Raw genomic sequence first — 248,553 nt, forward strand, 5'->3', positions numbered from 1 at the left:
AGAAATAAAAGACCAGCTGTAGCGTTGCCCAGGAGAGAGCACTGTGTGGGGATGTGTGTGGTTGAACAGGCTTGCAGAACTGGGGAAATGACAGCTCTTCTCCCAGTCAGTCACAGTTCTTAGAAACATAAAGGCTCAACTCACAGAAAGCAACATACTGGCTTCATAAATGCATATATACAATATACAAGAGCTCTCTGGGAGGAAGCAGAATCAGATTGCCATGGGCAGTTACATATGAACTAGCTGCTGCCGTTTGTATTATTACTGTAGGACCTTGTCAGTACCTGAAAATCCCTGGGGGGAAATTTGTCAGGAGATACACTGCAGTAATAACGCTTGAATAATGGTTGGGTTTGATTACCAGTCACTCTGGTCTGTGCAGTAAGGCCAAAAATTCCCAGTTCTGTAAATGGCATAGTGCTCCTGTTTTCCTGAATGTAAGGAAAAGCACAGCAGGAGCTGTCCCTGCTCAGGTGAATACCATGGGCAGGCATTTACACTACACAAACACATGTGGGGCAGGAGAAGGATTGGCTATAGCAGAGCAAAACCCCTTGTCTGATGTTGACAGCTTGCAGTCACCGATGTTTCAAATCCCTTCACTGTAGTTACAAATCCCTTAGCCAGCACAACTCAGCACAAAGCTCATGGAGTCCCCCAGTAGTTGCTGGTTACCCTCTGAATGGTACAGCATCCATTGTGGTGGCCACATTTGTCCCTTCATTCCACTCACATCTCTGTGCCCCTTGTCCAATGCTGTCGTGGAGGTGCCTGAACAATTCTATTTTTTTTTTTCCTCTGGTGTCTATAGCAGTGTTACTCACTGTAAGAAGGGCTGGAACAGTTCATTTTAAGTGAATACTGCAAAACAATCTGAAAACAACAAACCAATAAATCTGTGATTGATACTAGCCAAGTAAACACAGCTGACAGGAGACCTTACACAAGAACTGACACAAAACATTACACACACCACTCCTCCTTCCTGAACAAGTTCCAGTGGCTTGGAGGACAAAACAACTGCTTGTTCTTCAATTAAGCCTAGTTCTTAGAAGCATAAAAGCTCATTACCCAGAAGAGTCTATTTACCGCTAATTACTCCTTTCAGATTTGTAAACAAGGCTCTTTGCAATACAAGAAAAACTCATCTGAAGAGTTATCCTCTTCCAAGGAAGACACAGAAACCTACTGCAATCTTTCTGAACAAGCTGATTCTTTGATGTCAGATGATGCATTCTGGCAATACACTGCTCATGACCTGCTTCGAGAGCATGGGTGACTTCCTAGAGCGTTTTGGTAGGAATTTCAGGGTGGGGGAAGGATAAATGAGTAATTATTGTTGGGCAAGGGTAAATTACAAACAGAAACAGGAGGTTAAATCAACTCATTTAGCGTTATTTGTTAATTCCGGATGAGTGTGTTTCAATTGACTTTGTGCTGTCTTTCTCTGAATTGCCCTGATCATGTTATGGCTGACCTTTTTTGTCTTTTAAAAGACAGCATTGACTTTGTTTCTATTTTTATTGGACTATATAATCCCTTTCTGGACTGGTGACATTAATATCCCCAGGAGACTGTCTTGGCTCCAAGTCAGTGAGCTGTTTTTCTTTCCTTTTCCCATCTACACACAGCAAAGACATTACTACCGACAATTAACTCAATAATCCACTGGATAGATGAGCACCTTTCCAAGAATCTTGTATGAAGTGTCTTGTGAAAGTGTCAGGCTTGATTAGACTTTCAAACTGAGCTTTCTGAACTGACATTAAGATTTGTGGTTTAGCAAGTATAAACAAATATGCAGATTTAATCTGCCTTAATTTCAAGTTGAAGGTTTATTATGAAACTATGAAAGAAACTGGAAAGATTTTAATCCATGCAACTGGGAAGATTATTTAGTGAAAAAGATCAGTCTACTGGTACAACGTATGGTGTAGTGACAAAGAGATAGATCCAAGGTTGGGACAAGTGTTGGGACTCTGAGATTATCCAAACTGCCCACGCTGACTTGGGTAGCAGTCACAGTTCAGACTACACACTCTCCCAGACCTGAAATGAATGAGCTGGCCAGTAGGAAATGCTGACAACAGTAATACATCAGAAATTCCTTCTCTTTCTGATTCAAGCACTTCTGGCTGTAGTTAATTACCAATATAAAAACAAGGCTCAAACCCCAGAAGGTTCCTAGGGACAGATACCTGAATCTCACACAGTGAGGAAACAAAGAAATGTTCCCTTGATATTTGCTTGGACTGTTTCTGGAATTTGCATTAAATATTAAAGGTGTGGGAGGATCCAAATTCAAGGTCTGTCATGTTTTTAATCCCAAGCACTGCAAAGCGGTTGGGTTGTAAGGAAGTCTAAGCAGTATCTGGGGAAGAGCTGCATGCGTGACATCCTGGCTGTTCTTTGCTTCGCTTCCGTTTCTCAGAGTACTCATCTCTTGTTTGGTTTCTTTTCTCAAGTACAGATGAAAACCACCAGACCTGACTTCTGGTGAAGCCAACGTAAGGGATATGATATTCAGAGCTGCATTATCACCCCTTTAGTTTAACCGACACTGAGAAATTCAAGCATGCCAGGTTTTGTTGCTAGAGTACACTCATCTCTCGTGCAAGAGGGAGGGTGCTGCCGGTCACACCTCAGGCTTGAGCCAACAAGCATTTCCTGGACGGGTCAGGAGTTAATACAGACCAGCATCTGTTCCCGACAGATTTTTTGGATGTGGGCCCCCTGTTCCAAAGTCCAAGCTGAATACAACGTAGGTTGTACTCTGCTGGTTGTTGCCCAGGGCTAGGGGATACATTTAACTCGTCTATATAGATGCCTGCTTGGACTCCATTGTACTGATGCAACGCAGTTTTGAAACCATGACCACAAGTATCCCAAAACAAAAGGAGTAGCAGAGAGCTGCTTGCTTACCCCCTATACAACACCCAACAGCCTTGTTTAGCACTCTCTGGAGGCCATCACACAACCATTGTTTTAGACTACGCTAACATGTTAGAGAAATTGCTTTTGAGCAACCACATGATTACAGGAATCACGCTTATCCAATCCTTCTCTTTTCCCCAAGTCTTCTACCCAAGTGACCTCCAATTTCAATGATATCTCTTTTCAAAAGTTTTATTTTGTGATACTGCCTGAGTACTGAAACATACTCTGTATAAAAATCAACAGCACTGGTAAAATCTGTCTTAGACTTGAGCTAGGAAAGAATTGATTGTGATGCCTGGATTGGCTGTTGCACAGCTGAAGATACTTGTTTAGTATCTGCAGCTTCCTTTACTTAGCAGAATTTATCTTGAGTTACTCCTGGGCAAAGGAGGACAGACTCTTTAAAGGAGAGTCTTTAAAGCAGCCTTTCTAAAAATAAGGGACTAAAGCACTCACCATGAGTGTCCTGCCGCTGCTGGGATTTCAGTGAAGAATTTAAAGTCTGGCTCCACCTCCAGGGTCAAAGCCTCACACTGACACAATAGGTAAAAGCAATGTTCTATGAGTGTCCTACGGCAGGGACAGGCAGGCAGTGTTCCCAAACACACACTGCTATTTTTAAAGGAGAGTTGCCTTACGAAACATATGAGTCTGTGTTGAAGTCTCATGCAGGAGGTGTGCATATGCATGTGTGTGCACATGCATCTGTGTTTAGCTAACTGAGTGAGCAGAACTGTTGTGTGAATTATTATATTTATGTATGTTTGAAATGGAGAGATAGTGAAGTGGACACAATACAAGAAGCTAGAAAAGGTTGTCGGTATAGACGAGTAACATCAAGTCAATGCACTAATATCCTAGATTAAAAAAAAAAAAAGTCCCCAGTTCTTCTCAAACTTCCATGGCTGCTATATTTACAATTACCTACTCTGAACGCCCAGTCCAATAAGCTTCCTGACTCTCCCAGGCTGGCACACTGTAGAAAACCATCAGTGACTCACGCTTGGTTACATAAATTTTTTGATAAGCTTGAGCTGCCCATCAATATGGAAGAGCATCTTAATTTCATGCCTGTCCACATGGCAGTGCTGCCAGCTCACAGACTTCACTGAGGACTCTGCTAGTTCACATCACTTACTTCTCCAGCTTCTGCAGTGAAGCCACTGGAAAGGAACTCACTTCAGCTAAGAAAACCCACAGAGCCCTACAAATTTTTTCTGCCCTGGCTGGTTGTGGAGAGTGTCTTGAAAACCTGGTACAAAGAGATGAGAGAATCCCTTTAGATTTAGGGAAAGGCTTGTAAGAAAACATCTTCAATATTTGCCTCCCTCCAAATATACTTTGGGTGAGGGGTACTCATCATTTCTAAAATTTAGCATTGGTAATACCAATTTTAAAAATCACTGCTGATTTGTGCACTTACCAGAAATTGCCCAAGAAGCAGGTCAGATGAGAGCGGGCTGAAGCACAGTGCTGCCTCACCTCACTGCTAGTAGTTCTTGGATAACTTTTCATCAGATCTTAGTAATTACAGTCAAGACTGGATAGCCTTAATAGTTAAGTCTCCACAGTTTTTTGTTGGTGGTGGTTTTTTTAGAAATAGTCTTGCCAAGGCTTGTCAGCAATGAGTGCAAACCCCAATTTATGATTTGGGATGGAAGAGGGAAGAAAAAGAAGACAATAAAACCACCCATCTTTTACTTTTTTGAGTTGATTCTTTACCTGCTAGCTATCCAGTAACCTTCCCTGTGACCAATATTTCAGAAGGGATAGATATATCTAAGCAAAAAACATAGTTCCATATGATATTTTCTGCAGCAGCAAGGCTGGTTCATGGTCCCTTGCTGTTCACTTCCATCTTCATATCAGTTAACCTGCAATCTCACTGAGATATTTGATCACCAAGTCAACCGGGGTGAGAAAAAGCACCAAACACAGGTAAACCCTGTTACTATTTCACTCCATGTTTCAAGAATACGTCCTAAAAGCTTCTCAGGTGCATTGTCGCTCAGGAGGACATTATAAATGCCTTTCTTGACTATAACCCCTGGATGCTTTGTGATTTAATCTGAGAAATGGTACTATAATTGTTGAGGCTGATATGGCAAACATTCTCCATCATATATGAAGCCTTTCCTCTACTCCTTTTCAGGCTATTTCACAACTTTGTTTTCAGCATTACCCAGTGGCACAGGATAACTTTTGTTTCCTTCACCTATAAAGGTTTCTGTTATTCTTCCTCCCTCCCTTCCGATGAGGTTTTGCCTGTGGTGGAATTGCTCACCTTAGGGTTTTGGTGTTGTGAGCTGTTAAGTAATGAAAAATTGCTCACCTTCTAATGGGGGTTTGGCAGTCTTTGTGAAAAGCTGGTCCTGTTCCAGGTTGTAGTAGACAGCTGTCATGCAACAGCATGAGCTATAAAATGCCTTTGTCAGGGAGCAGCAAGGGCCAGCTGCTTCCCAAGGTGCAGAGAGCCAAGAAGCAGGAGTGATAACACAGCTAGCGGGGCAAGGGCTTCACAGGCTAAGACGTTGTCCTACAACCCCAGAAATCCAGAGGTAGCATCCATGTTCAGGCAAAAGTCCAGATCATCAGGCAAGTTCCCAGTGATGAGGCAGGTCTAAAGCTAAGCCAGGAAGTCAATGTGCGGGTCAGGATCAGGTCTAGCAGCAATAGCCAGACATAGTCCAGTGATTGTCACACAAGTCCATGGTCACAAGGTAGCTCCAAGGTCAAGCTGAGAGGCCAGCCCATGGGTCAGAGCTTGGATCAACAGAGTCTATAACCAGACGCAGCTGTGACTGAGCCTAGGACAAATATTCCTACAACATAACTCAGGTCAAGGCTGAAGGCTAAGCTTAACTGGAGCCCCTGATCCCATGAGCAAAGGGTGTGCATAGGTACCCTCAGAGGAGGCTGGTGAAGGTCATTTAAGCCCATTAGCTCTCTAAGGACCCCAAGCAGCCAGTTCCTCTTTGCTGATTATAAAGGGAACAGACACCTGCAGGTGATCAGGTGAATATCACGACAGATATAAATCAATCTCTTCCTCAGTTGGTCTTCATTTCTGATGGTGCATAGCCTAAAATCAAGCTCTGTTCCTGAGAAAATTTTTCATCCCAGTTAGAAGCAGGGCACTTTGGGAAACTAGAACAGCAGTTACTGAGTACTGTGTAGTTTCCATAAGAGGTGGATGCTGGTTTCTGTATGCAGCACTCAGTAGCTAAAGCAGGTAATGCCTACATAAGATCTCTTCTCTTGCAAAGATATTACCTCAAGTGTTGGGAGCACTTTTTCTTTTTTTTGGACATTAGGACATTGTTAGCAATAAGCAACATCTTTTCAAGGTCTTTATCAAAGACTCTACTAAAGATCTGCAGGATTTGTTCACTTGTATATCAGCAAAATACTCCGAATTACCCAGAATCACAGAATTGAAGGGGTTGGAAGGGACCTCGAAAGGTCATCAGGTCCAACCCCCCTGCCAAAGCAGGTTCCTTAGAGCAGGCTGCCCAGGTAGGCATCCAGATGGGCCTTGAATGTCTCCAGAGAAGGAGACTCCACAACCTCCCTGGGCAGCCTGTTCCAGTGCTCCATCACCCTCACTGTGAAGAAGTTTTCGCATGTTGGTGCAGAACTTCCTGTGCTCTATCTTGTGGCCATTATCCCTTGTCCTATCCCCACAAACCACTGAAAAGAGGTTGGCCAAATCCCTCTGTCTCCCACACCTCAGGTATTTATACACATTTATGAGATCCCCTCTCAGTCTTCTTTTCTCCAGGCTGAACAGACCCAGGTCTCTCAGCCTTTCCTCATAGGGAAGATGCTCCAGGCCCCGTATCATCTTTGTGGCCCTCCGCTGGACTCTTTCTAGGAGATCCCTGTCTTTTTTGTGCTGGGGAGCCCAGAACTGGACACAGTACTCCAGGTGAGGCCTGACCAGGGCAGAGTAGAGGGGGCGGATCACCTCCCTTGACCTGCTGGCCACGTTCCTTTTAATGTACGCCAGGATCCCATTGGCCCTCCTGGCCAAGGGGGCACACTGCTGGCTTATGGTCAACCTGTCGTCCACCAGTACCCCCAGGTCCTTCTCCTCAGAGCTCCTCTCCAGCAGGTCGTCCCCCAGGCTGTACTGGTACGTCCGGTTGTTCCTTCCCAGGTGCAGGACTCTACACTTGCTCTTATTAAACCTCATTTGGTTTCTTCCTGCCCACCTCTCCAGCCGGTCCAAGTCTCGCTGAATGGCAGCACAGCCTTCTGGTGTGTCGGCCACTCCTACCAGCTTTGTGTCATCAGCATACTTGCTGAGGGCGGACACTATTCCCTCATCAAGGTCATCGATGAAGATGTTGAACAAGAGCGGAACCAGCACCGACCCCTGGGGAACGCTGCCAGTCACAGGTCTCCAGCCAGACTCTGCGCCACCCATCACCACCCTCTGAGCTCGGCCAGTCAGCCAGTTCTCAACCCACCTAACTGTCCACTCCTCCATCCCACACTTTCTCAGCTTTGCTATCAGGATGTCATGGGAGACAGTATCGAAAGCCTTGCTAAAGTCAAGGTAGATGACATCCACTGCTCTCCCCCCATCTACCCAGCTGGTGATGCCATCATAGAAGGCAACGAGGTTGTTCAAGCACGACTTCCCCTTGGTGAATCCATGCTGACTACTCCTCATAACATTCTTCTCTTCCAATTGCTTGGAGATGGCATCCAGAACAAGCTGTTCCAACACGTTTCCAGGGACAGAGGTGAGACTGACTGGCCTCTAGTTTCCCGGATCCTCCTTCTTGTCCTTCTTGAAGACCGGAGTGACATTGGCTATCCTCCAATCTTCAGGCACCTCTCCTGTTCTCCAGGACCTTTCAAAGATGATAGAGAGCGGTTCGGCGATCACCTCTGCCAACTCCCTTAGCACACGTGGATGCATCCCATCGAGACCCATGGATTTGTGTGCATTGAGCCCACTCAGACGCTCCCGAACCACTCTCTCATCAACCAGGTGGGAGCCCTCCATTTCTCAGCCCCTTTCTCCTCCCGCCAGGGCTGAGGAGTCCCGGGGGAGAGTCTTTAAAGCAAAGACTGAAGCAAAGAAAGCATTCAGTATCTCCGCCTTCTCGGCATCTCCCGTTACCAGGACACCCCCCTCGTTCAGTAAGGGACCCACATTATCCCTAGTCTTCCTTTTACTGTTTACATACTTAAAAAAAAACTTCTTATTATCTTTTATCTCTTTTGCAAGCCTCATCTCTAGATGGGCTTTAGCCTTCCTCGTCGCGTCCCTGCACGCCCTGACAACACTTCTATACTCCTCCCAAGAGGACAGGCCCTTTTTCCACATTTCATAGACCTTCCTCTTCCTTTTGATCTTATCAATGAGCTCCTTGCTCATCCACGCAGGTTTCCTGCCCCCCTTCCCTGATTTCCTACTCTTAGGGATGCACCGATCCTGAGCTTCGAAGAAGTGCTGTTTAAATGTAGCCCAGCTCTCACAGACACTCTTGCCTTCTAGCAACCTAGCCCATGAGATATTCCCAAGCAGGTCCCAGAAGAGGTCGAAGTTGGCTCTTCGAAAGTCCAGGGTAGCAATCCTGCTACTAGCCTTACTTCTTCCACCAAGTTCCATCTTGAACTCCACCATGGTCGCTGCATCCCAAGCTGCCCCAAACCCTCACATCCCTAATAAGCCCATTCCTGTTGGTAAGGACAAGGTCCAGAAGCACCCCCCGCCTCGTCGGCTCCTCCACCACCTCGTCAGAAAATTGTCTTCAACGCATTGTAGGAACCGTTTGGACTGCACGTGCCTGGCCGAGTTGCTTACCCAACAGATGTCACAGCATGTACAGCATATGGGCTGTACATGGGGAGACATTGCTATTGTTCCTACAAAGGGATCTCAGCCTAAAGGTTTATCATGCCAGCAGACAGGAGGCATGCTGTGGAGGTTAGCTGAACATTCCCTTAGATACCTGCTAGCTGGTAAACCTTAATATCTGAAATTTGTTTTTACTTTCTTGTTCTATACCAAGAAAATATAATCTGATTTTTAAGACTTTGTAAGCTGCTGAGTTTTTTTGTTCCCTTCTGCTGTTTTCCCCCCACCTCTAATCCACTCCCTACCCCAAGGTTTTGTTAGTATGATACACACGAGTGGGACTTGCTGGATTAGTGGAGCATTGAATTGCTTACAGTCTGTCACTGTCCTAGAGCCTTGTCTGCTTAGAGACTCTGGGTTAGACTGCAGTGATGATTTTTAAACAACTTTAAAGAGACCTTTCCTGATACATGAGTATTTGTATCTCCATGGCTCTGTCAATTCAGCGGCTCTCAAACCAATGCATGGAAAAGCCTGGAACAAACTCCTGTGTGCCATTGGTGTCTGGCTATGGGACAATCTCCTCAAGAAGTTCAGGCAACTCTGTTTCCTGATTGTTTTTTGTTGTTTTTTTTTTTTTTTTTCAGAAAAGATTTCAGTACCTCAGTCTTGGAGAAGATCCCTTCCATTTTTAAATTCTCCCACACTTTCCCTCACCACCACAAAACAGCACAACAGAGCTAAAAAACATTGTATCCTTAAATATATTCTGAATCTAGGAAGGCAGGATGCCAGAGAATCTGAACAATACTGCTGTTGTTCTTGATCATATATGGAAAGCAATTACATATTATAATGATATCTGGCAGCATCTGTCTCCAACACGGATAGATTATGGATAAGTCCCATGGGAAATATCTACGTTCTGCAATGTGCTGCCAGAACTGAGATATTCAGTCTAGTCCCAACCAAGCTAATTCTGGACATGGAAACAATATAGTTGTGTCAGTAGGATGTTCCACACAGATAAATTTGCCGTGCTAATTGACCCATCATAGCTCCATTTTGAGAGGCGTATGGCTTGTGACAAAATGAGTTTCCATGACTGTCATCCAGAGCTTCCCACAGAAAGGAGAGCACACTTTACTTCAGAAGACAATAATGGCAAGCCCAGGGGTAAGACAAACTAGTCTCAGAAGAAGCAAAATATGCCAAATTACACAGAGATTAGCCATGTCTTCTTGCCTCACAGCTAGAATCAACCTAAGTTCATGTTGATTTTTGCACTGGAGTGAGCCCTGATAGCAGTCCACACCTGCTGCGTTCATGACCGTGAAGATTTTTGTGGAGTCAGCCAGATTCCCAAGGTCAGTTGGTATGTCTTGGTACTCAAAAACCCCTAATATTTTTTTCTTCTATTATTTTTTTCCTTTTTTTTTTCCATATATATTCCAATATTCCATATTTAATTACATACATTTCTGCATTTTCCATATCTTCCTTTCCTTTTCTGGGAGATTATAATGATGGGGACTATATACTTCTACCTCTTCTTCCCAGGGGGGAAAGAGAATCTGATTTTTGTGACCCTTTCCTTAGATAAGAATCTCTTGTCACAGGTAAACACCGAATCTTCAACACCTCCTTGGGCAGGTACAAGAAAAGATTTGGACTTTTAGGCAATGGTGATGTGATGTAGTTCCTGAGCCCAAATACACTATTTCGGTATTATTTTTGACCTTAACTGTGTCTGTTGAGTTGCAGGTAAGGAGTTGTGTCATGTCTGGTGAGCTCAGCATAGCGTAAACTGTTCCTGCCTTCAGCAGACTGCACAGCCAGACACAGAGATGCAAAGTAAATGTGAAAATCCATGGCAATTACACAGTTGTGTGTTTAGGGATACAATCCAAGTGGGAAAAGGATTTGGAGGGATGTGAACCCAAAGGCACAGTTCATGAAGCGAATGCTGTCATCTTTATTTGCTCTATTTATTTTCAATTTTATTTTCCTTTTTTCTGTCCCTGGATTCCTACTATAATTGCATAGCACAAGTTTGTACCCAGTTTATGAATACTTGAAGGACTTTAGCCATTTCACTTCTGATTAAATATTTGGTAAACACATGACAATTAAAACTGGAGAAGGAAATAGATTTTCTTTTTCACTTGAAATTCTGACAAGTGGGGGAAAAAAAAAAAAAAAAAAAAAAAAACGAATTTTAAATGGATAATAGGAAAGCAACTTTCTCCATGAAATGAAATTAACAATAACATCAAATGCTGTTTGTTTTGGGGGGAATCAAAATATTTAATTATGATTTCTGCTCTCGTGCTTTCCCATGCTTTCATGGGAAATAAAGTAAAACAAAAAGCTGTTTTAAATTGGAAAACAAACTCTGCTGCTCCTGAAAGACTAACCAGGGAATATTTATATGGATGTGTTCTATTCTGATTTTTCAATACACTATTTTATCAAACCTGACATATTTCCGTGATACGTTTTTCTTTTGACAGATTGACATTTCCCCGTAGGAAAATATTCCCCAGGAATGTTTTTGATGTTTTTATTTTTTTTCAGATGATCTGCCATTCTTAAAGCAAAGGCACAAGTTGTGGGATGCTGAAAAGAGTTGTAACAGTTCCACGAGGAGGGGAGGCAAGGTAAGGTGTGAGGAAAGGGCTTGGAAGCAGGCAGATCACTGCATTTTGCATTCTGCCTCAACGAATAAGCAAATACTAGGGCTTAATAAAGCAGGTGACCTGATGCCTCTTTATCATGAGAGCACAGCCTCTGTAGAAAATCTTTAATGTGAGACTTAAGGTCTTGACTTTTAATAAGCATTCCCCTAATAGTCTGTTAAGTCTCAAGACGTAAATAGCTGCTCAGAAGCTCAAGACTGAATTTACTATTAGGGAAAAGTACGCTTGCTTAAAGGCATTTATTTCTTGAAAACAAATGAGTAGGACTGGGACTCAACTTTTAAGCAGAGATATCGACTGAGACTGATGAAAATTACTGCCTTTTACATATAGTGATGGCAAGATCTGGCTTGGTATTTAGACCGTGTTAAAACTACGACGCCATATTCCCACTGACATTAGTATGAAACCAGAATAATTCCAATGAGGTTGACTTGTTCCAGCAGTAGCACGTTACCTTTTCTCTGCTTAATATGATTCACTGTTCTTGGTATCACAAAAGTCTGTAGTTTTTCGTTATTAGAAAAAAAAAGAAGTTATGGGCACTTTTTTGTCCTCTACAAAATGACTGCTTGTTCCTGTTGTTGTTTGTACTGACAACCTTTCTTTAGACACTAAATCTTTTACTAAGGAACACGAACCTGGATATCATTATGTCCTCCATTCTGAGAATAGTAAAATTATTGATCTGACACCTTGAAATGTCAGAGAAGTACAGGAGGTATTGTTAGCCAGTGGGTTACAAATGTTCATGGCAAATTAAATAATAATAATAATGATTAAAAAAAAAGTGGTTATTTGTAAGCAGTTCCTGTCTTGTTATCCTATTTTCATTTCCCAGTGGTATTCTTTGAATTTACTATGAACTATATTGCAAACACTATGGTATCTGAAAGATTTGGAGCCTGCAGAAATTGGCCAGGGAATTATTATTTCCTATTTCTTTCAATTCAAGAACTACGAGCTGCAAAACAAAACTGCCAAGGGTCAGTTTCAAAACCAGTGGTAGAAAATGATTCCTCACACCGTGTGAACCGTGAGACTCCTCCATACATCATGTTGTGGAAGGTAAGAGTTTACATGGGTGCAAAATAATGGACATAACCAGAAATAAATATGGAATATGGAATGCATGTGGAATAGAAAACAAATCATATAAATCATATAAAAATATATAAATAAATTATATATATATATATATATAATCATATAAATCGTATAATCTTATAAAATATTTTAAAAAAATAACTATTTATAATTTTTAAATGGAAAGACATGCTACCTGACTCAGGAGACTGCTAGGACAGAACTTGCTGGAGGATGGGTAAATACTCAGGGGACTCCAGGGATTGTCCCGTTTTCATGGTAGTCATACAGTCTTAGCCCATAAAGTGGAGTGAGAATCCTTTGCTTTAACAAGACACAGCCACCCTTATACAGTTATACAACTCTGCAGTTTCAAGGAGGCTATTCCTCATTTAACCTGGCTCACTGCTGTGCTCACACAGACCTATCCAGGAGTCAGTGGCATCTGCACCTTCTTTTCACTGAGGTTTATTTTTTCTGTGATCACTTATGCCTCACAGGTGAGGAGGCAGGTACGTCATATCAGACTTCAGTTCTGGAAAGAGAGTGTGTGTTTACCTGTGGAGGCTTGTGAAACTGGGGTGAGTGGACCAGATGTGCTTGAAGGATGAATCCCAGATACAAATGGTTAATCAACATATTTATCCTTATCCGTTTTCCATTGCTGTGTTTACTCAAGCTCTTGGAAAGTTTATCAATATGTTTGTCATTGAAGTTTCCACTCACTTAAAACACCGCTACCTGTTGCTACACGAAACTAATCCAAAACCTGCAGGCCTATTCACCTGACTGCAGACCTATTAAAAACATTCTTTGCATGCTTGAGTGATCACAGACAAGCCATACATCTAATAAGTGCTTTTGAACCACTGTCAAGCTCCTTTTTAAACCTCATCAAGATTGGATTATTTGGTTATTATTAATCTTGGTGGCCTCATGCCAGTGGTCCTGACTCCTACTGGTTATTGTAACATGTTGTCCATAAGATTGCAGGAAATGGCAAATTCAAAGCTGAGGTGGAAAGAAAGAGAAAAGCACGAAGCTATCCCCAAGCCACTTCTTGTTTCGTAGCACTGTCTGCAGGACAGATGAAGTTAGGAACCAGCATCCTGTGCTTTCAGCATTAAACTATAATGTAGTTGAGACAGATAAAGAGTGGTCTTTAGTTTGCTGCCAAAAAAACAGTAATCAGCATACTCACTATGCAGTGGAGGAGAGCGTGCTGCCTGCCACTCAGTAACAAAAGTACTTCTTGGTGATAGAAACACCACATGTTCCATGCTTTACATACAGATGCTACATTTTGTGGTAACTACAAAAACAATCTGGGTCTTTCCACCTCTACAGGTAGAAAAAACAGAGAAGTGAAGGCTTGACTTGAAACACAATATGTCAGCAGTGGAATGTGTGAAACCTGAAATCCTGGCTCTCAGACTCTTGCCCAACTCAGTAGACCAAGGTGGCCTTTCCTCCCTTGCTACTTTTTCTTTTGCTTTGTTTTGTTTTTCTGAATCCAAGAATTGGGTTATCTGATACTTGGGTAGTTTCCTACTATTGTGGAAATGACATGTCCAAGAAAGCCTCATAGGGTAAGTCTTGTTGTATGGAAAAATTAAGGTTAGAAGAGGCTGAAAATCAATGGGCTTCCTTCAACAAAAGACTGGCATAATGTGAGAACACAGAGTAAGAAAGCTCATCTGTGTCCCAATGCTTGGTGAATTTAAGCTTTTTTTTTTTTACCATTTTACCATTTGCATTCTGACAGTCAGCCATCAAAGGCTCGGCACAGTGAGTCTCCTTTACTGAACAGGAGTAGGAGTAATGGGTGCTCCTGGCTATTGCTCTGAGTCCCCTAGAATACTGCTGAGAGGATGTGTTTTCAGAAATGAGCTCTTCTTGAAGACAGCACCGCAAGGGAGAGGTACGGAGGGAATGGTTTAGCTGCCACTCTTGACACCTCAGTGACAAGTGAACAAGAGGTAGGTATTAGGTGCATTTAAGCTTGCTTTTCCTTGGTTTTAGGCTTTACTTCTGTAACCTGGAGGCTTATTCTGTAAAGGACATCCCCATTGGGCTCACTAGACTAAAACCTAATGTTTTTACTTTAATCTTGGTTGTTGCCCAAAGTAGACAAACATGATTACTCTGGATAGATGGGTCAAGAAGAAGGTTCTTTTTTTGTTAATTTTCCTTCTCCAGTGGAAGATGGTAGGTATGATCCTATGCCAGAAGAAGGGGATAAATTCTTTCAAGCAGGCAGAGCTCTGTGGAGAGGCACTCAGCCATGGGAAACATCCTCTGCAACAAGTGTCTTTTCCTTTCTTTCAGTAAAAGTATTTTTGTCTGGCTTTGCTCTGTGTCCCTGTGAGCCTGTTTATTCTACTCACGAGTCAGATCAGACCATCAACTCACTCAGCTTTCTCTTGATTCCATTTGGTTGATAAAACCATTGGCAGGGAGGTATGTGGAATCATGCCTATGCAGCATCCGGCTCCTAGTATAAATCACATAAGAACAAAAACTGGAAATGTCCATGATTTCCTGACAATAAGTAATCTTCACCATTTTCCCCATTAGGAGTTCTGCAAACACTTCTCTCAAAGGAAAATTAAATGGCAATGAAATACAGAATGGTAGAAAAACTTAAGCTGGAAGAAACCTCTGGAGATCTCTAGTCTAATCGCTGCTCAAAGCAGGGCTGACTTCAAAGTCAGGTTCAGGAAGTTGTCCAGTAAGGTACTGAAAATCCCCAAGCTTATTTTTTAAATAGGGTAGTAACCTGCAGCACTGATAGGCTCTCTGAATCATTTTTCATTAAATAATGTAGAATACATCAGAGCTCTTTCCAGTTTGGATCAGAAGAGATTCACTAACATGGTATGAGATGATGATTTCATTCATTTTTACTGCTTGCTGTCTGCCTCCATACAGGGTAATCTCTAGGTTTTTAATTGTTACAAAATGTTTTGGAGTTCAGTAGGTCACTGCAAAAATTAAAATTCTCATGGACTACTTGCACTCATACCTTACTTTTAATTCAATCATTCTAAGAATGAAGTGATTTTGCAGCCCAGCTGCATTTTTACCACAGCACTTCTCAGTTATTCACAGGCCAGTATGCAGGAACTGCTGTTTTCAGGACACATTTGTATCCATACCTCCTACCTGTATAATGAATTTCTTCATGTGGATTGAAAGAAAAGTCTGTGGGGTCTGTCTACCATTCAGCCAGCATTACTGACAGCTGTAGGTACTTAGAGAATATTATTTTGTCAATCCTGACATGTCTTGTCCAGCTGTTTCAAAGATTTCAAATGAGGATGAATAAAGCCTTTGTTAAGTCTGTCAACAGCCTTCTGTGTCTGTTCTTCAAATCCAAGATGAGTTGAACAATTTAATACATAAAACTTCGGTCTTTCACAGCCTAGAACCTTTTTTGTTTTGTTTTGTTTTCTTTTTTTTCTGAGAAGAAGCTCAAGATTCAGTCAACTGCTCTCATCAGCTATTCTGGAAAAAGCATCTTGCTTACTTTCCGCATAAAAAAAGAAGACAAACACCCTTGAAAAATCACACATCCTTAAGCATTTCAATTGCAGGTACCTTAGTTCAATCTCTCTACCTCTGTTTTCATTGTAGTGTAAATTGCATTAGTCCTAGCTATAATTTTTTCCTTTCTATTTCATATCTCAGTGCATTCATTGACAAACAGCTGATACCCAGGGTACTTGATTTCTGAGCAAAATTAAATTCTTTATTACCACTTCTCTGGTAAATAAGCATGAAATGATGCATCCCTTTTCTACTATCATAACTCATAAATCACCGTTAGACTTTGGAGGATCCATGATCCACTGCTAACTTCATCCACATTTCAGTGGGGAGGTTTCAGTAGTGGCATTTGGTATCCAGACTGGCAAAGGCTGAACCATCCAAATTAAGGTAGCATAAGTAAAACATTATTTCGTTATAATATAAGCCATTGTGAGACCTCTGGAATGACCTCTTAGTGAAAATGGAGACTCTTAGAGCTAAAGACTTCCAATGTAAAAAACTCCCATGGAAAGGGATTATGACTGCTCTTCAGCAGGGCTACAGAGAATGAGCACAAGCAGTATTGGCTGAGCCACAGTAAGCTCGGCCAGCATGTATTTTAATTAGGTACTGACTGAATGCACGAAGCATTACTCTGTGAAATTTCATACCCAAAGCCATCAAGTTTGAAACTGCTGTAGCTGATTACTGAAATATTTAAGAGCAAATTGACATGAATGACTAAACGTTCCTACAGCTTTCCTGCTTGTAAGAGCTCTCATATAAAATAAAGCAACGTGTGCAGATTTGACTCAGATTCTGGAAGACAGATGTTCATGATAGGGGGTTATCGCCAAAGGTAGCACTAATTAATTGCTGCAAACAAGATGGGCGTTAGAAACCAAATGAGCTCTTTTGTCTAAATATGATGCCTGTAAGTGAGGATTTAAGCATGCTGGGCCAGATCTTCAGTCGCTGTAAACTGTCATAATACTGTAGCAATGAAGAACAGCCAAGTATATGGCAAGAAATAAAACTTGCAGTGTAGGGTGTGGGTTTTTTTCAGGAAAGATTGGATGGGATTCAGCTCATCTAACTTCAGATATCTAAAATGTAGATGTTCCCATCTGAACTCATGGCTCTCAGATCTTTTCATAGTCAAGGAAAGAAACAGAACTGGGTTGAGTGAACAGACTGGCTGTAGACATTGAGTTTAGGATGACATGAAGTGAAGCTGGACATTTCTGACTGTATTTTTTACATGTCCAGTGATTATAATGGGAGCTTGGAGAGAGCAGATCATTTGTAGGAACTTGTAAATAAGGATTTTTATTGAGCCTAGTCACACTTACGATGGCAGTTTGTTGAGCCAGAAACTTTCCTGGGAACCGATGTCTCATTTCCTGAGTCCCATTTTGAAAGTTGAATGTTCTATGCTGGACACGTTATGAATGTCTCATGCAGAGATTGAAATATTAACAGGATCTTCTGCTTAGTATGCAATCTGTCTGCTTGCATTTATTTCTATTTATCAGCATAATTTCTGTCCCTATTGTTTGCCAAATGGAGTATTGTGCTGCTGCTGACTCTAATAGCAAATAGCAAAACTGAGATGACTGAAGGGAGAGAAGTAACAGGAAGAACATATTATGCACAACTTTCTTGTTTTTCTTTCCTAACGCAAGATAAGTAATTTACTTGACTATCAGTTTCTTGGCAGTAAGATTTTTGCAAGCAATTTATATACTAACGCAAATGTCACAAAAACAAACTCTATGGTCACATTCAGTAACTTCAGGAGAATTTACTATATCTCCAATTTGAGAGTCCTGGGTTACAGACATATCTAATTAGTTTGTGTGGATATGTCTCATTGAACGAAAGCTGGTCCTTACAAAAATGCATGTGCTTACTGCCCAAAGTGGCTTCAAGTGGCTATCTTTAGGCACCCGGAATGGAAAAATGCAGCAAGCACAATCCAAAATAGAAGGCTATTATCCCTGGGAAAAGTCAATACTTTTCCTTGGGAATGACACAGCACTATTAGGCTACAGAGATGAAAGAGAGAAATGCCATTGGCAGCTGAATTCTGGGCAAGGGGATGTGCAAATCCTTATTTTATGCATTCTTCCACTCTGTAAACCCGGTTCTCCTGTACATAACTCCACTGTTACTTTACAGAAATCCTCATAGTTACAAAATGTAAAATTGCAGTATTATTGCTATCACTGAAAAAGCAAATGTTTGTAGAGCTGTTTCTGATTCATTTACCTGCCAACTACTGAGTCAAATTTTAGAAGTTCCTTCACTAAAGCTGACAGTGTCAGGCAACTCTGCAAAGAAATATCATGAACATTTGTTGTTGTTGTTGTTGTTTTGTGTTTGTGTGTGTGTGTGTGTTTGCTATGCTGTGTGCTTGCAGAAAGGTAGAGAACAGCTCTTGGGGTAAACAGCAAAGAGAGAAGTGATTTTCAAATATTTCACTACAAAAGCTAAACAAGCAGTGATGTCAGATGATGGCAAGAAATAAAACAAGCATTGCATTGGCAAAAAGTTTTTCTAAGAAAATTCCTGATGTGCTGAGTGTGGTACTGTGATGGAAACCCCCATACAGAAATCCTAAAGTGACTTGGGTCATAAACTGTCAACAACTCAGATACTGAAACACCTGAGACCCCCACAAAATAAATAAAAAGTGCAGAAAATTGCAAAATGTGCAGAATACATTTCTGATTAAAAAAATAATAATAAGTTATTATTATTATTAAAAAAAAAAAAGTGAAAGAATGCCTAAAACAGACATTCCCATTCTGCTATGTGAAGATCCAAGACCTGCTTTCACAGAAGTAACTTGAAAGTTATTTGGAACTAATGCTTTCCTGAAATGGGACCTATGATATCATCTGTGTAATCAATATCACCTCCTTCTCCTTCATGATCCATGCAAAAAAGCAGCTTATCCCTAGGAATAATAAATCCCTAGGCACAGCAATAATTTCTTGGATAACCAGGGAAAACATTGGAGGAAGCCCCCATGAGACTTAAAACACAAATATAGCTATATCAATATTCACATGAATCACAGAACTCTGGACGATTGAAGTATCACCACACATTTGCCCCTTCTTTATAATCATCTTTCCAAAGTAGATCGTGGTCTTAACTATTTTTTTCCAGATTCTTTCTTACAAGTCCAACTACCCTCCCATCATGGACCAGCTGGGAGTGCATTGACCTGTTCTTTTTCCCCTAGAGAAAGGTGAAAGGAAAAAGTGTTGTCCTGCCCCCAGGGTCAGGGACAGGGGGTACAAGTCAGTACCTGATATTCAATGTCTGCCATGAGCTGATGTCTACAGGTCAAGGACAGAACAGCACTGGTAACAGCAGTGATTTAGTGACATCTGTGGTCTTTTCTTCCCTTTACCCCTGGGTGGAACACCTGATCTTAAAACTCTGCTGGAATTGCCTTTTTTTTCCCTTCAGGATGGTCTTGGGATTAAGAGAGGCTCCAAGCCTTGTCTAGACAGGAAATTTGGCTCTGAAGCTACTTCGGAGCATTTTGGGAGCCCCACGGAGCAATGGTGTCCAGGCTGCCAGTTGCACTTCCCAGCCTGTTTGCTGGAGCACCTGAAAGTCCGACTGCAAGGCACCCAGACCAGCATCCCCCAGCGTGGCAGCTTTGCTGTCCCCCATCTGACTCAGGAAAGAGGAGCATCTGGCAGTGCCTGCAGCCACCAGAACAATTTCCCCAGCCCATACAGGATCGGTGTTAGCTGAGGTTTGTGGGGCTCTGGGGGAGCCCTGAGCTGATTGCATTGCCTTGGCAGTAGCATGTGCAAAGCACTGATCTGGTCATTCTGTCCCAAGGAAAAGCCCTGCATTATTCCATGAGAATATGGTGTCTACATGAGTTCCACGGTAAAGAAAGCCAGAAAATCTATTTTATGCCTAAGGGGTGAAGCTTCCACCTCATTTTCCTCCTCCCTCCCTACTTCTAAGGTTTTTACAACACCCCAGAGACTTCACTATTAGGAAACATTTCAAATAATGGAACTTTCTTTAAATATAACCATTTTTTCCTCCATCCCACTTACGCTACTCATTCAAAAGTAACTGCAAGTACAAAGTTGCAGAGGAAAAAGCTATGTGCCTCTACATTGTCAAAGTGATTTCTCTTATTCTGAGCTTTGCTTGTTACCAACTCTGACCCGCCATTATTTCAGGAAACCACTACATTCATTATTAATAAGATCTCTCCAGCTAGCTTTTCTCCCTTGCAGTCATCATTCTGGTTTCATATGTCATCATGTGCTCTTTTCCCCGTAGCATTTGCTCTTCTAGAAGCAGGCGGACTCTTCCCATTCCCTTTCCTAGCCTGACTTTTCTCAGGTCCAGCATACCTAGACCAACTCACCTGCCTCTTTGAAATTGATGCAGTTAAAAGGGGACAGGCAGTACAACACTTTCAGAGATTTGTAGCTGCTCTGAGCTGTCATAGCATCTCTGAAAATAGTTTATTTTTGTTAGCTTAGGAGATTAATAAAATACCTCTGATACGTATTTAGAACTGGATCTACTCAGATGCTGCACAAGAGATCTAAAATCTATTTGAGGTCCCAAGTGGGAACCCAGTCTGTCCAGTTTCACCAAAAGTCTGCATCATCTGAGTGCTGACAGGAGAATTAACAGCTGCATTTTGCACTGTGTAGAGAGGTCCTAGGTAGAGCTGGAGACTACAGTCAGAAACTAAACACAGACTGTGTGGTGAAGGTCAGCCATAAAGCGCAAGAAGCACTCCACATCCAACCATATGCCTGTGATCACTGCATACTTCTCTCTTTCTGATCCCAGGACTTTTTCAGTCCAGGGTCAACTTCAGGAGAAGACACAGAGTGTGCTCTTTCAGAATACTCATAGGTCAGATGCAGCAACTGGAGCTCAGCCCCTGTAGACTGACCTTAGGACCACAGCTTAATACTTACGGTGTCCCACTTGGCAGATGAGCAGTCCAGTCAAGTGACCCCTGCCATTGCTTTGCTGGGAACACATTCCCAGGAGAGGGCTCTGGATCTCACCTGGAGAGAGACATTTGATATTTCATGTTGGTTCCCTTTACTTTTACTGAAAGATGTCTCATCCCTCAGAGAGGTCAGCTAATACTTCAGAGGGACAACGTTGGCACCTGATTCATTTAATTTCAACCCTTTGGGTACTTATGTCTTGTGTAATGTCTGCTCAAATATTCTTATAACTGCTTATCAAATAGGTGCACTGTAGAAACTCCTTAGGGTTCCAGATATGGCAAGAACTGTATTGTGTTACGTGTTACATGTTACACCAAGAGCTGGCCATGTTCGTCCTCCATCGAGAATGGTTTCTGTATAGTTTCACTACTGAGAGCAGTGGGAATATTTTCAGGCTTAGGGTTGAAGACAGATATGTCTAAGTCCATTCAGGACTCAAGCTTTAAAAAGAAAAAGAAGAAAAAAAAAAGAAAAAAAAAAGAAAAAAAGAAAAGAAAAGAAAAAAAAAAAAAAAAAAAAGGAGAATCATCCTTGTATGGTCTTAGTTGAAAGCAATATCTGAAAGTCATTAGGGCAAGAACTGAACTGTTGGATTCATGCCATGATCCTAAATGGAGAAACTCTCCATCCAGCTGATCAGAATTGTCATGTTCTGCATTCCTAAACCTCTGTGTATTGATCTCATGGCTCTCAGTCTGTTCCCTAAAAGAATAAGGTTTGCATTTCATATACTACATCTGCATACCACTTATGTGTGTATATCTTTGTCTGTGTACATCTCTCCATCTCCATTTTAACTCTTTCACCAGTTTTACACATAAAGTCAAATGGTATTATGAGTGTTCCTACAAGTTTTATAAAAGGTGATGACTGTGAGAAGTATCCCCAGGAGCACCACAACTGAAAGAAAATTTGCAACATGAGCTCACCCCTTAAAGAATACAAGCAGATCTGAAGAGGAGTGACCTTGTAAGCAACCCAGTCAACTGAAAGCTTTGGCTGGACTTTGCTATAAGAGCTATAAACCATAGAAATGTGGCAGAGGGAATGATTTGTTTAATCCTTAGATAGTCACAGTTAGAAGTTGTTTTGTACTGTTCCAATACAGCTTTTAGCATTATGCGCCTCTGGTTCTGGACAGCGCAATAAACATAGATAAATCATAACAGCAAGCCATGGAGCAGTGTGCTGGAAAACCTTTCTGGTTTCAGGGCAGTGGACCTTTGCCTGTGCACACGCAGCTCCAGGCTTCCTTTACCAGTTCTCATGAGTTCATGTAATCCCATTGCGTGTAAGTTTCCAGTCCTGGAGGTGGATGTTTAAATGCAATGAAAACTTGTGCTGGATTTATTCCTCCTTTTGCATTTTCATGAAAGCATTCATATTAATTGGAAGCATGCAACTTTGGGCTATGGTTTTGTTTTCTTTTAATAATGAAAGAAAACAAACGGTGGTGTGCAACTGACAAGGGAGGAAAAAACAGGAAAGCTTAAATATTTAAATGCATTCAAACAGTTGAATAACTAAAGCAAAAGAGAAAATGTGTAGGTGTTTTTTCCTTTTTTCTTTCTGTGAAAACATTGCTGGTGTGTTAGGAGGAGGATTCCAGGTCCACTAGTCTATGTAAGAGTCCATCTCCTTGCTGTGGTACAGTGTGATACGCTCCTGCATGGGATTATGTACTTAAGCCTCTTTGTAGGTGTTCTGAAGAGGGTGAGAAGCTGTTGCTTTATGCCTTTTTGATCAAATTACAAAAGGCAAAATAATTCAAGGCCCCAGAGAAAGATGTCCAGGCACTTCTAACTCAAAGTAAGCCTTGCTAGGTTTACGCAAACACTGAGGATTTGTTATATAAAAGGAACTCTTTCCTCTGTGCTACCATTACCTTTAGGCTAATCAACCTTGACTGACAAACAACAAAGGAGGGTAGTGGAAAGGCAGTGTCCAAGGGAGGAAGAGGCACTGCCTCCCTGAAAGGAGACTATTAGCAACAGGTTAGGCTTTTCCCATCAGAGGTGCCAGGCAGTGCATGGATCTGCTCTCTGTGGAAATCCAGCAACTGGGCTGGGAAGAAGCAGGTCATAACTACTTGTCCTTCACAGTTGTGACTGATGCTTGTGTGCCTCGGGACACAGATGGGCTTTTGGGGACAGTCCCAGCTGCAGCTGTGGGCAGGTAGGGACTGTATTCACAACACAGCTGGCTGTCCGCTGGGCATATGGGATGAAGCAGAGGAGAAAAAAAAATCTCAGTGCTGGCACCAGGAGGCCCAGAGCTTGGCCTGGTGCCCATAGTCTAACAATACCACAAATGCAGCCATTGTATGGAGACGCCTAGCTGGATGCAGAAGGCAGGGAGTAACTAGTCTCTGTTAGACCCAGAAGCTTTTGGGCCCCAGTAGGGTCTGGCATCCAACTAGGCTGGACTCCAATTCCCTTAGCACCAACAACCTTCCTAGGGCAACAGAGCAGGGGGCCAGAAGCCCCTTGGGCAAGTGTGTCAGTGTGTGTGTGATGTGAAAATATGGGAAAACCTTCTTTTGTCTTCGCTTGCATAGGGGCCCAATCTGGAAAGTATCCATTGATGAGAAGTGCAAGACAAATGTCTCTTGTTTCAGAGACCAAGAACACAAGAAACAGCCACCCAGCTGCCTTCAGCTTGCCTGGCTAGGAGGATGCACATCCCCAGATGAGACATGGTCTTGGGGAGTCTCACAAGGAGTGGTACTGGGGGAGAAAGAGCAGCTGGGCAATAGCAAAGTTGATGCCTACATACTTGGAGATTTGGGGGAAGGTGTTCTGGTGAACTTGGTGACCGATAGGCTGAAACCCTTTTGCCCCTGGGGTAGAGCCCTAGGGTAAAACCCCAGTAAGCCCAAGACTTGTTCCTTGTTATCACAGAGGTAGAGGTCCTCACTGCAACTGGTAATGTGCATCTGAGGCATTTTGGCAGGTTTCTCCTTAGTCCTGGAGGCTTGGTACATGGTTCACATTGCACATAGTGCCAGGGAGGATTCCCCATTGATTCCCAAGCTTGTAGGGTGGTCCACACTGCACTCTGCGTCTGAGCAGTGAGAGGAACCCATTGCTCCTGAAAGTTTTGGGGAAACGGAGCTAGCAGTGCACCTAACGGCTTGGTGGGGGAGGTTCTCATTGCTCCTAAATGATTGTGGGGGTGTCCACATTGCACCTTATTTTGGAGGGTGGTACCTATTGCACCTACCACGTGGTTAGGGGGAGTCTCATTGCTAATGGAAACTTAGAGTCATAGAATCACAGAATCATTAAGGTTAGAAAAGCCCTCCAAGCTCATGTGGTCAAACCATCCCCCTACCACCAATGTCACCGCTAAACCATGTCCCTAAACACCACGTCCAACCTCTCCTTGAACACCCCCAGAGATGGTGATGCCACGACCTCCCTGGGCAACCCGTCCCAATGCCTGACTGCTCTTTCTGAGGAGAAATGTCTCCTCATTTCTAACCTGAACCTCCCCTGGCGCAACTTGAGGCCATTCCCTCTAGTCCTATCACTAGCTACCTGTGTGAAGAGGCCAACCTCCAGCTCCCCACAGCTTCCTTTCAGGTAGTTGTAGAGAGCAATAAGGTCTCCCCTGAGCCTCCCCTTCTCCAGACTAAACAACTTAGGGACAGCAGAACCCCCAGTATACAGGTGTTTGAAAGGATCCTCCTTATTTCTGGAGGTTTGCACTGAAGGCATCCCTTTTGCCTGGGGAAGGGGATCACAATAGCTCTTAGTGCTTGAGGAAGGGATGACCCCATTGCTCCTGGAGTATTGGGCACAGTGAAGTCCATATTGCACCCAGTGCCGGGCGGGGGGTGACTGACCTCTTTTGCATCCAGTGCAGGGGGAAACGGAAATCTAGACTATATTTCTGGAGGCTTTGGGGGTCGCAGTCCCCGGCCCTCTCCCCCTCACGCCCCAGCCGCCTCCATCCCCGAGGCGTCCGGGGCGGAGGGCGGGCTTGGCTCCCCCGCCCGGCTCCCTCCTTCCCTCCCTCCCGGGGGTTTGCCCTGGGACACGCCGGCGGCTCCGGGGCTGGCTCCTCCGCGGCGGGCAGGGGGCAGGGGCAGCAGCGGGGGGGACGATGCCAGCTCCGGGGCAGCGCGGAGCCACCGGCTGAGCGGGCAGCGCCAGCCCCGGGGAGACCCCCCCCCCGAGCCCCGCCGGCCCCTATGGCGGGGCGGGCGCCGCAGCGCAGCCTCCCGGCGGCGGCGGCCGCCGCGCTCCTGCTCTTGCCCGTAAGTGCCGGGGCCGGGGAAGGGGCGGCGCGGGGGCAGGCAGGGAGCGAAGGGAGGGCGGGGGACGCCCCACGACCGCGGGGAGCCCGCTCGGTCTGTGAGGGAGCGGGGGACGTGCCCCGTCCCTCGCAGGTCCCGCCCGTCCCCCTCAGCGCTGAGGGACCCGTGCGGGTGGCGGCTAACGGTTCCTTCATGGATCCTGTCTTTTCCCTCGGTACTGAAGGGACCTGTCCGGGTGGCCGCTAATGGATCCCGCCCGTCCCCTCAACGCTGAGGGACCCGTCCGGGTTGCTGCTGACAGATCCCTCGTGGATCCTGCCTGTTCCCCTCAGTGCTTAGTGACCTGTCCAGGCGGCCGCTAATGGATCCCGCCCGTCCCCTCAACGCTGAGGGACCCGTCCGGGTTGCTGCTAACAGATCCCTCATGGATCCTGTCTGTTCCCCTCAGTGCTGAGGGACCCATCTGGGTGGCTGCTGACAGATCACTCATGGATCCCACCCATTCCCTCAGTAGTTAGGAACCCGTCCAGGTGGCCCCTAACAGATCCCTCATGGATCCCACTTGACTACTCAGTGCTCAAATACCTTCTCCCCGTGGCCGCCCACCCCTGGGGGTGACACCATCCCCTCAAAGCCCTTCTTGGCTTCCCCTTCTCTGTGAAGAAGCCACCTCACCATCCCTTTTCCTTGGCCTTTTGGCAAAAAGGCCCAGCACAAGGATGACACTGGGGTCACAGCTCCTGCCCTGAGGGTGCCCCTTCCCCAAACAAAAGGGGTTTTCCTGCCACCACCCCAGTTGGGTGTCCCTGGCTGCTGTTCCCAGCTTCCCGCCCCACTTGCTCTCCTCGCAGCATGTGCTCAGTTTCCATCACTTCTTCATGGCAGGGATCAGCAAACACTGGTGGTTCAGCCCATGCATCCATCCGTGTTTGATCTGACTTTCTCCAGAGTAAAATGAAAGAGGATTTTCCTTGTGGTCCTTCATCATCAGCTTCTCCCTGGGATGAGGTGCAGGAAAGATTAGCCTGTTTCAGTCTGAACTTAAAACAGCTTTCCCAGCCCACACTCCTAAGTCAGGCTGACTTCTTTGGTGGCTTGTTTGTTTTAGTGATAGTTAAGTGTGTTAAGTGATACTTGCAAAGCAAATGTGAGAGGTTAAGCAGGAGACGCATTGGTCTTACTGGTAATTTGTTATGGCTGTTCCCACAGCATTAAAAAGGGGCAGGGATCCTTCTGGACTGTAGTGCGTTTGGACCAAAGGAAGAAAATCTGTTCTTTTTCTGGATGTTCTGCCTTTTTTGTTTGCTTGCTTTTATTGTGATATAATTTACAAACAAGGGTAGATGAAAGACAGGTCTGGGAAAGCAAAAGGCTCCAAAGGCAAGCAACAGTTTTGTTCTAATAACTTTGCAGTAGATTTCTTAGAAGACCGAGAATATTTTCTCAGATCTGTCAATGTCCTTTTTACCTGGTCAGAGGTCAGTGCACATGGGACTTCTTGCTAGTGAGGTTATCAAAAGTACGCAGGTACCCAGAGCTGCCAGACTAATTCATTTTTAGTGAATCAAAACTGTCACGTTTCCCCTGTACATGTAACCTATGGACAGTCTTTTCACTTTCCTGTAGTTTTGCATTTGAATTACTGCTCTAAATTTTGGTAGTTGGGTTGCTTCTTTAAAAATGAAACAGCTGCATTGAAAAAGAAAAAAAAAAAAAAAACACAGATTAAAAATCAAAATGCCAAGTTTCCATAAAATGTGTTTATTCTGAGACAAATGTGTACTTCTGGTATAATCTGAGTGTGCTTATATGGAGGAGCTTGTTTGGATGTAACATACGCATGTCTGCTACAGACTCGTGTCTATGTCTGTGCATTATATGGAAATAATGCGCTGGAGCAGGATCTTATGTTTAGAACAGCTCTGAATGCTCCAGTTGTAGAAAAAGCAGAGCTTTTATGGTTTTGGGGAATGTTTTCACCTGCAAATACTGTACATATTATTGGTAAACCTGTATCTGATTTACAGGTGGCTAAAACTTTCCACCTAGAAGCTTAAGAACAACAGTTAAAAACTTTGGCTTGAATCCAAAGCTCTTAAATTCCCCTTTAACTTGAAAACACTTCAATGTTTTCTCAAAGTCAGTGGCTGTATTCACATTCGTGGATTTGAGAAAAGGCATGGCTGCTTGTGGGAGTTGGCCCTTATGTGATTAAGTAAAGGAAACAAGTTTTCACAGCAGCTGAGCAATTGTGCTTTATGGGAACTGCAGGTATGAAATGATGCAACTTTCTAGCGTGGAATTAGATCTGCCAGATGAAAATGCTGGTGCAAACAGCCTGTCAGATTTCACAGGGCTGGTCAGCAAGAGGGTGAAGACTTGCTTGGTAGGCTCTGAGATTTATGTTCTCTTAAAGGGTTTCTGTACATATGATACACTGGAAAATGCAAATACTTGAATGTGAAAAAAAAAAAAAAAAGACACAAAGTTAAATGAATCTTTTGACATTTTGATATAGAGCCCTTGCTGTGCTCATGTAATTTGGATGGGGGGGGGAGGATTATTCATCAAAAACAAAAGCAGAGCTTGCTTTAATTCATATTCTCTCCTGAAGCTGTTAAAACCAGAGCACTTAGAGTGTATCAGCCAGTGGTGACAAGTTAAATAATATTCCTGGTCTAAGACTGCCAAAATTCAGTGCTACTGTGAACTAATGCAGCATAAATAACCCATTATGAGCAGCCTTTGCTGTTGGAGTGCTTTGACAGGGCTGTAGCCATTGTGTGATAATTGCGGTACGTTTGAAGGAGGTGGTTGTACGCAACGAAGAACGGCTGATGTTGGCTGACGGTGGTTTTGCCAAGAAACGTTTCAGTGATACTCACAGCTGCCCTTAGCCAGAGAGAAAGCAGACTTTTGCTTCTGCTCATGCAAGACATCTGCTTAGATATTACTATTCTGTCAAGAGCGGAGGAGAAATAATGATTAAGTCACCTGAACTCTGCGGTCCTCGTGCTGCAAACAAGACAGTTTGCAGTTATGCCTGCTCTGCTTCTTGCGTGTCGCCACTGAAGCTGCTAGGGGAAGACAGTTCTGGGATCTCGTTGCAGTGCGAGGACTATGAGGTCCACACACTTTGTTTCACTCACAAAGGTTGTATGTCTACTAGTATGTTAAGGTTGCTAGGACAGTTTTTCAACCTTCAGACCAAATGTCTGAGAGTGGCTTCTACCCATACTATTATACTCCTTCAGACTCTAAAATGGGAACTGTGTACAAGCTGCGCATTGAGGACAGTCCATAGTGCAGCCTCACTCCCAGATCATTCCCGGGAACTGTTTGAGATATTGCTGGATTGCCTGGGGCAAAAACGTGGCCAGGAACCATCCTAAAAATTTAACAGTGTAAATGATTAAGTGCTTAAAATAGACCTTCGCACTGTTTGATTTATTAGCTTAGATGGAGCATGCCCAGGGCTCTCCATGAGTGCCCGAGGGAGGCATTTTCCTCCAAAGCAAACTCTTCATTGCTTTGAGTCCAGCAATCAGCTTTCTTTGTGCTAGAGATTACAGTGGGATCCTGCTGGTGATGTGATGATCTGAGAGATTCACAATGAAAATACCAGGCTAGTGGATAATACCAGCTTTTTAAGGACGTGTGTTTCTGTCTTTCTTTTTATTTTTGTGTTGTCCATTATAATATTAAACAAAATATTAAAAAAAAAACTGCCATTAGAACAAAAATTTGCATATTTCTGGATTTTTAAAATAGCTCTGCATGATTTATTTTTTTTTAATCTTGTGGGAGGGAAGTGAGGAAATGTAGGTGGTAAAAACACACTTTGCTCGCTGCTGAATTCGATCATTTTTAGTTTATGTCACTTTCAGGTTTGCAGCACTGTAAACCCAAGAAGGAGACTTTGGGGGAAAGCTGGTTTACTTTAGAACAGAATTTTATACAGTAAATAACACTTCTTCAGTAATTTACTTTTGTGCTCTGTGTCTGTAAATTGAAATGACTGAATCAAATATTGACCATGTACACAGTCTCCTTTTCTTTTGACCTATGCCAGTTTTGATCTCAAATGTAGTTTGTTCTCACTTAAATTGCAGCTATTAATTCTGAGAGGTGAAGCTGGAGCTGTCCAGCGAGCCCGTGGCACCTCCTTGCCCCTCTAGATACGCAATGTTATGTATCAAAGCAATGCATGAACATCATCTTTGCCTCATTATCTCTCTATTCATAAGTGCCAGCCTTGACAACTAAACACTTGTTGCTGGTTTGCTTTATCAACCTATTTCTTTATAATGAAATACTTTTTTTTTTTTTTTTTTTAGCTAATCCATTTAATTCTAATGTAAATAGCTATATTTGGTTTGAACTGGCGTTGGGTAAAGAGCTTTATGCATTTTATTTTTCCTCTGAAGTGTTTGATAAAATTTTCTGTAGTCCTTATGACAAGAGAAGACGAATAGAAACCAGTCATTTAGCACTGCGATGAGAGTCAGCCATCAAGTACTGTCCTTCAGATAAATGGCTGCTTGAATTTCACCAGTCATGGCCAAATGTATGAAAATTTCTCCTCCAGTTTTTGGTGTCAGTGTGGAGGTGACTGTTACATGCTCCCTATGCTGGTCTTTGCCATACAGCACGTTGTGGTTTTGTAAGCAGCGATCACTTCTCGGTTTGGGATCCTTTGGACTGGCTTTCGAAGCAGAAGGCCTGCCAAAGGCCAAGCTTGCCAAAGGCCGAGCCATTTGGGAAGGGCTGTGGTAGTGACAGCGGTGTTCTGAGAAGGGCAGTGCACAGAGATGGGTTTCGACACCCAGTCCTGACCTCTGGCTCGCGAATACCTTGGGGCAGTGCAAACGAGCCCGTGCAGTGAGTCAAGTGCTGGGAGCGTGCTGCTTGTGCCCCTGCATGTCTCCTTCCGCAGCCTGACAGCTCTGTCGTGGAGCTCAACTTGGAAGCTGTCCTCTGGGAATGAGCCATTAAATGACATGTTTGTACAGGAAGGTGGCTTGTTTTCTCTACATACAAAAGGAAATCCACTTGGTATTTTGAGAGATGAAAAGTACTTCTTCGACAGAGCTGTAAGAAAGTGAAACTAATTAAAGCTCTAAAAAGTTTTGCGTAATCCTGGCTGAATAACTATCTGCTCTGGGTTGTGTATGCCGGGAAAGTAAATAGTGAGCAATGCAGATGGAGATTAAAATACATTAGCTGTCCTCGCTACAATGCTAAGCCCTTGCCCTGGTAATAGTAGCTGAGGTGCCAGAGAACTGGAAGGGAGCCACCCGCCTCTGAGGGCTGTGGGATTATCTCTCTTGCTGCTACCCAAGTCCCTGAGACACTGGAGGCTTTCTGAGTGCTGTTATCTCTGTGCTGCCTCACTTTTGGGACTGCTGTCCTCCAACAGGGGTGGCTTTTCCAGCAGAAGGGAAGTTCTGGGAGGAAGGAGGGAAGAAGGCGAAAGCGAGTAAAAGGAAGTGAGCTGATGAGCCTGAGCAGGTTGTTGGCAGCGCTGGCAGCCAGGCTCTGCTAGCAGGCGTCTCCTGCACGGACTAAAGTATTGATTCCCGTTGAGTGGCAGTAGCAGACTCCCAGAGCCCAGCCACAGCTTGGGTTTCAGGAGTCTCATGCCAGCAGGAGCAGAGAGGTGGCGCGTGAGCCAGCTCCCCCAGCTCTGCTTTGCGGTGTGGCCATCACAGGCGCCACTGCTCAGCTTTCTCAGTTCCAGTCCCCGCTGTGCTCCTGCTCCTGCTGTTTCCTTGTCTTGGGAGCAAGGACGTCCAGGCACCAGCCTGCACCTTCTGTTGCTGGTTGACTCTTTCAAATCCACGAGGAAAGCCAGAGTTACCCTTTGGCTGGCAAGCAGAGCAGAATGACCGCTCAGAGCAGATGACAGCAGTTTTACCAGGTGTGCTCCAAGTCAGATGGAGTGAGGACCTTTCTTCATCCTGCCTCACGTCCCGTCTGCTGGGAGATCAGTTATTTAGTCCATCCTGAACTTCAGAGAACCTTCTAACAGTAACAACTCCCCAGCAAGTGAATTTAATGAATATTCATTAATTTAATGAATATTTTCAAAGCTTTGCAGACTTTCGGTGTTTATTTCTGACAGAAAAGAATGTTAAAACGGAAATTCTACCTTTAAATATATTTAAAAAAAAAATACTTTTTCATGGCATTTGGCATAATCTTTTAATTATGACTGTGAGAACAGAGCCCAAAATACTAGAAAATGAGTGAAAAAAAAATCAAGATACAGTCTGTAAATTGTTAATTGTAACACTGCCAATTAGAAGGGTTTGGGAGTTACTGACTTTTTTATTTTATTTTATTATTATTTTTTATTACCATAGAGGCTATATATTCTAGAATAATGAAATTTAAAAATCTACCAACATTAAAAAAAAAAATAGTGTTGGAATGGACTGCTGGAGGTCTCTTGTCCAGTCACCTGCTCAAAGCAAGGCTAACTCCAAAACCAGATATTGCTGCTTGGGCCTCACTGAGTTTTCTTTCAGAAATCTGCAAACACAGGGATTTCACAGCATCTCTGAACCCCATTTCTGATGCTCAGGCACCGTCATGGTGCATACTTCTTTGTCATGTCCTGTTAGATTGTTCCCTTGATGCAACTCATGAGTGATGCCTTCTGAGAAGAGTCCAGCTGCTCTGTAATTCCCCTTTGGTGTGTGGGGGGGGTGGTGAAACTCTCATTTTAGACCTTCTCTTGTTCCTGTTCTCTATGATATGTGCTTTTCAAAAACTAATGATGGGCTCCAGCCCAAGAGCTAGCAGCTTTAGGGAAAAAGTGGTGGATGGACAGAAAGAGAATTAAGAATGAGCCCATGAGGTGACATTGCTCATCAGCAGTGAACTGCCATGAAGTCTTGGGCCAAAGGAACATTTTATGGGGGATATAGAGGGTCCATTGCTTGCATTCACCTGACAATGAGAGCAGATACCACTGTCTGGATAAGTCTTGATCCAGAATGGGTAATGGTAAAAAAGGTGGGAGCATGCTGGCAGAAAAAACAAGCATGAGGAGTTTGTATTTGATGAGCTGGAACTTGGGAGCCCATTGAAGGGAGGCCTTGAAGTGTGAGTGGCAGCATGATAATGATGGATGGGCGACTGATCCTTGCAGGCACTGCTCAGGTAGTTTGCCTGGGAGCGATAGCTGAGATACTGATGTTCATCTAAGTGTCGCTTGTAAATTTGAGCTACTCAGACTGGGTTCCCTGTGTGGTGTGTCACCAGTGTGTAAGTCATCTCATCCTAAACTAGATCTTTGAAGCAGAGGTCATGGGTGGTGCCTTGATAGTGCTTTTGTCTTCCACTAAAACAATGGCTTCTGAAGTAGGTGAGTGGGGTGAATCCCAGCCGAGATGCTGAGGGGATTTATGATAATGTGAACTGTGTGGAAAGAGTGGGGAAGAGTTAGTCATGATGTAAAGACCAAGGAAAAGGGCGCACGTGAAGCCAGGAGTGCTGTGAAGGGCTTGCTCCCCTTCCAGGTACTGAACATGATATCCACAGATACGGGGAATGAGGAGCAAAACTCTACAAGAGTATGAAACTGAAAAGTCTTTCCTTTAAACAGTTTTATTTGAAGACAACTGTAGCCCATGATTTGAATGTTATTTTAATCCTTTTTAATATCTCATTTTGCTTTGGGAGGGCATGGAGGCTTGGTCAGTCCAGGCTGGCTCATGGGTGGCTTTAAGCAGTTTCTCGGTGTACCCAGAAAGGCACAGAGCACATGCATGCCTTGCAGCGGGTGAAGAACCTCTCCCTGACTCCTTTCCTCAGCAGAGCACATAGGCAGATGCTTCATGAAGGTGTATCCTCAAGTTCCAAAGACAGCCGCGCTGATAGTTGTGGCCTCAGTGTAGCAGATGCTTGAGTCTTTTTAGTGTATTTCTGAATGAAGATGAATTTAATTTCACGCTTAGAACAGAGCATGTGTTCAGTTGCTTTATTGAACTGAGGTCACACTTCCCACTCCTTGCAGACTTACATTCTGCTTTTCCAGACTTCCTGGAAGAGCTGCAAATACATGCTGGCCTGTAGGATCACAGGGCAACGTCTCCCAAATCGTTTGGGGATCACCAGCTGGTATTAGCTGGCCTCTAAGATTGACATAGAGGCAAATAGTGACGGGAAGTTGAAGGAGCTGAAGGGTGACTCAAAAAGGAGAGCGTTTCTCAGGAGCTGGGGAAGCAGTCTTTCCTTTTACTGTAACCTTAGCTGGCTCAGGCTTCAGGTTGCAGGTTCCTGTGAAAACTTCTATTTAGACCTTCTATCACAAATGGAAATTATTTTTCTGGTGAAACGGAGCCAAACTACTGTATACTGCCAAATGCTGCTGTGTTAAGCAAAGCTAAGTTACAGACCTGAGAATGGCCAAAGATATCTTAAGTATAGGACTGAAATGAATGGAGTTGGGACAGGGGAGGTTGGATGTTAGGAAAAGGTTCCTCACCAAGAGATGGTTGGGCGCTGGGACAGGCTCCCCAGGGCAGTGGTCATGGCACGGAGCTGCTGGAGTTTGAGAGATGTTTGGACAACACTCTCAGACACAGGGTCTGGGTTTTGGGTAGTTCTTTAGGGACCCAGGAGTTGGACTCGATGATCCCTGTGGGTCCCTTCCATCTCAGGATATTTTATGATTTAATGAGTGTTTTTTTGGTTATTCAATAAGCAAAATATTTCCACTGTGGTAGCCCTCTAGCACCATCCTTTAATGAGCATCCCCTTGCATAAACCTTGGTCAAAAGTACCCACGCTACAGGAAAGTAACCATCCTCACCACGGGAAAGACTTCCACCCCCTCCGCTCACAGGCTGTCCCATTTTCCCTCTCTGAGTAGCACTCTGCAGTCACAGGGTTGTGCTTATTCCTTAAAGTTGTTAGCAGCCTGCAGATATTCTGGCTCTCCTTGCTGTATTGCTATCTCTTGTTGGAGAGTAAGAGCTTCTCAGATGAACATTGGCATTTTTTATAAGCACATTCCACTGAATACCTGGAGTTTTCCCCAAAGCATCTGTTTTCACATGCAAGTACTGATGATGGCAGGAACCCCTGTAAAACTTGCCAGATGCCCACCTGCCCTGGAATTTCCCAAGCTGTATTTGAACAGGGTCTGGGTTTTGTTAAGGAAGAGTGGGATTTGCTTTGAATTTGCTGCATGAAGCTCTTCCACTAATTATATTTTCATGGTGAAGTTAGATGCATCTGTTTCCCTCAACTGAGCTTCTGTGGGCACAAACTAACATTTTTTTTTGCATTTAATTGGACTGCTGCTCTGAGCTACTCCTTCCCAATTCTGTTATGCAGCTCTAAAAATTACTGTGACTTACATTCAGATGAGTACTCGATCTCATTGTAAAAATGGTGTATTTGGAGAGCTTACCATTAATCTGGTTGCCTTTGAGCCAGAAGGATTTCTCAAATTAATTTACTTGAATTGTCTAATTGAAAGAATAAAAAAGGATACAAATTTTCCTCTCCTCTCCTCTCCTCTCCTCTCCTCTCCTCTCCTCTCCTCTCCTCTCCTCTCCTCTCCTCTCCTCTCCTCTCCTCTCCTCTCCTCTCCTCTCCTCTCCTCTCCTCTCCTCCCCTCTCCTCTCCGAGAATGTTTTTACCTATACTTTTGTGTGTGGTGTCTAAAGAAAAATTAGGAGGGATTCACTTTATTAAAGGTACATACCTGCAGCAGAGATTCCTACAAATTACACTGTCCTTACACTGGGTGAGACCCAGCTAAGGAACCAGTGGAGGCCAGGGCCTGATTCGTTTGAATTAGACTATGGCAGATGAACTGCACCAGAAAAATTCCTGCTTCTCTCCCTGAACCGCAAAGGGGACCCTCGGTGATTAGCTCCCAGCAGCTCTCTGTACTGGGAGGTCTGAGCTATGTGAGATGAATCCCACTGCTTCTCTGGGATAGGACTTCTGACAAGATACTGTTATAGTTTCACAGGCTAGATTTCTTTAGGACCTCATAAGTACGAGAACTACATATTTTGTAGGGGGGAATCACTCTGCTACTTCGCAGCTGTCTCAGATGTCAGCACCTCTGCTTTTTGTTCAGCATACCACCAGCCAGTGTGTTACAGGGAGCCATAACAGCTCTTTCTAAAAAGTTGGCTTTTATTAGACAACTAGAATATGGTATCTGGGGGTTCTTACGTGAGAATGGGAAAGCAGAGTGTATGTGTCTGTCCATGTTTGGCAGCATCCAGTGCCTCCCGAGCTTCGCTCTCCCATCTTGGCAGCAAATGTTGCGCTGTCATGTGTCATCCTTTTCCACTTCAGCTTTTTCTTTCAGTTTCCAGCCATGCTGACTTCATCCTCTCTGCTGCTTCTAATTGCTCAATATTTAAACTTTCAAGATGTTGTCCGTTGTATCTCTGTGGCAGCCGCCTGCAGCACAAGTCCTGTGAGGAGCAGCTGAGGGAACTGGGGTTGTTTAGTCTGGAGAAGGGGAGACCTCATTGCTCTCTGCAACTGCCTGAAAGGAAAGTGTGGGGAGCTGGGGGTCGGCCTATTCTCATAGTAACTAGTGACAGGACAAGAGGGAATGGCCTCAAGTTGCACCAGGGGAGGTTCAGGTAGGAAATGAGGAGACATTTCTTCTCAGAAGGAGCAGTCAGGCATTGGGACGGGTTGCCCAGGGAGGTGGTGGCGTCACCGTCCCTGGGGGTGTTCAAGGAAAGGTTGGACGCGGTGTTTAGGGACATGGTTTAGTGGTGACATTGGTGATAGGGGGATGGTTTGACCAGATGAGATGATCTTGAAGGTCTCTTCCAACCTTGATTCTGTGATTCTATGACTATAAACTGACAGCTTTGTCTCCTATTCATAGCTGTTTGGGCGAGTATATATTGCTGTGGTCGTTTCTTACATGTTAGAGAGAAGAAACCAACCTCTCCAACATGGGTGAATCACAGTATCAGTGTTTGTTTTATTTTTATATATATATCACTACTTGGAAGAACACAATAATCTTTCAGATCAGGAGTCTATGCTGATTGTTTTTAAAATTAAGCTACAAATCCTCTCTAATCTGCATGAAATAACCACAAATCCTGGTAGGAATTGCGAGGAGGCATTACTATGTTGGGTCAGATATTTGTCTGTGCCCGCAGCTCTCCATGTAGATACATTAAGGCATGTTGCATATATCATATATTGCTGTATATGTGTTTTTGTGACTCCATGTTAGTAAATTATGAGAGTACTTGTGTGACAAAAACACAAATTCTGCATTAATCTGTGATTTTTTCCTTTCTTTTCTTTTCTTTTCTTTTCTTTTCTTTTCTTTTCTTTTCTTTTCTTTTCTTTTTTTTTCTTTTCTTTTTTCATTTCTTTTTCTTTTCTTTTCTTTTCTTTTCTTTTCTCTTCTTTTCTTTTCTCTTCTTTTCATTTATTTTCTTTTCTCTTCTCTTCTCTTCTCTTCTCTTCTCTTCTCTTCTCTTCTCTTCTCTTCTCTTCTCTTCTCTTCTCTTCTCTTCTCTTCTCTTCTCTTCTCTTCTCTTCTCTTCTCTTCTCTTCTCTTCTCTTCCCTTCTCTTCCCTTCCCTTCCCTTCCCTTCCCTTCCCTTCCCTTCCCTTCCCTTCCCTTCCCTTCCCTTCCCTTCCCTTCCCCTTTCCTTTCTCTGGTCTTAATTGTTTTAAATGCTTATTTTTAGGCTTTTAGGGTTTGTCTGCTTTAAATACGATTTTTGGAAAGTATCACATGGAAGAAAGCTGTTCACTCTGATTAGTGAAGAGAAAATGAAAGCAAAAGTAACGTAATATGTGGAAGGCGCTTTTCCCTCTAGCCAAATGAACCTAAGTTGACCCTAAAGCAAATGTGACATTTAACCTTTCTTGTTCCTACACAAGCTGTGCTAAACTTGACCTCTGTCTTTTCTTTCCCATCATCTTACGAAGCGGACAGCTGAACACGCAGTGTATTTACAGTACATGGAGACATCTCAAGTTTCTTCTTTGAAGTGAGAGAGTGCTTTGGCCTGTGAGGTAGCAGAGGGGCAGAGGGACAGAAGGAAGAAATGCCTCTGCTATGTCAGCTCACGTGACTGGGTCTGACATGACCACTACAGAGCCTGCTTTCTGGCAGGCTCCATTGGAGTACTGTGCTCTGCAAGATGGCATCTGCCCTGGCTTCAGAACAGGGCCCTTGCCTTTCCCCGTCTCCTTGACCTGACTGTGCATGGCCAGTGGCCTGAAAGGCTTTGCTGTAGGAGGTGAAAGTTCAAGTCTTCCTGGGTGAGAAACAGCAGCTTCGTGATGTTTATTCAAAAAGAATAAAGTTTGATAAAGGATTTTTGTTTGTATTCCAAGACTTCCTATTTTGTAAAATAACAGCAAAGTGAGAAATATATAGAAATGGTATGGGACAAGGAAAAGTTCTTTAGAGACCAACACTGCTGATGAATTCCATTGTCATGATAATTTATCCCACTTCTTATTGAGTGATATGGAATTCAGCAACTTAAAAAGGATTCTGCAATCACTTAACGTACCTTAAAGCACTGAAATATAACATCAGTATTCAAGGATTATGGTTGTTTCCCTGAGCAAAAGCTAACCATGTTATATTAGAGTCATTCAGCATAAGTAGAAAAGCAAAGGCATTTTTTTTGCTACCAAGGCTTTATTTGCCCTCAGAAGTAGTCAGGAAGATTTTGTTTCACAGTTTGAAAATTGAACTTTCTGTCATTGATTTGTGACTCCCGAATTTTCTCAGCACATTTCGTGCTGCCTTTCTTAAAGGGCTTTTTAAGAGCTTCTCTTGCTCCAAGCAGTATCCCAAATCATCTACACGTTTAGATCTACAGTCCTGTGGTCTTCTGTCCTTGGTCTGCAGTGGGCATTTCAGTAATTTTACTTTCAAGTGTGAAAACGACAACATATTCTTTGGCTTCACCTCTAAATATCTATTTCCTAAAACTTTCTTGGTGATGTGACATTGTCCTATCCTGAACCTGCAGCTTTCTTGAAGCATCTATGTTGACATTGCTACTCTCATTCTCACTATCATTTGCCCTCAGTGGAGGGCTCAGAACTCAGAATTTTGTGGGTCAGAAGCTTGTGTATTGTTTACTGGCTGTTAAAAGTAATGGATCACCTTACAGAGATGCCAACTTATCTTATCCAGTCAGTGGAAGTACTTTTTTTAAGCATTTTGAATTGCCCTTTGGTGTTTCTTGTCTCTTTGTCTTGACTATGTAAGGATCTTCAGCAGCCACGTAGCCTTTTAAGGGTAGTTGATAGAAATCCCACACATCCACCCATTCTGTAATGGGATGTGATTCAGCTACTCTATTTTAGGTGAGAAAAACTGTTCCCTGAGCTTTGTTAAGACCATTGACTGTCTGCCACAGGAGGTCCAGGATAGGTAGTTCATTTGTAGATGCCTACCTTTAGTCACATGAATGCCTCCTGATGTTGTGGACCTAAGCAAGTATAACCAAAAATCCTCTGTCATGAGGGAATGTCTGCACCTGAACAAATTATGAATGGGAACTGCTATGAAATACTGGGGATTTTTGTACTCATGAATAAGGAATTCTGCCCTTTGCTGCTGCTTTACTGTTTGTTTGTATTGCTTCTGTCTATTCATCCAGATAGTTCTCCACTGTGAATCTTCTGTGAACCTGCCCTTGTCTGTTCTGCTGGAAAAGTACTGTGAAGCTTTATCAGCCCGCACCAATGTCACAGGTATTTATTTCTCCATTTCTCAGTGGCTTCTTGTTACTCCAGGATCTGTTTTCAGTGTCCTTGCTCCAGGAACATCTTTTCCTGCTGAGATAAACTTAGTGCTTCCAGCCTTCAGTTTTCATTGGCAACAACATACAGTGGTGTGACATGGAAATAAAACTTTGAAGTTTGCACACCTGGAAAGAACTTCAGGTGGACTAATATTGGCAGCCTTTTTTCATGATTTAATCTGTTAAGCTGACTGTACTCACTAACCGATATGATCATTGAAGGACAGCACTTCTAAAGCATCTGTATCGAGACTGGTCCAGACTCCTTGTTAAAGGCTGTCTGCAGTTCTCCAAGGGCCTCATGTCTTATCAAAGCTGGGCAGGCAAAGTGTGGTGGATGTGGTAGTCAAATCCGGCCCTTGTATGACATTCACTGTAGAAACTGGGGTGCTCTGACCTGACTGAAGCTTATACAGGCTAGGGGTGAACCTTTTACCATTTTGGTCAGGCCAATTGATATGAAAAATACCAGTCCTCCAAATCAGAACATGTTGAACCTCAAAACTTTGCAATTTCTATTTCCTGATCCCACTCCCAGTTCTCCAAAGCCTGACTCTAACTTTTCAGGTTAGGAGAGAAGTCTTTTCTGATACAGGACAGAGATAGTACAGGGGAACTTAGGGACACTGGCAGTGGGATGAAGGGAGAATGGAATATTGCAGACCCTACAGAATGTTAAGCACAAAGAGCAGGAAAGGCTGGGGGGAATGTGCGGCCTTTTCTTTCTTTATACCAGTTTTTGAAAGCAGGATGGCCAAGAGTGGGTGCTGCAATGAGTGATTCAATGGGGGAAGCAGGATTGTTTTTTTCCCCTTTGCTTTCCCCACAGAAAATCATCATGGAGGGAGGAGTTTAAAATACCTTGTCAGAATGTAGATGTTATCATTTAAACAGTTCTCCAGCCTTAAGAAATGACAAAGCAAATGAGGTTCAAGGAAGAAGTCTTTCCATATATCAGATCAATTGTGGTTTACTCTGACTCTATATATTGCATAAGGACAATAAACTGATCTAGATAAGATGATCAGACTGAGGTCTGAAAGTTTTGTTGCCTTAACTGCCTGTTAATTTGCATATAAATGGGTGTGTTGACCTGTATTATGAATCTAGTCTGAGCTCTGTAACTTGTGGCATTGTGTTCCAGGGAGCAACTTTGCCTGATGTGGTATATTTGCTTGTACAAGTTTTAATGACAGTCTATTCTATTTTGTAGCTGGAAACAAAGGAAAGATAGATGAGGTTTTGTGAAACTTTACATAATCTCGGACCCTTCTTTCAGATGTTCTTTGACCTTTGAATATTTCTGAAAATACTATCATAAAATTTTCCATTAATTCATAATGTATTATTTCTTTTCCAGAGCTTTTATTGCAAAAATATTATTTCACACCAGACTGTCTTAAACTTTGGCAAACACTTTACTTCCTAATTGTTGGCAAAAAAAAAAAAAAAAATTCTGAGCTATTTATGTGATGCATGAACACAAGGCATCTTCTCAGGCTGAGTGCAACTCTTATAATAGCACTGTAATATGAAAAGGCTAGAGAGAAGTCACAGGAGTCTCTTAAATTGTACTATTATTGTAAGATATCACTGATCAGAGAAATAAAGCACTGCTCTAAAGTTAATGAGACTCGATTGTTATATAGAGACAATCCAACATACCTTTATAAGGTATGTTTATAGAATATACCTTTCTGCAGCATATTTTGAAATCCTGTGAGCCTGTACTCTTTTTTGTTGAGCGTGGGCTTATATATGTAGTAAAACCCTAAGCTGCCTCATGTTCACACAAGTTGGACATAAATCCAGACTCATGCATGAACATAAAGTGAACTTCAGGACCTTCTACGGGCAAAAGTGTGTTTTTTTCTTAGTATTAGTCAATGTACTCTTCCCAACATGGTGGATCACCAACATGGTGCTTCTTGCCACTGCATGTTTCTCTTGTTTCACATGATGATTGCAGGCTCTTTAAAAAGGTCTGGACTTTTCAGCTATGAGTCTTCTCATTAAAAATGGAGGTCTACAATGCAGTGATCCCCACCTTTACAATCAGTGAAATATAGCCAATATAGTCAAAAGTCTGGAGCGTTGCTTTGTCCTAAACTAAGATGTAAATCAGGGCAGAGAAAACTTGCTTTTGATTTTTTTTTCCCTCTGAAAGGATCCAATGATGAAAAAACTCCTATAAATATATTGTTGTCCAAAATTAGCTTGGCTGTGTGCATTTTGAACCCTCATAATAGTAAGGATGTATCACACTTAAACATTGTTCGCTCTACCCAGCAACATGGATGTGCAGAGTCAGACCAGAACCACAGAGTCTGAAATGTCTTCGGCTTTTTTCTGATCATAATCTTTGACACTGTGCAGATCTAGTCTTTTAAAGAGGAAAAAAAATCAATAAAATAAAACAACAACAACAAAAAATTCCAAAGATAGACATATTGAACAATCTTTATTTATAGTTGGGAGAAGAGAAACATGAAAGTTTTGTAATTGGTTATATTCCGTGTCTCTTTTCTAGATGATGCTGTTAATTAGTCCAAGATGTTAATTTCCTCCCCTCATAATTACTAACTTCAGCCTCCAAATATGTTCACAATAAGTATCCCAAACAGATGGTATAAAATGCTTTTGAGATTTTCATTTATGTTTAAGTGCACTGAATTGCTGAGTAAATGACATTGTGAATTCAGTCTGACATGATTTAAGCCAAGCAATGCTTGTTAAGAGGTGAAAGGCAATATAATTCACTCCCTTTTGGGTTTTGTTTCCTCAAAAAATTCCTGGATTACACCTTTGTGAGTGCTTGGGTGCAGCGTTTGATCTTGATGAGATTGTGTGTGTATCTGCGGACCTGAAGAGGGATTTTATTTAATTTTTAATTCTTACTTTGTTTTCATATATAAGAAGTATTGGTTGAAATGGCAGAACTTTTGTACAGTGACTCAGCTGAACAGGTTCCTGATGTTGTTCTCTCTTCGTATGGTTTGACTGGAATTACAGGAATATGCAGGATGACCAGATGACTATAATTCTATATATCTCTCTGATACATGCATTGAGTTATAGCTTGGATTCTTATAGGAACTCAGAGAAAATGGGTCCTCTATTCACAGTAATATTCATTGAATTTCATCATGCTTCCCTTCACATACTTTGACTTTCCTATCTTACATATTTTCACTAGAGACTGCAGGTCCTGTCTTACATCTGTTCCTACTCACTTTTGATCTCAATGGAAGTCTTTTTATCCCACTTTTTGGTCCATTGACAGGTTTCACCACACAATCTTTAAGACCTTAATAAAGCAGATTCATCTAAAAACAGAATCTTCTTCCAAAAAAATAAACTAGAAAGCGGATGGCCAGTACTACTGTACTTAGTGTGTTAACATAAGAATTACATTCTCTGTTTTCTTTCTCTTTCTTACCCTTCACTCACTTTGAAGGTTGCAATTTGCATTTATGATGTTTAAGGCTATTCAAACAACCCAGTAAATGGGAGACAGTAGATCAGACGTGTCATGCATTTCATTTCACGAAGTCCTGGGATTCACTGAAAAGAAAAATTATTTATTTCCCTTGTTTCACTGGATCCTCTTGAGGCTGGGCATGGTTCCTTTCCCTTATTCAGGTCACTGCAGCATGGTGAAAGACTGCTGTCCCACAGAAATGGTACAAAACTCCTGATTCTACATGGTGCAGGGTTCCATCTGTACAAACTGTGTCCTATACTTCTCAAGTTGTCTTCTCAAGTCTCCAGGGAAGCTCTCAAACAGGGAACATATCAGTGAGTGTGGGAGGAACGTATCCTAGGTTGGATTCCAACACACAACTCCTCAAAGTTGCTGGTAAAGTCCCAAAGAACCTGACATCATTTGGAGATTTTCATAATTTTCCCTGTTGATGGGACAGTGAGTTATACTAGAAGCTTCGTCAGGACTTACAATAACACCAAACAGAAGACAGAAAAGGTAGTTTTCATTTCTTATCCTTTCTTGAACCTCTTACAGGTCCCACAATGAATCTCATCAAACATGAGACGTAAGTAAGCACTCCTTACACCTCCTGCACAGGCACTGGCCAAAGCAAGGTTCATTTGAAAGAAGGATTTATGAAATCACATGGCATTCTCAAGCATGAATCAAATTTCCTCTCTTGTCACTGTCACACTGAGATAACTCCTTAATCTGGCTGGCAGCATTGAGCTACTAAGACACCTTCTTGCCTAGAGGTCTTGTGTAAACCAACCACAGACAGCCACAGACAGCTCCTGTGGTATACGTTAGTATCACTTTTCAGGATAAACTGTTCAAAAACATGTTAGACAGCAGTGACAGCTATGTGGGAAAGGGAGAGAGAGCATGTGTACTCAAAGTGCCTTAGCAGGTTAGCATTATGAGTGTATACTGAAAGATAGCAGCTGATTACTGTGTATTTGTTGCATGATCTTTGTCCTTCTACCCTAAATTAATGACATTAAGATGCAAAAGTAAAAGTGCTTCCTCTGTGATGAAAAAAAGGCATGTACATAAGGGTTATTTCAGACCTTCGAATACCACTACATTCATCCTTCAACATCATGGATCTGATTCCGTTTCCAGTTATGAAAAGTATGTATGTATAAAGTAAATGTGCATGTGTGTGCCTGTGTCTCTGTGTATTGGGGGGAGCATATGGGTGTGTGTTTGTGTAGCATGGTGACAAAACCATATGAACTGGGGAACAGTAGCATCCTAAAGTGTGGGTTTCTTGTTGAAATGAAAATTTGAAAGTTTTCTTTAGACAACTAATTAAATAAATAACTTAATTTTACCTCTGTTTTAGACATTACATTTAGCTTAATTTTAATTTGAAATATTCATGTACAATTAAAAAAAAAAAAGTACAAGATTGTAAATCTTCATTTTAAACATTTAAAATTGTCAACTTTATTTTCAGAAAATTATTTCCTATCCCTTTGGTCAGAAAAATTATGAAGACTTGATGCTACGTTGGTACAGTGTTTCTGCCATCTTGAAGCTGACCATTCATTAAAATGCTTTTATTTCCATCATTTTTTGTTTTTATGATATCCCTAGACAGATCCATTTCTGTGTACCTGGCACAAGTGCAAACGTCTGAAAATAAGGTTTTGTAAGTGTGTCCATTTGTGAGAAAAGGGACTTTGCAGACTCAATGAACAGTTTCATTTTTAAATAATTTCCATCTTCTTGGAACTTTACTCAAACAAAATCTGAGCTTTCTACATTTTGTTTAGGGAGGATTTATCTGTGCTACATTTCTGGAAAGGGTTCTCTCAGCTGCAGCTAGAAGACACTCTTTTTCATCCAGATTTTTTGTCCTGCGTTTCTTCTACCCCAGAAGCAACACAGGCCTTTCTCCAGGCAATCTCAATGCCTGTTGTGATTTTGTGTATGGTGTGTTTGTCTGTGGTAAAGTTATTTAGTGTTAAGCTGTTCAGTTCAAAACCGGGTGAACCTTTGATTCATTCTTTATTTCTGGTTGGGACTTCTGCTGATCAGGAATCCCTGCAGGTCAGCCAAGTGTAACCATCTTATGCTGACACATGTTTTAGCATGGCTTTGGCTGCTGGTCATTGTAATACCACCGTCCTACTTTGCTGTGAATGCAGGCCTAGCTGAGTCACTTCTGCTTAATGTGTGTGGGGGGGTCATCTCTGTGAACCAGGAAGGTGGGACCGAACCTGGGAGTAACAGGGCAAAAGGTAATAGTTGAAAGCACAGGTACTTAGGAGCCAGCACGTCCCTGGGGCTATTGTAGACTCATGGGGTGGGACTCTACTCACGGATTTGTCATCTGAATATTCATGTTTACCTGTAAAATAAGTGTCTGAGCTCCCACTATTGGACAGGATTTAGTTGCCCTCATGTCAGTGCCCAGTGACCTTTGAGGTACTTAACAGTACCTAAGACGTGCAGGGCTGGCAGATATGGCACAGAACCTACAGGAAGCCTGTGCTCTCTGGAATAGCTGGAGGGCTATCTCAGGGATTGAGTGGCCCAGGGTGCTTATGTGTCATCTGAATCCTTCCGTAGATCTCCATTGACTATTATTGTCCTAGATGACCTGGATGAGTTGAACTAGATGTTCCAGTCCATCTAGGTATCCTAATATAGGCACTTCTGCATAGGAGTTTCATAGAAGTCTGACATACAGCACACAGTCTGCAAGATGGGAGTTAATAGTTTATAGCTCAACGCACATATGAAATATCCTCTGACAAGATCATGTAATCACAGAGGCTTTGGCTACCAAAGAAAAATTAGTTTTTTGCCTTGATCTCCCAGCTGCTGAGTGCACACAGGCTGCAGGTTTTGCTTGACTGACTATTGTTATTTTTTAATCAATCAATCATTCTTTTAGTAGATGAAAGTTTCATGACAGAGAAACATATTCTATAACTTGCTTTCTATACAGAACAGCATAGGTGAGACACTCATTGCTCCAGGGGTTATTTATTTCTGTGCATTGTCCTACTCTGTTTCTTGGAAACGGAAGATTTGGCCTCATTACATCTCTAAATATCCCTCCACAGTAATGGCATGGCAGCAATTCTCACTGTTTCCCTTCTGATTTTCCCAGCAGGTCACATCAGTGAGCACTTCCATTTATAATGATACTTGGATGAGCTATTCATTTTAACGTATGCTTTGCACTCTCTTGGCGTCAGCCTGCTGGCTGAAGCTACGTACTCTGCTCCTGCAGCTGCCCATGGGGCACTTGGGAATGTGCTTTCATCACATCCACACAACTCCGTTAGTGCTCGCAGGCATAAAGTTAACCTTGAGCAGCAGCATTTGCATGATCAAAGCTGGAGCTGAGGACACAGGCGATCTTCCTAGCACTTCCTATTTTCAGATGTTGCAATAACACTATTTAAATAGAGGTGATGATGGTGGTTTACTTTCTCACTGCCTCAAATGACATACCAGGCAGTCTAGCACTGCTTGCTTGTACTTCCCAAAATAAAGCTGCGTGCAGTGTTGTTGCACATTTTGTATTGTTGCCGCTGGTCCTTATGATTTAAAATGCATTTCCCAAGTCTGGGGCAGTTCCAAGCTAAGGGTTTGTAGAAATTCTCATGTATTAAGGAACTATGTAGACAATCCAGAAAGTTACGTGTTCCACTAGGATTACCCATGAGGATTATTAATAAATAAATAAATACATAAATATTTTTTTATTTTTTGTGACTTTTTTATAGATGAGGTATATAAACATATCTTATGGTTCCCACCTTTACCCTAGGTGTCCAGAGACTGGCAAGTTCTTCCAAAATTCACTAACAATGAATCTCTAAGCTGTGTAAACAAGGCTATAAAGTGCTCAGATACTACAGTGATGAGAGTCACACAGAGTGATTTATTTTCTGTTGCCGCTGTTGTTGTTCTTACATTTTTTAAAAGAGTGCCTATGGTTTGCAGTCTGGCTTTTTGTTGTTACTCTGAATGTGAAATATGTTTTAGAAAGAATTTACTCCAGTGCCTTGATCTCAGGAAGGCATGCTTTCGCAAAACCTCAAGAAACTACTGAATGAAGTAACCTTGGCATAGAAGAGGAACCAACTACACCAGAAGTGGTGCTAGTGTTTTAGGATGAGCTATCAACAGTCTTAACATCTGCAATCACCATCCCTGAACTTTGCATTATACAGGAAGGTAACAACACTCTGAACACCTTCATCAGCATCAATGGCATCAGCACTGGCTGAAAAGAAAATCTGTAGCACGTGTCTGCCTGGAGTCACAGAGGTGTTGGGTACATGGGTCTGAGGGAGGACTGCAGAACAAGGTTGCTGATGGTATGAAGTCAGGGCAGATCCCACGATCCTGTTAGGAAGCAGAAGAATTTGCAGTGACCAACTTGATGGCATTGGCGTGGTGGTTCCTTGCTGCCAGCCTGGGATGCTGTGAAGAATAAGGAAAGGAAAAGGAACAGGGCCAAATTTTTGAGGAATTCAAATGAGGCAGGCACAGCTCCTAAGCAAAAACATGTTACAGTGGGGACATGCCACTGAGTTTTATTGTTTCTTATTTCAGAAGAGTGGCACACCTAAATCCTGGATCTGTCACTTCTGCATGATATGTTCTCAGCAGACTCTTGGTAATGACTGCTACAATACCATGCTTCATCACATAGCCTTAAATCTTTGAATGTATACATTTGGTACAATAACTACCATTTGCTGAATGTGGTTTCTAAATTAGATATTTTTTGTACACTTGGCAGATAAAAATATACTTTGTAGAGCCTCTCATTTTGTTGAGTCCTACTGAGCAGATGGAGTGCTTTTTCTGTTCACATGGAATCACGTCAGTGAATCTGGTCTTAAATGAAAACACCTCCTGTCCATTAAATCCACATTTCGCTCTGGGTTTGTGGATTGATGAGCCCTTCAAGCAGTGAAATACTGCTGTAGCCAATGCACAGAACAAAGCCATGTAACAATAGTGATGCTACAAACTGCACTATTTGGAAAGATGGGTCATTCAAGAGGATGCGTAAAACATATAGTGCAGGAGAATAATTATTAGTAGTAAATAGGAGAGATGGTCTAGAGTGGGAAACATGTTTTTTTGTTTGTTTCTCATTTCAGTAAAATGATCAAGACCTTATGACCCAATGACTAAGTTGGCTCTCCAGTTTAGGAACAGGCCGTTACATGTGCTCTTGTTGACAATCAGTGGTTGTCTTGCCTTTGTCTCCCTGCTTTTGACAAAATGGATCTTTCCATACTACCTTTAGAGGAGCGTTCCTGAGCCACACACAGAACCAGGGTCACCATATAGAGAGATGAAGGTGAGACAGGGCTCCATCTATTTCTCCGTGCTGGTAAAATCATAATCTCTGTGTGTCTAAGGCCCATGTGTATAAATTCTAGCTAGCACGGCTTTACTTCAGCAGTATCGAACAAAAGAAAATGGTGGGGGACCTTCAACAATCTGCCATCAGTACATTGCAAGCATGCTCAGAAATGCTGTCTGAGAATCCAATGGTTGGTCTAAGGAAGAGAAAATGGTAGGATGCTTCATATTTACAGATGCTGTCATGGCCTACCGTGGATTAGAATGTGAATACAGACGAGAGATTAGGGGTTCAACTAGCATAAATCACCTAGTGTAAAGTTGCAGCTAGCAGCTCATCCCTCCTTGTTTAGCTCTCTACTGCATCACTTGGTTGGCCTTTTCTGAATAAACTCTGCTATGCATGGAATTGATCTGCCTTGTCCTCCAACCCTGAGATGGGGACATCGTATTGTATTGTCCCATGTATGAAAAATTATTAAGCACTAAAGCAAATGCAAAGCTGACCTGTAAAGCTCCAGCTCTATATTGTTCAATTTTGTTATTCCATTACAAAATAAGGACTGTGATTTTTTTTTTTTCCTGCAAGCATTCATCTTATTCATTAAACTGTCAAAGTGTGCAAGCTGGCTGTATAAGTAAAAAGTAATTGAAAATGTTAACACAGTTTCTGTAAGCCACTAGGACCTGAACTGTTCAGCTGCTTTGCCCTGTGTATCTTTACTCATGTGAGAAGCCTCATTCACTACAGTGAAACGCTCCACTGAGTAACATTACTCTTGTGCATAAACGTTAGACAAAAAAAAAAGATTATGGATTCAAATATTTCAAGTGCATGTACCAAAGCTAAGAGGGGAGACAAATGAGAACCAGATTCCCAAAGGTGTAAATGCTATGTGGTGTCTCATTTCCATTAACGTGCTACAGGAATTTGATCCCATGACTCTAAATGGTGCTGCTGTAATAAACCTGCTAGCCTGCCTGTGGATTTTTTTGTCCTTCCTAAAACCCTCTAATGAACACTGTGGGGAATGGTACCATCGCAAGGCTTTCTGTCTTCACCCTCTTTAAACTCTGTCTTGTGCAGATGCCCCTGGTACATAAGGCCAGGCATTTAGAAGCTGATCTCTTCCCAGCTAACACTGTTAAATGCACAGAGGTTTACCTGTATCCACTAAGTATCCACTTCGGGCTGCTGTTGGAGACAGGATGCTGGACCTTCATTAAAAAAAAAAAAAAAAAAAAAAAAACTTCTTTATTTTATTGGTTATAGTGGCAGCCTAAGGCCCACTCAGCTGCATATGTCTACTTTGCAATATCTAGAGTAACAGGAAATTAATCATACTCCTAAGAACCTTCTTTCTTTGAAAGTATGCCTGAGGTAATTTAGCAGCCTGTGGAAGACTATTACTTTCTGCCTTCTGTGTAAATAAAGGGGAAATAGTTAATAATTGGAATGCAGATATAGTTGCAATTTCATTATTAATCTGCTCAAGGAGACTGCTTGTGAGCTCATCACTGTGAACGTGGGTATGAAATCTTTAGATTAATCCTCAATGTGTAGACACACTTCAGTGGGTATCAGATCTCTGAAATTTGTATTAGTCAGCTAAAACCAAGATTTCTGGCAAAGATGGATGGCTTTTTATCTGACCAATTTGCTTTGTTTTGTTTTAAACATATATGTATATGTATCTATATATACCTATATGATTATTTTAAGAATGAAAAGTGTCATTATGCTGAAATTGTCCTTCCTCCAGTAGCCACTAGGTGAATTAACTTTGAAAGCTTTGAAAGCCAGGCGTTTGGAGTATGCTGGGTGCTTTTTGCTGTAATGTCATTGGAAAAAATCTATCCTGTTCTCTTGTTTGAGTTACTTGAAAACTTTGCACAAATCACAGTTTTCTTCATGAATGGGGCACTGTCCTTAGGGATAGAGGATCTGATCAGAGCTGGCACCTCTTTGAGGATATTTTCCTTAGAATACAAGAGCTCTAGGCAGGGGCTGGGGGAGCAGAGTCCCTACCACTGTAAGCGAAGAGCTAGTTTAGGACCTCCTGACCCAACTTAACAACTACAAGTGTATGGGGCCTGATGGCATGCATCCCAGGGTCCTGAGGGAATTGGCTGATATAGTTGCCAAGCCACTTTCCATCATATTTCAGAAATCATGGCAGTCAGGCAAAGTCCCTGGTGACTGGAAAAAGAGAAACATCACTTCCATTTTTAAAAGGGGTAGAAAGGAAGACACGGGGAACTACAGACCGGTGAGCCTCACCTCTGTGCCTGGCAAGATCATGGAATGGATCCTCCTGGAGGCAATGCTAAGGCACATGCAGGACAAGAGGGTGATCCGAGACAGCCAGCATGGATTCACCAAGGGCAAATCATGCCTGACCAAGCTGGTGGCCTTCTATGACTGCATCAGTCAACAAGGGAAGACCGATCAATGTCATCTACTTGGGCTTCTGTAAGGCTTCCGACACGGTCCCATATGACATCCTAATTTCTTGGAAAGATATGGATTAGAAGGATGGACCATCTGGTGGATAAGGAATTGGCTCAATGGCACACGCAGAGAGTGGTGGTCAATGGCTCTATGTCCAGGTGGAGGCTTGTGATGAGCAGTGTCCCTCAAGGGTCTGTCTTGAGACAAGTACTGTTTAATATCTTTATCAATGACATAGACAGGGGGATCAAGTGCACCCTCAGCAAGTTAGCAGATGACACCAAGCTGAGTGGTGCAGTCGATACAATAGAAGGAAGGGATGCCATCCAAAGGGACCTGGATAAGCTTGAGAAGTGGGCCCATGTGGACCTAATGAGGTTCAACAAGTCCAAGTGCAGAGTGCCGCACCTCTGCCAGCGCAATCCCACACAGGAATACATAATGGGAGAACTCTCTGAGAGCAGCCCTGTGGAGAAGGACTTGGGGGTTTTGGTGGAAGAAAAGCTCAACGTGAGTCAGCACTGCGTGCTCACAGCCCAGGAGGCCAACCGTGTCCTGGGCTACATCACCAGAGGGGTGGCCAGCAAGGGGAGGGAGGTGGTTGTCCCCCTCTGCTCTGCTCGCGAGGCCCCACATGGAGTGCTGCATCCAGGTTTGGGGCCCCCAGCACAAGGAAGATGTGGATCTGTTAGAGTGGGTTCAGAGGAGGGCCACAAAATTGATCAGAGGACTGGAGCACCTCTCCTACCAAGAAAGGCTGAGAGAGCTGGGGATGTTCAGCCTAGAGGAGAGCAGGCTCTGGGAAGACCTCATTGCAGCCTTTCAATACCTAAAAGAATCTTATAAAAAGGATGGAGAGGGACTCTTTACTCGGGTAGACAATTATAGAACAAGGGGGAATATTATTTTTGCTTGGGAGAGACTATCCAACTCACTCAGACCAGGCTGATGTTCTCTCATGTTGTTTTGATTAATTGCTTTTATTTTTTACTTAATTTCTTATGGAGCCTTCTCAGATCCAAATGTAGAACATATTAACAGAAAAGATATCGTTTTCCTGGTTACTATACCATTTCTTGTTCTACTATTAAAGACACAAATCTCTGAGATAAGTGATACAGAAAGTAACTCAGTATGTGTGCTTTTTAGAAAAAAACTATTTTTTCCTAAAATGACAATCTAAATGAATATAGTTATATATGTTATTAAACTTCTGGCTACTATTTCCCTAACTTAGACAGTTGTATGAACATTTTCAAGAGGAAGACAGAGAGCTCAGGGGCATCAGTGGAAGCATATAGTAGAAATGATTATGCCTTCTATTTTTGTATTATAATCACCAGAATTTCATCAACATCCATAAGGAAATAAATGTACTCAGTTTATTTGAGAAGACACACAGTTGAGGAAAAATGTGTGCAGCATTACACACTATCTATTACTTAATTTTTCTGCAGTCCCATAGTCCACAGATGAAACAAGCAAGGAATACTTGATTTTTGATCTGCATTGCAGATTTTGGAGCACTTTTTAACTTTTCATCCATTTTGAGGAAGCCTGACTCTGTTATGCAGTATTTTAGCTTAAATCCACCATTTTCAGTTATTTCTTGTTTTCAGTGTTGCAATACATAGGATTACTTTGTTATAATTAGCTTTCTGTAATTAAAATTAAAAATAATAATAATAGCAAAATCATCCTTATAAGATCCATGTAAATTGAGGAAACATTTTTCTCTGTTTTATATATGGTGAAAAGTTAAATTATTTGCCAAGGCTTCAAATCCAGTCACTAGAGGAATACTAGAACTTGAAATGTTTTGGTTCTGCAGTCTGCCTGTGGTACTTGGTTGATAGTTAAAAAAAAAAAATTAAGTAAGCTGATGACATTTTTGCATTGCAAAAGTTCTAAATAGACCATGGTAGCTTTGCCAGCCCACATGCATCACAATGAGAAATTTCTAATTAGCTGATGTAACTGCTCTTGCTTCTAGCTGGAGCTCTTATGTGTTGGTATTTTCAGTTTTTTTCTTCTTCAAAAATCTTGGAGACATGAAGGTGAAACTGACAGTTATAGCTCTGTGGAAAAATATGGGATTAAATTTGGATTTCTGTGGTTGGTGTGAAGTTCCAGAGAATGGAAGCAATTCTGGGGGGAAGGGAGTGCTGATGTGGTTGACATGAATAATCATTTGCTACCTACTGGATACACACGTAAAGGCATGGGACACAACATGTCCAAGGTCACAGATTTAGCTAGAGGTGGATTTGAAATTCCTGTCTCTCTGCCTCATGCTCTAATAACTATGCTCTCACCTTATAAAATTGTATTGGGCTTATGTGGCAAGGCTTTGGTAGCAGGGAAGCTGCAGGGGTTGCCTCTGTGAGCAGAGCCCAGCAGCTGCCCCCATGGCAGATCAGAGCCAGCTCCAGATGGCTCCAAAAGGGACCTGCTGCTGGCCAGAGCCAAGCCATGAGCGATGCTAGTTGGGCCTCTGGGAGAGCAGATTTAAGGAAAGGGAAAAAACAAAACAAACAAACAAAAAAAACTGCTGTGCTACAGCAGCTGGGAGAGAGCGGTGAGAGTTGTGAGAGAAGCAGCCCTGCACCCGCCAAGATGAGTGCAGCAGGAGGGCAGGAGGTGCTCCAGGCACGCAGCACAAGTTCCCCTGCGGCCTGTGGAGATTCCCCTGTGACCTGTGGAGAGGCCCCTGGTGGAGCAGGCTGTCCCCCTGCAGCCCATGGGTCCCACACGGAGCAGATCTCCACGCTGAAGCCCGTGGAGGAGCCCCCGGTGGAGCAGGTGGATGTGGCCTGGAGGAGGCTGTGGCCCATGGAGAGCCCCCGCAGGAGCAGGCCCCGGGCCGGAGCTGCAGCCCGTGGAGAGGAGCCCACGCAGGAGCAGGGGGGTCTGGGGGGAGCTGCCGCCCGTGGGGGACCCGTGCTGGAGCAGTTTGCTCCTGGGGGATGGACCCCATGGTACGGAGCCGTGTGTGAGCAGGTCTTGAAGAGCTGCTGCCTGTGGGCAGCCCCCGCAGGCTCAGTTCTGGAAGGACGGCATCCCGTGGGAGGGACCCCGCGTGGAGCAGGGGCAGAGAGGGACCGTGAGGGAGCCGTGGAGAGAAAGCCTCAGGGACTGACCTCCATTCCCAGTTCCCATGTGCTGCTCATGGGGAGGAGGGAGAAGAGGGTGGATGAGTGGGAAGGTGTTTTTGGTTTGCCTTTAGTTCTCATTGCTCTAGTCTGTTGGCAATAGGCAATAAAATACATTAATTCCCTTGTGCTGAGTCTGTTTTTCCTGTGTCTGTAACTGGTAGGGATCTCCCTGTCCTTATCTCAACTCACAAGCTGTTTTTTCATCCTATTTTCTCCCTCTGTTCTCTTAAGGAGCAGGAATGAAGGAGAAGCATGGTGGAGTTTAGCTGTCCATTGTTTTAAACCACCACAGAAATGTGGCACGTGCATATTTTGATGTAGAGAAAACACGTGTTAGCATGACACTCACAGTGGCTGGCTGAAGAAACTTCAACTGTACATGCTGTAGAAACCTATTTATGCCATACCAGCCTGTTAAAGACCTGGTGGTGTTTCAAGGTTTTGCATTTGTAAGTAGTCCTTAAGCAGGTTAAAGTGATCAGCATCTGTCCTCTTCACCTGTCACATGTATACAACTCATTACTGATATGTAAATGCTACTTATGGACAGTCTGAATTGTCATGGTTATTAGGTTGTTTACTGGATAAATATATTAGGTTAACTAAATAATGGTCTCTGTAGAAAAGACTGTCATGAAACAGAAGAGTGATATGCGCAAGCCAGCACCTACAGTTTCTTACCTGATCTTGTCCAGCCTTCATCTCATCTACAAAGTTGACTTTGAACAGTAGCTTGAAATTCTCAAAGATGTGAAAATCCCCTGACAGGAAAATACCTGAAATGCAGGCCAAGTGACCCAAATTAAAGAAAGCTTTTGGGTCACTTTGGTCCTGAAGGACCACAGAGAACTTCTGCAGTTCTGGCACAAAGCCTAAGAGGGGACTGACTGTGGGATTTACCTCAGGGAGATATATGGCCAAACACCACAGCACGTGCAATTAGAGAGTTTAATGAGGCAAAAAATCTGCTAGCTTTGTTACCATGACAGCCTTTGGTGTATATATAGCTCTTCCTGGAATCTCTCAGAATATCTCTTAAAGGCATAGAAAATGCTGCATTCTTAAGCTCTTTCTTTCTTTCTCTTCATGTCAATGCAATCTTAACCAGTGGTTACCTTCACCTTTTACCCTCTGTTCTTGGCAGCTCATCTGCTGTAGGCCAAGTGTTCTGTGCAAACCAGAGGCTCCGTTCTGCTCCCTCATGAGCAACAACGTGAGCCAAACTTTCCTCAATCAGGACTTCTCGTACCTGTGCAGCTGCCAGTAGACACCATCTTGGAGCTCCATCACCTCATGCTCCAGGTTTCCAATTGCTACCTTTGATTTGCCACTACAGCAGAAGGTAGGGTAAAGCAGTCAGTGGTAGCTAATACGACAAATGAGCAAATAAAAGTCCCTTTGTCATAAAGATATATATTTTGTGAGTGTGAACGCATGGAAAAGATCTTCCATTTAAAACTTGGCCTTTGGCCCATGATTACATCACATCTTGAAAATAACTGTTCTGCTTTGTAATGACTACTTTTTGCCCTCTCCAGCTGAGTTACCAGGGGGTGGAGGAGACAATGCCCCATTAGCTAAGTGCTACCAAAGACTTTGCGTGGGAAAGCAATGTTTTTCCATCCCCAGCTACATTATCTTGCTGGGTAATCCTGAATCATTGGCATTTCACATCCTTCTTCCCAGCACTTTTTGTTTTTTGAAATCAGGAGTAGTTGTGAGACAGTATCTGCTTGCAGATTGCAGTCCCTACCCCTCACAACTCTGCAGCTGCCTAATGTTGGGTAGCTACTCTTTATGGCACTAGATTGTGTGGTTACGATTGCCTGTGGTGAAACACTCCTTGCAGATGTAAAGGTTTCACTGAGCTGTTTCCTGATAGAGAGCACAGAGGGTAAAGGGTCAGTGCTTATTGGGAAATTTCACTGCCTAGAAAGAGGACGAGAAGTCTGGGGTGAGGGAAGGTGGACTGTATCTCTGCCCTCTTCTCCGGGCTCTTCCCCACTCTCTCTCCTCTTCCTGATCCTTCACACACTGCTGAGATATAGGACATCCTAATTCTCACTCTGTCCTCTTCTTTGGACACACAGACCATCCTCTACCTCTCCCTTATTGCAATGATCTGGAAGTCCCCACCAGTCCTTCTTCATCTTCCTAATCCTGCCAAGCCCTTAGAAAGATGGGGCCTACAGAGATGAGACGAAAGGAACTAGAGCTGGGCTTTGCTCTTAAGATTAGGGCAGGAATAGATATCTGGGAGATGTTAAGGTTTTCTTCTGCTGGCATTTCTGCACGAACTCATTGGTTTAAGGCTGAAGGGAGAAGCAATTACCTTGGGATTCTACAACCAAAATTTTTTGAAGTGTTTTTAAAGCTTGTATTTGTATTTATTGGATGCTATATTTCAATCTGAAAATCTATACGCAATTTCAATCTGAAATCTTTTGGTACATCTATAAAAGCAGCATTTTCAGTAGTTGATGGTATGGCAGAGTATTTAACAACAGATACTCTTAAAAAGTATCAAGAAGTATCTTGTTAACAAATCAGTTTTAAAATACGGCCTAGATTAAAAATAGTAACACATAGCCCCAGAAAAGCAATATAAAGTAAGTGCTATTGTGTGAGCATGCACGTAGGTTCAGTGGCTTTTCTTCTGGTTCCCCCCATATGTACCAAGGGGTTCCCAAGCACTAAGTATAATTACTGTAAGAGTGTTTGCTATTCCTGTCTGTTCAGGAATTTTTAATTGGCCTGTAATAGCAATAATAAATAAAACAACTATAAATAAATAAATAAATAAATAAATAAAACCAGACCATTGACCTGGCAGCAGGATTTTTACTTAGGGTGCAGTCAGATAAGTACTTGTTATTCCAGTTCCCTTTTAATCAAGGCATTTCCCCTCTCCTCTTGTCTTACATGCTGAAACTGATTTATGCAAAGATAGTTTGCTTTTCGTTCAAGCTGATGGCCCATTGTGAGTTCTCAGAAGAGATGAAAACTTCTCAAATTGTGCTAAACTTGAAACGAATGACCACATATCTCTTTTAGTTGACTCATCTATTGAGAGCTGAGTCCAGTGAGAGTATTAAATATATGGAGCGAAGACCAAACTACAGCGGGATCAATAATAATTTGATGGGTTCTGCATCTGTTGAGCATTGGTGAGTGGCAAAACTCCCTCAAGAGCTCACCAGCCCCATTCTAGCCAAATTCCGTAGATGAAGTCTACTGACTCCCAAAACCATTGAGAACAGGGTGAATATTTTCCTTCAATATTTATTTTATCTTCAAATCAGTTGATTTTGGCTGACCTTAGGAAAGTTTAACTTTCATCAATTACTACCACAAGGGGAAAAAAATCTATTTTTACATGAATGTAAATGTTTTATTTTGACAAGGTGAAAAACCTTCAAAAATTTCAGAAAATCCATGTATTTAAAAAATCACTTTAGACCCAGAAATGAAAGAAACCTCTTTCAAATAAATTTCTTTATGCTATGCCTAATCAGAAAGTGAGGGGTGGGACTTCTCTGAGTAAATTCAGCCATTTATACATTTTATGATTAGTAGGATAAAACTTGCCGTCCAATGTGGAGGCCCAAAATGAGGTGAGATGAATTCTAGCCCACTTCTTTGTACAGTCAGTCATTTGCTTATATTGATTTCAGTGCTAATGAGGTATTATAAACATTTTCTTTGTGTAGCCTTTGGCTTATGTCTTTTAGGATCTCTCTCAGAAACGGAATAGTAATTATCCAAGGAAAATGCTGTTCTGAAGAACTACAGGGATCAATTAAGGAAAGCGGCAAATGAATTTCTAGGAATGATATAACATTTCCTTTCCATTGCTATGGGCTTCTGTCCTGCTTCCACAATTTGTGTACCACTGAAAATCATTTTCAGTGGTTCATAATGAAGGAATTTAATGTTGAAAAGATACCTTTTTTTTTTTTTTTATCATCAACACCTTTTAGTGTAGATTATGTGGTTCAGAAACATTTACTTTCTCTTGGGGTCACAAAGGTAGGTGCTATTCATACTTCTGGCTTCTGAGAATTGGAGTGGTTGTTTAAGTGCAGATAGGCTTCTTTGAAAACATTACAAAATCCCTGTTTTATCAGTAGAGAAAAGGACAATTGTGAGCCATTATAAACACAAGGACAAATGGTTATGTTACTGCTGGCTTGGAAATCCTAATTTTCTATACCTGGTTCTTTGCAAATCCATATACACTCTGTGTACATAGATTCCCAGCTGTTTTCTAGGCTAATAGTCATTCTCCCGAGTTGTTGTTATTTCAGCCCATCAATGGAAGCTTTTAGGAAACCAATGAATCCTCATTTGGGGGGGGGGGGGGGGGGGCAGTAATCTCAGAGATGGAAAAGTCACTGTCTGTCTTTTGGTTGTAAATCATGCTGCTATTGTTATTATTTATTTTCAAATTATGATGGAATCTAGAAGCTAAATCAGATCAATATGTCTCTTGGGGTAAGTGCTGTGCATATCTCAACATGCTCAGAAAAGAAAAGTTTTTTCTCTTTCAAACAGTAAGAGTTTATTGTAGCCTGATTGCCTCCTTCTTTCCCTTTGTATTTCAACTAGAAAGCACAAGCTTCAATGAAGTTTGCTGCTGTAAACTAATGCCCTTAAAATTACATCAGCCCCAAACTGACGGGCTGTGTTAACAGTAGAAGTGTAAACATTGAGAAATCAAAATTTGTTTTCTATGCAAACGGAATCTATTCAGCAGAAAATCCCCTAACCAAGCACTTTTCTGTAGCTAGATATTTTTGAGTGCTTTGTGTGAATTTGGTTGGAGACATGGCCAGTGATATTAAGTGCACCCTCAGCAAGTCTGTGGAAGACACCAAGCTGTGTGGTGCAGTCACCACACTGGAGGGAAGAGATGCCACCCACAGGGACCTGGACAGGCCTGAGAGGTGGGCCTGGGCAAACCTCATGAGGTTCAACAAGGCCAAGTGCAAGGTCCTGCATCTGGGCTGGGGCAATCCCAAGCACAAATACAGGCTGGGTGGGGAATGGTGGTTGGTGGATAAGAAGCCTGACATGAGCCAGCAATGTGCGCCTGAAGCCCAGAAAGCCAACCGTGTCCTGGGCTGCACCAACAGCAGCATGGGCAGCAGGGGAGGGAGGGGATTGTCCCCCTCTGCTCTGCTCTCGTGAGACCCCACCTGGAGCCTGCGCTCAGCTCTGGGCCCCAGCACCAGAAGGACAGAGACCTGTTGGAGTGAGTCCAGAGGAGGCCACAAGGATGCTAAGAGGCTGGAGCACCTCTGCTGTGGAGCCAGGCTGAGGGAGTTGGGGTTGTTCAGCCTGGAGAGGAGAAGGCTCCAGGGAGACCTCACAGCAGCCTGCCAGGGCCTAAAAGGGGCTGCATGAGAGTTGGGGAGGGACTCTTGGTCAGGGGTGTGGTGATAGGACAAGGGGGAATGGCTTTAAATTTAAAAAAAAAAAAAAAAAAAAAAAGTTTTAGATTATATATTAGGAGGAAATTCTTCACTGTGAGGGCTGTGAGGCCCTGTCCCAGGCTGCCCCGAGGATCTGTGGCTGCCCCATCCCTGGCAGTGCCCAAGGCCAGGCTGGATGGGGCTGGGGGCAGCCTGGGCTGATGGGAGGGGTCCCTGCCCATGGTAGGGGGTGGGATTAGATGGGCCTTGAGGTTCCCTTCCAACCCAAACCATTCCGTGTTTCTATTCTATGGCATTTTCTCTACCGATGCTGAGTTTCTAGTTCTGGAACGTGCAACTCCTCCTTGATCTGGAAAACGGGGCAAAACAGGTAGGATTGGTTCAGTTGTTTAGCTGGCTAGTTTCTTACAGCATCCTGCATTCTCTATCCCAGACCATGAATTTGTGTCAACAAATACAGATTATGGTCATTTAGCTCACAGTGTAGAAACCTATTGTGTAGGTCCAGTTGCCTCGGGTCAAGATGACAGCAATTGCTTCAGCTTTCCCACAGTGTGTTTTACTGAGTGGTAGCATGAGAAAGCTTTGTTTCCAAATTCATTCAATTTTAGGTTTAAAGCTGATCACAGAAAGGTCAATCTCACTTGAAGGGCTTACAGCCTGCTCTAACTCAGTGTGCAGATATTGAAAACATTAAAGGTGCATTCACAGCACCTTTTAATTCTGCCCATTCCCAGAGCTGTGTGTGAGCAGTTGTCAGCTGGATTAAACCATTTTAATTTGGTCTCTGCAAATTGCTATGAAGAACACTGATTCTTCTGTAACATCGATGATTTATCAGCTCAAGTACTTCCTGCTTCAAAGACCACGGTAGTTATTTTGGGTGTCAAGGCACAGCTACACACACCAATGAAATGAAAAACTGCATTTGATCTTTTTCAGTAATAATAATTTATTGTGCAAGCAATCGTGTCTTGTTTAACCATCAAGAGGCCACAAATTTAACGGTGGCTAGTTTGAGAGATTAAAAACCTAAAGTCAAGCTGTTTGAATTATGCATAAGTAAAACTGTGGAATTTATTTCTAATTAATTGTTCACTTTTCTCTTAGTTGGCACTCTCTGCTGGTGAAAAACAATCAGTTATTCAATGAAAACACTGTAATTAGGAACAGGATTCCTATGTGGCCAAATTAAACATCATAATGGAAAAGTTTTCAAAATGGAAAACAGAAGCAAAGCCCCAGTAGAAGTGTTCAACTCTCCACAAATTGAGGCTATTTTTACAGGAAACATTTCCTAGGCTTGATTTTTCTTCTATTTTCCCTACAGGTGGCATTCCTGTCCCTAACTTTAGACATTTATAGTGCAGACATGTCCCAGTGAGTAGGTCATCCCAGGTTCCCTTTATAGTTAATGGTAAGAGAGACTTTTAGAAGACAATTTGTCTGACCCAATTTAAGTATCTTCTTTGTGGTGACAGAAATCATCCGGTAGAGTCCACTGACTGCACTAGCTAGATCCCTCTTGACTTTTAAGGGAGCCTGGATATTTCTATGCCACCAACAGCTACTCTGCAGACTTTTAAACTGAAACAAATGGTCCCAACTGCAGCATCTGTATCTCAGAGGAGAATTGGCGTGAACAGTGTCCGTGTATCAATTCTTTTATGGGCTAAGTGGTTTATATTTTCTGTGGATTTTATCTCCAGGAAAGACTGAAGGAACATAAACCATACAAACTTGTACAAACCTTCTGCAGAGGAGTGGTGTTTTCTTCGAAAAAATGGAAATCGTTTCTTATTCTCAGAAATTTTGTGTAAGGATGTTATTAGTTTTTATCTGTTAGAGGGAACAATAGGCTGTTCTTCCATGTCCGTAAAATAATACTTTATTTCAGATGAAATTATGGCTTTGTGGGTGTGGAGGAACACTCACCTATTGATTTCAGCAGGGACTGGAATTTTAACCTTAAATTCCCAGGCCTGTATTGCAGGAATAACCTGTGCTCGTGTTCAGAGGTGGGAAAAAGATGCATCTCACCTAACTTTAGGTATGTGTAGTGTAGACAACTGAAATTAATTCAGACACCTTGAGTTCCTCATGTAGGCAATTCATAGTGTAGTAGCATTTATACAACCATATGGATTAGATGTACACTTCATATTGAGATGAACTGTGGCAAATTGTGCCTTGGTCTTTCATTGAGTGTTAAGGAGTCATGAGTAGCTCAGAGGCAGAGTCTACAAATCCACTTGGTCAGGGTGGTCTCGCCCAGCGCTTTTAGTCTGTGTTTTCACAGGACCTATGGCAGGTCCAAGCAGAGAATAATTCTTAACTGTAAAACATCCCTGATTTCATAATGGTTTTTAGGATAAGTTAATCAACAGCTAAAGTTTAAGGATCATGACTACTCATTCAGGAAACTGCAGATTTCAGAAAAGTCTATGAAACTGAAGTAAACTCCTGTTCCAGATTTTACAACTTTGTTCTTCTCCTGTCTGCATTGTCTGACACCTGGTGAACAAAAAATCCCATGTAATTGAGACCAAACAATTAAAGTGAAATTAAAATGACCCCTAGGGTGTTCTAGCTCAACTCCAGCTAGTCTTGTATTCAACAAGAGAAGCAGAATCCCAGAGGCCAAGAATATCTATTTTCTGTTATTGTATGTAGTTTTTCTATCTATGTTAAGAGTACCTTGAAGGAGCTGGGATAAAATAGTCACAGTCAGGACTGTTTATTCAAAGCCATTTCTTCTGAGGTGAGGAAAAAAAAATATTTGCTACCATGTGTGATAGGCTGGAGGGCTTATTATCTCACTGCTGAACATCCAAAGCAACACAGAGAAATAATACCAGAATAATGGCAAAATCCACATTCGTCCACAGCTGGTATTGAAAGATTTGTGAGAGATGGCTGGAGGGTGTTTGACCCTTTTTTGAATTCTCAGAACCTGCAGCAGACCCCGCTTTTTGTCTGATTCTGGTCTTTTTTACTCGTGCCACATACAGAGTATTTGGGGAAATAGCAGAAAAGTCCACAGGTAGTCCTGTAGCAGGAAAGTCAACATAGAGGTTATATTCTGTTGTCTGTCTTGGTTGAGCAGATTAATCTCCTGGTTCTCCAAGAGAAATCACCCAGCTGGTGTCCTTCTGGAGGTTTGCATCTTGCTGCGATGCCCGTGGAAGCTGCTGTGCTCACTGCGCACAAACGAGGTTCCCCTTAGTGGGGTAATGGAAAAGAGAAAAAAGACTTTAACCTAAATTTAACCAGAATACACCTAAGAGTTTGGTTCAGCTGTAAGTGATGAAGGTGTAGAGCCAAACAGTGAAACAGGGCCGTACAGCTGGTTTTCTCTTATCCAAAGGTAGTCTCCATCCCAAATGATTATTCTGGGATGGAGAAAGCTATTTGTCTCATGTTGGCATTGGAAACACTTTCCTAACAAAAGATTTAGCAAACTGTTCTGTTTCCACAAGGCAATTTAGCTTTAACTGACTCAGTCCTCAAAAAATGGGATAAAAAGCAACATTTTGTCAGATTTTCTCAATTGGCAACAGTCTGCAAGTGCTCACAGCAGCGTGGATGTAGCATGCAGCTCCTTGCAGGGCAATGGAAAGCCTGACATGATCTCCTCTTTCCACGGGAGCAGCATTAAAGTGAAAAGGATAAAATGATTGATCCATCAGCATTTCCATCAGGAGACAAATTGGATTGGCCAGAGGAATGGGTCTCAAGGTGGGGAAATATATTGGAAATCAGATGACAAAGGACACTTAGTTGAAAAAGTGAATTGAGTTATGCAGTGATTTCAGACTGAAAGGATGTGGTGTGGGGAGGAATGGGTGATGAGGACAAAGCTTGCTGTCCATCTCAAACCCATAATCACTTGTGCGGTTGATAATCTTGTGTGCAAAATAAAATTTTCTGTCCAGCGAAGTTCATCTCTTTTCCTATAGCGACATTTTTGCTGCTGAAGGGGAAGTAAAATACACTTTGTCCACATGCAGATCTTTGTATGAACTGATGAAATCTCCTGTTTTGTTTTTGTTGTTGTTGTTGCTTTGCTTGCTTGGTTTTTTTTTTTCTGTTTTTATATCCAGGTAACTATAAACAGCTTTTACTTTTAATGTTATTAAAGTCGATCAAATGCTTTTTTTGCAGTAATGGAGAATTAGGAGAGCCCTCCAGTGGCCAAGCAAAAGAAACCATGCTATGGCAGTGAGCCAAACAAGTCTAGAAACTAGGGAGAGAAATATGTGCTACATGTTTCAGAGGTAGTAAATGGTAAAATAGTACAAGTTGCTTCAGTTAGGGGTGACTTATTTTCTGCTTACACTGGTGCACTTGATCCAGAAGAATTCCACAGCACCTGATCAATTTTCTGTCTATACCTGCATGAGATGGTATGTATTTATTCATCATTTCTGTCCAGGAGTGGTTATTTGCATGAAGGGGAAAATACTTTAGGGATAAACTAATAGGTTCTATATTTAATAACGTTGTACAGGAAATGAAAATGATGAGAACTTGGTCCTCACTTAAGTAATTCTTGGTATTGAGATTGCAATAGCTACAGAAAAAATCTCTTCACGAAACAAACAAAAAGAAATCATTATTATTTCTTCATTAAATAGCTCCCAGAGGCAAAGCTGTGATGACCAGGTGCTTCTTGCATGCAATATTGCTGTAAATGGTAATTCTGATGATTTTGTTAGCTGGAGAAAAGCTGCTGAGAAAAACAAAGTCTTTTCCAGACATCAGTCCACATAGTTTGACATCTGCTTATGATAATTGCCAGTTAGCAACATCATGAATAGCTGCTCTAGTTGGAGGTAGGAGATTTTGAAAGGTTAATGAAGAGATTTGATGAGTCCGTGAGAGAAGGAGCACTTGCTTAGCAATACGACAATAACTTATGTTCTCTTTGCAATTGAGTGTGAAAGAATGACAAAATGTTTAATCAGAATGTTATATGTTTTCCTAAAACTCTTTCTTTAATATTCATTGGGTTGAGGTGTGCAGTTTACCAAATACAAAACAGATTAACACATCATAGGAAAAGAAATCCAGTTGTGCTGTCAAATAGATTGGAAATGCCACACTTCCCAGGATTATTTTTTTCTGCACCTGTTATGAAAATATCTATCATATTTTCAGTCATTTATTTTACTTGATGACAGTTAAATGTATATTACATCTATGCTAATGATGCATAAAATGCATCTATTTTAATGTTGGCCCTTCTCTCAGTCTTCAGCTATTACACATTGAATCCTTGGGGACTGATCCTTGGCTTTTGTAAAAATCCACTCTAATCAGTACTGATGTAACCGTCTATAGACTAAGCTCTCTATCTAAACACCTAATTAAGAATAGAAAAACATTATTTATTATGCTCTAAACTGTATTCCAAGGTTATTTATTTCTGTGTAAGTTCTGACCCACAAAATGGACAGAGTCAGGTTATGGGTAGCTCCAAACATATGTTTTAGAATGAAATGCTTTATACGAGATCAGTAAAACCCAATGGAAAATATCATAGCTGAACAAACATATGTGCCTTTCAACCAAAGCAGCATTTAAATCCTAGTTCAACAAACTACCTCTATTTACTAAGTCACTCAAATGCCCCCATAATTCCTGGAGTCACTGAAAATTAAGTGTGGGTTTAAAGTAAAGCACTGTTTAAGCACCAGAGCCCAACAATGAAACTGCCTTTGAACATCAAGGACACAGCCTTTACTGAAAATGTCCCCTCATGATGGACATGCGTAGAAGAAAAAAAAAAAAAAAAAAAAGAAAAAGAAAGAAAAACACCTAGTGGTAAGCTTAATGCATATATTTAGTATTTCAGTGTGTCACCATAATATGAGCAGGGCATTTTTAAAACACATAGTTTTAAGCTATATGCCCTGAATGATCTTAAAGTATTTTTTTTCAATTGCATGATGTGCAACAAGTGAATGTGATCACACCAACTACTTTTTTTTTTTTCATAACTGTCGTATGTGAGCATGAGTGTGTGTGTGTGTACAGTAGAGTTCCACAGCACAATTCATAGTACACAAGGCTCAATGAAATAGAGGTGTTTCTCAGCTATCAGTGGAATTCCTCACCATTAAACCATTTCTATGAACAACGCTTAATATAATTTGTCTTATAAATATAGCTTAATGTAGCCATTTTTTGTTTCTGCTTTGAATCTGTACTGCACTGCATGATTTGTCCTCTTCAAGTTATGTCTAACGTATGTCTACAGCTCCAATATCTGTATCAGGTGCGTGATGTGTTGGAATGAAAGAGTTCTGTACGAAACAGATTTATCTAACCATCTCTTGGGCTACATCCTACTAAGTAGAACATCTAAGAATTATGAATTTGAAGAAAGTATTTGTCTCAAAATAAAATGAATCATCATTTTCTGAAAGTAGCCATCTCCCAGTTGACTGTAAGAGAGCCTAGATACCTTGCTTTGTCTACATGCCCAAATTTTAGATGGCTGAAATTTGGCGAGATGAATCCTTCTGCTGTCATGGACCTCTGAAATATCCGGCCTACAACTATGCAAGACCTGAGTTACCCTATGGTTACAGAATCAAAAATGCTGGGTTAAGATTAAAGGGCACTGAGTCCACATAAGGGAGGGTGGACTTGTTATCCTGAGAGGTATCCAAAATTATGTAGCTAGCAAGAGTCACTGATTTCAAACAGAGGCACAAACTAATGCTACAAACACAGGTAATGTTCTTTCATCTATTTCATTTTTTCTGGGGCTGCAATCTCATACAGTAGCCGTTAGAAACTACTTCTCAAATCACAAATTAGGCAGTCATTAGGTCCTTTCTCCTTACTTATCATGACCCAATACTATTACGAGAATCCACTTTTCATGCCTAATCATTCCACTTTCTATCTAGTGGGACTGGATCCTACCTAGCTATCTGTTACAGAATGATGCTCTTGAGAAGTACTGTCTCACTTTCTGAAGTTGGCATGACTGCTCACTTCTTCTGCTTAATTTCCAGGCATTTCCTCGGCGGCTAGCTGACTGTCCTGGAATCCTTATAATAACTAGCTGGCTTGCAGAGGGATACAAATCTATTTTACACAGTGTTTTATTGATATCCTCTTACACATAGCTACATTCAATTTAAGGCATGGAATCTCTAAACATAACGATATGTTGCTGGCATTGTGACTTTCCTACCATACCAGGAATTTTTTTCTCATCTTTATTCTTGATGTGTTTTATTTAAGCTGTTTTTGTTTGACCCCACATTAAATAATAAGCCCAGGCTCATGGGATTACAGTTGCCAAACATTCTAGTGAGACTGGGTGCTGTAGGCCAGTGGGGAATGGGTCAGCAATATTTTGGCCTGTGTTCTTGGCATCTGGAGTGGGACTCCCTTGACTAAATGCAGACATCTACATCAGCCCTAGTTGCTATATATTCCACTTTCAGGCAGCAGACATCTACTCGGGATATTGGACGGAGCTGAGGGCAAAATCAATCTCATCCTAAAGCAGATGACTTCAATAGATCAGGTGAATTGCATTACCAAGGTTTCTATTTCTTTTCATCGGCTGCAAAGAAAACCCAGGTTAATTGGCTCCTCTGGAGACACCTGCACTGGAGACACCTAAAGAGATGTGACATGAAACCATTCCAGAGTTTTTTCCTTCATTATCTGGTGACCTTTGTGTAACTTTGAACAAACTACTATACTGTGCTGTTTTGTTTGGTTTTCTTCTTTTCTACATTTGTAGCATTTAAGAGAGTAGAGACTCTTTCTCCTTATGTTTTCATACAGAGACCATTGGAGGAAGGTCCCGATGTTTCTTAGGATATCAAAATACTATCAGGAGTATTACTGGGAATTTCTATGTAACTATGCTTCTGAAATACTGTATGTGTAGCATTTATAAAGTCTTCAAATGCCAGTCCAATGAAACTTTTACTACCTTTGTAAAGCTATTAAATACCACTAGCTCTACCTTATGGAGGAGAAAACAGAAGCATGACCAGCCTCCAAGACTGTCTGCAGATCACCCACTGCTTGTTTGCTTTCCAGCAGAACCAATTCAAAATTAAATTTAATTGCAGACTTTGGGGAAGACAATAGCAGACAATACAGGTTCATGTTCAACTGGAAAGTCTTGCTGGGAAGTGTAAGACTTTTTCCACATGTGGAAGATGTATTAGTTGGTATACGTAGAAAGCTCTTAGCAAACCCAATCACATATTCCAGCTTTTTGATTTCTTTATTCCTAGGACACAGACTAATTTTCATCTCCTTTCCACAGCCTATTATTTTTACTAGGTCAGATTAGATTCTTCTTGTGGCTTTCTGGCACTATCTTGCCTGGCAACTTAGTTGATATATTACAGGCTGTTTTTTAAACATAGCTTCCTCAAGAACGAGATATTTTTGGTTTGCACTTTGTCATTCTCCTCCTGGACACTCTGGCTAATTCCAGCCAGAATTAAGAGAGATGCTGAGCTCCTGCTTCTGTGAGCTGCAAAGAGGACACCCTATCGCTGAGAGAGTGTTATAAGCTTGACAATTCAATGAAGAGGGGAAGAAATGGCAGGAAAGTTTCATTTGCTCTCAAGTCTACTTCTGCTACACTTTGTTTGTGTTTTAGGACATTTTTTAGGACATTTTAGGACATTTTTTAGGACATTTCCCACATTTATTAAGCCCAAAGACTAAAAAACTTTTACATATGGTAAAGCCTAAGCAATACTAATGAAAGATGCTCCTTAGTGGCATGCTGATGTTGGGCTTCATCCCTTTTGTGGAAGGTCAATACTAGGAGACCAAATGGCCTATAAGCAAATTTGCTGTCTGAGGCTCAATCTAGTTGCATAGATACAGGTGTCCCAAGTCATTTGAGATGCCTGAGGACAAAATGCCTGACCTTCAACTTCTGCGTCACAAAGCTGGGTCTTCCCTAGGCTCCGTGTTTATATGCCAGCCTCATATGACAATCTTGGATGAGCTAGAGTATCTTAAATGGTTCTGGACATCCGTTTTTGGGCACTTGAATCAAACTCTAAATCTTCCTTGGCTATAACAGCAGCTTATGAAAGGCAGAGAGTCAAAGCCATCTAAATCTGAAAACTGGCAACTCAGTGGTGTTCAAAGCTGTTAGACTTCTGCCTTCTGTGCATGGGTTGGGCAGAGATGCCCAGAGGAGTATGTGAGCCACTAGTCCAGGGTCTCAAAGCCAGACTGATGATGCTTCTCAAAACCAAGCAAATCTGAATTGAATGATTTAAAACTATAAGTTACAATACTGTAATTACAATGATTTTTACTGGGCAGTGAAGGTAAGACCCATAATGTAAAAGGTTTATTCTCTTACTGTGTATGTTAAGGTTGCTTATAATGCCCCATAACTAGATCATGAAAATCTGAAGCAAGTTGTTTTCGTTGGTGGGCTACATCATTTTCGGACACAAATAATTCTTGTCATTATCAGAGATGGGATGCTGGGCAACATGATCCGTGGTGATCATATGCTCTTTCTATCTCATTCTTTGCATTCTGAGCTATATGATTCTTCAAAGTCAGTTATCATGCGTAGTGTCTGTGTGTTTTCAGAGGAAATGGGGTATTGACTTCTGAACATTTTATTACCCTCCACCTTTTCTTTCTGTGCTTCCTCTCAACTCAAGACTTATGGGTTGACTACTCAGATCTTCCTAGCATGCACTGAAAAGCCATCACAATGAAACAGAGTGGGAGGCAGGGAGAGCAAAAGCTTGATTGGCACAGCCTGAATTATGCCACAAGAAATCTTGTTGCCTAATGTATTGCAAGGAGAGCAGGGCAAGACCCCTGATTCTATACATATTTGGCAATGGTCCCATTGTACTTTTGTACTTGATGGAAATAAAGTGGGACTAGTAAGACACATTGTCATTGCCATCATTTGTTCAGATGTGACCTAACCTTTTTTTTTTTTTTTTTTTCTTGCTTACACCATAAACAGAGAACTTGGCCATTGTCAGGCATAAATATATATATATATATGTATATACAATGGGTCCTTTGTGTTCTTAAATGTCTGTGAAACACTGACCCTGAATTTGACCTTGTATAAAATCACAGTTATTCTGAAATGTTTCTGTGCTCTCATATGGTAGATGATATTTTGCACATTCATCCAAAACACCTCACTTTAAAAAATAACATTGGCAGTTTATGAGTGTGTCAAGGTTGGTTCCTTTGTGTGTTCTTCTAATCTCCCTGCAATGTCTCATCATTTGTCTCATGTAACATGATTCACTAGTACAGGTTTTATAGCTGTAGAGAATGACAAGTGTATTAATGTGCTAGAAGAAATATATTAATGTGTAGCTAGAAGCCATTTATTATTTATGCTGTTGGAATCTTTTTATACTCACAGTAAATAGTTTCCAACATCAATGAAGCTGCAGAGATTCATCACCACAAACCTGCGTTTTTGAATTTTGTCTTTCCTTGCTACAGTCATAGTTCATTTCCAACAAAAAAAGAACATCTTATTTTTCTAACAAATAAGCCTATCAACTGAAATGAAGATCTGTATTTATATGTCTTATATTCCTCTCTGCATACGATAACTTGCAACTGTGCTCATTTTGTGTACATCTCAAGTACATGTGGCAAGGACCAGATTTGGATTAGAAGAGTTGTACTCAATTTGAGAAGTGGTTTTCTTAGCAGTCTGCTCCTCTAGCAGAGTATAATTCATTGTGAGAAGCCATAGCACAGTGTGGCAAAGAAGTTAGCCATATATGAATTCCTAGGGTAGTTCTCGAGGTGTACTGTCTGTAAAGATCTTCAAGTTGTTGTCAATCTCTTTTGCTGCTCGAATGGCCTAGCTCCACGATTGGTGACTGTCCTGTTCGCACTCCAATAAATGTCTTTTTTGTTATTCCTGGAACAAGAAGGAAAAATAAATACTTTACCAGGTTATGGTCATGTTGCTGCATTTGAACGTGCAGTCACATCAATTTTACAGTGCATGTTGAGAAGGGTCTTCAGGTTTATGGTCTAGAAGCCCGTCTGATAAATTAATGCCTTCCTTAAGGTGTATGATCTTGCATTCCTTACCCAGCTGAACAGTCCCATTTATTTTGAAATCGGATGCCCAAAGGTCATTGCTTAATTAAGGATTATTGGGGATATTTTCAAGCAGAAAAGGGAGAGGTGAGAAAAGGCTTCTTCTCGTGCCTCATATTTAAAGGAATTTAAAAACAAAAGTGTAGAGGTAGACAAATGCAAAGGTAGACACTAAACCTCCAATTACAACAGCTGAGTTGTATGAGGAATTAGTTGATGACTCTGTATTTCTACCACTAGCTTTAGTTCTGCTTCTTGATTGTCCTCTAGGGATTTAAACACTTCATTTCTACAAATAAGAAATTTATTTCTTCTTCCTTGTCTTTCTTCTCTTTCATTTTCCTCTCTGCCTGTTACTTTCCATCAAAACCAGGGTAGGAAAACGTTTCTTTGAGATTCTGCTGACTCTTTTCTTCCCTGAGAATGCGATAGCCATCACAAGGTGTTTGTGGCATTTCACATGGACCTACATTAACTCCAAAAGTGCTGGACAGCAGAGATTTAACCAGCAGGCACTGTACTTGCCATGCAGGCAACAGCAAATCAGATATTTGGGTATGCAGCTTCTTGCTCACCTCATACTACAAACGAAGATCCATGACTGTGTTAACAGACCAATTAACAATATCAGATGACAAGTTAGGATTTGGATTTTAATTAAATTAAATACAAAAGGCCTAAATAGACAATACTCAGGTGAGTGACTCTATGATACCTCCATATTGGTGTGGTAGATGCATGAAAGTTATTGGAACTAAGACAGGAGGAGTATTGGTGTAACCAGGTGGTTTGATGAACAACATGCATTTCTTGTCCTAAGCTTTGTGTTGCACAACAGAAGAGAGGGGTGACTATTGTGCCTGGAAAGCTTTTATTGATGTGAAAGAGCTCTTCACATCAATGAGTAGGGAAATGGGTGATAAAACAGTTGTAGGAAAAAAGGAAGGCTGGATGAAGTATAGTGGGCTCTTCTGTTTCAGAACAAGGGAACTAAGGAGAGAAATGACTTTTTTATTATTTTTATTATAACCCCTTCTTGGGTATTGAAATATACAGCAGTCATTTGGCATTGTAGAGGTCAAGTGTCTGGGGTAAAAAGGTCCCTCTAGCAGGCATGACCAAGGAGCAGTCAGCTGGTTCTGGAGGTACCCCCAGCCCACAAAAAATCATATATTGGCTGCCTGATTCTGCATAGGATGGAGTTTTGGTGCTGCTGGTTAAATGGCACAATGTTATCCTTGTTGGTCACTGCTGGTGGGGCAAACTGAAAGACATCCTCTAATTCTACCACCTGTGGGTACAGTGGTGCAAGAGCTGGCATACAAAGATTGCTGCTGCCAGACCATATTGTATCCCACTCCTGGGCAGAGCTCATTCCTGTTCGGAGGAGCTGTAGGTCACTTTCCAATCTCTCTTCATGTGTTTATATATTTATTTGTCCCTCACATTCACCTCCATAATCTGGACTATTCAGATGTTCTGATATAGATTGGTTGTGCATATGTCTTGCATGCTCCCACAAGCAAACCAACGAACACCACCACATAGGAACAAGTTCACTTCTAAGTTGACAAAGTTTTTCTGCCTGCCAAGTGCAATTATTAGCTTTCTTTGGTTGTTCAGTACTTCTTAAAGCAGATCTCTGTTACCTACAGCCTAGCAAGATGTGGTTGCTTTTTATTCTTATCAAATGCATCTCACAGAGGGGTACAGCATCAGCAGAGAATCGACAGTGTCAGTAGTTATAATACTTCTGTCAATCTTGTGTTCAATTGGATTTGCTGCTTTTATAAAGAGCAACATTTTCACCTTGAATGACTCAAATTGACATAGTCAAGATTTAAATGGATCCAGCCAAAGGGAAACTTTGATGAAGAAGTTAATTGTACCCAGGGAAAGTTGCAAAAGGTGTTTTGCATGAAGAGATTGTGCATGAACTGGGAAGAGATTATCAAATGATGGTGCTAGTTTGTGGACTGAGGAACAACAAACTATTTTCCACATCCAGATTTACTCCCAGAGAATCTTTTTACCACCTCTACATTTATTTTTGAGGTTTGTTGTTGTTAAATGTATGTAATACAGTAGCATTACCTGTGCTGTATATACTGTTTCTGATTTTCTAAATGGAACTGAATTGAAAGTATGGAAAGGAGAATCATTTTAGGCCGATGATTTTCTAGCTCTTCTCACTTAAATGAAGAAACTGTTTTCTTCATTCTTGGAAAATATTTATTTTAATTCAGGGCTGTTGTTTTGGGTGTTTACTACTAGAAAGAACAGTTCCGAAATTAAATCCAGCCCAGTCTTTGTCTTTGTACTATTGGAACCATTTGACAAGCGTTTCTGCGAGAAAGTACAGGGCAGCATTTAGGAAAGTGAAACATTAATCAAATTTATAAGTAACTCATTTTTTGAAACTGTCTTTCTTTCAGTAATTTATAAAATGATGTGTTCCTCCAAAAATTCATGGAAGTCTAGTGCCCAAATCCTCCAGCTGGGTTTATGATTCCAGTGTGGAAGTTGCTGCACAAATAATGAGAAAATAGGGCAGACAGGAGATGAAAAATTGAGATCATTGCCCGGGCATTGTGATTTCGTCTTGCATAGAGGCAGCAGAAGAAGGAAAAAAAAAAATCTTGTCAGCATCCTGGATGAGTGCCCTACTCACTGATCAGTTCTGCATCGATTGAAATGGCCACTGAGCTCATTGATGCCACTGGGCACTTACAAACGCTGTCCTCCAAGAAGAACTCATAGCCATCACTAAGAAGGACTGTTGAGGAAAAAAAAAAAATAAAAATCTGAACTTAACTGCTCCATTAGGAAAGTGAAGTAACTTAAAGTGAACACTTGAAGATACTTTGAGGGACAGACTTCTGTGAGTTGCTTAGAGGTTTAGAGCACCCTTTATACCTCTCACTTGGAAGTTCCAGAAATAGGGTTTTCTCCTCAAAGCCCTGCTTTAAGACAACCAGCATGTTGGTGGTGGCCATGTTGTGTGAATGATACTGAATAAATTTTCTTTCCTGCTTTTGGCGATTAGAGATGCGTGGGACAAGAGATCTGGAGGTGTTGACAAAGGTCAGTTTGCTGAAATGCAGATTTCTCAAAAAGGCTTACAGTTTTGGGAACGTTCACTTGGGAAGGAGATCATGGCTCCAGACAGAGAAGCAGAGAGATGCATTCACTTGCCTCAGAGCATCGTGCTGTCTCGATAGCTAGGGTATTTGTTAATTTGTATTTTTTGCATATTTAAAACAAAAATACTCATCCCAAAACTTGATGGCACTCTCTCCCCCTCTCACATTGCAATTTATGAAAATGATAAAAAATCTTCAGATTCTCAGATGGGAAAATAGTTTTCTGTCTGGTTCTCTCATCAGTGCATGTTGGTAACTTATTTGCCCTTCTAACCCATTTTTTCCCCTTTCTTTGGATAGCAAGCTTCTTTCTGTCTTTGAAGGGCAAGGAATGAAGCTTTTCAATCTTAAATATGAGTAAAGGGAAAGTCCAGGCCATTGCAGCATGGGAGATAGATGTTATTAGAAGTCCTAGGCCATTGCTTTGAAGACAGTATAAACACCACATCTGATCTAAAGCTGGGAACACAAACTGCAACCAGGAGTCCACTGCTGGATCTCATTTTTCTGTCAGTTTCTTTGTTGTCCTTGTCTTGTTTCTCCATTAATCTCTGCTACCATTATATATACTTATAGCGCATTTCTCCCTTACAGGTCAGTTTTCTATTTGCTTCCTAAGGTCCTTCTGTATCCATGGACCTAGATGATCCTCATTAGCAAGTTCTTGCCATTTTTTTTTCTTAAAAATTTCCTCACATCCTAATGTAGCAAATCAGAAAAGGCTTCTTAGGTCTAAACTGCTCTCCAGCGTGTCCCAAGTGCAGAATTTCACTCAGTTCCCATTGCACTGAGCTCTGATTTCCCAACAGATGACCACCTTTCTGAGCATCTCCACCCAAACTCATCCCTTCCCCTCCCCAGACCCTTCTCACCCTGCTCCCTAACACTTCAGCTTCTCAAGCCATTTGCTTCCTTTCCTCCCCACATCATGGGCTCCTTGCTGCCCAGCTCAGTCTGAGTGCTCGTCCTTTGACCTGCTGGCTCCCCCTTTCACTGGAAAACAAGGGTGTTCTCTCTTTTCTTCCTTGACCCCTGAGCGGTCCACACTTTGATCCAGAGCTCTACTCTGCTCCCAGTGCCTTGCCCTACCCAGCTGCCCCCTCCCAAGCTGCCTGCATGAGGGGCAGAAGGAAGACTTGCCCCTGCCATGCTTCTCCCAGCCCTTCTCTCACTCTCCCCACTCTGGTTGTCACCCCAGATTCCTTTGCTCTGATGCCTCCCATCTCTCAGACCATCTCCCCCATCCCAGCTGTTATTCTTGCCTCTTTCTCCAGGCCTGCTCAGGATACACTATCCCACCTACTGGACCTCATCCCTTCTCCCCCATCCCTGTCCACACGTCCCCGCTCATCCTCGGTTCCATGCAGTGAAGACAGCAACCGCACTGCTTTCCAAAAAGCCTGAGGAGTTTTATTAATCTGATGGCTTTTCCTTTTCTCCCTGGCTCGAATTCGCACCGAGTATTCTTGCAGAAGTGTTCTTCGCTGGAGCTAACAATAAAACTCTGCATGTGTGTGCGTGAGAGAGGGAGAGGGAGAGGAGAGGGAGGGAGAGAAAGCAATACAACGGTCTGGCAACGTGAGGCGGCATTGGAGAGCTGCTAGACCAGGGAAGCCGGCTAAGAGACACGAGCCCCTTACTCTGGGCTCAGTGTGATCCCATTGGTTCCCGAGCTGCTGTTTTAAAGCGAAGAGCCTGAAGGATTGAACTGCACAGCCAGACGCAGACTCTCAGCCAAGTTGTCAGCACTCTGGGAGGGAGAGAGGCTCACACACACGAGATCGCAGGGTGTCCGCAGCTTGATGCTCGTTTCTTTCCAAAAAGGAAGAAAGGAGAGGGAACAAAAAACAGAGAAGGGGGGAAGGAGCCTGATCCAGCCCAGCAGCCCCAGGGGGAAATAATGGATGTGACCATATCTCAGTTCATCTTAGAAGAATTTGATGTCAACTGCAGCCTCCTGGATTTACAAGAGACTGTTTTAGAGAGTTTCTCTATCTCTTTCCTGGGCTTTCATGGTAGGAATCATTACCTAGCACAGGGCTCAGAAAAGCTTTTTGAGTGCTAAGATTGGGTTTGCTTTGTGATGCAAAGTGTGTCACTTTTGTGCTTTCTCAACTGCTTCTTTTTCCCTTTCTCTCTCTTTTTTTTTTTTTCTTTTTTTTTTTTTCCAATGCAAAGGTCCGTACTGCAATGCCACCACTGATCAGATCGGGACCTGCTGGCCCAGAGCCTCGGCGGGGAAACTAGTAGAGAGACCCTGCCCGGAGTTCTTCAATGGGATCAAATACAACACCACGAGTAAGTACAAACTCCTTTTCTTCTCCCGCAGATCTGGTATTGAGAAGGCACCTAGGGAGATCCAAATGATCTTTTTTCCATTAAAAAAAAAAAAAAAAAGTGTTTTCCTGGGAATTAACATTTTGTCCACATTCCAGCCTGTATATTCAAAATTCCTGCCTGGAATGTTGTAGATTTCTCAGAAGCACAGACTTCTGAACACGGATTCTTATTTTCTTAAATGTGTTTATGTAGGTAGACTGGGCAAAAATACTCTCATCAGTCTAAGGAGGGTATACTGTGCTAGCTGGCTGTCAGTGTGTTTATGTGTAGATATATATGTGCCTGAATGTATGTTTTACTGTAGCTGTGCTTGAGCTGTTTGGATTAAAGATGCTCTGGCTTCCAAAGTGTTTAGTCCTAACACTTAAGAACTGTGTTCGACTTCCCGTTTGAGAGGCTGTTTCTGCAAATGGGGACAAACTGGGCTGGAAGTTTATATCTAACAAGCAGGAGGCTGAGGTCTGGAAGCTGTTTAGTAACTTCATTGGCAGTTTTCTTAGGAGGCTGGGGTGGCTGCATCATTAGTGCAAGAGAAATGGCAGAGGATATTATGATGCAGATAAAATTCAGAGCAAGGGAGTATGGGGCTCCTCAGAAATCTCTTGGAACTGATGCTCCAGTCTTAGAGGTAAACAATCACGATGACTCACTAAGAATTTATTATTCAGGCTGTCGGACCCAGGCACTCATTTCCTTTCCCTTATCTGTCAATATTGTTCGGACATTTCATTAAGAGGTTTTCATGTATTAGCTCCAGGTATGTGTATCCCACTTGTTTGTCACTCATTTTTCCAGCTACTTAGGGTGCTTTAGACTGGGGACATTTCATTCTGTGTTTCACTCCTAACTGTTGTTCAGGTGTTGGTAATCTAATTTTCCATAGTGTTAATTTCATGGTCTAGCAGTAAAAGCATGACCCTGTCATCTTCGACCTTATTTTTTAACTCGTGGAAAGTGAATTACCTCTTTCCCCAGCTCCAGGTGTTAAAGGTCAGATAACTAGACAAAAGTTCTGTGTATGTGCTATGCAAAACAAAGCCCCCTTCCAGATTTGTTTATAGGGACCAGCTTCTGTCATCCTCGTCTTTGAGCAAAGTAAGGAAGTTACCTCAAATCCTATTCTCTGACCTGTCGGCTTTGCAATAAAATAGGTGGGAACAGGTGAAGGGCTGGGTTGTGCTGTCTTCGATTATAGCAAATAGTCCACTACCTTTCCAGTCTCAGATGAGACAAAAAGAAAAATTCTGAAAATTAAGGACAGCTTAGACAAGAGCATGTGTATCAGAATGGACCCTAAAAGAACAGCCGTAGAAAAGGTATATCAAAGAAGTACGAGTATTTTTTTCCCGTTTCCTTTTTTTCTTGGGGGATGTCACTGCCTTATTGTCATTTTTGCAAAAAGAAAGAATGAAGGGAAAGAGAGAGAGAGAGAGAGAGAGAGAGGGAGAAATGCATTATGGATGATTCTTTATTTATGTCATAAATACACTGGAGAGAATTTAAATGATTTTCCTGTGCGTGGAAGGAAAAAAATCTTTAATACCCCAGTGTATTTTGATGAACTCTGTTAATGCCTTCAGTAGTTCATCACTGACCTGATTTAAAGTTCTTCCCTGATTCCCTCCTTCTCAGTGATGGCTAATTCTTGTATTACAGTGCTAATAAATCTTCTTAAATTCATTATTCTTAAACAGCGACATGTTAATTTAAATTAAAGAAGTACTGATGAAGTGGGTTTGTAGTTGTTGTTTTGTTTTGATTTGATTTCAGAAGCAATTTTTTGTTACAGCCTGAGAAAATGGGCATTTTTTTCGTTTGAATGTAAAATGTGAATATGCACATTGAGAAAATGTATGGCTGCAATAATGACTCGTAGTACGTACTGGTGCCCAGATGCAGTAGTATGTCTTGCTTGCAATAGAGAACTAAACTACATTCTAGCTACTGGCTTGCAATTGATCTTATTTCTTCCATGTGGGTAGCTCTTCCAAGCTGTAGCAAAGCAAAGGAACAGAAGGACTGTACCAAGATTTGAGACAACTTGTAAAATCAATAGCCTCTTGGGTACTGGTAGTACTTGGTAATTAAGGCTTGGAGAAGCAGTAGGACAGCAAGTTAAGATTTGAAGAGGTGCAATCTCTTTGGTGATCTGAAAGACTTGGCAATTAGTACATGCAGAATATGTCCATAGTTTGGGGAGGCCAAATACTGACATGGTCTGACTGCTTTTACTTGCATGGTTTCACCAAGTTATCTTGTGGGATGACCAGCGGTCCATGTGTAGCAGGACTTGTGCTAAAAAACTGGACTGTGCACCTTGTGCTGATAATAAAATCAGCACAGACAGCTGATTAAAACAAAAAAAGGGAAACAGAACTTGAGAATTTCAGAGGTGAATAACACAGGTGTAAAGTCAAGGCTTGGTCAGGAGATGGATTGGAATAGTATGAGATTTCTCCCTTGGACAAGGAGTGTATCTTTGTCTTGTTTTGTTTTGCATTTTGTTGGAGTAAAGAGAGAAATGATTGTGTATTACATTGTAATGAATTTTTTTTTGAGAGGCAATTCAGACAAGTTTAGAAAAAGCAATGTGTAATGCCGCTCTTCTACTAAGGGTTTATCCGGTTCTGGTCTGTAATTCAGCTAATGGTGATACTGTAAGGAATCCTGTATTTGAGAGCTGTTGCCTGTGAGGAACTGTAACATATTTTTAGTTTTGTTCTCTATGGCCGTTAGTATACTTCTCATGCTAATGCAGATATAGTGAATTTTTTTTAGAAATGAAGACCTCAAAGATTCAAAGTTTGAACCAATGTTGTAAAAGTAGCTCATCATTTGGAGGGCATGAACCCAGCAGAGTTCTTTATAGACCAAATCTTTTGCATTCTAGACACCAGAAAATCCAGTCTTGTAAGTGCCCAAACTGGGTGAAAATCTTATACCAGCGTCAACTGAGCTCAACGCACTGCTCCAGAGCAAACTAGCCTCCCTGAGTTCTGGTACTCACGGGGCAATTTCTCTGCCTTGCCATAGTTTCTGTGCATGTAGTGTATGGAATTCAAAACAAAGCAGCAGGTCTCACCAACACAGATCAGCTCGTCAAAGGCTTTGCGTGGGTCTCCCCCTTGCTTGGTATCCATTTTGGTAATTACTATGCTTTGACGATCACTCGAATTCAGAAACCCTGAAACACTGAGTTCTCAGATGTGGAATGCTATCAAACCCTGCAACAAGCCAGTAGAATTTAAGCAAAGGGTATCTGAGTAAAAAAGAAAAAATAAGAAGAACTGGTGCACCAAAAAAAAAAAAAAAACTGTTAAAAAAAACTGTTTGCAATTATAAAATAAACTATTTGCGTAAAATATTTCCATTTTAACTGAAAAAAAAATTCCTGCAGTGTTGTGCTTGTGTGTCTGTGTTTCTGTGTGTCCCTTGGGAACTACTGAGTGACTCAGATAAGTTTCAGCTGGATTGGTAAAACAAAGTCTGTCGGTCTGTGCGTATTTTTCATCTCTGACACTTTGTTATTTTGTGTTGGTTTGGTTTTTTTCGCCCCTCTTTATTTGAGAAACAAAGTCATACTGACAAATCAAGATCTGGTTACTGTGTTGTATGATTTGTGAATGCAGGCAAAATGCTCTTTGACCAAGGAACCAAAAATGATGCCATCCATTTACAACTTTGCTTTTGGCAACAAAGCTCTTGTATTAAACTAAAAGGAAAACAAAACAAAACAAAACAAAAAAACACAAGGGAAAAATGTATGTGTTGGTGCAGTGTGTGGCTGTGCACTTGTCTCTGTTCAGGATCTATATTTAGCTAAAGATGACAGTATCATTGCTGCCCTCTAGATGTGTTTATGCTTTGACAGTGTGAAGCTTTTATTCGTGTTTTAGAAAACAGATTAATTCACTTATTAGGGTATCCTCAAGCTTGATTAATTCAGCAGATGGGCAGTAATGAGACTCTTCACTGCTTGCAAAAAAGGTGGTTGTACTTAGAGCGTTACAGGCTAAAGTATGTCTACTTTAGTTCTTTCTTTTCATTGCAAATTGCCCTTTGCAATGGGGAGTTCCTGAAGTTCATCCAATAGACAATAACTGTTGATTCCCATAGCCTTGGCTGCCTGGTTGGGGTTTGTCTACCTGTGCAGGGGAGGGGTATTCAGTGGTGAGACACGTCCACAGGGGGGTGACCGGCTTGGTTTGCGATGGTTGCAGGCAGGAGGTGGAAGCATTGAAAAGCTTCTGGCTTGAAGATGAAGATACAAATCTCTGTGTTTACAGGCAGGTATCCACAGCTAAGTAGCTAAGCTCTGAAACAAGTTAGCAGAGCGCTGTTCACTCCAGGGGATGAAGCCTGGAGAGTTGCTCAGCTTAATGTAATTGGGCAGATCAACTCAGTAGTCCATGCAGAAGCTCTCTTGCCATTTGATATGTCCAGAAGCATCTTGCCTGGTGCTTATCTCCTGTTTCACAGGGTCCAGGCCTTTTGTAGGTTTGTGTTTCATCTTCCAGGCCACATAGGCATTGCAGGTACTCTAAGAAAAATGATACGATGCCTGCATATGGGCAGCTGAATTCGTCCCTGGGTGTCTGTTGAGCTGAACTGAACCCACACCTGAGGACTGACGTTAGGAGGTCAGCCTGCTCTTGTGATCAAAGTGGACAAAAGGTCTCTGTAGCTCTGGATCTCTCTGCAAATCCATCTCTCTTTTGGTACAGGAAAGCTCTTTGACTGAGATAGCCGCTTGAGATAAGTGTTTTGGGTATTGCAAAAAGCATCCTCATTTTCTCCAGGGACTACAGTGCAGAAAATAGGCACATAAGCACTGCAAACCTCGCATCGATGGGGATTTGGTCCCTCCTTGACTACTCCTTGTTCCAAGGGTATGTACAGCACCTTTTCCTTGCTAGCCCTACAACCAGATGTCTTGCTGACAATGATTTGGAGAGGGCTGGTGACTTAGCAATTGGGCTGTTGTTCAGGTGGACAGACATGGGAGGGAACGAGCCATTGACATAAGTATCACAGCTGCATCTATTGACATGGCTTACTCCACACTGAAAGAAAAACTCCTGCAGCTCTTTGTTGTCTCATCTTGAACAGAGGCTTATAATCTTTTGTGTGATGAGGGAAAGATGAAGAAGTGAATTAATAGCTCTTCTTTTTTTTTTTTTTTCATCCCTCCTCTTCTGAGAGGGGTTAAAGAGATTATTTAATTTTTAAAACAGCAAAAGAGCTAATTTTCATAGGTTAAACACCCATTCTTTTAACAAGATCTAACCTCTGCTGTTTTTCATTACTATTAATTATTGTTCAAACTTCTGGAGCAGTGGTTTTAGCCTGCATATAAGCCTGCATAATGAGCCTTGCTTGGAAATTATCAGTTTTAGAGTCTTGTTCATACTATATGGGTAGAGACCTGTCCCGGTAATTACAGAAATGTGCATTTTTATAAGTTGCTGGCCTGGAGGCTCTATTAACATTTTCATTTATGTTTTATCTTGTGTATTTTACTGCCTGAGTACTTCTATTGATTGCATATGCATGGCTTACTTTTTCCTGAGAGATTATTCTGGTTTGATTTCTAAAGGGTGCATTCTTGAAAGCCAAGACCGTTTGTAAAAGATGAAGACCATTTATGCTGTGGTGGCCTTTCATCTTTACTGGAGAAAAAGAAAATAAAATGTCCATCAGCACTGCCTTGTCAGCATGAGCGGTGATTCCTCGAGGTACAGCTGGGTGCAGTGAGGAGTTGCAGCTGAGGTATGGGCTGGGGGAAAGGACAAGGCAAGAGGAGAAGCATCCGAGTCTGAGAGCCAGCAGATGCTGAGCAGTGCTGGTGTGCTGCCATTTGGATTGAAGGGCTCTTTATATATTTAAAACACATTGCTGAGACGCGTTTCAAAGGTCAAACACAAAACTTTCTCTTTTTTGCTAAGCAATGCATGCGTGTCTTCAGCCTTAGAAAAGTACTACTAAACCCTAAAACTGCTCCTACCCCTTTCCCTTTTCTGTAACCTTGTTAGATGTCTGGAAGGCTTTTATCCCACTGGACTGTTTAATGACTAGAGGAAATTTGGGGTAAGAAAAGATGTTTTGTAGCTGATTTCAATTATGGACTCAGTACAAAAAGTTAGTAAAAAATGAGTCTGCCATTTTGCAGAAGTCATGTTTTAGCCATCCTGGGGTGACCAACACTGTACTTGCCAATTAGGGAGTCAAGAGAACATGAAAGATAAAGGAAGGAGATGGATGAGAAACGGAAAAAACACAGCAGAGGAAAAAGAAGGCCAGAATTGGAATTCTGGGGGAGGGAATTAAACATATTTTTAAGTTCATAAAACTTCTCTCTGAGGAGACCAAATCTGCAGTTGATTAGGTCAGCTGGACTCCAATAGAGCTGTATCCAGATTAAGATTTCAACCATCTCTGTTCATTTTCTCTTGCTAGTTTAGGTTGAGCTCGTCCACAAATAAAGCAGTGGGAAGCTCTTGATTTCAGTGCATGCACAGATGGGAGAGGCTGTACATTTTTTCCTTAACTTTTTTTTTCTTTTTCTTTTCTTTCCATTGTGAAGCATAATTTGTGGTAAAAGATCACTCTGATTTTGCAGCTTGGAAGTAGAGTGTTGAAAACAAAAGGAGAAATTAAAATAACTCATCTTTCCTGCTGCCGTCATCCTGTGAAATGTGTGATTTCTTCATTGAGCACAGAACAGAAGTTAATTGCACGTAGTAAAATAAGAAGATTGTTAATGTTGCTTCAGCCATGTTGAGGGCCCTTTTCTTCAGCTAATTAAACAGTGGGTAGAATTTTTGTTCTTCTCCAGTGAGTTATGAGAGGTGGCTTTGCTACGATCCTGTTTTGCCTGGTTGGGTTTCTCTTAAGTTTAGGCTCGATTTTTGCGGCATAATTGACACATTCCCCATGGTCAGGAACTGCTGTCGCCATTCTGCACCGGGCAGGCCTGATCCTCTGCCAAGGTCAGTCAGAGGCCTGGTCCCTTGCTTTGTCCTTCAGGGTGCTGATCCTGAACTTGGGGACATCATCCAGGGCTGCTCAGAACAGTGACTTGTCGCAGTGAGAAAGCACCCACGGGCCTGCGAGAGGGCTCTGAGCCTCGTGGCCTTCAGGAATGGGTCAGCACACAGGCCCTGAGCAGGTTTTCTGGAGGTTTCTGTGACCCTCTCGCTAAGGAAGCTGCCCCGCACACATCTCCATTGCTTGCCTGAGCGAGTTGTTGTCTAAACTGACAGCAGCTACCAGCTGGCAAACAGATGGATTGAGGTTCAGTCTCTTCCCACAAGTTAGGAATCAGACAATACTTGCACAATTGTGTGTTTCTGGGGCCAGGGGAGGAGTGGAAGAGGGAACAGCTCATGAACACGTTGGAAAGGGGATGAATCGGATGCATTACAAGGGGATGCAAAGCAGGGATTTATTATCTCACAACATAAAAATGGCCCACACGGCTAGCTCTAGCGTCGGGCCTCTCGTGGATGTGGATTTCCTTCGTTATTCTCCCTCACGACCAGTTTTCATCCAGCCAAGCTGTGGGAGGGTGAGGTCTGAACACTTGCAAGGGAAGGAGCAACCAGGCTGTTCTCTCCAGTCACCGAGCACTTGGGGCTCTCTGTGACTCCCTGGGCTTCGGCTTCTGTGTTTATTGCCACAAAACTTCAAGGAGTGTCACTGAGGGAATTCCGCTGAAGGGATGGTCACCCGTAATTCTTCATCTCAGCCACAGGGTGTCACTTAAAGTGCAGGTAAAGTAAGTGTCCACAGGCATCTGCACTGAGTCACTTGGGGGGGGTGGAAGTGACGGATGGGGGTGAAAGAAAACTGGTGTGACTGGTGGGCCTGGACCTTGTCCTGTTGTAATTGCTGACAGTGCTGCCTCTGCAGCTTCCACATCCTGCTGGGATGTAAAAGGGATGGACTGAAGTGAAGTGGGGACAAGGACACAGTGGAGGAGGAGATGGAGGATGCTCTGGAAGGAACCCTGCTGTCCTGCCTTTGTGGAGCACTTGCTAGGCAGCAGGATGCTGCCTGAAGGAACGTGGTTGGTGGTGGTTTCACCAGGGCTGCTCTGAAAGGCCAAAGGAAGGGAAGCACTAAGCTTTGTTCCCAAGCAGGTGTGTAGTATGTTAGAAGATGTGGAGCTATGCAAAGCTTAATGTAGCCATTCAGTTGTGGAGCACCTCCATGAAAAGCAGACAATGAGAACCTGCATTTGGATGACAGAGGAATTCTTCCTTGTAGACACCATGTTCATTCATAACTGTACTGCTTCCTGTTGCAGTACAATCAACTGGGTATTTCCTGCCGGAGTGCCCTGGCAGGGACTGTTAGATTCCCCCTGCGGACCCTCAGGTGCTTGGCAGATGCTCTAGGTTCTCCCTCTTCACAGAAATAACACATCTATTAAATGCGGGACAATGCCTTCCTCAGCTGTGACTGCTCAACTTGCCTGTTGCTCATGGGAGGGGTGTTCTGCAGCTCAGTGAGCACACTGACTGGATTTAGGTGCTGGTTTATATTTCACAGAATCATAGAATCACAGAATGGTTTGGGTTGGGTGGGACCTTAAAGCCCATCTAGTGCCAACCCCCAGCCATGGGCAGAGACACCTCCCACCAGCCCAGGCTGCCCAAAGCCCCATCCAGCCTGGCCTTGAAACCTCCAGGGATGGAGCATCCTCAGCTTCTCTGGACAGCCTCTGCCAGGGCTCACCTTTCCTTCTGTGTTCTTCAGTGGCATGGAAGTATCTTTGCTGTTCCTGTAATGGTGAACGTTTGTGACTTCTATGGCTTGTAAAGACAGTACTTAAGTTGTGTCCTCATCCCAGTAAAGTTCACAGACTACAAATGCCATGCAAGACTCTGCTTACAGTCTGCTACCCCATGAAAGGGAAACTCCTATTCAGTTTTGGACTGCAAAATTGCTTATGACTTGATATCCAGCTTATAACAGCCATTCCTTAGTAGCTTGCAAAGGCAATAAGGACTATGGTATCCCATTAAATTGGAGGGGAATGGATTTTTGTAGATATTTTCCTTTTTCAGTGCAGTTTAATTCCTATCAGACATTACTCATGGAGTTTGTAATCAGTAGCTCTTGGGACAAATTCCTAAAATCAATAAAACTCAGATTGCTTTATGCTGACCAAGGTCTGCAGTGCTTGGAATAACAGAGGGCCAGACACTGCTCCATTTGAGACTTGTGAAATAAGAAGCAATCTATTGAAGTGAATGATAAAAACAGAAACTAATACAATGTTTCAAAAAGAAATTATCCCTCCAAATCTCATGAAGTATTTTCCTTGGAAAAAATGGAAGGAGGAAGAACCATTCCCAACGTGCCTGCATTGTCCAAAGCCCCTGGTGGCTGGAAGGCACTGAACACACAGTGACACAAGGCTGCATGCAGTGCTTTATTCTCCTGAGTCGGCCAGGGAGCAAAGAGAGATTTAGAAGGTAAAAAATGTGCTATGGAAATGAGAAAGTCAAACTAGGAAATGACTTTGCTAGTGCACTGTTACCATCTTAACTAAGATGTGATCTCTTAGTGATTCTTTTTCTCACTGCTGGGAGTATTAATTTAATTATTGCTGAGTTATGCCACTAATACCTGAAGCATCAGCATTTGTATATCTTAAAGTACATGATGAGCAGTCGTTCCTTCGAGAATCTCCAGGCTTTCCACCTCGATTGCCACTTTTCAACTACAGCAGCTAAGGCAGAGTTTGGAAGTGAAGAGTATTTTCAATGATCCTGGTTTCTGCACTGATCTTAATACACTTGACAGATCACATGCTTTGAGCTCTGTTTGGAAACCAGTGAGGACAGCAGGTATTTAATCGCTGGAAATGGATTCTAGGTGTCATAAACTGCCAGGTTTTGCATAGTCATGCCCTTGTCCTCTGAGTGGTGTGGGAGCCAGGTAACATTGCCACCAGCTCACAAGATCTCTGTAGAGTTAATGCCTTTTATTGTTCCTTATCAACACTTTGCACGAAAGAAATCCAGGATCCCATACATCCGTATTTGGTTCATTTTGGCCATCTACTTTGATCTCCTGAATTTCCAACTTCACATAAACTTCACGTGTAAATGCACCCACCTGCCCCACTAGCATGCCAAAAATTCATATTTCACAAATGTCTGCCTCGTGTCAGGCCTCTCTAAAAATGCACATTTCCACCTGTCAGCTTGCGGCACTGTGCCAAAGTTGATTGTGACTAAGGAAGCCTTCTTTGCAGCACCAAAGTAAGAAGGGTTGTAGGTTTGTTTTGTTTTGTTTTGTTTGTTTGAGAAGTGAGGGAACAAAGATCTTCTGGATCTGCATTCTACTTCAAAGAAAGCCTCCTCAAAAGAGACAGGAGCGGATGCAAATGTAGGTACGATGGTGCACTGCATTATCCAGCCTAACCCAGAGAAGAGAGACTGCAGCACTCTGAATGCTGATATTTGCTGCAGGTTCCTATTTTTTCTTGGGAAGGTCTAAAAGATCACCACTGACTTTTTTTTCGTGTAGTTATGTCATCCCTGTCTACCTACAAAACCATTCTCAGCCTGGCTTTGTCTTTTTCATCCTAAACTCTCCATAACCCCTTCCTCTCTCAGTTCTCCTGTAAAATAAATTCTGGCAGCAATAATAATAGCAGTTTTATGCTCACACAAGAGCCATTTAGTACTTTATTTTATTCCTCCAGTGAATGCTAAGGGAATAGAAGGATCTGTGAGATGCGCTGGAGAGGCGAGTCTGTCAGAAGAGCACAGGCATCACAGTAGTTTGTTTCAGTTTATAAGGCCATGTAAGTATGTAAAATGTTCTCTTGTAACTAGAAACGTGATGCATAATTGTTTAATATTTCAGCAAATGGATGTAAGATATTTACTAGAGATCCTCATTTTACTGATTCTCTGCTAGATTTCAGCTGCAATCTGTGACTGAGTTGCTGTGATTACATCAGCACACTACGGACGAGCACAAGTAGAACATCTCTTTTCAATTACAGGGCCTCGAGAGAATTTGTGGTGCTATTTTTTCATCACTTCTTCAACTGCTTAGGTAACCTGCATGCCTCCTGCCTGTCTTCAATGTGTTACCTCTCCTAGGTGCTCTATCAAAACCCCATTCCTGGTTCCCCATTCCTTGCAGTAGTTGAACCAGGGACTGAAGGATAATTGGGCAGACACATGAATGAGCCAGTGATGCTCTGGGACCATATGGAAATCAACCATGTGTGCACTCAGCTTCTGGTATACATGAGCTACAATTCCCTTTCTTAAATCTCAGGGAAATAAATTCATTCAGTTTTGGTAAGTCGGACGTGTGACCAAGTCCTTGGGTTCTGGAGTAGTTTTGAAAATTCTACTGTGATTTCACCAGTATCTTCTAGAAGTGAACTGTTTCTAGTGATTTTGAGTGTACAGCTAAGAAAGTCCTGGCTTTGCTTGGTGAAAATAAGCATGGTGTGACAACATGATGTACTGCAGGTTGGACTAGATAACCTCTACTTCTCCTTCTAACCATCTATGGGTCTGTGCTATCCTACAGATTTCCAATGGATCCTTCAGTATTCTCTATCATCCATCTCTTGTTCATCTTAGACAGCCGTGGCATGGCACTTAGTGGTGGTGTTTCTTTAGTTTCTAAGACACTCGAGCTGTAAGCAGAATATGCAGAATTTTTATCCCACGATGTGTAACAGAGAGGGGTCTCAATCTCTTGTTGGGAATCTAGGTATCCTACACATTAATCTATGTAATTGTTCTGCACCACTTTACTTGGTTTAGTTCATCCTTTGCTTGATTTCTGGGGAATTAAGTGAATCTCACAGGGCACTGACCTTTGTCTAGTTGCCATGTTACCTTAATGAAAATCAGCTGGAAAAGGCAGGGCTAATTGCTTTGATTTAATCCTGAAATGTTGATGACTCATTGATGGCTCATTCAGGATAGCAGACACTCAAGGTAGAAGGACTGGATAAAAATAGCTTTCTTGAGATTAAGTTAAACAGTTTAAATGCTGAAAGTTTCAAATGTTTAGATCCTAGGTGTTGTATAACACTTGCTGGAAACTTGAACTCTGACTTTGGTATCCACATCCTCTTCCATCTTGAGGTAAAAGCAATAAACCTGCTGTCCAACTGTCAGCAGAAAGCAGCAGTGACTTGGTTCCAGGTGTCCCTGTGACAAGCCTGGAGCTTGCATCCAAGCAGCGATGTAAATGTCTGGCGCAGGAGTCCCTGACACGTCTGGAAGGTGACACCTTCTGAGGCCATCTGGGAACACACAAACTATTTTTCAGAATTTAAAGGTTTCTCTTTTTGCTGAGACTGACTGATTTCCAGGGCTAATTTTTCTCCCTTCCATGAAGGGGAAGGAATTACAGAAAGTTACAGGAAAAGTGGAAGTATCAATAAAAAAGGATAGCACAGAAAAGACTGGCCAGTGGAAAAGCAGAGCATCAACCAAGCGGACTGGGAATGAAAAGGGAGGTGAAAGTGAGCAAAGACAGAGGCCTTGTGCCTGGAAAAAACATGAGTTAAGAGTCACTGTGGGAATGTGTGAGAGTGGAGTTTCTCCAGAATACTTTAGTGAAAGAGTTAAGTGATTTTAGATGCAGAAATGACACTGTGCAGGAGTAAGAGCTGTCAGTGTAGCATGGCAGATTGTGCAGAAGTAAGCAGCAGCAATGAGCTCCTAGACAAGTGTTGTGGGGTTGGAAGGAAAGACGGCCTCAACTGCAAGCGAGGAGTGGCTCTGAAATTGGTGCTGTCAAAGAATGCAGTATGTGAACCCTGGTGGAGGGAAGGGGCAAACACTAGGAGACACTCAGAAGGCATTTGTGGGGAACCACTGGAGTGCCATGTGTGCCAGCTGTGAGACAAAAAAACAAAATCTCAGCTGCCACCCCAAAGGACAGCAGGTGAGAGAGGGGACTTGGTGGTTAAACACTGGAGATAAAGAATAAATGTGATACATGCTGTACTGCATCAAAGACAGGCAGGATGAAATAACAGGCACAGCTACCAACAGGGGAAAGGGAAGGAAAAAAAAAAAAAAACAGGGAGAAAAGAAAATACCAGAGCCAACATAGCTACCTTGCAAATGAGATATATGGCTTAAATTTTAGCGTGTTTGGCTTAGGTGCTTCCTCTGTTTCCATGCTTCTATGAAAGAGTTGTTCATTGACTGTTTTTCTTAATGATCTTCTCTTGCTGCCTCTCCTCTGGCTTTCTTGGCCTTGGAGTTGTTTGTCAGGCAGGCAACAGGACCACAGCTTCATGCTGGTTCTGATTTTGTTCTGAAAACCTTCTTCCAAACCCTTTTTTCCAAACCCTTTTGGTTCTGATTTCATTGCCTTGAAAGCACAGCTTTCACTGTGAATACAAAGACCTGCCTGACCATGGCTTGCTTTGGTCTGCCCAGGACATCACTGGCACGTGGGGTTGTTCTGGTATGTGGCCGCAGTCAATAGACAGCATTTGTCATTGTGCCTGTTTGAAAGGAATGGTAATAGGGTGGTTTCACCTGTAACTGTCAGAACAGACAGAAAATGAGACCTGCTTCACACCCTGTAATTGACCTCAGGCAAGCTGCTTCAGTCTCCTGTCCTTTGGTCTTGCCCTTTGTAAAGAAACTCCAATAAATCAGGAACTCTGAAGCCTTACAACTCTTTAAAGACCTCTGTCATGCCTTTTTTGGTTTACAGTGCAAGAAGTTCTCTGATAATGTATCACCTCTATTCATCAGTGCCATTAATTTCTCTGGGGCTGAGAAGGACAGTTTTGAGGATAGAATCTGTGTTTTACAGTCCTTTATAAGGGCTTTAATACTAAGGCTTTGGGACATACAAATACTAAGTAGACTGTCAGATTTCAGTATCTCAATATCATTGTCTCCAGGGCTCTTTTTCAGCAATAAAATCTTCTATTTTCAACAAGAGAATGTGGAGTGAACAGAAAGCATCCCTTTGTGTGATTATCTGGGAAAACTGAATTTTTGTGATTAATATCTTCAGAGTTGCAAAAGTATCTATGAGCTTGGATATTTAATCTGTGTGATCATTACAGTCGCCAATATATTCCCGTGTTTGACCATCTACTTTTACAGTTAATCTATAGCCCTTTATTTTCGCGCCTTATTATCTTGGTGCAGATCTGCTGGTCTCTAGCACCTGCAATTTTTCTGTGTGCCAAAAGAAATGCTTAGTTATCAAAATCACATTTCTTCAGCTATTTGGTGCTCTACTCTGCAATGCAGAGTTGTTTCCTAGGCTACATTTGCTAGCATAATACATATTCTGTTGTCAGATATCCTATCCAGTGGGTTTTGCCTCATTCCTTGATCTAGTGAAGATAAATTATTGAACTGTCTTGCTTTATCAGTGGAGAATGTCTTCACTTTCCATAAACTGAGCTCAGTTTTGCAAATGATTCTTTTTTTCTGCAAATCCATTTCAGATACATCACTCAACATTGTAGCACAAATGAAGAAGAGGAATTCAAGCTCTCAGGTGGTGATGTAGAAAAGACAGTATGTTAAAAGGAAGCAACCTGTGATCAGGCTCTGCTTGCCTTTTTGTGCTAAAACCAAAGTAAGGGTATGTCGACTCTCTGAAGGCTTGTTGCCTGTTTGATACACCAGCCCCACGAATGCAGTTGCAGTTTGTCTGTCCACGAGCAGTGCCGGTGTGTGAGGCAGTGCAGGTAGGGTCTGGGCAGCCTGCAGGGGTAAGAAATGAAACGGGAGCGACACCGCCAGCTTAACTCTAGGTTAATGAAGAGGGAGAATCTGAACCTATGCTCATGTGACTAAGCAGTAAAGGGAGAAGCAGAGATCTATTGGCAGGACAGAAGGGAGAAGAGGGGAAAAGTAAAAGAAATAGGCAATGGGCGAGGATTAGCTTTTCACTGCACACTGAGAGGTTTGGATCTGTCACTAGGGCAGACATTTTTCATACCAAAGCTGACAATCCTGTCTCTGTCCATCCATCCCAAAGCCCAGTTCACAGGCATTAATCAGTTTACAAGTCAGTGTCTGGTTTGCTGCAGTTACAGCAAATGTTTGCTTTTAATTAGCATCTTCTGGGTGCCTCTCGTTAATGGTCATCTCAGCAGTACGTGCTCTGGGACAAGATAGACGACTATCACTGGTCAGTTTTACTATTGCAATCCTTATTCACGAATGGCTATTATTAACTCTCCAACTGTTCAACCATCACATCTATTTATATTGCCAGCAGTGACTGAGATGAGCTAATTACAGAGATTATGCAATTTGGTCGTATATTATACGTATAATTTTGTAATGAAGGGGTAGTGCTATTTAGAAGCTGTTCTCATAAGCCTCCCTTTGACTACAAAGGTCTGGCAGGAAGCTTTGCAAGAGAAACTTTACATAAAATGGTTATTTAAGAGTCAGATCATTGACAGGGAGAAAGATCTTGAGACATTACTATGTTCTTTTGGAAGCAAGTGCTAATATATTAAAAATCTTCTTTATGGATAAGTAGCTTTTAGCTCCAGTACTGGTAGTGCCCTGAATGCTTAAGTGGATCTTATGAATACATGTAAATGTAATCGATCCTTTGCAGTACTGATTTCTTTTTATCTTGTTTTTTCAAGATCAAGCAGGCAAGCGATTTTGTTGTTGTTGTTGTGCCCTTGTGTTTTTTGTCATGGTGTTGTTTGCGGTATTTTTTTTCCCCATTTGTTTCTTCCTGTATGGGTAAGCTTATTGATGATTTTTGGTAGTAAAAGTTACCTTCATTTTGCTTGTAATTCTGTAGTGCCCAGGGGTCAGATCTTTGGTGGGCTCAAGACAAACTGTGGAAAATACGTTCTTCCCCAGACTATTTGGAGGCTCTTTTAAAAGGTCTTAACAGGAAAGAGAAGAGGATGCGGATTATGGAATAAATACGGAAAAACTCATTCTAACAGTTTTTGAAAATTCTTAAAGGTTGGAAATACAATTATGGGGACTGCAGGAGGGTTCAGGACAGAGCACAGCATGTTGTCCAAGGGAAGGGCTTCCAGAGCGCTAAGCAATGCGCTGGGGTATTTGAACAGTATTTGTAGATCGGAGTTTCTGTGCACTCTATGCAAGCTGATTTAATTCTCAGTGGTATATCCTACCTTGAACATGGAAGATTGATTATTTCTCCAAAGAACCGTGCAAGGGGGTAGGTCTACTTTGTAATTCAGAGGTGTGAATTAAGTTGTTGACTTCTAGAGGTGCACCTAGGTTCGCTTGACTCAGTACCACGAGCATCACAGCTGTAACAGCACCATGCCCAGTTTCTGATGCTCAGGCCCAGCAAGGACTAAAAGGCAGGGATGTCAACACCTGGATATGCTACTGCAACCTTGCTGCCCATTTCAGCTTGGTTGCATTCCCATTGCTTCTCTGTAAATATTCCCTATAGTCGTGATTATCACATGTTGTGGTAGCATGGAAGCAAGTAGTGACCTGGGCATGAATTTTAAGTGAGTTGTAAGTGTTTTAAATTCAACACCTTATCTATTGCTAAATGCACTAACTGGTTTTCAGCCTTGGAAAACAATCAGGATTTGGTGTGCTGGCATTTTTATACCTTAGCAGCTTGGTGAAGTCATATGGAGAAATTCTCTTTGCATGCAGCACATATCCTTTCCCAAAACAGACACCAGACTAAATTGGCTTGTTATATTTGCCTTAAGTTCTAGGTTGGTTGTCTTTCTTCAAAAGATTCCAAAACTGATCTTTCTTTCATTGAAACAAACTCACTGATCTATAGTAATTATCTTCATTCACCGCAAAGATTTTAACACTTTTCTGGAGTTCCTGAAATCATGTCCTATTTAACACAGTCCTTGAAACTCCACAAAGCTGTAAAAGCTGAACGTGTTTCTGCCTTCTCTAACTTAGCTCCAAAGATGAGGCTCTCTCAGTTTTCATACAGTCTGCTGCTACCAGCTGATCGTCTAGGGAGGATGCCATGACATTTCCAGGCTTTCCTTCACTAACTGATCTTCAGGAACCTGAGTTTCCACTGGTTCAGCAGTATTTGTGAATCCACTTCCCTCACAGTTATTGCAGGGCAAATTGTCTTTATATTTATACTGATGTTACATAGGATATTGGAAAGGGCAGCTGATGAAGCTCTTTCTGTTCAGTATTTTCCCCCCACTGTAACCAAGTAGGACTCTCCTAAAGGCATGCTTAATGTAGGCACTAGCTCTGACATGTAACTGCATGAACTGGTTACTTCTGTTGATCTAGATGTTTCACCTGGTCACAAAACAAAGTCTTTTGAAAGCTGCAACAGGTAAGGATGCATCAGTGCTATTATATGGCTCACAAAATCTTTCTGCAAATGTGTTATCTGTAACTCAGCGTTTAAGTTCTGAGATTGGTTATTTTGACTGATCCTAAGAAACAGTATTTCAGGAAGGGAAATGTATAAGTGGACAGTAAGTAGTAAAGAGATGGTAGAAGGATTTAAAGTAGGCTTTGTAAACTGACTGCTCTCGTGTAATCAAATAGTATTCTCCACAGTTGGAAGCATCCCGTGAATAGTTTTCATAAATGATTTTCAATACTAAAGTAAGAGAGACACTTGAAGTAATTGCTATATGCACACTGCATTTTAAATCTATTTAAACAGAGATAATGAGCTATACTCCTCTCTGAGACTGAACTAAATCCCAAGTAATTCTCTGAAGCTGAATGTTTCTTCCTATCATATTCTGGATGTACAATCATGTAACAGCTAATTATAGTGATTAACTGAATTTCACAGATGATGACCTGAAGAAACTGTTACATGATGTATATTGCATTTCCTTCGTGTTTCAAAGATAATGAGAGCAAATCGTAGTTAACATTGTACTCTCATTAGAAAGTCTGCTAACCTTCTTCTATTGATTTGATCCAAAGATAAATTCTTGTACACCGGGAGGAAAAGGCATTTTATCCTAAACACTTCATGTGTAATTACAAAAAGAATCTTTTATCTATATCAAGATTTAGATTCTATTTTAAGAGGAGCAGAGTTAAAGGGTAGTGCATCACACGAGCTCGTTGTACATGATATAGTTAAGATCAGATACCTGAGAAGAACAAAATTCTTGGTAATGATTTCCTTTAAAAAATCTTCAGTGGGAACTACTCCAGGACATTGTAACTGCATAAGTGACAGTCAAGTCGTCTTTTATTCACTAATGCTTCATTTGAGAAACGATATGCTGCAAACATCTCCTTGGAAATTCAGCAAGTGAAATGAGGGTTTGGCCATGAACCCCCAGTGAGTTTTTGTGCGAGTGTCAGGAGCACTTCTGTAAGAGTCAGCTTTCTCTCAGCATGTTTCCTGTGGTCATCCCATCTTTGGGACTGCAGGTTGGTTCCACACTGTGGATTTGGTGAAGGTCTGTCCTGGAACAGCTGTGTTCTTTGTTAGCTGTGATCTGTGACCACTTCTTTGTTACACTGCTTGCAATCTGCTCATGGTCTGGCTTGGATCCTGCACCTTAGCCCCCAGTTTCTTCTTGTACTGTTTCTTCATAAGCTTAGCTCACAAAAATTTGGGAAAGGTGCTGTTTTCAACATCTAATTATAACTTAGCACTATGGAACTCTATACTACATTTTATTACTTTAAAACAAGCAAACAACGAAACAAACAAAAAAGCCAACACATTGTTTCATGTCTTTATTTCTTTCCTTCCCCCTTGTCTAGAGGTAAGGTCTGACCCACAAAGGGCGTTATATGCCTTCAGGGGTCGTGAATGTACTAATGAGGAAAAACCTGCACGTCTTTGGCAATCTGCATTACTCTGTGAAAGGGAGATGATGGAGTAGTTGGAGATGGACTGGGTCTCCCTATTGTAATGTTTTAAAATAAAATTCCTAGAGTAAAAATGGAAACAAACAATGTTAGAGCTTAATAGAACAGCACTTACTTAGCCTCTTGAGGCACTGGGCCAAAATGAATATTTCCAGTGGAAACTATAAAAGTGACTGCTTATTTTTCTTACAGGAGAGGCTTCAGGGTTTGGATGCTTATTTGTGCAGAGCTTTTATGTTGCACTACAGATTTTTTCCTGGTCACGTTCAGTTCAAAGTAGGTCCAAACTGTTATAAATGGCATACTTTCCAACAATATAATGTAGCTTTTTTATGAACACGATGGTTGCATTGCTATACAGCATAATTCACTGCTCTGTAAAGGTAATCAAATTTCCATCCTAATTTAAAAAGTACAAATTTAATTTAATTCACCTATTAAAGAAAAAGAATTCTGATACCACCTTTTCCACATTTGATATATAAGCTGGTAGCTCATTGTTATTTGGCAGATGAAGTCAAGTTGTATTGCTTTGAAAAGCATTATAAATTAAAGACACCTTTTAATTCACTTTGTGTTCTTCAAAGTCCAATGCAGTTTGCCTGCTATTCACACATTTCAGTTTTTCTCTTCTACGGTGCAATTGTTCATGGCAAACTTGGGCTTTAAGATTCTGTGGTTGGGTACCAAGCAGAATATGAACTAAGCAGTCCGTGTTTGAATACCCAATGGTTAAATAGTACACACTCAATCTTCTCTCTGGGGACAATTCCGTGGTTGAAATGGAAATGGTACTGGGAGTAAATCTTGCCCCAGTATAAGAAATTTAATTTATGAGTGCTCACTGATGATTTTCTTTTCTTTTTACCAAGGAAAGTACTAAGTGTCGAAATGGGAGAATCTGGTCTAAATGAAAGTGAATGGCGAACACTAAACACTTCTCTAGGTGAATGAGCGCTTTCAGACATATAATTTTTTTTTTTATTTTCTTGCTCTCTTTGAAAGGAAATGGCAAACCTTTATAAAGACAACTTTTTTTCTTCTATTTCTCTTTGTATGTTCTATAAATTGTCTTCCTGCATTATCACTGTAAACAACCAGTCTTAGTGCCTATCTCCCATGTCAACATGACAGGAAATTTGCAGTTGTTTAAAGAGCAAGCAAAGTCAGCTACTGAATGATAGGAACTTTCCACAACATTCTGCTGTATAGTCCCTCTGTACAGTTATATGCATTACACTTTAAATCTCTCGTGGGATCACACATCACCAACTCTTTTATCCTTTTGAAACACCTGGAGCATTTTCTCCCCCTCCAAGTTCTTGGCAGATGTCCTTGCTGAATGTATCATTTGCTTAGGGATGGTGCTGTGGTGATAAGCCTGCCTTGATCTCCTCGCCTCCTTCTTTCCTTTCCCCAGTGCCTCATTCATGCTTGTACTGTGCTTTGGGAACCATATTATGAACAGTCTTGGCAGACTAACCTGAATTAAAGAATATATATATATATATATATTCTTTACATTATTCTTTATATATTCTAAACACCTTTTGTTTAGAACAAGCTCCTTCTTAGCAATCTCAGAAGTGAAAGAAGAGTTTTAACTTTCTGGGATGTGGGTCTAATGCCTTAGAAACCAGCACGGACAAGCTTGGGCTATTGTATTCACTTACAGTATATGTCCTCCAATCTCTTGCAGGACTGCAGAAATTAAAGGATAGTGATTATAACCAGAAATAAAATGTACAAAGATGGCCTGAAAGTGAGGAATTAAAGGTGTCAGCAGTATGACTTCAAAGCAAGCAAAATAATGTAATTTCAGACTGGTAGACATGGACAGAAGCTTGTCTTGGGAATGAATGGATGTTGAGGAGACACCTGAGCTAAGCATAAGGTTTCTGCCCTTTACTTAAAGCAGTGCATCTAACTTGAGAACAGGGTATTTGCAATATGTGTAATGTTTTGTGCTACTCTGAAATGACTTTTCCTTTTCATCCACTTCCTTGTAGTCACAGAACTATGCGGTGAATTATTCAAAGAGAACAGTGGTCTTTGCCATCTTTGGTAGCACCAGTTTGGGACACAGAGGATCACCAACCTTTGCATTTCAGACGCCGCATTACTTGTGGGTCAGACATAAGAGATTGCAATGGTGGCCAAAACTTCAGTTGCCACAGGGTCTCCTTTGCTTTTTGGCACTAGCAGGCTGCCCAAATGTTTCTGTATTACCTTGAAATTTGTGCTGGGAGAGAAGTACAATGACCTCTCTGCAGAGAGAATTGTCCTTCCTTGAGGTGGGCTTCCAACAGAAGGTAGTTTGCCTTTGGAGGATTGAATACCATTATAAAGATGGCTCTTGGCCAGGTTTGAAAACCTGATCCTTTTCACAGTAGGACTTTTTGGAGAGTCCTACAGGTAGCAATGGAATCACATATGCCTGAGTCTTGAAGAGGTGTGTGTGACAATGCTGAAGATGTCACACCACATTCACCAAACCGCAGTGAACCTGAAGCCATATGGGAAGTTTGAGAGATGGCCTAGCAATCATTGCTAGTTGAAATGATCTCAAGCTTTTAAGATCCATCTGAAAGCTTAGCCAAGAAATGAAGCTGGTGAAATGCTTTTCTTAGACTGTCACAGCATGTGCTGACAGAACACATTATGTGCTATAAAATTAGAAGAGATTTTAAAATTCCCTTTCTCCCTCCCATGCCATTTCAAACCCCCAAAGAGACAATAATTATCAGGTGATAATTTTCAGAAAGCACCTTCCCACATAACAGCAGGTTTTCCAGATGAGTGATGCATTGTGTTAATAAGGTTATGTCAGGGGAACAGCCTCTTTTCCTCTTTTCCCACCTGCCTGAGCTTGTTACAGATAAAGCATGGTCTTCCTGGCCCATGTGTAATCACTCAGCAAATTGTGCACAGGGGGATTTTATTTGAGCAGAAAGGTCATTTGGTTAGGAGCTGGGAGATACCTTGGGAAGCTGGACTGAAACAGAGACCAAGGAGCACTGCAGAGTCCCATCTTGCACTTGGAATGTCAAATGAGCATCTTTGATCTGCCTCTTCTGATTCAGAAGGTGGTGTGTACATGAAGGCAACCCTCCTGAAACAATGTGGTCCTTTACAGTTCCCTCTCAAAACAAATCTCATTACTTTTTCACTTCCTTTGTGATATCACTCGCAAATCACTTAATTTTCTGATATCTGTCCAGTACTAATGTACATTAGGTGAAACAGTATTTTTCAGCTTTCTAATTCCACTTACAGTTTTGACATATGCTGTCTTAGAGGAAGGGATAGGCACACGATTCACGTTTTATTCTACACTTCAGGGAAACATATAAATGTGGCAGTATTTACAGGAATGGAAGCAGTAATATAAGGCACAGGAAGGGGAGCCCTGGGTGGTTTAGCAGTTGGTGGACTTTCAAATTCAGGACCTAACAAGTAGATACATTATAAGCATAGTGCATCTACAAAGCCAACTAATGCCTGCCTCTCTTCTTACCAGACAAAACATAAAGATGTTCCCCATGGCAGCACTGTGCTTGGTTTATGTTATTTATTCAATAAGCCTTTTGGCACTAGTTTAAGGGATAGAAAGAGAAAAACTAGTAGACAGGATGACAAAACCGTAACATAAGCCCAGCGCTCTTTAAAGTAATTTCTTTAATAAATGTTTTTTTGTGTCTCTTTCTGGCTGTGTAAGAAAGAAGAAAGATCTGAGGTGGGTGTTACTTTTCTTCTAGCGAGTGTTTTCACGCAGTTGTTCTTAAACCTTCCTTATCCTGCTCCCCAGTGGGAAAAGGGAGGTATTTATAGGGAGAGACAATCAACAGAAAGCACACCACTGTTATTAGGTATAACAGGACTTTAAGACTTAGAATTACTGTTGTATTTCCCTGTATCTGCAGGGGCTTTGCTTTCTTATATCAAACAGACCTGATCTGTGCTGGCTTAAAGGAGCTATTTATATCCTGTCACATCAGCAGTCATCCCCACAATCAAAATTCAGGCTCCTGATGTTGCTGAATATTTTGCTTATCCTGCAGAATAGTATGATTAGGAGGGATTTTGTATTAAGGATAATCAAGTCAACTTCACAGAAATGGGTAGAACCTGCCCAATTCTTATCCGCTTCTTGAAATTACATTTTTGAAAAGAGAATTGTGTCTCAGCAAAGTGGGCTGGCTTATATCTGCCAAGAAGCACTCAGATTTTTTAAGCTCTTATGTTTTGTTATGCAAGTTATCTGTACTATGCTTGCAGTCTTTTTTGTTGGTGGTGGTGGTTGGTTTTCTCATGCAGGCAGATTCTTTCTTCCCTGCAGTCTTATGCTAGATGTTTAGGCTTAAGGAAGACAAGGAGCTTTCTGGCAGCCAAGCCCAGCATAAGCTGACGGAGTGTATGTTGTGCTTTTGTCCAGACATCCTAAGACATACTGTATTGGGCTTATGTGGCAAGGTTTTAGTAGCTGGGAAGCTGCAGGGGTTGCCTCTGTGAGCAGAGCCCAGCAGCTGCCCCGTGGCAGATCAGAGCCAGCTCCAAAAGGGACCTGCTGCTGGCCATGAGTGGTGCTGGTTGGGTCTCTAGGAGAGCAAAAAAAAAAAAAAAAAAAAAACCTTCTGTGCTACATCAGCTGGGAGAGAGGGGTGAGAAATGTGAGAGAAGCAGCCCTGCAGCTCCCCAGGTCAGTGCAGCAGGAGGGCAGGAGGTGCTCCAGGCACGCAGCACAAGTTCCCCTGCGGCTTGTGGAGAGGCCTCTGGTGGAGCAGGCTGTCCCCCTGCAGCCCATGGGTCCCACACGGAGCAGATCTCCACGCTGAAGCCCGTGGAGGAGCCCCCGGTGGAGCAGGTGGATGTGGCCTGGAGGAGGCTGTGGCCCATGGAGAGCCCCCGCAGGAGCAGGCCCCGGGCCGGAGCTGCAGCCCGTGGAGAGGAGCCCATGCAGGAGCAGGGGGTCTGGGGGGAGCTGCCGCCCATGGGGGACCCGTGCTGGAGCAGTTTGCTCCTGGGGGATGGACCCCGTGGTACGGAGCCATGTGGGAGCAGTTCTTGAAGAGCTGCTGCCTGTGGGCAGCCCCCGCAGGCTCAGTTCAGGAAGGACGGCATCCCGTGGGAGGGACCCCGCGTGGAGCAGGGGCAGAGAGGGACCATGAGGGAGCCGTGGGGATGAAGTGGCAGGGACTGACCCCAGCCCCTGTTCCCCTGTGCTGCTTGGGGTGAAGGAGTGAGAAGAGGGTGGATAGGGAAAGGTTTTTCAGTTTACTTTTAATTCTCACTTCGCTGTTAGTAACAAGCAATGAATTGTATTAGTTTTCCATATGCTGAGTCTGTTTTGCCCGTGACTGTAATTGGTGATCCCCTCCCTGTCCTCGTCTGAACCCACAAGCTGTATTTTCATCCTGTTTTCTTCCTCTGTTCTATTGAGGAGGGAGAGTAATTGAGCAGCATGCTGGTGCTTAGCTGCCCCATCGTTGTTAAACCACCACGCATGCCACTGTTGTTAACCCACCACAAGTGTAACAAGATCTATCTGAATCGTCTCATAAGACTGTAATTTTCTAAAAGGCATTGTAATAAGAAATATAATACTAGATTTATGATCCAAACAAGAGTTTGACATGAGAAAAAAAAAATCCCTGCACATCTGAAAAACTGTTCTGGTTCATGATGAACCTTCTTAACAGATAAAACCCAAATGCTGAGTCTGTGGTAGTCAGGTCTTGTAGATTCTCGTGACCTTTCAGCAGGAGTAGTTCTGTGTGTAACGTGTGATATCTTTCCCTGTATTCCCAAGTCACTCATATTTTCTAAGGGCCCTTGTCTCTCCTGTGTGCTGCTCCTGAGGCTTCCTCTTGCAGCCTCTTCTGTCGGACTGGAGGTTTCATCTGAATTCCACATCAAATGGCATATTAACTGTACCAGGCAAATACCACATGGATGGGCCCATTCTGGAATCCGTTCCCATCGCCAGTCACCAACTACTCCCTTTCTCAGACACTTTTCTCATTATTTTGTGAAGGAGTCCTTAACTGGGACTGGGTCAGGATTCCCACTGAACACTGACTTTGTGCTCTATCACAAACCATTCATACAGCTGCCGTGTTTTGCTTATGTGATTACAACTCGGATTTCATAAGGTCACCAAGTTCCTAAATGAATTCCAGGCAGTGAGGACTCTGTGAGAAGAACATAGGTCCCCGCGTTCCCACTTACCTCATGTCCTGGTTTCAGTTAGGACAGAGTTAATTTTCCTCCTAGTAGCTGGCAGGGTGCTATGTTTTGGATTAGAATGAGAAGAGCGCTGATAACATGCTGATGTTTTAATTGTTGTAGAGCAGTGCTTACACCAAGCCAAGGACTTTTCAGCCTCTCTCTGTCCTGCTAGCGAGCAGGCTAGGGATGCAGCAGAAGCTGGGAGGGGACAGACCCAGGACAGCTGACCCAAACTGGCCAAAGGGGTATTCCATACCATCTGACGTCATGCTGAACAATATATAGGGGTGGCTAGCCGGGGTGGAGGGGTGGCCGGCTGCTCGGGGATAGGCTGGGCATCGGTCAACGGGTGGTGAGCAATTGCATTGTGCATCACTTATTTCGTACACATTATTACTATTAATACTATTATTATTATTATTATTGTTTTTATTCTTTTCCCTGTCTTAATAAACTGTCTTTATCTCAACTCACAGGCTTCACTTTCCCGTTTCTCTCCCCCATCCCGGAGAGGGAGGGGGGAGGGTGAGCGAACGGCTGTGTGGTGTTTGACTGCCAGCCGGGCTAAACCACAACACCTCAGCAGAAATGAGACGAAAGGGAGGCTGCACTCTGGGACTCGTTTATCTCATCAGGCTGTACAAATTGTGTTTTCGAGTCAGCTGTCCTCAGAGAGCTCCACCCTCAGGCTCCTTTCCCCTCTCTCCCACTACTGTGCTAATCAGATCATAGCGCTTCTCAACTCCACTGTGCCTTATCTACAGGTAATACAGTACAGCTACACCTCTCCTTGTTGTCATTGCCGTCTCTCGGTGCGTTCAGTAATTACGGCACGTGACTAATTGAATTCTGAATTTCAACTAAGAGGCAATTATTATGAAGATCAACCATCATTATCAGCTTCTGCCCTGGTAGCATTTCAGAAGGGGGTTAACCAGGGAGCTTCATAGCTGTGTGCTCTCCTAGTCAGTCAAGCTGAGAAACGAACTGGGCTTCAGCCCAGTGTGTGTGTATATATATATATATATATATATATATATATATGTATATAAAGGCACTTGTATGTACCTTAGGTGATTAAGCTCTCCCTGTTGTCAATAGAGAAGTAGTCCATGGACCATGAAGATCAAATCAGCTCCACGAAGTGAACAGCTGCTGATCACCTGAGTCTCATTCTAGGCCGTGGTGGCTGCAGTCACTAGGGATCAATTCACTTGCTTAAACTTAAGCTTCCATCACAATTTGTGATGGTGTTGGTTGAGTGACTGCCTTGGACACCGTAGGGCATCTCAGATAGTACTCAGTATCTATCTAACAGCATGTGCATTGTAACTGCCACTTGCAAATGGACATCTGCATCATAATATCAGAATTTATATATCTTAATCTTGAGCTCTGTTTCATCTGTAGGGAGGAGTATTAGAATAGGGCAGGCACGAAGAGGGACTGTTCTTGGGTGCTGTTTTATTTAGCTTCTGGTGATACAAGTTTCTATGACCTGCTGAACCAGAGGTGATGTCTGTGAATGTTAAACGAGTGACCAAATGTCTGTTCAGTCTTGTGTGGGGTAACTGGCCTCGTAGCAGAGATTAATTTGAATAGGCGTGTGTGAAAATCTTAAGCTTAGTATGAATTTCAGACTTTACTCTCAGAACAGGCTTTTTGGGAGACAAAGTCTTGTTTCTGTTCAGCTAGCATAAAAAGGTTGGTGGTGTTTATTTTTTATCATGTGCTGACATCCAGGTGAAGGGGAAAGGTGATAACCTGAGGAATATACAGATTCAATACAGATTGCTTCATAATCTCCTTCTTTCCGCTTAAAGATACACAGGAGTCTGAGTTGAAGATCATTGGGTTCTGCGTGCAGTCACGTTTCCGTATGTGCTGTCTCAGAGAATTAGCCACAAAGTGCAAATAGCCATAGGAGACTGCAGACTCGCCCTGAATCTTCATGTCAAGTTCAACGCAGTAACACAACACAGGAAGAAAGTAGTCTCCGTTTGTTTCAAAACAAAGAGCTCTGCAAGCTATTACAAGGTATATTTTTAGTTCCAGGCACTGTAGCACTTTTTGACAGACAGAAAAGGAGGGATTATTTTCCTTTTTACTCTTCCTTAATTCTTTTGACACATGTGGCCCAAACTCAGTCATGTTAATCTGTATGAGAAAAAAAAAGAGCCGTGTACTATTTGTGAAAGCAGAGTCAACTGAGCATTTATCAAATGTTTGGTAGCCTGTTCACTTGTCTCTGTCTCCTTCCTGGTGTTCCCTTGATTGTTTTTGTAACAGCATGGTCCTGGTACTTCAGAACAAGAGTTTTCTTAATCACAAGCGTTGAAATAATTTCCTAAAGGAATTAATAACGTTTAGGGATAATAATCGTAGGCATGAACAATAATTGTTTTGTTAAGTGATTAATAGGAGTTGTAAGGAGATGTGACAAAGAAAGCAGCTTCCAGGATAGCTCCCGAATCATCCTTCTGAGGAGTGATTGTTCTGGAAAAGGGTAATCGTTTTAGGATTCCCTGCCACTCATCACACCTCAATCCTGAGACAGTTCAAAATGAAGATGTAAAGAAACAGAATATGCACTATATCAGAGATGTAACTTATGGAATATTTTTTGTTAACCTTTGATGAGTCAAAAGAGTGAAAAATTTGAAAGAAGTTGTGGATGTATTTCCTGAGAAGAACTGTGTGGAGTTGACTTGAAAGGGATTGGAAAGTCACAAAGAATGTGTACTTTTTGTTTAATTTTATATTAACAGGTATTTAATTGGACAAAGTTAAACAGAACCACATTTCTGACTGCTTTGTACAGTTCAGTCTGTGGGGTCTTTCTTAAGGGGCTGAAATGAGAATACTTGCTGCCAGGTAGCAAGCCTCTTGCCTAGGACAAGAGCGACCTGCTGAGCACAGTGTAGGTCCGTCAGCATCAGAAACTCTGGACTGGGACTTTCTTAGGTCAGTAACGAAGAAAAGAGCTGGGGATACAGAGGCCAGCTTGTGAGTCCTGGAATCCACTGTTGTTAAGAAAGTGAAAGCACAGCCACAGATCTAGCCACAGCCCAGCAGTGAGGTGCATCTCCAAAATTAGAAGCAGGGTAACAGCTGGCTGGCCCAGGAAGGAGGTGCACACGGGATCCAGGTCTGAGTATTTAGTAAAGGTTGATTCTTGGACTTCAGTGCTTAGGTGTAAAATGGGTAAATAAATAAGGAAATGGAGAAAGAGATACAGACCAACAGAGCTGTGTATGTTGAATGACCTTTTGTGCTCATCTATCCCAGCAAGTATTAAACCTGCTCAGTTTGTCTAAGGAAAGTTGTGTTCAGAGGTGCTGAATGCATGACTAAGAGCATCTGTGCAAGAGTGTGCACAAAGGTGTGGGCAAGACCAAAATCTTTATCAGTATGCCTAACGGAGTAGGCTTTGGGCTAGAAATCTAGAGAAATGTTTTTCTAAAGTCTGGAAGACTTCTAAACTCCTAAAAGGTTCTGCTTCTGCTTTTGCTTTTGACATGTTACATGACCTGTGTGAATCACTCAAGCGCTTTTGCAGATAGGAAATCAATACAGAAAGTGAGCATAATTAGACTGTTGGAGCTTCTCATAAAGCATTTTAGGATTTCTGGCAAAGGAAAATAATAGAAAGCTGCGCAACATTTCTTGCATGCTTGAAAGGCTGGAGAGACATCAGATTGGTGAGCTAGACAGAGCTAAGGTCAGAAATGTTTTTCTAGGGGAACATTTATTGCCTAAAGTATTATTTATCTGCCTTCCAACCCTCTCCTGTAAGTGCATTATAATTCTGCATGAATGTCAAAAAAGCCCCAACAACGTGACATCTAAGAAAACCTTTCTTTGCACAAAGGCTAGCTTTCAGGATGATGTTGGCTGCTATACAAAGTAATAAGCATTGGTTGGATAACTCTTCATTCCTCTCCTTATTTTTGTCTGAATATCCCTCATTCACAAATAAAGTATGTGGAGAGAGATTTTTCTTTTCAATCTCCTGCACTTCTGAGCGCTGTTACAATTATATCGAAGTGCTACCTACTGCTGTCACTTCTGATCTCTAGAAATAGCAAGCAGTGTACTGGTGCATTGTGAATCCTACCTGTTTCTATCTTGTCACTGCAACAATCAGAAGAAAACCACCAAAGATCTCGGGTGGGAAGGATGGCACATGAATAAATAATGTATAGGCCATGATTCAGTCCCTATTTTTAGAAGCTTACTGTTTTTCTGGGGCTTTGAAAAAGGGCTAAGAATAGTATACACATGAAGTGATGTATCCTTTATGCAGCACAGGGTTTTTCTGTCTCATTTGATCTGAATCCTACAAAATCTGAGCAGTCAATCTGGGGAATTTATGCAATTCCTATTGTTTTTACTGGATACCATGGAAGAGAAGCACACAAGAAAAAATACTTTGCTTGATACCCAGCAAAATGTCTTATTCTGAACATTATTTATAAATGAATAAAAATTATTTGGAGATGGAAAGTCTAATCACAAGTGAAATTGAACTTTTTTTTTCACAAAAAAAAATAAAAAAGCATAATGGATATCAATTTTGAATATATAAAATACAATAACTATTTGGTTTAAATAGCGGAGGACGCACTGGGAGAAGCTTGCAATATCCCAGTGATTAGGATGCTGTGAAAGGAATGAATCCGGGAGCTGGATTTAAGTTCCTCTTGAAGTCCAGCAGTGGAAGGAACAGAAGGAACAGAGCTGAAGTTCCCCATGGGCCATGATGTCTGAGGCTGGAATGTTTGCGGGGTTTTTTTGGTTGGTTGGTTTGGTTTGGTTTGGTTTGGTTTTCTCCTGTGTTCCTTGTGTTTCTTCTGAAATTCAAAAATGTCAAAACATTCATGTCTTTTCTGGGGGATAAAATTTGGATGAAATTTACCCAATTTAACAAGTGGTTTTGGCTGCCCCAAAATTGTGTTTAAAAAATAATCAGATGAGAAAATGTCATCTAGTTTCAAGCTGGACACTGAGACAGGTCTTCTCCCCTTTCTCATCTGATCTGAAAGGCCAGCAGTTCACCAAACTTATTTTCATGTTAAATATCTTCCCTTATTTGTGCTTGCTCCCCCTCAAAGCAAGGCAAATTATCCAACTTGGTCAGGGGAAAATACAGAGGCAAAAAGTTTAACAGTTGTCTAAAAAAATGGAAGGAAAAAAAAAGTCTATTAAGATATCAGCAAAAACTTATCAGTAAGAAATCTAACAGTGTTTGAAATGGTTTTACAAAGAGATTACTAGAAATTCTTGGTGCTTATGCTTTTTAATCCAGACTGAACAAATCCTATTGGCAAGGAGATGGACAACACGGCCCACTGTGCTCTTTCAGTTATTTGTTGCATCTGTGATTCTCTGAGGCTGCCTCAGTCAAGGCTAACTCCACTTTCCAAAACTTTGTGCTTTCCAGGGAGTTTGTTCAGTGAGGGTTCTGGTTTTCTGGTTGAAGGACCTTCATTTCAGCTTGGCTGGCAGCTAACATGGATCAGCAAGCTGTCAGAGCAGTCAGATACCCCTAGCTGTGCACAGCTCAGAACTTAACAGGCTGTGTTTTATTTATTTATTCATTTTCCTATTTATTCCTTCACTCCAGTAGCAGATGAACTGGTCTCATGATTACAGGGCCGCTCCATGCATGTGGGATCCAGGACTTCCAATTTAATGATGACTGGAAATGTAAACCATGTCAAAGTCATCTATGCAAGGTAGAGCAAAATGACTAAAATCTTCTTAAAAACCAACTTAAGTTGTCAAAGGCAAGATCCATTACAGTAGTGCTTGCATGCAATGTCTCGAATTGCCTTTCAGCTGCTAATGACTGGAAGGATGTGGTTAACTGCCTGCTGAGAATTACATCCGCTTACCTTTCCCCTCTACTTGTCTCTTCTTTATTTCATGCTTTTAATAGAGTTTTATTGGCTAAATACAAACCTGCCACCAGGCCAATCTATACAGATTGGGTTACTGCTACCTAAGAGGTATTATTTTCTTCAACAGGAGCAATTAAAAAAAAAAAAAAAGAAAAAAGGTAAAAAAAAGTAATGCCACTCATCAAATACTCCTCTTTGCTTATTCCATTCAGAAATGCAACATCATCTGCTGTTGGAAATGAAATTAAGGTCAAGGTTTTACCTCTCAAGATGATGTAAACCATTGATCCCAAGCTGTGTTTTAAAGTTGGTCCAGCACATAGTCGTGTTCTATTGGTACAGTTTTTGCAGCTACTCTGTGTGCATGTACTTTTTTTTTTTTTTGTCTGGTGGTACTGGTCATTTTAATTACAATGATCAGGTAAGCACTTGCAATTCTGAAGCAGATACACTGAAAACCAAGTGTTACCACCAGCTCTCTCAGCCTTTCTTCACAGGAGAGGTGCTTCAGCCCTCTAAGCATCCTCGTGGCCCTCCTCTGGACCTGTTCTAACAGGTCCATGTCCTTCTTGTGCTGGGAGACCCAGATCTAAAGTGTAATATAGTTTGCGTGTGTGTATAAAAATGAGACATTCCTGTAGTTATTTGATTGCTTTTCTAACTTTATTCAGAGAAGAGCCATAAAAAATAGACTGAGCTAGGCATGCCTTTCCCAAAAGCTGGAGTGAGGGCGAATAGGCACCATACTGCTGTCTGCAATATCCTCACCACGCTGCAGATGTTGGTGTTTCCACTGTCTTGGGGTATGGAGGCAAATGAAAGTTTCCAAGTTAATTTTAGACAGCTGGAGCTGAAATGTTGGCTGGTGCATAGAATCAAGGCCTGGCATCCTGCTGCCAAAACAGCAGCCACAGAGCAGGAGCGGTAGAGGAGGATATTGCAGTGTGCTGTCTGAGGGGCCGTAATTGCTGCAGTTGACTCTGGGAATAGTGCCATAGCTGTCATTGGCTGTATTGGTAGAATATAACCGTGATCAGCATGAGTGATTTGGTCCTGAGAGGGAATACGAAAATGAGTATGTTATAGTGGCTGTCTTGGAGCAGGTGAGGTATATTTTCTGGATGCTAGCAACCTGAGTGACAGTCTGAGCACTACTGGATGTTTCTTTCTATTCAGGGAGTTCCCTTTTACCTCCTTGCCTGCTCCCTGGACTGATGATTAAGCAGAAGCAAGCAAGTGCCAGAAATGTTGCTCATCAACATTTTCAAAGTCAAGGAAGAAGCCATAGATTGAGGCATAGGCATTAATATTGGATCATGTGTCAGAAGCTATGTGTATAATGGCTGTCTGTTGCCTGTGTCATCATGAGTCATCTACTGCTCGTTATTTGCTTGCATGAAGATTAAATCTGCTTGTCAGGTTGTATTATACGATTGCAAGTGCACACAGAGCACAGATAACTAAAAGTTATAACTACCAAAAAACTTTTAATTTATTTTGTGTATGTGTTCTTTAGAATTAAATCAGTAAGGCGGGAGAAATGAAAAGAAAATATAATGGGTTCTTCAGTATGCCATTTGTCTAAGGAAATGAAAATTGCCACCATTTCTGTTTCACTAGAAAGAAAAGAAATCATGCTAATAGCTCTCAATAGCTATTGTTGCCCTAGAAAGATCGTGTGTCTATTCTTCTCTTCCTGGGCGTTCATTGTGTGTCTCCACAATGGAGTTTTTCATCATGACTCTTTGTACTTCTTTTTTTCATGATTAAGAACAAATGAACTTAATCTAGGCTCTTTCTGTACATAGTGCTTTGAAGCAAAGCACAGGAATCCTTATAGCAAAAAGCACATTAATCCCAGTTCTTATTGGAAAACCAGGTGTGAAGGAATACTCTCCTGTATGTTGAATAACCAAAGAGATCATAGAAGTCTCTTGGTAAGATCTCTGGCTGTTGGTTCTGTGATTCATTTGAAGTTGACATTATTTTATCCAGGGTCTTCTGTGAAGATGTATACAAGCATACACACAAGTCAGTTGTGGCTGACTGTGCAAGCAAGAAGCCTCTGTCCAGTGCATATGTGATTGGTCTGATGTCCTCAAGAAATGGTAGACTTGCCGATGATATCCCATGGGACTGATCTCGGCATGAACGAGCTGCTGCTTCAGAATGCCTGCAGCAAGACTCTTGCCCTCTAATATTACCTCACTTATTAAAACAGAAATTTCTGCTTTAAAATTCTGAGTAATGATCACTGATGTTATTAAAATAGATACATGAAAATACAGTCAGTATGATCAGAAACTTGTTTCCATGTGGCTATTAGAACTAATGTTGTAAGGCATCTGGAAGAACGAAAGAAGACCTTTGCTTTGGAGTATGAATTACTTATGACTACTGCAGTTTGGAATGAGACTTTCCCAGAAGTCAGATCTACTTGCTGTGTTTGTTTCCGAGAAGTGACTGATGCTGGAGGAGATTCTGGACTGGAGAAATTCAGAGTCTGATTTTTGTCCTCCTCTTTTTTCTGATACTCACCATGTAAGAGGTCTGGGTTTATGAGCTGCCATACTGCTTTGCTGTGTATGTTGTGTAGGATTCCTGCGTTTGCAATGAAAGAGCTCAGGGGTGCATTTTGTAACCGCTAATATTCTTCATGTTGCACGTCAATATGGAGGCAGAAATGAATGGCCTTCATTACACTTAATCTTGCTTTGCTAATCATGATCTGTTCTCTAATATTTCCTTTGGATTAAAAACTTGAGATTCTGTGTTCAAAGGGAAATGGGCCAATAATATCTTTGCTATCACTGGGATTCATGCAAATACCTGTTTCATCAGTTTGCAATCCCAGACTGACTATAGAACTCCCACCCATTTTACTAACGAGGTTTCAAGTGAAAATGAAGTTTTGTGGCCTTCAATGGGACCTTTTTGCATTTACTAATTACTTAAGCCAGATGGTAAAGGTTAGGGCAAGACACACTTTGAATGTCTATCAGTAAGAAAGAGAAGCACTAACGAAACTCCAGTGAATGTTTAATGTAGCAGTCAGCTAGTGTGAACCCAGGGGAATCATTGGGTGTCTCCATCCCAGTGATTCACTGCAGGTTGTGGGAGCCACTGCAGGTTGTGGGAGCCTTTTTACATAGGTGAATACTTAGTTGGAGTTGTGCTGAGGATCTTAATCTTTGAAGGGCTAAGCCCATGCTCACATGGAGAGAAATATTGTTCATTTACTAATGGGAGGATTTTCAAGTGGCCATCCTGTTCTGTGGAAAGTCGCTTATCTTTCTGAAAAAATTGCAAGGAGCAGAGAAGATGCAGTGCAGGAGACAGAGGCATCATGGCCCGATAAAGTAGAAGACATGGTTTGTGATGGTTCACAGCTCTGTCACAGTCCTGCTAAGTCACTTTCAGGAAGTCATGCACACGTTTCGCTTCTGTTTCCGTACCTGTAAAATGGAAATAACAATGAGAAGAGGAGTGGAAGAAGTTTGTAGGGATGAAGAAAGCAATCCTGAAATTTGCTTTCAACTAAGAAATATTTTAGGGAAGACGTGTCAAATGAGTCTTCTTCCCCTAATTTTAACACTTCCCCTCTCTTTCACCCAACTTCAAGCTATTTCTGTTTGCTGTCAATATTTTATCTGGAGGAAAATCAGAAGAAGAGTGGTTTTCCTTTTGGATGGATAAATAATTTCTTGATTCAAATATGTCTTTCCCTCTCAAGGACTTACATAGCCAAGTTGTGCATTCCAAACGTCTCACAGCATTGTGCTTCTTGTCTCCACACCTGAAAAGGTAGAGTCATAGAAGAGAATCATAGAATCATTTAGGTTGGAAAAGAATTCTAAGGTTATCTGGTCCAACCTTTAACCTAGCACTGCCAAGCCTACCATTAAACCATGTCCCTAAGCACTGCATTTCACAGAATCACAGAATCATCTAGGTTGGAAGAGACCTCCAAGATCACCCAGTCCAACCTCTGACCTAACACTAACAAGTCCTCCACTAAACCATATCACTAAGCTCTACCTCTAAATGTCTTTTAAAGACCTCCAGGGATGGTGACTCAACCACTTCCCTGGGCAGCCTATTCCAATGCCTAACAACCCTTTTGGTAAAGAAGTTTTTCCTAATATCCAACCTAAAACCTCCCCTGGCGCAACTTTAGCCCATTCCCCCTCGTCCTGTTGCCAGGCACGTGGGAGAATAGACCAACCCCTACCTCGCTACAGCCTCCTTTAATGTACCTGTAGAGAGTGATAAGGTCACCCCTGAGCCTCCTCTTCTCCAGGCTGAACAATCCCAGCTCCCTCAGCCGCTCCTCATAAGACTTGTTCTCCAGACCCCTCACCAGCTTCGTTGCCCTTCTCTGGACTTGCTCAAGCACCTCGATGTCCTTGTAGCGAGGGGCCCCAAACTGAACACAGTACTCGAGGTGCATTTACACGTGTTTTCAATACCTCCAGGGATGGTGACTCAACCACTTCCCCAGGCAGCCCGTTCCAATGCTTCACAACCCTTTCAGTGAATAATTTTTCCTACTATCCAACCTAAACTTTCCCAGGTGCAACTTGAGGTCATTTCCTCTTGTTCTATTGCTTGTGGCTTGGGAGGAAAGACCAACCCCCACCACCCTACAACCTACTTTGAGGGAGTGGTAGAGAACAATAAAGCCTTCCCTGAGCCTACTTTCCTCTAGGCTAAGTAACCCCAGTTCCTTCAACTGCTCGTTATTAGACTTGTTCTGTAGACCCTTTATCAGCTTCGTTGCCCTTCTTTGGACACAATATGCCTAGGGAAAGGAAGAGACAGAATAAATAAAACAAGGGTTTCTTAAGGACACTGTCCTGGAAGTGGGATTCAGGATCTGGTTAAGTACCAAAGTTTCCCGTTCAGTGTCTGGAGAGCCATATTTTTGAAACAGACACTCAAAATCAGCAGCCAGGGAGCTTCATTGTTGGCCATGAGGAGGAGCCAAATACAGGGGCTTTCAAGGTTGAAACTTGGATCCAACCTTTGAACCCCACCGAAATCTGGTTTCAGAGAAGGAACTGAAAGATGTTTTGAGGCACATTTAGCTTTGTATGTTGAATAATAATAGTGAGGAAAGAAGTTTAATCACCTGCTTCCTTCTCAGAGGAAAACTGCATGTAAAATAGCACAGAAAATTGCAGTCTGTATCTGATTTGCTTATAAGGACATGGAATTACATGAATTTACCAGTATATTAGTGACAGAAATGGAAACTGATGACCTTACTTTTCACACAGTTTTCCACAGTTGACCCCAATGTTACCAGTCATTTTATTTTGTTTGGCCTTGTCAGTCCAAGAAGAAACAGTGCAAATAGAAAAGAACAGACTGAAATCTGGTGGTATGTATGAATATGGTGCAACCTGGAGCTGTAGGTGAACTGTTCCTTGTTGCTTTCTATGTTGACTTCCCTCCTCTTTACGAAGAAGCACCTTTTCAAAGCTTTCAATGGCTTTTTCAATGGCTGTTGTCAACAGCACTTTTAGAAACATCAATGTGATGCTTTCATTTGACATCTTATTTTCCTGATGGCTGGGTGTTGAATTAGTACTGAATGACCATGGCAAAGTCCCAACAAAAAAACTGGGTAAAGGGCAGCAAGAACATCATGAAGAGTTCATTAGGAAATTGTATGTATCCTCTGGGATCTCTGAATTTCCTGTTTTATTTTAACTTTCTTGTTTCTAAGTCGGTTTAAAATAAGCGTGGAAAAATCTATTTCTTGGGACTGGCTGTACTTTTGATGGCTGCAGAAAGGTAGTTTATGCAGAAAAACTGCATAGTTTTCTCTCTGAGTTCCTCCTGACGAAGAGGAGTATTTACCAGAAGCTGAAACCTCCTCCCTACCTCCAATGTATGCAGTTCCCAGAGCTACTCAGGGTGTCAATGCAATTGGACATGAAATCACTTTTCTTCGGTGAAGTAATTGCTGATTTTCACTTAATGACACCTTGGAAAGAGATCAGAGGGGGTTCTTTTTCATAGGGATGGGTGAACACATCCTACCCTATGTGTACCCATTTCTGAAATCTGTTCTCGTGTGGCCTCCTCAGCACCTGCCTGTTCTGGGGCTGGGAGATGTGGTTGTCTTGCTCCTCTTTCAGATCCTTTGCAGACGTTTTACCAATAAAGCTGTTGCAGAGAAAGACTCTAGAAAAATCAATATCCAGGAATGTTTCGTCTAGTTCACAGTGGAATAAGCAGGAGGATAGTAGAGCAGTAAGTTTACCACCTGCATGCCCTTTTCCTAGATGGAACACTTCAGACCTAAACTGCCCATTTATGAATACACCATTTAACTGCTTTCTGAAAGACACTTGCATTAAGTTTCTCTTGGACTGCTCTTTTAATATATTTTCTGTCACTCCCGTTTACTTACAGAAACTATTATCAATAAATATCTTGAAAAACGTGTTGTCTCCAGATGCATTGATGTCTTTTATTTGTCTTGTTCCCTCCTTGGCAGGCTGTTCAAGTCTTCCGTCCTCACAGTAGTGGGATATGTTGATTTGCCTTGTGAATAATCTTTACTGTTAACCTCTTCTTAAATATGTGAATTTGCTAGTCTGTTTAAAGTCCAGTACAGAGTGTTCATCTCTTTTTTATTTTGGTCCCTACCAGGAAACGCCTACAGAGAATGCCTGGGCAATGGAACGTGGGCTTCCAAGATAAACTACTCTCAGTGTGAGCCTATTCTGGATGACAAGGTCTGTATTTTTCTTTCCTTTCATTCTTCTCAATGTCATTTCTCAGCATATATGAATGCAAAGCCAAGCTTAAGGTTAACACACTAATTTAGGATTTCTGAGCTGGATTCCATTTCTGTCTCTGCAACAAATCCTCTGTGTGAATTCAGCGAATCATTTATCCTCTCTCCATATTCTCTACACACATAGTTTTTAGAAAATAAAGGATGCTTTATTTCACCCTGTCCGTGGTGGTATATGTTTATGCAGATCCGTCCTAGCTTTGTTGAGAGCCTACAGCTGCTACAGTAAATGTTAGTGATAATAACAGTAATACCAAAAGCTTCTTTGGCAGTGGAATGTAAACTTTCATTATCTGATTCAACCCCCTACCTGCCAGTTCTAAAGTCTCATTGACAACTGGCCTTTCTAGATCTCAGTGCCATTTTCCCTTCAGCAAATATGTAAAGGGGCAGCAGCAGAAAAATATAGAAAAAGCATACTCAGGTCCCAGCTGGCTTTAAAAAAATTGAGCCAGCCCTGCATTATATAGTTTACAAAATGAAATTAGCATAAAGGGTTAAGCCCCTTCAGAAAAGCTGCAAGCAATTGCAGATTGTCCTTTTTTTCAAATGTCACACCTTTTTTTGGAGGCATCGTAGACATTCATCCTCAGTTTAAACCTCAGTTTAAATTCATCCTCAGTTTAAGACAGGTCTTCCCTGCCATGTCCTCTTTCCCTCCCCCTGCTTTGAGTGCTACAGTGGGACACACAGGCACACTGGGGTTTTGTCCTGTCTCTCTGCCAGGGGTGATGGAGCCCAGCAGCTCAGGCCTGTTTATGTTTTGGGGTTCTTTCCACTCTTTCTGCCACTCGAGTTGTGCCATGCTGGTTTCAAACAGAGAGGAGGAAGACAAGGTCTTGCCTGCTGCAAGCTGTTTGCAGAGCTAATCCAGATTTCAGGCTCAGGAGTTGCACCCAGAACAGCTGTGATGTGGCTTGGCTATAGCTTGCCATCTGTCCCATAAGATCAATGTTGCTGAATGTGGGCTTTGAGAAATGAATGAGAAAACAGGTAACTACACACCACGTGCTGAGAAGTACCCACTCTTATTTATGGCTAGGTAATTCGTTGGATCCCACCCCACCCAAAAAAAAAAAAAAAAAAAAAAAAAAAAAAAAGCTGGAGGCTTCTAGAAAGTAAGAAATGCACCAGATCAGGACTGCCCTCTGGCGGGACTGGTAACATTCAAGATTGCCTGGCACAGTGGAGAGGGTCCCATGGCAAATCAAGCTGGTCTAAGTGGGGGCCCATCCTTGTATTTTCTTCCCACTGAAAGTGGAAACACTTGATTTGTTGGGTCAGTTTTCAGCTGGATTGGTTCTCTGCACCTTCTTTTATCATTATTGCAGGAGTGCTGGTTGTAGGGCAAATGTATGGAGTGAAAGGCTGACCAGGGTCGAAGGGGAAAGCATCCCATGGTAGCTCTGACTGAGGTGGATTTGCAGTTCTGTGAAACCACCTCTTAAAAATGAGCAAGGTGGGAAGGTGGGGTGTAGCATCTCGAGAACAGGGTAAAAGTCTGGGCAAAGACTAAAAATCTTTGGTGTGGGTTACCTCATATGGGAAACCTGAGCTGCCAGTAACAGTCTGCTGTATGAGCTCAGGAAAATGCTGCTGTATTTTAATGAAACTCTTTATGTGTTTTTCTGCATAACTTAAACAGTTGCTGTCTCTGCACGAGCAAATACAGAGGAGTTTTATTTGAAGAGGCTGAAGAAGTGTTGTGACTAGAGTATGGGATTATCTCCTTTGCTCTGTTTTTTCTTTTAAAAAACTTTGCAGCTATGGTGATAGCTTAAAACTTCTTAAATAGCATGTTCCTTAAACAGAGGAAAGTGCAGATGTTCCACCGACCCTTGTTTGCTAAAGCTTAAAAACTCATTTAGTAGATCTTTAAAGATTTGTGACAAGCTTTACAAATATTAATATTTGTGAATATTTCCTAAATCTCTACATAATGCTCAGTGTTACAGATGAATACTTGGGTTGCTTTGTGATCTCAAAAAAAAAAAAAAAGAAAAAAAGAAATCCCCATGGATTTGCATAATCCTCCATTTTGATTAAAGGTGAGATGCAAGGACACACGTGGGTCTATTGTTATTTGTTGACTGATCGCAGCAGATGCCACGTATCGTTCAGGATGTACCCCCTGTGTTTTGTGTTAGTTTTTCACGCAGAAAACAACACCACTATCAAGCCTGACCTCTTACAGCCAGATTTCTAAGGAAGGACATAGTTTGACTTGAAATGCAATGATTGATACATGGGGACAGAAACAGGAGTTTTCAAGATCAGCCCAGTGTCAAGTGCTACATGCTTTTATGACCATGTTGGCAATGCAGCAAGGGAAATTGCAGTTTTTTGCAGCTGGGAGTCAGTCTCAGGGGACATAAACTCCCATAGCACACATTCCCTGATGGATTACTTCCATACATAAGTGCTTATCCTGTGGTTGTGACCTGTGGCAGTCGTTGATAAAACCATGCTCTGGGACTGCTTTGCTCCTAGATAGACGTTTTGGGTGGATTTAGTTTCCTGCACATAGTTATGTAGTGTAGTTTAAAATGCCCCAGTGTTTCTGCATGCATCTGGCAGACATGCCACAGGCGTTGTGGGATAACAGTGTCCGTCAGCTGCAGTCTTGGAAGTCTGTCACCAGGGCTGACCAGGAGGAACAGAGTCCCCTGCATGCACCTCAAGGGGCACTGGATGCCTGTGTGTAGCCACAAATGTTCCCAGCCCTTGCTTCAGTTCTTGGTTCAGATTTGGATAGGTACCCAAATGTAGATGTCGCAATGTCAGCCTGAATCCCACTCTCTCAATGACCAATTGGCATCTTCTCCAGGCACCAGATTCAGGTACAGAAATCATTTTGATCCAACTGGCTCTTTGGCATAATGTCTAATAAATGGAAAGCTTCTCCTTGGCCTACAAGCTCCTGTATCAAAGAGACTTTTGCTGCAGCTGGCACAAATCCGTGCCCTTGTTAGAAGACAAATGAGGGTCTCAAGCAGCAAAAAATATGTTTCAGCATTCGTAAAAAGCTATAAATTAACAACTGTGGGCTTGTCTATGTGGCCTTTGGCAGCTGGGTATGAAATCAGCGCTGCTGCTGTTTTGTGGTGGCCTGAAGCTGTGTAGCTGAATTAGGACCATGCTGGGCCTACGTTAATGCATTCTACTTAGGACCACAGTCACGTCAGGCACAGTTACCCAGCTTCCAGCTGGCTCACAACAGGAAAGCAGCGAGCTCAGAGGCAGATGAGAGAGCTCCCACTTGAAAGCAAAAAAAGCCTGTGCAGAAATACTGCCTCTTCCCTCGATTCGGCAGCAGTGAAAGTCAGCTTGCCTTTTCGTTGGCTTGTTCGGCGCTCAGTTGAGTTAAGATTCACCTCAGATTATCTTTAATCGTCTAAAAGTTACACATTCGGTCCAAACTAGTCATCCAGTTTCCTTGTATGGCCAAGAGAGGGATAAGGGCGCCTCTTCAGGGACTGAATTGTCATTACCCTGAACGTTTTGCAGGAAGAATTGAACTACCCTTGCAACATACTCATTCCCTTTGCCTGACTCTCATGGAGTGCCAGGCAGTCAGCTTTGCCCAAACAATGAACTTTTAAGCAGCCCCTTAGGTGAGATAGATCCCCTATTTTGGACATCTGGAAAGATAGGAGGAATGGGGAGGGCTGTATTAGGAGAAAGCAGAAGCAGCAGAAGCCAAAGAAGGATGTTTTTTTTTTTTCGAGCAGCATCTCACTTAACAAACATACTTCCCTGTTTGGACGGGGTCCTGGGCAACTTGCTCCAGGTGTCCCTGTTTGAGCAGGGGTTTGGACCAGATGACCTCCAGAGGCCCCTTACAACCTCAACCAGTCCATGATTCTGTGATTCTGCTTTCAAAAGTCTTTGGATAGGAGGGAGATACAGTGTCTTCAAATGGGTCAAACTCAAACGTCACAGGAAGAGGTGTGCTGGGAACAGTAGCAGTCAAGAAGTTCTGGTAGATGGAGAAGGATCCTTGTCATCTGGAGAGTTACAAGGGCAAACATTAGGTAGGTGTTAGTTCAAATTATTGGCTGATTTGATTTGGACAGGTTCGCAATCATGTCCTAACTACAGCAAAGAAGTTCCTGGAGAGAGAGAGCGTCTCTTTCATTAACTTAGATTTGAAAAGTTGGTGAAAGGTAAAGAAATAAGGCTGCACTTCTTCAGTTTATTTGGTAGAAGCTTGTTGGAAAATAATGTTGCCCCCTGTGACATAGCATCATTGTCAGGCATAGGTATGGCATGGACGAGGGCTCTAGTGATGTGATCTGCTGTGCTCTGGAGACCACAGCCAGCGGATGTCCTTGCCATCCCCTTCTCCATTTCCTTTCTAATATAATGACCCTACTTCTAAGCCATGAATAGGATTTAAATCTGCGTTTTAGTGGAGTGAAACATCTTCCTGGAAGCAGAGGAATATTGTGTAGCAGGAGAAGGTTGTTAGCATTTTAAATGCATCAGTCTTCAAGAGGGTGAGACAGAACAGTTATGTAAGTATTTTACACGAACCCAGCTTTGGCCAACACATGACTGATTCTGGGCACGTGTTTTTCAGCCCTGAAGGTGTTGTCTCCAATTCTACCAGAGATGCAGATTGCATGTAGGCTGGTGGGAAGTGATCTTGCAACCCTGTCAGCTTAGTTTTTCATAGGCACCGAGGCAGTTCTTGTTTCTATGATATTTGAATTTGCCTTCAGGAAACCTTGTTAGTGTCAACAACAGGAAAAAAATAAATGTATGCCTGTTTTTCCTTCAGCATCAGTGTGTCAAAGAGGAGTTCTATTATGTTTTTTTTCTTTCCAATCAATTTTCTTGTGTTTTGAACCATACCTTCTGAAAATTGGAGCGAAGTTGAAACAGTGCTTAGGAGCCACAGGAGCAAGCTGAAGGGCCAGACTCAAAGAGCAGGATCCTTGGTCTGGGAGAAACACTACCATCTTCTAGAAGGCTTCTAGCACTGCATGAGTAATTAAGCAGGAGAGAAAATAAGCAAGCCAGCTTGCCAGGGCACTAGCTGAATAAAACAACATTGCATTTCAGGTAGGCACATTGGTTAAAGTGCGTTTTCCTCCCCTTTAGGTGACCTGGTGACTTAAAGATAAATAAAGCTTAGCGTGGAATTCAGGTCTTGTGGGGTTTTTTCTCCTCTAGGCAATTCAGAAAATGGGCCTGGGCAGGGGAAGTTTATTTTAGGGGACTTTATAATAGACTTAAAAATACCTTACATGGTTGAGTTCAGTCCAGAAACAGCACATTACTCCATGTGCTGAAGATACAGGCAGGATTCATCATGAAAATGATTCCAAGAGGGCTCACTCGCTTGCTTTCTGGCAACGTGCTGGAAGATGAACAATGGAGCAGATTAACTACTGCTGCTGGTTGTAGTTTCATCCAAACATCCATTCACTGACAAATTCCTGTAACTGGAATAAAACCTTCAGGGAAATTGTTAGAAAACTGAAACAAAGTAGGTTCAACCAAAATTAGAAAGCTGATGCCATTCACAGGATTTTAGCTTTATATTTTTATCACAAGGGAGGAAATTTAAACTCTAGGTCTTTTTTTTTTTTTCTTTTTTTTCCTGAGGGAGGCAAACATCCCAAATTGTGGAAAGATCCGCTTAGCCTGAAAAGACAAATGCCAAAATAAAAATTAAAAAATCTGTTTCCAGGGTTGTTTGTTATTTAAGTAGTACATCTCTTGTCAGTTTTTAACCATCTTCAGTATTTACATGAATAGTGTTTTTCTACTTCTTCCTCTCCATCAGGCAAAGAGAGGAGATGCTTCTTTCTCTGAAGCCAGCAACAGCCCACCATTTACTTCAAGGTCAAATTTTGGTCACATTGCTAAATACAGTGATTTATACACTGATTTAGGTGGGAGTGCTTATGCTTTTTCATTTCCAGGGTCAAGAACCTACCACTAATGCCCTCAGCATCCTAGGAAACAGACCCTAATACAATAAGTTTCATCGCATACTTGGGTCACTGCTCAAGATCTGCTTCATCAGGCTCTCTCAAACCTGAGAAGACAAGACCAGATTCCAGCTCTTTCAGTCTGCATCAGTTCTGCCCTCAGAAAGATAAGGATCTTAGCTTGCAAGGAGAGTATCTCAGAGTAAAATCTGCCCATATGGAAGAGGCTTCTTGTTTACTCACACTGACAACTGGTTCATTTCTGTATGAAAACCAAACCATTTGAGAAGGAAAGTAGCATAACCTGGCTCATTATGGCTGTGTAGTCTTCTAACAAAGTAATGTTTTGTAATGTGTTGCAACTGCTAGAAGATCATTGCCTGTGTCTTTTGTAGCTTTGTTACCTAAATTTTAAAGTATTATGATGATGGAAATAAGAGATCCTGTGGAAATTGAAGAAAAAGGGGGGAAAAGAACTTTTCTGCTGAGATTTGGAAGAAGCTGCGGACAAATCCCAAACTGAAATGAAACTAAGCATGTACTTCTGTGCCTGGGCCGCATGTTTGGCTTGTACATAGGCATCAGCCCTGGGGCTATTATATCATTTTAAAGTCGAGAAAAGTAATTACTGTTTCCTAAACTGATTAACTGTTCCTTAATGTCAGTGCTCAGAGAGTCATGCTGATTTAATCATGTTATCTCTTTACCTCCAGAGGAAGTATGCGCTCCATTACAAGATTGCTCTCATCATAAACTACCTGGGGCACTGTATATCAGTAGGGGCCCTTATAGTTGCCTTTATGCTTTTCTTGTGCTTGAGGTGAGTAATCTGTTTGCATGCTTCTAACTTGGTTGGGTGTGCGACACTTACTGGGTTACTCAAGCCCTCTAATAACACTGTCCAGATTGCGTATGGTCTTGGAAAATTATGGCTTTTATGCTCCCAAGCATGTACATGGTTTCATTGATTGATGCAGTGGATGAGTTGTAATGATGGCTTCCATGCTTAAGACTTAAAGCTTATTTATATTCAGGAAGAGAGCTATACATGATTTATTGATGCAGCAAAAAATTCAGTGAGCACAGAGTGCTTCATTAAGGGAAGATGGGATTTGAGAGTGTCAAGTTGCAAGTTTGGGGGAAAGTTTTCTAAGGCACTGCATAATAACACAAGGCATTTTGCATTTCCTGGTAGATAATGCCCAAATCTAGACCTGAGGAGATGAAATAAAATCTTTCCACTGTGTTTTGGGTTAATTTCAATTTTTCTTCCATTAAAGAACTTTGAATTTTGCTTAAATAGCAAGAGAAACATCTTTATGGGATCTTTATCTCCACCAGTGCTCATGAAACAAGGAATGTAAATCACTGAAACTACACAGAAGTGATTCTCTTCTCCTGGTTAATAGGGGTGGCCTGGTTAGAAGGTATTTCTCTATTATTTGTGTGGTTTTGTCTACAAATGTTCAACCTGAACTTTGTCCCAGCTACAGTAAGTGCTGTCGAATGGTTATCCTTGAGAAAAACTGTACATTAGTACCAAGGCAGAAATATGTAGAGGACCCTAACCAGGAGCACAAGATCACAGACAGAGACCTAAGTGAACACATTACTGCTTTCCTAGACTGAAGCATCCCTACAGAGGCTTGCACTAAGTCTTTCTCTTAAGCATCATTAACAAGAGGGTCTTTCTTGTTAATAACAGGAATCTTCTTTCACCCCAGTGTCTATAAGTGGAATGAGCCGTGCTCAGAAAAAAAAAAAAAGAAAAAAAAAAGCTTTAAACATTCAATGGGAACACTTCCGATGCATTGGTTTAAACTCCCATTTAAACCTTCTTACTGTGCATATAATGCTAATTCCCATAGTGCTTGAAGCCCTGAATTAATTTACACTGAATAAAGAATGCAAATTATTCATTGCAACTATATTCCCTGCTTTGATGCTGAATCTTTTATAAATGCTTAAGTAAATAACGCAGAAGCAATTAGATAATATGGGATAAATGTACGCAGCTTCTAACACAGAAGTGGCCTAGCTGATCTCTTTTAAATTGTTTTTCTGGTATTTAAACTTTGATTTTAAGGTTTACATTTTGCAGTCAACTTCGGCATGAAAAATGACTGCAGCAATTAAGTAGTTCCCTGTACGTGCTGTGAATTAAGATATTCCATCTTTTCAATTTCCCACTGCACCATGGAAAAAAAATATCTATTGCCCTGATATAACTGTCCAGCCAGTGTTAGCCAGCATGAGCTATCTCAGTCTCTGTAGAGACTGATTTGTTTTCGGAAGTTGTAACAATGCTCTGGTAAAGGCAGTCCGGACTGCATTACAGATTTCCCATGCGCATGCTCTAGGCCATGCATATCTGCATCACCCTTACCTCTGCAAAGTGACCCAGGAGCAAATCAGTTCTGCTAACCGAGTCTTGTTATTTGGGCTTTTATTTTTGTTTTAGTCGGAATGGAAGAAGGTATCTACTAATTGGGTGAAACAAGAGAATATAGATCATTCCTGGCTTAAAAAATGCAATAGAAGACCTTGAAGGCTAGGTCTGATAATTTCTTATCTTGGCCCGGAATGGAAACCTATAAATTCCTTATTCCTGCCTCACTCCACTCATCTACCTTTCTCCATGGTGCCTGCTGAGGGTGAAGATAAAGGACGCCTACAGGAAGGCTCTAGTTCTACAGCTGCATATTTTCAGGCTTCTAACCGATCACCTGCTTGATTTTTCCTTTGCTTTGCTTTTGGAGATGAGCCTCACTGTTACTGTTGCTTCCCCAGTCCAGGTAGTTGCTGCATTTCTGGGGAGTTTAGTCCTCAGTTCTGCTGAAGTGGGAAGGGGAAAGAACTGGATGTAGTCCCTGTTCTTCCAAACGTGTCCTGTAGTGTCTTCTTCCCAGTTCTGTCTTCAGTTCCTTATGCAAACCTCTGACCTCCATTCACAACCACAGCAGCAAAAATGCTCTACTGCCCTAAACCCTAAGGAATTTTACACCAAAAGCTATTTTGAGGGACAGAAAGCTCAGATGTAGCAGCAAGCAATGAAAAACTGCCATCTGTGTCCGTGTTGCCAGGAGCCCCAAAACAGCTGGGAAGGGAGGAGGACTCAGCCAGGGATTCCCTTCCACTGTGAAGACCTATTCCAGCCTTTTTTTTTCTCCACTTCTGTTACAGTCCTTCTTCCTGGGCTCTGCAAGAAAAAATAAGCTAGTAAACATTTCATTCAGCACTAAATAACAAAAAGTGAAGCCCAACTTAGGGGAGAGGACTTGACTTTCATTGGCATACTGACTGAATAAAAATGATTCATTGAAATAGCTTCTAAAGATCTAGGTCACAGATGGTTCCTCAGGGTCTAAACGTAGGTGCTCTTAAAAGTCTAACAACCATTCTGCCTTTACAAGGCAAAACAAAACCAGCAAGCACATAGGCAAGAAGAAATATGCTGAGAAGGAAAAATGAGGAATTTGTGCATAAAAGCAGGTATGCTGTAGAGATGTATTAATCTCCAACACAGGATGTGGAGAGATTTGCTTAGTGTACTTCACAGGGCATTGTTAAATGTTTCTGTATTGCTGTGAATCTCATAGGTTGCGTGTTCTCCTCATTAATAGTAAAAGTTTAATTCAACCCTCAGGTGCACACAGGCAATTCCTGCTGACACAGGGCTCACCATCCCACATCATCACATTCTCACACTGCTAAAGCAGAAATTTTCCATAGGATGAATTCTGCTAATGGTAATGCCAACCAAGCTTAAAGAGGAAGGAAAAATAAAAAATAAAAAAGTAGAAGGATTAAAACTCTTCTTTTTAGTACTATTTTCCTTGACTGTTGCTGACAATGCAGAAGCACAAATTGCTTTGTCCTGGCTTTTTCCTTGTTAGTGTACTGTTATATCAGCCTCTGAGGTGGAGTGTGACTCCTTATAAAGCTCCTGTTTCGTTTTCAAAGTGATGGCAATAGCCAGCAGTGACCTGACTGGATTTGACTCCAATAGTAGCTGTTTTACTTGTGCAGCAGTGACCAAAGCAGAAGTGCTGACTACAGGAAGACGTGTTTTTTTTCTGGGAAATGTCTAAGTTCCTGCTGTATTTTGAATCTGATAAAGAAGGATGGCACTAAAGGGAAGATGAAACGAAGATTAAAAATGGCAAGTCCTTCTGCACAGGTTGCAGGATGAAGGCAGCTTTGTAAAAATAAAACCCACGAGCATTGGCACAGCATCTTTTTTCTACTAGCATGGTGGTAATGAAAGTAAATTGAGGGTAGGAGGGGAACTCTGTTTTTTCTGTTCTCCCTAATTTACTCCTTATATTTCCACTTCAAAACATCTATTTTTTTTAATTCTATTTTTTTCCTGTGGGCCTGAGGCAATGTGCCCTTTCTTTTCAGGCATTATAGCAAGTTTACCAAAATCTCACATTTTTTTTCTTCTGAAAAACTGAAACATTTTTTTTTCCTTTCAACAACATATTCACTTTTCTTGTTTTCACTTTTCTTTTTTCTTCTAACCAGCTCCCAGGATTTAGGAGCGGAAGGTCTATTGTCCTTTATCTTCTCATGATCCAAGCTCCTTTGAACTGCTTTTTGATCTTCACTCTGGCATGCAGTTGGTGAGGCTGATGCTGCAGGCCTCTGTTAGTAACAATGAAAGAGACTGATTAAATGTTTTGCAGCAATCTGTCAGAACAAGAGCAGAGCATCCATACAAAGCAGATTTCATAGAGCAGAGTGATCCGACAGCTATCAGAGCCTGGATACTGAGGGTGTACCAGCTGGGGAGGTGATCTGCGCAATTCCTACTGAAAAGTCACGAGGTATCTGATGTGCTTAGAGCAGAGTAGGCTCCAGACCTAAGACAGAGTCCTCCTGCACCTACCTTTCTGTCATGGAGCAAGGGAAAGAAGAGCAAGTCCCAGGTCAGGGCATCAACTGAATGAATTAATGAATTCATGTTACTGCTCCATTTTGCCCTTCAGTTCCTGGCTTTCCACCTATCTGCCACTTAGAACAGCAAAGACTTAAATGATGCTTTGGGTACATGGCATTTTTTAAACTTTGTAGTAAATACTGGTAGTTGCAGAGCGTGTGTTCAGCGGATGGTAGTGCCTGTTGATTTGGCGGCAGCACTCTGTCCAGCCCTGTAACAGTCCGTGGTGAAGTTCTCAGAGCAAGGCAGGAATGAAAATGATGGAGCTCCGTAAATAAGCGCATACGTCTTCTCTGAGTACAAAACACGTAAATCGTCTGTACTTCCTGAAACCACCTGAAGTATCTTGTCTCAGGGACTCAGATAAAGGACAAAACCACATTTCCTACTGATTAGCCTTAGGCCAATGTCTTTGCTTCCCACTGCTCTTAATCACTCCCCCAGTATCTCATATCTGTATCACTTGTTTCTTAGACTCTTTGTACGGAGCCTACATAAACCACAAAGGAGAGCAGAGCCCTCATGAAGTTCTGTAATAAAACCAGTAATTAAAAGTGTGCCCAGAGAGCTATATCCTTAAGATGTGGGAGGTTTCATAATCTGTATCTGAAATAATAGTGTTATAGCCTAGCATTATGAAGGCTGGCAAAGGGTATGATTGATGCATATAAATACATCACTATTGGATAAAGATTAGAAAGAGCAGAGCTGCTTGCAAGTGGGGACAAGGCTAGTGCAAGAAGAAATGAGCATGAACACTCTATGGATACACTTGTGAGTAGATATTAGAGGATGATTTCCAACCCAGAGAGCAAAGAGGTTCAGGAGCAATGTGATGGAGGACAAAATGAACTTGGAGTTAATTAACTCTTAGCTTGGAGTTAACAGATTCAGAAATTTCTGAAGGACTTCAACTCAATGGCTAACTGGGGTTTGGAGGCTCAGGAAGCCCATCCTGAGTTTGAAATGTGCTTCTAGTGGTGTATTACAGTCATTGCCAAGATTTTAGCCAAGAGGCAGTGTCTTTGGAGCTGGACTCTGACTTCTTCAACTTCTGGTAATAGAACTGCTCTGTGCAAGGCTAGATCTATGTTGATTGACTAGCTAAAACTTGCTTGTGCTCTTTTCTCGTTTTAACGATGGTAGAATGTTTTGGGGAACAGTGGGGCAAAGCTTGCAACTTTTCCAAGGTTTCAGAGGAACAAAGAAAGCAAAGTTTGGTCTTTGCATTTTTTTCTTCTTCTGTTAGATGTGAATAATGCTCAAGTGTGCAATTTACTTCAAAAAAGAATATGCCCTGAGTCATTTCTGGGCAAGAGAATCAGAAATGTATTCAAGCCTGGATGTTTAGAGCTACTCAATAAAAAAGCACCTGCAGGTATTCAGGTATTAAATGGTTCGATTTCAGTTTTCACCCAGGGAATTGAACGTCTGTATCCCCCACAGACTTCACTGCAGTTCTTCAGCACCCAATCACCTTCTCTGCTGTCTAATCTAAAATCTGTGGCATCACATTATGCTGTCAAGTAAAAGCCAAGAGAGCTGGGAAATCCCAGATTTGCATCACCCCTACATGGGGCACATAGGCTCTTTTAGCATGTGGTCTGTGTCTGTGTGTTATGGAAGCAGCAGCCTCCTGGGGGAGGTGCCCAGGTTGAACCATGGAGAAACATTTCCACATGGGCAGCGACCACCATGAGGCTAACAAGTTTAGGGTAGACACAGGAATGAATATTTGGAAGGAGCAGGTTATGAAAGATTGTATGTGGTCTTTCCTGAATTCCTTGACAGACAATCCAAAGTCATGAAACATTCCACACCATGTTTTGAAGGCAGTGAGGCCAAGAAGATTGTGAACAGCAGCATCAGTGCCTTAAACTTTGCTCCTCTTGTTTTATCCACACCACTGTGCACTGTTATATTTCCGAAACAGCAGCTGTAAGCCAGATAAACCTCCATCAGCTCCCAATGTCTGGCTTCTGAAGTCCTAACAGGAATTTGTACAATCCAGCTGCAATGACCACTCTTCATAGAAAATGTTCAGCCCTCCACTGTCAGGACTGATAACTGATGAAAAACCAACCTGAAGGCAGGAGAAACAAGCCTTGGAAAAGGCTGGGTGGAGCAGAGATGGCTCCACAGTGGGTTTGTTACTGGTGTTTGTGCACATCCTAAGCACTGATGGAAGCTGCTGCTTCTCTTCACCTGAGCATTTCACCTCTGCCCTCAAAGAATGCTGTTACTCCCTTCGTGGCTTTCACTCTTCCCTTGCAACTGCCCCTTGTGTTTCATGTGGAAATACTTATATTCCTCTATGCGACTGCCACCAAGAAGCTCATTTTCCCTGCCAGGATCTCCAGCTGCTTTCCCTTTCTGTAAGCATTAGGAGTACCAGAATATATGCACTGCTTGAACATGAGCACACAGGGGACACCATGAGGACCTCAGGGGAGGCCTCCATGTGGATGAAAGCAAATAGCCCATGACAGACACACAGCCTGAGCAATAGCTTGCAGTTAGGTATTCTTCCCATTCCATGCCACTTGTGGATTGTCCATAGGCTTTGCCTGCCATAGAAAAGACTAAAGGGGAAAAATATATATTTTTAAGTAGTGTCCATAATTTTCCTTCCCAGTAGTCATGGGATGGACTCCAGCGAAGTCCTCTCAGAATCCTCCTGCCAGCTGTTTTCAGACAGACTTTGAGACAGCAGTCTTAATTGAACATCATTATTAATGGAATACTACATGAATTAATAGAAGGTTTCCAAGCTTCTTTAATAAAGTTATCATTTGCAATTATTTCTGTGCAGATGATTCTGCTAATTCAGCTAGCTTTCAGCCATGCTGGCACATTATGATGATTGCTAATGTTAATTATTTGTGTCATGCTTTGAATCAGAAAATAGTAGCTCTGCACATCCCAGAGGAAAAAAATACCACTGTATGGATAGAGCAAGAATTAAAAACACGAATCAACAGAAGGGCTACTTTGAGTTGCACCAGCGTTATTTTAGAAACCCTTTTATAAATATTCCTGAGTCAGTGAGACCCCCTGTACAGAAAGAGTTGATCAAGTTCCCTGCCTTTCCAGCTCTCAGCATTTCCCAAGTCAAAAGAATGGATTTTCTATTTCTCTGCCTTCTATACCCAACCGTGCAATTAAGGTCATTTGACTGAAATAATTAGCAGCGCGTGCTTTCTCTACAATCAGAAATTCTTTCTGCCCACCTCTGACACAGGCTGCAGCCAACTGCAGGAGAATTCTGGTTTATTTTCATCTAACGCTACTGTTAGATGAAACAGGCATGGGAGCCTGGTCCTGACAGCAAGCCGTTCAGGATGCCAGTGGTGTGATATCAAGGCAGAGAATGACGTTTGGGCTTGAAACATGGTCTGTTCTCAAATCAAATAAAGAGGTCATTATGTGTAATTTCCCACCATACACCTGGCTTTTGATTTACTAATTAGGAGGGCCAACGAGAAGTATGTTTGCTCTCACCATAATTGCCTCTTTGTGTCTGACCTCCCGCCGTAGAGCTGAAGCTGTGCTTTTACGGGGCTGAGTGTGCAGGGAGTGGGAGGCATGTGCCCCCAGATCATCCTACCTGGCTCTGGTTCCCAAATTCCTGCAAATATACAGCAAGTTACTTTGTAACTCAGTGCGAAAATGCGCTATCTCTTGCTACGCTATTTTGTCCAAGAGCTTTGCATCGTTCTCCTTGAGGCACACGGCTCCAATGGGATTGCTCTTGGCCAAGCCCTGCCTGGCAGACACAAGGACACCGCAGTCCGAAGCAGCAGGGACATGGCGATGCAGCAGAACTGCTGGGCAGCACAAGCTCTTGCCTCTTGCAGTTGTCTGAAGATCACTCAACGAGGGGCAAGGCGCTGGTTATTGAGAAATCACGGGGAGTCCTCTCATTCTTCCAGTATCTTCTGTCCGTCTAAGTCAGAAAGCACAAGTCCATCTTTTCTCTCATTTTCCAGTTCCTTCTGCCTGCTCACACTCAGCCTAACACCCACTGCCATTTGGGCTGTTCTAGCACTATGTGCTGCATTTTGGGGGTGTGTCAGGGCCGAAGTCTGCCTTCAGGCACCACCAGAAGTGAAATTGCTGCAAGAACTGTGCTGCTTCAGGAGCAGATGTTGGAGACACACCACCACCGCACCTCCCGTGGGACTAGCAGTGTCCTGCTGCCCACTTCCAGGCCCTTTCTAGCCCTGCTCTCTGCAGCTCCCAAGGGACAAGAGGGAATGTAGCTGTGAGGAAACGCCTCCTCATCCAGCCCTTGGCAGGGGACAGGCAAGCAGAGAAGAGCAACTGAGAGAGAGAAACTTTTTTTATTATTATTATTTTTTTGCCACGAATAACAGTTTATGGGCTCTTCATTCCATCATTACTGTAGTATAAGCAAAGAGCTGCTAATACCCTACCTTTCCTGTTTTCCATGCTGTTTCTCAAACTGTTTTTAACTGACCACCTCACCCTACGTGGCTCGTGGTCTGACTGAATATCGAAGATCTCACAGCTTTGTGTTTTGGCCTGAATCCTTAAGTCTGTTCTGGGCGAATTGCTGCAACCCCTTTCTTCTATCCTGGGACCCATGCACCAGGGAGGAGTTAGGATAAGAGGCCAGCCAAGGCTTCGACCAACACTTTTTGTCTGAAAATGATCTTTAATGGAAACCCATAGCCTCAGTCCGTGGTGTCTTCCTTGCGATGTGCCAGCGCCCAGGCTCTCTGGGATGGCACCTTGTGCTGCTGTTCTGGGCCGCTGGGCCTCACGTGCACAGCTCCATCTACAAGGGCTGTGGAACAAGCGGAAGTGGCAGAAACAATGTTACCTGCCATGAAGATGAAGATGAAACCCTCTGTCAGCCAATATTTTAAGCTAAGGGACTTTAAACGGCTCTGTAATTCGCAACTCATCCTAGCAATGCTGTAATTGTGTCTGAAGCAGTGGTTCCATGCCCAGTCCCCTCATGGCCCATTTCTCCCATCTCGTGTGACAATTTGCCCCCTCCCGACAAAGCAGCTCTCTGCTCTCTGTGCTTGCACTTTCCTGATGTTCTCAGTGTCATTATATGGCATTGAATAACCCCAAATTTCTTAGCCTTTGAGTTGTGAGGAGATGCATTCATGCCATTCGCTGTGAGCTCCTCCGACTCTAGCAAAGCTCAATTCCCTAACTTCTAATGGTGCCTAATGTGTTTCAAACCCCACCTCCCCCCATTTGCAATATGAGGATGTGAATTTCTTTTCAGTGCTGCCTATGAAGGCAGTTACTGCTGTTTCTGGAGCATAGACTTATTTTTTTATTCCACAAAGTGAAGGCAATAAATAACCATGGAGAAAGAAGCTGTGGAACCCAGTGTCACAGCAGACTGTGGTGACTTTCAGTTTTCAAATACAGGTCATTTTTATGAAATAGCAGGAGTGTTTCAATTTAATTTAAGGCTTGTAGATTTAAGCTAGCTTCTAACTACCAATGGTCAAGAAAATACCTGTGGAGGACAGATCACTCCTGTGAGTAAAATGAGTTTCTTCACCAGGCTCTGAGATGAGTGAGTATGAAAAGGCCATCTTTGTCCTTCCACCAAACAGATGCACGGCAGGTCTCCTATTACTTAGTAATTTTCTTACCCAGTTTGGGGTACATCCTTTGTTCACTGTTCACCTCAGACTTAGATAGGAGTCTGGGGTGAAATGTTGGCTATACAGACAAAATTTTATGCACAGGGTGAGCTCTCAGGACCCTCACCTCAGTCAGCATCCCTCCAGATGCTTTATCCATACTAAATAACCATGCTAACATTCACCAGCAGTGCCTGCAAACGAGAGAAACTTTCTCAGGTGGCTGGCAGGAGCTCTTTTCCTCCTTATGTCAATTGGCTTATCTATAGTTCTCCACTGCTGTGCCCCACAGCCTGCACACACTGCATTAACCCTGCTGTTTCTTCCTGCCCAGCAGGAATCTGACACAGTTCTCTCTCATGCTTTACCCACCCTTGGCTATGAAATGTATTAGTGCTACTGTGATTTCTGTGCTAGTAGTAGTTAGGAGACAGAAACAAGCAGAAACCATGTTCTCTGGGCTCCATCCAAACAAACAAACAAACCAAAAAAAAATAAAAATAAAAAATAAAACCATTCTGTGCCTGGGTTAACCTCACGACCTGAACCATTGAGAAACACTGCAGCACTTTCAGACATGGCTGAAAGTGCTTTAAATGGCTTTAACATAAAAGAGAGTCTAGATTAGATATGAGGAAGAAATCCTTCACTGTTAGGGCGGTGAGGCCCTGTGCCAGGCTGCCCAGAGGCGCTGTGGCTGCCCCATCCCTGGCAGTGCCCAAGGCCAGGCTGGATGGGGCTGGGGGCAGCCTGGGCTGGGGGCAGGGGTCCCTGCCCGTGGCAGAGGGTGGCACTTGGTGGGCTTTGGGGTCCCTTCCAACCCAAACCGTTCTCTCATTCTATGATTCTGTGTCTTGGCCTGAGTGTGCTGTCATACACTCAAATCCTGTCTGCATTTACACTGGCAAAGTAGCCCAGACATCACAAAAGCAATTCCTGCCCATGGTCTGTTGGTGTTGCTTCGCTAAGGCAGCAAAGTGGTGGGGAATGTGACTGGAGAGGGCCTGCAGCTGGAAAAGCAAAATCCTTTCTCTAGAGGCTTTTCCACCTTGCTCCATTAGCCTCATAGACAAGAACCTTTTAAGCAGGTCAAAGCATCTGCTTAGCATCTATGCCACACACAGAGTGTGGGAAGGGGAATGAGCCTATGATACAGGGCTGCTGATACCCAAAATATGTCGTTTGGTAAAGGTGGTGGGATATGTGAGCAAACTGCCCATGTTTTATGTCCAAAGCATTATTTGGCAAGACTTTAAGCCTCACGTTGGTAGATTCTAGCTGTTGACAGCATTTAATCTTTACTTAACTTTACACCAGGAGCACATCTTCCCTCAGTACATCTTTTTTTTTTTTTTTTTTGAAAACAAGGACTTTTGATCTTCATAATTGCCTGTAGAGTCTGGGAGTTCCCAAAGCAGACCAGACACTCTTGCTCTCAGTGCTGAACAGACTTCACTAAAAGTTGGCCTCTGTCCTAAGCATCTTGCAGCCCAAACAAAAGCCAATGGGTAGGTGCAGAGAGATGGACAAGGAAGACGAAACAATGTGAACCAGGAGGTAGGAAGGAGAACAAAGATCATGAGCCCAGTAGATGCTGAGGTTCTAAGGCACAGACCAGAAGGTGATTTTGGTGAGCAGGATCCTACTAGCGGGAAAAGCTCTTTTTAGGGACTCAAAGAAAAGGTCTAAAACTTTTAGTTTGATCCAGTTTTCTTCTGTGGCTGGTCCAATGCTGTGCTGTATGCTTTGTGGGAATCAGGTTTCCTCCAGCCAGATTTAGTTCTAGCACATGGGATGATTAAACTACATCTAACCAGAGGCATTCAGCGAGTATAATTTTTTTTTCAACTTATTTATCTTCTCCTTTTCAAGAAACACATTCAGGTGACAAAGTGTGCTAGATCTGTTTTGCTGTTAGAGCTCCCAAAAGCAATTAATTTCATGTGAGCAGCTCCATGGTTTGACCTGAATTTCCTCAGTCTGTAGTCCCTTACCTTCCTCTCCCCCCAGAAGCAATGTTTCAAACTCCTTCCTTAATCTGCTCATCCTTAACCTGATGGAAGTGAATAAAACATATAGGTGAATGGCAGCTGCAGGACATTTGTGTGCAAAATGATCAACAGAGAACAGACCTTATTACCATCTTTCAAAGTGGGTTCCTGGGGTTCAACATGAAAGGCAGCAGATGTTGGTTGCCCAGTTTCTTTGAAAGCCTAACCATGAACCTCGACCTTTTGTTAGAAGTGAAATTTTCAAAGAAGTGAGATGTTTCTGTCATATCCCCTGGTAGTGCAGGTTATATTGAGAACAACACTTTTTGGTTTTGTAGCCTATATAAAAGGGAATGGATGTCAGCAGCTGGAGATTTGTTTTCTGAATCGACTCCAGTCATGAGTCATTGAGGCTCCAAAACGATTTTATACCTGGAGCCTGAGTTGTTAAACTCAGAAACTGTTTTGACATTGACTTAGTAGGGTTATACCTCTGAGCATCGTTCTGTAAGTTGCAGCATCTCACATGTGGGAGGTTTTCCACTTGCGATTTGTGGGTTGCTGAGAAATCTTGGAGAGAATTGTGAGGCTGAAGAACACAACAGAACAGCTTCTGGCCCTCAGGCTGACTAATCAGGTCCTGGGAAACATGCAGTGAGGGTTTTGTGACAGCAAAATGGTGTTTGTTGGTAGGAAGGCTGGCTTGTTTGTCATGCAAAAGACCTGAGGCAGTAGCAAAGTTGGTTACTGGATTGTGAGTTCTTTTTTAAGGAATTTTTGCTGTCACTGGGGTGAAGAATTACCAGTTAGAGTTCAGCAGGTTTGAAAACACCACTGTGTGTGTCCCATGTCATCTGACAGCTTCCTTAACAAGCAGGGAAACCAATACACCAAATGGAGAATCCTAACCTGATGATCCCAGGAAATGCCCCTATGAAAGTGACTTTAGTAGCTGGAAAGTTTTTTGTTTAGCTAAGATCAGTTAACTAAACACTCTGCAACTGCAGAACTGCAACTTGGCACTTGCCTTCCTTTACAGTTTCCCAAAGAATGAGAAGACAAATGATCGTGTCTCAGATGACAGATTCTGCCATGAGTTACTTTCTGTCTAGCTTCAGTGATGCTTCCAATTGCTGGCATGATACTGAGCCATTTTCAATATCATGCAGCGTTTAAGATGTCCCATATTTTGTTTTATGGCACTGTGCCCCAACTCATTTTACTCATACTATTTTACATCGTGCTCATATTTTATATCGATTCTGGAAGAGGGCTAACAAAAGAGGAAAAATAGACACAATTATTTTCTGCTGAGTGAGAATACGTTGTTCTAGAAAGCCTGGTGCAGCTGACTAAGCATGGGACTGGCACCAGGCAATCTGTGCTTTCCTATTGCATTAATGGGTCTGAAAACTTTGAACTACACATGGGCTAGTCTGTTGAGTCACTGGAGAGAGAGAGAATCACCAAATGTAAAGTATTCCAGTTTCACTACTCCAGGATATTTGTCACCAAATCTTCTGAGAACAATGCAACAAACTCTAGCACAGCCTTGTTGTTTAGGGGCTTATCACTTCTATTGAGCATCGTAGTAGAGCTGATGGGACTGGAGAGGACAAAAATGATAACCAAGGATGAAATGACCATTTGGTCATTTGGGTCTTTCTAGTACTTGCAATTTCTCTTGCTTGAATTGATTCTGTCAAAGGGAGCTCTTCATTTTATCAAAACAAACTGGCAAACTTTGCAAAAGTTACACTTTATGGTTTCTGGGAGAAAGGTTTATAGCAAGCAGCACAAATTTTGCCATCTGCTGCTGTTTTATATTTACACCATTTATTTGCATTGTGACTACATTACAAAGTCCAAGTTTTGGCTTTGGCACTGGCTGTGCCATTTACCCTGAGAGCCAGAGAATGGGACCTGACCCAGCTATGCTTGCTGGTAAAGGTAGGTTTCAGACAGCCTCATAGACCTTTATAGCTGACCATTGAGTGGAACAACCTCCTGTTTTGTTGTGTGAGATGAGTAATGGATGGGGATAAACTGTGAGGAACTTGGAAAGTGAACAGAACTAGCTTGTTTAATTTATATACTTATTAATGTGCATGTGTATATATTCACTGTATATGATGATTTACGTGTATTTCCCTGTTTAGGAGTATCAGATGCCTGCGGAATATTATCCACTGGAATTTAATCACCACATTCATCCTGAGAAATGTGATGTGGTTTTTGCTTCAAATGATAGACCACAACATACATGAAAGCAATGAAGTAAGTGCTTGGAGGTCATGTGTCTCTGTCATGCACTTTGGGGGTGGCTGGGGTGCTGAATTTGCTCAACTAATAACTAATTTAAATAAATAAATAAATTTGCTAAATTTTCATTTATTTCCTCATTACTGAATATCAACATTTTTTGAAGTCATAGTCTACCCCCCAAAAATCTTCTCTTTTATCTTCATTGACCTTTGATACTTTCCAAATGTTTATACTTTGAGACACAGTATAGTGCAAGACACTGTATTTGGTGGTTCTCAAATATTTTTTATCAGAGTATCTTGCAGTGATTGTACTTGTATGTGAAAAGTATTCGTTCCAGAGAACATCACCTCTATGACCAGGGTACAGAAATAACTGAGATGGCTGTTCTGGCCCTCAGTCAGCTGCTTTGTCTGATGACAGTGGGCACCTTGCTGTGTGGAGCCTGTGGGACTCTCAAGAAAAAAAAAAAAAAAAAGGAATAGGACCTGAAACAGTACATTTTTTGCTCATTTATGTCTTCGTGCCTTTTTAACAAAATTCCATTTTTCTGCTAATGCCATCTTCACCGTGCCAGCCCTGCTGTTGAGGGGTGCTGTGAGATTGGTGGGCTGCATCCAGCAGCATCTCCCTGTCCCTGAAAGGGAGACATCCTTCTGCCATGGACACTACCCCTTCACTCCAGCTCCTGCTGCTTACTTTGCACTCTCTCTGCTCCTTTTCTTGATCCCTTGGGGAGGACTGAACCCTTGGCAAGAGTCAGAACCAGTTCAAAGAACAGGGCAGGTCCACATAATAAAAAATGGATTTTGGAATGGATTAAAAATATCTACTCCAAAATAAGAATATTTTTGCTCAATTTTCTTGAATTCTACTTTTCCTTCAAGTGTCATTCTTTTTGATAGTTCCTTGAGAGATCTTTTTACTGTTCTTATTCCCATTGTAATATTCGTATAGTGGAGTACTCTCTTTTTAGGACTGTCTCTTGATAGTTACCTCCATAATAAAAAAACCTGCCACTGTGCTATGCACACACACATGAACACACCCTTCATATTCTTTCTTTTTGGAAGGCAGGTGGCCTAAAGTGCCTATACGGTATGAGCTGGATCCAAGGCTGATAACAGGCAATGTGGCTCTACTCTTGGAGGAACTGCTCCTTTAGAAATTGAAATCCACCTCAAGAGCCTAGATATCCATTCATTTTAGTCAGCTGGGTACTTATTATCCTTGGTTAACTTTTCAAATGTCAGATTTGGCATCTGAACTTTAATCCCACATTTTGGAAAAAAGAATAGAAAAGTCATCAGTACCTAGATAAAAACAAAGCAGCCTCAGATTCTAAGTTTTTTGACACATCTGTATAACTGTATTATTATTCAAGTAGCTGCTCCTTTAAGATGTAGCTTATATTAATTCATTGTTTGCGTCGTCTGTGTTTCTGACATTTTCAGGCTACAGAAGATGGTGGTATATGAGCTTTGTTGTTGATAGTTTTATGCTGAATTGTTTTCTCTCATGACAATATTGTAAACCTTAATGCAGATTTTTACAGTTATGTAGGAATAATCAATTGCACTCAGACACTCAAATGCTTCTTAAAATGAGACCACAAAGTGCTAAATAAAATATATACTTGCAAATACAATGATAGATCCTCACATGCCCCAGTTTTCCATTACTCACCTTTTCTCTGCAAAACACTGCAGTCTTTTTTGGGAAGATGCTTTTTACAAGCTTAGTGATAATGTTAATGTTCTTGCTGTGGTGTAAGTCGGAATCAAAATGGCACCTCCAAAATCAATGGGAGCAGCATAATTTACACTGGCTAATTGTATGATCTCTTCTGGGCTAATCAGCGAAGATTAAATAATGCAGTTACAGAAACATAAAGGACTCAACATGAAAACATTTTGCATGAAGTTATAGTGCGTATGTTAATAAATCAAGAAGGGGAAATGCTGAAGATGTCTAGAGCCTAATGGTGGATACATGTGGGGACCAGGTATCCTCAGTCAAATAAATGAAATGGTATAAATTAATGAGTTCTGCTAATTGGGTTTATTATTCAATAATAATAAATCCACAATTCCAAAGGGAAATGAGTAGAGTTGCTCAAATTCATTTTGTTCTGGTTTCCCATGGAAACAATGCAGAGGGAGACCTCACCACCTTCATGAGTATTTGACTCTACGTGTCCCAGTGCCGTCACAACCCACTGGCCAATTTCACTCAGTTCTGACAGAGGAACAACAGGCTCAGATATAATTAGTTTTTACAATTTTTTTTTTGAAAATGGGCAGCTGTGGAGAGAAGAAAAATTGTGTAAGTGTTACAACCGAGGGAAAGAGTGGAACAAAAGTGTAGCCATTGCACTGGAGAACTGACATGAGATGGAGGCCACAGAGAAAGGTTTAATTCATGCTCATACCTTCTTAGACAGCAAAATCAAATATGAGACTTGAATGGAGCCTTTATATATATATATATATATATTTGCCAAAAATAGGGGAGAGGAGAGAATAGGGGAGACTGTATTTTTGTTTCATTTTGTTCAGGCCAAAAAGAGAGACAGAAAAAAAAAAAAAAGTTGTAATTGGTTTAAACAAAATTTTGAAGACACAGTGGTTCATCTCCTGCTTTGTTGTTTTGTTTTTAAATCCTATTTTAAGGATCAAGGCAAACTAAATTTCAAATCTTGATGAAATCACACAGAAATTGAAGGTTTAACATATCCAAAAGTTTGATATTGGTGTGTTGTTTTTTTTTATCTGTTTATTGCAGCTCAATAAACAGAAGTGATCACTTGTAAATGTGCTATCATTTTGTAAACGTGTTTTTTGTCCAATAAATTCTTAGTCCACAGAATTCTGTTGGGTTTGATAGTGCATCTGCTGCTCTGTTGACTGCCTAGAGATCATCAATACCTCATGCATATGAAGTCCAAAATGAAATTAACTGAGGGTCAAAAGTTTCAAATACTTTAGTAGAGTTAATTAAAAGGCTGGAGGATGGTGAGACCAAAAATGACATCAATGATACCAGCTAACATAGGTAATTAATGTCATGCTTCAGGGAATACACTGAATGCCTGCTTGGTCAGAAAGAAATTCTCCTAGACTTCTGTGTGTAGTGCTATGGAAATTACCATCAGCAGTTACTTCTGATTTATTGATGTGATGTTACCATCTGCCTCTCTATAACTAATTGTCTATTCCACAGCTGTGGTCTCACTGCACAGCCATAGAAGCTGCCTTTACTGATACATTGAGGCCGACTAAAAATTCTTCTTGATGTTGTGGCAAAATTCAGAGGTGATGTGTGCAGTGATGTGACTGACAGACTAAAGTACAAATGGCAGGAGTAGAGGGGATGAGGTAGTTGAAAAAAGCATAGCTTTAACGTAAAATATCTTTTTTTCTAAATGTCAGTGGTGCTCCTTCCCTTCAGTGGAAATGAAACAAGACTGTGACATTAACTATTATCTTAAATTTTCTTCAAATTGCTCAGCAGGTGGGTTATACTGCCTAAGAGATGCTTAGACTCTTATGTCATCTTTGGAAATGACCCTAGGCTATGGCTGTACCTCTCAGAAAGATCACCTACAGTCAGGTGGCCTGTCTCCTTTTGTCTTCATTCCACACAGATGCTTCTTTAACGGCTTGCAGATTGCTGGTGTGGACATGCCTTAAGGCATGTTAACTTTCCACACATGTTCAGGTAGAGGGAATCCAGCATCTTGTAGTCAAAGCCAAGCCACAGCAGAAAGTCACAGACACAGCTGTGAGCTCCTGACAGCAGATAAAATATTCTGATTCTAAGTCCCAAGTATAAATATATATTCCTTGAATTACTTCAATCATTGTTTTTTAAGGGAATAGCAAAAAAGAGTTTCTGAAGTGGTCTCACCATGATTTTAAAATGTTCTTTTCTTATTTCCTTTCCAGCCCTGGTGTCGGTGTATTACCACTGTCTACAATTATTTTGTGGTGACCAACTTCTTCTGGATGTTTGTGGAAGGCTGCTATTTACATACTGCTATAGTGATGACCTACTCCACAGATAAGCTGCGGAAATGGGTCTTTCTCTTCATAGGATGGTGTAAGTGTCTTGTGCATTTATAATGGTGTTACATGCTGTAGTGGTGTAACATTTGGGTGCCAAAATGGACTGTGGTGGTTTTACTCAGCTGGGCAGCTGAGCTCCACCACAACACTGATGTGCTTCTGCGTGGGCTCCTCTCCACGGCCTGCAGCTCCGGCCTGGGGCCTGCTCCTGCGGGGGCTCTCCATGGGCCGCAGCCTCCTCCAGGCCACATCCACCTGCTCCACCGGGGGCTCCTCCACGGGCTGCAGCATGGAGATCTGCTCCGTGTGGGACCCATGGGCTGCAGGGGGACAGCCTGCTCCACCAGGGGCCTCTCCACAGGCCGCAGGGGAACTGCTGCTTCGTGCCTGGAGCACCTCCTGCCCTCCTGCTGCACTGGCCTTGGGGGCTGCAGGGCTGGGTCTCACTCCTTGCTCTCCCAGCTGCTGTCGTGCAGCAAGTTTGTTGTTGTTGTTGTTGTTGTTGTTCTCCTTTCTTAAATATGCTCTCCTAGAGGAACAAACAACATTGCTTATTGGCCCGAATCTGGGTAGCGGTGGGTCAGCCAGCTGAAAGTGGCCCTTATCTAACATGGGGCAGCTTCTGGATTCTTCTCACAGAGGCCACCCCCTCTACCAAAGCCTTGCCACATAAGCCCAATATTCATGGTGCCTGTCAATTAAGTGATAAAAACAACAGCAGCAATAATAAAATAATAATGATAATAATGATAATAATGATAATAATAATAATAATAATAATAATAATAATAATCCCACTGTTGTGAAATCTGACATACCTAACTTCACACCAAAACACCATGAAAACAAGTATAGTTCTTTACTGTGGTGATGACATAAAGATAATAAGTTATTGCTGGATTTATTTTTGTCACTTAGATCCTCAGGTACCTGGTGTTCAAGTTGAAAAAAGAATTCACAGGCTCAGCACTTTGGGAACACAGCAGTCCATGGCATGTCCCTTTCACTTTGATCAGTAAAGCACTGATCACAGCCCCATATGCACTGCTGCTCCAGATGGCATAAAACAGCAAAGACACTGTCCACGCTCTGTGGACCACTCAGTCTCAAGAGACAGAAGAGACACTTCTAAGTGAGGAGCTGACTGGAAGAAAAGCCTAATTATCTGCCAGTACAGTCTTACAGCTGTTGTTTGAACTTCTGAAGGGTTTGTTCCTGGAAAACAGCCCTCAACAAAGGATCGCATGTTGTCTTTGTACTATATTTGTGGCTGCTCAAAGACAGAAATAGAGCTCATTACTCTGTTATTAAACCTCTACTGTGTGAGCCTGGGCCAGGGCAAAGGCTTCTTCTCTCTAGGTGCATCAATATAGGCTGGTACATCAGTTCAGGCTGGGAGCCAACTGTCAGAGTAGCAGTCCTGCTGAAAAGGACCTAGGTCTTGCAGTGGATGCCGGCAAGTTATAAGCCAGAAGTGCCTTTCCATCATGAAAAAAGTAAAAAACACACTGGATTACACTAGGAGTGTTGCCAGAAGACTGAGGGAAGTTACTAATTGTTTGTACTCAGCTTTGATAAAGCATCCCTTGGAATACATTGGTCACTTTGGGGTCTGTTAGGTCAAAAGGGGTGTGGAAAAAATGGAAATTATCCAGTAGAAGGCTGCCAATATGATCGGGGTCTAGATGACATGAGCTATGAAGTGAGGCTGAAGGACTGAACTTGTTAATCTAGCCAAGAGGAGGATAAGGTGGGGAGGAGGGTCTATTAGGTTCCAAGAAAGGTTTGGTGTCTAATTAGAAAGACGATGGAGCCAAATTCTTCTTGGTAATAGCATATATTATAAGAAAGGGTAATCGCCACAAATTGCAAACTAGTAGGTTCCAGTTGGGCATTAAGAAAAAAAAAAAAAATGCCAAAATGGTAATGCAACACTGCAACAGATGACTCAGAAAAGCTGTGGAATCTCTGACCTTGGAGGTACTGGAACTTGAGCAAGATTAAGCCATAGCTGAGGTGGCGAGTGTTGTTGACAATTCCTCTTTGAGCAGGAGATTGGACTGGGTACCTTCATGGTTCCTTACCAAGCAACATATCCATGACTTGAACTGAGCCTCAAGGGGTTTGGCAAGGCAAGCCCCCTGCAGGTAGCTTGTTTGCTTGAATACAAAATAGGGAGTCAAGCAGAACTAGTGAATTTGGCAATTCTTTTCTGTTGAAAAAAAAAAAAAAGGTGGAAAAGAAGTCACAAATATTTTCTTTTCTGAAAGTAGAATGGCACTGTGTTCAGAAATGCCTCTCATAATTGAGCAGAAGTAATTGAATTGCAGTTCTAACAGCCGAAACAGTCTTTAAAAAAAAATATGTCATTCAGTCCAAAATCAAATGGGAAGAAAGGGGAGCTATAAGAAAAAGAACAAAGAAAATGTAAGAAAACGTAAATGTGGGGAATTGATTCATTTATTTATTATCATTATTTTTTAATATTTTTAATTCTGTCACCAAACTAGAAAATCAGCTCCTCACACAGCCTTCCACAGACCCCTGACAGGTTTGGTCTGTGGTATTTTCCCTCCCTATCTCCTCCAGGGCCCTCTGGGTCTCAGGAGTGCCATGTGCTGAATATACCTTTCCTCTCACCCTTTTAGGTGCTTTCTGGCTCTGCTTTGGCTTCCCATATACTTGATCTTTTATCACTCTCATTCTCAGTTCCCTGGTCTTCCCTTCACCAGGAGAATTAAAATGTTTTCCCCAGGAGAAAGGACATGATTGCATTTTGTCTGTTCATCCCTAGCAAAGGCAGCATTAGATACCCGGCCAGGCTCACTCCTACAGGAGGGCTTAAGTCATGTTGCTTCCAGTGGGAAGGAATCAGGTTCCAGTGAGGGTCACTGAATCTGGGCATTCACCTTGGAGTAGTATTGGATTCAGAGGGATGTGAAACTGAGGTTAGAATGAGGGATGAAGATGGAGAAGCTTATTTTATTGTTTGTTTTTGGCTGAGGTGACAGGTTAAAGGGAAAAGGAAAATGGAGATGGGAATTTCTCCTCTTCCAATTTTGACATCTGTCCAGACTGCCTGGGTAATGCATGTGTGAAAAAGGTCCTGTCTTCCCACAGGAGATCCATGCAAAAAGGCCAGCTCCATTTACTCTTCCTTACCTCCAATTTCCTTCTCCAGAAAAACAGTCATCACCTTGAAACTAGCTGAACTCTGAAGGCCTGATACAAAACAAGCAAAACAAGGCTAAGGCTCTAGACATGAGACTGATATAACAATAGAATTGGAAAGCAGAGGACATGGCACTGCAGGGACATTAGGTGTACAAATACAACTCACCTAATGCAACAAGAGATCAAGAGTTTAAGTGATATCAAGAGATTCTCATCAACCTGTTTCACAGGTTCAAGACTCAACTGAAAAAGTGGTTGAAGATGTTGAAAATTGGCTTCATCCAAAGAACCCAATAAATTTACAACCTTCTTGCAACTGGGGAAATAAAAAACTTAACAATACCTGCCTCCAAATGCTGTCTGTAAGTTTTTGTCATATCAACGGTAGGAAAATGAAAAGGGGACAATTGCCTATAAGCCAGCCAGAACTTTTCTGATCACATGCATAGAAAAATAGGTATATATGATACACATTGTTACACTTGTTAATAGTTTTACTAACTTGTTTTATTAGTCCTTAAGTTTTTTCTTGTTGAGATTATTTCATTTAATACAAAGAGAGGTCTTAGAAATTGCAGTGTCTCAAGTATACCAAGATAGGACCACTTGTATTTTGAGTCTTCCAGTGCATAAGAAAGACTCTTCTATCCTCATTACAGATCTCTATCTAAACAGAGATATGTCTAATATTGTATCATCAATACATAACTGGATTAACTTTTTTTTTTTTTTTTTTGCTGTTGTTGCAGGTATTCCTTGCCCTATCATCATTGCCTGGGCCATTGGCAAATTATATTATGAAAATGAACAGTAAGTGATGTTAACATTTGTGTTTATGTGGCTCTCTAAATAAATTAGGAAATGGCTATAAGATGAACTAGTAATTTAGAAATTCGGCTGATTGGAAAGAGAAAAAGTCAAATCCTCTTCATCTAAACCCAAATGATCTCAAATTTCAGAACACTATTTGAGTCAACTCCTGAAAGTATAAATATATTCCCAAATCTCCTTTGTCAAACTCTGAAGTTCTCATTTGATAGCTTTGTACATGATTTATAGTGAGGTTAATCTCCTTCAACGGGAGTTCTGCTTGAATAAGACCTTGGTGAAAATTACAGTTGAGTGCTAAAGGATTTAGCCTTCTGGGTGTCCAGAATTCAGTTTCAGCCTGCCAAGAATAGTCTTATGGTTGGAATTTTTGCATTTGTTTCTGTCTCTTTCAAGTGGAAACAGTAAGTGCATGAAATTGAAAAATATTGGAGATAAGCAGGCATCTGTGTTGTGTTTTTTTTTTCCCACAAACAGCTTGTACTTTGCAACTGGTGTTTGGATCAATGTGTACTGGCTGTTCCAGCTCACTTCTCTAACCTTAAAAAATTATTTCCTCCATGAATCTGGTATTCATATGACCACACTGTCTATCTGTCTGTCTTTCTATAGCACGTCTGATTAAATGTAAGTATCTACCTCATAGGTGTCTGCATCTGCACTAATCTGTGGTCTGTTATGATCAGCGGTGATCAATCAAAACAGTAAATGCAGTCTGGGGTGCATTTCATCTCATCTGGAAGGAGATATTCAAAGTAGGTTGGATGAATTAGATTTACATGCACTATTTCTCTCTCCTGACTCTAGAGGAGATGGACAGGATCACTGGCTGAGTTATGGGCATCTACACTGTATGGGAGGAATTCTGTTATGCACTACTAAGTTCTTATTCTCCTCTCCACACAAGCTTTTGAACCCTTGACTAATCTCTTCTATAGCTTCAGTGGTGACTTTGAAGGTGATAATCTAATTCCCAGGAGTTGCACATAATGGCAGTCATTCAGTCACCCTTTAACTGAGAGAAATGTTTTGTGAGGTCCAATCCCAGCCTACAGCAATCACATGGGAGAATCCATGCTGCAGTTCCAAAATGGCAAGTAAAAGTTGGGTGTCCAAGTCAAGCAGCCCTGGGAGATAACCTCGGGTGACCAGCTTTCCCTAGTTTCCATGCTCACAAACCTTCTTGTTTCTGTGTGGGTAAAGGGTTGCAACATTTTGGGTCTGCTTCATGGTCAAGTTCCTTTCTTGAACAAGCAAGGGCAGCATGGCAGCTGTCTCATTGTGCTGAAACTAGGACTTTCAGCTGTAGAACTAGTACCTTGAAACAGAAAGGCAAAACACCACATGCTTTGATAGCAGCAATGCTCATTAAACTTCCCTGTTCTGAATGATTGAGTTGAACACCAAGGTTTGGACACATCATTTTTGAAGGACTGCTCATCACTCACAAAATAAATAAGGGCAAGCCCCTGATAACATGCCACAACATCTGGGACCACACTGCACACAAGGCAGAGGTAGAGAAACCACTGCATCGCCTGTACCAGTTCCTCCTTTCAAGATCATCTCTATGCCTGCAACATTAATGTTAAAGAATCTCACTTTGATGTATCTTAGATATGAAAAAAGACATGACAGGTTTATATAACCATTATATAGGTCCTGCACAACATAGCATTATAAAAGAAAGAAGGATGAAAAATACTGTCGGCATGGCAAGAAAAGCAAAGTGATTCTATTTCTATGCAGAATGGTATGTGGTACCTAGGCTGCTCTTGTTGAGTCTCTAGGATCAACCTCTCTGCCTTGGGTGGGTTATGAAATGGAGCCTGAGCTTTTAAATTCATGTCATGGGCAAGTCTGTACATACTAACGTACATCATTTGGCTAATGGGCTTGCTGATAGGGGAGGTTGCAGGTTACTCTTGGTCGACCTAGAAAACTAAACCTAATGTCTTGGGAAATTTTCACCTTTATGCTGATGCTTGGCATGAGGTGAAACATTCACACACATCATTGCACAGCACAGCTGTTCCAAGTTTACTGTGTAAAATAGAAAGTCCTCTTGGCTTCTGCCCACTGTAGTCTGGGGTGTAATGGCCTGGAGCCTTAGTGTTATCCTTGCTCAGTGTCAGCGGTGGGGCCAGGATTCATGTACTTCATCACTCTGCTTGAGAAACTGAGACTGGACACTTCCACAGTGCCATTCCTTTGATCTAACACACACCACACAGACAGACAGGCAGAGCGCCTGTAAATGAAGAGCTGGTAAGGGCATTAAGCTGTAAGGCAAGGGCTATTAAATGAAATCTGCTTTTCACATTTGTAGTAATGTCATATGCAGGGGAGACTCAGTGAAGTAAATGAACTGAAGCAAAACTAGAAATGAATTGCTTGCTGAGGGCCTGTCAGTTATCATAAATATTCAGTCACCTTCTCAAGCATTAAAGCACATGATACTTCAGATGGCCTCTTCTTACTGCCTCCTGGTCTGAGGAAAGGGGCAGATTCTGCTGAACTGTCAGACTAAAGCTGAACAGTCAAACTAAAGCACTAAATGTATGTGTGGTACATGTGCACGATGTGAGTTTGAGTGTATTTAACTTAGGTATTGTCTCTTCTCCTCTCCAATTAGCCATTGGGAGAGTTTGGAATAAACTTTGTGACATTTACATAATCCTTTCCCTGTGCTAGGATAATATAGAAATCATGCCTTTAACTAGAGTGCATAACTGTGTACAAATACAGACAGAGAGAAAAGTAATTCCCAGCTTTGAGAAATAATTGCTGCCAAGATAATTCATCATCTCTCATGCCAGGAGAGGCTGAAAGAGCTGGGACTCTTTATACTGGAGGAGGCAGAGGGGTGTCTCACCAATGTTTATAAATATCTGATAGCAGGGTATGAAGAAGGTATGCCAATGGTGCCCATTGACAGGACAAGATGCAAACGCACAAATGGAAATGCATGACATTCCATCTGAACATAAGGAAACACTTTTTTTTTTTGTGAGGGTGGTTGAACATTGGAACAGGTAGCCCAGGGAAGTTGTGGAGTCTTCATCCTTGTAGATACTCAAAAACAAATGAACATAGTTCTCAGCAACTTGCTCCAGTTGGCCCTGCTTTGAGCAGGGGGTGTTGGACTAGACAATCCCCAGAGATTCCTGCCAACCTCAACTGTTCTGTGAAACAGACTGACCATCCTGGTCAGCCTAGCTTTTAATGCTCCATTTATCCTCACCTCTGGAGAAATCGTTTTACTCCCCTCGAACTAGCAAACGGGACACCAGTACAAAACATGTGCTTGCCTACAGCCTTCAAGACTGTACAGATACTCCAATGGACAGCCCATAATTCAGAACAAAATGAGAACTTCCTTATCTGAGTATGCATTTGAGCTGTAACATAAATTGTTTGGAGGTTGAACTGAGGTTCATGTTATGTGTAGCTCATAGTAGCTTAAAAGCTCAAAATAATGCACAAGAAGAATGTTAAGGAAATGCTTCAATGAGCTTCTGATTTTTTTTCCCTTTTTTATACTTATTATAAGTATGAATAAGTGCTTTGCATAGTGAGGCCAATATAATTGGTACTGTAGCAAATATCCTGTCTGGGATTTAACAGGTTTTTAGCAAAATCTGACAATGAGTCAGTAAAATAAATAAATAAATAAATAAAATGATTAAGAGATATTATTGTAGCAATTTCATTGGTGGACCATTGGTAAGGAGAAGAACATTAGTAAGGTCTAATTAACAATAATGATAAAACCAATGTTGTTTTTTGCTATATGAAGAACCATCACAGAACCGTGGAGAATATTAATTAGCACTATCCAATAGAAGTGTATTTATATATCTGAGTTTAATAAGAACTGTCTTCATAAATTGTCCTCTTCAATATTTACAGAGTGTTTATTTATTCTTGCAGAGGTAAAGAAGAAAAAAAAAAGTGGCTTTTGTATGTTACACAAGGCTGGAATTAAATTCTGATGCACCAAGCAATTTTCAGTGTTTCAGATTTCTCGTTTTGGTTATAAAGAGATATGTAGTGCATATTTTACTATAGGAATAAGGGCTTATATTGTCTTTAAAGTTAGAGTTAAGATGACAGGCAGAATGTTTGCAATATGCCAGCTAAGGTTGCAATTTGATCAGTTAGACTGTAAATATGAAATGCAGCTAATGAAATGTAGACATATGTAACGTCTCTGGCACATATCTATCCTCTAACCTTACTCTCTTAATTTAATGGGCAGACTAGAAATGTTTAGACTGCAAATTATCAGATCTGTTTTATAGCCTAAGTAGATGAGCACCATTCTAGAAAAGCCTTTTTTTTTTTTCTTCCTCCACTATATACAAAAGGAACCTGGATCATCAAGCTCACATGTAGACGCCTGTGCTTTAGAAGTCTACCTTTGGCAACAACCTCCTTCCCTCAAATTTTATGAAAGTGTATATATACGTGGTGCCTCACTCAGTACAACTTTAGTCTGATATTGGACTTCAGATAGTAAATATTAGTATTTTTCTCTTCAATATGATCTTACAGTTAAGCAATATTTTAATTCCAGAGAGCAGTGAGCAACCTTTGCCATTTAACCTCATTTGTGCTCTACAACCTCTCTTCCAAATTTTCTGTGGACTTCTTCTGGCTCACAAATGTCTTAGTCCCTTATCGGTCCCATTGGATTCCTCTTCCAGCTTTGCAGAAATCCCTCTTCTAACAGCTCTTGGTTCTCTAAGTTTCAGGCAATCTATAGTAGTTCTCTTGAAATGCCCTTCAAAAACATCTCTTAAACCTAGGTCTTGCAAGTTCTGGAGAGTTGTGTTTCCTGCCTTGGCATATCTTAGACATCATTTTTCTTCATATCATTCCATCTCTCTAATACGAAAACAAATCAAAACAAAACAAAAGTTTCATTCTTTTAAAGCTGTTCTGGGGATTCAGGGATGATAAATAGGCTATAGGAAGTATCTTATTCCAAGTCTTGCTCTCACTGCCAAATTTTGGAAAATCAGTTGCAAAATTATCAATTTACATTAATTTGCGGTCAGTGCACCAGGGAATAACAGATGTGTTTTCTATTTACAACATATTCAAAGCCCTATGATTCATTTGGACCTTAAAAAACTAAATCAAGGAAAGGCAAAAATTGTGTGATACTGAATTGTACTCCTAGAACCCTGATGCATATCCCAATACTTCTCTACATTCAGGGCAATAAGAGCATTTTGCAAAGAGCAAATGCTCCTTCTATCTTTCTCTAAAACACAAGCAACGTGTTTTGAGGACATTATGTGATTGAAACTAATTCTAACTGAACCATAGCTTTCCTTATCTCATTTTATTTACCTTATCTACTTCTGATGTCCTGTCTTACAGATTGCAACCTCCTTGAGTCAACAAGTATTATTTCTTGAATTTTTGTAAAAGTAAAAATATGCACCAACATTCATGGCCTTCTTAGCTCAGGCACTGCCCTTGTTTTCATGTCTCCAGAACCATTAGCCTTATCTTTAATGACAAAATGAACACAGAGGAGACATCATTTTTTGCTTTGTAGACTTGTTATGTGGCATCCACAAAGGGGAAAAAACCCTCATACACTTGAACTCCAAAATCTGCTTCCTGTGGAACAAGATCTGGATCTCCAATGACTTAAACCTTAAGGCATTATGGCATTATGACAGCAAAGTTGTCTCTGCTTGGTGGAACCAGTATCCAGGATATATCTGTATATCATGGCTATATCTGTAATATTAAATTAGATGAGCCTGGAATCATTACTGGGACTGGAGTCCAAATAGCATGGACTGATTCACATCCATATTACTAAACTCTCTTGGCCCCCAAATCAGGGCAGCTGCGGTCTGTTGGGAAGGTTCTCTAGCTCCTACTAACTCCAAAATTGTTCCCCAGGAATTGTTTGGGAGTTAGTTATTGTTTGGCCTGGGCCAAAGCTGTACAATATAATGGTGTAAATCATTGAGTCCAGGCCTGACCTCTGCTTCTGATTAATTTACTGACAGAAGTATAACTGATTTATGATTCCCTGTATGGGTCACTGTGAAAGCACAGGCTTCTGGCAGCCAAAAGGGCCAACTGTACCCTGGGGTGCATCAAGCACAGCACTGCCAGCCGGTTGAGGGAATGGATTGTCCTGCTTTGCTCTGTGCTGGTGCGGCCTCACCTCCAGTACTGTGTGCAGTTTTGGGCACCACAACATAAGAAGGACATAAAACTATTAGAGAGTGTCCAAAGGAGGTTTACAAAGATGGTGAAGGGTTTAGAGGGGAAGACGTGTGAGGAGCAGCTAAGGTCCCTTGGTTCGTTCAGCCCAGAGCAGAGCAGGCCGAGGGGAGGCCTCATGGCGGCCTGCAGCTCCCTCACGAGGGGAGTGGAGGGGCAGGCGGTGAGCTCTGCTCTCTGGGGACAGCGACAGGACCCGAGGGAACGGCATGGAGCTGGGACAGGGGAGGGTCAGGCTGGGTGTTAGGAAAAGGTTCTGCACCCAGAGCGTGGTTGGGCAACCCCAAGGCAGTGGTCACGGCACCAAGTCGGCCAGAGTTCAAGAAGGATTTGGACAACGCTCTCAGATTTGTGGTTTGATTTTTGGGTGGTCCTGTGTGGGGCCAGGAGTTGGACTTGATGACCCTTGAGTGTCCCTTCCAGCTCATGATATTCTATGGTTCTATGATTCTATGACTCATCTGTTGTATAACGAAGCAGGGAGAAAAACATTTGGAATTCGTAGAAGTGAAAGTCGAGCCAGCAGTCAGTAACACATAAAACATCGAGGCTCTCTGCTCATCTGAAGTCCTGTGGTTTACCTGTGCTTTCACTTAACCTAAATTCATTCCATTTTAGTAATGTTGCATCAGGTATTTGCTAGCTTCAGATAATGTCTTTTTACTGTATGCTGGATTTGGTAGTCACCAGCTTCGTTCAAAGCCAATGGGATGAACTCCTTCTTCATCCAGTACCTTATTTAGCCATCATTTCCTTGCAACTTGAGACACATTTGCTCTAATAGCCCTTACTTTCTGGAATTGAAGGGTCTTTGGGCACTGCAGTAAGTAACAGATTTTTTTTCCTTACAAAGAATATTTCTTTCATCCCTTTTTTCAGATGCAGCAGGTTACATCTTCTGCATCCTCCTTATAGAAGGTTCTCACATTTCTTGGAAATAATTGAATAGTCAATAGCCAACTACAGGATGGGAACATGAATTGTCTGATGGGTGGAGAAAATGAGGCTCAGACCTGTGTCCAAACAAAAGAAGGCTTTGTAGCAGAAAACTCGATCACTTGCTGATTATGTACATAATTATACAACTTAGAGCATAAGGGAAAGTCTCTCCATCATGTCCTTGATATTACAACCTGTCTAGAAGAACTGCATTCCCCTTTATAAATGTTTCTCTCATTTGTTTTGTTTCTTACAGATGCTGGTTTGGAAAAGAGCCAGGGAAATATATCGACTACATATATCAAGGGCCAGTGATTCTTGTTCTTCTGGTAAGGATTTATGTGGGTGGAAGGGCACTGCCATCTTCCATTGAGGGATATTTTGATAGGCACCTGTGATGTTCCACTTCTACTTTCATATAAAATAAAACACAGAAAGGTCAAACATCTTCAGCTGCTCTCTGCAGTTGCCACAGTAGCTAACACTGCAAGTCAAAATTGCTGTGATATGTTTTTGGTTGTTTCCTTGACCTCAGGCCGTTCTTTTCTCCTCCTTCTGTAATGCCGTTTGCCTTCTTTTGTAAAATGTTTTGAGATGTAGGAAGGAAAAATGTTCAAAAACAGGAGGTGTGCTGTAACATCTGCTTCTCCACTTGAGCTCTTGAGAACTAGGGCACTTCTTTCAGCCATGTTGATTTAAAAAAAATGTAATAATTGTTGTAAGGAATTGCATTTCATTGTATAGCCATCTACACCTTCTCCATTCCCATTATTGCCATGTATTTGCTCCTTAGCCTTCCTCTTTTTAACTTTCCTTCTCATTGCCGCCCACAGTTAACAAGCTGTTTATCTGTTTAGCCAACACTCTGTCCTCTGTACCAGCCAACAGCAGGCAGAGAAAGAAGGAAGCTTTTTCATAAACTACTTGGAACCTTCAACTAAAATTCAGTGATGCTTTCCCAGAAAATACTGGGTGTGGATCAGCCATATCAATGTTATTAGAAAGAACAATGCTGAAAAAAAAACGATCTTCTTCTTTCACCCCTTTGCAGTAAAAGCCAGCTAGGAAGAAGGCAGATGTCCTGACGGGGAATTCCCAGGACTCACTGGAGGGAACTTAGGGAACGAAGAGTGGGTATAAATGTTGGAGTATGCTGCTCCAACCCCCATGGAGAAAGTGTAAATGCTTCAGAACAGGCAGCCACTGTCAGCTTTTTCAAGGCTAAGAAGCCTTGAGCTCTCACCTTGTCAGATCTGTGCTTTTCATGTGATTCACCATGAAAACAACTTCGCTGTTACCTAGGAAGCCAGCTACTAATCTGAATGTTTCCTAACCTAAAAACACATGAATTAGTTTTTGAATTAATTGTTAAGATGAGGCAAACAGATCATATTGTGTGTAGCTGAAAAGAGAAAAAAGGTAGTAGGAGTCTGTTTTTATGTAAAAAAATCTTTTCTTTACGTTCTATGGAGAGAAATATATTCAGTGTGACACACAATATAATTGTGTGCTACCAAGAGAGCCATCCCAAAAGCACAAACAGCCTCACGGTGAATTAACTCACTGATATAGAGACTAACTCACATAGAAATCCTATTTAGAGAACACAAGTTAGTAAGTTTGCAGTACTCAAAGCATGTAGTTTTTACATCATGGCCTGGAGGTCAGAACTGTAAATCTACCACAGCCCCTTTGCCTCTCTCTAGCAATCAACAAGATCTTTAAAATTCTTTGATGTCATTTCTGGCAGAGAGCATAGGTAGCTCAGAATCAGGAGAATAACTTTGCTGTCCCCAGAATCGCCCTTTCTACTTAATAACAAAAAGGACTGAAAAATAGATGCACAGTTGGAGGCTCTTCGTATACAGATCACTTTCTCTACCTGTAATTTACAGCAGCCCTGAAAACCCTTTAAACCAAACCAAGAATACCCTAAATGTATCACCCTGACCCAACCAACCTGACATATCAAACCTTTCCACATTAGCCTGCACTGGAGCTCTAATTAAAGCACTAATGTGGTAACAACAGTAATTGCACTGTGGGGTGGAGAGCAGCTGGTACAATTTAGACAAATCACATGAGGGCAAGCCCTTTCTTCACTTTCCATATGATTACCTCTATTGGGGAGTACTGTTGGGTGAGGAAGAGAGCTCTAGGGAAATTTATTTTAAAAGGAGAATATGAAAACTCTTTTGGTTATAAAGAGATATAAAGAAATGTTATAATACACCCTGATTGCCAGAATGTGCCTTTTTTTTTAACAACAGTTGAGTCTCATGCTTATAATTAAAAATGCATGGTTTTACAGTGTTTTAAAGTAATTTGTCAGGCTCTTTTTATGATCGTTATGCAAGTTAAATCATATGTAATGAATCAAGTATAACTTGTTGTTATTGGAGTTACTGACCCTTTCAAGGGTGCTATGAAAAGTGCTGGATTAAAAGCACTGAAATTTGATGTCTGTGATGTACCGTGGCAACATAGTCAAATATCTTCCCACAAGCATGTCAGTATGCTTCTGCCTTAACAAAGGTGAGGGTGAAGTGCTGAATCCAGCTGCCTGCTCTTCTCTTCCCTCTAGTGAATGATGGCCATGGGCAATGGAGGGCGCAAAGATATTTGGAAAACAATACAGCTCTCTCTGTGATCTTTTTTGGTCACAGCAATGAGTTGGATCTGAACTAATGAATTAAAAACGTTGGATAAGCTGAGCGTTGTGTCTTACCAAAGAACTTGCAGAATGACTGAGAGAGAACCAGTGCACTGCTGGGAAGATACAGAGACATGAATATTACTAGAATAAATTAATGTTATTTCCAAAATTGGATTCAGACTAGAAGTTACAAGTCTAAAAACTCCATTAAATTACCAGTCCACACGCAAGCACTCAGCCTGTGGCCATTAAAATTGGTTTTACCCACAAAGAAAGTTTTAACTAACGCAGAGAATTGTATTTTTGGTTAGTTGGGAGCCAAGTGCCCAGTGTACATCCGTCTGAGTTTTGATTCCTTGTTAGACAAAGGTAGCATCTTTGTGTTCAAGAGGCTTTACTCTACCAGCCTGTGGCAATATGATTAGAGAGCTCTCGTTGGTAAATATTCTCAGTTACAGAGGTCTAAAAACTTTTTAAAGGTCCTGATCCTCTTTAAAATACAGGATTTAATCTGTCAAAAATGATTTCCACTGGTTTTGATTTCTCATTTCTTTGCCTTGTGCACTGGACTGCTGCAGACCAAGTCAGAATAACACCGAGAAACAGATCATGCAGGAGTTCTGATCCCGCTGGGGAAAATGCAGGTTGACTAAGAATAAAGCATTTTTCATGATGTAACCAGTACTCAAGCTCATCATTAAACCATATTATTCTCTCGTATGTCTCAGGATATAAGGACTTTGAATAATGCAGAAGACATTTGTCCTACTGCTTTCCTACTTGTCTTTAGAAGAAGCTTGAACATTGACTTGCACTATAAATAGGGAAACAGTTTCAGAGACAAAGGAAACTGGGTATACGTTCTGATCCTGTATCTTGTGCTAGATACCTGTGACCAAAGTTGTGAAGGAGAAAATGCACTTAATCATTCTTTATTGTTTAATTCTTAAATGGATTTTGGCTTGAGCATATCCCAGGACAGATCCAGTCCTCTGAATACTTTGAAATTCAGTTTCTGATAGCACTAGAAAAAGATATTCTATTAGTTATTTTCCATTCAAATTAGTGTTTGCTTGCTTGCTTGTTTGTTTGTTTTATTACTATGGTATCTTTCCTCAGAGTGGCATAACCAAATTTTAATCATACATCTCTGTCTGAAGGTAAAGAAAGGGCAAAGGGCTGGAACTGCAAGCCAGGGAATTGAAATTCAGCCTGAATTTATTAAGAAAAATACATTTCTTATGTGCAATTTTAAATGTAATCCCTGACAAAGAACTGGTGAACCATGAAAACACAGCAAGATCAGAGGAGGAACCTCAGAGAACAGTTACCAGAGACAGTTAATTGAGCTGCTTTTTTTCTCAATAACTGTAGAGCGAACTGACCCCAGATATGAACCATTCTGCAAAGTTGCTCAGAGCTAAGACTGTATTAAATTTTCATTTTTTCAAACAGACAGATCAGATATTTAGTGGGTTGTTTTTTTTCAGACCTTCCATTCAGCTTTAATAGATTCTTTTTCCTTATACTTGAGAACTGAACAGTTTTCTAACCTCTGCATTTGAGGCTAGTTGAAAATAATTCACTACAATCAATTAACTGCTGCCAGAAGTGGATGAGCTGATGGGAAGACCTGGAGTTTACTTCTATACCTGCCTTCATCAGCTACTTGCTTTTGACAAGTTATATTTCTGCTCTAGGTCTCAGTTTCCCCAGCTAAAAAGCGAGCTTGATGACACTTATCTTCCTTTGTAAAATGCTTTGAGATCCCTGGATGACAAGTACTGTAGAAGAGTGAAGTGTCCTTAAGAAAATGGGCTCATCTATATAATAATGTGGAATTTTGACATGGAGACAGCTGACATGTGGTCTTCATGATGTGCTAATCAGTAATGATGTAGAATTTGAGGCTGAGAGTGCTGGGGTTGTTCAGCCTGGGGAGGAGAAGGCTCCAGGGAGAGCTTGCAGCGGCCTGCCAAGGCCTAAAGGGGGCTGTAGGAGAGCTGGGGAGGGACTCTTTGTCAGGGAATCAAGTGATAGAGCAAGGAGTAATGGCTTTAAACTAAAAAATGGTAGGTTTAGACTAGATATTAGGAAGAAATCCTTCACTATGAGGGCAGTGAGGCCCTGGCCCAGGCTGCCCCAAGGAGCTGTGGCTGTCCCATCCCTGGCAGAGCCCAAGGCCAGGCTGGATGGGGCTGGGGGCAGCCTGGGCTGTTGGAAGGGGTCCCTGCCGATGGCAGGGGGATGGGATTAGGTGATCTGTAAGGTCCCTTCCAACCCAAACCATTCTATTATTTTGTGGTGGCAAGACCAAAGCTTGCCACAGTACTCAAGGTGTGACCATACAAATGGCTTTTTATAGCAGTATCCTGTTCTCTGTTTTATTGTCTTTCATTCTCAGTAATTCTAGACATTTTTTGTTTCTTTTCCTGAGTATCACTGGGAAATGAGATGAAGTTTTCAGGAAGCTAGCTAGTATAATTTCAACATTTTGTTCCTGGATTAAAATACATAGAGCTCATAACTTGTCATGTAAAGTTAAGATTGCTTTACTGCCCCATTGTATTAGCTTTATATCATGTGATTTCATGTGTCATGTTACTGCCTGGTCACTTAGTATTGTAAGACCCTATACAGATCTTTGCAATCAGCTTTTATTTTTGCTATCCTGAGTAGCTTAATATCACTAATAAACTGTCAGCCTGCTCTTCATTCCCTAAATCATTAAGGTCTGCAATGAACAGCACAGATCCACTACTAGCCTCTCTCTGTTGAGAAAACAGACTACTATACATTCCATTCCTACCCTTTATTTCTTGTAATCATATCTGATGCTCTTCCCTCCAAACTTATAACAGCCAAATTTCTATAGGAGCCTTCGGAGAAATTTCAAATTCCTTTCAGAAACCTGATATGTTTTGTTTGTTTGTTTGTTTATTTTTTGAAATACATCCCAGAGGAGAGTTGACTTACCTAAGCTTAATAATATTATTGACATAAAGCAAATGATCATAAATTACCATTAATATGTTTAAGCTACAAGAACAAGGTTCATGACATTTATTAACTGTCTTCCAATAGAACTAAAGGAATAGTAACAATTTAAACAGTTTACCTGAGAGGCTATTTCCTACTACTGCAAAGGATGTGTCAGTACAACTGTTTGCAATATCTATAGGATTTGACTCAATAATTATTCCCATTCTTTGTCCTAGTTTATCAGTGCAATGTTACTTTACAGTATTTATACATCATTTTTTTCCTTGAAATGTGCTGCCCTGTGCTTTTGAATGATTATCCTAACACCACATAGGCACTTACAGTTCTGAAAAGCACAACCATCTTTCCGCCGTTCTCTTATGCACATCCTTTTCTGATATGTTTAAAATGTACTGCAGGTAAGGGGTATAGGTTTGTTAGGCAAAAGCCAGTATTTATGGAATCCTTCCCTTTCTGATTTTGTCCTATCAGATAAAATTTGTAGTGCATCATAATCTTCACTTCTTTTTGCTTGACTGTAACGCTCCACTCACAATTTTGCAATCCACATTGCTAAAGTTCCTTTTATTTTGATGTTCTAAAAAAAGTCACAATGGTTTGTTCATTTGCCATTTTATATATAGAAGCATTGCGCCTATGTATGCATCTATATGCATTTCATTTTTGCTTTCTCTGAAAAGCATCCCCTAGTTCTTTGCAAACATCTTTCTTGCTGATATAATTGCTTCTCTGAATATTTTATTAGTTTCCGCTGACTCTTTTCCCACTTTTGCTTCCAATTCAGCATCATTGTTTCCTGAGACTGAGAATTTTTCTTCCATTTTTATTATTATTGATCTATCATTTTCATTTTGCCTTCTGCTTCCTAACTAGCTTATGTTTTTTCTCAGCCCCTGGATTGCAGATTAATTTAGTTTTCCTATTGATTTTTTTTATTTCCTCGTCTCTACAGTTTCCATGTTCTTCCACTGCTAACAAGATTGTAGTCCATGACTTGCAAACTTGTGACATACCTGAATTTTTCTTACAAGACATTTATCATCATTTTCACTAGTTTTCAAGCATGCTGTCATAGCTACTTACTCCTAGGATAGAGATAATATGCTAATTTGATTAGAGTTCATCAAGAATTTATCTCCAGTTCTGCTTTTGTTGCTGTTTCTCCCTTCCTGTTGCTTAAATTCTGTGGCTCTGGAGTCAATGGTGTCTTCAGGATCAAAAAATCAAGGTGTCCAATGCCACGTATACACCTGCAGTGTCTCTCTGTTCTAAAATTTCTGTTCATGAGACATGTTCCACAGCCAATAAGAAATTCATGTGACCAAGAACAGTTGCCCAGAAAAAATTCTCTGAAATACATCCTGTGAAGTCTCTCCCTGAACTCAGCATCCTTTCCAGCTAGGAAATTACATTTCATCAGCAAGACATTGGATGATTACTCTTTGGAAGAAGACTCTTGAGTCTTCTCATGAACACATAGCAACTTGGAACTAACAGGTGAATCGTTCACAGCAACGTGCCTGTGTTTTAGGCTGTCATGTCATTTTGGTCACCTCCAGTGCACTGGGGTGGTGATTTGGCTGTTGAAGGGCGCCCAGGCACATTGTTGTTCTTACTTGTATATGTGTTTACTGGTATTTAAACCTTCAGTGTGCCCCTGGTTTGTCAGGTGAACCTCTGAGAGAAGCCCTGTTGAGTAATCTGGAACTGGGGACTCCATGGTGGGTGACTTGACTTGGGAATGACCTACAGTGTGTTATTTTAGCAAAGCTTCTTGAATACGAGACATTTCAGGAGAGACAGATGTCCTGGCAGAGCAGTGTGAGGATCACAGATGGAGTTATAAGATTGGAAAAAATGCTGTGGGCATGATCATGCATGATGCGGGGCTCTAGTGAGGAATTGGTGTCACCCCAGCTGCAGCTGGGGTAGAATTTGTACTTGGGTTTAGATGACAGCATGGGTGAAGGCAAGGGTCAGTGTGATCTTGTGTAACACAGACGTTAGGTAAGGAAGGTGTCCATTCATCCACTGCTGTCTCCTTTCCCCACCAAAACACTATTCCGTCCCATACAGTCTTCAGGATGTGTAGTCCTGTTGTGCTTGCCTGGAGAGTTGGTCTTTCACTGCTGCCCTAGGGACACTCATCCACAATTCTTCCCGTTCCTGACCATCTATTGTATTATGCCCTGCTCCTCTTAATGACATCTCATTATTCTGCATTTTCCAGCTCTTTGTTGTGTTCCTAAAGGAGTCATTATGGTACCTGTGACCTTTAGGAGGGGAACTCTAGTACTAAGAGGCCTTATTTGAGAATCATGTGAGGACAGTATGATACAACAATTAAAAAGAGGCATTAATAAACTGGCAGACTATTCATTTGAGGTCAGGATGACGGTATATAATTCTCCAGCTAAGATGACTGTTCTAATACCAATTTGGGTTACTTGATCCTGGGGTGGATTTTACCACATAGCATAAAAGTGCTGGTTTATCTATCAATGCATAAGTCTAAGTAGATTAATATTTACATTTCCTGGGAGTAAAGAGGAGGAGCAAACATTCTCAGAACCACAAAAGTACAAACTTACTGTGTAGCTTAAAATAGGAAGCCCAGCAGAGATGAGCAAAATAAACTCTAGTTGTCAATTAAACTCTCAAGAGAGCATAAATATTTCTCATATAAGCTCTTGAGTTTAACAAAAATTGCAAATACTCAGAGTTCCCTCTTTTGTTCTTCTTGGAATATTTTGGCTATTTCATCTCATTAAGGGAGACAAATTTCCTCTCAGATGGAGTTTGGCTTTTATGACTGAAAATGTTTATGACCAAAATCTTTCACTGAAAAGTTTGTTTTAGTTCAAAAGGGCTTCTGGGTTTGAATATTCAGATTAAAACGGATCTCTTCTGAAACAGGTGGTCCAAGTGCTTTTTGGATCATTGACTTATAAAGCCATTCTGAAGCTTTGACTTTTCATCCCAATTTGGAAAAGGAAACAATAAACCTCCAAAGCCCTGGCAAGTAAAGAAAGCTACTTCTTTCCCAGCTGTAGTTGGAGAGGGTCTTATTCCAGCAATAGGATATTCTTGATACGTCATAAATAACAGTAGGAGAATAAGAAATAAGTTGTTTTATGCTATCTTCAAGACCTGTCCTTTGGACTAATTTTATCTATGAATGCATATCAAGAGGGAAATCCTTAGTTATCTTTTCCATTATGAAGCAGCAAATGTGTTGTATAAACAGAAATTAATAAAAATGTCAAGTCAGATTAAAGATAAATAAAAAGGATGTACTGCCTGTCAACATTACTTCTCTTAAATACCCATTCATCAGCCTTCATTTATGGAACTGATGTTTTGTTAGAGCTGCCCAATTCTGCGAGAAATTAATTTGTTGACACAGAGCTCCAATAATAACAAGACCGTCCTTAACAAATAATAGTGTGCTTTTCTAGATACAATAAGAGTTGTTGGTTTTTTTGTTGTTTTTTTTTTTTTCTAGAAAAACTCATTTCACGATGGTAAGATCTTTCTTCCTTTGTAATGTTACTATATATATGTAGGCTATATATATACAGAATAAACACCTGTGTCTTGTTCTACTTTGCTTGTAAATCAGAATCATTCTGGTAGTCATTAGAAATGTGGGGATCTGCTTCAGCTTTTGCAAGCCATGTGCAGCAGCCTCTTTCCTGTTTGATTATGTCTCTGTCCAGAGTGAACTCAAGCTATGAATTAAGCTTATCCCTGTGAGTTGTGGTATCAGAACTGATGCAGAAAAATGGGCAATAAAATCCATCTGATCCTGTGTTGAAAATTTATCTTCAGATTAGACCTTTTTGAGTGCTACTAATAGGTGCAAATGAGCCAAATGTCTTTCTGAAATGAAGGAATGTAGTTTTAAAAGAAATCATTAAAATTGAACACACTGAAATGTGTTTCTAGTAGGCAAAACCAGGGGAAAAAAATAAAAAAAGAAAGAAAGAAAGAAAGAAAGAAAGAAAGAAAGAAAGAAAGAAAGAAAGAAAGAAAGAAAGAAAGAAAAAATATTTGTTACCACATTTGTATCTTTTGCCCTGCAATTCCTTGTTTGCTAAAGTCTGCCTTTGAGATGTTGTCCTGTTCCGAGTCTTAAAGATCTCCCAGAGAAACACAAATGGAGTCAAAAGGGAAACCTTGATGCTGGCATCTCAAAACATTTTAGACCCTCAGTAGACACAGCCACATTTGTTCAGTCAAAACTCCGGTGGGGTACCCCTGGATGATTTGAAATAGCACTTCAGATGGAAGACTGTGTGGGCAACTGGCTCAAGTGTAAGCACTATTTATCCCAAAACACTTGTTGAAAAGTGCCTCTTTCTCCCCCAACAAATATAAATGGAGTTTCAGATAAACAGCTGTCTAGTAATAATCTGAATTGAGGTGGGGCAAATCTGACTCAGTTCCTTATGCTTGTACTCTTCTTATCCTCACTGTGATGGAATCACTTTGTAGGCATGACCAAATCACTTTACTTCCTTCATTAGCTAACCTGGAATTGGGAAGAATTAGTTATCCTTTTTTCCTGAAGAAGCATGTGGGAAGAAACAAGTAACGGGAGCTTTGTGCATGAGACAAAAGCTGCCTTAATGTCTTCTCCTGATGCAGTGCCAGCTGTGGAAAGTGTAGCCCTGTGAGAAAGCAAAAGCCAAGCCTTGAACGACCTGCACACATCGTTTTTAAAGCCAGAAGGAGATCTGAATGATGTTTGTAACCTTACTTTATGCATAGAACAGACCATAGGGTTCTCCTGACTTGATCCTCTTTGCCTCCCAGCCATCATCTCTCAGACTGAGATACACAGATATAGGTGACTCATCTTTCTAGTACCTTGCAGCCAGCCCGGGATGCTCCCTTCCCTCACCCAATGACTCCACCCCATCCCAGTTAACAAACCCTTCCAAAAAAATAAAAATAAAAAAAAAAAAAAAAAGGGATTCTAGTTTGCAGGGAAAGACAGATCAAATACTCATGTTATTTCCCCCACACCCTCCTTCTCTTGGACCAGGTCTCTCTCTGCTTTCCAGGCAAATTTCTTTTCAGGTTTTCCTCTCTCATCAGCTGAGCACCCTGTTAAAGTGAGGTACTCCCTGCCATAGGGTATTGCAAAGATGAAACTAAGAAGTAATCATATTAATCAGACTCAGGTCAGACTTGTTCAGGGAAGAAAAGCTCATTGAGACATGGAGATAATTCTCTAATGCCTGCCTCAAAAATTTCAGAATTGCCTGTTCCTGAAAGCTAGGACAGCACTTGGGCAATGTCATTGAATGTTTGACTTCTCACCCTCTCTTTACACATCAGGGTATGCAGGGTTATCAGATGATGGGGCCTCAGGTCTGACATTTATCCTTAGGTGACTGCCAGGGCTTTGAAAGGCATTTTAGAGTTTGTTTATTAAATGTTAGCAAAGTGTAATTGTGTGAATAAATGTCAGGTCTGGAGTTAGAACCAGACTTTATATTGGGACCCTCCCTAATAATCCAGGGGAATTTGGATCCAGGTTCACTATTTATACAGCAGCCCTTTATGAAAATCAGAGTAGGAAACAAAATTCCCAAGTTTGAGTCTCTTTCTGCGTTTAGGTAAGGTGGAATTTGGGATCAGTGTTTCTGAAACCATGGGTGAGCAGTGGGACAGATTGTCTGTAAATAACAGTTACTACTGTCGCACCGAAGTGACAGATGGATTAAGGTAACCAACCATTAGACAGTCTTCTTTGGTCCCTTCATGCTTTTCCAAAAATCGGTGTGACTTCATATTCACGGCTGTTCCATTGGGGAACACTCAGGCTATCAAGATAGGATGTATTTCACCTAACTCGGAGGAGAGATCCTTTCACCTAAACTTGGGTGCTTAGTACCTTTAGAGATGCTCTGTCAGCCTCATGTGGGTCTGGCAGGGAAGGTATAGATCCTCTAGAAAGTTCTTGCCCTTCTAAAGTAGTAGGATACAGCATGGCACCAAAAGTGGCACCAAAAGTGACCCTCAGTGCCTGTTTTTAGGCAACTAAAGGTAGCCCTCTAATACAGCCCTATAATATATACAGTCCCAGCAGGTTTGTCTGTGCAAGTCCCATGAAGAGGAGCTTCAAAGGGGGGAGAGGCATCTCATACAAAAGTAAACACCCCAAATAGACAGCAGGAACTATATTGTTAAAGCAGCTATTTGTCTCCATTGGTTATTAAGGGAGCTGTTGGTAACTAGCTTAGGGCTATAGGCTACTCACTTTTATTGCAGTCATGAGACCTAAAGCATCCTCTCCATCATTTGAAAGTTTCCATAACAAAGGAGAATTGGGGGAAAAAAAGAAGGAAGGAAAACATTAGTACAACAATGAGATGTTTGCCAAATCATGTACCTTGCTGACAAGTGCAAGACCACAAACAGTTAGGGTGACAGTCACTCTGAAATGCAGACCTCAGGCTTACTGAGTATGTCTGCAGGTGGATTTTAGTTTCTGACTTCAGACCCTCAAGATTAAATACTTTGGCCCAAGTGACTAAGGACACACAGTATATTCCAGGCCAGAACCGGGAAGAGAATTCAGGGTGAGTGACCAATGCCCCTGTCCTGGCCTCAGTGTTTCTCTCTCCCAGTAAGTGTTATAGGTTTAAAGTCCCTAGCAGGCTTTCCTCTGACACCTGGGCAGCCAGTTAAAAGTAAGCACTAACGCATCTGCCTTCTTTTTGCTGTTACAGACAGATTTGGTCACTTATCAGCTCTGTCACATGAACCAGTGCACCTGTAGCGCCTAGCTATGCAAGAACCTCGATCAGTGCTATGGTCTGTGCTGGGGTAGCTGAGTTCTCTCCCTCCTGTGGCATCCACTGGGATGCTCAGCTCTTGGTGGCACCTAGCACACAGTGATCATCAACTGAGGCGGTCAGAATTAATGCTGCCAACCAGATAAACAAGCCAACTGTCACCAGGGATCAGTGTGTGCAAATAAACATGAAAATCTAGGTGAGAAATGTCATCATTTTCTTTCAGCAACCCTTGGATGGGGGAGCTCATGGAAAAGAGTGAGAATAGCAAATTCATTTATATAGAATAAGAGTATCTCTGCTGAAGTAACTCCCAAACTTTTCAGCTAGTAATTCTCCTTCTGGACTGATGAATCACTTCTGCAATTTAATTTCAAAGAAGATAAAAGTCCCTGTTTTTTCTGATGCAGCCTGTGGCAATTTGAATTTCCAGTTCTCTGCTGTCACATCAAACTAGAACTCCTGAAACTTGAAATGCTTTCTCCAGTCCAGTTCATCATGTTAATCCCATGTGATTAGTCCTGCTTATATTTGGAACTTGCCCATGCCTAATAGTCTATAATTCCATCTGGCACCTTCCATTGTGATTGCAAAAACAGCAAGTTTTGGATCAGTGCCTTTTTGGCAACCTTGATGGAAGTAACCCAAACCTGACTCTGAGCTGACAAAGAACGTCAAGATTTGGTGGTTTAATTTCAGAGGCAAAAGTCTTCTTTCTGTGGGTGAAGGACACCCCCGCCTACCTGCCCTTCAGTAGGTTCTCTCGAAACAATTCCCTTTGTGTTACCAGGGAATGGTGCAGTCACTAATGTGAAGAATTTAAGATTCACGTCAAACCAGTGGTTTGAAGCAGTTGTCTCTGATGAATAAAGCGAGAACAGTTTGACTTCACGCTCTTAAATACGACAAAGACAATTCCAGCAAGAGCAAGTATACAAGCTGCATGCACCGTTTTATTTATTTCTTAGGCTCCCTATGGCCCTGCTCTGCTAAGAAAAACATTTCAAAAGATGTCACATAACTTTTAGAGAAGCATTTTGGTATCTCACGTAAGAAGCATTTAATGTACAAGATTCCCAACACAGCCAGTCTCCCAGTGTCTATTCGAGTGCTTATTGCACCATTTGTTATAAATAACATTACAATAACCACGGGGAATGATGTGATGGATGTCAAGATACCATAATCATTGAAACACACCACATTTCATTGGAGGAAAAAAAGAGCATATTCTGAGAACACCTTTGTGTTAGCAGGTCTGCTGCAGTGTTCAGCTGGAAGGCAGTCACAGAGTTGTTCCATTCATGGACCACAAAATGCCAGGAGCCCTGGGACCCTGGAAATGAGAGATAAATATGTTGATAAATGTCTTCTCACAAGCTTAGGTTGTGACCTCATCAGCCTTGAGATAACAGTTCGGCAGTTCTGACAGAGTACATCGTCAACAATCTTGAGATAGATCCGTGTATTGCAAGCTACCCTTCTTTGTGGTGAAAGCAACACAAAACTTGCTCCTAGGTGCCAAATCCCTCTGCTGATCACAGTCCACAAGTCACAATCTTCTTTTCAGATTTTTTTTTTCTCTTTCTTTCCTGTTTACACCGAAAGGAAACTTGTCTGAGAAACTCTCTAGCATATGCAACAACAACAGCAATTAGAGCAAATCTCAATTCTCAGCATTGAGATGGTAACAGAAATAATAATTACCCTGCTCAGCAGATTAAAAATAGAAGTGGTAAATCTGTCATTTCAGCTTTAATGACAGTGAAAAAAAAAATATGCATTTTTCAGGAATGATTTATCTGCTCTATTTTAAACATCTCTTGTAGAGTGCAATGAGTGGACTCCACTGAATCTGAAGGGAGTCCAGTGTGACTAGGTTACATTCAGATCTCTTCAATGCAGTCTTGCACCATGGGTCCTGGGAGCCCCACCTAACCTAAAGGTGGTTTCAGATGTGTTCTGTGTCAGCACAGCACAGAGCTGCCAATACTCTGCACAGCGAGCCTTGGGTGAGCCGAGCCAGAGCCAGAAGCAAAGATCCAAATAAATCCCACCCTTAGCTCCTTTTGGAACCCAGGAAAGGAGTAAAAGGGTGTAAAAATAAGGTTACTTGCTGGGACCGTTAGTTTCGTTCTACATTTTAATTTCTGTTTTGAAAGGATTACTAGCTGTTGGATATTTGCTTGCATAATCTCATATTTCTGGTAAACTCCTGAGTTGGTTGCAATCAGTGATAAAGCCGAGAGGCTGTTTTTGATCAGATTGGAACTGCAAAATGTGCCTTTTAAGGTGTATCTCATCCTTTAAGCCTCTGTTTGACTTACTGGTCTTATTTTTTCCTCTCTCTTCCTTCTTTTCCAGATAAATTTTGTATTCCTATTTAACATAGTTAGGATTTTAATGACAAAGCTGAGAGCTTCAACCACTTCAGAGACAATACAATACAGGTAAGTCAGCTGGTGCTTCTTGCTGTTCATGGTATTTGCAAAGAACTGCCTTGCCTGTCCTGTCCTTGTCCCGTCTTTGTCTTTCCAGATGCCACTATGATTTAGAGGGTGTCCTTCTTTCCACTTGAGCTCCTATAGTTAGTCCACAGTATTTATTTTTGCAGGCTCTCTTTAAAGTGTGCCTCCATTCTTTCTGTCCACTCCATTTTGATATCTAAACAATGGAAACTGCCAGGGCGTGCAGGTACAGAGACAGCTGTGCACTGCCATGGCCCCAGGTCTTTACCTCCATCAGGCTTGCATTTACCTAAATGCACGTGTGAAATTTCCCCTTTTCAATGAAATCCAAACTGTCAGTGAGGATAGGAATTTTATCAATTTCTATATGTGCACAAGCATATACATTACATGATATAAATGTCATAACTCCTCTCACTGAGGAATAGACCATTCATTAAGCTAATATGGTGCATCAGTGCTTCTCTGTCTCATTTTCTAGCTTTGTAGATGCAGAACAATATCAAGACTTCCCAATAAGTCACGTGTATGTGCATATTAAGATCCATGTTCATACTAAGATCCTACCAGAGTCAGGAGTTAAAGAACAGAGCCTGGGCCAAAGCACTCATACCACATCTGTAATCAATAGCAGTATTATTACTGATGATTATTGTGCACATACAGGCATTTAAAGTAGAGTTTAATGATATTTGTAAACTGAAGGTTATGGGAGAAAAGGTGTTCATGCCTCTTCAGCTGGTACCAGCATTAGCGTAACCACTTGGTGGGTTGCATCAGGGAACTAATCCTCAACAAATCGTTACCTATTTAGGAGGTGCCTTTTAATTTATTTTATTTATTTATTTAATGTAATTTTATTTGCATATATATATATGTTTTTATATTTTACTTATGAGGCAGATCAGTTTCATGAGCTGGGTGACTGTACAACCTCACAAACACAAGTGTGGTAGAAAGGAAAAGACAGGAATGTTTAGCCCAGGGCAGCAGAAGGAAGGTGGCCTTCTGGCAGCCTTGTGGACTTAGATCAGACCCAAACAGTCCTAAAAAAAAAATCTTAGAGATCAGGAGATGCTGAGTGCCTTTTCTGTCTTACTATTTGCAGTGTCCTGCAACATGAGCCAGTGTTTTGGAGCATTTATGGACAGACAGGTCCTCACTCTGAGAAATGGCTCAGTTTTTGTGGGGTAATATTGGTCACAATCCCGTAAATCATTTCTAGATAAAATCTCAGTGTATGAAGCTGAGGCTTGAATCCTGATGTCTTAAAATCATCCTGCTCTTGACTTTGGAGGCAGTTTTCCTGCAGTAATGGGGTTTGTTCTTTTACCTGGTTCCTTCCTTTTACTCCTGTCAGTGGCTTGGGCACAAATGTGAAGTTAATGCAATAGTCTGATTTTCTTGTCCAGATTCTTCTCTGCACAATTCATAAGAAATTAAGAGGAAAAAAATTACCCCTTTTCATGCTCAAACCTCATGCTATAAAACTAAAACTAGCATGAAAAAAATACAACCAACAATTCAAATCTCATTACATTTTACTCCCTACTGCAGTTGGCGGGGATTAGAGATATTAGATTCTGAGGCAATCTAAAGTAACTGCCTTCCTCCTTGAACAGATGATGGTGATCTTATCTTCCCTACAAGCTCTGTGAGGGAATCTTCTTTTTTTTTTTTTTTTTTCACAGCCTAAATAGAAACCCTTACAATTCCAGGAAAGCCTGGGGCAAGGCTTGCTGCTCTAAAGCTGAGTACTCCAAACATTTGTTAAGCAAGTATTAAATAATGTGGCAGCCAGTTTGTTAAAACTGTCACTGTCTCCTGACACTGACAGTGCTTTTGTGCCTACCTACCTACCTGTCTTTACCCACCTTTTACAACCTTATTATGGAAATTTATAGAGACTTAGCAAAATTGCAGTCTTATGTCTTTGTAAAGTATCTAGCACAATGAGGTGTTGTTTTGCTTCTGGCATCCCAAGACACTATTACAACCCCAATAATAAAGATTAGCCCCTGATAATTCCGTTAATAACAACTTATGCTTCATTGGGCGCCATCTGCTTGTTTATTATTTGTAAGACAGCCCTAAACCGTTGCGTTGGGGATACAGATATTGCAGGGAGCATGAGCATTTACACTCCAGACAGAATCAAAAGGTGGGCATAGGGCAGGTCTCACCCACACAGCAGTCCTGCCCCAGTGCAGGATTTACTACCTTATTATCCTGAGGTGTAAGAAATCACTCCTGCAAAGAATCTCAAACCTTCAGCCTAATGCAAGCCCTGGAGATAAGATAGAAACTCTCCAGAGGAAGAAGAGACAGAAACAGAAGGATGTAAAAAAGGTTTCTACCTCTCCCCTGGAGTTCAGGGTATGGGAACAAACAGCAGGATGCAAAGGTAAAGGCTTTCCCAGAACACTTTTCTTCGAGTGGTCAGACACTGGTCAGAAACTTATTTCACAAACCCACCCGTGGTTTCACAACTCAAAGTGGAGGCTGACATTCTTTCCCTGCCCCCCCGGCTAAACTCGCTCCAGCCTTTTGGCCATGGGGTCAAGCTCGAATGCTTGAATTATCTGGCCATTGTGCAAACAGAGGCTTTTACTGCTGTCCTTAGAGAATGCCTTAGCAGCGTGCCCTGAGAGATGGAGGTACCTACAGGGAGCACTTGTACTCCCTAACTCCAAGCACCTGTGTTAAGACACTAGACAGAATTTTACATGTGAATTTTGCTCTGAAAGCGGTTCCCTCCTCCAGTGACTGTACGTATTGGACAGCCCTGAGCAGCTATGTGTTAGGAAATCCTTGTTTCTTCTTGGCTAGTCCCTGTTCAAGATGTGCCTCCTTAGATGAACTATCTAAGGAGGCACCTAAGTTCCTTCTCCAGCTAATGTAGGTACTTCTCATCCCTCTGAATTGCTCAGACTTGTGCCCTCTCTCCACTTAGGGAGCGATTTGTTTGGAGGTATCATTCTACAGCTGTTCAGGTAACACAGTTCTATCCTCTGTTCACTTGTGTTTTCTCTTTCCTCCCCACAGGAAAGCAGTCAAGGCAACTTTAGTTCTTCTGCCTCTGCTAGGCATCACATATATGCTTTTCTTCGTCAACCCTGGTGAAGATGACATTTCCCAGATTGTCTTCATCTATTTCAATTCCTTTCTGCAGTCTTTTCAGGTAGGAGAGCAATTTTATAGCTGGTATTGGCTACTGCTAAAAGGATCCTCAGTGCTTTTCAGCCATGAAGCATATGGCAGTGAAGTCCATGATTCAAACAATATAAAGAAAAGAGCTCAGCTTTGTTATTTATGCTTACTTAATAGATATATTCAGCATGTCTTATGAAGTGGAGGACTCTTTTCAGGTGTATACCAGAGGGATTTACCTCCCTTATCAGCACTATGTTTAGTCTACAGCTACAGGTCTTTACCTAAGCTCCATCTAAAGTCAGGGGACAGATGATGTTTCATCCCATCAGTAACTGTGAGAGAGGATGATGAATCATGCTTCCAAGCTGCCTCTCTCTCTTCACAAAGCGAGCTGAGATTTAGAATAGATGTTCCTAAAGCAAAGGGAAACAAATCCTACCTGTTGGGTTTACTTGATTAAGACATTAACTATGTCCTAAATGCTACCCAGCCTCTCACCCTAGTGCTCCTGCAGTTCTGTGTATACTCAGTCATCAGACCATACGAACTCTTTGAGCACTTGTACCCTATTTCCTCTTTCCACTAAATTTTACAGGAGTTCTTCCAGTTGTAAAAGGCAGTGGAAGGTGAGTAATTGTCCGAGCTTTCTGGATTTGGGAAAAAAAAAAAAAGTGACTGAAATAATTGAATTACATTTGGTCATTTACTTCTGCTTAGGTGTGTTATATGGTTTTACCTCTGCTTAAAGACCCTCCTGGTCTGGAGTGGAATTGTGTTTGATATTAGTGTTTTACCTTTGATATCTGCAGGAGCAAATGCTTTGATACCCAGTTTATCAATGTAAATACAAGACACATTCTGTCAAGCCAAATCTAAGACTGTGTAATACAACAGTTTTGGGCTTTCGATTACCGTATTACTGATTGCATGTTTAGCTTTGAAGCACAGAGCATCCTACCAGAAATTGAAACTGAAAATTGAAAAACAAAAAATGACAGTTTTAATCAATGAACAGAGAGGAACTTTAGCTCTTACCAGTGAAGCAATCCACATTTTTCATTCCCTAAAATTAATTGTATTGCTCAAGGTCTCCAAAAATGATGCACTGCTTATTTTATTGTTAGTGTTACGAAGTGTTACGAAGTGTTAGTGTTACGAAGACGTAAGAAAGGAAGGATGATGAATCTCTGCTTTATGATGACAATAATTACAGTCCGTTGCTGAAAGCAGAATGGATGGGACTCTGCTCACAGGTTTAAACATGAAAGCATCATCGTGTTGTCGTCTGAGTTTCCATTATGGTCATTGCAATCTTTGCAGTCATTAGAGAGGTATAGTCACTGCTGTCAATAGATTCCACAGTGCACTTCAGCTCAGTTGAACGTAAGCAACCTGATGAAACACAAGAGCATCTAAGGTCATTTGACACCCCCCTGTGGTGTCTGAGACATATGCATAGAACTGGCAGGCATGACACAGGACCTGTGCCTTTTGGGGAGGCAACTGGAAGCTGTAGAAAGGCTTTAGCACAGCTGAATTGGCAATCTGCTCTATCAGTGGAAGAGCTGTCTAGATTCTAGCTCTTATGTATTAACAGTGAGCTGCAAGACAACTGGTATCTTGTCATGAAACTGTAGGGTAAAGATTTTGTCTGGCTGGAAATGGATGTCAACAAGGTTGTGTTTATACTCAGGATGATACTAGGGTAAAGCTCAGTCCCCAGTTCTGCATGTGAAAATACTTACCTAATAACTGACTGCTTTCTATTCTTTCCAGGGTTTCTTTGTGTCAGTATTTTACTGCTTCTTGAATGGTGAGGTAAGTAGTGTCTTCTGCTGTCAGCGTGATTAATTCTCGGGAGGTGGAACCTGCCTGAGTGCCTGATTGTAGAACATGAGATGTTTTTACATGGGGTCATAGTCCCATCAGTCTGTTCCTCTAAGTTTCTGTTAATGTGCATCTGAACTTCCCAGCCCTCTTTGTGGGTGTCCTGTGTTCACAAAACTTTATCCCATTCAGCTCCAACTGGGAGGGCAGAGCAGAAGAGGAGTATTCTCAGACTGTATTTTTTTCCACATTTTGAGAAAACCTTCTTTGAGGTTTCTCATTAATTCTCAATATGATTTCTGGGCATACATAAGCCTTGCTTCTCATCTGGGCTCTCATTAAGGTTATGCTACAGGTGACCCATTTTTGTAATGGTATTGCCATGCTGAGTTGAGTGAGTTAGTTTTTCTGTGTGAGTATCTCTGTCTGAGTGATCGATACCTGTTGTAAATAATCAGGAACAGGGTTGGTGTGCTCCTTTTGAATTAGTTTTGGGGGTCTGATACTCATGTAAGAAATGTCTCACTAATACCTCTTTGTGTTTGATCTACACCCCAAAGTGTGAGAGATTTATTTTTTTTTTCCCTGCTTACACTGCCAGTGTCTAATTTATCTGCATTATGCATGTCATTTTTTTCCAGTTAAAGTTTGTGCCTCTGCAGGAAGGAATCTAATGTCTTAGTTATTGCAGCTGAATCAGTATATATTTTATATGTGCTGCTTTTAGTTTCATTGTGAGCTCCCTGTGTGGCACTATGAGAAGGAATGGGCATGTCTTCTCACCTTTCTACACCTCAGCTAATGAGGCACCAGCATTTTGGTGGTTTTGTTGTTGTTGTCTTTGGTTTTGTTGTTGTTGCTTTTTGCTTTTCTTCATTTCATGCCTTCCTCATATTAACTCAACTCTGAGGTGATGTTAACAAGAAGCAACACTGCTTTCCCAGGTTAGGCACATGCTATTTTTATAAACAGCCAGCAGAGTGTCCTCGGCTCTCCTTATAACCTTCCTCCAATGAATTATGACCACTCCATTTGCTTCTTAATAAGTAGGTGAAGTCTTCCCCCAGAAGTACTGACTCCTTAACTGTGGGACAACAGTTACCTGAAAACCTTGCTATGTATCTGAGTTGTTTTGTGATCACACATTTTTATTTTTTTTTTAATGTGAGCCATTTTGCTGCGCAATCTGATGAAGTTGAAGGAACCAGAAGACTCATATATCAACAGTTAGAACTTTGTATTAGCCCAGCGCACTTCTATTTTGTGGACTTAAACTAGGGCCAGGTCATACAAGGCTTTCACTCTTCTGGCTGCTCTTTCAGCTGTCCTGAAGTGGAAGAAATATCTCCTTCTTCACTACAGCAGTCTGAAGTTCTCCATCCATGGCCATGAATCCACTTCCCATTTAGTAGCTTACTATATAACTAGTTCAGGCCAGTCAATACAATCTCCTTCTCATCAGGTTAGCCTACATCTCTATTTGCTCACCTGAACAGCTCTAGACATTACTGACAGTATGGACTAGCTCTCTGCTGATTCTGATGCTTGCCTAGACACTCAGCTCACATGTAGACACCTACAAACAGCTAAATTTGTGAGCTAAATCTTCCCTGCACTCATATGTTTACATAATGTATAACTTGTACTTGACTGACTAAACCATGGCAACTCCCTAAGTAATTCTTTGAGATATAACATAAGACTAAGTCCCCCAGATATTGCAGCATTTTCTCTTTGAAAAGGGACTTTGGATTCATCTTATGGTATTGTGGGCATGTTTTTGAAATATCATAAAGGTTTTAAAGGGTAAAATTTCCTGCTCTGTTCTAGCTTCAGCTCTGCAAAGCTTAGAAACAAGTAGAAAATTCAATGGATTTTCAAAGCCTTCTGAGTTTCTAATGATGTTGCCCAGAAAAAAAATGTATCTTACAGTAAACCATTGTAAAAGCTCTCCCTTGTGATACCGTCTGTCCTCTCCAGATCTCCACACTCTCATAAAGCATTTTAAAACACCTTATGTTTCCCACATCACATTCCAAAGGCCACATCACACTGCAAAAGCTTGCAATAATGCTGTGTCTTGCCTCCTTGTGAAGTGAAAGACCTGTACAGGCTACATTGTCAGATGAAGGCATATATATATAAGGCCTTGGTGGTTAGCATAGCAGAAGTGTTTTTCCTTATCATTAAATTCCATATCTAAGCAGTGAAAGCTATATTCATTTATTGCTCAGTTAGATGTGCAGTACATTAAGTGTTCCTCAAATATGTACTATGAAAAAGCCTGTATTTCTCAGTCCATGTGAACAGCATCGCGTTGGAAAAGAAGTACCAAAATATCATTTGCATTCTCCTGACATCAGTTGCTTTCAGGGAGTCATCCCAGCTAGGAGTGGTGATGAAGGAAATGCCACTCAATCTCCTAGCATTGTAAGTAAAATCCACAGCAGATTTAGCTCATTTAATAGTTAATTGCATCATCCGATAAGATTGTAGTGTAACAAAGACTTTTTTTTTTGAGAAGTGAATCTGCATAAATGTCCATATGGAATAGTTATTGCAGAACTTCCATAAATTTCCTCTTCGTAGAACAGCCTGAAATCTTTATAAATATCACTGAAGCCTTGATGAATTATCATCTCTTTAGTCAGCCTGGTATTCCTGTCTGTGTGATAGATGAGCTGATGATTTGCTGTCTCAGAAGTTTATAAATACGTCAGGTTCTCCAGCTATGACAGACTTGGGTGCTTTAAATGCATGCAATAGTCTTTAGCAGATTATTTAGCCCGCACAGTGCCAGGCCTGCTCTTAATTATGACAAAAAAAAAAAAAAAAAAAGATAGAAAATTAATTAATTTAAAGTTTAAATAATGTTGTGATCTCAGCTGCATCTCCACCATTTCATATTTGATACAGATGCCACTAGGTTCTTGTAAACTCCTAATGATTGTCTGTAGTAGAGCCAATGACTGTTGGCTGAAGAGCTCACACAGTATGGATCAGATGACAGTTATCAAAGTTTCAGCTTTTTGTCAATATTCTACCTGTTAAGTTTGGCAAAAGAAACAGAAAAGAGTTTTTGCTGTGTAACATCTTGTAGCCTCCCTTTATTTAAACAAACGTGGACTTATGACTTAGAGCAGAAATTTGTTGCTTCTCTTCCTATGAGCAATTTTGCACCTGATCAGAGGAATTAAATTTCCTTCAATTCCAAAACAAATTTCAGACAGATATAGCAGGAGCTTTGTTGGCTGAAGTGAGAATTAAGCTGATGGGCCAGGTGTTGAGAGAGTGTGTATCATTCAAGCTCCCTTTCTGGAGATATGACTCTTCAGATATTGAATAAAAATCTTTCCAAGCTGATACATTATACACAAGCTATTCCAGTGAACCAAGGGAGAAGAAGCAGTTTAGATACAGAATTGACATTCTTAGGGTGTTTTTTTTTTTTGCTTCTGAAAAGTTCTGAAGCTGTTGTGAACAAACTGCATGTGCCATGGATGGGCATGAGAGGCCACTGGCACTTGACTCATATTAAGCAGCTCTAGAGACCTTATGGAAAAAAGTTGTCCTTGTTGGATGCATAGAACATCTACTAAACCTAGAGGGCAAAAATGTGCAAATTTCATTTAATCTGAAGCATCTCTGCACTTCCAAGAAAATTGAGATCAAGCTGTTTTGAGAATCCCAGATGTTGTGAAAAATGAGAATGAAAAAAGATGCATGCATTTTTGTTACATAACACTTTAAAAGTATGAATGTTGGTTGGGGGGGGGGGCTAATGACTGCAAAAATCAAAATGTTCTTCAAAAATTTCTCCATCGATTCACAAATCACAAGATTGAATTTAATTTCACATAACATGGGATTTAAAAAATGAAAAGTTTAAGATGGAGTTCTCTTGAAACAAGAATAGATGTTGGCATGGAACTGTGCTGAACAGAATATACTTTCACAGAACTCCTATTGGACATTTTTTCCTAGAATCATAGAATTGTTTGGGCTAGAAGGGACCCTTAAAGATCATCCAGTGCCACCCCCTGCCATGGGCAGGGAACCCTCCCGCCAGCCCAGGCTGTCCCCAGCCCCATCCAGCCTGGTCTTGGGCACTGCCAGGGACTACTACTACTCCTCTGGGCAGCCTGGCACAGGGCCTCACCATGCTCTGAGTAAATAGTTTTATTTTTCACTACAGATCACTAAAAAATCTTTAAGATATTTGAGTTGATGAAAATTATTCTACCTAGATCAGTTTGATTGTAACAACATAATAATCTATAAGCAGTGATATGCTTTCGTGGTATTTCATCTTTATGTAAGTATGGATGACAGAATAGATTTATAAAAAAACTAAATCATCTCTTCAGCCTCTGTAGTGCAAGCTGATGAATTCCATCCAGTAACTGCACTTGACAGTATGTGTTTAATTAAAATGCTTGTCTTTCAAAAGGTTTCTTGGTGTGGGATTCATCTCACATGGTACATGATTTTTCTGACAATGATCTTGAGAAATGAATGTTGGAAGAAAACATTATCTATCAAGGTCACTGCCAGATCCGAAACTTAATAAAGGCTCAGTGAAGGTTATAGTCCTTAGGCATATGTAGAATATTCTTGAAATTCCTTTATTTGTGTGATATGAAATCTAGGATAAATATTCATTATAATTTCTTACCAAAAGAGACTCCCTGTTATTAAGCCTAACAACTGATCAATGAAGATAGGGAAAAAGTGCACTTATTGCATTTCGTATTCCAAGTGTATCTTCCTGTATGGTTGTCTTAGCTGTGGTCTTATATCTGCTGTTGGTCGGAGTCTGGAGGGGAGGAGGTCAGATCTCAGATGCTGCATACCCCAGAAAAGGAAATAAAATATTTCTGGTCAGCCACTGGTGACCCTTCAGAGGAATGAGAACTTCACTAGTAGGCCTGGCTCCAGTCCTGTTACCTCAGCAAAGGCATGATGGAAACAAGAGGATAAAGGGGGAAAGGATCCCTGCCCCCAGAGAATACCTCTTCTTGCTCTTAGGTGCTTTATGTCATTTCCAATAGCCATCAGTGTTGACCCCTGAGAGAGTCCTGTGATCCTTGGGAGACTTAGCAACCCTAATAGGAGATAATAACATAGCTGTACAGTAACAGAGTGCTTGTGAATGAAGGTGGCGATGTGTTAGAGTGACCCAAATTTATAAAGTGATACTGCTTGATGAATGGGAAAAGAGAGAAGTCACCTCTAGCAAGCAAGATGAAGGAAATAAGGGAAATCCTGATCAAACACAATGGAAAAAGAAAATCATACTGAGGGTATATCAGCAGTAGAAGAAGGGCTGAGAGGTGTTTTGAGATGTCTAACTTTGGATGTACTCAAAATGGCTGGATAATTCTAAAGCGTTGGACCAGAAACCTTCTGAGGTCCATTCTAAACTTAATTATTCTATAATTCATGAGTCTTATATCCATAATAAGGTGGTTGTCCTTCATCTCCACCCATGCCTGGGGGGATACATAACTAGCAAGGGTTGTGTCTGAAATTCTCTTGCAAAGAATGAATTCTCATCTCAAGCAAATTCTAGTATTATCTGGTCAATATCAACAATCAGCTACGAATTAACATTTAAGATAGAAAGCAATTATCTGACTTAGAGGGAAACCATAACCAGAGAGCAACAGAACAAGTTACTTTGTTAGATGGCACTGTAAATTATTCTCAAAACTAGGTGCAAGACAAGGATAAATATGTTTAATTTTTTTTATGTTGACCCTTTACCCAGGCACCATCTGTCTCTCAAAATCTATTAAGCTCAAAGTGGCTTACTTTGATCTGATCATCTTGGGAGGCTATTCATTATAATAGCCAGCTATGAATCATGACCTAAATGGTTAGTCATCCACCTGCCCATCAATCTAAGCAGACTTCACATTAATCATCCCGAACCCAAAGGACACGCATTAAGCGTTCCTCCAAATCACTGAATAAATATGAATATGGGGGTGGACTAGAGGGCTAAAGTTTAATTCCATCTACCACAATGATTGTTTTCTGAGCAAAGGGACCCAACAACATGGATGTGAGTACTATTGTTAAATGCCCCTGAGAATGACTGGTCAATACAAAGTCAAACCTTTCTGTTGGGACCACCAGGCCATGGTTCATTACAGGACTGCAGTCTCCTCCCACTACCCATCTCCTCACCTAGGTGTGTTCTGGTAGAAAGTCACCTTCACAGAAAATCACCCATGACTCCAGTAGGTCTCTTCAGACTAGCATCCTATAAGAAAGAGAATGTCTAGGTATACTGAAGGATAAGAATGAGCCTGAGAGTCCTTCCACACCCCATTTTCCTTTTCACTACAGTGCTGCTGTTGTGGCAGTGACTCCAGAGCACTCCACAACAAAAGCACAAAGGCTTGGCTTGGGCTGATTGCACTTATGGCCTCCCCCTCAGGTGGTTGGTTCTGCTTTTTACCAGTCCCTTTGTGGCCCAGAAAAAGGGAGCAGCATTTGTCTCCTGCACAAAATGTGCAACAAATCTTTACTAGTCAGAACTGTGATATCTTCTCAAACAGTTATATACATTAACAAAATTGCACTGCTGTAATCTTAGAAATTAGGCTTCAGTGTCCCAGTCTGGCAGGTGCTGCAGAACTATCAGCCTGTTACTGTGATGTATCGAAATGCTGCCAAAGACTCTTGGAGGAAAAAAAATAGAAAAAGAAAAAGAAAAAAAAAAAAAAAAAAGAGTTGCAAACCAGTTAAGCCAGGTAATTTGGAGGGAGAAAAGAAACTTAATAGTGGTACATAAAATAGCAATGTGATGAAAAGGTCCACCTGAGCTTCATTGTTGGAAGATTACAGGATTTATTGCCATGTTTCCTTCGAGCTTTGCAGATTTCTTATTTTTTTTTGGACTACATCCACTCCCTACCCTACTAGGATTAAATACTGATGATGGTATCTTTATGGAGACATTTGGCTCCTTTCTTTGTCTGATGGTAAGGTGGCCATCTCTGGTCCAGGTTTGGCTCTACTGGGAATCTTGAAAAGCCATACCGATAGGGTACGGTGTGACATAGGTATAGTTGTTTGGCTATTTAACACAATAAAAAACCTCACTCGTATCTCTGTGAGAGCATTAGTGTTCCTCATCAGCAGATCCTCAAGTCTGGCATTCCAGCAGGGTCTGCCCGTAGGCCATTCTGTTTCTTTGCTTCCATTCAGGATTACACTTACTTAATCTTTACAAGGATCTGGGCTTGGCCCATAGGCTTTTCCACAGCATTTACTGTTAATGCCTTTTAGATTAAACACCCTTCTCCCTTCAGGAACACTTTACCCCTCCGGAAAACTTTCAAGGTATTGTGTAAAGCATCACCTTACTTTAAATTCTTATACGTAATAGATGGAATTTATTCCCCTAACATTGGTCATCTAATACATACACATTTGCAGGTAAGCTGATCACTCTCAACTCCCTTTATAGGCTGTGATTCACCCAAATGAGAGTAGAATTCATCTGACCTATTTCAGTTGTCTCTTTTGGATGAACTGTTGCCAGCATCTTTTGGCCATTCCTGGCTATGTCTCTGCTGGATACAGGCAGAGACCAGGGCTTCAGAAGCTTCCTGGAAGCAAATTCCACCACAGGATCAGACCCAATGAGACAGATTGGTGCCCTGAAATTTAAAGTCTGCATAGCCAGTTCTCTCTTGCTGGTCTGGGTATTGTTTGAAAGTCCCTCTTCCCCATTCATAGCTTATAATAAAATTGAATAAATCTTCATCAACTTTTCCACAATTTGCGCCACCATTTGCAACCAAAGATGTTTAAAGTCCAGGGTGATTCTCCAGTGACCTCCAACTGCAGCACCAGGATCTGAAGCATGGCACAAAGATGCTTAAGTACATGTGGAACTTGATGAATTCATCACTGAAACCCATTTTCGCAGAGCAAAACCTGGTCTGTTTCAAAGCCCATTGAAAACTTTATGAACTATTTTTATTCCATTTGCTTATAGATCAGGTTTTCTGGGAGTAAAAAGGTGCATATGAACAAGACAAGAACATAATTAAGGTTATATAGTCATTAAGGTTATATAATTGTTAAGGTTATATAGTCACAGACTGCTGAGCACCGTGACTCTTCAGTAATCAGAGTCCCTGTTGTCCCTCTGCCCCTTATTTTTTAATGTTTGCATGTGTGGTGTATCCTCTGGGGACAGAGTATGGAGGGGTCCCAGAAGTCTTTCTTTCAGCTTCCATTGCCATGACGGCTCCTTTAATCCTATTCTTATTATCAGAGCCTTCCTTCTTACCTATGTGACTACTATTATATTTCAGTATTGCGTCAAGAAGCCCCAAGTGAATGGACCTTTTTGTTCTAAGCACTGTGTAAATGGTTCAAGCTATCTTTCTGTCTGCTAATAAGACATGACATTTCTTCCAAAAATTTATTTTAATGTCACTGGAGGCTCCTTCCTCAGCTCATTTCTAATTGATGGCTGCAAGAAATTAGCCAGCAGCTAGTGTATAGCACAAATAATAGCAATACGAAGTTGATGTCCATTTTATCAAAAGCAAACCCTCTTTGCGTCTTTTCATCCTTCTCTCCATCCCTTCCATTCTTTTTGTTGTTCTTCTGATGGGAGGTTTTTCAATAATTTTTCAGATCAGATGTGAATTTTTATGATTTCCAGATGTGATGCTAAAGGTTGAGAACTCCTCAGTTAGGTGATCCAATTGGGAAAGACAAACTATCACCCACTGAGATCTGTCTGTCCCACCAGCTGAATTCTTTCTCTTGACTGCTGAGAACAGTGCCCACAGTCTGTAGGCACAAATATGTTGGTAAATCTGATTTGACCACACATTCGGGAACTGTGATTATGATTAAATCTAATTTGATCGCACATTCAGGAACTGTGATTTGCACAGGAGGCAAAATGCAAAGTGAGGAAAAGGGTAACTTTGAGGGAGTAACTATGTGAATGAAAAAGACAGACCAAGGGTCACTGCAGAGAACCGAGCTGTATGCTCGACAGCGTGGAGAAACTTCACGTCATGTCAAGCAACTGAAGTTACACAGGGATGAAGCTTGTAATTTGTATTTACAAGGCTGCTTGATAAGCTTTAACTGCTGATGATAGTGTGTATGCTTCTTTGAGTTATTACTGGCAAATGCTATTAATTTCAGGTCATAGAGGTGCTAATGCTGACTCTAAGACATGGTACTGCCTCTACAAATGCTTAACAAAAAGGCGTAATTGCTCTGATGATTAACAACTGGTTTGAAGTTGCTATTTTGATTTTTCTGTTCTTCTTCATCCCCTGTGTAATAGCTTTTTTTTTTTAAACATATTATTATAGCAGTCACAGCCATTTTTCTTTTTTTCTTTTCTGACCTGAAGTTAAGCCAGCATTTTGTCTCTGAGTTCAGTTGTAAGAGATAAATTTGAGCTTAACCTTTCCTGCTTGTGCTTTGGTCACATCCTAATTGCAGTGAATTATTTTCTCATTAAAAAAATGCTTTGCACTTATCCTTGTAAGTGCAGAGAGTCTATTTTCATGTGCCTAGACCATTAGGAATGGCTCCAGCTGTACAAGACGACAGCACTTTTGTTACTACTTTTTACACAAAGCTGGTAAGCAAACCGTGTCATGAAAGCCATTCAGACAACTGCTTGTTTAGACTCACGTCTTTATCTCCAGGTGTCTCTTTTTGACTTGATTGGTTTGAAGCTCAAATGATAAATCTAATCTGGCTTCTCTGTCTGAGTAAGTATCTGTTCACACAAGTTGCTCAGAAACTTTATTTTTGCATCAGAGATGAAAAAATTCACCTCTATGAAGGACTTAAGTGGGTCATGGGCTCTCTGTGCAAGGGCAAATTCCACTCCAGCAGAATGGGGAAAACACTTTATTAACAAAATCTCAATATTTGGTGACATACGGGGAGAAATGAGCATTCAAGAGGCAATGTCCCTCTGTAGAGCAGGTCCCATGTTCTTCATGGAACAATTTCAAGATACTTGTTATCCTCTGACACTTTACATCTTATTACATCTGCCTTAGGTGCCCAACATTTAGTGAAGCTAGTTTTGCACTCAATGGAGCAAGTTGTACTTAATTTAATTCCACATATCCAAACCACCTCCTTTGGGGAACATGTCTTTCTCCGGTAACTACACTGAAAGCATAAATAATTGGCCAAGACTAAGTACCAAGCCTTCAGATGATATGCATCCAACCTTGCATGTACAAGACACCTGCATTTGCTCTTGGGTGTATGTTATATGCACCCTTAAATCCTGAGGCAGAGGTAAGTATCCCTTTGCCACTCCAGGTAGAACCATGATAGGTTTGCAACTAGTGACAGCCAGGGAAGCACAGCACCATGGTGCGTATTCCTTCCACTGTTTCTCATATTTTAACTACATGTTCAGTGAGCCAGTGAGGGCTGTTGGATGAGACAAGTTAAAGTGAGCGGTACAGGTGGCTTCTGCTTTAGTAGCATAGAGCTGAGTCAGCCCATCCTGCCTCTGGCTGTCTCATATAAATATCTCATTTAACTCACTTTGTAGGCTGACCAACCCCCACCTTAAAAGTAGTGGGGGTGTTTTTACCTACTACTTCATAATGAGAGGGTCTTCCAGAAATCCTCTGAAGTGTTTAACCACATTGTTCTCATTCCGAGCTCAAATTCCTTTGTGATGATAGTGCTCCTCCTGGCAGTGCTGTTTTTCAACTTAAATCCTTTCTCTTTGGTGTTCACTCTTTCCCTTCTCCATGCAAGTGGTTCCCTTATAGACTTTATTTTTCTAGGGTCTGTCCCACCCCTATTAACTGTGAACCACGTTAGTTTATGTTTAATTACATCATCAATTCAGAATCAAAAGAACGAAACCTGCTGTGGCTCTCTCCTCACCTTGCTATAAACACCTGCAACACAATTGTCTCAAGTGTTAGAGCAAGCAACACAGATCACACAGAACCAAAAAAGTAACCAAAGAAAGAGGTCTTCAGGTCTGTTTTGCCCAATTTGCACCTTCCAGAAGGACTCTGGTAGAAAAGCCACATTTCTAACTTCAAAATTCCCCTGCCAAGGCACCAAAGATGGCAGTTGCAAAACTGTTTTCCAAGTTGTTCCTTGCAAACTTAAAATGGGGTGTGCTTCATTGGCAACTCCGGTGATGATAGGGCTCAGAGTTTCTAAGCAGTGCTGCACGCTATGGGTCTAAGTCTCTGAAGGCCCACCAAGAAACGGGAGGACGGCAATCATCTGAGACATGGAGTGCAGATCCCCCCTTCCCATGCCGCGCTTATGTTGTATGTTTTAACCATCATTCCTATTCATCTAAGACACCTCATGCTGATAGTGTTGGGTTTGGGTTGGAAATACTACTTCTACTTGAGCTCATCAACTCATTCAAGCACACACTATAGACAGCATGTTGGAGCTGGTCTGAGGTGGGGCTGGCGAGTGTTGCGTTCCTCGTGTTTTGAGCAGACTTCACACTACACCTGAAGACAGAGTATAAGCTTTAGAAGAAATGGAGAAAAGCAGTGGCTGTGCAGCTTCGGACGATTTGTTTCAATACCATCCTCCCTGTAGTCCCAATAATGATTATAGATATGATTATAGCTACAGCATGGCTTAGATCTACCTCATCCAGGTGCTCAGAGCTGAGAAGCTCTGTCAGTAAGGGTTTGCAAGGCTATGCAAGCCCATGCCAGGCCTCGTATGGTTGCCATGGTAGTTGAGCCATGTTGAGGTCTACTCTATGGCAACATCACTGCTATTAATACCCAAGCTTTAGCCTGACAGTGGTAAAAAGGGGATAAGAGCACTCCTTAAATTTTCAGGGATGCAGTGAAGATAAGTACATTAAAGATTTGAAAGCATTCAGGGTAAGATATCAATATTGTCTAAATTTAGCTAAATTTATAATCCAAACATCTAAACAGAGATGGTTGTCTAGACTCACTTTATAACTAATGAAAAGAAACATGCATTTTTCATTTATCTTGGTATATGATCTATTTTGGACATCTGTTGTAGGAGAAGATGCATTATACATTTTGACCATACTAATTTGGTCAGGAAGAAAACTGTGGGTCCGTAGATGAGGTTTAATGTCTACATTATATTATTTATAACCCCATCTTCTCAACAAATGTGTCTTTGGCAAAGGAGGCCCTGGCTTGATATAGAGGTTGGATTGATACAAAAATATTCTTTCTTCAAAGTTGACTGGATTTCAGGTTGGCAGCAGAACATCAGCATCCTTTCCAAATGTCATGTCTGTGATTACTTATCCAAGAAGCTGTGCCCAGATTAATTTCACCTAAATTTGAAGACTTACCTAGCTGCCTAGGTTAGGGGTCTGAATTGCTCTTAAGTCTCTACAGTAAGCGGAGATTAAAGAAATATGCAGAAACTGGTGTAAATACTTCATTTCAGGTTCTGACTTTGAGTTTTGTCTTCTGGTGATTTGTCAGGAAGTGGTTGCAGTCTATGTTAGGAGCATCTCTAGCCTTTGCTCCAATTATGTTTTCAGCTAGGATCCCTATCACCTGTCATTTGAAATGCTCTGGGGTATTTAAGACATCAAATATAAGACAAGAGATGTGGGAAACACATATCTTTTCCGAGAGTGCAGAAAATATCAAGTGAACTAGATGCACAAATGTAGGAAGCTGAATCAAGCCCTGTATTTCAATTGCTCACCAGCTATCATAATTTTTCTCAGTGCTACCTAGTGTCCCTTTACTGAGGACACCTGCATATTCTAAGTGTTCATGTCCTTTCCTTTTTCTCTTACCAGGTCCGCTCTGCTGCCAGGAAAAGATGGCACCGCTGGCAAGACCATCACTCACTCCGAGTACGTGTGGCACGTGCCATGTCTATCCCCACATCTCCAACACGAATCAGCTTCCATAGCATCAAACAGACCGCAGCTGTGTGATACGCCCTGCACATATATGCACCACCTGGTGGCCTTCAGGGTTCTTCTTTCTTCACTCTCCCCAAACCCTTTTCTTCAGACTTTCTTCCTTTATTCTGCACTGCGCTTTTTTGCAATGAGGTGCCCATCACATTTTTGTGGACTCTCATCTCCCACGTTCATAATGCTGCTTTAAGACAACCAGGCAAAAGCCTCTCGGAGTCGGTGGTGGCGAAGCAGATTCAAAGAAGAAAGAGGTTCAACTGACTGCACCTTGTGGAAACTCACAACATGAAGCCTAAAACAGCACAGTGGCAGGAACAATCAATTTTTTTCTCTTTACTTTTTTCCCTTCTGTATTGTGGTGAACAAAGACTATTTTCAACATGCTGCCCACCTCACCCTGTATATTGGTTCCCAATGATTTCAACAGTTTGGTGTGTAGATAACCCGTCTCTTTCTTGGTCCTTTGTAAAAAAATTTCTTCTCCACAGAACTGTCATTTGAGAACATGTGACAGAAAGAAAAGGAGCATCTGAGAAGTGGTGTGAAGAATCTGTATTTATCTACCTTCCCCATTTCACCCTTTGATAGACTGGTAGTTGGCCGGGGCATCACTGAACAGTTTAACACAGGGCAGTTTGCCTTGCAAGAACCATGCCCTGTTCATACACAGAGTTTTGAAAGGACAGCAAGGTCTCTAGATAGCTCTATAAAGTATCCTTAATCCTCTCACCCCCATGCTTTCGACACAATGTAAGTAGCCCTTGGAAAGTCTTTGTTTGGTTTCAGCTAAGAGCATTGGGGTGGGGAAGGACAACAGAACATGTTTTCTGGGTTTAAAAAATATAAAAGGGAAGCACTGTAAAAAAAAAAAAAATCAATAATGAGAAGAGGATGTTTGCGTCATGAAGATAGTGCTATATGCTGCACAAAGATTATCTATTCAGCATTTTGAACTAGAGCAGTTGTATCTACTAGGCTTTTTATGTGTTGTTCAAAAATACTGTATATTTTCAATAATAAACACTACTCTGGGTTGGTTTCAATAAAACCAAGCATCATTTTCTTTATTCTGGAAAGGAAGAGGAACCCTGACTACCAGTAGACTTGAGAGTGTTCTTACATCTACGACCAAAGAAAGAAATCCTGTATGATAATAAGCCAGGAAGAACAACTTCAGGATAACATCTGAGGACATTTATACGATGAACTGTTGTCCCCTTTCCCAGCACATGGTGTTACTCTACACCCATATCCCCCTGTACTCCCCCTCACTCTGCTTCTTTGCCATAGCAGAAGGAAAAAAGCAAGTTGTGTAGTATATTCCGCAACATTTATATCTCACCAGTGCTGGAGTGATTTGTATTTTCCACTTTTGCATGCTTGTTCTGAGTTTTCTTCACAAGTATTAGAGGACTCTTGAGAGCAATCTGGATCTGAATCCCCAGATCCTGGTACTGTTTAAATTGGTCTCTGTGGTTTTCAGGACTACACAAGTCTGGAAAACATCTTGGGAGGCACTGATGTTAACTCAAGCCTTTTGGAGGCATCTTGTCATAACAGCTCCATCACATTTAACTTTGAGCTGATTGGCAATTCATAGCAAATTTAAATTAACAAGTTAAAATTGCATCACTATTCCCCATCCTAAATCTCATCTGGACTCATGTTCCTCAATGAGATGACTGAGAGAGCAGGGAGATTTGAGGTTCTGTCTCGCAGGCCTACCATCTCTGCCGGAGAGGAGGATCAGGGCCAAGTCTTCACGTAGCTCTCCATGTGGTGTGCCAACTATCGTGATAGATCACAGTGCAGCAGAGACACGTAGGACTGGAAGTGTGCCTGTCCATGTCTCTTATCGCTGACAATGCCCTGATTTCTGCAAAGCGATGCAAACTAACTTCATGGTAGCTGGGAAATGGAAGTGTCTGATGCGAGACAGCTGTGTCAGTGCTTTTAAACATTGCATGCATCACGATGGCAGTGCATGGCCTCCTGCTATGTCACTTGACAAAGCTCATCCTGGCTGGGGGTTTCCTATCTGAGACTGGATCCAAAGCTCCTCATGTTATTCAGTGAGCTCAAGCACTTCTGCCTGCCTCATGGCTGCCCAGTGGACAGCCTATGAATGGTTTGTAGTCTGCCTGAGCATTTGGTGGGCACCAGCCCCTCTGGTAGGCAATGAGGAATGGAGTCTGTGTGTCCTGGAGCTCATGTTCTGGTTCTGCCAGAGCCACAGCCTGAGGGGCTCAATCTGTGGGCTCTATGCTTTCAAAGGGGTCACCTTCAGTCTTCTCTGGGCACAAGTTTCAAGTCTCTGGAGTGACTCTTGCTGATATTAACTGACCTGATGTCAGGCCCACATTTTCGTGCTCCATATTCCCTTTGGTTCCTGATATAAAGGCAATTCCTATCTTTGTCTTTCTCTCCTCCACATCAAGAACTAGGCAGACCATAGGGCAATCGAGATCTGCTGATGAAAGCTGCCATAGAAACAGGGAGTGGAAAGTAGTCTCCATGGATATAGCGCTTTGAAGCCTGGCTGTCTTTCCCCCAGCCTATCAACTGATCAATATCATTTCATTGCTGCCTTCAGTTCACCTGTCTGTCTGTGTCCTTCATTTGCTTTTATTAGGTGCAATAAGATCCCACTCAACACCACAAATATGATTCAGCGTAGCCTATGGTAGCTGTGAAACCAGGTGAAGAGCTAAGAGAAAAACCCTGAAGAGCTAATGAGTTTTTAAACATCCATTGTAAACATCCTGAGTTTTCCTCAGTGCTGTGGGCAGGAACCCAGCTCTGAAGGGCAAGCGCAATACAGCAGCACAGTGATGCTTTCACTGGGCTGGGTTTAAAAAAAAAAAAAAAAAAAAAGCTTCTTGTACCATTTATTTGAAATGCTGCAGAAATCTCAGCTGGCTTCGAGCTGTCAGTCCAGAAAAGTAACTCTGTGGTGGGTGATGATGTCCCACCTTCTCTAAAGTGTTTCAAATGCATATAGGCATTTATGCATGCCTTGTACACTTCACTACTCTGATCTTCCCCTAGAGAGAGAAATCAAAGAAGTGGACAGGGTCAAATCAGCTGATCCAGGATCCTGTAGATCAGTCCTTATTAGTTACAGAGTGTAAGGAGACCCAGTTATCCAAGGAGAGTCCATGTTGCCTTTCTCTTCCAGCACTTAGTGATGCAAAGTGTGCTGAAGCCATTAAGATTTGCACCACCTAAAGAAACAGGGCTACAAGGGTCTCTCTGCTTTCTCTACTGCTAGGCATGGTTCAAAAAGAAAAATACGGCAGTCTTTATTTTATTTGTGCCAACAATTAGAAGATAAAAATAACCTTTTCTGACTCTGCAAGTTCTCACCTATTAAAGCTGGGAAGTACAAGTCCCCAGTTCTCTTTATGGGTAGCAATGCTGATATTCTTGTCTCAGCTGTACTGTACAGTCCAAAGGGCTGTGAAGGAGTTTCATGCTGCCTTGTGAAAGTGACAATGATTTGCTGATTAGTCAGGATACCTGGGAGCAGAGCAACTGGGATCACTCACAGATAGCCTGGACAGCAAAGGGAAATCCCTTGGCTCCTTGGCTCACCTGAAGGTGAGGACCAGCAGGCTGGAAAAGCACCCAGGGATCTTTGTGGACAAGGAGGAAAGCAGGCCAGGCACGTGCCCTGGCAGAAAGGCAGCTAACAGCAGCTGTCTGCAGGGAAGTAAGTGATCGGTCCCCAATATTTTGCACTTATTTGGCTGCATCTAGATACTGTGCCCAGTCTTCCCCCCACCCCATCCAGTACAAGAAGATGCTGATAAACTAGAGAAAGGTCAGCCAAGATGCTGAGGTCTGGAACTAGCCATGTACAGAAATGTTAGAGGAGCTGGGCTAGTTCATCCTCAGGAGGAGGAAGCCTTGAGGGGCTCTCACAGCAGCCTGCCGATACCTACAAGGAGGTTACTGAGATGACAGACCCTGGCCTTTCACAGTGTTGTGGGGCAGGAGGACAAGACTCAGCTGGAACAAGAAGGGGTCAGATCAAATATAAGCAGAAAGATTTTCCCCAGGAGAACAGCCAAGCAACAGGACAGGTTGCCCAGTGAGGGCGTTCAGTCTCCACATCTGGAGATTTTCAACATCCAGCTGGATAAATGCCTTAGCAATCTGGTCTGCAGTCATAGCTGAGCCTGTTATGAGCAGAGATTTGAACCGAAGACATCCTGAGGTCCCCTGAAACCTGCATTACCCTGCCATCCTAGCAGTACTGCTGTCAGTCATGCCACTAACACTAAGAGCAAGGTTTAGCTGCTCATTTCTTTCAGGTGCACCTCAGGGGTCTTGGAAACATGCTTATGATCCCACCTTCAAAAAAAGCTTCTACCACTACTTTCTCCTGGCAAGGGTGCAAAGATGAATAAAGTCACCTCTGCGTTAGGCAAACCCATCTCCTTTATACTGTGAGGCCTTTCAGAGCCCCGTGTCCCTTCAACAAAATAACATTCACAGTGCAGATCTAGGGTGATTCAGATGTGCCTTTTGGATCAGCAGGAGAAATTCACTGCCAGGAAAGTGGCTGTGGATAGGATGGGTGACAACCTCTGCATGTGTTCCTGTACGAGCATATGCAATGTACGTGTGCATCCGATTGCACGTGTGTGTGCACGCCTGTGTGCACGAAGAAAAGCGATTGAGTTACTTTAGATTTACAGCATATTGTGCAGAAAGCTAAGGAGGTGTATGTGTTTTGGTGAATTATTATGGAAATGAACATTCATGAACACTTAAGTGCTTGAATCAGAATTCATAAGAGCTCTTCCAGGAAAATGTTTGCAGTGCTGAGTGTTGCAGATAATGCTCATGCCAACTGGCGTGTGAGAACAAGTGTAAGCTGTCTTTGAATCTGGACTAACTGCTTCTTTCTGAAACCAATTCTTCTCACCCTCCCCCTTTGCAATAAATCCCCAATCCCAGCTTGTAGGGGAGAGGATACATCGCATCCTCCTGACCATTGCCCCTGGGAGTCAGCAGTGCTGCTCTGCAGTCCCTTGGGTGTAAGGACATCGTTTTGGGGACTGGGTTTGGTCCCGAGGAATCACTCCAGAGATTTGTATCAGATGGCAAATTCCATTTTAGGTACACGGCTTCCTAGCATTCTCTGCCATCTTTTGCTTCCACACCAAGCTCCAGCCCCCAGGAGATAGCAGTAAAACCCCCCGCATCTGGCACAGAGGGTCGCTGAGCTTCGGCATCAACCACTCCAGTGGGGCACACGTGGGCAGTGCTGGCCACCAGACCACAGCGGAGAGGTTTTCAAAGCTCACAGCAGCAGGAAGGAACAAAACAAAGATGTGCCGTTCTGGACAGCCATCTGGCAAACCTGGCAGCATCTGTTGGGTGGTGAGAAGAGACAGAGATTGGACCAAGCGTTTTGGTACACCGTGAGATGGGAGGATGTGCCTCCAGGGCACAAAGGTCAGTATGGCTTAAGGACCAGAGGAAAAAAAAGAAAAAAAGGGTGCTGCTGCTTTTTGCAGAGTGACTGCATGGTCAGGCAGATGTTGAGGTCCAATTTCAGATGATGGTCACAAGGATGAACACATCAAACAGGCAGTGTCCACTGGAGAAGTCTTCCCAGAGTCAGAAAAAGCTCGAGGGACTCTGAGCAGCAGCGATGCCACAGCTTGTCCTCAGAGCAAGGAGAAGCAAACCCTCTTCAGCACCTGCAGCATCCTGAGAGTAGCAAGCATGAGAAAGATGTCTTTGGACAGCCTCTTACTGCCCCACACCTGAACAGAAATTCAGCTCCTGGAGGAACTCACGTCTCTCCAGAAGCTCTTCTCCTTCCCCAGCAGGTCTGGAGGGGCTGGAAGTAGGTCCCTCCTAGCCCCTTCTCCACTATAAACTTGTTGCCACTGAACAGCAGGGTGATGCCTTGGATGGTTTTCTAAGCATCACCCATTTATAGATGAATGAGGAATTCTTGAAGCATGCTGTTTGGGGGATGGATCTCCATTTGGTTGGCACCGAGGCAAACAGCGCTGTTTTCCCAGATGCCCTTAGGCTTGCACAAGGATTTCCTGGAGTTGGCTGGAATAGCACAGCCCTAAACCCGAGGTATATAGTGCATAATTTTAATTGCCAGCAGTGCTTATGACCTTGGCTTATGACCTGCTCTTTGGTCAGCCTCACCATGTCTGCAGTGTAGCTACCTGCTTCTGCAGTCACCACGGGCTTTCCTCTTAATCCACAGAGAGAAATAAGCACTTTGGAGATTATGGTCCTCTAAGTTCCCACCCAGAAAATGGTATTTACCTATGCAGAAAGGATATTGTAGGTTCATGAGTGTGAAGGTTTCTCATAAATCCTTCAGATTTTCATAGATTCGTTCATTTTAGTCCTTTTCTAATTTAGTGCAAAAGAGCTGGAAGATAACAAGCATCTCTGGAGAAACTTTTGGAAAAGAAACAGAGCATGCCTACAAGTTGTGGGCTGGTAGCAAAATATGTATTTAAAACAAAAAAAAACATGCACCATCTGGATGGTTCTGTTGCAGTGTACATCGGTATCTTAAGTTTCTCCACATGCTAATTAGTGTAGCAGGAAGAAAACACTTCCGATTACCATAATCACCGTAGAGCAGTGCTATAGTGACCTTAAACTATGAGGAGCCAAAGCTTTAAAAAAAGAACTCATAAAACTTTAATGAGATCCCCAGATGCTAATGAGCGAGCCAGCTTCCATGAAAGGTATCTTATCCGTGCTCAGCTGCCTCCAGAGGCTGTGAAATGAGCCCTCTGACCCTTCTGGCACATCTCCCCTCCGCATTCCCAGGCTGCAAGGGGTCACGTCAAAGGCTGAGCTGATTAATTGCACCCGGGACAGCAGCATATGCCGAGTGATTGATTCAGTCTTCTGGGGTGGCAAAATGACAACTTACAAAGCTGCTGGCAAGGTCGTAAGAAAGAGCAAGAGCACTTTGCAGGGATGCTTTGCTCAGTGTGAAGGTGGTTTGTTAATGAGCTGCCTGACCCCGGCTGAGCAGGGAGCAGTGGTTAACCTGGGGCACCCCAGTCCTGGCCGGCTACACCCAGCCTGAAAGCACATTTAGACAGCAGAAACTTCTGCATGTCCTTCCGCTGGCTTGCCCGTGATTTAGTCGTTGACTCGTTTTGACCTGGGGCATGTTCATTGACTGCTGACTTACGGCCCAGCTGTTCAGTCAGAGGCTCACTGGTCAACTGGATTTTGTTGGGATCGTTTCTCCCTGCTACAAGGCTGAAGCAACATTTTGGCTGGCTCAGGAACAGTGTGCAACTGAGGCAATGATCACTGCCAGGCCCCAGTTTTGTTTGTGTGATCTGCTAATTGCTGCGATCTCGTATCTCACGGAGGTCCCCACCATTCTCCTCTCCTTGCCTTGTAACTGGACTGGGGTTTGCTCGGTTCTGGAAATGTCTGCGGGTACTTCATATAAGCCAACAAATCTAGAGCAGCCCTTATTTAATAAAAAGAATATATATCATTTTGGGGAGATTCAAACAAACAAACAAACAAAATACAAACGAGCCATCCTATGCTGTGTTGCCACAACAGCAACACTCAAGGGAAAGTTGGAGTTCACTCTGAATAGCTAATGATGGCTTTTATTGGCCTTCTGTTTGTTTGCATATATGTATAGCAGCACACTTTTTTTTTTTTTTTCAGTCCTGTTGTTTACTTGAGAAGATTCTTTAAGGCTAAAAAAATGACTCACAGACCAAGAAATTCTCAGAAAGCAAATAAGTGCCAGACTGGGAATGGGACCCCCACGTACTCTTCCCACCACTTCTGTAGACTTTTGGTGTCACTCCAGGGAAGCTTCTTTCCTTTTATTAGCTTCTTTCTGCATCTGTGTAGCTGAGCCCTTAGTCTGGAAGTTCTTTGGGGTACAGACTTGGTGGATGTCCATATAACATCTAGCACCTAACATGGTATGGACTACTTATTCAATGTGTAACACCAAAATACAAAAAATATAGTTATCTGAGAGGTGTACTGTTCAATCCACATCTGAAACCTAGCATACAATTTTGGGTCAGAGTTGTCCATCTGTGACTTAGTGTGGCCAGCAGGGGTATGAGTTGTATACATCATGCTAGAGGTGGCTGCCTAACACATTGTCACCTATAAATAATGTGAAAGACATTTTTCTATGTTATCAACCAAACATGTTGGGGTCTAAGGATGCAGGTGGACACCTAATGGGATTTTCAGATTTCTCCACGTAGGCTGAGTACTTAATTCCCATTGATTTCTGGTGGAGTTGAGTACATATCAGAGTTAATTGACTGAAAATGTCATTACAGGTGTGTTTTTCAGTGCATACATGTCTTTCTGAAACAGGTCCTCCTCTGCAAATGTGCCTTGAACCGGATGGAAAGGCTCTGCTGGACCCCAGCAGGCTGTGGCTAGCCACACGGTGGCTGGCAGTGGCCAGCTGCTGAGTGGAGCCACTGGGGCTGCAGAAAGCTCCGTGGCTCCATTTCACAGTGCAAAAGAATTAATCACAGCCACTGAGTTATTTCTTTTCTGTTTTGATAATTTAAATCTGACCCACTGAGAGCTTTGAAGACACAAATTGAGCTTTTGAACCCAGTATCCTATACCTTGGGGAAAGAGAAAGGGGGAGGAATAGTGCTGCTCTTTATCCTTAAGCCACTTTGGATTTCTCTGATGGCAGTGTATATGAAAATACAAAAAGGAAAAATCTCTGTTATTTTTCACTTGCTCTTTCTTATTTCAGTGAGCAGGCTTTTGTTTTCTTGCCATTTTTGTAGGCAGTGTTTTCCTTTTGTAAGAGTAAGTGTGTGCAGGTGGTGCCACTTATATATCCAGCTCCATCGCCAAATCAGTTTCGGTGGCTGAACCAGAACAAGACATTTTTTTTCCTATAGATAGCAAATTCATGTCTTCTTAACAAAAAGGAATTTTTTCAGGAACTGTGAAATTTTGCTATTCGCAAAACTGGTTTAAATCAGGAAATAATTTTGACTGAAGGAAATGTTTGTTCAAAATAAAGTTACTGATGACTAAGCTACTGATGAAAAGCTCTGCATTTCACAAGTCAGTGTGAAAAAAATGGCTTTTCATTTTAGAAAACTGCATTTTTTTATTTTCAAATATTAAAAGAGAAGAGAAAGAGAAAGGATTTTCAAAATGACTAGTGTAAAATCAACTGGAAGCTCTTTACCTGGTGCTTCCTTCTGGTTTTCCCAATTTCTATGGCCTTTGTGGTTAGCAGAAGAACCTGAGATTACTTCTGTAAATATCTACAGACCCTAATCCTCTTGTGAATAGCTTGTAAAGATGGGTTTGTAAAAATGGGAAATTCTTACTGGTTCTTCATTTCTCCCTTAGGCATCAGAGATGAAAGCTGTTTAAGACAGCTTGTTCCCCAGTCAATCGGACTGCCGCACGCTGCCTGTTCCCAATAGGACTGTTCTTGATGGCTTTCCTTACGAGAGATCAGCCACCTACAAAGTAAACATCTGTCACTTCGGTGACCATGACACTTATGCTTCCCCTCCAACTTGCCCAGGCACCACGTGACAAAACACCCACTTATTTCAGACTTCAAAATCTGCATCAACTTTGGACATACAGGCTTAAAGATGCCTGCCTGGCTTGTGTGGCTTGCTAGTAAGGACAGTGTGTTTCATTAGACACATTCACACCACTGGAAAAGGTAAATAAGCCTTGGTCACATCATTCCTCCTTCTTCATATACTACACAGTGCAGTTTTTTTTTTTTTGTCTGACAACCAAACAGGCACATAGCTTTTTACAGGATCCCTCTCATCCTCTCTCCTGCCAGGCAGCACCTGGCACACTTTCCAGTTAAAACATTCAAGTTCTTTTTCTCTTGGGTTTTTCTATCTGTTGTCATCTGAAGAACTGATATTAGCTTTCCTCATCAGAAAATGAGGAGCTTGCTAAAAACACATCCTGCCCAAACTGTGTTACGCTGGCGTTCATTGAAACTTAGAAAGCAAAACCCGCCATCAAAGGGGAGGGAATATCCAGAGAACAGGAAGGACTGGCTTTGAGATGGATGGTTTCCAGTCAGCAGATGTCCATTCCATTCAGCTGCTCTGAACCTCTCTTCCTTCCAAAATTAATAAAAATACACTGTTATGACCTGAATTACAAATGCAAGGATGGGTTGTTGCCTGCCTAGCAAAACTGAAAAAAAATAAAATAAAAAAATTCAGAGCAGAGCTCTGCTTATCTGAGTCTTGGGCTATACCTAGAGGAAGAGGGAACATCAGAGGGCTGGATTATCCTGCTAGTCGCCTGTGAGGAGCCTCTGTTTTCCAGCCACTTCAACATCCACTCATTTTATCCTTAGCTTCTGTTTTATAGCTTTTTTTATTTATCCTGGCTGGGCATGATACTCCTAATTTTTTTCATATGCCTAGTTCCAGAATAAAGACCACTAAATCTTCTTCTGCCAAGCCTACAGCACCTCTGAGGATGCCTCCAGCTGGTCACAGCACCATGCCCATCACAGGAAGAGCCTGGAACAGGAATATCTCCAACGCTCCATGAGTTCATTAGGAGTACAAAGAAGATGAACCCAACTGGGCCTTCTCCCACTGTTAGGATGATGGTCAGAGATGTGAGGAGATAGGGTGCCAGACAGAGGGAAGTACGGTGGATGAGCTTGGAGAGGTTCTGAAGAGCAGCCAATTCACAGGCTGGAACAACAAGGACCAACCATCTAGGCAAGATGAATGTGCAAGTGAATGGTCTGACCAGAGATGGGAGAGATGGTTGGTCTGAGCAATGACTTGGACGAGGGCTGGACGTAGAACCAGTGTAAATGGCCTGCTAGCTTCAGTATACCCAGAAAATATTGAAAGGTTTGAAGGCTTAGGAGACTCCACGGAAAGGAGACAACCCCAGGGTTGGAATAGGCAGGTGATGTTCTTGCCCTGGTCAAGGAGAGCTCCATACTGTGCATGCAACCTTCATTGCCTGGGAGAAGTAGCGCAGAGCAACATCACAGACATCCAATGCTGTAAGCATGAAAGTTGCCTGAAGGTTTTGATTCACCTTTGCTGATTAGGATTGTCTCATCTTAGTGCTTTTGGGATTATTCACTCTGCATGCTTTACATGCTCACCAGTAAATGTATGTGCCTGGCAGTATGTCTCCACAAGTATGCTCCAGGCTAGCCTTCACCTTGTTAACAGCAGCTGGCTTGCTCATCCTCATTATTTCCCCCCACTCAGTGCATACAGGCTTCCAAAGCATTTTTGCTTTTGTCAGCATTGACAAGTATTGGGAAGCCGCTTGCAAAGCAATAAAAGCAAAGCGCTCTATAAAAATGTTTCATCAAAGTTGCCAGCTTCATAAATCTTCCAGGAAGGTTGTGGTTCCCTCTCCTGCTGCACTCATAGAGGCAGAGATATGAAATAAAACAGATTCCATCTGCCACCCCCTCCAACTCACTGTATGCCTCGGGATCGAAGGGAAAGCCTCGAGCTTGTGCAGACCTAAACCTCATCATGTGACTCCCTCAATAAATCAAACCCTTCCCACACGTTCCGAAATTATATTAGCTTCTAGCCACAAGACATTTATGATTCATGCGGGACAGGCTCCTTGTGAAATGATTACACGCAGTCCCATCTGCAGCATAAAACCAAAAGGCTGTGCAGTCAAAGTCAATTAAAAAACAAATACATCAGACCCCCTGGTCCATGTTTCAGCAAGGAAGAATCACTTTTTTTTCCCTGTCAGAGACTCATCAACACCACTTTGAGTGGTGTTATTTATTGGTTGTTCCTATATGAAGCAACAACCCAAACGATCAGATTGTCTAAGCTCTGTTAGTTTACTGTTTACAGACAGTTTTATGGCAAAAACCGTGTCTGTGTACCCCTCGGGTATGTTATATTCCCCATGCTGAAAGGAGCATCTTTTATTTTCTTGGGCCAGATTAACATCTGTATCCGTAACCATGTGAAGGACTCTCCTTAAACTCTGCAGAGATTATGCTAAGTGTGTGGAGCTATTACCATACAGAGGATGGCCACTGCCTGGGATTTAATGGGCATTAATAGGGCAGCAACTCCCCAAGTGCCTTGCTGCTGTGTGACAGCACAGCAGGCTTCCTGGGTCACACATGTCCCAGCCTCAGGAGACATCTCCATCAGCTGCAGGAGCGGTTTAATGCCCTCTCCAAGGGCAGGTCGGGCTCACACCTCACCGTCAGGACCCACTTCGCTGAGCAGAACACTTCAGCTGATGTGTCTGTATGCGGGTGTCTTCTAGGAGCTGGTGTCTTCACCCTTATGGTGGCCATTGGAGGTCTTGTCCATGCTTGTCCATGAGCACAGCTCAGAGAATTGTCTACATGTAGGTGTTTGCCTTTGGGTGACCCCATCATCTCCTGAGCTCCATGAGATGCACTGACTGCACTCCCACTGACTATAAGAGGAGCTTGGAGGCTGGCTCACAGACACCTTCATGTATCTCAGAAGTTGGTCGACTTGCCTAACGTTGCTGCTAAGTGCCACCCGAGGAGGCCTTGTGCGTCTGAAACATCCACACGGGGTGGCAGGGTGAGAAACCAAAGGCCAAGTGGGTCTCCAAAGGCACTAGACACCAGTAGGTGAATCACTTGTGTAGGGCTCTTCTGTATCACAAGTGCCCCACTACATTATCAGTTTATGTCAAGCCAAGGAAAACCACTTTGTGTCTCTTTAACCTCTCCTCTGCTTATACTCTTCATTTGCAGTTGAAATGCTTTGATTACCCTGAATTAGTCACCCAGTTTCCTTCCCTCTGTCATTTCCTAAATGAAGACTTTTATTCATTTTGTTCTGTTACCACAGCTTTGGACAGCGCTGGGGAAAAGAGAGAGAAGGCCCACGGGGTGGTGTCTCATTCTGCTCTGACGACTGAATCAGCACAGAGCAACAAGCAGGAGGCAGCACATGTGCAAAGAGAGGCAGATGTAGGCTGTAACGAGACAGGCTGCCTTCAGCTTCGTCTCACAAGGTAGCCACATAAGGAGAGGGGACGGTGGCAAGGTGGAATAATGGTGAAGTAACGAGGGGATGGACAAATAGGAGCTCGCTGTCATGTTGTATGTAGTACAGGCAGGTGTCACGCTGAGATCTCAGACCTAGGAAGGAATTGATACAAGAAAATAGTACTGTCTGGGGTCCACCACCGTCTAAAAAATTACTTATCGGGAATGGAAGATAATATGTGTATTTCTTTACAGAGAGGGTGGTGAAGATTTGAGGGTGTTTTTTGTTGTTGTTTTATTTCTATGCCCCCACTTTTCTAGTATGATTAAAAAAGAATAATAACAATAAAAGCTGTAAAATGGTTACAATTCATACACAGTGCCAAGGAAAATATTTCAAAGTCACAGCGCAGATTTCTGTTATAAAACTACTGGCTTTGGCTTTCAAAGTCACAGTGCAGATTTCCATTATGAAACTACTGGCTTTGGCTGGTCTAACTCTTTCAGGAAGAGCTGAAGAAAAAAACCTCTGTCAAAAACAACTCTGAGCCTTTCGTGACTCAGTATTGGGATGTGTCAGACCCTCTGGCACAGACACATGCCTGATAGGTAAGTTAGAATCATAGATGTACAGAATCATTTAGATTGGAAAAGACCTCTAAGATCATCTGGTCCAACCATCAACATAGCACTGCCAAGCCTACCACTAAACCCTGTCCCTAAGCACTGCATCTACACATCTTTTCAGTACCTCCAGGGATGGTGACTAAGCCACTTCCCTGGGCAGCCTGTTCCAATCCTTCACAACCCTTTCAGTGAAGAAATTTTTCTTAATATCCAACCTAAACCTCTCCTTGTGTAACTTAAGGACATTTCCTCGTCTTATCACTGAATGCTTGGGAGAAGAGGCTGATCCCCACATTGCTCGGCCTCCTTTTGGGCAGTTGTAGAGAATGATAAGGTCTCCCCTGAGCCTCCTTTTCTCTAGGTTAAACAAGAAGGAGAGAAGTGAAGCCAATGGCATCATCTCCAGCAGTCCTAGGGTATGTCCCCAACGAGGGCTCCAGCAAAAGGTATGTAGGACCTGGCTCCCATCTCCTTGTCCTGGGGACACCAGCAGAGCCTGCATGCAACTTCCATCATGGGTGTCAGCAAGGGCGTCATGGACATTTGCTCCTGGGTAACAGTATGTACTACATCCCACCATTCTTACTGTGGGAAAGAAGCAGTCTGACAGGTCTCTCTGTGCAATTTACACTCCCAGATATATTCCTCATGATGCTTCCATTTCCCCTACACTCTGTGGTTCCCATTCCCTGCATTTCCCCTGCTACCAGCCTGAAAGCTGCTCTCTGATGTGCAGGACAGTCTCTGCCCTGCTGTCCTTTTTCCTCAGGAGCCATAATAATATTTTATTATTAGCTTCATTACCGTCCCTCTTTCACAGTTCAAAGTGAAGAACAAAGTGAACAGCAAAACATTTCCATTGGAAAGCAACAATCTTCACATCAGACCTTGTCATGTTTATTATCTCCCATTCTCTAAATTAAAATTCCTGGCCATGCTGCACGTACATTGAACATAATAATATAATACTTTATTTATTTTCATAGAGGCTTCACACACACAATATTTTTTCTGTATTAGATCTTCTGGGTTAGTGCTGACTACCTAATTATTGGTACTTGCAGAATACGTACGCAGAATTGTTATGCCCTAGGTCTGAGGGATAGAAACATGACAGGAAAACTATAGCTTTTAGTCAAAAAAAAAGCATTATAAAACCTACAGGTCAGATTATGACACATCCCTGTGAACCACTGTTTTCTATACGTTGGAGAAAAGAGCTTTTTGTAATTACAGAGCCCTCTACTCAAGCAAGGTTTCTCGTTAGGTAGACTGGGGGGTGCACCTGAGTGCAATGTGCCCTCGTGGCCCAGAAGGCCAACGGTATCCGGGGGTGCATTAGGAGTAGTGTTGCCAGCAGGTCAAGGAGGTGATCCTGCCTCTCTTCTCAGCCCTGGTGAGGCCTCACCTGGAGTGCTGTGTCCAGTTCTGGGCTCTCCAGTACAAGAGGGACATGGAGATACTGGAGCGAGTCCAGCAGAGGGCTTCTGAGGTGTTGAGGGGACTGGAGAACCTGTCACATGAGGACAGGCTGAGAGAGCTGGGCCTGGTTGGCCTGGAGAAGAGAAGGCCGAGAGGGGATCTTGTCAATGTGCACAAATATCTGAAGGGAGGCTGTCAAGAGGATGGGCCCAGATACTTTTCAGTGGTGCCTGGCGACAGGACAAGAGGCAATGAGCACAAACTGAAGCACAGGAAGCCCCAGCTGAATATGAGGAAACACTTTTTTACTGTGAGGGTGACAGAACACTGAACAGGTTACCCAGAGAGGCTGTAGAGTCTCCTTCTCTGGAGATACTCAGAACCCACCTGGATGTGATCCTGTGTGAGGTGCTGGGCAGGGGGCTAGACTAGGTCACCGTCAGGGGTCCCTTCCAACCTCAACCATTTTGTGATTCAGTGAGTTGGTGTGTCTGTAAATGCTTAAAGCCTCGATGCTATATGAGAGCTAGTCAGCCCAGGCTCTGGTCTGTATGGTCAGTAGAGTCCAGGCTGCAAAAGTAAGGGACCAACAGGCTCTGCTTGTTTAGAAAAGTTTAAAAGTCAGGTTTCATCTGCAGACAGTTAAGGACCATCTCCTTTCAAAGAGCATGACTATGATGGCTAATATTGCATCCCAAGGACTCACTTTCTGGTCTTCTGAAACCAATGAACCATGTACACTTTCCCCCTCTCCAGCTCTCTGTCTCCCTCCCTTATTGTCTCAAACACTGGCCATGACAATCTCCATCTGACCTCGGATTTCAGTGATTTTTTCTGCTTCTTTCATGTACAAGGAGGCAAACAAATCAGGGCTTCACGTTATGCCCAACATAGGATTTGGCTGCAGTCTTCTCTATTGGGCTTATTAGCTAACCCAAACACAGCCTGGATCAAGAGTCATTATGGGCTCATGTTATGCCAGCACAAATTCACTGTAAGTAAAGAATAATTAGCTGGTCCAATTAGTGCTCGGCAGAAAATTGAAAGGGAATTATTCAAGGTTTGATACGAATTAGTAAATGCACAGACAGCAGCATTTGAGAGTCAGACAGGAAAGTTAAAAAACCCTCTTCTTTCTCACATATGCATATTTTTTCCTGTCTGTTGCTGCCAAATATCTGTAGCTCTTTGGAGAAATCACTGAGTTCAACTAACTCTTGGCTGTGCCATCAAGCTGGAGACTGCTTGTCTAATTTCATGCAGTTGGGAGCCTTCAGAGTGTGCCCAAATATCAGATGTAAAAGATCCAATATCCTCTTGTCTCCAGTGCTACAGCACTTTCCAGATAGTTTCTTTTTCATTCTCTCCTAATCAGGAATATATTATTATTTATCTAAACATATACATATTATTTATATGATTGATCCATCACCGGGTTTTGCAAATAATGGCAAGTGGAAGTAAGTGTATGTCTTTAATTGTTTTTGTCTATTCTTTGCTCCAACAAGTCTTTGAGAGCTAAAACTTGTTTTGCTGCAGTGGGCCAGAGCAAGGGGTGGACAGACTCCATTTCTCAGCTGGAATCTGGAAGGATTTACCCAGACATAGAAGTATTTGGATCTCCAAAGTGAAAAGAAGGAAAGGATCCATGAGATTGGACTTAGTAAAGTACAAGTTGCGGGTTATTGTTAAGGGAAATTATCACCAAGTGCCAAGCACACAGTGATGTTTGCTTTGAATCCACTTTTTCTTTTAAACTTCATTCTTGACCATGACTATAATAACTAGAATTGAAACTGTCATTAATCTGGCTGATGTCTTTCCCATTTTTAAGTGCTGAAGACTGTGGAGGCCATTAGTTCTTGCAGAAAGTTCATCCCAGAGCATTAAACTAGCTCCCAGCAATGTTTGCTTTTCCAGAAAACTTTACACTTATTGTGGAAAGTTCTGCTGTGCCAAAATGTTAAATACTGGATGAAGTTTCAGATGTTTTCCTCCTTTCCTTGTTCTTGTCACATGTGAGAGATCAGGAGCATGGACACATTGAGGTCCAGATGAAGACCACTGATCTAAGACAGCTTTCTGCAGACCTTTACTCTGTCAGACACCATTTTGTTGTTGAACTAAACCACAACACAGTGATTGAGAATCAAAATAAAAAAAAAAAAAAAAAAAAAAGATTTTTTTAAAGTGGTATTTGCCACATTGTTTCCAGTTGCTGCAATGACATTGGGTAATGACATTCATAATAATATATAGCGTAATTAATAATAATAATGTTCCTATCGATATGTTAATTTTCTAGTTTCAACTGATTTAGTCTCATGTCTACTTTGCTGGAGAGCTCTGTACCATCAGAGATCTTTCTCTGAATTTTTCTCTAGGTCACAATCAGATCTCCCTTTAGCCTCTTCCTCTGGTTAACATCCTTCCTGTCATTCCTCTGAGCAGCTGCTGCTGTCTGTTACAGGGACAGGTCTCTCAGCCTGCTGTATTGGCTCACCCTCCATTCCCCACAGTGGTCACAGACCTCTCTTGTAGGGACACCCACGGCGTAGGCACCTGGGGTTCTCCTATGCTGGACAGGGACAGTCCAGGCCTCTGAGCTTGCATAGTGGCCCCATCACATATGTTATTGAAAGTCCATTTGTGCGACACGATAGAGTGTCTCAAATGTTTAAGCAACTGATCCAAGCACTGGGCATTAGTTTGAATTAATGTGAGTATCGTTTGGTCAGACACTCACATTCCTTTAGTCCTGTCTCACCTCTTCCTAAATTTAGCTCAGATGTAGATGGTAGATCTTTATAGTGACTTTGTTTTCTGTAGTTTCTTCAGTTCATTTTGCATAGGAAGCTATTACTGAGATGCATCCCAGGTAACACCCTTTTCTGAAGATTTTTCTTACTGGCCTGAAAAGTTGATATGAGCTTCACCTAGATGCTCACAGTCTTTGTACCTGTGAAGTCCAACCCAGGCTTCTCCATGAGGATCAGAGTAAAATTGGAAGTAAGGATAAGAAAACAATTGTTTAAAGCACTATCAGATGATGTACAGGTGGGTCATAATGTTCAGAGATGGAGCTGATGCTGCTCCGAGCCCTCTCAGATGCAAGAAATGTCCCAGTCCAGACCGTGAATATCCATCTTTCCCCTTTGCCTATACACACCCCTGCCCTTGGAGAAAAGGATGAGGCTAGAATGAAAAAATAAAGGGGAAAAAGACATCACCTGAGAAGTACTTGAAACTTGAATAGAATCTGAGGAGGTTTACCTGGACTGTGCTCTTTAAGAGCTTTTTGAAAACATTTTATTTATTATTTTATTTTATTTTATTATTTTATTTTATTTTATTATTTTATTTATTTTTTTTTATTATTTTTCCTGTGGCTTCTTTTTGTTGCCTCTTGCTCTTATACATGAAAATCTGACAACCAAGCTGTCAAGTTTCAGTATTGAATATCAGACAGAAGATAAGCTGTAAGCTTATCACACAGCTGTAAGCTGTGTACTGAGCAAATAGTAACTAGGAAATAACTCCTCTAAAAAATATTTACCATTTAGAATCATTAGGTCATGAGCTGTTCCCCTCTTTTTCCTAACCATAGACTTTACTTGCAGCAAAGCAAACCAGTCCAGGACAAACCTAACATTTGGTTTTAGAGAAGGGTGGCAAGGATCATGCTCTTTGTAAACAAGCACAGTTCAACCCTCTCTGAGACTGAAGACCAAAGGGATGCAATTTCCCTTCATACTTCTCTGCATTCTTAAAAAAAAAAAAAAAAAAAAAAAAAAAAAAAAAAAAAAAGACACTCTGACCTAAGAGAAGTGTTTAAATGTTTTCCTACTGGGGAGGTGGAGAGGTAGCACTGGCTATTTTTTCTCTAGGGGAACCATAAACCTTCACCAGGCTGATGCCACCACCATTTGTGCTAGCACAGACAGTAGATTTTTGCTTCCAATCACTTCAGTGTTTTGGAGGGAGGTTGTTGTGTTACTTTTTGTTTGTTGGTTGTTTGTTTTTTAGTTGGCTGGTTGTTTTTCAGTGCAAAGATCTGTTATGGAGTATGTGCCTTTATGTGGGTATCCATGTGGGGAGGAAAGTGTCCATATTTGTATCTCAGCTAAAGCAAAAGCTGCACAGAAAGTTCACCTTTTTTAAACATCACACAAAACACTTTCACAAGGACTTGGCAGGCAGAAAATGCCTTCTGTTTTCTGAGGATGAGTAGCAAGTTCACAAGAACGGAACAAAGCATGATGGCATCTCTCAGAGCCCAGGAAGGCAGGGAGAAACCTTGAAATAACGCTGCAGATATTACAGTCTTCATGCAAAAAGTCCTAGTGACCCCAGGGGCAGCCCATATTCTGAACCCACTGGGATCATTTAACTGGTGTATCATTTCATTTTTACGTTACTATAGTGCGATGATGAATCATGTCTACCATTTTCCATGGAGCTCCTTTTGATCCTAGAGTGGCAGAAGTGGGAGGAGAAACCTACTGATGATATCATCATCCCTCTTGAGAAAAGCATTCCCTGAATGTCTGTCTCTACAGAAAAACTGAAAGACTGTCACTATAAATTTATTTTGCAAAGTGGAACACTGAAATATTTATTTTATGCTACCAACTCTTTTACTGAAAAAAAAAAAAAAAAAAAACCAACCACATTTATTTGCACACACAAAAGTACACAGAAAAAAAAAAAATCTATCCTCAAAGTAAAAAGTAGGGGCAAAACAACCTCCAGCTAAAAAAAAGAAAATCCCAGGTACTCAAAGAAACACTACTTACTGTCTCTTAGTAATACCCCAGAGCATCAGACATACATTCATGGGCTGACCAACACAACACAGGACATATATGTGGTCACTGAATCATTCTGCTCTAATTTATATCAGTATATACCCAAAACATTACCCAAACACCTATAGGATTTTTTCCAAATCGTGCTGCTGTGAATCACAGAGGAATTTCATTGGTGATGTACCAATGAAGTTGGTACATCAGTACCTTCTTCTGGACTTGGAGAGCCAAAGCCTGTCACAAGTGAGCGCCATAGCAACTCAGGCAGGTTTTCTTCTCAAGAAAGAGGCAACAGTGTGAGGAGTGAAGCCAAATTAAAGAAGAAAAGTGAATCAGAACAAAGAGGTGACCTTGTCTCTCATCTCTGATTAATGCAGGCTATTTATTGTTGAAAAACACCACTAAAGACTATACTTTATGTTTAAGGTACTATTCAGTCTATAAATAGAGGGTACTTCAGGCTGTTTAAAAAATAAATAAATCCAGAAATAAAATCTCCCAGCAGTTCATGTCTTGAACGGATGAATATCAGCTTGACTTCCGCTGGAATAGAGGTTATGGACAAGAAAGTACACTGAAATTGAAGGAAGGAAGGAAGGAAGGAAGGAAGGAAGGAAGGAAGGAAGGAAGGAAGGAAGGAAGGAAGGAAAATAATACTGAGATAAGATAGTCCTGAAGGCAAGATTGACCAAATCATGGGATCATATCTTGCAGTCATTTCTACCTCTCTGGCCACATTACCCATGGCAATGATATAGAATTATACTGTTAAGTGTTTATGGAGTCCAGGTCACGGCACTTGCCTTGGGTGGAAAAGTCTCTTTTGAGTTAATTACCCTGTCCTCCTTCTGTGGTCAACAGAAAGGTTGTTGAAGGCCAGTTGAAATCATCAGGAGTAGAGAGCGCATGTTATCTCAAAATAGGTATCTGAAATACATTTTTAGGCCTGTACAAGTGTCTGTTTCCCTCTGCTGGCAATAAATGGAGTTGAGGAGGACTGGACCAGCTCTAGATAATTGCAAGGACGTCAGATAAATCATGCTGATCTGGCTTTTTGATGTGGTTGCACACATCCCATATGAGACTTGCCCCCCATGCAGCTGAGGATCCAAGGCACTAATTGAGAGCAAATCTGTAATAACAGCAGCAACCACCACCGCAACACAAGTTATTCTAAAACTGTGTGCTCTAACAAACAAGTAGTGCACACCAGAAAACTGTAAGTAGCAGCAATTTGCTTGTATTTAAATGCTTTGCTGACTTAAGGCTACAATAAAGGGGAAAAAAAAACAGTCTTGAAGGCTTTTTTTTTGTCCTTTCAAGGACAAAAATATTGTTAAACATTTACAGTTCAATAGGGCACCAGTGCAGCCACAAAAATTATCCTGAAAACCCATTTTCCCTGGAGCAACAACATACTGTAATCTAAAGAAAGAGAGGAATAGCTATCAGCAAAAATCCCAAACCTTTTTACGTGTAAGAGTATGTGCAATTTAAAATCCATTATCCACTGATGTATAAGCTGTGTTCCTTCCACCACTTTTTCAAATGAAAATGTTGTGTCAAAGGCTGGCAGCTGTCATAATGCTTTGATCAGTTCAAATTGCTGCTCTGAATTTAGTATGAAAATTTTAGCTGAGTCAAAGCAACAGAAATTTCCCTAAATCCAGCATTTGACAACCTTCCTGTCTGCTAGCCACCTAGGGATGGAGGAACGGGGGAATTGTTATGCTGGAGTCTGTTCCTGGATCCTTGCTCCTGTGCTACATGGCAGGTACCAGCCAAATCTTTGTGTTTCAGAGGGAAAAGTAAACCCACACTGTAAGCCACCCTCCACCCCATCCTCTGAGACTGTTCCCTGACTCACTCTGCTGAAATAAGAGATAAACAGCTCTGACAGTATAATCCCATTTGACGTAACCGAAGGAGCTGTTTCTCCAGCAGCAGGTGAAGCCCAGAGCTGTCAGGGCTGAAATAAGCTATTTGCCACCAACAGCTAGCAGAGGGAGATCTGCAGGTTAGCAGTAACACCTTCTGACACCAGCAGCATCACAGTGGTCAATGTTTGCAGATATTTTCCACATGGAGAAGGAATCAGGAGCCCAGATTTAGCCTTGTCAAAGTATTGTCTAACTGTGACTCAAGGCACCTGCATGTTCACCATTTCTGGGATCAAATAGTCCTATCGTTTGCAGGGTGAGCCCTTGGCTATCCCAATAGCTCTCTGCTTTCAGTAAGGGGCTCTAACTGGAGTTTAACAAAATCAGCAAACCCACCCCCAACTCACAGTGGCCCACCTCTGCCCCTGCTGCAGAGCATTTTTGGAGTACAGTAACATTTGAGTAACTCTCAGTTAGCCCTAACACAGCACAGAAAATCTGCTTGTTCTGACACCTGCCTTAAAAATGCATCACAGAGGTAACTATTGGTTATCTTTCCATGTGAATAGGTGCAGAGTAGAAAACAGAGACCATGGAATGAGATAATGGAGTAACTGTGCTGTCATTTAGCCCTTTGAACAGCCCTGGTTTTGACTCCAGCCATCCCGAATGTGAAGTCACAAGAAGAACACGGATGTTTCCTGGAAGCTGCAAAGCAAAATGGGTGAAGATTCCCCTTACAGGAATATTTATATGTATTTACACTCAGCTTCCTTGGAAAAGTCCAGGAACCAAGCCCAAGAACAACACACACAAACCAGGGAAGCAAGGAAGTAGCCCATGAAAGCTCAGGAGTGAGTTTTGCTTGATGCTTCATTACCAGGAGACATGGGAGGCTGAGGGGAACAGGCTCCCTGGCTCCTCCATGGTTTGCACAGCCGACAAATTGACACTTCACCCATTTAGATGTCTGGTGCAAGTACTAAAACACCAGAATGGAACATAAATTAGTCTGACGAGTCTCTAAAACGAGGCAAGGTTAAAGGACAAAAATGAATGCATTAAACTCTTAAGCAACAAGTGACAACTGCAAAATGCTAAACGTAAATTGCAGACACGTACAGAAACCAGCCGTTCCTTTGCAAGCTTCTGTCCCATCAGAAATGTCTCGGTGACAGTAGGATGTTCTCTGTAAACATCCTTTTCCCCAGCTTGATTTGCCACTGTCTTGACTCCTTGCCTTCCAGGAGCTATTTAATGCCCCCATGATGGCCTCAGAGCAAAGCGAGACAATCTGGGATTCCAGGGGCAGCCTGGTTTCATCCAGTCTCCTTAAGGATGATCCTCGTTGGTAACACCTCAGGATATTTTTTTAATCTCATGAAGGGTCCAGCACAGCTTTCCACAGCTCCTGGGACAGTCCTCCTCTTGGCATACCAAATGGCTTCATGAGCGATCTGCTGCCCTCCTGAGAGAGCATCATCACCCATGCTCCAGGGTTAGGAAACTTGCTGTGATGTTTGCAGACTGCTGCTGCTGGTCGTGGGGAGGACAGCTGGTCTCTCCCCAGCCCAATGTGCTATCCCTGAACTACTTCCAGCATGTCTGCAACGTCTCTGCTGACTGCCTGTGCTCCAGGACCCCTGAACCCTGGCATCTCCCCCTGCATTTGCAAGCTCTCCTCTTAACCTAACACCCTCTGCAGGTCAAGCTGGCTCCAGCTTTTCCCCTTTGTAGTGAACTATTTCCTTCTTCATGTCCTCTAAGGCCTCCTGAGGAGCTCTCCGAGGAGTTTGCGATGTCAAAACACACTTGTAAATCATTTATCTGCAGCTTTCCCAAGAAAGAGCATGCAGGCGCCACCATGTCCCTCTGGGTAATTTCCCACCCTTCTGTCTGAGAGACACGGAGCTGCTTGGAGGATTCTCAGCCCCCCCAAAATTCCTTCAGCTCTTCGTTGTTGCATTACAGAGTACACAAGTAGGTGTATGCAAACAAGCCCAGCCAAACACCGAGCCCCGTGCTCCCCACGTCCTGACTCAAAACAGACATCAACAGGGGATGTGACAAGCTGTGCAGTGCGTTAGCTCATCCCCGCAGTAGCTTTCACCCACGTCTTGTCCCATCAGAAGGAAGTTTCCCCACTAAAAAATGTCAAACTGTCTCAGAGAAGGATGCTTAGAAATATCTCCCTGCTTTACAGGATCTAACACTGTTCATAACTCTTTCCAGCGAGTTATTCTGGATTGTTTTAATGTATTGGCAGTCGCCAGGGCCTGATGGCTGTTGGTAGCAAGCTGATACCTCACACCTACACAGCTGAATCCAACTAATAGTCTCCTGCTGGGCTATTATTTTCTCACCCGCTGCACTGTTCCAGCAGCAGCACTACCGAGTAACTCCACACCAAAAGAAAGGCTGCTGAGAATGATCTCTGTCTTTCCCTGGGCCTTGAACAGCGTACAGAGTGCCTTGAGCAACGCTGTGGCATTAAGGAGAGGAAGGGAGGCTGATGAAAAGTCCATGCCTGACCTTGCAGTTGCAGTGAGCCTTTCGTACCATGAAAGAAATCCAACAGACACTGGAAAAGATGAGGAGGGAAGGAGGACCACATGTCTCACCTCCATGGATGCCAGCACATTCCTGACTGGTTAGCAAACCTGCTTCTCATCCAAGATGCTCTCTGATGTGACATTTTTGATGTGCACATCCTTGCACTGGCAGTCCATGGCTGAGTGAGTGTGCGATTCCACAGACAGTATTAAAATGTTCTCAAGAGGTGCAACCAAAAAAAGATATGTGGCTTGGAGTTGCTCTGGTAACAGCATAGCCAGTGCTCTCGAGTACAGTTCTCAGAAATCTCAGCAGTGTCTTTGTATTCATCCCTCTGTCCTTTAAATGCATCTCAGATTGTAGCACAACACCAGCACAATGGGATGATTAATGCAGAACATGTGTCCATCTGTATTTTCATCCTGGAAAAATACAGACTGAGGCTTGAGACAGGATGTTATGAAATGGCTGCTCTGGCACCCCAGCCCATGGTCTTCTCCAAATGCCAGGTGTCCTAGGGAAAGTGGGAAAACCCACTCACCTGTAAAGGTAAAAGCTCTTCCTTGAGGTATCCTGAGGGAACTCATGGCATTCGGCCATGCAGGAGAGACTCTTAACACTTTCAATGAGATAAGACCACCACAGAATCCTTCTGGTGAGACAGAAGCTGATGTATTTGCTGTGGTTTCACCAAAGGATGTCTCCCACGTTGGCTGTGCAGCCCAGCCCCAGTCACTTAGGTCAGGAGCTTTGCACTTGAGCTTCACTGCTCAATGTCAGCATCTCTACAGTCACTGCTCCTGCACAGTGTCCATGCTTCTGAGCAGTTTCTTAGCATTCTGACTGTATTGCTGGAAATAGAAATACTGGAGTCTGTAAGAAATGCCAGGATTTTCCCTTTACCTGCTGTGAATTTTGCTGCAGTGAGACTTGCTCTAAAGGAGGCATCTGCACAGGGGCAAGTGGTTCTCCCACCTCCTCCTCCCAAATGCTTGATGTCATTGCCAGGGCACATCTACTGGATTATGTTGACAGAACGAAGGTGATGGATCCCTTGTCAAGGAAGGAATAGCGAGCAGCTGCTGGGACTTCCCATGGTAGTAGTATCCTGCCTTGGCCTGGCCCAGCAAGCCTCACTCCACTGTGTTTTTCCTGAGTGGATAGCCTTTAAATCAAGTTATCCCTAAGAGAACAGAACTCCAGGGAGACACTTCCACTACTTTCTCAGGAATCAGGAAGATGTGGCTTCTTTTTATCCTTTCCCATCCTCACAGCTCAAAACCAAGCTCCATCTGGGGGTTACCTCCTGTAAGGTGCCTCCTGGAGGGAGGAAAACCAGTTCTACCCCACTCACATGAAGTTCTCCCCTGATCAGCAGGGTGAAAACAGATGTCTTTTCCTTATGACAATATTGATGTATGGGGCCAATGTCCCCACTTTCACCCTAGGCCATTCCCAGGCACAAACAAAGTTTCCAGGTCTGCTTCACTGACCACATCCCTAGTGCAGGTAATAAGGTTCCCACAAACCCTAGTCTGGCCTTAAGATACTTCAAAGGGGTCCCTGAGTCTCTTTTAGCACATGAAGTGCTTCGTAGACAAACACTGTCTGATATTAGCACTGGGAACCACAGAAGGACTGTTGCAGATCAAGTTTGTAGACCAGAGAAGGGTTGTAAGTAGAAAAAATACCTTTATTAACCTAAATAGTTCATCTAGAGAAAGTAGACGAGCTGTTGGGACACAGGCTATTTCTTTCTGCTACAGATCCCTTCAGCCTGCTATTCAACCTTCAAAACAATGTGATTTTGAGCAATCACACAGAACGTAATCAGTTGCTAAATCTGGCAGGAAAGCAGGGTTTCCTTGTTTTCCCAAGTTCATGTGAAATTTAGGACGCTTGCCAGGGAGGGGAGTGCATGTGTACGTGAGTGTGATGTGTTGCAGTGACAGGGAGAAGACAAAATGTTTCGTGTTTATTTTTATCTGGGGTTAGTGGTGACTCACAAGGAAATCAGAAGAAAATTTAGACCAGCAAACAAACAAGACAAATCAGGGTGGTGGGCTGGCTTTGCCTGTGTCGGGAAGCCTTGAGGGAACCTGGCATTCCTGTTGCCCTCATTCATCACACAGAGGTTGTGAGGGCTCAGTGCCCTTGGTTCCTCATCACTGAACCATCATGGAGCTGGGAAACTCAGCTTCTAGTTCCTACGGCTTGGAGTTAAGGCCCTTCCTCGCACTAGGGGAAATTCACTGATCGCTGGATGAAGTAGCCCAGTGTTAACAACTCAATGTTTTTAGACTGAACTCTGTTTCACTGGAAAGTCTCCCAGCAGCTTTTAGATTGAACCTTAAAGGATGGTCCATCAGTTTTGAAGACAGAAAGGAGAAGAAAAAAAAAAAAAAGGAGAAGAAGAAGAAGAAGAAGAAAATACACCCTTACTGGGTCTTTAAAGCCCATACAGTTCTGCATGAGGGACCTGAGCTTCTCCTGGGACCTGAGCTTGTTTATTCAGACCTAACTGGTGTCTCTTGACCCTCCCCTGGAGATACAAAATTTCCAGGGCTGTTCTGCCACCTTCCAAATTGCATCAGATTTCCTCTCCGAGGAGACCCCAGAGAAGAAGCAAATTGTGCTTACCTGCCTGTACAAGGCCAGGTGACATCTCCTTGGCAAGCAAGCAGAAGACCAAGGGTAAAATATAATCCCTAATGTAATTCTTCAATTAATCATTTCATCTGCAATTAGGCTAAAGCAGACTTATCAGCTATCTGGGTCAGACCTCCCACTTCCACTTCCCTCTACCAGGCTTCATCTTAATCAGATACAGGGCATGATAAGGGTTAGTCTCCAGTGAAGGGAACTCATTTCGATATGGTAATTAGAGGTATCAGCATTAAAAATGCAGTTGTACTTCCTCTCACAAGCTTATTGCTTCAAGTGACTCAGTCCAAGTGAATCCAATACAACCTAATGTGTTCATTAGTTTCCATGATGATTTTTCAGAGATGTGACTGTGCATGAAGCTCTCCTATCTGCCCATTTACACCGTGTTTATCTCTAATGTGAAAGCATGTGAGAACAATGCACATGGCCGTACACATTGCAGGACTAAAGAGGGTTGCAAAGGATATCGTGGTTTTGTTTACTTATGTTGGACCTTCAGAGGATGCTGGGATCAGACCTGTGTTGTGCTAAGCACCACAGGGACAGCAGAACAAGGAGAGCCCTGAGGCAGCATCTGATAAGGTGCAGCAGGTGGATACATGAGGTGGGATGGGAAAATTATAAAGATGCGACACTTGAGCATCCAAAACATCTCCAGGGAAAAACTGTTGCAGGAAGGCAGCTATGTAACAGCTGCCTCTCAGATAAGGGTTTTGGGTCTGGGATTAGTGGTTTTTACGAAAGTTTCTAATAGACTACCACAAGAACTGGTCTCTGCATTTCTGGAACTGGTCTGGAGAACTGGAAGGAATTTGCCCGTTATACTGGCAAACTCTAGGGCTTCTGTGGAAGGAAGTTCACCTGGCATCCACTCCTGGTATCCATACCCATTTGGCTTTCTAGGTCTTATATTACTGCTTCTGCATGCAAATAGTCTATTGCAGTTCAGAATATATAACATTATATATTTTAAGCATTTTATATTATACATACACTCGGTATCAGCACAGACAAATAAACCCAAACACAAGAGCCCATGGGTACCACTGACAGAGGTGCCCACCCTGTTTGGCAATAGCAGCTTCCAGCTCTGTGCCAAGTCCAGTACTTCTCTGAGTCATCTAACACTGATGGCATGTCTCTTACACTCTCAAATGCTTTTCATAGTGTGCCCATACTGAAAGCAGTGATGAAGCTAGCAATGACAATTTTTAGGATAAAAATTTCCATGTTTGATGGGAAGACATGACAGCTCTGGGATTGCTTTCCTGCTGCCACAGTTAAATCTGTGTCGAAAGACATTTTTAAGAAAAAAACAGACTGAAGCAAATTGTTGAGATTGTAATAGTAAAGACTGAATTATTTCAATAGAAATATTCCCTGCAGAAATGTTCAAGAATGTTCGGGTAATCTTCAGTCAGCTCTACTAAACCACACACATCTCCTGTGAGTCTTCGTTGAGAAGCAGTACCAGCAGGAATGAAATCAGGCACAAATACCCTGGAAAACTTTAAGTTCTACCTTTCTGTGAACTTATTTGGAATAGGATGAAGCCGTTGGGCAAAAAATTTTTGTTTGGTCCTAAATGTGGAAGAGGGAGTTAGAAATTTCTTCTCTATGGAGTTTTACTCTGATGTAATAGGAGTTGAAACTTTAACATATTCATCCCTTTCTATGGAGATGTGGAAGATCTTTTTCTCAGGAGAGAGTTAAGTTGGAGCTTGATTTTTTTTTTTCAATTAAGCTGTATCTTTTAAGCACAAAGCATTTTAATCATAAAATGTTACCTGCAGTGATATAGAACAATAGGCCTTTTCTATCAGTCAGAATTTTAAACAATAAGCCTTCCTGTTTAGGAAGGAAAATAGTGATCCTCTGTTTTCCCACCCTTAAAAACATCCATTTAGGCTTCCATTGAATTAAATTGATTAAAAAAAAAAAAATCTTTCTTAAATATAATCACGCTACTTTATTCGTTTTAACTATTGTTAAAATTAATATTAATGAAGAACATGACTCCTTTTTTTCCCCTTTCTTCCTGTGCGCTTATACTTTTGTCAAGGTCAAAGCAATTAAGCTTTACTCTTCTGACATGACCAGCTGCTTGGAAGCCCAGGGGAGCTAGGAAGACAGAGTGTGATTTCAAAGGCGAAATGCTGGGGGAGAGTAAGAAAAGAAACACTCAGGTGCCATTTCTTCAGATAAAATGGGATGCTAAGGAACATTCAGCCCTTGTCACTGCAGAAGTGTGTGTGGAATCTGGTGAATTTTGCCTTTATTCCTTAGTGCCTTTATTCCTTTTAGTGACCACAGTTTTGAACAGCAGAGCAATGACTGAAATGAAGACCTCCGTGCCTTCAGGTACTGTTTGAGATGACACAGAGCTTCCTGCCTGCCAGCTGATCCAGAAGGACACAGGGCTTCCAGGGGCAGAAGCCACCCCTGCCAGCCTCACATGAATGTTTCAGACACCCTTAGCGATCTCCAGCAGCTCCACGCTCCTGCACTAAGGTGACTGAATCGAGCTTTTGGACTCTGGGGAGTACCATGGACACTTGGGCTTATGACACTTATAAGCTTATGAGTGCCTGTCTCCGGGTACATGAAAACTGCATATTCTCCTCCCCTTCCCAGCTATCCTGAATGACTTAGGCAAAGCTTTCTGAGACTTCTTTTCGTAAGAGAAGGGCTAGTTAGTGTTTTGTATCCAGGACTCTATTTCTCATCTCAGAAGACACATAATTCACAAGCCAGGGTTTCCTCCAGCCCATACGGCTTCTCAATGGGCTAGATGTCTCAAAAGTGAGGCAAATGCCAGCACTGAGTCAAGATAATGGAAAAGGGGTCTGGTTCAAAAGGGTGATTTGGAAATGAACTGCACCATCTCAAGCGTTTTGGAGATTACTGAGTCACGCTGAAAGCACATGCAGTCCATGACCAGAGGACAGTTGGAATGTGGAAGTTCCCAGATGTTTATATGGAATTTGTGCTGTGATTTGCTGATGCTAGTGGTACACACACCTGATAAAACTGCAAACAATTTTTACTTTTGAGCATCACCCTCAAGCATTCGAAGGTGACAATTCTGAAGCAGGATTTCACCAAGTCATAGAGTCCTAGAATCATTAAGGCTGGAAAAGCCCTCCAAGATCATCTGGTCGAACCATCCCCCTACCAAAAATGTCACCCACTAAACCATGTCCCTAAGCACCATGTCCAACTTTTCTTTGAACACCCCTGGGGATGGTGATGCCACCACCTCCTTGGGCAACCCGTCCCGATGCCTGACTGCTCTTTCTGGGAAGAAATGTCTCCAAATTTCCCTATGAGAAATCTGATCCCTTAAGATTGAGCCTGGACAGTCCAGTGGATGGCTAGGAGGAAAGGATAGCTAATAACGTGTTTCTGACTGTTTGGGGCAGAGGGGCTGAAGGTTATGTCTTTCTCCACTTTATTCAACTGCCATGGGCACTTGCAAGGCAGACAGGATGCCTGTAATTTCTAGAATGGATGGGTGCATAACTTCATAAAATGCTGACGGATTAGAAGCACTTCTCAGTTAATGACCATCAATTAATGCTAATCCCCAGTGAGCAGCAAAGAAAATAACAGATTCCTGCTGGCTACACTGTGCTGTCGACACGGATCAGATGACATTCCTCCCTGCACTGCTGAATAAAACAGAGTGAAGAGTATCAGAGCATCATTCAGAGATGAATCTGGAGCATCCTGTTCGTGTTTACCATGAAACATTTTGTGAGGACCTTGTCCAACCATGTGCTTACTTTGAAAGCTTACTTTCACCACTGAAAAATATTTTAGTGATACTTTCTTCCTTGCAGCATGGAACATTGAGCTGGCTATGACATTGCCATCTCATGGGGTGGTATATTTCAGATTTGCCCTTGACCAAAAATACTAGTTTTCTTAGTGAGTGTCAGACTCCAGGGCACTCACAGGGCAATGATATCCAAATATCTTCCAGCCGATGGCTCTGGTGCACTACAGCAGTCCTCTACTAGAACAACAACCAAATTTTCACTTGTTCCATGCCCTCTGAAAGACAGGCAAAGCTTCAAGTAAAGAATACTCTCTGCCCTTGTGGCAGGCAGTGGCAAGGCCCTTTTGAGAAGGGCACCACCGTGCTGTTACCTACTTGGCATCGGTCATGCAGGGTTAGCACTGCAGAGACATCTCAGAGGTGGCTCCAGGGGCTCCTAAAGCTGGAGACTGGCAGGAGACTCCAATATCTGACACCCAATACCCAGTGCAAAGGCATAAACTGAAACCTCCAGGAGCTGCCCTCCTGTTTGGTGTTACTATGGGCTAATGTTTTTATAAATGGTCCTTAACTCCCACGCTGTCCAGGCTTTAAGAAGGGAGGCAATCATTTTGACATGTTTTCCCTGAAGATCTCCCCTCTCTGCAGAAATGATGTCACTAGCACTTAGAAACGTCTTTGGAGGCTTCCAGGGGAGTCTCTGGAGGTTTTTGGCTGTGAGCTCAGGAAGGCTGTAAACAATAATGTCCACGCCATCCGCTCAGACTGCCCAGAATCTGTGCACCAGGGCAGAGCACTGTGCAGCATCGCTCTGCTCCAGCTGGTGGCTCCATGTGGCCCAGCTGTGCACCTTTTCAGGAGACTGATTTCTCCAGGATCAGTTATCAGCTTCTTAACAACTCAACAACAACAAAAACCAATGTGTTATCCCAGCTAGAATCACGGGAAATGTCAGCTGTGTGTTATCTAACACTAATTAGGAAGTAATTGTTCCTAATGGCAAATTTTATGTTGAGCATGTCAGCTGTAATCATCACATTTTTGGAGCATGGTTCATGAACCCAAAAAGTTTAACAGCCAGCCTTTTCTCATGCAGACTGGCTGACACATGCCATTTGAAATGAGACAGACAGAGATGAATGTGTAAGGGAGGCCAGACCAAATGAAATAATGTAGAGCAGCTAAGATGTCACATACTTGGGAGCATCATAATGTAATATATTTTTTAGTACCATGAGAACGTGGTTTGCAAAGCCCTTTGCTCGTAAGGGCTCCTTGCTGATCACACATCCTCTTGGCAGGCCACAAAGAATGGGGAAAAACTTTACTTTTCTTGGTCATCACCAAACCAATGCAGACAACCAGAATAGCTCCTCTAAAAAGACTAGCATTGCATTCCCCCTGTTTCATCCTACCAATTACCAGTGTTTTTCTCCCTGACAGCTTACAAAAACATTCATTACCGTCGGCCACAGCTTTTGTTCCACAGTGTTAGTATGTGAATGCAGTCCAAGACAATGCAGGAAAGGAAGAGCTGGCAAGATCATGCTCTCCTCCCACACTCCTGCAATTACTGAGGATTAAATCAAGAAACAGAAGACAGTTGTTGCAAACATAGTTAAATGAGAATTGAAAATGCAGAAGCAAAGATGTGTGGGGCTTCTGTGCGAAATGTCCAATGCACAAAAGCTGGGGAAGCTGGAGGGAAGAATATTTGGCCAAAAGCAAACATCTGGGAAGTCGTTGTTGCCATCTGAGCTAGTCACCTTCAGATGGGAAGTCAGTAGAGATCTAGTCAATTCTGTCAATGGGACGTGAGGCTTTGGCATGAGCCAAAATAGACCAGATAAATCATGCTGTGAAAGTGACTATTTTCTCCTTTGGCGGCAAAGGAGTCTAGACTGATTAGCGCAGTTGTAGATGTTTATATGATGGACAGTATCTTCTTTGATATTGGCTCTGTTTTTCTGGTGTCTTGATTATTCTCACTATCTTAATCACTTGATTGCTCTTTGTAGTGTGGCTAAATGGTTGTGATGTTCCTAAAAAATTCAGTTGTTTCACTCACCACTACACTACCTGAAGTCACATTAGTATGGGGAATCTCAAGTTACTTTAAAAGAAGAGGAAAAAAAAATAATGGAAAACCTTTTTGTAAATATTTTAGCAGGTTTCACAATTTTAGGAAGAAGAGGTTTGACTTAAGCTTTCATGTGTTCCACAAATATTTCTAAGGAGCAGCTGAGGTGCCTAAGTCTGACTCATTTCACAGGTCCTGTAATCTCTGCTTTGGAAAAAATAAAAATAAAAACATCTCCATCTATCAACATAAATGCACCAAGAAATTCTAAATCCTGACAAGTATCTCCATCCCTGACTGATATTTTTCTTAAAAAGTGGTCAACATCTACAAGTTACCCAATGCATCACCTCGTTGGACTGTTTCCCAAACCAGTGTCTTCACTTGAGTCATTCAACAATTGCCCCAGGAAAACCTTCTCTTCTGTACCCCCATCAGTGAGCAGAGAGGCCTCTTGAGTGCCCCAGGATGTGAAAAGGTATATGTAATGTTTTTCCACTGGAAGAACTCAAGGAATATGCACAACTCAAGTGAAAATACTTGGCTGTGAGGATATTTGGAGCACACAAAAATAGTTGGCCTACATATGGGTGTGTACCCCAGAGCATGTCTACGCTTTTACTCATATCAAAGAATATTCAAATTAGGTGTCTAAATGTGGGTGTTTATTGCTATTTGAATGGCCTTGAGGTGTTCCAGATACCCACACAGGGAAGAGAGAGATGAAATGGAGCCTTTGGAGAGTTATGCTTCCCTAGAGCAAAAGTTGGAGCTGCTGGGACATGAACATCTCAGAAGACATTAGATACTCATGGTTTATCCATTGAGCAAAGGATACACTATCGTCCTACACCAGCCTCACAGATGTAAATGAGACCCTTTTCAGACGAAGAGTAGGACTTCATCTCACTTCCCTTTGGTGGCCTAGGTGTCTAGCCTAAGCCAAACATCTAGGGCCCCTGTTTGGTCAACAAAGGGAAAAAAGGATGCTGTATGGAATATCTCAGCCCACTCACCTTAAGCAGGTTACCTTGGGATGGATTATCTTTCCTGTGGCAATAGAGGGAGGTTAATGACTATTTAGAGCAAGACTACCTCAGAAGTCTGAGGTTAGCTCGGGTGGTCTGCATCCCAGGGTGTTTCTCAGGGTGAGCAAAGCTATCAGGTCTGCTCTGTAGCAAGATGCAGTGGACCTGGGAGAAGGTGGCAAGGCAACAGGATGGAAAAATGTGGAAGATGAAACAGTCTACAAGCACATGGCTGGGATTGTGCCACCTGTGTGAATTGTTGTTTGACAAACAGCCCCTTTCATTTCAGATACACCATGCTTTCACTTTGCAAGAGCACACTGAAATATGCTTTACCAGATCGACACTACCCAGTGCTCCTCACAAAGAGAACATTCAGGAGCTCATCACCAGGCAAAGCCTTTAGCCTCTGGGTGGAAGCCCGTTTGCTTTGTAATTAACTTTCTTTGCCCAACCAGTGACCTACTGCTCTGTACAAAGAGTGCTGCTCAGTGTGATTACACCAGCCACTCACAAATAAAATCATGCACAGTGCAATGCCATAGAGGAGAGCAAGATCATGAGCGACCACAGAAAAAGGGCTCCACTGCATGCTTAATGACACTAGAGGGTCAGAAAAACAGGATTCATTAGGAAAGAAGCCTCTTTCCAATGGCCAGGCTAAGGTTGTGTTAGAAAGACCGGGAATTCTTCCTCCTGGATTTGCTGCCTGGGGAGGCGAGAGTTTCTCTATCACCGCAGGTTTGTAAGCAGGAGTTAGATGACCCAGTATGATGCAAGCAGTCCATTTCATGCAAGAAAGATTTAAAGGTAGTCTCATTTTTATGAAGCTATCTTCATGCAAAAACCTGGATGCAAAAGAAATGCAATGGCATTGCAGGAATATTCCAAGGTAACACTAAAAAGAAGGATGCTTCTAGCCAGGAAGATTCACCAATTTCTTTTCAGCCTTTCACAAAGAACTGATCACTAGCAAAAATAGTAAATAATAATAATAATAAAATAATAATAATAATAATAATAATAATAAAATAATAATAAAAACATTCTTATAGAGAATTAAAGCACTATAGCCTTGGTATCCTGTCCTTCCCCATATATACAATGGGGACAGTGGATGTAAACGTGGTGTTAATTTCCAGCTCTGTATTAATGCTTCATGACGTGGAAAAAAATTATTTCCCTGCTCTGGGCCTTGGTTTCCCCACTGGTGAAACTGGAGGTACCGGCACCTACCTTCACTTCCCAGTCCCATGTCAGGGAGCAGAGAGAGTGGGGCATCCCTGCAAGGGCTGCAGAAAGGCTTCAGAGGTGACTGAGGGCTGCAGTGGTTTGCAGTACTACGTCTAGTACTGCCTCTTTACCCTGGAAAGCCTCCAGGGTAGATCTGTCACAGTGGCGCAGAGAAATGTACCGTCCCCAGAGTGTTTCATTCAGCAGCACGCAGTGGTCTCACGCAGGGCACACTTCCACCAGCTGGCCCTATAACTCACAGGTCTCTCCTCGACATGCAGTTGAACCAGGGAAATTAAAAATGTCTCCTGTGCATAGGCAAATTTCCCTGCTTTCTCTGCTACTCTGAAAGACAACATCTGTACCATGGCAGACAAATTTCGTACAGCTCAGTAACCTGTCCTCAACCACAGCTACTGACCAAAGGCCGAGAAGACGGCAAGGACATGCTTCCCCAGGTGCTGGTGATTTGCAGTGCAGGGACCCCGAGGGCTGCCCAGGGAGGATGCCCCACAGCCCTCTTCAGATTTGGGCACCACGCTGGGTGCAGGGCTCAGCATGGGTGGTGGAGACCTTTTTGAGGCAGACACTTGTGCAAATGGAGGTTACCTGAAAAACCATGCTGACACCCACACACCTTGCCGTGACAGAGGAGCTCTGACCTCAGCAGATCTGAGGAACTGAAAGATCAGAGCCTAAAAGATGGGATCTTCTGCCTAAGTATGTGCTTCAATGCAGAGAGCTCCTCTGCGCTCCTGCTGAAGCCAGTATTAAAGTTCTCATTGACTTCAATAGTGGAACAACAAAGCTCTGGCACTTCAAAGGTTTCTTTTATGGTGCTTATCCTACTAATAAGCACTGTCCATTAACAGGGGAGCCAGCCTCCGATTTGCTGACAGCACTTTGCTCTCCAGGGCTGTAACCCATGTTAATACAACCACAACAGGTCGCCCACGCAGGCAGAGGGGACTAACAGCTTCCCCCTTCCTTCAGAAGCAACAGGGCATTTAGTTTCCATCCAAGGCTTTGGGCTTATGTTGGAAGTCCTCGTGTTTTCAGTCCTGTGGCACAAATTGCTAACTCAGCCCAGTCCACGGAGTGCTCAGGGAGTGCTTGGGCTATCACTAACTGAGACTTTTTGTCACACAATTAATATCTGTATCAATTAGGGAGATGGAGAAGTCCCCTGTGGAAACTAGGACAGCTTGGAGACACCAGAGCATCAATTCTCACCCTCAGAGATGTCTTTAAAGCTGGGACAATTCTTGTGTGCAATAACATTTATCGTACTTTATTTTATTTTACTTAAAACTGTAGAAACGGGAGCTATTTGAAAGCTCTCCGGGCATGGTCCTGGTCAGTTGGCTTTGCTCAAGCAAGGGGTTGTACAAGATCACCTCCCAAGGTCCCTTCCCCCCCAACCAGTCTGTCAGTCTGTGAAACACCTTTAAGCACAGGAATGAACTGTCTGTTGAACTGCAGTCAGGACTGGATGCCTTTGTAGGAGACAGGTGATCACTCAGAGCTTCACTTTGAGGAATATTTCCATATCATCACTTCTAATGGTGAAAATTAGATATCGCAGTGGACACCCCAGGGTTTTTTGTGCACACACACAAATTAAATCTACATTTGAACCATGAAAAAGGTTAAAGAAGATGTAGAAAAACAAGTCTTACTCTGAATTCTCAGCTCAGCTCAGAGTGATATCAGATGCTTGGGGAAGCAAGACCCAGCCGGACCCCAACTACGTGCTCAGATGCAACACTGCCTTGCAGGGCTCCTTTGCAGTGAGGGGGAAGATATATCTTCGGGTATTTGCTATCCCAGAGAGACAGGAAAAGCTTTTTCCTAATGCCACATCTACCCTTCACAAGCTGCAGTTCGTGGTTATGTCACCTGCTGTGACTGAAAGGATCTTGGAGCCCCACAAGCAGTTGTAGATGTTCAACCACCCTCACCTGACTAGGTAAGTCCAGACTCCTCACCTCCTCTGCAGACTTCCTGAGGTCCCTCTGGACTGCAGTTCTGTCAGACACTTGATTTTGTATCACCTGCAGATTTCCTGCCATTACCTAGGTCATAGGACCTTGGATCAGAGCACAGTTCATGCTGGAAGGAGCCCTGGAGGTGTACAGCCCAAACTCCTGCTCACAGCAGGCTGGGCTATGAGGGCAGAACAGGTTGCTCAGGGCTTTATCCAGGAAAATCTTGAAAATCTGCAGGAATGGAGACTGCACAGCCTCTCCAGGTAGGCTGTTGCTCCTGTGGACCGAAGACCATGAACATGCAGGAGGACGAGACCCACCAGCAGCCCTCAGGCACTCCCTCATCTCCAGCTGCCAGCCAGACACCAATGTTGGTTCTTTGGCTAATGACATGAGGCCTCACGCTGCAGATTGTTACTAAAACCATTTCTTCTCTTGCTGCTGCTGCTAGATAATGACAGGCTTCTTGCTCTAATACAATGCCAGCAAATGAGCTGATGCTGGGAGCTTCAAATTAATTGCCCGGTCAATGAAATCACACATCCAGAGCAATGTTACTCGGGTTGTTTTCACATCAATTCTGTGCTTGAAAAAGATCAGTGTTGAATGTCATTATTTTGTCAATTTTGAGAGACGGTGCTTGCTCAAGGTTTTTCTTCGAATAAAGGATTTGGTTTGCTTCAAAGAAAACAGGGAGAGAGTGAGCGACAGTGTGCTGGTACTTGAGTGCTGTGCAGAGCTGGGGCTGCCTGGCAGCATGTCACAGCCCACGCCAACAGCACAGCTAACAAGGAAACACAGCTCCTTCCCATCTCCAGCCCTGTTTTCTGACCTTTGAAGCATCCTCTCCTTTGAAGGAGCATGTAAAATACAGGAAATCAGATGCCACTTGTTTTCTCCACCTCCAAAAGAGCAGGAAAACAAGACAACAAACTAGAAAATGTCAAAAATCTTTTGTCACGAGTTGGCACCCAACAAATCCTCATTAATGCTGGAAGCTCACACTGCAAGCTCCTGCACTCTGGAAATTTTACCATGACACCTGGGCAGGACGCTAAGTATTTATAAATGATTGTTGAGTCTTCCTTGCTGGGTCTTTGACCATGGCCAACCAGCAGGGAAGTGAAGCCCTGGGAACTCAGAAATCCAAATAATGCCCTGGGTGCCCAAATCACTGGGCATGAGTTACAGGTCCTAAATGTTCTTGTTTGTTTTTTAAGATTGAGTGTCTTGAATCCAAAAGGTTTTCTGGCTGTGCTGGCCTAGGGCACACCCTAAGCATGAGAGAGGCTAGGCTTTGAAGGACAATGCAAAAGACTTTAATTCCACCAGCCTCTCACATCATTTAAAACAGGCAAATTTGTGAACTACTCTCTAGGCATTTGAGGAAGTCAGAAAAGTTAATGAATGGTCTTGTTTAAATCCTCCCCTTCACCAGCTCATTGGTCTCTGCCCTGTAGATAAAAATACTTTGAACTTGTGGGTATTCCCACCTTCTGAAAAAGTCTTCATTACCCTCATTAAGTCTTGCAGACTTTGTATATAGAAATCCCGACTGTCCTTTCTCAAGTGAGGGGGATTGGGTGGGTCTGAGGAGGGGTGGTAGAGGGGTCAGAGAGACAAAACCGAACTGAACTGCTGCTGAAAGAAGAAACAATCACCACATGCCAAAGGGATACCAGCCTCTAAGCATAGATGGGGCTGAACATTTCAGTATAGGGCTGTTATTGTCCTTGCTTCAGGGGAATGGGTGCTGCTCCCCTCCCGGGCTGTGTTCTCACTGCATGTGGAGGATATACCTAGGAAGTAGCACAAGGAGGGAGAAAACATCCTTCGTACTAGAAGACAGGGGAATAGAAAGATGGATGCAGCAAGGCAGCCTAGGGGATGTAGTTACACATCTATTAGCAGCTCTCCTGTGGCTGTTCACAGCCGCGTGCAGCAGGGTGTGCTGGGGTTCCCCCGAGCCCTGTATCTCACGACACATGCAGCATTAGAGAAGGGATAACACCTTCATGGCCTCCCCGTGGGTAAATTCACACCTGCCTCTTTCCTTTAACCTCTGCTTATGAATCTCGGAGAGGATCAGGCTTGGCAGGAGTCGGGGGAAGAGGGGAGCCAGCGCAGCAGGGCTCGGTCCTTGGGGCAGGCAGCAGGATCTACAGGGCAACATGGGCACATCTGTGCTGAACCCAGCTGGGGTGGGATTCATCTCAGCCTAAAGCAGATGAATCATGCCCGTGAACTTCCTCCACTGAATACAAGCTCCTCTCACTGCCAGGGAGCCCAGCTCTGCTACAGGTGTGTGAAAGAGAAGGTTTCCTCTTCCCAGCCCCACACAGCCTTCATCCCACAACTGGGTTTGCCCACACTGCCCTTCACATGGGGAAACTGAGGCACCAGCACAAGTCAGGTTGATGCCCAGGCTCTGCTTTGATAATCTGGGCTTGGAAGACACCTGCAAGTCCTGGGGTTAAATGGTTGTCTGCCTCTCAGTGGGATGTGGTGAATGAAGGACATCAGGGGGCAGGTAGTACCTGCTACACAGCAGCTTCAAGTTGGTTTCAGGTGATTATGGGCAGGGAGGGCCTAAGGGGTAAATCTCTGGAGGAAGGATGAAGCCAGGAGAGCAAGAGCATTGGATGGTTTGTTAGAAAGGCACAGGGAAAGTGGCTCTGTTAAGCAGGAGGTGTATGGGAAGGTATGCAAGTGGACAGGGCAGAGCTCATTACAAGCTGCTCCTCAAATCTAGGACTGATGAGTCCCAAAACATAGGGGTGAATTAGGATGTAGCTGCCTAAGGAGGTGTTTAAATAAGAGCCAAGAAAATTCGCTCTAGGGACAAGGAGCTCCTTTTCTGCGTCACTTAAAGAATGCCAAATAAACAGCACTTGTTGCACAGACAGACAAGTTCTCCAGGATACAGGTTGGCTAAAGAGGTGCAAGGTGAAGGATAGGAAATATCTCCCTTGCAGCTCCAATGGCAGACTTCAGCTGACACAAATCGGTGCTGAAGCATCCCTAAAAGCAGGAGTGTTGTGCTGCCTGACACCAGTTTCTGAGATGCGTTGCTGCTCTGCTACTGATTTGCTGTTAGACCTTGGGCATGTCACCTAACCCCAATTCTGTTTTTAAGTTTTCCCAGTGTGGGATTGTCGTTCTAGGTAGGGAAGATGCAACCAGGGTGAAGGGAGTGGGACTCAGGGGATGAAGAGTGGTAGGACTCAAGGTGGCATCCCAGTTCTCTGCTCCCCTTGTAGGAGGTCTGGAGGTGTTGGATCCCTCCCACTGTGCCCACAGAGGAGAAGCCCATCACTTTCATGCTGGTACCACCACGCTGACAGCCATCAGGCAGCCAGATCAAACCACCACCTGTGCCGGTGGCCAAGAACCTCCTTCCAGCCAGCCCCAGCCACGTTTGCACCCGCAGGGCATTCAGGAGGGTCGCTGTTACCTGGACCTGTTTGAAATCAGTGCCAGGATTTTTTGTGCTTAAACCAGTTTTTCATTTCAGACCCTTATCAGCTGAGTGTGGTAGATCTGGAAGCTGATACAGACACCTTAATTATTTTCATGGCTGCAGGATGAGAAGACGTGGCCTTGGGCTGCACAATGAAGCTGTAGGAGGTGGGGGCTGAAAACAAAAAAGCTTTCCTTCCTAATCAGATGCTCAAAAGCAATTAGAGGAAAGCAGGGTTGGGAAAAAAAATGGTACAGAAAACCACTTGTCATTTAGACACTTTATTCTCCTTTATCACGTTTGCCTTACTGTGAGAGTTGTTTCCTAAATTAATAAAGACAACCTACAATGTAACGAGGCAGCACAGGGCCCCCTCAGCCTCAGCTGACACCTATCGTGTTTGCAAATCTTGGGAACAATCAACGGGCTCACCTGAACAAATAACTGTTTGGGCTTCCTGCTCCCTTATCTCTCCTTGCCGCATTGTCCAGCTCTCCTGCACTGTGTGTACCCAGCACAAGCAATCCCGCGCCTCCGAGCCTCCTGATGTGATTAACTGTGGCATCTTTAATAAAACCTGCAGCAATATTTCCTTTTGTAAAGCAGGGTGAAGATTTCATTTTTCTTCCCCTCCTCCTTTATTTTGCCAAATTCCATTTTTCTTTAATTGTATAATTAATCAGGCACTGAGGCATATGACAGCTAGGCTTAAATTTAGTTCTCACTCCTCCTGTGCAGCCTTGTTGGATACAGCTAGCCGGGCAAACACAGAGTTGTATTTGTCTGAGAAAGCAACACAGAAATTGCCAAAGACCTTTACTCCACCGAGGCCAGCATCTTGTCTCCAACAGCAACCAGCATCAGACATGTCAGAGAGCGAGAGGGGGCACTGGAGGAGAACCTAGCACCAAAGCACATCTTGCCCAAAGGGGAAGATGTTCCTAACCCTGCGGGTCCTCTGCAGTGAGCGTGGCTGTGCCCAGCACGCAAAGGACACACACACAACACACACACCCCTCCTGCAGCCTGGTGCTGAGCTTTGCTTTCACTCTGAGTGCCCGTAGGACAGTCTGGTCTACCTGGACCTTGGCTGACCAAGTGAGGAAGGGAGACGCATGTGAGTCCTAGAGGCTGCTCAAAGGCTTAAACCTCGCACAAACAGCAGTGGGTGATGTGGGATGGACGATGCTCTGCAACGTGCAGAACTCCAGGCACAAAAAGCTAAAATGTGAGATTGTTTTGGACCTACACTGATCTCTACAGTAGGGAAGTACAGCATAGAGCTTGTTGGTGTACAAGGCTGTGGGCTTTATCTATTTTTTACTCTTTTGCCACGTAGGGTTTCTGTCCTAGTACTACAGTGCCTACCGCTTTCATTCATTTCACCTTTGCACTGAACACCCAACATGTGCAAGTGGGTATCTGCACTACTGCCCTGGCTCACTTCTGCTCCACCATCCCCTTCCCTGCTCCGTGAGGGTCTGTTCCTCCCGGCTGGATGAGCTGGACCTATTTTCTCAATAGCTGGAAAAGATGGGCATATATCCCACTTCTTGGTTGCCCGATACGAGATTATGATATGATTATGATATGATATATGATATGATATGATATGATATGATATGATATGATATGATATGATATGATATGATATGATATTAAGGAACATCTCCCAGAGCAGGACTGGGCTTGGAAACCTGTATGTTTCCTGGCTATCCATGGCTCTCCATGTTGGGACATCTGGTCGTGATGGGTTGGAGGACTTGGCAAGTGAAGTGTCTGGGGAGCTGGGGTGTTAGATAGGAAGGAGGATGAGAAAAGGAGCATGAGGGTGAGATCCTGGTCTGGGGAGGCACTGGGAAGGAGTTCTTATCTAAAGAATAGCCCCCTAAAAAATTAGTGAATATACATATTTAAGAAACAGAGAGAGAAACAGAGTGAAGGAGAGGGATAAGATATACAAAGCACACACGCATAGACATATTTATGTGCACCACCCAAATTCCCAGATGCAAGGAGCCCTTATTAGATCAAAAGTGAAGGATTACCTTGTGAAAAATACAATAAAACAAATCAAATTGCCAAAAGTGTGAGGTTTCCTAAGCAGGAGCAGGCTGGGAAGAGCTTTCACTGGCATCTAGTGGTGCGTCGCAGAGGCAGAGTCGCTGCAGCTTCACCTCCCAGCTGGGTCTCCCTGGGGCAGCAGAGGCTCTTTCTGATGGGGGGTTCACTGGGAGGCTTAGGAAGGGGCATTTTTGGATCCAGTCTAAACCTGACTTCATCTATGAAGCCCTTTTGGGAAACCACAAGGGTCTCTGAGTCCATTTCTGGCAGCATGAGCCAAACCTTGGGCTTGTACCAAGGTGCATCTGGTTTCTTCTCTGAGAGGTTTTGGACTTTGTGCCTTTGCGTGAGCCTGAGGGGGCAGCAGGTAGGTGGGGTGTGCTTGAAGGAGAGGGCAAGGTGTGGAGGGGCTCACCGGGCTACATGCAGCTCTTGATAGAGAGGAAGAGAAGCTTTGAGGGGACAGGTCATCTCCACACCTAGGGACTTCCTTCCGATGGAATAATTTGCACTGTGACAGCAGAAACAGCACCATTCTGGCCTCTTTCTCCAAATCACTCTGGCACCTCTCAACAGAGGAGTCACACAAGTGGTCCCACCTCTTTCTACCCCTCCATGCCCCGTCGCAGCCCTTCTATCCCCATGGGGCCGTACCCAGATGATGGAGCTGCTGAGCGGCACTATTGAAGTGCTGGGTCCCAGGGAGAGGCAGGGGTCATGGGAATGCATTACGGCCATGGAAAGGATGGAAAAAGGAGGTGTGTTGCCTGAGGAGTCCTGCACATGAGGGATCTCACTTGAAACACACCCGTGGCCTTCCACTGTGGTCTCTCTTACCTGTCTAGGACCTGCTGTGGGACAACCTCATGCACTGAAACAGGACCTGAGTAAGGCAAACTTGATATTTGTGCATCTTCTGCCATTTATGTGTGGTATAAAGATGGTTAGTTCTGTATGATTTCCTCCTCCCCTGGACTGGGATACCAGCTGGCATGGAGGGGCATCTCCACTGCTCATACTGCTCCTGCCTCGTGCTAGTGGTTTGGACTGGGGTACAACACATCAGCAGCCTTTAACCAAGGAACATACAGTGTGTAGACGACATCTGAACTCCAGCAGCCCTGCAACCTTGAACTTCCTTGCTTGAGCTGAGTCAGGCACTTCACCATCTCCTGCCTCAGTTTCCCTGAATCAAAGAGCAGGAGAAGAGCATGTTTGCAGCCCTGTGCCGCACTTAGGGCAAGCTTGGAGGTGGTGGTTTGAGAAGAAGCAAGTGTTATTGTCCAGCTTCAGAAACGGGCCATTCTCTAGTCCCCCTGCCCCTGGGATCCATCCTGCTGAAGCAGTTTTCCTTCTTGCACATGCTCCTAAATCTCTTGGAGAGAAACAGCTGGGGCTGGGGCTCCCTGCAGAGTCCCAGGCAGACCCCAGAAGGTCTGAGCACTTTCTGTGAGGTTCTGCTGAGGCTCAGCCTCTCCCAGGTGCTGCTCACCGCTCTGCTAACTCAGAGAATCATAAAACCATTTAGCTTGGAAAACACCCCTAAGATCATCAGTCTGTAAGACACGAGAATTAATTGCTAATTCCCAACTGCTGTTGATATCTGTCTGTTTGAAAGATGCAAATCCACGAAGAACATCATTGCTTTTTAATAATTATTGCTATAATTAAAGACAATTTCATGCAGCTTAGTGTTGCATTAAAATATGTCCTGATACCAGATTTGGTATTACTCTATTTTGTTTCATTGCTTTGCTGGGTCACTCCTAAGTTTTAGGAATATTTCAAACAACCAGACCAAATGAAACATCTGTTTGATAGAAAGTTGAGTATTGAATGTTTATTTATTTTTAAAGATGAATAATTGAGTGCCCTGGGGTGCTCAGCTTGTGACATTTCAGTGGTTTCTGTGTCAGACTATGTCACCTCGGTGTCCACCTTGCACAACCTGTGTGTTACCTTCGTGCTTTCAGCCAGCACCACGAGGGCTCCTTTGCTGGTGCGGAGCCTCGCTGGCTGCTTCCCTCTGTAGGGACAGAGCAGTGCCCGTTATCCCGTATCTTTCCACCCCCAGCACCTCCCTGAGCATCTCCCAGCCACACACAGCCTGGGAGGGATGAAGGATGCGCTCAGCACCACGGCGGCAACCCTGCATCACACCACTGCCAGACGCAGATGCATCCTGACCTGGCCAAGAACTACAACTCCCAGGAGGCAGCACGGGGACCCCCCTAATCCCCCCCCCACTCCTTCCCATTCCCCTCCCCAGCCCCAGGCTGCCGGGGGGCTGTGGGGATGCCCATTGGGCTGGGCTCTTCTCTCCCCCCAGTGCCACCACCAGCAGCGATGCGGCGGTGGTGTGGGAACCCTCATCCAGCGGCCGCCCTCTGCTCCTCCAGCCCCTGCTCCCTGCCTTTGTTCAGCTTCACCCTTCCTCCGGTAGCTCTCGCTGTGCTGGCCGCAGACTTCCTTTAGGTCAGCCCAGCTGCGGCCGCAGAACAGTTCGTGGGCGAGTGGCAAACGCATCGGTGGCCCTGGTTGCCCCGCGGGAGAGAAATGCCAGCCAGGGGCTGATGGCTCGCCCAGGTAAGATGCTTTTCGGGCCAACTGATGTGTCTGGGTAGCCCGAATGTGATGCGAAGCGACCCTCCCTGCGATCTGATGCTGCCCATGGTTGCGGAGCTGGAAGAAAAGGCGGTATTTGGATCTGTAGGATCTGGATGCTTAAAAAGAAAAGGGAAGGAAGAAAGCGGGGAGGAATTTCTTCTTTTATGCTAATTGCAATTTGGTGCTTTTTGTCCAAACCTGGAGGCAAGTGAAGTGCTGCTGCTGGGTCCTTGGTGGTCGTAGGCTGAATCCACTGCCTGCCCAGGGGGTTGGTGACCTTCCTGGGTAAAAATGTGCTTTTGAATTTTTCTGAGCCCTTTTTGCAGCCTGGCCAATGCTGAAGCTTGGTCTGCTAAATTAAAACCGGTTGTAGGGACAGATATCTGCTCCCCGACCCAGGGAGGGGTCTGGCCCCCCGGGAGCCTCCCCTCCGCTATCAAACTCTAGACCCAGATCCTGCTCCAAGTGTGTGTGTTTTGTCTCTGCTGGCTCAAGAAAGTTTGCAGGTAGTTGGGTTTATACATATATATATACATTTATTTATTTATTTATTTATTTTGTGGTTCTTCTGCCCAGAGTGGTGAGTTCAGCTTGGACAGGGGCACCGTTGTGCTCCAGTGGTGGAGCCATCTCCAGACATCAGTGGGGAGCCAGGTGGGTTGGCAGAAAGGGACAAGAACTGCGCCTAAATCTGAAATAACTTTCCCCATTATAACTGTCCTCTGAAATCAGAAATATCTGTCCCTCCTCATTTAATGCTCGGAGCCTTTGCCTCTGAGGAGCGTACAGCTGCAAACCCTGCACCGCTGTTGCATGTGAATGTCTATACTCCAAATCTGCTTGTCCCCAAACCCACGGCACACCCCACTTCCCAGCCCCTATGCCTCAATGACCAGCTCTCCAGGTTCTCATCTTCCCAGCCCCAGCCTCCCCAGCCACCCCGAGCTCCAGGGACAGATCCCACTGGCAGCCTGTGTCCCTGCTGGCAGTCTGCCCCATATCTGGTAATTTTGGCAGCAACACCTTCAGCCATCATTGCCATCATTATAAGCCTGGCCAGCCACATATACTTTCATTGACAGACACTTCTAGCATCAATATCTTCCTCCCCGCAGTCCTTCTGGCTCCTTTCCCTGCTGGAATTCACAGTCTTAATAGGAGATGTTGCTCACATCTCTGTTGGCCCTCATTTCGTTTTTAATGGCAATGCATAGGACGCAGGCCCTGCTGTCGATTGACCCCTCTGTGAAGAGGATAAAGTTGCTTTAGCTGGCTGCGTCTCGCTTCTCCAGCTGCACACCAAGGACATCGCTGACCTGCCTTCCCCGGTGCATGGAGGTCTGCCAGCCCAAAGCAGCACACCCCAGTTTTGCAGCTGGTGCCAAGTTTGGTTTTCTTCTGGGTTTGGGGGATTTTTGTTGCTGGACAGTCACTCCTTAAAAAATGGGAGCAATTACAAAAGTTACTGCAAAGTGCGTTAATTGCTTATTTACTTATAAGACTTCTTGGTAAAGGGCCAAAGAACTATTCTGAGAGTAAAATCATTAGTGCAGCAATAGTAGAGCTGAAACCTCAGTGTCATTGCAGCAATGAGTGCATCTCAAATCCCCAAATTGCCAGGGGAAATTAGCCTGCTCCTGCTGTCTCTGTTGGAGTCCAACAGAGCTAAGACCTCAAAGGTCTCAGCTTCAGGCCCCCATGGAGCAGCCAAGGTGCCACCCGTTGTGTTTACCTAGCGAACAAAGCTGGTGGAGAAGAAATAATGCTTTAATTTTCCCTTTATGTTTTCAGTCCAGCAGTCAGAGTCTCCAGGAATGCCAAGGAAGTGTCTCCAGGAGATCAGAGGAGGCAGAAGATGGAGTTACAAACATTGTGTCTGTAGCTGAGGTGAAAGGAGGCTGAGAAATGAAGAAGACCATGCGCTCCTTGTTGGCCTAGAGCTGGCACACAGCGGCAGTGCCCTTTCCCCCGTGAGGAATAAAATGCATCCATTAAAGTACAAAAAGTACACTTTGATGTGCGTGTCCTGATGGTTTTTGTACCCTCCCAGGCAGTCCGTCCCCATCACTCCACGGATTTGTGGTGCTACCACGCTGGGCACAACGCTCTGCCACCATGAGGGACTTGGTGAAGCGTGTGGTGCTGAAGACACACACGTGTCAGGAGTGCAGCAAGTCCTTCAGCAAGAAGGGCAACCTGAAGAGACACCAACGGATCCACACGGCAGAGGAGCTCTTCACCTGCGGGGAGTGTGGGAGGCGTTTCACCACCCGGGGCCACCTCATGACCCACCAGAGCATCCACACGGGAGAGAGGCCTTTCCGCTGCGGGCAGTGCGGGCGCTGCTTCCGCCTGGAGATATGCCTGGCCGCCCACCAGAAGACACACGCCAAGGGTGGTCCCTACCTCTGCACCCGCTGTGGCAAGAGCCTGAGCACAAAGATCTACTTCAACATCCACATGAGGACCCACACGGAGAAGAGGCCATTCGCCTGCACTGAGTGTGGGAAGAGTTTTGTGAAGAAGGGGACGCTCACCACCCACAAGGAGATCCATAAGCGGGAGAAGCCCTTCAAGTGCCCTGACTGCAGTAGGTGCTTTGGGCAGAGCGCCACGCTGCTGACCCACCAGAAGATACACCTTCGGGGGGGGCCTTTCATATGCACTGTGTGTGGGAAGAGCTTGAGCACCAAGCGGTACTTCAATGTCCACCAGAGGAACCATGCGAAGCAAAAGTCATTCGAGGGGCACATCAACGGTGTGTCTCTCCAGGTCATCCAGATTAAAGAGGAGTCTGACTTTGCCTTTAAGTCAGAAGAGAATGTGTTGGAATATATGCTTTATGAAGGAGGTGGAGCCCAGGGGTGTAGTGCACCTAGAAACTCATCTGATCCAAAAAGTCCTCCTTGGAAAACCCAGACAAAGGAGGAACCAGAGCCACCCAGTAATGACACAGAAAACATTACTGCAATAGCCTGCCAGAAACTTTACATCAAGGAAGAGCCAGAAGAAAACATGGACTATAGAAAGCTCTTTGATCCAGAGGTCCCAGTGATGGCTTTATCGGAAAGACAGGTTAAGAAGGAAGGAGATGCTGATGGGCAGCGTGACTGGGAAGTTCCTGTAGCAGCTAACAGGGTGCTCCAGGTGAAGGAAGAACCACAGGAAAGCATCGAGTTTGGGATCCACTGTGGGCAGAGGCCAAAACTCAGTGCCCTCCAGAGGATCCAGATTAAAGAGGAAGCTGGTGTGGAGGCTGACCGCCAGCAGTGCCAGAGCCCAAGGAGGAAGCCAAAGAAATGCAATCAGCCCACCAAAGAGGGGACACTGGAGACCCAGGAGAAATCCACATCCAAGAAGGATCTCTCATCAAAAGGAGCTCCCAAAGGTGAACGGATATTCCCCTGTCCCGAGTGCGGGAAGAGTTTCAATCAGAAATCAAACCTCACCAGGCACCGGAAGATCCACACGAGCGAGGGGCCGTACAAGTGCAGTGAGTGCGGGGAGAGCTTCCGCATGAACCGCAAGCTGATCCGGCACCAGCGGCTCCACATGAGCGAGCCGTTCAAATGTGCCGAGTGCGGGAAGAGCTTCACCCAGCGATCGAACCTGGTTCGGCACCAGAGGATCCACACCAAGGAGGAGCCCTACCAGTGCCCTGAGTGCGAGAAGACCTTCAACCAGAAGGCCAATCTCTTCCGGCACCAAACAATCCACGTCCGCATGGGGCCTTGCAAGTGCACCAAGTGCGGGAAGTGCTTCCCCCAGAAGCGCCATCTCATCAAACACCAGCTGCTCCACTCCCGAGGTGGGGCCTACAAGTGCGGGGCCTGCGGGAAGCGCTACCGGCTGAAGAAGTACCTGCGGAGGCACCAGAAGATCCACACACGGGAAGGAACTGCCCCCCACATGAAGCGTGGGGAGGCCATGAGGACTGGTGGTGGGCCCCACCCTATGGAGCAGGGAGCACTGGCCCCCATGAAAAGCAAAGAGGAGAGCTGAGAGGGTCTGGGACCTGCTCCTGGGGGAAAGCCCTTTGGGAAACTGGGGAGACAAAGTCTGCCGGCCATGTGTGTGGTACCACGGGGTGGGGTGGGTAACCTGAGGGGACAGCGAGGCTGAGGGGGAAGAGCCCTGACAGAAACCGATCCCCTTCTGCTGTTTGTTGAGCATGGCCCTTGGGGTATCATTTGCTCACCCTTTGTGGAATGGGGCTGAAGAGCCAACCCTCTTCAGATCACTTAGAATCACAGAATGACAGAATGGTTTGGGTCGGAAGGGACCTCAAGGCCCATCCAGTTCCAACACCTTCCACCAGCCCAGGTTGCCCCCAGCCTCATCCAGCGTGGCCTTGGGCACTGCCAGGGCACTCCTCTGGGCAGCCTGGGCCAAGGCCTCGCCTCCCTCACAGGAAAGAATTTCTTCCTAATATCTGATCTAAATATACTTGGAGATGGAGGGATGAGATCTTGGCATCCTTGTAACTGGGATGCTTGTGCCTCTAAAGCCTGCCAAAATTATGGATGCCAAAATTGTTTTGTGTGGACATTGTGTAGCCAGGAGGACTGGGAGAGCTTTATTTTTATTATATCACTGCGTTTCTGAGAAAGCTGGAGGGATCCTAGTCCATTGAAGCTTAAAGAAAGGAGTAAAAGAAGCTTAAAGAAGGGGTCCACATTCTTCTTCCCCCTCTCATGGCTCTGATCCACACCTTGATCCCACTGGGCTGATGGACCTGAATTGCTAGTCGATGAGTGGTATGGATTTGGGAGTAATTGCTGCCAGCCAGACATGGGTTTTAAGCCTTGAATGCCCCAAAACAGGTTCCCAGATTGGTTTAAGCCAAGTCCCTGAAAGTAAGTTAAGCAAAATCAAAGACTGTTTTCCAAAGCTGGCCCAGAGGCTGGCAGTTTGAGTTCTGGTTTCTCTCCCACAGCCCCACTGCTTCGATGTAACTGAGAATGACTTTTCTTAGTCTTCAGTGCTTTTATGTCTCTGATGAACCATGACTGCTTTTGCCACAAATCCCAGAGGCATCAGCGACCACCAGCTTGAGCTGACACTGGTGCTGCTTCTCAGTTGCCTGCTTCTCTGCCTGTCACTGTGAGGCTTGTGGTAGGATATTGACTTTACTGGGCATTATTTAGGGAATTCAAATCAAGCAGCAGGATTAGTTGAACAGGTCTTCAGACTTTATGGATGAGAAAACTGGAAACTATTTCCCTGTTGAGATGCTTTCTCTTCCCCTCCCTGGTGTAAAGAGGACTATGCAGCTACTCAAAAGCATGGACAGTTCTTTATCACTCACTGCTAACAATGGTGTTTGAGTGTTCCCTGGCCAGAGGGAGGATCTTTGTGTCTGGAAAGTCCCTGGTGAAATGGAGATGTGGAGGCAGTCCATGAACCCCAGAGCCACTCCCCAAGATTACTTTGCAGCACTGCTATGTGGTCACCTGGGCACGGTGGATTAAAAACACATATTAGGGTTTGTTGTGTTGCTGTAATATGTAGAGTCCGAGGGGCAAGTGGGAAAGTGCTCCATGGTGAAGTAGTATCTCTACCTCTCTCATTCTGTGCAGGAAAATAAACCCCCTCCCCACCCGTGAGTCACATACCTCCACTTTGCAGGATATGTTGCAGATGGCATCGGACTGGTGGCATTGAAAGTCATGCAGCTACCTGCAATGAAACTTCGGACCCAAACTACTGGTTGACTGCACTGACTGCTTTACAGCAGCTGCCTCTCCAGGCAGGGAAACTGAGGCATGGAGGTTAAGAAGGGAACAGGACAAATGGTACTTGAGTTTTACCTTTACCACCTAGTTGGACACCATCGTGATGAGGTGTTTTGTTGTGGTGACTCAAGCCCAACACTGCGTACAGCTGCCAAACCCCAGAAGCACAGTGTAATTTTGGTGTTTGGAGTCTCTCAGACTTCAGCATAGTCATGCCTAGGATGTGATTCCAAGCAACAAGACAAGCTCTGACTCGGATTCTGAAGGAGCCTCCCTCTCTATCCAAGCTTTCAACTGCGAACCATAGTCAAGTTGGTTGATCTGAAAGCTTCCCCTCAAATCCCTCTGGCTTGGTTGAGAATCATTTCTGGGCAGAAAAGGTAGATATACAGGGGTAAACCACAAGTTCAGGATGTTTTAGTGGAGTCCAAGGATCACCCTTGCTAGAAGAATGTGTTGGGAAGCTGTGTTCCTCAAGAAGAACATGGCTAAGCCATCTTGCAAAGCAAAACAGCTCCTGTTAGGGTTGCTGAGGAGCAGAGGTACATCACAGCCCTTCACTGGGGAGGAAGTAACCACCGGATGGATGGCATTTATTTCCTGTTTCTTAGTCTAGTGTAGTGCTGCAAAAGATTTTACCAGCAAGAGGATCTGGTATGGGAGTTTTTCCTGTTGTATTATTGTGCCCTTCCTTTGACCTGGACAAGGCAATGAGTCAATGTCAGTAGCATTCCTGGCCATCACTGGGTCTTACACTGTTCACCATGGCCAGTGTGGGTATCCCAGCTTCTGGAGAAAATCCAGGTTAAGAGTTTGTAATATCTTCTCAATAAAGTAAGTATTTAAAGAACAAAATCAAACAAAGTGAGCCTCTTTTCTATTTGTGGGTTTGCTTTCATCAGCTGTCACTGAGAGAACCACACTACTTTCTACCCATAATATGGAAAGAAATGCCAGAGCAAGATGAGTGCCAGTGGTGACCAAATGGACGTGGTTGTGAAGAGCCTTACGGGCTCTGCTGACTGCATCAACCAGCTCTCCAGGAACAGTGCTGTGAGCTCAGACCCCAACGTACAGACCCTGGGGCTCCAGCCAGTGACCCACTGTCACAATAGGAATTATGCACTTCGCTCAGAAGCAGCAATATATTCATTGATGAAAATAGTGATTTAGCAGGGTTTAATCGTGAATGAGACAGCAATTTAACAAAGATCTAATGGTAAATGCAACGTTAGCAAGGTTCATGATGGCAAGGTCACTTGATTATTTACTGCATAGGAGATAGGGTCAGACTAAAAGCATCAGAGCCCCTTGTGTTGAGTCACAAGGCACAGAATGGAGTCCCTTTTGCCATCCAAGCTTCAAGGAGTCTAGATATGACTAAATCCTATCCCAATCCCGGATTTAACAGTTTATGCCTAAAGGATTATATGCAAAATCAATCCTTTATATCACTTAGCTAAGATTACAAAGTTTCAGAGTGCTTAGCAAATCAATTGCAAAGTTTCAACAAGCAAGCTATTAGTTGCTCACTATCTGCCACAGGTAAGGAATCTCTCGACCTCGAGGAGTAACCTTAAGGAGCATTCCTGCTAAAGGGGAAGACCCTGGCATGCAGCCCCCTGCAGTACAGGAGAGCTCCATGGGCTCTGGGCTGTCCCCTGTTTATGGGGTAAGATGATTGACTCCTTGTCCTATTTGTGCACCAGTCATATCTGGTTAGCCCTTAGATTTATCTCCCCTGAAACTGGAACCCAATTTGGTTCTCAAGGCCAGATGTGTTCATCACAGCCACCACTGATGGTTATTGCCTGAGCAGGGTTATGGGTGAAGGATCAAGTTAGGAGACCAGGGGAATTCACCACCGTACCCACACACAGGTACTGTGTGAAGTGCCATAAGGTATCTGCACAGGGCTGACACATACTGACACAGGCCTTATGGGAGGCCTTGACCTGTCTACATGAGCAACTGGAGGTCAGGAAGAATGTGTGAAGCCATCTCAAATGGCACCATGGTGTTAGAACCTGAAATGATGCCCTAAATATGGCCATTTTCACATGTGAGCTAATCTCTACCCTTAGTGTCCCACCTGTGGGAGTGCAGTGCTGGAAGCAGAACCTCCTCGGTACCCCCAACAGTGGGACAAGACACTATGGCTTCCTGAAGGACCCCCCCATAGAGGAGCCTTGCAGACATTTTGGGCTGCCAGATCTGGTGTCTGCTGCTGGTGGTCATGTTGGCTGTTGGGATCAGGCCCATGCAATGATCAAAGCTCCTTGAGGGAAAATGGATTTATCTGGGAACTGAACAATGCCAAATCCTCACCCACCCTGGTAGCAAAATAGCCTTCCTCCTTTTCTCCCTAAATTAAAAGGGCTCCTGGACAATAATAAAATGCTTAAAATTCAAATTTTCTTCACTTTCTTCTTCTTTATTCTTCACTGCACAGATTTTAAGCAGAAAACCACATTGTAAGCATTCACTGAGCAGTCTCAGACACCAAGTGAAAAGGATGCCCCCAGTAAATTCAGTGTGGTCAAGCTGAAGCCAGCGGAGTTAAATCACAGCAAACATTGTCAAGTTAAGGGTCAGAGATCCAAGCTCTGATGACTTTTTAAAAGAACTCTTCCAGTGTTGCACAGTGGGACAGGAAGGGCTTGTACTGAGACACTCACCATACTTTTTCTATTCGTGTACATTATATCTGTAGATTTCAGAAGGAATTTGGCTGTGAGACTTTTTTTGAACATTTCATTGACTCCCTGGCTGTGTGTTTCAGCTCAGCATCATTCTGCCTCCAGCATGCAGCATGCCTGGAGGAGAGATGGGGGCAGGCTGTGTTGGGGAGCATTTTCACAAGAGTGTGTATTTTGTGCTTTGATGGGACGCATAGAGCTGCCTGGCGTTCAGCACGTTATGGTATGGTGGGAACGAGAGGTTCTGTGGGGCCAGAGCAAACATCTGCTCGGACATAAGTACCCTGGGATGTTTACTTGCCTTTTGAGAACATGACGGTTCCCGTGAGAACTTCCTCAAGAATCCCAGGCTGCAGGGAGCCTGGTGTCCCCACAGATAGGGAGTGAGGAGAGGGAGAAGACGAGGGTGAAAACTGGATGAGCAACAGGACACTCAGCATCACACCCTTCCACACATCCTTTATCTGCTCATGATGAGCAGTCTCCACGGGGAATGACTGTCTACCTCCCACCCCCTTAGCCACCTCTCATGCCATCCATGGTGCAGCTAGGACCACGTTCTCAAGCTGAACTGCCCAGGTCCCTCTGGATCCACTGCCTCCATCTCCTGACCAAAAGCACAACTTCTCCCTTGAAAGAGGTTTCTTGTGCTGGAGCAAGGCAATGTTGAGAAGTCTGTTTCAAAGGAGCAATGATGGACATTATGAGAGGTCCCTGGCTGCAATCTTTCTGAACAAAGTCATCAAAAAACCTGTGATCTCCTTTTCTAGGGTCAGTGTTAGCCTGGAAATAAGAGCAGCCACCAGGATGGGGTGGGTGAGGTGAGCAGTGCTGGCCTTCGGCTCTCTGCTAATTGACCAGGAGGTGATTACAGCATGCTGCTATCCTTTGTAAAAGGACTGCTCTCTCAGACCGCCAAAAATTATGTAGCTTCCCCTGCAAGAAGGTTAAACTGGGATTAAAGCACCTGTCCCACTGTTGTGGTCTCCTGTTTCCCTCAGTGTCATTTGGAGACACTTGAATTTAGGTGCCTCGTTGACGCATCTTAACTTTGAGCTGAATCCCAGCCAAGGAGCCAAAGACTTGAATTCATCCTGGAGGTCCCTTTGGCCACAAGCTGGTGTGGGACCAAGAAGCATTTTACCATAAAGGGGGAAAGGAAGTTTCTGCTCCTCTGGAATTTTTTTCACTTTGCTACTTCATGCTGACAGAAAAAGGGGGAAATGAGGACACCTAATTGTAAAGCCGGAAAAGCTTTTTAAAGTTTAAAAACCATTTTATTTAAAAAATAAATGAAAGCTTTTCATTTTTGGAGGATGGAGGACTGCTTGTTTCCATTCAGAGTCAACGCTATCCTAAAAGAAAGTGTTTCATTTTGGGGTTAAAGTAATAGATATTCAAGGGATTGTTTAGATTTGCATGCGGTGTTTTCTGTTGTTTAGTTTGTTTTTTCCCCAGGGAAAAAAAAAAGGTGGGAAAATATGGGATTTTTCTAGAGTTTATGTGGAACAAGTTCTTGGTTTGACAGCAGATCAGGTACTTCCACACACTCATCCAGCTGCTTTAAATAAAGAACTCCTGAGGTTTCCTAAGTGCTTAAATTAACATGGATGAATGAATACGGGGGAAAAATGCTGCTGATGGAAATAACAGTATGCATGGCCCTAAGAGTGCAACAGCGATGTGACCAAGCCTGTTGTATTCCCATGGTTGGCTGCAACCAGAGTAGTGGTCAGGAAAGAAAAAGGGAATAAAACAAACATTCTTCACACAATAAATAAAATAAAATAAAATAAAATAAAATAAAATAAAAAATAAAATAATAAAATAAAATAAAATAAAATAAAATAAAATAAAATAAAATAAAATAAAATAAAATTAAAATATATATGCAGATATCTGGCAAAACTTGCAAATGATATGATGCAGAGGCAGGTGCAGAGGGGATAGCTTGATGCCAGAGTTAAGAACTAAAGGAGCTAGGGCAATTCAAGCACTTCCTCCAAAAAGCACAGCTCTGGATATGCTTTTTCTCCAGCCTTGGCACTGAGGTGCAGTTCTATTTCATGTCTTGCCCAGCAGGTTACAGTGTGGAGGTTTGAAGAAAACAGAAGCGACATGAAAGGGATGCTAAAAATGGGAAGCAGGCCAGGGACTGAAATGAGGAAGCAGAGTGAGAGCTTCCCCCCTGCCAAAAGAAAACCTCTGTGAAGCTGAATAAAGACAAGAAAAAGCATATGTTGGCTGGAACATGAGTAGCAGCTCTTCCTCTGGCAGCGAAGCCCCTGGCTCTTCAGAGCAGCCCACTCCCCTGAGGACAGCTGGGAACAAGAACAGAGCCATGCAGCATCCAGACCCTCCAGACACCATCACCACCCCCAGTCTGTACACTTCATATAGAAAAAGCAAGGGCAAGGGTGTATGAAGGACACCCCGCCAGCAAAACCAGTGTGGAAACCATGAAGGAGAAGAGAAAAACCCAAGTACAGTGACGAAGCACTCTGTATCAAGCCCTGCAGATGCACAAGTGTACCAGTGTGATGCATGTGGAAAGAGCCTCTTGAAGAAGAGCAATCCCATGGCCCACCAGAGGAGGGTCCAAGGCAGTCATCTGGGTTGGAGGGAGATGTTCCAAGAGGACATAGTACACCCTCAGTCTTCCATCTCTGTCTCTCCTCCCCAGGTAGTGTCTAGACTGTGGGACGAGCTTCACCCACAAGTCTCAACTCATCGTGCACCACCAGATCCACACAGGTGAGGAGCCCTACCACGCAGCAGCTGCCAGAAGAGCTTTATGGACAAGTCACAGCTGGTGGCCCACCACTGGATCCACACAGGTGACTGCCCCTCAAGTGCAGGCTGTGTGGCCATGGCTTCCACCAGAAGATCACATTCATCAAGCACCAGCAGGTCCACAGCACTGAGGGGGCTTGGCAGAATACCACCAGGGACGTTGTGGCTGAATCCACACCAGCAGGGGAGAAACTCTTCTGCTGCAGTGCCTGCAGGAAGGTGTTCAAGAAGTCTGTGCTGGTGACCCACCAAAGAATTCACACAGGGGAGGAGACCTACCCCCGCCCCATGTGTGGGCAGCACTTCTGACAGAAGATCCCCCTCACCTGGCACCAGTGGACCCATGAGCAATGCAAGGCCCACATCTGTGGGGCCTGCAGGGACCATTTCAGCAGCAAGGGGGAGATGCTGCAGCACCATCAGAGCCACCACCCCTGTGGTAGCATTGGCCACAAGGGAGCATTGGCCTCTGACAGCCCCAAGCTTCCCTGGACCCTGGGGTGAGGAGTGGTCCTTGACATGCACCATCTGCAGGAGAAGTTTCCACAAGGAAATTGCTCTCATCACCCACTGATGGGACAACAGTAAGAACGAGCCCAACCATTGCAGCAAGCGTGGACAAGTCCTTTCTAACAGGGCCCGGCTCCGGCTCCACCAGCCTTCTCATGTTGGGGACCAGCTGTTCAAATGCACCATGTGTGGGAAGGACTTCAAGAGGAGGGAGATCTTGACTACCCACCATTGACTACCCATCATTGACTACCCACCTACCCACTACAGGAGAGGCTCCCTTCCAGCGCCCCCAGTGTGGCAGAAGCTTCTCACAGAAGGCCAGCCTCATAAAATGCCACCTCACCAATCATCTGCTCTGAGTGTGGGCAAAGCCGCACCACCATCAGCTGCTTCAAGAGGCACCAGAGAAGCTACCTCAAGAAGCAAAGCCCTCCTGGTGAGGGAGAGGAGCCCTCTGAGGACCTGTCAACCAGCCACATGCTGATGGGTGGCCACAATGGCCCCATAATTGTTGTGAAGACTGAGGCCGATGCTGATGACTACAAGGTCCTGAAGGCTGAGGCCGGCGGGTCCTGTGATGGCAGGGATCGAATGCTCAGGGAGGGAAAGGCTGGAGCCTGCCCTCTTGAGGATGGGGTTGCTCTGTCCCCCACTCAGACCCACAGCCCTCTGGGTGCTGCTGCCCAGGGAACTCCTCGTGGTATGCAGTGGGAGCCAGCAGTGGAAAGCATGCAAGGATCTGGACTTCAGTTAGCAGCAAGCCCTGAATCAAGCCTCAGTCAAAACTGGCTTCAAAAATGTGAGATCTGGGACCAGGGTGGGATGTAAATACATATTGTAGCTTCATTTGATTTCTGATATGTGACCGTACTTCATGAGGGGTTTTATTTGATAACAGGAGGGCAGATAAGCTCTTTTTTATATAAAAAAAAAAAAAAAAAAAGAAAAAAAAGAAAGCAAGGAAATGAAATTTGTGATCTTGGGTAGATGTGATTCCAAGAGACCGAGTTTTTTTTTTTTAGAAAAAGGACCAAAAAAATCTCACCAAACGTGATGAGACTTGCCACCACTGACATCCCAGCAGGAGCTGGAGCAGAGCAGCATCGTTCCTGGCCCTCCTGCAGCCAACACCAGCACCGGCTGTCCTGCGGGCACATGCACGCCGCAGGGGCTGCTCCCGTGGGAAACTCGCAGCCAGAAATAAGGGCGGACGTCATGGCCAAAGGGCTAGGGACTGGGAGAAGGGCCACCAAGGTCAGTAACACTCCTTGTGGAGGGCAAACCCCCACCCACGCAGCTCTGTTTGCAGAGCCAGAAGAAGAGCCCGGGCTGGGAACCAGTGCAAGGGTTATATCAAAGTGTTGTTGCTAATTTACAGCAACATCACACAGAGCTTGATGGCGTGGGGTAATCCCTGGGCTCACTTATTATGGAGCTGAGGGTGTTTGTTGCATGTCCTGTGCTGGCATGTGTTTGAAGCCATGAGCACAGTGTGGCACCAGCAAAAAGTGCAATCCATTGCTCCGCCAAGAAGGTGGGCATTAGACTCGTAGAATCACAGAATCATTAAGGTTGAAAGAGACCTCCAAGACCATCTGGTCCAACATCCCCCTACCACCAATGTCACCATTAAACCATGTCCCTAAGCACCACGTCCAACCTCTCTTTGAACACCCCCAGGGACGGTGACACCACCACCTCCCTGGGCAACCCATCCCAATGCCTGACTGCTCTTTCTGAGGAGAAATGGCTCCTCATTTCCTACCTGAACCTCCCCTGGTGCAACTTGAGGCCATTCCCTCTAGTCCTATTACTAGTTACGTGCGAGAAGAGGCTGAGGCTGCTCCTGGTGTGCCACCCCCCAGCAGTTAGGAGTTAGCAGAGGCTGCTCCCACCATGGCTATGGATGAATGTCCCTGCACCTGGTAGGAGACTCTGGCTGTATGGGATGGAGCTGGCCTGTCCCATAGGATATCCCTGTCCCAGCTCAGTGACTTGGAGGCCGCCTCCAAGGCCACCTTGCCCAGCCAACTTGCTGTTGAGAAAACTTGTTGTTTGGGGGGAAAAGAAGGAAGAGGTTTGCTCAGCAGTCACTTAAAATGTCATTTCAGATGTGCCGGGGTGTTCAGCGGCAACTACATCCTGGGAATTACTATCAGAGCCTGTTTCAGCAACACCAAGAAGATGTTCACCACCTTCCCCAGAGCCAGGAGCACCCATGGTGAGAGCAGCACCCTCCACTCTCCCACCCGCTCCTTAGCAGCTGGGTTTTGCCTTTGAGATTGCACAAATGTAGCGAGGCACAGTACCATGTCGACTCAACGCTGAGTTTGAGTAGTGCATGTGTCTTCGGAGTTCAAGAAAACCCTCTCATCTGCTTAAAATTACCCAGGATGCAGTCTGAAATGTCTGTTTCATAGAATCATTACGACTGGAAAAGACCTCATTTCATTTCATTGAAAAATGTCTTTTTTTTTCTTTTTTTTTTTTTTTTTTCCCCCAGCAGGTCTGTTTGATTTTGAAGGTTTCCTTCAATGTTTCCGTTCCTTTAATCCTGCATTTCTGTTCCCGCAGTGGTAAATTCATCAGCTCTAAATAAGTGGACCGATAACAGACCATGATAATAGTACACTAAACTACTACAAGAAAAGCAGGGAATTAAATCATTCACTAGAAAACAGACCACAGTGGAAGACTGCTGTTTTCCTGAAAGCTTTGTATCCTTTCAAGATTTTCAAAACTGATTTTTTTTTTAATTTTCTTTTCATACAAGATGTTCTTGCTCCAGTAATCTTTGCACAGTTCTGTCCTGCTTCTGCAGGCTGAGACAGGGCTGTGCTCAGCCCTCAGTGCCCGTCTGCTTCTCCCTTGTCCTGTATTTGGGGATTTTCTCTCTAGAATTAAGTAACAGAGAGAAATAAATTACCCGCCTCCCCTTTTTCTAACTGATCCTGATTTTGTTAACTCACATTATGTCTTGCTAATAATCTCACTGCATATAAACAAATTTGAGACGGGGATGATCTGAAAACAGCTCCGTACATCGCGGGGCAAAACTGCCCTGATTAGGTGAGTCCTTTTCTAGCCAGGGGGATTATGAGCAACGAGTGACAGACCATGTTACCAGAGCATGGAAACAAGAAGAAAAGGCTTTGCCCAAGCATCTTTCAAATAAGATGCAGGAGAACAATTAACAGAACCACAATTAATGAACAGTTAATGACCACAGCCTCTTTGGTCTCTCCTTTGGGAAACCGGAGCGGCTCGGTGTTTTTGAGCTCCTGGAGAAGTTTGACTGGTGTAGGGTGAATGCAGATGAATTCTTAATCTCACTTGCATATGTTCCCAACATCAAGTGAGAACATAAAAGAAAATGGGATATATTGACCCTTCACTTTCTCAGTGTTTGTGGGTGCTCTGCAGGCTGCAGGGGCTGGCCTTATATCCCCTGAATTCAGGTGTCTATAGCAGAGATGTAAACATCTGAGCTGGTCACCCCCATTACAATCAAAGGAAAAACAAGGAGAAAGTTATTTTTTTTGCACTACTTAGACATTCACTCTGGGATGAGACTCCAGGACTTCACTGACCCCCCTGGCTTTATCTCCACAGGCTGCAAAGCGAAGCTGGCTCGGAGGGAGACATCCCCATGGGATTTTAGCCCACAGCAGCCAATCTGACTGAGAAAAGAGCAGCAGCTGTACGGACACAGGCTGCCACGGCCGGTGATTAGAAGACATAACTGGGGTCAGCGCTGCGGATGCCTCTGTCACAAAAACATCCCATCCCTAAGCCTTTTGCTCCCTGTGCCTTGCTGACGGCGCTCTGCCTTCCAACGGTGCTGGCTGCATGTGTGCTCCCCTGGGAGCGAGCTGGTGGGGATGGCAGGGCTGTGGAAGGCTGATATGATTCACATGGAGGGAGGGGATTATTTCCCAGCTGTATTTTTTACAACTCTGTTCTTATTTATTGCTAGGCAGAAGGTAGCCGTGCAGAAGATGGAAGAACTAGCAGGAGTTGTGGACACCCACTGAAATATTAACGTGTGATCCAATGTTATTTATCATTTTTCACTAGGTTCCTTCTTCCAAAGCAAAATATTTAAATTTTGCATTTGTCCTTGTTTTTAAAATCACACACCAGCACAAAACTGCTGTATAGGATCCTCCAGCTATGAGAATCATTTCTTTCCCTTTGATTTTTTTTTTTTTTTTTTTTTTTTGTATTTCCTCTGATCTGCCAATGATTTGCCTCTATTTTTCTAACCAAAAGCTGAGCTAAATGAAGCCATGGCTCAGTGTTGTTGGATTCAGATCATCCTGAATGAGGTGGAGGTGAGAGGTGAGGGCCTGGGGCAGGAGCACCCCCTGGGGACCAGGACTTGACATCCTCATCTCAACTGCTCCCTTCATCCTGCTGCAGGTCTGACCAGGGGTTGGTGTGAGACTGAGGTTTCACAATATGAAACAGTGAGAAGGAATTTAACCTTCCAAGTCCCTGTGCCAACCCTTGGAATAGCATGTGCAAGGGCCTTACCTCACGTTGGTGTGTATCAGCCTGCAGAACTCAGCCAGAACAGAGGGAAAATAAAAGTGAAAACTGGTTGATGAGAAATCTCTCCAAGCATCAGTGCGTCCTGCTTCTCTGCTCCTCAAATCATTGTTCTTTGCTCATAATGCTCTTTGCTCCTTGCAGACAGGAGGCCATCACCAGGGGATGAGCAGCAAAACAGCAAATGATTGTGAGGTCTTTCTTGCTCGTGTCCACATGTTGCACCATGAGCATCCCAAAACCACACCTCTCTGTGCCATCCCAGCTCTGTATTTCTTGGCACATATGAAGACCCTTTTTTAAGAAGCAGGAGGTGGACGTGGTGGAAAAGACACAAAATATACTTGTTTAACAAATCACCTGCTGGCACGTTCTGCTGGACCCCAGGCACTTGTGGTCCCCTCACGTGCTTTGGCACAGACCTGAGTGCAGCTCTGGGATTTGGGATGGCACCTGGGCTACGTGGCTGGGGACATAGGCCTGTGTCATGGGCCATTTGGTGCCACAGCAGGGTGGCTCCATCCATATTAGGGACAATGGAAATGTCCCCAGGCTAATTCCTGAGCAATTCTCTCCAACTGGGTCAATTGCCAGATCATTCAACCGCCACCTCCATCAATCCCCATTTCTGTTTGCACCAAAAAGCTGATCAAGACTTGTTCCTTCCCTCCTACAGAGAGACATTTGTTATTCAGAACAAAATATTATGTTGCCATGTTATTTAATCATGTCAAAATTCATAGGCAGCATCTGTGCAGAAGATAAAATGTTTCGGGACAGTTTAGTCCTTTTCTTATCTGAGCGATTACGGTTATGTAAAGACTTTTCTTTCAAACACGGAGATGGAGTTTCATAAGCGAGAGACCAAAATAGTGCCAAGTAGCCAACCATCTCCCCTTGAACACACCAGATTAGTACAATTAATCTGTAGGTATTAGTGGCCAGCAGGGTTTTGCCTGGAGGATATAATATATATTTATTATTTCATATTTGATTTCCTACAAGAGGCAGAAAATTCAATCGTGGGCTTTTCTTCTCCCCATTATATTTTTGCAGATGGGGTTGTGGGATTTGGAAAATTACTGCGGGGCTCCTGGTCGGAGGCGGGGGGGACAGGTAGCAAGGGGGGATGAGACTTCTGTTCGTTTGTACATCTTCTGAGAAAGAAGTCAGCAGGAATCATCTGTCTGGGGAGAGCAGCCAGGCCAGAGGCCTCAGCTAGGCCCAAACACCCGTCCGGTGACTTCGGTATAACCAGCAGCTTTCTGGCAGCCCTGACAACACTTTTCTGACAATATCACTGTTCCCTCCTAACACCACAAATAAATAAAACTCAGAAATATGGAATTATTTACCTGGAAGGGAATCAGAGCTATGTATTCCCTGTCTCCTATTCAGCTGCAGGCACAGTGCCCTGTAAGTTGCCTTTAACTAACGTGAAGCCCTTGAAGAAAGAGCAGAGCTTAGCTTGGCTCCCGAAATTAAAACCAAAAGGGAAAGTGCACAACAAGCATTCCCTGCTGTGGGTGTTTGGAAATAGGTGCTGAGGGTTTCTTAGTGTGCATTCAGTGCCACAGAGCAGCTGTGTTTCTTCCTAATATATTAAGCAAGGACACAGAGGCCTGGTCTGAAGCACCCCCTGCTTAACAGATCACAGATGAGTTGCCTCAAATGCCACTCTGATCACTTAAAAGTGGGCACGGATGGACGTGGCTGGACGAGGGATGACGGATGTGTGGGTCAAGCTGAAGGGAAGGAGGACGGCAGGATATGGCCCTGGCTCGTCCTGCACCTCCCAGCACCTGTGAGCCCATGCATGGGCCTTCACAGACCAGACGCAGCCATCAGGGGATGTGAAGGGAAGAGGGGAGGAACAGCACTGACACACTGGGATCCTGCCTCTCAGGACTTACTTTGAAGCTGTCACCTGAAAGTTTTACCAAATATTCACAAGTTCTTGTTTTAGAAGAGAAAATGAGCAGCTATTTTCTACTTCTGAAAAGCAGGGAACACCATGTGAAGCCAGAGCTAGGGTCCCGGCGATGCAAGCCGAATCACTGCTTAGAAAGACCAACAGGGTTTTTCAGAGTTTTTCACTTTTCACAGCTTGATGAAACGAATGAGCGATGCTCTCCCATCCCCTCGTAGGGCAGAGAGCTGCAGGTTACAGCAGAAAGCGGAGCGTTACTTGATCGGCTCGGATGGGAACATGGAAATGAGGGTAGCAGCGCGATGCGGAGTTGGATTGAGATTCAGCAGCGCCCGCTTATAAATACTTAACTCTGCCTATCTGGCGCAGGAGGTGAATCACGGGTCACAGCCAAGATAGGAATCAAAAAGGTTTAAGCTGACTTTCCAAAGTACATCTGTTGGCTCCGTCTTCGTTAGGACAAGCCCTGCCCCTTCAGTTTTTTGTATCGGTGGTTTTGGCGAGGCGCACGCCTTCAGCCGTCGGCTGGGCTCCTCTCCCTGGTGTCCCCATCCATCAGCAGAGAAAAACAGGTGGTTTTGTGGTCCCTGCTTACAATTCCTGCCTAAAACTGAGATAAATCGTGCCCCAGACTCTGCTGATCATGGAGGCTGCCCAGGAGGCTACAATTGTCCATGTTGTAAATTAATTGCATTTTATTACAAGGATGCCCCCAACTCCGTGAGCACGTGGGGATGGGGGTCCAAACGTCACTCTTACACCCCAGCTGTGCACTCCCCTAAAGAATATACCTCATTTCTAAAACTTTCTTAGAGTCACTGTCTTACTTGCATTAAAATCTGGGTTTCAGCAGCATTTTCAGCCATTGAATTAATGAGAGTTAGAATCATTAATTGCAGTTAAATGCGGTGCTGGAGGACCAAGGCTGCAACACAACAGAAACCCAAAGTTAAAAATAAACCCTGCAGTTTCAGTGTGCAAATACCTTCCTGGTGCTTGCTATTTTCTGCCTGACAGCACCCTCTTCTGGGAGCCGGTGCTGCTTGCTGAAGGGTGCACCCTGCTCACTGCCCTGCACCTTGCATCGGCTTCTCGGTGCCCGAGCACCCTCCCAGGGGGGATTTTAGTAGGGTGGAACCAAACAGTCTCGTCTGTTCTTTCTGAGCCCCCTTTGAAGCAGTTTGCTGTGAGTTGGGAAGGGGCTGGAGCACCTTGCCACCTCCGGTACCCCCGTCAGCATGTGGCCAGCAGGGCTATGGAATCCTCCTCCTCCAAAACCATCCTCATCCTTTGCCCTCTGAGGTCTCCACTGGAGTGGATTTAGCAGCACAGCCGGCTCCAGGGCTTGCTTGTGGTTTAAATAACAAAGTTTATAAGTACCAGCCATTGGCTTATGTGTGTTCTGGACTTGCGCTCCCCTTCGGAGGCAAAGTGGCAAAATCAAGACACAATTTGTTGTCTAATTAGCTCCTGGTGGTGGCTTCCCACTTGTGGCTGTGAATTTGGGTCTGTTCTTACACGAAGGAAGTGGAACTGCTGCCTGTAGGGGGGGTTAATTACTTACTGACCTTTATCAAGTATGCAGAGCAGCAGGGGCTGGCAAGATGGCCAAAGAGGAATTGACCCACGTTTCCAGCCAGTGGTCGTGGGACACTGGGCAGTGGAAACGGCTGGGAATGGGTCTGACCCCTGCTCTGAGACAGGCAGGTCCCTCGGAGCAGCCCGAAATCCAAGTTACGTCGTGGGCTCTTTCCATCAGCCCCTCTCAAGCACATGACAGACCCATAAAACTGCCACTTTAACTCAAGGAGACAGTTTGGGGAGGTAAAGGAAGATTGAAAGCTGTCACCACCACGATGAATTCATGCAACCAAGCCCAGCAAAACAAAACGAAAGCGGCAACACGGTGATTTTTGGCACGGTGAAACTCCCACCCTCAGTGCCTGTGCCCGCCCCTCCTTTCCCAGTGCCCCCAGTCCATCTGCTGCTGCAGAAGTTTGACTAAACCTAAAGGAAATTGTTCCGAAATGCTCGCTAATTATTGTTTGCCTGCCAATCTGGAGAATGTATCAGCCGCTAGCACAGAAAAAGCAGCTTCCAGTCACAGGAGTCAATTGGTGCTTTCAAGCACCCTCTTCTGCATTCCTTTTTGTAAAGCCCTTCCTTGCTGAGCACCAGACCTGCGTATGCAAGGCTCTGACGAGGCAGCTACAGCCTCTCAGCACAGGTTGATGCACCTGCAGCTGCCACGTGCCAGCAGCAGCGGATGCCTCGAGTACACCAAGGCCAAATTGAGGCATGGATCATTCCTCAGGATTAGCCAACAGAGTGGGAAGGGAAGGCAGGTAAATTGCAACCTGCAGCTCTGCTGCTCACGTTCTTCCTACCATCACTTCTCTCAAAGGAACTCAGATCAGACCCTCAAGAGCATTGGATTTATTTATTTTTTCCTACCTAATACAAATTCCTCTGAATCACAGAGTAATTTTTTATTATGTTGGCTCATCATTTGATATCAGTGCACAGCACCGCCTCTGGTCGTGTTTTAAAGAAAATCCTTGCAACTGTGCAGAAGACTCTGCTGAATGATTTCCAGCTTGGCTTCCCCTACAGCCACATCGCAACAACAGAACTGAGCCCTGCGAGAGGTGCTTTGGGATTCGGCCTGCAGGCACGTGCCAAGGAGAGGCAATGGCTGAATGCTGAGCCTGCTGCCAGGGCTCCCCGAAGCTGCCAGCCCAGGACATCACCTACCTCTGGCCAGCCACATCCAGCACGGTGCTAGAATTCGTGTTTCCCACCTTAAC

At 42.9% G+C, this 248,553-nt stretch overlaps 2 protein-coding genes across 5 annotated transcripts; both read left to right on the forward strand.

Moving 5' to 3' along the window:
• Positions 1-25,158: 25,158 nt before the first annotated feature.
• Positions 25,159-183,354, forward strand: CRHR2 (corticotropin releasing hormone receptor 2). 3 transcript variants are annotated; one of them, XM_040548705.1, is made up of 13 exons: positions 25,159-25,356; positions 39,002-39,095; positions 75,463-75,582; positions 113,261-113,346; positions 120,064-120,170; positions 134,079-134,196; positions 138,132-138,285; positions 142,175-142,235; positions 149,707-149,779; positions 164,283-164,368; positions 167,432-167,567; positions 169,316-169,357; positions 182,187-183,354. In XM_040548705.1, exons 1-13 carry the CDS (start codon positions 25,291-25,293, stop codon positions 182,325-182,327), a joined length of 1,284 nt encoding a protein of 427 aa, XP_040404639.1. In that variant the 5' UTR covers positions 25,159-25,290; the 3' UTR covers positions 182,328-183,354. The 3 variants fall into 3 exon arrangements, with proteins under 3 accessions (XP_040404639.1, XP_040404641.1, XP_040404640.1); XM_040548707.1 differs by lacking the exon at positions 75,463-75,582; XM_040548706.1 differs by lacking the exons at positions 25,159-25,356; positions 39,002-39,095 and adding an exon at positions 74,874-75,299.
• A 43,819-nt stretch (positions 183,355-227,173) lies between these two features.
• On the forward strand, positions 227,174-232,096 carry LOC121065944 (zinc finger protein 160-like). 2 transcript variants are annotated; one of them, XM_040549131.1, is made up of 2 exons: positions 227,174-227,504; positions 229,576-232,096. In XM_040549131.1, the coding sequence occupies exons 1-2, from the start codon at positions 227,492-227,494 to the stop codon at positions 231,525-231,527; spliced, it is 1,965 nt and encodes a 654-aa protein (XP_040405065.1). In that variant the 5' UTR covers positions 227,174-227,491; the 3' UTR covers positions 231,528-232,096. The 2 variants fall into 2 exon arrangements, with proteins under 2 accessions (XP_040405065.1, XP_040405066.1); XM_040549132.1 differs by having other exon boundaries at positions 227,177-227,504; positions 229,317-232,096.
• The last annotated feature ends 16,457 nt before the right edge of the window (positions 232,097-248,553 follow it).

Source organism: Cygnus olor, chromosome 2 (assembly GCF_009769625.2).
Source record: "Cygnus olor isolate bCygOlo1 chromosome 2, bCygOlo1.pri.v2, whole genome shotgun sequence".
Classification (NCBI taxonomy): domain Eukaryota; kingdom Metazoa; phylum Chordata; class Aves; order Anseriformes; family Anatidae; genus Cygnus; species Cygnus olor.

Bases quoted from the DNA above. Each gene is read 5' to 3' on its own strand.
- CRHR2 (XM_040548705.1), top strand. From the start codon at position 25,291: ATGGCGGGGCGGGCGCCGCAGCGCAGCCTCCCGGCGGCGGCGGCCGCC. The intron at 113,347-120,063 runs GTCTGTATTTTT...CTTTACCTCCAG, and splicing joins AGCCTATTCTGGATGACAAG to AGGAAGTATGCGCTCCATTA. The intron at 142,236-149,706 runs GTAAGTGATGTT...TGTTTCTTACAG, and splicing joins TTATATTATGAAAATGAACA to ATGCTGGTTTGGAAAAGAGC.